Source organism: Thamnophis sirtalis, unplaced genomic scaffold, assembly GCF_051295495.1.
Source record: "Thamnophis sirtalis isolate CommonGarterSnake01/CBP01778 unplaced genomic scaffold, rThaSir2_p1.2 scaffold_4, whole genome shotgun sequence".
In the NCBI taxonomy this organism is placed as follows: Eukaryota; Metazoa; Chordata; class Lepidosauria; order Squamata; family Natricidae; genus Thamnophis; species Thamnophis sirtalis.
Window position 1 is genome coordinate 84,753,397 of NW_028261384.1, and position 288,358 is coordinate 85,041,754.

Below are 288,358 nucleotides of genomic sequence, written 5' to 3' on the forward strand. Positions count from 1 at the left end.
AGCATTCTGCAAGCCAAAATTGTTGGCCTTACCTTCCAGTTCCAGCCTGCGGGGCTCACAGTCCTGCATTTGGCTGAAGGGGGGGTGGGTGGGATGTGGGCGGGGCAGCCTCATGATCCTGTGTAGATTAATGGCTTCGGTGGGCTAGATGCAGCCTGCAAACTGTAGTTTGAGGACTCTTGAGGTAGACTTTTTTTTAAATCTGCAAGATAAAACCAAAAACTGCCCAAAGAAAACAGCAAAATCCAGAGCTCAAAAACATTCCTTCCATTTCCACAAAAGAGATGAAACTAACAATAACCCAATTTAAGTATTGTTTTTAAGCATTTTAAATATTTCAGATATAAATCAGTAACTTTTACCCACTGTATAAAGTAGTTAGTGAGTTATTCTGGAATGTGTTGAACTACTATCTAGTACTTCCTTTTTTTCTGATATATTGCTAACAGAAAAAATGTACAAGTACACATAATAAAACAACTTACATATATCATAATTTGTCATTTAAAATAAAATTAATACTGAGAAATGGGTATGTAACAAAAGTTTTGTACTTTAAACTGCACTTATCAACAAGTTATTTGTGAGGCAACCAGTAATAGAAGAATTTCCTGTGCTTTTGCAAATAGACAACTTTTGGTCTATTAGGAGCAGAGGTGGGTTGCTGCCAGTTCGACCAGGATTGCCCAAACCGATAGTAGCAGAAGCAGGAGGCTCTGCCCACGCACCCCAATGCTTCTGTGCATGCGCAGGAGCATCACGCGAGCGGGAGCGCACGCAAACTGGTAGTAAAAAAAATTAGCAACTCATCTCTGATTAGGAGATAAGAAAATCAGATTCCCTGCCTGGAAATACATTAAAAAGTAATCAACATTTTTATAAAATGGATCATATAAGAAAAAATGGTTTACCATCTTGATCACACCAGTACCACAAATGGTTCGTTCAAAAATTATCTTCTGATATCATTTGTCACTAGCACTGATTGAAGTAACAAAAGTTCTATAATAATTCAGCAAGGTGATTTGGGAAAGGCAAAGCTGTTAATAGTGAAATCTGCATACAAATTGTTGAAAAAAGTATGTTAATTGCTTACTAAACCTGAATCCCAGCTACTCTGATTTTTCTTTTGACATTTTTAGAAGCTAACATAACAAATACTAGAGAAAAATATTAAGCTTGAGTTTCTGCTCTCCAGTTCTGTTCCACTAAGTTTAACAAACAAAGAATCAAGTAGTTGGTGTTGCTACTTGGCATGTCCAAAATTACTGTCATTCATCTCATAGGAATGCAGCCTGCCTTAACTATAAAAAGACAGTTTTTCTTGAGCTGTCAGCATTCGGCTCCTTCAATAGTCCAGATGTTTCTCCTCTTACTCTTCATATAAATTTATTTCATGAAAGAATGATGCAACTGTCCTTACTGGAAGAAATGAACTATTGTTCCCTGGTGCTTTTCCGATTTGTTCTATGTGATAACATATTTGTTATATTAGTCTTGAATTTTTCAGATGTACAGTGTATATACAAACTAAAGGCTTTGAAATCCAGTAAAAGAAAAATTAGGGTACTGGACACTTGAAAGATTTCACCAAAAAAGAAGTCTGGCTAATAAATATTAATATATCAGCTCAGGATTTTCAACCGAAAATTGTAATGAAATAAAATTATGCATAGTAATTTCCATATTATCTACTGAAAAAATACATTTCACACGTATCAAATTTTAAACATTTTTATTTTTGTAAAAAATAAATATTTTATACACAGAGGCCATGAAGACATTTTACAAGAGTACACTTACAGTTAATTAATTGTGATATTTAACCAATTTAACAGTACAAGGAATAGTACAATTTGAAAGCTACTTTCAAATCTATCACATACAGAACATAAAAGGATGTACTTTAGTAAAATACAGGCTCTATTTTGACATAACTCAAAGACAACTAGAAAAACAAATATCATAACTTAGCAAGGTATACAGATCAGTCAGCCAACAGAAATGTATTTATCTCACTTGTTTTCTACTTCTACATTGTTTAGATGGCTCATAAAGTTAATACCTTACTTACAGCAATCAATGCAAGCGGGGGACAATTCTAGCAACTTCAAATATATGCATCACTTAATAGTGTGACAAGCACTTTTTATGATTACATTCAGTGATGGGATTCAATTTTTTTACTATTGATTCTGTGAGTGGGGCTTGGTGGAGTCATGTGACGGAGTGGGAATGGCCAACTTAACATCACGGCAGCTGCCACCTCTTTGCCAGCCAGAACTAAACCGGCAGCAGTGGCTGGAGGCTTCTCGCTTATGTTCATGCTTATCTTTGGTGAGCAGAGCGGGCGAGGCACGGAGGCAAGGGGAATACCTGGGCCGCATAGGGTGGGGTGGGAGTGGGTAGTGAGAATGGGCAGGTGGGGCAAGTGGCAACAAGTGTGTGGGGGTGGGGCCAGCCAGAGGTGGTATTTGACGGTTTGATGAACCAGTTAAAATTTTTGTTTCTGGTTCGCCTGAACCAGTCCAAACCATCCGAATACCACCTCTGATTACATTAGTATAAATATGAAGCTTATATTCAGATTTAAATTATCTGCACTGTACTAAAGGATACCAGAAAGGAATCCTCACAAAAATAATTACATGGTACAGATCAAAACAGTATAAAAGATATATTGCTCTAATCTTTTTGCAGTCCAATTGATCAATCACTGTTTAAATGTAACAATTATTTTGATGTAGAAGAGAGAGAGAAATGTATAACTGTATATCAAATGCATTAGAACTGAACATTTAATAGTCAAAACTATTGCCTATTATTGGGAAAATAATACTGTCCATGTTTAAGATGTAAATTAAAATACAATCAATTAAAACCTTCAAATTTTCAGACATGCCCAAATAAAATATGCTGCAAATATTTAAGCATCTGATTCCACTGTCAATTTCATTTAACGTTTTTGATATATTGACAAATTATTGATATTTATCCCCATAAGCCTAACAAATAATTGATATTTATCTATTATAAGTCTGATAAAAATAGTGTTGTTATCTGAATTTCAACATATTCTGTTTTAGCATTTTACCTCTAAGTCTAAAATGTTAAGTTTGTCCCATTCATAAAATATTGCAACTTACTACTATATTGTCATTTATCAGCCTTCCATCCTTCCAAGGTCGGTAAAATGAGGACCCAGATTGTTGGGGGCAGTATGCTGACTTTGTAAACTGCTTAGAGAGGGCTTAAAGCACTGTGAAGCAGTATATAAGTCTAAGTGCTATTGCTATTGGGGAGATTTCTTAAAGAAATAATTTCAGAATTCAATAGAATTTAAAAAAAACAATTAAAACGACAAATGCAAAAATATTCTTGTTTTATCATATTCACAGAATGGACTGTTTGTTCCTTGCTCTAATTTCTGTTCTAATTGCTGCAAACAGAAATACTTTTCCTAAACTTTTCATATTTTATGTATATTCAGTTACGCATTACAATTCTATATATCTGTCACATTGAATGCAGTTTATTAAAAGTCCCACTGTGGGAAACTGTTCATTTAAGAAGTAGCTGAATTACTTGCAGCATTATGGCACATCAAATAGTATGTGCCTCTGTCCCTCAAATGAAGATTTGAAGCAACTGCAGTGCTCTTATGAGCTCATATTTTTACTGGAAATGAATTAAGAAATAATAGCAGTGTATGTATGCATGTGCGTGTGTATGTATGTGTGTGTGTGTGTGTATATATGTATGTATGTATGTATGTATGTATGTATGTATGTATGTATATATTTTTCAGATGTTAGAGAATCTTTTTACAGTAATACATAAATTCAGAGCCTATAGTCAAATCATACATTATGCAATTAGTGCACATTTTAAAAATATTAAATACCATTAAAGTTGCACTGCAAATAATTATCATCAACGCTCTGACATCCTCAGCACTTCAGAAATTCAAAACTTCATTCCACCAAAAGCTGTACACTATCAGTCTGTTTCTGTGGTTGTTGCTGGTGATCATATTTCCTTGCTAGAAAATAAATACATTTAGATATTAGGATACAATCCGAATGTATTGCCGAAAGTGATCCACATAGAATTAATAGGGCTTATTACCAAATAAACATACACAGGATTGCTTTCTAAATCTTTATTGAGTGATAAAATCTTATGTTGGCGGAAATAACAAACTGCAGTGTAAGTCTATCAGTTTCCAATACAATATTCTGGACCAAAGTTAATCATTTCGCACAAGTACCAAATGTTCATTTTAAATCACAGGGAGTTCTTTCGCTCGATACAGAATTATAGCAAATCATAATAGCAGCAGTAATCCTAAGAAGATCTTCAGCAATTATAAACTATATAAGAATTAAAAATATATAAATATATATTTTAGTTGGGGCATCAATCTACTACTATTGGTAGGTTTCATTTTAACAATATACATACAATATTTTTATATTTTCGGGAAAGAAATAAAATAGTAGCATACCTATTCTAAGAACCAATAAGGAAAGCTACTTACATTTTAAAAATCACACTGCTTTAATTTTGTAAACTGGAATTTGAAAATCGGCTTTCACATAAATGTAGGTAGAAAATAGACAAAAGTATCTTATATTGATTAAGTGAACTGGTCATATCCTTAAATCAATCTGTTTATATTAGAAAAAATATTTCTAGACCTTTTTTATATGGAGGCACAGTTAAAACTTCCAATTAATTGTTTAGAGCTTGGCTTTATACAAACCTCACTTAACCAAATAACATAATTGGGAAGGACCTTTCAGGTCCTCTAGTCCAGTGGTCCCCAACCCCCGGTCCGCGGACCGGTGCCGGGCCGTGGAGTACCTGGCACCGGGCCGCGCAGCGACCGGGGGCCATGATCACTGTTCCCTCTAAGGTGCGCGCCTGCGCGGCCGCGCACGTCGCAAAAAAAGCCCACGCAGCAGATTCTATCTGCCGTGCAGAGTTTTCTGTAAAGCAAACGTGGGGAAGTCCTTTGCAGGCGGCTAGAACTGGCCGCCTGCAAAGGACCTCCCCAGACTTGTTTTGATGAGCCGCCAGTCCTCTTGCTTCTTCTCCTTCACCGGCAAAGCTCCCGCTGGCGTCCTGCTCATGGCAGTGGCAGTGCCTCTCCCTCCAAGCGGAGCACCTGAGCTGGCTCCCGCGTTATCCCTCCCCCTTCCTCCTCTGCCGTGCTTTTGAGGCCGCGGGAGCTAGTAGGAAAGTGGCGGAGGTGGAGGCAGGGATAACCCAGAGCCCAGCTGAGGTGCTCCGAGCGGAGGGGGAGGCACCACCGCTGCTGCCATGGGTGGAGCCGCCAGCGGGAGCTTTGCCGGTGAAGGAGAAGAAGCAAGAGGACTGGCGGCTTTGAAATGCAACCCCCTGGTCCCGCCGGCCGCGGATTTGATTCGGCATAAGTGGGGGCCGAACGCATGCTGAGCTGACTTTGCGCAGTGAGGCGGAGTAATTCAACCCCCCCAAAGAACGTGTGTGTGTGTGTGTGTGTGTGTGTGTGTGTGACAGAGAGAGAATTGGATCAAAATTGGTGGCCAAAGGAATGGAGGGAGGGAAGGAAGGAAGGAAGGGAGGGAGGGAGGAAGGAAGCCTTGCCCCCCTGTGAAAAAAACTGAAGATGGAGCAGTGAATGAATAAACCATAAAAGCAACAAACAGTTAATGCGTAAGTAAGCTGAGGAGCAAGTTCTCAACTAAGGAAGCAATATAAGAAAGAAATATAAAAAGCTCAATATGCCAAAACACTTATTTTAGTCTTCATTTAATTACTTGTATTGTAGTCTGATGTAACATCTTTTTAAAGTTAACGTTAGTTAGAAAAGATAGGGTACAAAACTTAAATAATAAAAAAATTGTACATTCATTTTGAAAAATAAATGCAATACTTGATTAATTTCATATCTTTATTTAAAATAGTTTTGGCATGGCATATGATTTTATTGACTCAGTTGGAAATGATGTGGATGTTGTATCTGATTCTGAGGTATATATATTCTTAAGTAACATAACATATAGCATATTGTCCAAACTTGCTAGACTATTTAATTGATCTTACTACTTTAAAGGGGGAGAGTTTCATGATAAATTATTTTATTACATTTATGTTGCATTTATATATTATATTTATTACATTTATATTCCACATTATACGCCTCCTACCCCTGCGCGCGCTCAGCGGGCCACGGTAAAATTATCAAAGGCTGACTGGTCCGCGGCGATAAAAAGGTTGGGGACCACTGCTAGTCCAACTCCCTGCTCAATCTCTTCTTAAAAACCTCCAGTGATGGAGCACCCACCGCTTTTCAAGGCAGACAGTTTTACTTATTAATTATTGTCACCATCAGAAAAGTTCTCCTTATTTCTAAGATGGATCTCTCCTTGATTAGTTTCCATCTATTGCTCCTTGTCCTGCATTCAGTTACTTTGGAAAATAAGTTGACCTCTTTTTCTTTCTGGCAGCCTTTAGATATTGGAACACTGTCAGCATGTTACCACTAGTCCTTTTCCCCCCGAATTTTTTTAAATCTTTTAATTTAACATCAGTATCTACATGAACAGTATATTGTCTGGGTACCGTTCATTTTAAGAAATAGTAATAATGATAATAATATTCATAACTTTGATGGTGATCATATATTAGTATTTGCTTGTCTATCTTAGTAAGCCTTCAGTTCATCTTATTTTTTTTTACTTTTTAAACTCACATAATAATCATCTTCTAATATCTACTTGTATATAGTAACTATAATAACTTCTATCATATGACAATATATATAATCTTTTTTCATTAGACCAAATACACCCAATTCCAGCAATTGTTCTTCATATACTTTAGCCTTCAATCACCTTATAATATTTGTTTCTCTTCTCTGCACTCTCAACGACATCTTTTTTATATTGTGATGATCAAAACTGGCTGCAGTATTCCAAGTGTGTTCTTACTAAGGCTTTATAAAGTGATTTTAACACTTCATGTGATCTTGATTCTATCCCTCTGTTAATGCAGTGTAGAACTTGGCTTTTTTGATAACTGCAGCTCACTGCTATCTCATATTTAAGTGACTGTCCATTGGGAGTCCTAATTCTCTTTATTACTACTATTGAGCCAGGTATCACCTATTCTACATGTTTGGGGTTTTTTTTGCCTAAGTGTAAAACCTTAGTTTTATCACCATTGAATTTCATTTTGTTGGATAGAGGCCCAGGGTTCAAATTTGTTAAGTTCCTTCTAGAACCTGAACCTATCTTTTGAAGTGTTAGCTATTCCTGCCTCCTGGTGTCATCTGCAAATTTGATGAATTCCCCTTCTATTCCCTCCCTCATTTAGATTGTTTATGAAGTCATTGAAGAGTACTGGGCCTAAAAGAGAACATTAAGGTACTCTCCTGCAAACTTCCTTCTATGTGGATGTGGCTTCCATTAATAACTACATGTTTAGTGTGATTAATCAGCCAGTTATGAATTCATCTGATGATGCAGCCTTATCAATTTTTTCTATGTTACAAATGGAAAGCTGTGGTCTACTTTATCAAATGACTTACTAAAATCTAAGTATATTATGCCCATAGCATTTTACTGGTGTACAAATTTAGACACTTTTGTCAAGAGGTATAATAGGTATTGGCTGGGATGATCTATTTTTGACAAAAAATAGACATCTGGTTTGTTTGTCCCTAGGTATTTGCAGATTCATTGCTTATCTTTTTTCAGGATTCCCCCAGGTATTAATGTCAGGCTGATAGCTCTGTAGTTTCCTAGATCCATCCCCCCACCCTTTTTTTGAAGATGGGAATTATGTCAACTCTTTTTGAATCTTCTGGTAGTTCCCCGGTCCTCTAGCATTTTTGAAAGATGGTTCAGTGGTTGAGATTTTGTCTGCCAGCACTATCAGAATCTGAGATGTAATCTGTCGCCACCTGGTGATATTAACTCATTTAGAGTGGATAGGTGTTATCTTACTGTTTTCTGATTTATATTCCTAATCTTTCTTTTTCTGTACTGTTTTTGAGAGGTTGGATTGTTTTTCCTTTTTGTGTAAAGATAGATATAAAAAATGAGTTAAGCAGCTCTGCTTTCTCTCTGTTGCCGGTCACCTGCTTGCCATCTTCTCCTGTTAGTGGACCGATCATTTCCGTTACTTTTTTCATGGTTTTTTTTTTACATCTTGAAAGAAACTTTTTTAATTGTTAAAATTCATTGCAAATCTTAGTTCATTCTAAGCTTTAGTTTTCATCTTTGCAGTTTGGATTTGCTGATATTATAAGCCCCCCTTTCTACTTTTTTATATTTGTCCTTTTATCAGAGAGGTTTTTGTGCAACCATGATGGTTTCTTCAGGAATCTCTTATTTTTCTTCTCCAGTAATATTGTTTTATACTAGGTTTTTATAACTACACTTTTGCATTGAATTCCAATTGAGCTTGCATTGAAGTCCAATATTGTCTAGCCCCCCCCAACCTCATTCCTGTAATTTCAACCCTTCTGTCATTTCATCTCTGTTAGTGAGAACTAAGTCCAATATGGCTGACTCTAGTTTCTTTCAATACCTTTTTTTTGGGAGAAAAAAAATTGTCTGCTAGGTTTATCAGGAATCTGTTTGATCTTCAACTAGATGCAGAGTTTGTCTCCCAGTTAATGTAAGTGTAGTCAAAGTCCCCCATTCCTGTTGTGTGCATCCTGTACACTGTTAACTAACTATAACTCAATGTTTATTACAGCCAGAGACCAGACACCAGACATTACAGTCAGAATTAAAAACACTCAAGGAATATGCAATTAAAAATTCTAGAATAAAGTAATTAATAACAAATAAAATCCATATTAAAACCACAAGTATTGGTCTGTCAGTTACACATGAGAAAGTCACACATGTCCTAACTATACTATAATACCAATCCTTAAACTGTACCTATAGTCATTAAATACTAAAATACAACAGAGTTGTATTAATTGAGCTGTATTAATTATGTAAAACAGCTATGATGGATTAATCATGTGTTTTCAACGAATCCCCAATGCTGCTGTGCAGAATCTAGCCACCTGCACTGTAATCACAGTCGATTCGTTCTTAGGCAGCCATTGGAGATTAGTAGTGTTAGAATGGTCAGGATATCTATCAATTATTGGGAGAATATGTTTTTGTTAATAACTCTATAAAATGAGCATTGAAAAAGTATGTTTCCAAGAGTCTCCACCACTCCTGAGCCACAGGGACAGTCTTTTAATCAATGGTATCTTTTTATATTTGCCATGCAGGACAGTTGATGGAAGCGCATGACAACTTGAAAGCAAAAATGCTTTCTGGTGGTTCGCGGTCTCCAATGGGCTAAAATAACTGAGTAACAACATATCTAATAGAGTCTGGAGCCAGAAACAAGGGTGCTTTCTCTAAGGCTGCTTGCCTCTCGATGTCTTCTACCCTTTGTTGCAAGTTTTGTTTTGCTTGGTCATAGTCCAACTTGAGTATTGAAACTGGAGAAAAGCCTAGTTTGGCAAGATTGGACTTGACGGTCTTGATCCATAAAGAGGAGAATTTATTTTAGAGAATTAATGGAGCAAGGCCTTGTGAAAAAAAAAAAAGCTTTAGCCAAAGATTTAAAGAAGCTATACCGATTCTTACCTCGACTTTTATTAATCCTGTCTCCAGGCATAGAAGGGCATTCACAGACAATGCAGTATCTGGAGAATTGCTCTAATAAATTTGGACTGAACTCTTTCCAATAGTGTGAAACATGAAGCTGAGGGTCTGAGCAAGATCCTATAAACAAGCTGTGCTAGCAACTTGGCTTGAAAGAGCTTAATTGCAGCAAGAACATAGTATCCTCCCTTTGTGTGGAAAAAATTGGAAATAGTGTTTGTTGATCTTTGGCCCGAGACAAGTGCACATTCACCATGTGCTTTTCTTGAGCTGGTAGCAAGAATGACCACACCTAGATACTTAAAGGTGGTTAACTTGCTCTATGTCATGACCATTAAGAAATTATGAACAGAGTTTTGGCCTTTTTGCAATGGCATAACCTTAGTTTTCTAGTAATTTATGTCAGTTTATTGTAATTACAATACTTGACAAGGGCTTGCAAGGGTTTTAAAACTTACTGGTGCCCTGGAGAGGATCACAGCTTCATCTGCATAGAGAAACAGTGTGATGTTTCGATCACCTATTTTTTTTTGGGGGGGGGGGGTAATTTGGCTTATTTAACCATGTCATTAATATGCAAGTTGAAAACCAAGGGGGCCAAAATGCACATGTTCACCTCTGCTTTGAGTTTGGAACAACCTTGAAAGGAACCCTTGCATATGACACCTAACCTTGAGGGATGTATCATGCCCCATCGGACCCTGAGTCCATGGAGGAGGATGAGCCAGTGCTAGGTCCAACAGAGGTTGAGGGGGCAGCCTTGTTGGCTTTGAAAGAACAGGGAAGGAGCTGGATGAGGTGGCCCTGGGTCCCTTGGGTGTTGTATGGCTTGCCAGCAGGGAAGAAGGGTCAGGATGATCGAGCGGGAGGTGGGGGGAAGATAGGACAGGCAGTGGAGATGAGGAGCGACGGAACTCAGGCTACGAGCAAGGACCGTTCCCTCCTGATCCACAAGTAAAGAGAGTAGAGAAGCGGGAACAGCACAGGAAGACCTGACAACTCAGGAGGAGAGCACCCCACCCCTCTTCACAAGGAACATCTGGGGACTGAGATTTAAGGAGATGCTGTGGGGAGGGTGTTTGTCAGAAAGCTGAATTTGTGGAGATTTGTGTCCTTTGCTTTGTGGCTCATTGCCTTATTCCTTTGCTTTGTGGAAGTCACTTCCATATTCCCTTGCCTTGCTAGATTTCTTACCTGGAAGTGGTTGTGCTAACAGCATTTTGCTGGACTACTCACAGCCAGAGGCTGCTGGAGTTGTGCGTGAGCGTTTTGCTCCAGAACCTGCCACAAACGTGGGAGCATTTGGGGGAAAATTGGAACAAGAAAGGGAAGTTTGAACTATCAGCTAACTGTTGCATCCGTGCCTTGCTGGGGTCATCACAGGATGTTTTAATATGTAAGCCACATAACAAATTGAGACGCCTATGATCAAATGAAGCAGCTTTCAGCTTCTTCCATAGCTTAGTCCTGGTAACCATATCAAAAGCTGCCTTGAGATCTATAAAGGTGACCTATGATACGGATCTATTTAATGCATATTTTTCAATCAAGTGATAGAGGACTAAGCACTCTCCCCTTTCCAAACCAGCTTGCTCTTCAGCAATTAAGTTCTCAGGATCCAGCCACTCCTTTCATTTATCTTGAAGATGTTTGGCATAGAGATTGCTGATTATATTTAGCAGACTTACTAGTCTGTAATTAGCATGCTCGTCTCGCTTTCCTTTTTTAAAAAATTGGGACAATTGCCAGCCCCCAATCCTCTGGGACATGACCATGGAGTCAATATAAGTGAATAGTGTTGCCAGGACTGGAATCTATCACTCCATATTATTCTTTAATAGTTCAACAGAAATGAAGTTAGTTCCTGGAGCCTTCCCGATTGGCCTGATAGCTTCTGCTTGTGTTATCCTGCCCTGCATTCTCCCAATCTTTGTGCGCACCATAACCAATACCATGTCCTTGTTCGTAGAAAAGATGGCGGCTACAAGAGCTCTGGAGATATGGGATTATACCACCCTGCCTACGGATGACCAGGACCCTAACATTTATGAAACTACACAATAATCCTTGATTAGGGTGAAGTTTCAAAAGGGGGAAATGAGGCAGGTGGGAGAAAGTGACCAGAATATCACCTGAGTATAAGACCCCCCCAAGGGTCTTGCTGTTGATTACATTATGAATATTAATACATACCTACTATGCATTTTCTGTAGCTAGTGGACTATGGCATTAAGGGCTTGCAATTGCTTAATTTTAACCGAATCCACTATCTGGGTAGTAGTTATGGACTGGGGAGCAAGAAGATTGGGCACCCGCCAGCTATGTCACCTCAAAAGCCTTTTGGTTCTGGTAGGAATACATTCAAGCCATCCTGTATAAGTACAGACAATGATTAACATCGCCGTATACTGGTCCGAGCGCGGCATGTCGGTGAAATCAATCGTAAGTGAATCAAAAGGGTATATTCCCTTGGATTCATGTCCCTGGGGGAGCAATGGGCCTTGTTGAGGGTTGTTAGCAGCACAAATATGACACCGGGCACAAACACTGGCTGCTAGACGAGAGATATTATCAATATAAACCTTCCGTAACAAAGCCTTCTCCAATGCCGTTTTTCCCAGGTGGAGGGACTTATGGAGAGAGTAAACCACCTCCCATGCCAAGTGTTGGGGAACAAAAACCCGATTGTCAGGAAGTACCCACCAGGTCCCCACTACAGAGGGCCCTAATGACTCTGCCTGTTGTACCTCCTGAGGGGAGTAAGATGTGGGTGTTGCTGTAGGGGGGGTCCACAGGGTCAGGCATGTGGCCTGCATCATGAGGGGCTGAAAAGCCTCCGCCCAAGCTGTGCCATCAGCTTTATTATTGCCCCGTTCAGTGTCTGACACCCCCTTCTGGTGGCCCTGGCAGTGCATGACAGCAACCTCCCTGGGGCCCACGCACTGTCCAGTAGGCATAGAATTTGAGGGCCATATTTAATGTCCTTTCCTCCCGCTGTGATGAGGCCTCTTTCCTTGTAAAGAGCTCCACGCACTTGCACCGTGAGGAAGGCATATTTTTAGTCGGTGTAGATATTGACTCTGAGGTCTTGGGCTAACTCTAGGGCGTTAATGCATGCAATTTGGCTAATTGGGCACTGATACCCGCAGGGAGAGGTTCTGCTTCCCAACCGTCATCCAACGTGACCACTGCATATGCCGCTTTCTAAAGGCCATTGTGCAGAAAACTGGTGCCATCCGTGTACAAGGCAACATCCGGATGAGGGAGGGGTTCATCCTTCAAATCGGGTCTGCTGGCATAGGTTTCTTCAATCGTCTGCAAGGAGTCATGAGTGGTTACAGCATCCAGTTCAGCAGCAGGGTGGCCGGGTTCAAAGAATGTGATTGAACGAGTTTGATCAGGAGCTTGTGAGTGATAAGGCCCTGATATTTAAGCATTTGGGGGTTAGTCAGCCATAGATGCCCTTTTCTGTCAAGGACAGCCTTAAGGGCATGTGGGATGTAAATGTCTAGTTCTTGGCCGAAGGTTAACTTATTGTCCTCCTGAGTAAATAAAGCTGTTCCGGCCACCGCCTTGAGGCAGGCAGGCCGGCCAGCCCTTTGCCACGGGGTCCAACTGTTTCAATAGATAGGCAACCGGGCGGTGCCAAGTCCCGAGTTTCTGAGTCAGCACCCCCACTGCCATATTCTGCTTTGTTTCTACAAACAACTGGAAAGGCTTGTCTAAGTCAGGAAGTCCCAGGCCTGGGTTAAAGTGTGTTTAAGTTGCAGGAAACTGTCTTGTTCCTAAATTCTGTCAAGAGTGGCAGGCTATTAGATGCCAGAATAGAGAAGAGTTCTTTCACTTTGCTGTCTCAATAAGCTGTTCCCAGGAAGATCTGGTATCATGTGTCTTATTAAATGCAATTAATTGTTGGAATCATTTTTTTTTGTGAGATGTTTAAGAGTTGTTTTATTACCATTATTGTTTTATTGCCATTATTGTTTTATTGCCTCAGTTTCATGCATTTTATATGCCAAGGTAAGAGCTTTCTTGGCTTCAACACAGCCCTTGTCAAAATTTGGAGGCAATGCAAAGCCTCTTAACTGAGAAGTTAGGCTCACCTGGTAGTAGTGGTTGTAGCTTATGAAGTAAGTTTTTATATAGTTCTGGTAGCTAACCAATTAGCAAACATTTCATCTCTTTCGTCTGTTTGGCTGGGTGGTCTGTATTATTATACAAATTATGGCAATGTCATTCCTTTTTCCTTTTATATTAATCCAAATGTATTCAAGAAGATTTTCATCATTGTTGTGTGCATTTCTATAGAAGTGTTATTATTGTATGTATGTATGTATGTGTATATATATTGCAACTCCATCTTTTTTATTAAGTCTGTTTCTTTTGAACAGTTTGAATCCTTCTAGTTGTACATTCTAGTCATGGACTTCATTCCACCAAATTGTGTAATGGTAGTGAAGTCATGTCTGCCTTCTGTACTAGAATTTCAAGTTCACCTTGTTTGTTCCTCATACTTTGAGTATTAGTGTACAGGCATCTGAGTCCTTTATGACTAATCCTGTGTTTATTTTCTGCTTCTCCTGTTTTGGGTCTGAGTTCCCCCTTTTTAAACATTTGGTTAATTTGAGTTTTGTTCTTGGAATTAGTTTCTAAAAATTTGTCTCCTCCACTTAGTTTAAAGTTCTATGGATAAGGTAAGCCAATTGGTTTCCAAAGATATTCTTCCACGTTCTTGTGAAGTGTAGCCCCTCCTATAGATATTGTAGTCTGTGATGTAAGAATCCAAAGTTCTCTTGACAGCATCATTCCCTGAATGGTTTGTTTCAAAAGTCCTGCACTCTATCATTGGATGCCTAGCTTTTATTGGGAGTACAGAAAGAAACACCACCAGGCACTAATTTCTTTAGTTTTCATGCCTCTTCATAGTCTCTTTATTGTTTTCAAGGTCTTTGTGGTGTCATTTCTCCCCACATGAATGGGGTATAGGGAAGAAAAAATTATCTGTGGATTAAATTATTTTAATAAACCTCTCAGTAACATATTTCATCACTGTTTCTGAGAGACACCTAACCCTCCTAGATTGATTGTTCTTTGTTCTTTCTTTGTCATCAGAATGCTTTGGAAAACAGAACATTTTACTCCGTACTGTAATAGGAATAACTAATAGCAATCTCATTCCCAAGTCTTATTTCTTTTACAGCCCAAATGGCACAATTACAAAGATAAATAGCTTTGTATGTACTTTACCATTACTCATCAGTGGCAGGGAGTAATTATTTCAAAACAGAACAGAAATTGAGAATTCTAGAAAAGAACATGGGTAAGAACCTAATTTGGATGACTAGATATTTCAACAATTTATAAATATCCAATTCAGGTATTTTCTAAAGATCTTTAAATCTTCTAGCGATTTCTCTATCAGATGTCATTTAACATCCATTTCTCAGAATCATGTTATAAGGAAGAATACCATCCCAATTATGCAAATTAACAGAACAGAAAAAGCATGAGAAAGACGTGAATAATAAACTGTGCTACTGTACATTTCTGATCAGTATAAAATGTAGGGTATGATTCAAGGATCATTAGCAATCCTGCAATCTGTATTGGATTTAATTACCTTCAAGATCCATATACATTATCGCTACATGAGTAGAAGAGTAAAAGGATCACAATCCTAGAGCACAACCCTTAAATGTATTTACATTCAGAGTAGTAACTTCAAATGGTACAAATATTAGGAGTCAGATTTATGTTTCATCACATATATTTAGTATAAATTTCTTTTTTTTAAATGGGATCTATAGATTATCCAAACCTTAATAGTGTCAAAGTAAATATATTTTACTTACCAATAGAATACATCTCTAATTGCTGGCGAAGACGGACTTTTTTCATGCTGTCATAAAAATTTGGTTCAGGTGGTATTTCTACAGTTGGAGGTAATGTAAAAATCCTCATAATCTTCCTCTTATTTCTAAAGTCCAAAGAGAATAGAAAACATAAGTAATACAAAATCAGATATATTTCTCTTAATGGTAAATAAAATTAGCAACTTGTCTTAATTTCTACTGCAAAGAAATAGAAATACAATTGGAATTTCAATTAGAAGTGGCAAAGATTATCTCCAATTTCCTGAGAAAGCAAACGTTACCATCACTGAAAGATGTAACTACAGAAATTAGGCTATGGATGTTTAAATGTCACTTGATAGTAAGGCTTCTTGCTCACTGCATTCTAACACCCATTATTCAACATTAGTAGAAAAAAGTCACACAATACTCATAATAAACATTTATCTGAACTTATTCTCTATTGAGAATAGAGATTCTCAATCATCCAGGTTATTGTTGTCCCAAAGGTATTTCAGCAGAACTGAAAAAGCTTCTTGGATGAGAAGCAACACATCTTCAAGCAAAAACAATGAAAATCCAATTGCCTTTTGAAAAAGCACCTTTTGGACATATATTTGAATGACAAATTGTGCCAAGGAATGCCTTCATTTTCTTTATATTATTATTATATATTTTATTCATTAAACATGAAATTCAGTCAATTGAACATTCAAAAATGCATCACAAATATCATGACTGGTGCTAATGGTTGATACTGGTTGCTGCTAGCGTCCTAAGTATCAACCAAGTACCCTCTTAAAATATACGATGTTCCGAATAGCAGTGTTTTTTGCAGTTTCGCTGTTATTGGAGGAAGCTGCAATTTATTGATGTATTATTGTTGTTATTGTTATTATTGTTAAAATATTTATTACTGAATCAGACTTGGTCATGAGCAATAAAAATTTAGTCATCATCCTCATAAAAATGCACCGATAGCAAGGGGTTACTGACTATTACATGGTGAGATGTGAAATGCTGAAAGACCCAGGATTTTTCCCAAATTAGGCAGGCATATTCATAACGTATTTCTCTTCCACATCCTTCCTCCAAATCCCTAAATAAATAAAACCTATTTTATTCACAGAAGTTCCTGTTTTGTTGCCACGTCTACAGCTGACAACTTTGTAACTGTGAGCCCAGAAGCATGGACCCCAAATCTCGAGATAACCAATTGCTGATTCAATAGCCAGTATTTGCAAGCCTAGCCATATAGCCGTAAAGTTTTCCCCTAAGGCCAGGAATCGTCTAGGAAAAGTACCCCACACTCGATAAACCGTGGATTAGAAAGCCGAATCTCCCAATCGGAATTTAGCAAGGAAGTAGTTTCTTTCAGCCTCCACACCTACAGTGGGCAGAAACGTGCAATGATCTACCGAGCTTACGATGCTAATGTATTCTTAATCAATATAGAAATAGGAGTTACAGGAGTCACTTCTTTCCAATTGAGAATCCCACCTGCGGGCGTACACCAACAGGGCCAAGCTGGCCAGCACCGCCAATAAGTAAATGTTGGTGGCTTCGTTCCAAGCCTCATGTACTGAATAGTCCATGGCGGCTACACCGCCCCCACCACTTTCGCCCAGCGCCCGGGCACCGGCCATAGGGAATAGAGGAAATCGCAGACTGCCGACCCTCAGGCAGGAAACGAGACGTGACCTCGGATCCTTCAGACGCTTCCAGATCGAAAACAAAGGCTCGGCGGGAAGGACGGATCTCTACGCCCTTCTCAGCTTCCGGGTTGACTTAACGCCGCAGATTGTGATGAAAACGAGCCGTCCGGGGAGGGTAATGTCGGCTTTGCGCAATTGCGACGTGGTATTATCTTTTTTCCCCTCCTTATTCACTCGGATCGCCCCCACCGCCGGCCATCCCAAAGAAGTCTCTTTAAAAAGCAGCCATTGGTTTTTTTTCCCGTGCGGAAAAATGGAAAGCTTTGAGTGCTCGAAGCCGCAAAATGTCTTCATAGAATGCATAATTTCTGCACGCGGAAGCCAGATTTCGACTGGAAAGGAAAACAGTAGCAAATTTGGGGATAAAATTTCATCCATTCCTCATATTTTTCCTCTGTCTCATTCACCTCTGCTTCAATTCCCACCACCCTCTGCCTCTCCCTCTGCCTCAAAATCAAAGATTTTGCCCACAGTGAACATAATTGATGTGATCTGACATTGTGATTACAACATGACAACTTAAATTTGAAGAATGAACTGTCAACCATTAGTTAATAATCCTAACCTAAATTAATCTAGCAGGAGAAGAAAAGCAAATAGTTGAAAGAAGTAAAATTCATTGATGAGCAAAAAATTTTAAAGGACAAAAAAGGAATAAAAAACTTTATTTTTGCATGGAAAAGTGACTCTCTTCCAAAAATGTGCTTGAGCCAGTATTTTAGCTAATATTATTAGCTCAGAATCAGAATCACAGTCAGTTAAATGGCCATATAAATTAGCTTAAAAATGAAGCCATTTTCAACATAATTCAAAATTCATTCACAGGCTATAAATCTCTAGATTTGCCAAAACTACAGCTATTTTTCAAATTAATATATGTAACCACTCAGATTTGATAAAAATAGAAAGTACTGTGAATTTGATATTTGAATTTTATTAATAACTTTTGCAAGGCATGACCATATTTCCTGCATCATTTCTCAATTCCTAAACTCTACCAACATCCATTAACTATTTTAGTTATTAAATCTTATGTAATTTAATATTTTCTTCTTTGAAGGAATATAATAATAGCATTCTGAGACATATTCTACTTTGTTTATATAATACTTCTTTGAATAGTTCCTTCCAGAAAGGTGCAGTTTTTCTCACTGATAAAAACGTTTCCCAATTTATAAATCCCCTGGATCTATGGATTTTCCATTTTATATCCTCCCTCCCGCTTATTTGGCTTATAGATCCATATCTTATCATCACCCTCCTGGCATTCCTTTCCATTGTTAACTATATATGCTTTACATCATTTTCATTAAATGTCAGGCCTGCCTCCGTTCAAAACTCAAGAAAGAAAACTCCCAACTCCATTGAATTAGAGAAGAGGTACTTTTACTAAGTTTGAAATGATAGCAGCAAAAGGAAAACAAGATCTGATTCAAAATGCATGACAGTTATAGATGAAAGTCATCCCAAATCCTTCCCTCCTGCCCAGGGTCCTGCATTCAGAGCAAGAGTCCACTATGATGTGGAAAAACTCATCTTCAGATATTTCTCCCATCTGGAATCTCAGGATAGTTGGCCTTGATTGAGTGTAAACAACAGCGCTCACAGCACCACAATTCATGAGTGCAAACCTCCTTTTCAATTTTTATGGATTACTACACATCAGCTCACTTCCCCATCTCAAATATTGGGGGAGGGGCTCCCCATTACTATTCAGATATAAAACAGGAGAAATAGAAAACAAATGCAAGATCAGCCCTAAAAGGCTCAGACACACATACACTAAAGCTCAAAGTATTGGAAACAAGAAGTCATAGTACATGAGGGCAAGGACAATATTGTTTTCATTACTGTAACTTTGTGGGATGGAACCCCTAATTGGAATTACTATAAAGATATAAATTGTTCAGAAAAAAATCCAGACCCAACAAAAGAGGCAGGGGAGTTGCATTTTATGTAATAAATCACTGCCACTCACTTAAATGGCATGCACGCTCACCCGCTGCTCATGCAAGTAAGGTTGTGCATGCACCTTACCAGCCATTTCCATAGCCCAGTTGAAAGCCCCTCATAGACCACTAGTTGCCTTGGATTAGTATATTACTATATTGTTAATTGATGCACATGCACAGTTGACTGAAAACAGTTCTGCCCATGTTCAGAAACACGGCAACAACAGCAGAACAGACCGGGAAACTGGTTTGGGGGCGTGGCAGGCCTGGGTCACTGCCGGTTCCAGCCATCCAGGCCGCCATACCACTACTGGTTCAGTGGTAATGGTATGGCCAGCTGCTCTCTTCCGAGTTCTGGGACACACCAGTCTGTGCCAGAACCCGGAAGAGAGCGGTTGGCCGGTGCACATGCATACTGGACCAGCTGGCCAGCGTGCATGCATGTGATGGAATCCGAAGAGCAGCTGGTGAGAGAACACATGCCCACAGAGAGGGCTCTGTGTGCCACCTCTGGCACACATGCCATAGAATTGTCATCATGGCTATATAATAGAGTTCTGTAAAACATTTTATACAATCAACAACAGCCTACTTCTTGATAAGGTAGAACAATGTGGATAGACAGTACAACACCAGATGGATTTGCAGTTGGCTAACAATTGCACTCAGAACATGGTTCTCAATGGGACTACATTAATGTCAGGGGTGTCAATCTCAAGGCCCAGGGACCGAATCTGGCCCACAGGGTGCTTAGATCTGGCCCACGGGACTGCCCTGGAAATAGTGAAGGGCCCACCCATGGTGTTTCTGCAAGTGAAAACAGCTTGCGAGGGCTACACATGCCCTTCCTGAACTCCGTTTTTGCTGGCAGAGAAGGAGGCCATCCCAGGCGAAAACAGAGCTCGGGAGCCTGTTTTGGCTGAGAAAGTGTTCAGGCCATCATAGGTACCTCCCAACACAAGTGATGTCATGCTGGCCATGCCCACCAAGTCCCCCTGAGGTCAAACACAAAACTGATGCGGCCCTCAGTGAAATCAAGTTTCATTGCTCAAGGTTAACATAAAAAAATAGATTTCTTATTAATAGTTTCATTTTTAAACTATAATCTACGTTTTAACATATGGTTCGGAGATGGGTTCCTACCAGTTTGCACCTATTCAGTAGAACCGATTTGTCAAATCTACCGAACCGGTTAGAAGAGGTTCCACCATTGGACCCGGAAAGCAGGCCACACCTACAGAAGAGGTTCCAACATTTTTTGAAACCCACCACTGGTCCTTGGATATGATTATTCTACACTATCATGCTCATATTTATAAAACTCGGTGCCTCTGTGAAAGGTAAGGATGACTACTGCGTTTGTGGTGCAATCAGAACATTGTGTTGAAATTGTTTTAACGCAAACCAAAGATGCCTTTTAAAAAACAAGTTTACATCGTATTCTTATGCATGCCAGTGCTGTGTGTGAGGTAATTTAAGGTGGTTCTGACAAGTGTCGTCGGCATCTTCATATCCGGTCACATGGGAGGCAAGTCACTCCCATCTGGTCACATGGGCAGCAAGCCACTCCCACAAAGGAGGCCACACCCACAGAGTAGGTTCGAACAATTTTTGAAACCCACCACTGATATGATTGTGGCCAACTTAAAATCAGCCTATTTTGAACCCCTGTTCTCAGCTTTTTTCACATTATTTTACTCTCAAAATGATTGTACTAAGCTGTATTGACAGGAAAACATGTATATGATCTGAAGATAAATTACAAATAAAATCAAATATATTTAAATATTAGAAATACTTACCATGTTTTCAGAAGTCATAGCAAACAAATATAAGTGACTAAGAGGCTAAAGAGGCTAAAAAAAATTTTCCGTCTTCAGAACAAAGGCTAAAAGAAGAACAAAGGCCTTCATTTTCCTTTCAATGGAGAAAAAGTTAAATAACATTGAGAAATTATAAATAACAGACATAATAATTAAAGAACACAAAGAAACCCAAACTGTTATGAGAACCATTGAATGCAGTTTTCTTTTAAACACATTATTCAAAACAGTGAATTGAAACTTTCAAATTTAATTTAAACTTCAACCTTAAGAAAATTACAGTACAATGAGCCTTCATATTCTATGAATAATTTTGCAATGAGAAAATGCATCTTCTCATGGGAAATTCTGGAATAAGCTAAGCAGTTTGTGGTATACTATCCTAGACCCTCTGTCTTTCTTTAAACTTCTTTAGTCTAACAGGCATAATTGAGCACTATAACTAAAAAATAAAATCAGAAAGTTGTGCTGATGTTGATGAGACGGGGAGAATCAAGGCAAATGTAGCAGTCATAATATAATATATTACAAAATTATGCAGATATCAAATATCTGTTGCCAGCTATATTAATATATCTAACACATTAAAAGTTCATAATTAAACCATCCTATGACAAATTATTCCTCTTTTTTCCCCCAACCTCTTCTACTACTACCACGATCACTACCATTGGATTCAACAAAAATACTGGCAGGACACAGCATAAAAATATAGATACAGAATAAAAGCATAAGACAAATGGACATATAAACAATTGTAATGTGGTAATAGTCAATGATAATTTCCCAAAGGCTTCTGGAACAATATGACCATAAACTATATACTGTATAACTGTATAAACTATATGGCAATAAAGACAGTAAATGAAATCAGATAAAGGATCTGTGATATATCCAAATGGAAAAGTGTAGTAATTGCAAAATCTCTGTTACAGATTTATGAATTATGAAAATAAAAAAGATGTAAATAAAGAAAATAAAGAATTAACTGGGAATTTAAATGTCAGGAATCAGGGTAACTGAGGAGTTGCTTGGCACTGATAGGGCAACTTTTTAAACAGATGAAAGTGCATAAGCACTAATTGCTCTCTGCATTTGGAATTTATATAATGAAACCAATTGTGAATTGGTTTTAGATTGGTTTCTGAGAAATTGGCAAAGTAATCCTGACAGTTGGACATGTCTTAATTGTGCACAGTGCTAGATTATATCTCCTTATCTTCCTGAGAATCAGTTTTTTTCATTATTAAACATATTTCATTATAGTTCCATATATACATACATACATACATACATACATACATACATACATACATACATACATACATACGTATATCAGAATGTATGATTAATTTTTTTTACTTGATTGAGTTGATTCTTGAAAATAGAATTAGGCTCCAGATCTAAATCCTGATGAGCTGTGCTTCAAGTCTTAATCCATTCAATCTGTGGCAATCTACTGTTTGAAATTCCAGCTAAATTAGGGTAATTAAATGGGATTGCTAATATTTTTAAAATACCCTTTTAAATTTTTGGCATTCCAATTTCTTTCTTAGCTTATCAGCAATTCAGTTTTGCGCATGCTTTTGGGGATGAAAAAAATGCTGCTAAGGGATACTTGTCTCATTACTTGTCTCCAGCCTAGTTAGATTTTTTCCTAGGGCTGTTTCTGGGAAATTAACTTAAAAATCAATCTGTCACCTAGCTCTAATTTCCCCCATCAGAAAGCACAATTCTTTAGGATAGTCATTCTCAGTCTGCTATTACTTGGGTGCTAGTATTCCAAGGCACAAGTGAGGGGGGGGGGATATCAGATGTACAAATGACATTTATTCCATGCCAAACAAATCCTGAAATGACCATTTTGTGGTAATTACAACCAGTAAACCTTCTCAGTAGCAAGTTTTCTTTGAATTGTTTTTTCACAATATCCTTGAGAAGAAAATATGTTCTGCACAGAATCTGGAAAAAATTCATTTTTTTTTAGAGTAGTTCAATCTACATTTTATAGATTTGTCCTTTATGTGACAGTTCCCACAGTTTCAAGCCATCCAGTATAAGACCCATGGTGGCATACTGGTTAGAATGCACTGCTGCAGGCCACATCTGCTGACTGCCAGTTTGGCAGTTTGAATCTCACTGGCTCAAGGTTGACTCAGCCTTTCATCCTTCCGAACTGGTAAAATGTGAAACCAGATTATTGGGGGCAATACACTGACTTTGTAAACCGCTTAGAGAAGGCTGTAAAGCACTGTGAAGTGGTATGTAAGTCTAAATGCTATTTCTACTTCTGGAGAGGAATTAGGTTGATAAAAGCTATATCATGGATTGAATTAAATTGTATTATTATTATTGATTCATTGTTATTATTATTAAAGATTTAATCTTTAGTTTCGATTCATTGCCTGGGACTGGTAAAAACTTAACAGTTCAAGTCCTGATGTAGGACCTAAGAGCAATTAAGGTAGTGTCTCAGTATATAGGCCAATTATGGCAAACCTTTTCAGCACCAAGTGCCCAAACTGGAATGTGCATGCATGCACACTGGCCAGCTGGTCTTTTCAGGCACCAGAGCACAGGAAAATGGCTTGAAAAACAGCCTCAAAACAGCGTGAAAAACAGCCAAAAAACAGGCCATTTGGGGGCCATTTTCAGGCTGTTTTACAGGCCTGAAAACAGCCTAAAAAACGGTCTGAAATGATCTGGTTTTTGGCTGTTTTTCAGGCCATTTTCCAGTGCTCTGGCACTCACAAAGACCAGCTCTATGGTGTGTGCCAGAAACCAGAAGAGCAGCTGGCGATGGCTCAAGTGCCCACAGAGAGGGCTCTGCGTGCCACCTCTGGCATGCGTTCCATAGGTTCGCCATCACGGAAATAGGCAGTTCCGACTAAGGTCTTTATTTGCAATATCAGTGAACCAGACTTTTTTTTCTTTTCCACAATTTCACAATAGTGAAGTCAGGTATGTTGTAGAACAGATGTCTGTCTGTTTGGATCTGAAAGTCCCATAGGAACTTGACTTGCTCATTTTCAAGAACTTTGTCAATTTGGTGCTCCCAGTCATTTTTGCTTCAAATGTATGATTTTGGCAACTTGATCATGATCATAATCAGTCTATGAGATTTTTCTGCAGCCACTGATTAGATGTCTGACTGTTTCATCTTTCTCATTGCATAAGCAACATTTGCTATTGTTGCTGACAGGTTGAATTTTTGTTTTCATGCAATTGGTCTGCAAGGCTTGTTCTTGGGCAGCCAAAATGAAGTATTTAGTTTCTTTCTTCAGCACTGATCTCAACCAGCTCCATGTTAGTTTTGTATTATCCTTCCTTCAATGTCTTCAAGGTATTGATTATGCTTCTTTTTTCAGTTAGAAACCCAATGTTCAATTGTTTGTTGGCATATTTACATTGCTGATATTCATGCTCATGTCAGTATTTTCCAGTTGACTTATCCCATCACTGAATGTTCCATTTCTGGGGAACATTATTGTTGATTGTTGTAGAGAACCGACTTTAGCCATAACTCAAGATTCTCTCATATCACACCTAAATTAATTATAAATCTTACTTTCAACCAGGTTAAAAACAGATTATAGTTATTGATTATGAACTCTTGCACTTTTGAAACAATGAGATAGTATTGTTAATTTTAGTTCAAAAATCCTGAATGCGATCTCATTCAGATGAACAGAAGCCCCTTTTCAATGCAATTGCAGTAATTGCATCTGCTACAGTTTATAAATTATGATGGCTTGATTAACATACTAATTACAGATACTTTGTATGATATCTTAACCAGACATTATCTGAAAGATAGGAAATTTGTGTTTCATAGTATAGGAATCCTCTCCCCTGAGAGTGAAATATTTGAGGGAATATTAAGAAACAGAATATTATACTTCCCCAAAGGAGAAATGGAGAAACATGTTTTTATAGCCAGTCTTTCTTAATGTGATTCACAAACAAAACACCTTCATCTCCAGTGATGGGGTTAAAATTTACATCCTTCTCCACCCAAATTCTAAGAACAGGACATGACCTTTAGGACATGATAGGATTAAGCCACCAGCATTAGAATAGCAAAAGACACAGAGTTCACTACATTGGACAACTTATAGGGGCATTTCAGACATTGCACAACCCCCAGCAGCATCACGGAAACCTATAAAGATCCATCTACACATTCAACCAATTGGTCAGCTGCCCCAGAACTACATGCTGTTGGTGGTTCTGGTCAACAGTAAATGGACCTTCTTTCCTAAGCAGCTAGCCTCTTTTTTATTTCCAATGCCCCTCTCCCAGCGTGAAACTGAACAGATGGATTTTTCTTTGAACAATAGGTAACATCCTATGTCAATCCAAGAAATTCATGTGAAAATTTACAGGGAAAGTTGATGGGAAAAGAATGGAAGGAGCCCATTCCGCGATTTGCAGCTTCTGTTAAATTCTGCAGAAAGCACCAAGTGATTGGAATGTTTCAAAATGTACTGTTTTAAAAATCTGAGAATTGAAGAATTCAGCCTTTGTAAAATAAATTATCAAGATGTTTCTTCTCTCTCTTCCTAGGCAACTGAATTATCGTTTTCACTGCTAGACCCTCTAGGAGAAAAGAAGTTCTTGTGCAATTTTAACATGGAAGAAGAAGAGCAGATTATTGACAAAGATTCTGTTTTCTTCTTGCTGATCCAGAAAGGTATCCTCTTCACTCCTAAGAACCTTATCTAGCCTGGAAATGGGTTCTCCTTGATTTTAGAGCATTTGGGTGGTGAAGCTACCAAATGCAAGCTTCCAATGGAAGATAGCACTCTTCCCCCCCCCCTAAAAAAAGATAATGCCTATTTATAATTAATTAGTATTTTCAATAAAATAGATAAAAGCTTTCTATCATAAATATCGAATAGGGCAATTACTTCCCCCACCCCCTCATTGCAAATTGAGGGGAAAGGTTGCTAAGAATAGGGGAAACTATTGCACAGAAAGGAAGGCGCAAGAGATGCAAATACTGGCAAATACTACTATTGAAAAATATGGATGCCCTTGAAATTAGGCTTGATAAAAGTCAATTGGGCTGAAATCCCATCTTTTATAACATCTTTTTTCCCTTTCCAGTTATTTTTTCCTTTCCTTTTTCCAGTTTTTCACTCACCTTTCTCTCCAGTCCACCTCCCCTATAGTCCTCCATTGTCCTCTTTTTCTTGTCAGGACTAAGAATGAATTGTATGGGGGTACCAAGGTCTGTATGCTTGTATTTGTATGTGAGAGAGAAGTTTCTCTATATATGAATTGTCAGGGGATACAGGTATAGATCAGTCAATGTTTAAATGGAGGCAAGTAATTTAAATTAGTCACTAAGCCCATTATTTTATTTTTGTGCTGGCTCTTCCTTTTCTTCAAAGGTAGATTCTGGGGAGGGCATGTGTATCAACAGCAGTTATAGCGAAATGATGGGCATGTGATGATTTAATCACCCCAAAGCCACCAGTAATCATTTACTAGTTAGGACATTTGATAAAATGGTGTTTCTATTTGCCATGGCACTTAAATGCACATACCATCCTCATGTTCCCTCCTCCCCACAAATATCCCTAGTGTTTATAATCCCCAATGTGATAAATGTGAAACCAGGAGGGATTGCTTTCCAGTATAACTGTTATTGTTTTTTTGAAAACTCTTCCTTTGGAAATCAGGCTGATGTCCCAGATTGTATTCAGACATTTAAATTACTTCAGATCACTTTTGCTATTACTGCTTTTTTTCTTTTCCTTCCTGAGTTGTAATTTTTAATATTCTCAAGGTTGATTTTATGTTTTTTAGATTTACCATGACTATTGTAAATTGTCCCACAGATGGTATTCATCGTATAAACTCCCAGGATGTGGGTTGCTTGCAGTGTGACACAAATAGAATAAATAAACTTTGGGTGAAGGAAGATATCTGTATGTTTCACAGGAATGTATGTTTATCATTTATCTGTTCTTTATCTTACCTGCACTAACTCTGACCACAGTTGGTATTGATAATGAATGGCTCAAGGTTTCCTCAGCATTCCATCCTTTTGAGGTTAGTAAAATGTGGACCCAGACTATTAGGGGCAATATGCTGACATTGTAAACTGCCCAGAGAGTGCTGCGAAGCACTACGGGGCGGTATATAAGCTAAAGTCCTAATACTTTCCTTCCTCAATTGCTTATCCCCCTTTTTTCTAGCTATAAGTAATATGCAGTAATTTGTTTTAGTAGCTGGAGAACAATAGCCTGGTCTTACAATCTGATTTTCCAGTGGAAACAGATAGTATTCCCTACTGTGACTCTGACCCAAGAGCATTTGTGATTATCTGAGTGATATCATAAAATCAACTCATTATTTATAACAGAGGTCACTACCTATATGGTTGCCACAGTTCTGGGAATTCTATGATGTCAGGAATGATATTAAACTGATGTCACAGCAGTGGCATTCTCCTGCAGCCTCTATATGGAATAACATGTGGTTGCTTAGTAACTGCATAGAATAACCTCAATTGTTGCCTGCAACATTCCAAGGCATCCCTCACTTGGGTAAAACGAGCAAGAGGGGATGGGCATCATGAGATGTGTTGCCCCCTTTGCGACCCAAATTTTCCTGATTGGAATGCTGGTATTTTTTGAACGGTTGGATGGATTTATACTTCCATGCCCAGCCTCAAACATTAATTGCAAAAGGAATACCAATTGCCCTAGTTATGACAATGTGCACATTCAGGAGACACTTGGTAATTCCATTGAATTTCTTAGGTCATCAATTTTAAAATTATGGAGTAGATTAACTAAATCAAATCCTCATGAATATTTGGATGAAAAGGGATCTCATGAAAATCTGCTGAAAACACTGCACAAATTATCTAATGTCCTACAAGTGGCACCCAAAGCAAAAATAACCAAAAAGGGAGAGACTGAAGAGTTGCAAGTCCAAAAGGATTTAACTACAGAAATTTTGAAAGCTTCTAGGGACATCAGCCTGACGACTAAAAGCTATTCAGAAGGGTTAAAGAACCATCAGAATAAGGGAAAGAAAGATCATTGGCTTCAAAAAAATCCAAGAAAAAAAGACTTACCTGTTAGGTTACCAACAAAGAGGCGAGGATTAGCAAAAACCACAGGAAAACGTGCAGAAGATCAAGCAAAACCTAACTCACATACAATGGCTGAAAAACGGTGGAAGCTTGCAGGGCGACAAGTGCCTCTGGCTACCATAGCAAAAATTGCAGAAAACAAAGAGAAAACTCATGAGTTGGAGATCCAAAAGGAAGTGGATACAAAAATTTCAGAACATTCCTGGGACATCAACATAAAATCTAAAAGCCCTCTGGAATGGTTAAACAGCCATCAAAAAATAATACAAGATGATCATGAGCTTGTAAAAAAACAAACAGGAGAAAATTTATTTCTTATGTTCCTAACAAAAAGACGACAATTTGCAGAAAGCATAGGAAAACTTCAAGCAGAGCAAAGAAAACCTGCTTCACACACAATGACTGTGCAATGGTGGAAGCTTGCCAGACGACAAGTAGCTCTGAAGGATAAGAAGTGGCCACAAGTCACTCCCAAAGCAAAAATAAAAGGGGAAAAAGAGAAATCTCATCAGTTGGAGATCCAAAAGGAAGTGGCTACCGAAATTTCAGAAGCTGATGACATTAACCTGAGCATTAAAAACCCTATGGAAAGGTTAAAGAGCCACCAGACAATGGTACAGGAAATTCATGACCTTGGAAACAAACCAAGTGATGGAGGCTTATTACTTCAGTTGGTAACAGAAAGGCAGAGATTTGGAAGAACTTCTGGAATATGTGCAGGAGAGCAAGTAACACCTGCTTCACATACAATGGTTGAAAAAACTGGGAAGCCTGTAGCACTACTAGATCCTCGGCAGGTTTCTTCCCTTCAGAGGTTTCCTCAACCATCAGTTCACTCCTTGCGGAAGCGCTCAATTTTACATCTTCCGACTCAGCTGCCTCCTTTGACTTCTTCGGTTGTAGTGGATGATGGTGATAAGGAAAACCCTGGTAAAGTGAATGAACAGAATGAACAAATCTCAGAGAAACTTTTGGAGAAGGAATTTGAGTCTAAGGAATCAAAAAAAGAAAACTTTCCCGGACACTTAATAATTAGAGGAAACATCAGAATCACCACTGAGGAGCCGGAAACTTTCAACAAACTGTTGCCTGGTGAAACTTATTGGGAGCATCATAGACATTCGACCTCTGCTCCCGCTTCATCTGATTTTTTATCAACCACTCATAATTTTTTCCTTCAACATTATGCTTTTGAATCTGAGTGGCAAAAAACAGCAAGTTCCAGAAAAATGGAGAAATCCCCTGATGAGGTAAAAACAATCTAGATAAGTAGTCCTAACAAATGCACTCTTATGAGTTTTACCAAGACTTGGTTACTTAGAAGTGTCTCTTTTTTTTTCCTCCAGGAGACCAAATTGGTGTAAATTATTTGCATATTCATTTCTGTAAAAGCAATTACTGTTCTAGAGTAAAAGCCCTTTTAGATTGCTTATAGTAATGTGCAAACACCATTTCTCTGTATGATTCCACTGTCTGTTATCAAGCAAAAGTGACATGTATGTTTATATAAAGTTCTTACAGATGCTCCTCAGCATCTGGGAAGAGTGGCATATAGCACAAAGGTAAAGTAACTGAAATGTGAAAGAAAAGAAGAACAGAATGAGGCTCACCAGAGTTAAAACAGAGATTTCAGATAAAATTATATGGTTTTAAGAAAACTGGATTGGTAGAACTGTTGTTGCTTTTAAAGGGTAAAAATGTACCTTTTTTTTGCTGAGGAAAGGAGCTTTTTATAGATTGGAAGAATTGCAAAAGTCTGCAGTCTCTTGTGTAATGATGATAACTGGTCTATAAAGAAAACGGATTTACCAAACAATAGTAGAGTCAAATATTTCCTGCACAAGATGATGATGGACCATTGTCTCTGGCCAGATTTTTCAACTTAATTTCTGCTTTTGAATTTTGACACACTATTTTAAAGGGACAAAATGGATACTGTAATAAATACCTTTTTTAAAAAATAGTAAATTTGGCAAAAGTTTTCTAAACAGTAGGTAAAAATTATACTTCGACAACATATCTCTATTCAAACAATAATAAATAAGGTTTACTTTAATTGATATTTTTGTAATAATCCATACACAGCATTGCACATTAAGAAATAATCATCACTTGTTTACATAATTCCTGGCTACTTTTTAAAAATATTTTTTACCCTGATGCATATAGTTTCTCCCATTCCTAGCAGCAATAATACTTTCCCCATCTATATTTATAGGAGTACATTTGATCATTTGTTTATGAAGATTTTGTTAATGTTATGTAAACTTGTTTTTTATAAAATATATGATTTGCGTGTTCACTGTACTTTAATAATTCCAAAGTGGGTTTATTATGAATTTGCATTTATAAGAGTAAGAGCCTACGTGATTTTTTTCCTGATATAATCCAATGGGCATTTTGTCAGGTTTTGTGGGGCTAATAGATGAGACTTCCGACTCTTCCATCTGTCTGATATTCAGCAGACAAGATAGATGGGTAAAAGTTGCCAAGGAAAATTACAAGACTGCCTGGAGGGGAACAAAAATTCTGAAACTTGCCTTTGTCTTATCTTGAGTTTACTATGAATTGGTGAGAGCCTCTTATCAAAGTATAAATCAATAATAAACTAGATTCTAAGTTCAAGTTAATAAAACATGATTTAAAACATATGGTTTAGTAGAGTATCTTCAAGAAATGGGTTTAGAGTATAATTGTTGCTAAATTTTTATATTATGATGATATTGGGCTAAGGCATTCAAATTAAGCAAGCTCTTGCTTAACATCTGACAACTAAGCTGTTACAGAACAGTCCATTCTCCATAGTGAGGGGGGAGGATTATCTTGAATGGGTTATCCTCTCATGATTGGATTGAGTCAGATAAGCTCTTTGGGCAACGGCCCCTGGCACTAGGTATTCCCCAGTTTTTCTGACTCATCCAAACGTGAGAAGTTGCACATTCTGGATCTCCAGCAATTTACTAGGATTTAAAGAGAATTCATTTGGACCCATCAAATCTTTCCTCCCTGCACCACGCACAGCCTCCTTCTACAGAATCGGAACTGCCGCCAGCCCCCCTGGGGCGGCATGCTGCCCTGGCCACGAGTGAATCCGAAGACACTCAGTGAGGACCTTGGCCGGGCAGCAGGAGGAGAGGGCACAAGCCGCCTGGAGGCAAGCCCAGTCGCAGAGGGATGTAAGCTGCTGGAGTGCTCCCCCGCTCCCCTCAGGGGTTGAGCCACGAACCGCGGCTTGTTAAAATGCCCTGGAGGGCCTGTGCTGGCAATGATCACCAGAGAACAAGGTGAGAGCCAGAGAGGCTCAGAAAAGAGCTGCGGGAGGCAGGGGGAGACGAGAGAGGTAGCCTCCAGCGGCAGTGGCAGCCACATGGCAACCTGCAAAGACACAAGCCATCTCCATGTGCTCCAGCAAAGAGGAGCTTTTTGAATTTGGAGCCGGAGGCCATCTTGAAACCACGTGGTCCAAGATGGCGGCCCCCAGCAGCTCAGAGGAGGCCGGCAGGAGCCAAGCTCTCAGCCCTGCAGCAACAACCACCACCAGACGCTCTGAGGAGTCCTTAAAAAGGTTGGAGACCATCACAGAGGCATTAGCCAAGGGCGGGGGGGGCAGGCAAAGGCCAAAAGGAGGCATATCTCCATCAAGGGGGATTAAAGAGGCAGGCGGTGGATCAATTACCCCCGCCTACCTCCAAGTAGGAAAGGCAGAGGCAGCTGCCACAAGGCCTGTAACAGGAAGAACCCCTCCCCACGTGCCTGGAAACTGAGGAAAGATTACCAGTTTTCTCTTCAGACAGCAAGGTTCCCCCCTGTCCAGGGGAGGATTCAGCAACCTTGCTATCACAATTTATGCAAGCCCTATTTTGTTCCTTGGGCAGGAGAATTCCAAAGGCTACTCCTTTAAGAACACTCCCCTTTAAGTAAGAGAGGGGGGAGCAAGAAGGCTCTCAGCAGGAGGCCACAGTTAACAGCAGGAGGCCGGCAGCTCTTAGTAGCACAAGCTGTGGGGGGTTTTTTGTTGCTAAGTCTTGAGGGTAGGGCTAGGGTATTTGCCCCGCAGAGCCATTTGGGAAGAAGGGGGAGGAGAGGCCCCAGGTGGCCCAAGATGGCAGCCCCCTGCAGCTGGGAGGACAAGCAGAAATCAAGTCCTCGCTGCTAAAGGCTGCAGCTCCACTGGAGGGACAGAAGAGTCTCCAACTGGGTTAGAGATTACCCCTGAAGGCCCTTCCAAGGGTGGGGGCGGCTAGGCAAAGAGCAAAATACAATACAATACAATACTATACAATACAATAGCAGAGTTAGAAGGGACCTTGGAGGTCTTCTAGCCCAACCCCCTGCCTAGGCAGGAAATCCTATACCATTTCAGACAAATGGCTATCCAACATCTTAAAGACTCCCAGTGTTGGGGCATTCACAACTTCTGGAGGCAAGTTGTTCCATTGATTAATTGTTCTAACTGTCAGGAAATTTCTCCTCGGTTCTAAGTTGCTTCTCTCCTTGATTAATTTCCACCCATTGCTTCTTGTTCTGCACTCAAGTGTCTTGGAGGATAGTTGGGCTGCCTCTTCTTTGTGGCAACCCCTGAGATATTGGAACACTGCTATCACGTCTCCCCTAGTCCTTCCTTTCAGTAAACTAGACATACCCAGTTACTGCAACCGTTCTTCATAGGCTTTAGTCTCCAGTCCCTTAATCCCCTTTGTTGCTCTTCTCTGCACTCTTTCTAGAGTCTCCACATCTTTTCTACATCATGGTGAGAAAACTGAATGCAGAATTCCAAGTGTGGCCTTACCAAGGCCTTATAAAGTGGTATTAACACTTCACGTGAGCTTGATTCTATTCCTCTGTTTATGCAGCCTAAAACTGTGTTGGTCTTTCTGCAGCTGCTGCACACTCCTGGCTCATATTTAAATGGTTGTCCACTAGGACTCCAAGATCCCTTTCACTGTTACTACTGTGGAGCAAGGTATACTGTACCTGTGCATTTCGTTTTTGTTGCCTAAATGTAGAACCTTACTTCAATAAATTTCATTTTCTTAGACAGTGCCCAATGTTCAAGTGTATCAAGATCCTTCTGTATCTTTAGCCTGTATTCTGGAGTGTTGGCTATTCCTGCCAGCTTGGGGTCATCTGCAAATTTGATGAGTCCCCCACCGATCAGCATTTAACAAACAGAGAGCTAACAGTCATTCTGGCTCCTTCTTATGACCGCTTGAGATAATAGCATCCAACCACATTTGAAGCAGTACTTAAAGAAACAGCACTACTATCATGACATATATATTGTTAACCCAACTGTTAAGCTTACATACCTAACACCCTCATCCAAATCACTAATGAAGATGTCAAAGAGTATTGAGCCCAACACAGAGTCTTGGGGGCTTCACTGCATACTTTCCTCCATGAAGAGGCAGTTCCATCGAGGACTACACGTTGAGTGCGGTTGGTCAACCAGTTACAAAGCCATCTGGTGTGATGCTGTCTAACCCACATTCTTCTACTTTATCTAGTAGTAGGTTATGGTCTACCTTATCAGGACTTGCTGAAGTCCAAGTAAACTATATTGACGGCATTCCTATGGTCCACTAGTTTTGTCACTTTATCTAAGAATGCAATAAGGTTAGTCTGGCATGATCTGTTTTTGACAAATCCATGTTGGCTTTGGGCTTTTGATCTGTTTTCTCCCTTTCTGAAGATGGGAACCACATCAGCAATCCTATGGTAGTTCCCTGGTACTCCAGGATCTCTGAAAGATATAGTTCAGTTGTTTGGAGATCTCGTCTGCCAGTTCCTTCAGGTCCCTGGGGTGTAATCCATCCAGTCCTGGGAATTGGATCTTGTCTAGGTTAGACAGGTGCTCACATACATTTTCATTTCATTTTCTTCCCTATCTGAACTTGGGTCCCTGTTGTGACTCAGCAGAAGTTTGCTGTGAGTTGAGTCGGGATGCAGGAATAAAAATGCAGCTGGGGCTCGTTAGTGTGGTCTTCTGGAGATAAAAGGACTGATGGTGCCACGCCCTGGTTGCAGAAGTCAACGTTCGTCGTTCGTTCGTGGTTCATTGTTCATCAGTCGTGGTTTGTTTGTGAGAGGCACTTGGATAAGTGATTTGCTTTCTGTAACCCTGATTCAAAGAGACACTTGGAGAAGTGATTGGCTTTCTTTCTGTACACCTGGTTTTGCCATAAGAGATCTTTGTTTTTGCATTCTGTTATCTTCTTGCCAGAGACTTTATTTATGTTTATTTTGGGCTCGCAGCCAGCGGAAGCCAGGACTGATAAAGTTATTTCCTTTTAAGTCTGTCTGACTGTCGTCTGTTAATGAGCAAAGAAGGGGGGGGGTCAGAACAGATTGACTTCTGCCAAAACAAGCCTCCATTTGATTAATTATGGAGCAATTAATTGCTGAAAATAGGCAAATGGCTCAACAAATAGCAGTGTTGGCGGATCAAATTGCACAGCTACGGAGAGCTGCAACCCACCCCACCCCCAGCCAAGGAGGAAGTGCCCAGTAGCCATGCCAGATAAATAGGATGGGAATCTGGCCATGTTTGACGCATTTCTGGGACGATGCCAGCTGTTCCTGAGTTTGAGAGCGGAGGACTTTCCCACTGACCGGACGAAGGTGGGATTCATTATCAGTTTGCTCTCAGGCACAGCTGCCCGTTGGGCTACCCCCTTGTTAACTCAGCCGAGCCCTTTGTTGGATGACTTCCAGAGCTTTTGTCAGTACTTTAAATGGATGTTTGAAGATCCTATCAAGGGGGAAACATCAGGTAGAAGTCTGAAGTCATTGCAGCAGGGGAGTGGTTCATTGCAGGACTATGTTAGTGAATTCAGGCTGCATAGCCAGGATTCCACATGGAATGAACCAGCTCTAATGGACACGTTCCAGGATGGATTGTCTGAGGCCTTGCAGGATGAACTGGCGAGGGTGGACAGGCCACCGATGTTCGATGTGTTGGTCCACCTGTGCCTCTGGATAGATGCCCGGCTGCAGAGGCAAAGGCCTCGCCGTGCATTCCAGGAGACCACCAGCATGCCAGTTCAGCAAGGGACTGCAGTGGACTGGGAGGAGCCCATGGAGTTGGGTGCTGTCAGACCTAGAGTGTCATGTACTAAGATGGACAGATGACGTGCTGAGGGATTGTGCTTCTACTGTGGGGATCTTGGACACCTGGCAGGGAGTTGCCCCAAGAAGAACAGAAGGGTTGCGCGGGTTGCAGCCGTCCCTCAGCAACGCACAATCACGTCGGACAACCAGCACGTTTCTGCGGCCGTGATACCCCGTTTGCACAAGGTAGCGTGCGTTCGGGGTGTGTGGAATCCCAGGGCGGATGCCCTGCCTAGTAAAGTAGAGAACTCTGACCCTGCAAACTCGCTTCCACCTTGGACTGTTCCCGTTGCATCCTGCGCTGCCGTTTGTCATCCCGTGAGCGTGCAGTCTCTGATACGGGATGCGCAGCCGGGTGACAACTGGGTGGAGCGACGAAAGGCGGAAGTAGGGCCGGCGTCCCCATGGACTTTGGAAGGGGATCTTTTGAAGTATCGGGGGTGGTTCTATGTTCTCGCAGGGCACATCCGTCGACGGGTGCTCTTGCAGGTTCATTGCGCTTCTGCATCGAGACATTGGTTTTTTTTTTCCGGACGTTGCGCCTGGCCTCCCGTCAATTTTGGTGGCCCCATCTGAGAATTGACATGTGGAGGTGCATGGAGTCATGTGCCCAGTGCCAATGAGCCAGGTCTGCAAGGAGAGCTCCGCCAAGATTCCAGCCTTTGTCGACTCTGGTCCCTACAGCACTGGACTTTGTTTCTAGGTTCCTGGCGGGGTACCAGTGTCTTGGACTGTGTTCCATGGAGGCCGTCACCAACCCTTCTGGGCCGCACCCCGATCGTCGGAACCGGGGGACGGGCCCTGCGGGAGGGGACTGTGTGGTGGCTCGGCAGGAGTCGGTGGAGCTGCTGCCGGACTCTGATGGCGAGGGGTTATGTGGGTTGGCCTTGGAGGAGGTGGAGGACCCTGGACAGGGCGTTAGGGCTTGGCCGGAGCTGTTGGAGCGGCCGCCAGACTCCAACAATACAGGGGCTGGTGGATCGGCCATGGAGAGGGTGGAGGACCCTGGACAGGGTGTTAGGGCTTGGCCAAAGCTGTTAGAGCTGCCGTCAACCTCCGACAGTAGGGGGGCTGGTGGGCCGGCCTTGCAGAGGGTGGAGGACCCTGGACAGGGTGTCAACACTGTGAAGGGCGGAAGGAGACATGGTGGCCACTAGATACATAGGGAGTTCTGGCTCAAGGGGACTATTCCTGCAGAGGTTTGGGACTCATGAAAAAGGCACCACAGGAAATGAGTGCAGGCCATCTTGTGGAGAAGCCATTCCAACCGCATCCAGATCATCGGAACCCGGGGAAAGGGCCCTGCGGTGGGGGATAGTGTTGTGACTCAGCAGAAGTTTGCTGTGAGTTGAGTCCGGATACAGGAATAACAATGCAGCGGGGGCTCGTTCGTGTGGTCTTCTGGAGATAAAAGGACTGATGGTGCCACGCCCTGGTTGCAGAAGTCAACGTTCGTCGTTCGTTCGTGGTTCATCGTTCATCGGTCGTGGTTTGTTTGTGAGAGGTACTTGGATAAGTGATTTGCTTTCTGTTTTTCGGTCCAAAAGGTCCAAATCAGCTTGTGTCCAGTTAACTATGCCAGCTGTGTATCTTATAACTGGTATTGCCCAGGTATTTATGGCCTTGATTGTATTTCCACCATTCAATTTAGATTTCAAAATTTTCCTAACTCTGTTGGTGTACTCTCGCCTGACAATAGTTTTTACTTCTCCATGCTTGATGTTATCCAACTGCAGAATGCCTAAGTATTTGTAGGCTTCATTTTCTTTGCATTTAATTAGTTGGCCATTGGGCATTTCAATTCCCTCATATGCAGTGATTTTGCCCCTTTTTATGGATACAGTGGCGCATTTTTCCATGCCAAACTGCATTGAAATATCGGTGCTGAATACTCGGACTGTATTTGTCAATGATTGGATTTCTATTTCTGACTTTCCATAGAGTTTCAAATCATCCATATATAGTAAATGCGAAATTTTTTCAGCTTTTTTGGCTGTTTGGTAGCCTAATTTCATTTTTTTTTAAGATTACTGATAGTGGGATCATTGCGATGATGAAGAGAAGAGGTGAAAGTGAATCACCCTGGAAAATTCCTCGCTTGATATTAACCATTCCGTAGCTCTCATTCCCTACTGCCAACTCAGTTCTCCATTGTTTCATTGCCTTTTCAGTAAAGGATGCAATATTTTTGCTAATGCCAGTTGTTTCTAAGCATTTTATGATCCAACTATGTGGCAGTGAGTCAAATGCCTTTTTGTAATCAATCCAGACCATATTCAAGTTCGTTTTTCTGTTCTTACAATTTTCTAATATCATTTTATCAATTAGAAGCTGATCTTTTGTGCCCCTGCTCCTTCTTTTGTTGCCTTTTTGCTCTACTGGCAAGATGTTGTTTGTTTCCAAATAATCCATCATGTTATCTGCAATAATGCCTGTGAGTAATTTGAAGGTTGTTGGTAAGCATGTTATTGGTCTGTAGTTTTCAGGTGTTGTTCCTTTAGTTGGATCTTTCTGAATCAAGTATGTTTTTCCAGTTGTCAACCATTCATCAATTTGGCCCTTTTGTAAAATTTCATTCAGTTGCCTGGCCAATATTGCATGTAAACTGGTCAGATATTTGAGCCAGAAACCATGTAATTGGTCCTTTCCAGGTGATGTCCAATTCTTTACCTTTTTAACTCGATTTTTGATCATCTCAGTTGTTATTTCTAATACTTGCATTTGTTTGTTGCCAATGCTTTTCTCAAAGTCATGTATCCACTTTGCTTCCTTGTTGTAGTCCTTTGCATTTTCCCACAATTCTTTCCAGAATTCAACTGTGGCCTGCTTTTCTGGTTTTTCACTTTTGGTGTCACCATTCACATTAAGACTTTGATAAAAACGCCGTTGGTCTGATCGAAATTGCTGATTTTGTTTATATTGGATGATTCGTGCCTCATATCTTTCAATTTTTCTAGCTGTTGCTGTTATCTGCTGTTTTACAATCTCTACAGCTTCATTGATGTTTCTTGTATCCAATCTATATCTTCTGATTAGCCGATCTATGATTTTGTTGTTTTTAAGCCGTTGCTCATGCATGTTCTTTAAGTTACTAGCATCTGCCCTTAATTTTTTGATTTTTTGTTCTAGACGGATTTTCCACTTTGGCTTTGATGCTTTTTCTGTTGTGTGACTAGGTACTTTAATTTTAATGCCTAGTTCATTAGTGACTATTACAGCTGCACTGTACATTAACTGGTTTGTTTCCAAGATGGATCCTGGTTCAATTGTTGAAAACACTGCATTAACCATTTTCATGATAGGGGCCAAAATTTTCTTAGGCACAGTTTTTAGTGATGGTAAACGTTGCCTTTCCTTATTATTACACAATTGTATCACAGCGGCCAGTTGTTTCGCCGGATTTGGCATTGGTTACTAGTCGGGCCCCACCCAGGGGCCTAGGACGTCGTAACGTATTTTCGTAATATACGTGCAGATCCGAGCAGTGCGGCTTTTTGCATTTGACTGATGGTGATTTTGTCAATTTTTAACTGTTTTAAATGTAATTCCAGTGCTTTTGGAATAGCACCCAGTGTGCCAATTACCACTGGAATTACCACTGCTGGTTTGTGCCATAGTCGTTGAATTTCGATTTTTAAGTCCTGGTATCTTGCGATTTTTTCATGTTCCTTCTCGGCGACCCTGCTATCACCTGGTATTGCGATGTCTATGATTGTGACCTTATTTTTCTCAACCAGTTTGATGTCTGGTGTAAATTTTCTTCGGCACAGTTTTTAGTGATGGTAAACGTTGCCTTTCATTATTATTATTATTATTATTATTATTATTATTATTATTATTATTATTATTATTATTATACAATTGTATCACAGCGGCCAGTTGTTTCGCCGGATTTGGCATTGGTTACTAGTCAGGCCCCACCCAGGGGCCTAGGACGTCGTAACGTATTTTCGTAATATGCGTGCAGATCCAAGCAGTGCGGCTTTTTGCATTTGACTGATGGTGATTTTGTCAATTTTTAACTGTTTTAAATGTAATTCCAGTGCTTTTGGAATAGCACCCAGTGTGCCAATTACCACTGGAATTACCACTGCTGGTTTGTGCCATAGTCGTTGAATTTCAATTTTTAAGTCCTGGTATTTTGCGATTTTTTCATGTTCCTTCTCAGCGACCCTGCTATCACCTGGTATTGCAATGTCTATTTCTCAACCAATGTGATGTCTGGTGTATTATGCGCCAGTATTTTGTCTGTTTGTATGCGAAAATCCGACAAGATCTTGACCATCTGATTTTCCGTGACTTTTTCAGGCTGATGTTCCCATTATTATTATTATTGTTATTGTTATTATACAATTGTATCACAGCGGCCAGATCCAAGCAGTGTGGCTTTTTGCATTTGACTGATGGTGATTTTGTCAATTTTTAACTGTTTTAAATTATTATTATTATTATTATTATTATTATTATTATTATTATTATTACTACTACTACTACTACTACTACTACTACCACCACCACCACCACCACCACCACCACCACCACCACCACCACCACCATCACCACCACCTTTGTGGCAGGCCTTTCTTTATTGTGAGTCTTAGTTTCCCTCACTTCATCTTTACACGCACTCTGGTGGCTGACCATTGAACTCCGTCTGTGTTTGCATTCAGAATATCTCTGAGCTAATCCTAGTCACAGAATCATAGCACCCTCATAGCCAGGGGAAAAGGATCAGACAGGCCGGTCCCCATGCCAGAACCCACCACAAACTCAGAATGGATGTCCGACTATGAGAAATCGCAGAAGCACCTCAGATAGCCTATGATCTTAGACAGCATTCGCTGAGGGCAGAACATATAGCAGGGGTGGAGAACATTAGAGCCGACTGGCTCAACCGGACTGAGGTGGACAATTTGGAGCAGAAGCTGCAGCCAGCAATCTTCGAGGAGCTGGTGGAGTGCTTTGGATGCCTGGAGGTCGACTTATTCGCCAGCCCCTCTACGCTCAGCTCCCGAGGTTCTTTTCCAGGTACCAGACATGGGGGGGTAGAAGGGGTGGATGTTCTGTGAAGCCCCTGGCCCAGGGGTCTTCTGTATGCCTTTCCACCCTTACCCCTGATCCCCAGGATCATATGGAAAATCCCTCGGGAGGGGGCGGAAGTGGTTCTGTTGGCCCCTCACTGGCCCCGGAAGCCGTGGTTTGCAGATCTCCAGTTGCTTTCAGTGGAGAGGCCCTGGAGAATTCTCCAGGAGAGGATATCCCTCAACCAGGGGTGGCTGGGGCACCCAGAGTTAGCTCCTAACATGATTAGGAGACAGGTTTCAGCCATCTCGTCAGTTCTCCTGGGTGACAGGAACCAGAGTTTGACTCACTATCCTATGGTCAGGCAATTCCTCAAGGGGGTTTCCACTCCCAAACCGTCCATGGTACTCAGGTACCCGTCCTGGGACTTACACAGGGTAGGGGACGCTCTAACAGGCGCTCTGTTTGAGCCTTTACGAACAGTTTCCCTTAAGGTCCTGACTCTTATGGTGGCTTTCCTGGTGGCCATCACCTCCGCCAGGAGTTTATCCGAGCTGCAAACTCTGTCCACCAGGGAGGATCTCTGCGTCTTCCACCAAGACAGGGTGGGGTTACGACTGGATCCGTCCTTCATCCCCCAAGGTGTGTTCCTGTTTCCATCGAGCCCAGGAACTGATTTGCCCAACTTCTGTCCAGACCCTTCTCACCCATTGGAGAAGAAGTGGTACACTCTGGATGTAAGGAGGGCTCTGAGGATTTACCTCAGGAGAACCAGGCCAAACAGGAAATCCGAAGCTCTGTTTGTCTCCATCCAACCAGGGTCCCTGGGTAACAAGGTAACTTCCACCACTATAGGCAGGTGGTGGCGAACCTGCATTGCCACTGCATACCAATCGCAGGGCTTACAGACACCAAATCATATCACAGCTCACTCCACATGGAGCACAGCCACATCCCCCCTGGGCCACGCAGGCTCCCTAGCCAAAATCTGCAGGGCAGCCAAGTGGGCTTCTCCCTCTCCTTTTGTTAGGAACTATAAGCTGGACTCCTTTGCCTCGGCAGAAGCCTCGTTTGGCCGCAGGGTGTTGCAGGCAGTTCACAGGGCGGGGCCCACGCCTCAATAGGCTTGAGTGAGGGACATGGGTTCTCAGGGGTCTCCCTCCTTAGGGACGTGCAGGCTTTGGAACATCCCATTCTGGATACTCCTCCCCCTTCACTATGGAGAAAGGGTGTTGGTACTTACCTGATACGCCTCTTCTTATAGTGGGGGAGGAGTATCCAGTCCCTCCCTGACTATGTTTGTACGTAAGTGTTATGTTCATTGTTTATGAAGTTATATAGATATTGATGTTGAAGACAATAAAAGCTAAGAACTGAATTAAGAGTCTGGAGTGAATGGTGCAACGAGTCGCTCTTCGTCAATAAAACTGGGGAATACCCGGTGCCAGGGGGCGTTGCTCAAAGAGCTTATCTGACTCATTCCAATCATGAGAGGATAAGGTAAACCCATTCTGGATACTCCTCCCCCCACTATGAGAAGAGGCGTATCAGGTAAGTACCAACGCCCTATTTATACTGATGAGTACAAGTTGCCTTCTATATCATTAGTCAGGATGAAGAAAATGTTGCAGTACATGAAAACCTATCTTCCATTTTTCTTCTCTTTGTTTAACCTTGCAGATAGCAAGTCAGGAAATTCAAAAATACCAGAACAACAACATTACTTACCAGTACTTGCAATTGGCTCTTTCATTGATAACAATTATAATAATTATTATTGCAATGCTATTTTTCATTAAGGTAAGCTAAAATATTTTACTAGAGATCCTTGTATTGATTTATTAACCCACTATATCTCAAAGCCCAGTAATGAAAAAATAAACGTTGCAACTTTCAAAATATTGCTTTCGTGAAGAGCTAACATTTCCTTAAACACTAACTCAGGGAGATCCTATTACTGCAGCAGGATTTAATATAATATATTGAACTACAGAGAGCCGCAGCAGATGTGACAGTGCCATAGCAAGAAAGGGTGGGACTGGTTTTTGTAAAATTATTGGTGAGGGGAGGGAAATAGAGATAACTAAATAGGTGTGTAGAGTTGGATTCAAGTCCGATAGGGAACACTGGGCTGGAAGGCTTGATTTGGCCCATAAGACCGCCTTATGAGGCTTATCGAACCACGTTGGAGACAAAGGCCTTTTTACACACAGAAGATGGAGAAAAGGAAGAGTTTCTTACTGGAAAACAGAAAAAGACATTGTTCTCTAGCCAATCGTTGATTCTTTTTCCTCGCTGTGAAAAATCTTTACATTTATCCCTCACAATCACGACTCTCTTTTTGGGTTAAACAGATCTATTCTCAGCAAGCTGCCAAAGGATTGGAAGGGACCCCTCTGGAAAAACGGTAACTCTTGCCTGGAGATACTTAGTTATTTGCAACTCTCTGCTCTGAAAATCCTCTTTATGAGGACCAGTTTCAAGATTTTTTGGCAATGCACCTGTGAGTTTCACTTTTAAAAAGCAAGTTTTAATGCACAGGATGCTGCAAAAGTTGAAAACACTGAGAACATGGCTGAATAATCCGCTTTTTTGCTGGCTGAATTAGTATGTAAAGCATTGGCTTCCTGTTACATTCCTCAACTGGTGTTATACGTCCCCCTCTTGGCAACTTTAAACTATTTTCAGTGCTGAACAAACACTAAACTGAGATTGCCAGGCTGGCATGCATGCTAACGAAGCCAAAAATAAATAAAGGCCAAAGAGATAGCAACCTGCAACATGCATTCTTAATCTTTGGAGACAATTGCAGTTGTGTGTTTCTCCACATCTTCCAATCTTGTCTGCTTTGGCTAATGTCAGGTTTGATGATGTCTAGCCACAGTATTCTTTGATGGCCTGACATCCTTTTACTGCTAATTCTTCCAATATATGTTTGCTTTCGCCGGTAAATTCCCCTGCATGACATGGCTGAAGTATAATTACAGAGGGAATAGTCCCATTTTGTGAGTTAGAGGACATTTTTATTTTTTTCATTACAAGATTATTTGGGCAGATTTGGATTTGGCCAAATGTTATATTACTGCAATGCACAATGGAGCTGCCCTTGAAGATCACTTCAAGCGCCCTTGAAGGCAACTCAGATGCTACAACTGGTCCAAAAATCAGTGACACGTTCTCTATTGGGTGTTCCTATGTTTGCCCATGTTATACCGCTGTTGTATGAGCTATGCTGTCTTCCTTCTGGATGTAATTCAAAGTGCTGGTTGTTACCTGTAAACCCCTACATGGCAGGGACCAGGGTATTTGTGGGATCAATTCTCCCTGCCCATCCTACCACTCAAATAGGGTAGATACGCTCCAGGTCCTTTCCCTGAAATCTTGCCCCTTAGTGGAAGCTTGGAAGTGTGACTTTTCCTGTGGCTGTCCCTACCTGATGAAATACCCTCCCCCCAAATGATTCAGCAACCCTTCTCTCTTTAAGCCTTTTGGAAGGCTATCAGTACCTGTGCTTTCATTCGGAGGCAGGGATGGAAAAAGAATATCTGAAACTGATGGTGCTACATCTCAAGGAGATGACTGAAAAGACTGGGTTTTGTTTTTGTTTTGTAGTCTTATATTTATTGGTTTTTCTGCTTTTCTTTATTTATCAGACCTCTACAAATCCCTGAAGTTCATTCTGTGGAAAAACTGTAAGTAATTACATGTGCTACAAAAGGGTCACTAATATTGTTTTCCTGTTTAAATTTTCAAGCACCATAACAAGGCTTCAGCTTTTTTATTGTGATGAAATTATTAGACATTCTTAGAATGTTGTTTCCAACCTAATTGAGTAACTGAGCAGAGGTAAAGATATTGTAAGAATAAATTATGGTACTTCATTGAATTTCATAATTTTGAATATATTAGTATTTTATACTATGTCTATAGATGCTTACCCCCTGCAATGCAGTATTTTATTTTCAAATGTAACTATATTTTCCTCATATTTTAGCAAGTATAAAATTAAATTAACATTTTTGATTTGCTTGCTGGCACAATGGAGGACTGGAGACATGCCTTGCACAAGGCTTGTGATGCTGGGCACAAAAGAGATTTGATCTCTTCTGCCACAAATTCATTTACCTGCAAAGTATGTTCCACCTCGGGCAGGGCTTGGATAAGAAGGCTTAAATATGAAGTTGACTTTCCTCCAAACCCAACAGAAAAGACCAAACGGTGAGATTAAAGACATCTTTTTGCAAGCCTAACGGCAGTAGCATTCCATAACAAAGGACTAAAAGGATAGATCCAGGGCATGGAGGACCATACAAAAACCAAGCTTACATACAAGTGTCTACTGGTACAAGTGCTGCTGCAACACACACACACAGTTCTTGGGGGCCCTGTTACGCCACTGCAATGGTTGCTGGTTTGGTTGGGGATGCAGTTCAGAGTATTAGTTATTATCCTTAAAGACCTACATGGCATAGATCCAGGTTACTTGAGGAACAGTCTCACCCCATTGAAGCCACCCCACCCCACCCATGCCAGCAGAAGAGGCAAGCTGCAAGCCCCGACAGTCAAGGAATTTTGGCCGGTAGAGTCCAGGAGAAGGATCACCTCTGCTCTGGCCTCTCCCCCCCCCCCCCCCGCTTGGAACATCTTATCTCCTGAGGTGAGATGAGTTCCCACCTTTCTGAGCTTCCATAAGGACCTGAAGGCCAGGCTCTGGCCGATGGCTAAGGGCCCCAGCTGGAGAGCATCTCACTCGAGGTGGTTGGTGAATTAAGAGACAAACCCACATCTCTCCCCCTGTACATCCTCCTCCATCTCTCCCCATCTTTTATCTTTTAGTTGTCTTTATTAACTTTGTCTTTGATTATAGCCGTTTTTATAATCTTAGAAATATTTATCTTTTATGCTGTAAACCTCCCAGGATTGCTTAGGAAAGATGGGTGGCAATTAAATCAAATAAATAAACAGATAAATGACTAGGCTAAGCTGACCAGGTGAAGATAAAACATTCAACTGCTGCCAGAGCAATACTAAATTCTGCTTTTAATTTCTCTATCAGCACTTCTTCAGACGAAGAAACTTTAAAGAACAGGTAAGTAGTTGCAGTGTGCAAATCAGGATTATATCTCTTTTAGGAATTTCTGAAGTGGTTCAGAATGCATCTTCTGATCCACATTTATAGATTACTTAAGGTGTAAAACCTTAGAAAAAAAGAAGTTCTAGTAGGAAATAGGAAAAGGAATGAGAAAACTAGAAAAGAGCAAAAGCAACCTTCATATTAAAAGATTAGCAATTTCGGAAAGAAACCATTGGACATTTTTGACCACATCAAATGGATGGTTTTAAAGGTCATGGCAGAGATTAAGGAACTGAGACAATATTTTTGTTTACTTGAAGTTAGACTATAGCACTTATTGTCCTCAGGTAAGGACCAGAATGTCAAAACTTTTTCCATTTTGCATTTGTGTTTTAATTGGATCCTATATTTACTCTTTGAAGAACAGTCAGAAAACTCACAGTAATGTATGGACAAATGGTTCTTTTTAGAAGTGGAAATGCTTGATAAATTAATAAAGTCCTCTGCTAGAGCATGATACAATTAAAATAGCTTACAATCCAAAATAAAACATAAAACAATAAAACTAGTATTCCTCTCTAACTCAAATGGATAAAAATACTGCATGAAGATGGAATTGAGTTTCCCTTCCTAGAATTATTTGCTAGAATTCAGGACGTAGAAAGCAAATGAATATTTTGTGAATATGAAAAATTAGGTATCCTCAGACAAAATATAGGTCCTTTCTGAAAAATCTAGCCTAGCAACACTGCAGTTTGGGAAGGGAACATAAGAATTTGTACATGAATACCTGACATTCCAGATTTTCTTAATATATCCAATTCAGGAGATCATATTTTCCGGTCTATGTTAAAATATATAATGATGTTTTCATATTAGCTTGGCTTAATAGAATCTAGAAATGTAGATTTAGAAGTCAGTTGCTGCTTTCTGGCAAAGAAGCTAGGATCTTGCAACAGATTTAGCAAAAGCAATGGCACTTAGATTTCTTTGCCACCCTAAAGTGCTTTACAGCACTCTCTGAGCTGTTTATAGTGGCAGAATAACACCCCAACAATATGGGGGCATTATTATTGGGGCAATACTGACCTTGGAAGGATGGAAAGATGAGCCACCCTTGAGCCAACAAGATGTAATTCCTGGCTGTGGGCAGAGTTAGCCTGCAGTACAGCATCCTAATAATTAGCCATACTACTCAGGAGAGAAAGTACTGCAAGGTGTGAAATGAGGCTGAGTTGGCACACCAAAGAAAAAGATGCCAGGGCTGTTGAAAAAGTGTAGGAAGTGAAACGCAAACAAACAGACAAACAGAAACTCAAAGGCCTCGTTAAAATATCTCAGTATGTAATATAGAATTATGTTCTGCCTGTTACAATTCTGAGTTTGGTTCAAAAATACATATCCTGACCTTTATAACCAATTCACAAATAAACCCCTGGGAATATAGTGTGTTTTACTCCTAAGTTCATTCATTCATTCATTTTCATTCATTTCATTTTATTTGTATGCCGCCCACTCCTGGAGGACTCCGGGCGGCTCACAATAGACAAGGGAAAGGGGATAAATAGACAAAGACAACACTTTAAAAAAGACGCAACATTCACAATTTCCGTGGGGCTGGATGTTTCACAAGCCCCCCGGCCTGCTGGAGCAGCCAGGACTTAGTGGCTTTGTGGAAGGCCGGGAGAGTAGTAAGGGTCCGGATCTCCACGGGGAGTTCATTCCAGAGGGCTGGAGCTGCAGCAGAGAAGGCTCTCCCCCGGGGAGTCGCCAGCTGACATTGGCTGGCAGATGGAATCCGGAGGAGACCTAACCTGTGAGATCTTATCGGTCTGAGGAAGGTAATCGGCAGGAGGCGGTCTCTCAGGTACCCAGGTCCGATGCCATGTAGGGCTTTATAGGTAGCGACCAGCACCTTGAAGCAGATTCGGAGACTAATGGGTAGCCAGTGCAGCTCGCGGAGGATAGGTGTGACATGGGTGTACCTAGGTGCACCCACAATCGCTCGCGTGGCTGCATTCTGGACTAACTGAAGTCTTCGAACACTCTTCAAAGAAAAACTTTATGGTACACAGACAGCCAAAATTCTGATGGATGGAGAACTAACAGAGAAGATTGAAATAAAAAAGGGAGTTAGACAGGGATGCCCCCTCTCTCCTTTGCTGTTTATACTAACTCTGGAAATATTGTTCAAAGAAATTAGGAAGGACCAGGGAATAAAAGTTTAAGACTTAAAAATGAAGAATATAAGACCCAAGCCTATGACGATGACTTAGTATTTGTTTTAGAAGGTTCACTAGAATCCAATCCAAAATTAATCCAAAAATTAGAAGAATATAGCAAAGTGGCAGGATTAAAAATTAATAAAAGTAAAACAAAAATGGTAACTAAGAATATGACAAAAAAGCAAGAAGAGGGATTGGAATTAGTAAGTAAAATGCAAATAACTAAGAAAGTGAAATACTTGGGAATCTGGGTATCAGCAAAATGTTCTACAATTAAAGACAACAATTAATAAACTAGTGACACACATAAAGAAAGATTTAGAAAGCTGGAAAAATATTCAGCTATCACTAATGGGACGTATAGCCACAGTTAAAACAAATATTTTACCAAGAACTTTATTTTTGTTGCAAGTCACACCTATTAATCCGGGTAAAATTTCTTTCAGGAATTAAATAAACTAACTGCTAAGTTCAGCTGAAAAGGACGAAAAGCGAGGATTAAAATAAAGTCAATGCAAGAGAGCAAACAGAAAGGAGGCTTAGCATTAAAAATTGGGAGCACATTAGCAGTAACAACATGGGTGAAGGACTGGATAGAGTTAAAGAATAAAAGAATCTTGACTTTAGCAGGTTGGCATACGTTCCTATGGGATGATAAAAATAAAATACGCAAATATTTTCAAAACATCTACGGTAATTAGAAATGTGTTATTGCAAAATTGGCTCAAAATTAAAAAAAAAACTATGTGAAAATCCCAAATTAGCTATCCCCCACATAAAGGACGATGCACCCAAATTTTACAGATATGAATAAAGTGTTAAGATACAGAGACTTAATTAACGGACAGGGAATTTTTTTTAAAAAAGAGGAATTGGCAGAACAAAACATGAAAGTTGACTGGTTAACCTACTTGCAAATCAAAACTAAACACACTAATGATACTAAATTATATGGCATCAAAATAGAACCACACGAATTACATAAAATAATCCAAAGCTCAGAAAGAAAGATGATAGGGAGAATATATAAATTTCTTCTTAAGTATGAAATGGAAGAAGAAATTGTGAAAGACCAAATGGTAAAATGGGCACAGAACTTTGGCTACAATATTGAATTAGATAAATGGGAAAAATTGGGGGGGACAAATTTAAAAATGACACTATCGGATGCATACAAGGAAAACCAGTACAAAATGTTTTACAGACAGCAACTGACTCAAGTAAGGTTAGCAAAAATCTCAGCAAATACCTCCCAAAATGTTGGAAATGTGAATCAACACACGGAACATATTATCATGTATGGTGGACATGTGAGGTGGCTAAAAAGTATTGGAAAAGGATTAAAAATTTGCTAGAGTCAATAACAGAAGTCAAAATAGATTGGAAACCAAAAGTTTTTCTACTAGGAATAATGACTGTGAAATATAAAAAAATAATAATCCAGTATTTAATTTTATACATAATTATGGCGGCGAGGATTGCCTTTGCTCAGAAATGGAAAAATAAATTAATACCAAGCGAAGATGAAATAATAAGAAAGGTTATGAACTGTTCCAAAATGGACAAATTAACAAAAGAAATCAGGGAAAAGAAGAAACAGAATATTACCAGATATGGGAAAAATGGTATAGGTGGATGGAGGAAAGAAACAAGGATCAATGAAAGAAGTCAATAAAGTCCAAAAATAGAAGTTAAGGAGAATTCACACACACACACACACACACACGCACGCATACAAGAGAATTTAAATTTATTAGAGGTAATCACTCAATATAGCAGATAGATGAGTAAAATAAGAGGGTTAAAAATGTTGAAATGCAAATAAAATATACTAGAAGGGGAAATAACATAAGGAGAATTGTATCGATTTGATATTGCTATTACAACAAACGCTCGGTTCCTGTTTTTACTGTATTGTGTAAACATAGTGTAAATCTAAGTTTTGTGTATGTGTATTTTGTATGTTTGTAAATAAATAAATAAATAAAATTGGTCCTCATCCTGTGTTCTGTATTAAAATTCTCTTAGAACAGCTCCTAGAATTGTTCATATTCTCAGGATCCAAATTGTCCTCTTAGCAACCATATTTAAACTGGCTTCATTTGAGATACTAGGTCAACATGTGGCTGGCTAGTTTACAGCTCCATGTTCTGTGCCCACCCAGGAAACTGGGCTACTTCAGTAAATGAGTTCACTTCCCAGGAGGCAGTCTGTTGTACCCACAAAGCTCTTAGCAAGATAGGCACCAGTAGGAAAAGCTGGTAGGAAAAGCAAACAGTGACAATATTGGTGATTCTCTGCTTCTTAGCAGCAACATGTCCGTTCTACTTTCTAGAATATGTAGTTTTATAAACACGTTGTAATATCATCTTTTTATTCCTTTTATATCTACAGAAGTTCAGGAGAGGAAGAGGAATACTAATCATATTTTTCACTATTTATTATTAAATATATTAAATATGTTATTTGACTTGTACCTTTTTTATTGTTATGCTTATCCTGAAGATGAAAAACATTTCAGAAATTCTCCTGTCTGGAGCAACTGCAGCTGAGTTGGGCTAAGGGTCTTATTTTTCATGGCCCAAGTGGTTACCAATGATAAAATCTATAGGTTTCCTGGTGCCAGAATGATGTTTTGCAAATGTGTAGATCATTCACATGACATTGGTGTAGCGGATTTATGTATGTATTCATTTATTTATTGCATCTCTATAAAATCTTCAATAATATTTTTAGATAATCCAAATGCAGAATACAGTATCAGGTGTTTTCATATCTGTAATTTAAATTATGACTATAATCTAGAACATAAAAAAGTATAAGGAAGTGAAATAAGACTCACAGTGTGTCTGAGATTTCATATTTGCAGTTCAAAATAAAAATGTAACATATTAAAAAAGACTTGGGAATAAAACAATACTCATTTGATAGCAAAATAACAAAATTAGCTATACAGTGGAACCACAACCAAATCGGGTGCTGACCAAAAAATCCGCTAAATGTTTCATTCTGTTCACGAACACATCCTTGGATGGTGATCAATCACAGCCACAGCAATTTTCCCTGCCGGAGCAATTTCCCCTTCCATGCCCTTTTTTTTTGTTTTTGTTTTTGTATGTGTGTGTGTGCACATGCCCAGTCATTCTTGCTTCCAGTCACTACCAAATAGGGTGCCAACCAAAGTCCTGGAATGGATTACGGTCATGACCAGAGGTTCTGCTGTATAAGACTATTTTTTTTTTCAGGGAAAACATTCTATTTTCTTCATTTCACATGTCACGATCATCTGAAACCTTTGATAAAGCTTTGTAGTAAGATCATCATCTTCCCCTCCCCAATCTCAGAAAATTATCTGAAGTCAGGAAAAGAAACAGAAGCCACTGAGTTATTTATTGCTTTATTATTTCTAGTGCTTCCTTGATCTTCCTTGTTTTTAAGTGATATTTTTAGATTAGGTACTCTTTGTTCTTCTTGTTCTTCAGCTTCTTCTTTTTCATCTGTTCTAGCTTGCTTGCATCTGATCTCAACTTGCTGGTCTTATTTTGCAGTGTAATCTTCCATTTTTGGGGTGCACTTTTTTTTTCTTTGTTGATTTTGCATTCCAGGTATTCAGTTATAACTGCAGCTGTGCAGCAAAGAGAGTGCCTGGTTTCCAATTAAAATAATTTCATATCTTTGCTGGATTTCTCTACTGCCAACCTCCCTCCTCCCCCGGTTTGCCTCTACATTCTGAGTTACTTTTGGCAAGGCTCTGATTTCTTTGCCCTTTCTTTGTTTGCAGTTTTGCTTCTATGAATGTTGTGTCCTTACTAAACGTTACTTTGTGTGCAACTTGGCCTGCAGCTAAACTCACCTATCGTCCAATAAAACAGACCATATGTGTATGTCTGGATGCTTTAAAGCAGCGGTTGGCAACCCATGGTCCATGATTTTTTTTTGATGATTTTAGGCTTGAAAATAAGTACTTGGATTTATTTTCCGGGAGGTCTTACTGTATGTTTTTTCAGCTGCAGGAGGCAATGAGTGCGGTCCCCTCATGGCTTAACCATGGCCCATGGATCAGCTGAGCCAGCGAGGGCTGGGAATTCTATCTCTCCGGGTGTCTGGAGATGTTTCTGATGCACTATTACTAGCCCAGCCCGGCCCACAGTGCCAGGCAACTTTGCAGCTGAGGGCCCCACTCTTCCTCAGCTCACCTTGTGGCAGCAATTATAGTTTGCACTCCGCCAGGCCTTGAGCTCTGGTGCTCAGGCTGCTGCTACAATGAGGCAGAAAGCCGTCCAGCCGGTCGGAATTGGCTTTGACCCCTCTACCCTGCTGCTGCTTGAGAAAAAGATGGTTATGGAAAGTGTGTGCTTACTGTAGAAGTAAAGTGCAGCCTGTTCCTTGGAAGCAATCGTGTGTGTGTGTGTGTGTGTGTGTGTGTGTGTGTGTGTGTGTGAGAGAGAGAGAGAGAGAGAGAGAGAGAGAGAGAGAGAGAGAGAGAGAGAGAGAGAGAAATGATGGATGGAAGTAAAAATTTCAAGCAACGCTGTTTGAAAGGGTTTCCTCTCCATCATCTCTATCTCTCACATGCACACACATACACACACACACACACACACACAGGGTAACCGGGTTAGGGGACTGAGAAACAACAGAGGGTAACCGGGTAAGGGGACTGATCCTTCCCCATCTGCAGCTTAGCGCCTGCTCAGTATGTTGCCTGAGGCCCATACTGAACTGGGCGATCCCCGCCCAGTCAATGCAAGAAATGGGCTCCCTTGCAGCGCCTCCTCTCCCTCATGAATTAGCTGGCCTCGACACCCCCCAAGTCCCGGTCTCCAGATTGCCATTTTGTGCACACTCATCTGGCCTGACTAGTCCCCAAATTCCTATTCAGCAAATGTGGGGTGGCTGATGCAGGGATCGGCATCGGCCCATGAGTCCCAGGTCGAGCAACCTGTCAACCAGGGACTGGGGGCAGGGGGACTGGCACTGGAGCTCTGACCAGCAGCTGGTGCAGGCTCCATCTGATGGCCCTGAAGTGGGATCTGCATGGCCAATTCTTGCCTGCAGCGTTGGTGGCCAGGATCGGGACAGAGCCACTGGTGCCAGCCAAGATCAGCATGCCAGACTTGATGAGCCAAATGCACAGTGGACGCCCTGGCCAGTTCCTTCCTGCTGCTTCGTTTGGGGCAGTGATTGGCAGGCTGAGATGTGGTGGGCAGGCAAGTGGTTGGGAGGGCTGTGTGGCTCACTCGAGTTGCAAACAACCCAGGGATTTGGGTGGCCTTTAGGTGGTTGGGATGCCTGCAGTATCCCTGGTTTCTGAGACTGGCAAGGCGTTCTTGTCTTCCTGAGTGGTGGCAGCAACATGTCTGCAGCACATCTGGCTCACTGAGTCTGACCTACTGATCTCAGCTGCCAGGAGCAGCAGCTCTGAAGGCAAGAAGCCGCCATGCCAGTCCTGCTTCATGACTGCGCAGACCTCGAGTCTTAGGTTGACAGGTTGAGCCGGGCTGGGTGAGTATTTACAAAATGTTGAGCTGGAGACTGGCATTCAAGGGGTGGTGGTGTCGAGTCCAGATGACTTTACATGGGAGAGGAGGCACTGCGAGAGAGCCCATTTCTTGCATTGGCTGGCTGGGTGTTTCCACACAGAGGCTGGGCCTTGGGGTGCCACGCTGAGCTGAGGTAGGGGGAGGGTCAGTCCCCTTACCCGGTTATCTTCCACAATTTCTCATCAAATATCTCTCTGTGTGAGACAGACAGAGAAAAAGAGAAACAACAGAGAGGAAACCTTTTCAAACACTGTTGCCTGCAATTCTTGTTACTCCCCTCTGTCCCTCCCCGCCTCTCTCTCACACATACAAACATGCAGAGACATTTGATTGCTCGAAAGGGACAGGCTGTGTTTTTCTTCTGTATATAGGCAATTCCAAGTAAGGTAATTCCCCCCCCCCCCAAGAGTCAGAATATTTAGGTCTGAGAAGTTCAAAATTTCCATGTATCTGGGCAAGCTTCCAATATCAGATATTGGCAACTTAATCATGATATTGTAGATCAGTGGTAGTCAACCTGGTCCCTACCGCCCACTAGTGAGCATTCCAGCTTTCATGGTGGGCAGTAGGGGTTTTGTCCGATACTGAAACACTTTCCTTTTTTTAAAATTTAATTGACTTTTTAAAAATTTTCATTAGGTTTTCATAAAATCACCATTACTGTGGAACCGGTGGGCGATTAGAAAATTTTACTACTAACAGAGATACAAAAGTGGGCAGTAGGTATAAAAAGGTTGACTACCCCAGTTGTAGATAATCAGTGTGTGAAATTTTACTGCAGCAATTGATAAGATGATCCACTGTTTTATCTTTCTCAGTGACATTTGCTACCTATTGTCACTGACATGTTGAATTTTTACTTTCATGGAATTGGTCTGCAAGGCTTGTTTTTGGGCAGCCAAAATGAAATCTTCATTTTTTTCAATATCCCTGATCTTGACCTGTTAGCTTTCCTTCAATGTTCTGCAGGTATTGACTTTGCATAGATTTCTTTATGATGTGTTGGGTGAAAAGGAATTGGTCAACCTTTTCCTGCCAACTTTCTGGTCCCATTTGGGTGAGGGTTTCTTTCGTGAGCCTCACCATTTGCTCGGCCTGTCCTTTGCTCGCCGGATTGAATGGGGCGATGAGAACATGCCGGATCCCTTGCTCTGCAAGGAATGCCTCCATTGTCTTGGTGGTCAGTTGTGGGCCGTTGTTAGAGACCAGGGTGTCGGGTATGCCATCGGTTGTGAAAAGTTTCCTGAGAGCTCTGATGGTAACTTCTGTTATGGTTGATTGCATGATAACGACCTCCAGCCATTTGGAATAAGCATCCACCATGATCACGAACGTCTGCCCTTCCACTGGTTCCGCAAAGTCGATGTGGATGTGTGACCACGGTCTCTTGGCTGCTTCCCACTCTCGCACGGGTGCCCCGGGTGGGGCTAGTCATGTCTCCTGGCAGAGTCTGCAAGTGACTACCCACTCCGTGATGTCCTTATCCATATTGGGCCACCAGATGTAGCTCCGGGCTAGTGTCTTCATCTGTACTATCCCCGGGTGACCCTCTTGGAGGGCTTCAATGGCTCACCTCCACAGCCTCTGGGGTACGATGATTCTCTCCCCCCCACAACAAGCAACCCTTGATAGTTGATAGTTCTGCTTGCTTACTCTGGTAGCTCTGGAACTCCTCATTCAGCTTCTCTTGTGGCCTCCCCCTCAACACCCAGTTTAGAACCTTTCACAACCCTTTGTCCTTGTGTGTGTGCTCAGCGATATTCCTGGCAGTGACTGGGCTTGTTGGGTCGACGTCAATTAGTAGTACCGTGGCAGTGGGGATGGGGGCAATAGCTGAGTTCATCGACATGGCTGATGTCCTTCCATGGATCAACTTGTAGTCGTATGCTGTGAGGAAAATGGCCCATCTGGTCATCCTTGGGGACATGTATGGCAGGATTTTTTGGTTTCAGGCGAGGAGCCCAGCAGTGGCTTATGGTCCATGATATGTCTGCCATACACATACTCATGGAATCTCTTAATCCCTGCAACTGCAGCCAAGGTTTCCTTGTCGATCTGGCTGTAGTTGCATTCAGCTGGGGACAAAGTCTTGGAGTAATAGGCTATGGGAGCCTCCGATCCATCTGGTAGGTAGTGGCTGAGGACCGCTCCAACTCCAAAGGGGGAGGCGTCACAGGTGATCTGAACTGGCAAAGTATGGTTGAACAGGATAAGCACATTGTTGGAGGACAGGAGCTTTTTTACCACTGCAAAGGCCCGGTCTTCCTTCTGTCCCCAGGTCCACAGCACTGTCTTTCCCAGGAGCTTGTGCAGCGGCTCAGCAACAGTGGCCTTCTGTTGTAAAAAAATACAATAAAAGTTCAATAGTCCTAAGAAGGCTTGGAGCTCTGTCTTGTTCCTTGGGGTGGGGGTATTTCTAATGGCCTTTACTTTGCTGTCAGTGGGGTGGTGGATGCCAGATCCATCTATGAGGTATCCCAGTAACTCTATCTGCCTCACACCAATTTTACATTTCTTTGGTTTCCCTTTAAGTCCCTTCCCCTTGAACCTTCCCAAAGTCTTGCGCACACATTCCATCAGCTGTTCTATGGAGTCCCCTGAGATGAATGCATCTTCAAAGTATGGCACCACCCCCAGGATTCCTTGCAGTAGCTGATCCATTAAACGGTCTTGGGGCTACGCTGACTCCAAACTGCAGTCTGGTGCATTTGAAAGACCCCCCATTAGGTAACAATCATCTGTGCTTCTGCAGTGGCTTGGTCCACAGGCAATTGTTGGTATGCCTGGGCCAGATCCAGTTTGGAAAATATTTTCCCGCTTCCCAGGGAATGCAACAGATGTTGCACAACTGGCACGAGGTATGTGCTTTGCTGTAAGACCTTATTCAGCATACACTTGTAATCTGTGCAAAGGCAGACGGAACCATCTGGCTTCATGGGGGTGACTATTGGGGTTTCCCATACCGCGTGGTCAGTCGGCACAAAGATTCCTTGGGCAATTAGTTTGTCCAATTGCTCATCCACCTTGGGTCGTAGAGCAAAAAGGACTCTTCGGGATTTGAGCCTGATGGGAGTTACATGAGGCTCTAGGTTAAATGAAATGGTTTTCCCCATATATTTACCTAGGCCCCTGTCAAAGACATCCGTGAACTCTGGCAGTAGCGGATCCAGGTCGTGGATTGAGATTCAATGCAGCCCGGTGATGTCTTGCCCCAGGGGCTTGAACTATTCCATTCCCAGTAGGGACGGTTGGTGGCTGGCGATGACCATGAGGGGAAGATGGTCATGGAATTCGTGGAAGACCATCTTGACCTCCATTTGTCCTAGGACCTGGATCTGGTTCCCCTAGTAGTTGTTGAGCCGGACATTTGGTGGTTTGAGGAGCTTCTTGCTGGCTTTTGGGTTCAATTTCTTAATTGTCTGCCAGGACATGATCGTAAAATATGATCCTGTGTCCAGTTCCAACTTGCATTGTCCCCCTTCAATGGTCACCGTGGCATGGAACCTTTCCCCTTTGTAGGTGTCTGAGTAGCCCACAGTGGTGTGATGGATCTCCCTCTGTTCCTCTCTCCACCTATTCTGCTGTTGACTGGGTCATGGGTTGTTTTGTCTCCCCTGCGGAGCTGAGGGTCTTGGATGGGATGGGATGCTCTGCATGCTTCTGCAATGTGACCTTTCTGCTGGCATCTACGGCAGATGACTTCCTGGAAAAGGCACATCACTCTTGAATGGAATACCATGCAGCCTGGACAACATGGCTGCCTGCCCTCTATGTCCCTTGCACTTTGTCTCCTCTCTGGGTACACGTGGTGGATGGCATTGGCATGGTCCCCTTCATCATCATACTCCAGAACTTCAGATGCCCAGTCAGGTTCTCTGAATGTTTGGTGTACCCCACGGGTTTTCCTTATGTGCACTGCTGAGTTATCCAACAACTCAGCTGCCTGGGCTTCCTCAACCACATCCTTGAATGAGACTCCCCTTCTGATTAGCAGTTTTTTTTTTGCAAGGAGAGGTCCCTCATTCCTAGGATGATCTGGTCCTTCATCATTTCTTCTGGGTTGATGAATTCGCACCAGGTTATGATTTCTCAGAGGCTGGCCACGAAATCATTCACTGGCTATCCTCCTCGTTGGTGCGGGTGGTAAAACTCGTTCCGGCTCACCATGGGGGCAGGAGTTGGCATGTAGTGGTCTTCCAGAGCGAGTTGTAGGGTTGTCCATGCGACAGTCTCTATGTCTGCTGGGGCAATCAATGTCTGTGCCATCTTATAGATTTTCGTTCTGCAGAAAGTTAGGAATAATGCCCGCTTCCTATTGTCTGGCTGGTCCTCGTAGTCGTTGGCTTCCAGGAACATCCGGAATCGCCCCATGTATGTGTGTCAGTCCTCTGTCTGCAAATCGAAGATCGCTGGTGCAGGGGATGCTTGCGATACCATCTTGTGTTGTGGTGCAGGATCTTGGTCCTTGTGCAAAATGGCTGCTTGTCCAACAAGAGTTCTGAAGTCCCTTTGTCCTTCGTCACCAGTGTTAGATTGGTGAGAAGCAGCAGGCACGAGGCGCAAGTAAGTTTCAGCACTTTTTATTGCAAGAGTAAGTGACTGTGCTCTGCTGGCTGGGCTGCTGGAGTTTGCCTTTTAAGGAGCTCCGGCAGCCCAGCCAGCCAATGACAGTTGTTTAAACTTCCCAGGGTTTGGGCAACTGTAGGTTTCAGAAATCCATCACAGCAGTGGTGTCCAAAATGTCTGTCTGTCTTACGCAGTTTATTTGATTTTTTACAGTTTTAACAATGATATAAAATACAGCCCATGTAGTCAGTTAAAGCACACTGAAGAGATAAATTATTCTGAAAATAAAATTGAAAATCAGATTTTGGAATAGGAAAAATAATATTAATCAAATCAGTACAATTTCTACGACAAACTGAGGTATGTCCTAAGGTTAAAACATTTTGGGATGGGGTATTTTTGTCTTCTAATAATACAGTTAACATTCCTGTAGGCAGTTTAAAAAACATCAAAAGAGTTAGCTGACAATTTATATGATCCACAAATGGAATGCTCAAAATCTTTTCAACTGTGGCAAGGGCTGCGGGGGGAAAAAAACCACAATGAGATCGCCAGACTGTTTTCCTTTGGTCAATAAATCAAATATATACCAGCAGAGAAAAATACAGAGGAACCCAAGTAAAGGTCCCTAATAACTGCCAGAAATTAATTAGCAAAATACTTTCCTGTACGTTTAAACAAAACAAAAAACTGGAGCAAAAAAAGTTTGTAACATTTCATGAAGTTGTATTTTTTCTGGAGCAATCTACAATTCATAAACACTTAATTTTTTTTTATTTCTGAAAGCCAATTAGGTTGTATCTTTGGGGCTCCAATTCAAATATCATCCATATAATGATTTAACAGCTTACGAAAAGGATTCAATTCTGCAACATAAATCTGAATCAAAAAAGGACTAAGTGAATGCAAATTAACCAATGAAATAACTTTGGACATTTTGCTTTTAGCTTCGACCCTTGATAGAAAAGGCCGTGGTAGGTTGCAGACATAACCCTCCCTGGATTACGGCATTCCAAATTAGTTCAACAAGAGGCTGTTCTTATATCTTGACATACTTTAATCATATCTGCTAAATCAGGATCATTCCCAAGACCAATAATTGCCCTTTGGCATTCGGAAATAGCATTCTCTTCCGCTAAAAATATCAACAACTCCATCTGAGTTCAGAATTATCTATTTGTTGTTTAAAGGCATCCTGCAATCTGTTAACAAAATCATGATATGGCTCAGTAGCCTTCTGTCTGATATTAGAGAAGGCTTGCTGAGGCTTGCCAGAAGCAGTCACATACTCTTTCTGATCAGGGGGAGGTGGGGGGAGGGAAGCGGCCGGTTCAGAGAAAACAGAATTTTCCTGACCAGCAGGAAAACAAAAACAATTCTTTAAGCCAATTACTTCATGATCTTGGGGAATCAATTTAGGTGGACAGACAGAAAACATATCTTCTCCCCCCCCATCTTTTTTTGTTTTTGCTAATTGTTCCTCTGACCGCGGAGAAGCAGAAGAATTAACCTCTCCATGAAGAGCTGAAAGTCCAATTAAAGATGATTTTTGGGGAAGAATTTTTACTTGGTCATCTTTATTTTTCTGTGTTCCCATCCAGATTTTTTTACTTGCCTTTTTATCCTCTTTATTTTATATTTTTGGAATATTACTTATTTTAAAATGATTTTGTAAATCGCCCAGAGATTGTGGGAGTAAAATGGGAGAACCATCTGATGTGTTATTATTAATGGGGAGCCAACCATTCCAAAAGCATGCCAAGACGTAGCATCCGAAGCATTTAGTGAGTGGGAATCAGACATACTACCCCTCCCCATCACCTCAGTGTCTATGCTATTGAAATACTGCCTGGAGTGAAATTACCCAAACTAAAGATGTATTGAATGATCCCAAGAGAGATGGAGGAGCTCAGAAGTTTCATGGATAAAAATCTAGCTAGGGGCTTCATCCAATCAATAAAATCTAGGATAGCAGCTCCAGTGTTCTTCAAAGAAAAGAAAGATTGGTCTTTGAGATTATGCATGGATTTTCAGGGGATTAATGGGGTCTGTGAGGTAAACATATATCCTCTGACCCTTATGAAGGTCATGCAAGGAAACCTGTTCAAGGGAAGAGTGTTCACTAAGTTGGACTTGAGAGAAGCGTACTACTGAGTAAGAATTAAAGAGGGTGATGAGTGGAAAACAGTTTTCTATTGTCCCTTAGGTTGTTACCAATTCTGGGTGATGCCTTTCAGCCTTGAAAGAGTACCCGCAGTTGTTCATACAGTTACTTGCCAGGGGGGGGGATTTCCTCACTGATACGCTTTTTCAGATGTCACAATTAAAAAGTACCTGGGAGGAAATAGTTAACTCCATTATATTATGCCCTTTCTTCTGAGAATGATTATCTTACATGCACTATTGTAGGCTAAATCTATCCACAGTCTGCAGTTTGATCCTGACAGGCTCAAGATTGACTCAGCCTTCTATCCTTCTGATGTCAATAAAGTAAGGACCCAGATTGTTAGGGGCAATATACTGAGAGTGCTGTAAGTCTAGGTCCACCTATCCTCCCCCCTCCACTGCTTAACTCCCACCCCCCCCATTTTTTTTCGCTTTAGGCAATTTGCAGTGATGTGTTTTAGTAGTTGGAGAATGATAGCCAGGCCTTACAATCTGATTTTCCCATTGAAATATATGACTGTGACCCCACTGTGACTCTGGCCCAAAAAAGTGATCTCATGAAATAAACTCATTATCTATAAAAGAGACCACTTCCTATTTGCTGCCATGGCTCTGACAATTCTATGTCAGGAATCATGGTAAAATGATGTTACAACCAAATAGAACTCTTAGAATGTGGTGGCCTTCTCCTGCAGCCTCCATGTGGAATGACATTTAACATATGTAGATGCGGTTGCTTGGTAACAACATAATTGTTTGCTTGATAAATTCCATTCTTGGCTGCCATATTCCAAGCCTGGAGTCAAATGTGCAGCATGGAATATATTGCTGCCTCCACTACCCATCTTGTATTCCTTTGGATTCTATTAGTGCCTCTTAAGAGGTCAAACCTAGCCATAGAGCTGTGTCCCACCTTATGCCGTTGTACCTTGGAAATCCTCAACTGTAGCAGGACTACCAATTCTCCTCGTCTCTACCATGTGCCTAATCCAGATCAATTTGATTATGAATATAAGTTTGTCATGCTGTGAGTATTTAGAACTTTGAGGCAACTCCATACTTCTAAAAGAGCCAAGGTGGCGCAGTGGTTAAATGCAGCACTGCAGGCTACTGCTAGATCAGCAGTTCAGCGGTTCAAATCTCACCGGCTCAGGGTTGACTCAGCCTTCCATCCTTCCAAGGTGGGTAAAATGAGGACCCAGATTGTTGGGGGCAATATGCTGACTCTCTGTAAACCGCTTAGAGAGGGCTGAAAGCCCTATGAAGCGGTATATAAGTCTACTGCTATTGCTAAAATTGGGAGGAAAAGGCCACTTTAAAGAGGAGACATTCTTGTTACAAGTGAGAGGAAGATGGACATTCCTAGACACAATAAGCATGAATGTGGAAAGATGTATATCTCCTGAAAAGTATAGGGCTTAATTACATTGAGACTCCTTTTGTTTTGGCAGCCAGTTTGGTGAAATCATTGGTTTATAAACTATGGCTTAGAATTTGACTGTTGTGAAATCAGATGAGCATTTTTTCATGTTTCAATTTGGGTTTTGTACAATATATACCATGTTTCCCTGAAAATATAACCTACCCAAAATAAGCTCTAGCCCGATTTTCACATATGTTTCTAATATAAGCCCTATCCCAACAATAAATTCTAGTTAAGCTCACCCTGCAAGGCCGCAGTGGCTCAGTGGCTAAGACACTAAGTGTGTCTATCAGAAGGTCAGAAATTCAGCGGTTTGAATTCCTAACGCTGTGTAATGGAGTGAGCTCCTGTTACGTGTTCCAGCTTCTGCCAAGCATGTAAAAATGCAAGTAGAAAAATAGGAACCACCTTTGGTTGGAAGATAACAGTATTCTGTGTGCCTTTGGCATTTAGTAATTCCAGCCACATGACCACGGAGATGTCTTCAGACAGCGATTTGGCTCTTCAGCTTTGAAATGAAAATGAGCACCGCATGTAGCACATATGTGTGAGGGGAACCTTTACATTTACCTTTTAAGCCCCACCCACTGTCTGATTGTATGTGGTGGCGCAACATATGCTTAAAAATCAAGCTAAGGTGGGGGGTAGGGAGTGAGGGGGTGGAGTTGCCTCATGCACCCATATTTATTTACCTTAGGACCATCACTGCTAGGCCTCCTGCACCCTGACAACTTTCATGCTGCTGCCCAACTTCTGTGGCTGCTCACCACATGGTTTATCACACCAGTGCTGCCACTTGTGTCAAGATGCTGCAATGCTCTTGGTGCCATGTCACTGCTTGTGTGTACAATAACACAATGCACCATATAGCCTTCTGCTTCAAGTGGTGGCACCAGTGTGATGAGCCACATGGTGAGCGACTGTAGAGTTTGGGCAGTGGTGCAACAGGTGTAGACATGGGACCCCTGGCTGTGGTGGTCCTAAGGTAAACGGATAAAACTTTTCCTGAAAACAAGACCTGGTGCTTATTTTGGGGCCTAAAAGAAAATAAGACCAGATCTTATTTTTGGGGAAACATGGTGGATTCAATCATAGATAAGCTTTAAACATTGCATAATGTGATTGTGCTTAATTTGGCTCTTCATGTTATGAGGTCAGTCAAAGTATAGGCATCAAAAAGATGAGGTAGCAACCAGCTTGAATGTTTTTGTAACAAAGTGCAATGGCAATATTACAATTAATTGTTGCATTAGCATCATTTAGCATTGGTATGCTAACTACAAGTAATGGGAAATGGGACCCAACAACTCCGTGGGCTTAATAGCTCTTCAAAACACCCAGAGAAGTCCTAGTTCAACAATAGCCTGAAATAGATATTTATTCTGCACAGTACAGGCAGATGGGCATAAAACAGACCTTTGTGTTAATTAGCACATTCAAAGATTAATTTTCAATCAAGAAAGAAGTTTATTAGAAAAGTCCAAGGGAGTTTTAAAAAAAACAAAGTACTGCTTATCAAATAACAAAAATCAAAAAAATAATTATCAAATTTTAAGAACTTTTTTTCACTTATATTATTTAGAAACATAGGCACATATATTATATAAAATCATCCACATAGACTCAGTAGGTGATATCAATACATATTAGAAGGAGGTGATAAAATAATAAAACTAGAACCTCATCTATTTTATTACATTAAAAATCAATTTAGTATTAAGTTTATGAGTCTGAGCTAGAAATCACAAACTTCTGAATTCTAGGCTTCCCTTAGGCATGAAAACCCACAGCCTTCCAATTTTTATTGATATATCTAGAAATTGGGAAAATATGTATGGTGATAAAGAAGATGAAGTCATAATTCCAACATGATTTGCTGTATTTTGATAAGAATACAGACAAGCATTGTGTATATATGGTCTTAGAAGAATCTTATGTTCACACATTTCAATTTAGTTTAATGTTTGCTGTAGTTTTTAACAGAAATTGGCAAGGCAGCTCTTTTCACCAATGTAGAGCCAAGTCAAGAAATACTATCGGATCAGTATCTTCCTAATATTTCATTTTACAGTCTACTTCTAGGCAACTTGTGACCTTCCAGAGGTGACTGTAACTGTCAACATCTCTCGCTGTTGTTTTGTGAAACTTAGAGCTGCTACAGGTTCTCTATTTTTATGAATAATAAAGATGAGAATATGTCTAAGGGGAAACACACCTGATGCTCCTTCCCTGCTTTTCTTTCAAGCTCTGTGTCTGAGTTTGAGAAAGTTCTGTGGTGGATCGAGTTGTCTCTTGAGATATTTAGTGTGTCAGATTAATGTGATGTTTACTTACACTCTAGAATGTGATGTTTATTTCAAGATATTCTCACCTGTCATTATCCATTTATATTATATTATATTCTCCTGTATTTATTTTTTTCCTCTCCAGGGATTTCACTGAAAATGCAATTTCTTCCATTGACAAATGGGTGTGGAGGGCCTATCCTTTGACTGAGTTCTTGTGAGTATACTCTCATGTTCATCCTATGTAACTTATGTGGAAGAAATATGCATTCCCATCCCCTTCTTTACTGTGACCTGGGCTTAGATCATCCCAGATGATCCTTAGATCATCCTTGAGGTAGCTAGATGTAAAGGGAGAATGCTCCCTGCCTGCTACATCCTTGATCAAGGGTATCAAACTTGCATTGTCACAGCAGTGTGATGTGATGTATCAGGACTTTTTTCCCCTTCACTAAATCAGGCCAATGTGTGATGGATCTGGCCCATAGCCGCAGGCCATGCGTTTGACAGCCCTGCCCTTAATGATTATGCATCAAAAGTGTCTTACCACTACAGGTGGACTCGTAAAAAGAGCATGGTGACCATCTTTAACCACAGTGAAAGGCTGTGATTTTGTCAGTATATTGTTCTAAATTTTCTTCCATCTCTTTAGGATTCTCAAGAACAATAGCTTGAGGAGGCTGGACAATACATCTCTAGATGGCTTGTTTTTACTCGTTCACCTGTAAGTTTCTGTTTCTAGTAGTGTCTTACTTGCCAGCTCCCAAGGTACTGTCCCACTCTTAAAGTGAGTGAAATTCCTAATGATCAAATTTCTGACAACTAGGGCATGCTGGAGTTTTTGAATATTAGGTAGGTGTATAATAAGGTCCAAACCCTAATTTTGGATTTAATCCTGAAGCAGTCAATTTGCTGAGTATTACTGAGACTTAGCTGAGCATAAAGAAGGAAGAGGCACTAAGGCTGTTAGCAGACTCGCTATGTTTTGGGAGGGAGTTGTGAATAGGTGTTGCTCCTTAGATAACTGAATATGAATCCCTACTTGTGAGTTTACTTAGAGATTAGATCAATGAAGCAATATATTTAGTGACAGATTGTCTCAAACCTATACCATTGAAAAAATATATTCTCTTGTTGGCATTGCTCCAACTAATATCAGGGGAGATGTAGTAGCTGATGCCAGAGAATTAAGAGAACTAAGCAAGAGAATGATCCTTAAAATCCTCTGAACAGACATATGTCCCAAACCAGCTGACTCAGATCTAGGAATAGCTATGTGGCAAGAACAAATATTCTTTAGATTATGCAAGAACAAAATTAAATTAAAAGAAGGAAGAAGGAAACCATCAAGCAAGGAATAACATTAAAGGAAGATATGGCTGAAGAATCTGGCCTTCCTTATGCTACTTGGAGGACCCAAGTATAGTAGTATAGCTTTATTGTCATTGTACATCATGTATACAATGAAATAGGTATAGTGGGTTGAAAGTTGCCTAAATGTAAAACCAATACATTCAAGTGGAAGCTCTTAGCAGATAACAACATGCTATGTGAATGTGGGGTGACACAGAGCCTGGGCTATCTGCTGGTATGTTGGCTACTACCAGAAAGTAGTATGTACCAATAATGACTATAGCATGCTTCCGCTACCGAATCAGTAGTGAAGAAAAGAAGATATTATTACTGGGGAGGTTGTTCTTGAAAATTATGCTTAGCTTGCTGAATGCCTGCCAACCATATTTAACACATCATTCAATTTCCTTTATTGTATCACCTTTTATTGAGATCGGTTGAGCAAGGTATATGTGTATTTTTAAGCCAAATGGTTCTCCTGCTTTGTGCAGCTTTGTATGTGTTTTTGTAGCTCTTCTGGGTCTTGTGAGAAGATAACATCATCATCTGCAATCTCAAGTGATTTAAATAGGCACCATTGAGTTGTATTCCATCTTTTGTTTAGTATAGTTTGCAAAATACTTTTTCAAGGCATGCTGAGAAAAGGGTAGGTGATATTGTACCACCTTGTCATACACCTCATTCTATGTTGATATCTATTTTAAGATCATTAAAGCAAATTGTCACCATTATTTTTTTCATATATTGATTATAGTAACTTTATGTAAGCAGTGGTTGGTTGAGCAATGCATTAATTATTGCGTGCTTCAATAAAGATTAAGTATACTGCAACTTCTGCTGATTATACTTAATTGTATTTCTCTGTTCCTTTCCACTTGAATAAAGCTATCAAGGTTCTATCCCATGTCTAGACATTGGGGCACGGGAGGGGGTCTGGATGGTGAAGAATAAGTTTGGCTCAAAACCATCAAGACCGAGAAATTAAAGGTTTTGGGCCCACAAGTCCTGGAACTGGAGATATTTAATCTCTAACTCTGGACATGACTGTCTTATTTGGATTCAGTGTGAAATCTGCTAGAAGACCAGGTGTCAGTTGTGACCAGGTGCAGCCTTTGCACAGTTTCATCTTGTGCGTCAATTGCACCCATTCCTGGATCAGGGGGATCTCCTCATGGTCACTCACTTCTTAGTAATTATGCAATTGAATTATTGAAATGCCCTCCACCTTCAAGAACATCCAGATGCTTCCATTCAGAATATATGACATGGGTAATTATGAATTTTGTGCCCTTGCAATAGTTCTATTCTGTGAAATGCTCTGTGTCCCTCTAGTATTCCCAATGCAATTTTCTGTGTTATTGTCTATCACATTTTGCATGACATAGATTCACAGTATCACCTTCAGTGTCACCATCTCACAAGAGATCTGCTCTTCCCATCCCACATGTTCCAACAGGAAGGGAACATTCCAAGTCCTTTGTCTAAAACAATGTTACCTTGTGAAATCAGGAGTCCCATATATTTTGGCCCTTAGGCTTTTAGAAAAGCTTTTAGAAAATAAGTTAAATCTGGCTCTCTCCCCAGGTTTTGTGTTACGATGAGCAAAGTTCCTATTAGCAGAATTCCTATTGAGTAGGATACAACACATTGAATTTCAATTCAAATCACCTTACATTTCTTTTACTGTATCTTGTTTCAGTTTTCTGTGCTATTTTTTGTGTGTAAGTTTTGTACAGCTTTAAAAATCATATTGTCAGGCAGACATGTAAATAAACTAATTAACCCCTTTTCTGAATCTGTTTATATGCACTAGTGTTTAGAATAGAATAACTAAATGATAGCTCAGATCAGTGGTGGGTTGCAGGCGGTATGCCCCAGTACGGGCGTACCGGAGCCTGCCCAGAGCACCGGGTTCCACCTGCCCGCCCGAGCTCCTTACCTGTCTTTTAAAGCCTTCGGCACTTCCATGCATGCACATGGCGCGTACAGCACCTGTGCAACACTCCCTGAGCAGTTGGAGCATCGCGGAGGCTTGCGGAAGCATCGCTGGCAGCTACAATACATGCACGCACTGCATGCATCCATGTAGCCAACGCTGGGCCTGTTCCAATAATACCAGTTGGAATGGGATCCAGAACCCACCACTGGCTCAGATTTTATATCAAATTTTAACAGCACTCTCAATTTTTAAAAATAAATATTTTATTTTTTATTTTTATACATCTCATTGCCTGAATGGTTTGATTCCTGGGTGTCATACAGTTCAATACAAATAAACAAATACATTATTATTCCTAATAATGACCTTTAATTTTCAGTTTTAGTTTTACTAACATATAACTTCTATCATCCTTCAATTCTAAACCTTCTCGTATTTCTGCCATATGTTGTATCATCCTAACATCTGTTTTTACTATTTCCCCCCTCTTATTTCTACCTCTATTTTAGTTCTCCTCCCCCTTCCCCTATCATTCAAAGGGGAATGATATTCAAAGACATGATCCTTCCTTTTTTCATTATTCACTATTTCAACATGCACTTCTAACATCAATCATGATCTTTCAAGCATTTAACGTATATTCATTGTTAATCACAATTTTTACATATTTAACATTTTCCCAATGAATACTTATTGTTCTGTTATTAATACTTGTTTTCATTGAAATATGTTCCTTTTTGGTCTAATCTCAAATTATTTAATCTTAGCTTTTTACTGTTAATCACATTTTTATACATACTTAATAATACCCATATACAAATTCTGTTTATCTAATTTACTATTTTTCAACCTGTATAATTCTAATAATAATATACATTACATTACTACCCTATTAATATATATTGAAAATGATTTTTCCTCTTATACCACATACAAGGCAGTTATCCCATTTATGTAGTTCTAATATTCATACACATTGTTAAATACTTTCATAGCATATTTTGCTTTGCATTCCTTTTCTTTTCCTTATCCCATATCTTTCACCCTCATCCAAATTTTTAATCTTTTTGGGGGATGGAGGATTTGTCTCTCATACACTTCTTTTAATTCTTTTATTTCACCTACTTTTGAATCTGTGTTATAACTACGCCCTCTAATTTTCCCCACTATCTAGTTCTATGGCTACCTGTTCTAACCCTTTTTTCCACTCTCCTGCCGTCTTCCTGTTTCTCCCATTTTCTTTTCACATCTTTTAGAATATTTTCCTTCTATTCTAATCCCTTATTCACCATCAATTGTACTAATATCTTCTTGTTGTTGTCTTCTTGTTTTCCCAATTCTGCTGTGTCATCCGCTCTTTCTAGAAATTCCATGTTTTCCTCATTGTCCTGTTCTTTACTTGTTGTTCCTTGTATTACATTTTCCAATTTTTGATCTGTGTGATCTAAACAACTAAATATTTCCTTCATCTCCTTGTGTTGCTCTTTTATAAAATCCTTAATGTCTTCATAGACCAATTCCATTTCATTGTCTCCACTTGCTTCCATTTTACAGTCAATCCAATTAAAAAAAAGAAATCTGGGGTTTATCTGTTCCAGTCACTTTAATTTGCTCAACAATATTCAGAATCACTTGGTTAAGTCTTGTTTATTCTATAAGTCTCCAGTAATTTTAAGGTAGCTACTTATAATCCAGCAATTTAAACAGTCCCAAAGTTGCACAGCTCTCCTTTTAGCAGCAGATGGCACTCAGACATCAACTTGGTACTGCCTCTCTGCATAATACTAATAGTCCAATTTTAATTGTTTTAAATTATAAATCTAGTAATAGGGCAATGTTTATAATTGTAAAAAGCAAGCTCCGGATCGAATTCTAGTATTTTTTAAAATATATTTCAATCCCACGTCTTCGCTTTGAGAGTTCAATTTTCTTTTCCTTGATTTTTTTTTCTATCTCTTAACTATTCTGATTTTTTTAATGTGCTTGTTCTACCGCTAGCCAATATTCCCATAAGCTTTCCCATTGAATTTCTTGGGGTCATTTTTCAATTTAAAAAAATGTTCTCTTACCCAGTTGACAAACCACTCACTTTCTCTCCTCCTGCACAGCCTTAGATTTTCAGGCTGTCTTTGGCTTCATGGCAGCCATGTTTGCTGCCATGGCAGCCATGTTTGTCATCAGCTGAGGGGGCTTTCCTAATCAAGGAGAGAAGATGCAGCTATCCTCTAACTGCTAGGTCGTACCCCTTTGCTTCGCCACTCCTACAGAGTGGCTATGGTCCAAATTTGGACCCTTCAATAAGGAGAGATCAGAGCTGGCCATGGTATTCACAGGCCTGGCTACCAGTGGTGCTGAAGTACAACCAGAAGTCAGCACTCTCAAATTTTAATCAACATGATAAATCGTTTGTAAATGCTCATAAAAAACTTTTCACTTTATATAAAAGTATTTTGAACTTCAGTGACAGATTTCTCTTGTTGATTCTGGATATAAAGAATGTTTCATATATACATATTTAAAATATTGTGTCTTATTTGCTTAGGTAACAAAGTAGTATGCAGCTACATTCACAAGAGTTTTGGTGACTACCAAGATACAAAAATACAAAAGGACTGCAAATAAAACTTATACAAAATATATGCCATCAGTCCACAAAAGCCCTCAGGAAATGATTTCATCTTCAGCCTTTCCTTGAAGGCAGCAGCGTGTGAGAGATATCTGTAAAGTTGTAAGGTAGTCTTCCCCAAGCTAATGCCCTCCAGATAGGTTGTTCACTGTATTCTCCACATTTATTAAAAACTCAAGACAGAAAGTACATACTATACTCCTTTCTCCTCCTATTTTTCTCACAACAACAAATGTGGAACATGGGGACATGGACGGGGAGAGAGAGAGAGAGACAGGCAGGCAGACAGACAGACAGACAGACAGACAGACAGACAGACAGACAGACAGAGATATCTTGTAGGCTTTCATGCCTATGGTGGAACTAGAACTTTTAGTTTCCTGGTATCTAGCACCATGCTGCTAGACCAAACTGGCTATATGTTGGGGTTGTAATTCCCCATGTTCAATGTTCTACTTGCTGCCATGACTAATACTACTGCAAACATGAATTAAGTTATAACTTGGCAGAGTTAAGTAATAACAATGGCAGAAAGAAGTTTGGGGTGTGTGAAGTGCTGTTCCAATCTAATCAATCTACCACACATTTGCTTGTTATCATATATTAAAGCTAATATTACAGGCTAAACAAAAAACACATGAAGCAACTGTGAGAAATGAAGATAGAGTTGGACATTTTGTTTCAGTTGTGTGTGCTTTTTTGAACAGGGATGTCTCATATAATCAAATCCAGACCATTGAGACAAATGCATTTGAACATCTTCCATTTCTGGAATCTATGTAAGTCACTAAAGAAAAATACAAAACCAGTTTAAATTATGATGGAAATTGGGGGAGGCGGCAAATTGAAATTGAATGCTGTTAATTCTCCCAGTTGTGTATATATCAATGACTTGTTACTGAAAGGTTGGCTGTCCCACAATTTTTTTTAAATGGGGAAAGAGAGCTTGAACTCAAGGTTGAAAAAGCAGCTTTCTTTCTCCCTAGAGGACAATTTATAATCCCAGGTAAGACCAGATGACTCTGCATGTTCTGCATGTTCTAAGAAGTACCTTAAATGAGTTTGGTCTGAACTCTGGAATCTAAGTTGATTAAGATTCAGTTCTAGGCTTGATTGTGAGTGCCAGACCTGAATTTTCATAAGTGGGAAAACACTGCAGTACTTTTGTGGATTTACAGAACTTACTATGAACTTGGAATCTCTAGTCAAAACTATATTCTTGCAGAGGATTTCATTTGCCCTTTGAATCATGAGCTCTGCATTTATATTAAATAACGATAGCCCATTAATAACAGTCCAACCCCAAATATGCACTGGAGTTTCTGCATTAAAGAAAGGGCAGTAATTGGAAGAAGCCTGGAGTGGTTGTTTAGAAGATCAAAGTGAGGAAGAAAAAAAGTTCCTTTTGTTTTGCTTGTTTTTATGTGTTGTTTATTTTATACAGTTGTAAGATACTCTACATAGCTCTCTTGCTTCAATTTCCTTTCCAGCAATCTCCGGGGCAACTATATTTTGCGGATAATGCAAGGGGCCTTTCAGTCCTGGCATGGGATGCTGTTTCTATCCAAGGTGTAAGTAAAAGTGAAACTCTTTCAGATAGTGGGTGAGACAGATGGTTTCCAACAATGGGACACAAAGTCTCCACTAATGCCTGCTGGAGATTACCAGGCTTGTTTGATGGATTTCATCCCAAACACTACTCTTTTGAAGGATAGTCCCTGAGTATGGATAGCCAACAGTTTCTAAGTTGATTTCCAAGCCAGATATCTGGATCTCCAAACCTACCGGACATATCTGGAATATTTTTTTATATTGTTATGACTTTATACGTCACTTTTCCAATAATACTAGTTCTGCCTATAATTATTTTACACTGCCTCCTTGGAGTAAGTAATAACTAGCATTTTGTGATAAATTCTTACAAATATATAACAGATAAGTGGACTACTAGCCACAATGATCCTTCAATTCATTGTTGCTACAATATGTCCTTAAGGCAAGTTACCAAGATACAGTGACAGGATTTTAAGACAGCTCTCTGAGATACTATGGATTTTCTCAGAAACCCTCTTTCTTCACACAGTGTTCATACAACTCATCCTTAGAGGGGGAAGGGTGGAAAAGATGCTCCCATATCACTTTTTAACCTTAACTTTTTCCAAAAAGATAAGTGCTGTAGTAAAATTCTTCACAAATTTAAACCCATACTAATAGGAACCTCATTCTCAAAAATCTGCAAGTACAGAATAACTTATTTTGAAAGTATTCCATGAAAACAATAATCTCTCAAGATAGGTTAATATTAAATTTGTCTAATGGATATCATGATTGTTAGATGATGGGTAGGAGACAAAAAGGCTGTGAAAAGGGCTCATGTCAAAAAGAACATTGGATATATTAGTGTTTCTGTACTAGACTCCTCTAAGTCAAAGGGGGAGTTAAATATTGTGTTTGGTTTTAGAATGAGGATATAAATCTATTGTGTAGAATGGAGAAAGAAAATAGATATGCTCAATTATGGATCTGCCCTTTATATAAAGAACAAAAATGGGTGCACTGAAAATTTTGCTGTTCTTTGTATCAAGAACAGCATAGTCTGATGTGCTGGAAAGATTACAAATATAAATTAAATCTATGGATATATTTTCACTTACCTGATGAAAATTTTGAGGTGACAGTAAGATGATGAATGAAATAAGAAAGACACAGAAAGGACTTCTGGTGATGATGTAATCATGCAGGTGTTGAGAAACGGCAGGTCTCATAACCCAAAACCCAAACTTCTTCATCTGGGCTCAACTTTGAGCACTGCGGAACCTGAAGGGATCAGCAGATTCAGGGGGAAACTCTGAATACACTGGGATGCTAAGACAACAACACCCCCCCCCCCCCAAGTGCATAGAAGAACCCACTAAACTGATGGAGATCTACCCCTGTCACTTGGACAGGACTGGAGCAATGGCAGCTGCATAAGAGGGAAGCAAATAATAGAGAAAGCAGTTGAAACCGAGTCATCTGTAATGATCGATAACCCAAGAAAGGAGAACAATGTGAAATTGGTGGAGCGGGTGAGCTGGAAAGAAAAAGACTCCATGGTGAAGACTGTTTTACAGTCTGGATTGGGGGTAAAAAGTGGTGAGAGCAGAGGCGGGGAGCAGAAAGTGGCAGCATGAGTAATCAGAAGAGGAGTGATCGCGGAGGGAAACCTGATAAGAGAGTGAAAAGAAAGCAGAAAGAGCCAACATTTGCAATGGGATCGGGATATATCAGCAGTTGATAAGACCTGACAGGCACACAGAGGATTGTATAGGAATCGGGCTGATTGTTTTTTTCTTTTTTCCTAAGAAGAGGCGAACTTTGGACAGAGTTACAATCGTAAATAATAAAAACAGGTAACAAAAGCCCACTTTTTAGGGGTTACAATTATAAATCTCTTTTTTGGGGAGAAGGCAGATCTGGCCAGGGGACAGTAGGAAAAGTCTTTTTGGAGCAAGTGGAGAAGTTTTTTCTTTTCTTTTTTTTCTTTTCTGCGGGTGATGCTGTGAATGACTGAGTGGAAAGTGATACCGAGATGAAGGCAACACCTAGTGGATTATAAATTTAAACTGTAAAAGTTGATACAAGATCAATTGATAGTGATATAAGGAAAAAAACCTCTGGGGGGAACAGAAGAAAAGCAGAAGATAATCACAGTAGATAATGACATAATTGAATATTAATATTATTATGATAGGGGAAATCCCATTGCTATTGATATTATAAAAAGTATAAAATTATATAGGATTATATAGAATGAAATAGGCAAAGGAAGAATATATATTTTTTCAGTGTATAAGACACAACTTTTTTTCTCAAAAAAGAGGCTGAAAATCTGGGTACGTTTTTTACATCGAATACAGCATTTTTTGTCTCCTGAAATCCCACCCCCTTCACCAAAATGGCCATCTTAGACATAATTTGTATACAGGAAGTGCACATTAAAAAGGAACATACTAATCTACTGGAAAATACAAAATCAGGAAAATTATATATAGTATTGGCAGACAAGAAAAAAAAAGAGGGATACCAATGTATATAAAAGAAAAAAATAAACTCTAAATTAGTCTATTCCGTTGAAGGTAGGATTTTAATGATTGAATTAGAAACAAAACAAAAAACAATCTTATTAATAGTGATATATGCACCAAATCAGAAACAAGAGAAATTTTATAGGAGATTGCACAATAAAATAAATGAATTAGATTATGAAAATATTTGTTTAATTGTGGATTATAATGCAATGGCTGATAAAAAGATGGATTATGAAAGTAAAAAAAAACAAGACTAAGAAAAATACATTACCTAAATTCTTTATCAAGGTGGCAACAGAATATAAATTACACGATATTTGGAGAGAAATGCATAAAACATGAAAACAGTATACTTTCTATTGAACCCATATCAGTCCTGGTCAAGAACAGATATGGCTGGACATTATCTGGACTACGAGTCCAATTAGAGGAAAATGAAATAGAAACAAATGAGTGGGCAGATCATAACCCAATAAAATTAAAATGGAAAGGCCAAAAAAGAAAAAAAAGATGGATGATGAACTCAAATATCGTAAAAGAGACAGAATATTCTCAAATGCTAGAGAAAGAAGTAAAACTATTTCTTAAAGCAAACAAAAACGAAGAGTCCTCAATGCAAAATCTCTGGGATACCATGAAAGCATACATCAGAGGCTTCACAATCATCTATATAGCAAGATAAAACAGAAAACAAGGAGAGCAACAAGAACATATGGAAAAAGAACTCAGTGAAGTGGAAACAGAATTAAGAAAGACCCAAAGATAAGGTGACCAGATTTTCAGATTGGTAAAGAGGAACACCATTGACCGGGGGGGGGGGGGGGGGGGGCTTGATTATAAATTTTATATTTTGTCAAAAGGTCACCCCAGGACACTGAAACCAGCATAAATACAAATCTGTTGCCAAACAAAATTTTGATCACGTGACCATGAGGATGCTGCAACAGTCGCTGTGAAAAATGGTCGCAACGGTCGCTAAGTGTGAAAAATGGTCATCAGTCACTTTTTTCAATGCCATTGTAATTTTGGTCACTAAATGTTTTCCCCCTCCTCGAGACACCTCACTTCTTCCTTCATTCCTCTTGCTTCACCTTATCCATCTTCTGCTCTTTCCCTCTCTTCCTTCCTTTCTCCTTCCATCCTCTCTTCTTTCCTCACTCACTCCGTTCCTCCTTTTCTCTTCCTTCCTCCTTCCATTCTTTCAGCTTCATTTCTTTTGCCTATCTACCTTCTCTGTCTTTCTGCTCTTTCCATTTCTCTCTTCCTCTTCGCTTCTGTTCCTTCCTCCTTCCATCCTTTCACCTTCCCTCCTTCCTATTTCTTCCTTCTTCCTTCCTTCTGCTTATCTACCTTCACCTTCTCTGTCTTTCTGCTCTTTCTCTGTCTTCCCCTTTCCTCCCTCCCTCCCTTCTTTCCTTTCCTGTGTTGTTTCTTTGTGCAACACTTAACACCACGTATGATTGAAGTGTATTCTTTTTTAATGAATGAATTTGAAAAAGAAATGGTTCTCTTTGGTCAAGGATGTCTGTATGTGTGCAACACACACATGCACACACAAACACACACACACGCACCAGGAGAGTGAAATTAAAAATTTTCTGAATGTTTGAGCCCAAAAGATTTCCCCATCACTGCTGTAACAGGTGAAGCCAGCTTTCCCTATGAATGCTGTTCTCACAACCACCTTGGCAAAACTGACCCGCAATCAGCAACACAGCTGGGACTCAGCTTGGACTGGAAAGCCTGCAAGTTGGAGGCTGGTGTATTTGCTACCTTAGACCCACAATAGCACACACAGAGAACCCCGCTGGCCCATGCCAGGGCTGGCAAGATAGGTGTGCCCGCACCCCCCCACCTGCCACCTGATGGGGGAGGGGGGAGGTTTTGTTGCACGGTGCCCGCCAGCCCAAAGCCCCATGTGCCTTCTTGGCCGGGGTGGGCACTGGGCAGTGGGTGTCCATCTCTCTCTCTGAAGTGGGGAGGGCCAGGTTGGCACCAGCGGAGCTAGAGACGGCTCCTCCACCCGTGCCTTCCCTTGCCCAGGGTCCCCCCCCAAATCGGTGCTTGGCTACTCCGTGTCACCGCTTTGACAGGCGGGCACCGAGACGGGTGTGGGGCGGCGATGGGCGCAGCAACCTGGGCGCCTCTTCTTGCTCGCCTTCTTCCACGCCTCCCGCCCGCCCAGGCAGGGGAGGGGGCTGGATCCGATTTCTCCCCGCCCCGCCACTCCAATGATAAGTGGAGAGACCCCCCCGAATTGGAAGAGGGTGGGGGTCCTTTTTCCTCAGCTGGCTCCCTCCCCTCCTCCGACGTCGGTGCTGCCTTGGCTGCGGGTCTCAAGGGCAGGCGAGGGAGACACATTTGCAACCAGGCGCCCACGCTCCACTGCTGGGACGGGGGAAGTGGAGGACCCGTCACCCCAACCTTCCCCCTTGCCAGGTGAGGAGGCTGCAGGGAGGTCGCCTAACAGCCGGACTGGACGCGTGGCCGGAAAAGGGCCAGAGCAGCCTCCGGTGCCAGTGGGGTGACGCGCGTGGTGGGAAGGCGGCCATCCAGCCTGCTCTTCCTGGCAGCGGCTGCTCCTGCTCCTCCCTCCCTTCACGCGGCCTCCTGCCTCTCTCCTGGCCAGAGCAGAGCCGCACCCTGCCAAGAGCCACCGCCGGGCAGCTTCACGTGAGTGAGTAACTCCAGCGGTGGGAATCGGGAGGCTTCGGATGGGTGGCGGCACTTCTTGGACGGTCTTCGCAAGGGAAGCGCCGCTGCCTACCCGAAGCCTCCCGATTCCCACCACCGGAGTTACTCACGTGAAGCTGCCCATGGTGGCTCTTGGCATGGTGCAGCACTGCTCTGGCCAGGAGAGAGGCAGGAGGCCGCATGAAGGGAGGGAGGAGCAGGAGCAGCCGCCGCTGGGAAGAGCAGGCTGGACGGCTGCCTTCCCACCACGCGCGTCACCCCGCTGGCACCGGCAGCTTTGCCGCCCACCCGAAGCCTCCCGCAGGAGAGCGTGGCGGCGGCAGCTGTTTCACCTCGCGCAGAGAACTTCCATTCAGTCCCGGAGATTCTGCCGCCTATGGCGGCGCCTGTGGTGCGGTGGGAAGCGACCATGCCTCGCAGACTTGTGGCGTGGTCGCTTCCCACTGCAGCACAGGGGCCGCCACCGGCAGCAGAAGCTCCGGGACTGAGTGGAAGTTCTCTGCGCGAGGTGAAACCTCACAAAGGGGGAGAAGGAGGAGAGGAGGGCTGTCTCCTGCCCACAGCGCCTCCCGATTCCCACCGGTACTGTTACTCACCAGTTAAGCTAAGCAGCAAGCAAAAGACAAAATGAAATGGAGATTCACGTGGCGTGCTAAGCTAAGCGGACTCCAGCCAATCAGTGAGCTGGCTGGGATGAAAAATTTTAAGCATGCCGCGTGCTTAAAATTTTCCATCCCAGCCAGCTCACTGATTGGCTGGAGTCCAGGCCAATCAGTGAGCGGCAGGCTGGGCTGGCTTAGATTTTTAGTGTAGATGGAATGGAACGAGCTAGTGAGCTAGCAGCTGATGGGCGGGGGAGCGAGCGAGCTGCGAGCGCCAAAATAAAGCGGGTGTTTTTTAAGAACGGCCCGGGACGCAGGAAAAATTATGGGAAGGCGTGCCTGTCCCGCCAGATGCAGGATGTCTGGTCACCTTACCCAAAGAACAAAAAGAAAAAAGAAAGCTGATAAAACATATTTAATAACTCATAAAAGAAATAAAAGAATTAGCACAGAAAATTAAAGTGGCCAAACAAAATTACTTTGAACAAGCCTGGATGGTGGCTGGCATACAGATTAAAAAATGAAAGAGAAAAAAGAATTATATATCAATTAAACGATGACGAAAGAAATATTCAACATAAATCAGAAGAAAAGAAGCAAATTATACAAAAATATTTTACAAAATTATACACGCAAGATAATATGGCAGGAACTAAGATAAAACAATACCTAAACTCAGAAAAGATAAACCCAATCTCGAAAGAACAAAGGGAGGCAATAAATAGGCCAATAACAACAGTGGAAATAGAATTAGTCCTGAAGCATCAGAAGAACAATAAAACCCCAGGACCAGATGGAATCCCAGTGGAGTTATATAAATATAATCAAATAATATTGGAAGAATTAGGACTGGAAATGTTTAATGAGGTTTTAGGAAAAGCTAAGGTGCCTGAATCATGGATGGAAGCAATAATATCGCTAATCCCAAAAGAAGAAGCCAACTTACAAGAAATTCAAAACTATAGACCAATCTCACTATTGAATTCCAAGTACAAACTATTTGCAGCAATTATGACAGAAAGAATTAAACAAGTGCTAAATGAACAAATACACCCAGATCAAAATGGATTTTTACCTCATAGTCACATTAAAAATAACATGAGAGTCATCCTAGATATGTTAGAATATTATGAGGCACATCCGAAAAACAATTAGTACTGGTTTTCCTTGATGCACAAAAAGCATTTAACAACGTAATTTAGAAGTTTATAACAATTCAATTAGATATGATGAAATTTGGAGAGAAATTTACAAAAATTATGGAAAAAATATATAATACCCAGACAGCCAATGTTCTGATGAATGGAGACCTTAAAATGGTAACTAAGAATATGACAAAAAAAGCAAGAAGAGGAATTGGAATTAGTGACTAAAATGCAAACAAGAAAGTGAAATACTTGGGGATTTGGATGTCGGCAAAGTGTTCTACAATTAAAGATGATAATTATAATAAATTAATGATGCAAATAAAGAAAGATCTAGAAAGCTGGAAAAATATTCTGTTATCACTAATGGGGCGTATAGCCACAGTTAAAATGAATATTCTATCAATAATTTTATTTTTGTTACAAGCTGCACCTATAAATCCTGATAAAACTTTTTTCCAGGAACTAAATAAATGAACATCTAGGTTCATTTGGCAAGGGCAAAAACTAAAGTCAATGCAAGACAGCAAGGAGAGAGGAAGCTTAGCTCTACCAGATTGGGAGCTATACTCATAACCGACTACACTAACATGGCTAAAGGACTCGATAGAGTTAAAAAATAAAAAAATCTTGACCTTAGAAAGTCATGATTTGCAAGTAGGTTGGCACATATTCTTATGTGACAGTAAAAACAAAACACATAAATACTTCCGATAACATATAATTAAAAATGAGTTATTACAAAACTGCTTCAAAATTTTTAAAAAATCACTGTTTGAAAATCCCGAATTGGATATCTCCAACAGAAAGAACGACACACCCAAACTTTACAGATATGAACAAAGTAATATGATACAGAGATTTAATTAATGGACAGGGAATTCTGAAAACAATCAAGGAATTGGCAGAACAAAACATGAAAGTCGATTGGCTAACCTACTTGCAAATCAAAGCTAAACACAATAATGATATTAAAACATATGAAATCCTAATGGAACCACACGAATTAGATAAAATAATTCAGAGCACAGAAAAGGAAGAAGATAGGGAGAATATATATATTTCTTCTGAAATATAAAATGGAAGAAGAAATAGTGAAGGAGCAAATGGTAAGATGGGCCCAGAACTTTGACTACAATATCGAATTGGATAAATGGAAAAAAATTTGGGGGACAAATTTAAAAATGACACTCTCGGTCACATACAAGGAAAATCACTTCAACTGCATAGTATTTAAGTGATTGTATAAAGGAAAATGAAAATGAAATAAAAGATGATGGAATGAAAACCAGTATAAAATATTTTACAAATGGCACCTATCACCAGCAAGGCTAGCAAAAATCTCAGCAAGTATATCACCAAAGTGCTGGAAATGTGAAATAGCACACGGAACATATTATCATATATGGTGGATGTGTGAGGAGGCCAAAAAGTATTAGAAAATGGTTAAAAATTGGTTAGAGTTGATAACAGGAGTTAAAATTGATTGGAAACCAGAAATGTTCCTATTAGGAATAATGACAACCAAATATAAAAAAGAAATTCTGTATTTAATTCTACACATAATAATGGCGGCGAGGAAAATAAACTGATACCAAATGAAGATGAAATAATAAGAAAGGTTCTGGACTCTGTCTAAATGGACAAATTAACAAAACAAATTCAGGAAAAAGAAGAGACAAAATATTATCAGACATGGGGAAAATGGTATAGGTGGTTGGAAAGAAACAAAGGTCAATGAAAGAAGTTAATAAAGTCCAAAAACAGAAATTAAGGAGGATTATCATGTATATATACACTCAAGAGAATTTAAACTTATTAGAGGTAATTAGCCAATATATCAGATAGATAAGTAAAAGATAATGAAATAAGAGGGTTAAAAACGGTGAAACTTAAGTGAAACATATTAGAAGGGGAAACAACATAAGGAGAATTTGAACCAATTTGAAACTACTATAAGAAAGAACACGAAGTTCCAATATATTGTGTAAATGTAGTCTATGTCTTAAGTTTTGTTTTTTGGATTTTTCATGTTTGAAAAATAAGAATAATAAAAAAGAAAGGCATACAAAGTAGTAATTGTAATTATTAGTGTTTCATATATAGTACTGGATATTCATGCTCAGGCCATGATAAAGAAAATAAATTTCTAGTTACCCTACCCTTATTCTTATTAGCCTTGGAACTCTCCAGGGGAAAGACTAGCCAATTTTTAATCTTTAAAAAATGCCCATAATCTAGCACTAGATCAGTGACATGCGGTGAGGATTATGATTGGTGAGGCAAGAGCGCGGCAGCGGCAAGAAGCAACGTCCCCGCCACTGTGTCTGACAGGCCAGGTGTTTCGCGTTTATGGCGGACATAAACACGAGATGCCTGGCCTGTCAGACACAGTGGCAGGGATGTTCCTGCTGCTGCCGCGCTCCGCCACCTCGCCCCCGCCTCCTCCGACCCCACCGCTGTGTCTGACAGGTCAGGCATCTCGCATTTATGTCCGCCATAAACACGAGACACCTGGCCTGTCGGACACAGCAGTGGGGATGTCCCTGCCACTGCTGCGCCCCATGCTGCCACGAGACGCCTGACCTGTCGGACACAGTGGCGGGGATGGAGGAGGCAGGGGAGTGAGGTGGCAGCTGGCAAAGAAAGGGGAGAGGAGGAGGAGGAAAGGGAGAGTGGAGCAGGACGGGGCTCCCAGTGGGGGGGAGAGGGCTGCCCCTCTCTTCTCAAACAAACTCTCAAATTGAGAGAGAGTTTGTTTGAGTGAAGTGAAGAAAGAAACATACGCACACACACACAAATTACAATACAAACTTCCCCCCTCCTTCCGTCGGATCCACATACCTTTTCCAGCTGTGGATTTCAACTCTCCTCTTGTCCACCCGCCATGATGAAAATGTAAAAAATGTAAAAATAAAAAGGCAACTTAGGCAAGATTTGCTGCTGCCAGATCAGGAGGCAAAGAACCACGTGCCTCCTTTGCATAAGGAATTTTTTGCCTTTTAACCTTTGCTTAACTCTGAGCAAGGGTTAAAAGGCGAAAAATTCCTTATGCAAAGGAGGCCCATAGTTCTCTTGCCTCCCCCTGCAGTTAGCACTAAGCAGACTCATCCACTGTGACTCTGGAGTCTGGCAGCAACTTACTTTAGCCTTTTTCCTTTTAATTTTTCTTTTCTTTTCCTCATGACACTGGTGAGATCCTGCCTCCCCTGCCTCCCCTGACTGCACATCCCTGCACTAGATCTTATGCATCATTTAGAGAACATTGGTCACATTATTGTTACATTTAACATACATGCAATCATATTGACATCAAAAGAGATTGCTCAGAAATGAGAGGTTGATTTAAAAAAAAAGGTTTCAAATAAATTTGGTGGTAAGAGGAACCTGTTCTTCAATTGAATAGGAAAACAGAAAGGAAAAACAGGAACAAATGGACAAGCAGAAATAGATTTAGGACACCTGAAATGTAGCATTTCATCCAGTGGTGGGATTCAGGCAGTTCGAACTACTTCAGGGGAATCGGTTGTTAACTTTCTGAGCAGTTTGATGTACTGGTTGTTGGAAGAATCATTAGGGCAGAGAACCAGTTGTTAAATTATTTGAATCCCACCACAGATTTCATTTTGTGCAAAATAAACCAGACAAATCTCTTACAGTAAAAAGTAGCAAACATTAACTTGGATAACTCTAAAGTTATAATTTCTATAATTTCTTTTGCTTATTATTTCTTGCTGGTAGGATGAGTAATTAATAATAATGTTATTTAAGGTCAAAGACCAAAAGAAAACATGATTTATTGCTTATAACTACCTGAATTTTTCCTGTTTTATTTTGCTACTCTCAATTTTGCTAAACTGATAACCAGTCTTTCTTTCAGGAATCTCAACCATAATCCACTGAGAGAGATTGAGGATTCCCATTTCTACAGATTGCCCTCAGTGGAATTCCTGTATGTGTGAAGTTGTTCTTGGCTTTATTAAGGGTTTATTTACTCTAGAACAAGTATTCAGCATTTTTTTCCTAATTCAGTTGGCTTGGGCTATAATATCTGAAGATCAGTGTGGCCCTCAATTAGTATTAGAAAAACCTAGGTCCAGATTTTCTTACAGCCATGAAATTCATAGCATAACCATGGACCGGTCATTAAGTCTTAGCTGTCAGTTGTCCAGATCAGGAAAAAGATACCACAAGAAGACTAGAAGTATGTTTCATTGAGACTGCTAGGTAAATAGCCTTGAGGTGTCAAGGAAAAGATTATAACTGTTCAATAAATAAACCACTTCACAGAGTTATTTTTTCTGAGGAGAAAACAAAATAGGCATGTATTATGTGGCTATGTAAAAAAGAGGAAAGGGAGTAAGAAAACACTGTATATATTGTTTTTTCAGTTGGCCGGCGTTTAATTACCATAATGATAGGTTTTTAATCTTGGATCTTGGATCTCAAGCCTAGGCTGGAATTTATGAATGAATCCATTGATTCTACAATGAAGTTGCTTTAATTCTATGTTCGTTTTTGAATCATTACATGGCAAAAGGAATCATCCCAATATATTTTGTATCCACTGGAAAACTGTAGACAAACTGATTTATAAAGATAATTTTTAGATTAAGCATTGAAGCTCAAGTCTTGTTCAAAATGAAAAGTTAGTATTTTTATTTGGTGTGAACTTATCACAAGATCAATGTAATCCCTTACAACAAAAGCCTTATGAGGTAGGATGACTGAGAATGAGTGACTGATCCAAAGTCACCCAGGGAATTTGGACAATTAAGTGACTGGAGACTGGAACTTGGATCACCCAATGCCCAGGCCAACCCCTTAACCTCCACACAGAGGCTCCTGATACCCCTATGGGAACCAATGCCAACAATCTCAGTGATAAGCTGTGATTATTTAATAGCAAGAAAAATCTATGTGTATTTATTTTCTTATTTTAAACATTGCTTCACATGTGGAAGACTGATATCCTGGCATTTGAAAATCAGCTTCCATTCCAACTTTGCATGATGAAGAGTTGTGTACAGTATTGTTCAGCAACAGCACTCCCTTTCCTATCTTCTTACAGCAGCTGATCAAAAACATTTTATTACTTTTAAATTACCATATTGTTATTTGTGTCCTTTCCCCCAAAGAGCTCAAAACAGTGGAAATAGTAATACTTATTCATTTTATATTTGAACAATCAGATAAACTTGAATTCATAACTCTTAAATTGGTTGTTAAGTATGAAAAATGGCTACTGAATATGCATTGTTTGTTTGGTGCACTGAACTGTAAAAAACAGGCTGGAATTATAGATCATGCTTAACCACAAAAGCATAAAGTAAGATTTAAAATAACCTAGTTTTACCTATTCTGTGACTGTAGATGCTCCTTCTTTAACTTGTTAACTGTGTTGTAAACTCAGTCATAAAGGGATAACCAATGAGATGAAGTCTTCCATTCAACTTCATGAATGTATTCTCCCTTGGCTCTGTTCTGCAAATTATCTATTTCTCCCTATCTTTGGAAAAGTCTGTGTGTCCTTTTTTGCAGAGACCTTAGTTCTACAGAAATAACTCCAGGCATAGTACAGAAATTGCTCAAAATTTCCTTGAAGTTGAAAACTCTGTAAGTACTTTGAATCTTTTTCTGTATCTATAGGTGTGAGGGGGGGTAGGGGGGGAAGCAGGGACATCCATGGACTATTCTATTCCTGTGCAAAAGTGAACAGTGATAGGGAGTTTAGGATTAAAAGTGGTTTACAAAAATACTTTCAGTACATATTGACTTTGTGGAACATGTGTCTGGAGGCCTGGAGAAGACTAATTAATATAGAAAGTAATCTCTGAAATCAAACCACAATATGAGTCTTACATTTATAGAAATGTAGAAATTCTGTCTTACCCAAGAGCCTATAATAATATTGTTCATTGCCAGTTTCCCCTAATTTGGAGCCTCCCAGGTATTTGAGCTTCAAATCTGGCTGTTTATCAAACAGTTTTGGAGTTCACAAGGAGGGAAAAAGTTGTTTTACTTTGGTTATGCTTATATAATATTGAATTATGAACAAGCTAATCATACTTTAACCTAGTATATTGCACTTCAGAATTGATTATTAAGATGTTGAAATGGTAAATAGTTTCTGCCTTTTAGGATTAATTATCAACATAAAGGAACTAGCCATCAGGAATGTCTATGAAGATTCTCAGTCATCCAGATCCTGGTTGTCCCAAAAGTGCTTTTTCAAGAGGCAATTGGACTTTCTGTTTTTTCTTTGAAGACATTTCACTTCTCATCCAAGAAGCTTCTTCAGCTTCTTTTACTCTTGAAAAAGCACCTTTGGAATAGCTATCAATAAATTTGCCATAGACTCCCATTCGGTAATGGAACAATGAAGAGTTTAGAAATGATGTTCTGATGTTGTGATGTGTCTACATTTACAAAGATGAAGTGAAAGTTGAACTTTACAGAAATAAGATAGAAAGAATATTGATACCTTTGTACTTTGATGTTGAAGAACACTCCTGGGAATATGACACCCACAGATAACAAAACATGGATCAATACAAAAATCAATTCAGAATTCCATATTATCATATTATGGACATATTATTTGAAGACCCAGCTCCCTTGAAAATTCATAATGCTGGGAAATGTGGAAGGAAAAAGAAGGGGATGACCTGCAGAACAATGGATAAACTAAATTACTGCAGTGATTAATGTATTGTTGGAAGGGGACAGATCATCCTTCAGAAAGTCTGGCTAAGTGGTTGATAAGACACCAATCTGATAGCACCTAATCAGTTTTGTGCCTACGTAGTCTGTACAATTGCTTTATGAGTCACAGTGTCATGTGAGCCTAGAAAATTGATTTAATTAAGTGAACTCTAATTGAGTTTGCTATGGAGAATGTGCTGTGAACACAACCAGTGATTCATAGTAGCTTTACAATTTTAAATATTTTCCCAATTCCATGTGAAATTAGCAGGGATTGAATTGATGTGTACCTCTTTTTCCTTTTCAGCTATCGCTTTCCTCCTTTCCCCTTTGAACATTACAAAAAAGTTTTCTTTCTTGTGGAATATCTGATTTATAACACAAAAGCTTCATATACAGAGCATATACTTTAGCCAGATACCAAGGTTCTTTCCAGTTAAAAAGATCTCAAGAAACAGGGCTGAAAATTTATTGCCAGTTAAAGTTAGGCAGAACTGATGAACTAAATGTACCAGAAAGTAAAGATTTCCCCTGTTCAGTCAAATATGACTCTATGGGACATGGAAGGCTATCACCTTCCAACTAAATTGCTACCTATTTATCTACTCAAATTTGCATGATTTCGAACTGTTAATTTGGCATAAGATGGGGCAAGAACAGGCTCTCACTCCATATCACTTGGATCTCGGAACTGAGCTGTCAGCTTTTCAGCTGATAATCTCATAGTTTTTAACGGTTGAGACATTGTATCTCTTAAAAGTAACTAGGATCTGATAAAACCAGATTCTAGCAAGATTCTACCATTATAGCTGAATTCTGAAGTCAAGAACATCTCTAAATTGTAGTACCAGTTTGCATAGTTTCTGGAGAACACCAGATACACACACAGCATAAGAAACGTTGGTCTTAATACTTGTTTTTCTGCCTGTACAATTTAACTCTAATAACGAGGCCCTCTTCCATATGGCTTTTTGCTTCTTCCTATTGATTTATAATGCTGCATGGAAATATAGTATCAGACCAGTAATCAGGTAGATATTCTGGGAAGCTGGGAAGCAATTACCACCATTGTTTGCTATCAGAATCTTAGCTCCTTATTACTTCAACCCAGTTCTGAACCACATGCATGCAGAAATCTTTCTTTTTATCTGGGAATCTAAAAGTCTGGAGCCTGATGACATTGGCAAATGAGGCTTCCTATGGTTTCCAGCAAGTAATAATTTAACCACACCAAATGATTTTCTTACCACAAACTAGAATTGTTGTAACCTATGTAAAATATTGGAGGGGGGAGTGCATGTGAAATGAGAGTTTTCTTCAAGTAGAAGACTATATGAAAAACCTAAAAGTCAATTTCCCGAAACTGCTGCCTTCTAAAAGTCTTAAGTTACAATTCCCAACATAGCAGGGGAAGATTGTTCTAAACTGTGGCACCTGATTAAAAAGATTAACTCAAACTTGGAGGTACAAATCTTAGCTTATAGAAGTAATAATAAAAGTTTGTGAAGCCCTTCTCTTTTTTTTCCCATCAACAGTGTCTTGCCTAGGAAAATGTCCTACAACCTTCGCAAGATTATGGGTTCCATTGGAGTCTTGCATAAAACTACCAAGTTAGATTGCACCAAAAATTGTCACTTAAATATCATTGACTACGGTAGGCCAAAACAGTTTTCCAAAATACTTTGTCTGTATCCATTCCAATCTTGTTCTAATCTAGGTAGATTGGTTTGGCATGGGGGATACAATGATAGAACAATACATGAGTAAACAGATATAAATAATTTTTGGTACAAAATAATGATTGCATATTAAATGGATGCAACAGAAAGCACTGGCATGCACTACAAAATTGATTAAGTCAGACAATTTTTTTTCTTAATTTCTCTTATCTTTTCTGGTATCCAGTTCCAAATATTAACTCTTTTGGAAGTGATAGGTTTGCTTGATTTTATTGGTTTATTGTTATTTTTTATTTTTTATTTGTATTTTTTTATTTTATTATCAAATTTAGAAACAATCCGTCTCTCTCAGAGAGCAAGTCTGGCAGTGCACAAGTAAAATATTAAAACATAAAAACTGCATCTGAATCTTAGGAGACATTAAAAGTGAAAAAGATGGTGGGAGCAATATAGCAACATGGCAGAGCCAGCTATTCAGGCTCTCTTGAAAGGCCAGGAGAATGGGGGTCCACCTTGCCTCTGTGGGGAGAACATTATAAAGATGGAGGGAACAGCAGAGAAAGTTCTCTTCCCAAATTTCACCAGCTGAAATTCTTTAACTGATGGGGTCCACAACACACCCTTTCTGTCTGACTGAGTCGGATGCGCCAATGTAATGGGGCAAAGACAGTGTAATGGGTAATCTGCTTTATACCATGTAGAGATTTAAAGGTCATAACCAAAACCTTGTATTGGACCTGGAAGAAACTGGCACCCAATGCAGTCAGAGGAGCAGATGTGTTACATGTATTTGGGGTTACCCAACATTGCTTGCATGGTCACATTCTGTATCAGCTGACACAGATCCTTTTCAAGGATAGTCTCATGTGGAGCACATTGCAATAGTTCAAACAAGATATGACCAGGGTGTGAATGACCAAGCAAAGAGCCTCCAGTATCCAGGAACAGGTGCAACTAGAATACAACACAAAGTTAAGCAAAAGCACTCCTAGGCAAAACTTCTCCCTCCTCTTCAAGCAGGAGCTATAAATCTAGGATAACTCCCAGATTATGCACTAAATCTGCCTGGGGTAGTGCAACCTTATCCAAGACCAAAGGTGATAAACTCACAGATACAGAATCTACCCACCCCCCGCCAAAAAAAGCCACATAGGTTTCTCCCATCTCTTCTGAAAAGATCTTATATTGTCTTTTTGAGATTAATCTCCTTGGAACTATTAGCCACCCAGTCCAGTACTCTAATTGTTCAGTCTAGGCAATATAGACTAGGGAGTCTCATTAAGGCAACTGAAGGTCTGGAAATCAGGGTAGTTTTTTCCTTTCCACCTTGTGATTTGTGATAACTGAAATATTACCTTTCATTCTCAGATATATTTTCAGTTAAGTTAACAAAAAAATAGCAGGAACATTTAAATTTAAAGGACTTGATTTTTAATTTAAATCCAAAAATGATATTAGGTGGTCCAGCCCTGCCCAAAATGATACTTTAACAGGTAAGGTACATGTTAAGGTACCTTGAGGTATGTTGAACTATTATGTTGGGCATTTTCTGGAATATTGAAATAGAAATAAATGAAAGTAACTATTTTAATATCTTATGAAATATGATGATTTGCATACCAATACTTTCCCATTGGCCTATAATACATTTTTGATCATACGTCTTAAAAAACCACCATCTATTTAAGAAAAGAGCCACCCTAATGACCTAGTTACTAGGCTCTTTCCTGTTTTGAGACTTATGATTCTTTTTAATATATTAAAGTGTTAAATAGGAAACATCATATCTGTTAATGACATTTTCATAAGGAAACAAGGGTGGAGAAATCTGATTAGAGCTGGGCTGGGGAGACTGTTCGCATGCCCACAGAGAAGACTTTGTGTGCCATGTATGGCACACGTGCCATAGGTTCACCATCATGGTCCTATACCATTCCAGACAAATAGCTTCCCAGTCTTTTCTTTAAAACCTCCAGTGATGAAGCCTACGAAGGCAAACTGTTTCACTGATTAATTGTTCTCACTGTTAGGAAATTTCTCCTTAGTTCTAGGTTCCTTTTCTCTTTGATTACGTTTCATCCATTGTTTCTTGTCTTGCCCTTTGGGGCTTTGCAGAATAGATTGATCTCCTCTTCTTTGTGGCAACTCTCAAATATTGGAATATTGCTACCATGTCACTCCTAATCTTTCTTTTCACTATAGGTAATCTTCGGTTCACACCAGTTCATTTAGTGACCATTCGAAGTGACATGATAACAGTCAAGTGTTTACGACAGTCCCATAATTACGAATGTTGCAGCACCACGGCAGTCGTTCACCCTTACAAATGACCACAGAGGCACTGCAACATTCAACTTGCCTATCACCCCCCCCCCCCACACTTCCAACAATTGCTGCCTCCCTCATATCCTGCTGCGCCAGACTCCCTTACCATGCAAAGATCTGTCTCCTCTCTGCCATGGTTTCTTTGAGAAATCATGCTGCCTCAAAATGTCTCATCAGTTTGCAAACATTTTGAGTGACGACTGGAAGCTTCTGGGCACTGTGATATCACAGGACTTCAGGCCATGAGATCAAGCCCCCCCTCCAAAGCTTCCATTTACCATGCAAGACATTTGCAAGCCGATGGGATGCTTTGAGGCAATACGATTTCTCTGCCTCAAAACATCCTGTCAGCTTGCTAACATTTTGCATGGTCCCCAGAAGCTTCCAATTTCTGTGCAAAATGTTTGCAAGCTGACGGGATGCTTTGAGGCAGTGAAATCGCACTGCCTCAAAGCATCCCATTGGCCTGCAAACATTTTGAGTGCCAAGACTGAAAGCTTCTGGGGGCCGTGCTCCTGTGCGCAGAGAAGCTGGGGAGGAGAGAGCTAGCTAGATCTTTGCAAGGTAAATGACCCAGTGTGACAGGATGGGAGGAGTGGAGCAATTGCATAAAGTATCTCAGTGAGTGGGGGGGAAACCTTGGGTAGTCTTAAGCAGGTGGCCTATTCCCACCCTGAGATAACAAATGTGCACATTTGTGGGTGAAAGCCAGGAGGTTTCATGTTCATTTTATGGGATTCATTCTAACGAATCTTCCAGTTACCAATGTAATTGGTAGGCTCCATTACATTCATAAGTCGAGGACTACCTATTGACTAGACATACCCAATTCTTGTAATTGTTCTTTATTTTAGCCTTCAACCCTCTAGTCACCTTGTTGCTCCTTTCTGTACTTTCCAGAGTCTCAACATCTTTTTTTTATATGGTGACTAAAACTGGATGCAGTATTCTTTTTAAAAAATTTTTATTGTTTGTACAAACTTTACATCATTGCCACACATTACATTTTTTTACCTATCTGTTGTGTCTGTTTTATCTATACAAATAAATCTTTTATACCTATGACTTCATATATTTGTGCATTTACATTATTTCATACATTTTTTTCATTCTATATATAATATTCTATATGTCCTATGTATAGCAGTTTTGACTACATTTATGTTGTTTTGTATAATATATATTAAATCTTTTATAACTATGACTTTATATATTTGTGCATTTACATTATTTAATACATTTTTTTCATTCTATATTTTCTATATATTCTATGTATAACAGTTTTTACTACATTTACATCATTTTGTGTAATATTTATTTGTTATAGACTATCTCATATTTCAATCTTTTAATCCTTTTCCGGTTTTGTAGTTGTTTATTGTTTTGTTAATCTTTCTTCCTTTCTTTTTTGCTTTCCTACTTTTCCTCTCTTTTCCTCTAGTCAATTGTACAATAAATCCCATACGGAGTAATATTCAGATTTGTCTTCCTCTTAGTTCTTTCGTGAGCCTATCCATCTCTGCACATTCCAATATTTTTTAATTACATTTTCTTCTGTTGGTATATAATTATTTTTCCAGTTTTGTGCGAATATAACTCTCACTGCTGTAACGATGTGTAAAATTAAGTATCTAGTATTTTTTCCATAATTTCCTTTTATAATCCCTAACAAAAATAATTCAGGTTTTAGTGCAATTTGATGTGTAGCAATCTCCTTTAGCCAATTTTTTATTTTTTTCCAATACTTTTTCACAGCTGTGCACGTCCACCACATATGGTAGTATGCAGTGACATGCGGTGAGCTTCATGGCCGGTGAGGCAAGCGCGAAGCCCCCGCTGAAGCCCCGGCACAGCTTTAAGATTTGTGGACTTCAACTTCCAGAATTCCTCCTCCAGTCATGTTGCGATGACGTCATCTGCATAGATCTGCTCCACTTTGCTTTATTCAACGGGGCGGGGGAGGGCTGCCGCTGAAGATGCCGATGAGCCCCTGCCGCCACGAGAATAACTACTGCTTCCTCCTCCTCCTCCTTTTCCAACAGCACCACCACATTTGCTGCCCGGCACTGCGGCCTTTTTTCCTGCTCCCGCTCCCTCCCGCAGACTCATGGCTCCTCAAAAGCACAGCGGAGGAGGAGGGGGCAGGATAACGCAGAGCCCAGCTCAGGTGCTCCGAGCTGTTGGAGGAGGAGGAGGTGGCAGCAGATATTCTGGTGGCAGCGGGGGCTTTGGGGCTTCATTTCAGCCGCAGTGCCAGGAGCAAGCGGCTAAGACTGGCCGCCCACAAAGGACCTCCCCAGGCTTGCTTTGCTGAACACAGGGTGACTGAGGCTAGTTTTAGCGGGCGCAGCCGGTGCAAACTACCGTCAGTTGCCCCACACCCATCAAAACAAGTCTGGGGAGGTCCTTTGTGGGCGGCCAGTCTTAGCAACTATATATTACTAATTCTTTTTAATGTGAACTTGAGTCTCCCCCAAACTGATTGCCTCTGGCATAGAAGCAGCCGTCCTTCCAAGTACATCTCGCTATTCCAAGCCAAGCAAAAGAAAACCAAAACCCACCATGTGTTTTTGAGCAAACCCAGCGGGAAAAGCAACCGCTGGCCTAACTGTTCTTCCATTTGCAGTCAATCACCATTTACAATGCAGCCTGTCAGCTGACACTGACAAAATGCTGTTTAATGGTTTGCCCAGGCAGGGAGGGAAATACGATGCACCCCACTGGATTACAGAAAAGCATTTCAAAAACAGCAAAACCCCACCTTGGAGCTTAAAGTGGACTAACCTCTCGCTTTGCCATGACTATTCCTTTAAAATATGTGAACTATTGCGTTTTAGAATGGGCGGCTGTAACAAAACATTAAAAGCATCCTGGCAGTCAGACAATGGAAATACCAATACACTGAACAAAAGATGTAGCGAAATATAAAGAATGCAAGAGAGAAACACGCATCCTTTTAAAGTCCCCAAATGCCAGGCACATTAGCCCAAGAAGAAGTGGTGCTTTTTTTCCCAAAAGGCGAGTTGACTTTCTTGGGGTATTTCCCCCCCCCTTTGAAAACGTTTCGCTTCTCATCCATGAAGCTTTCGGTTCTTCTATCCTCTTGCATGAGAAGAGAAATGTCTGAAAGGTGGGGGGGATCCCAGAAAGTCCACTCACCTTTGGAAAAAGCGCAGATCTGAATGATTGAGAACCTCTCTGTAGACATAATGGTAAAAGGTTGGAAAAACCAAAGAAATTTTACTTGCACGCTGGAGAGTTGAACTTGCTCGGAGCATGAACTTTTCCAACACAGGCGCGTTTTACAAGCAAGGCTCCTGCTGCTAGATTGCGCAGTCACTCAACTGCAAGGCATGATTCGCTGCTCCCAGATCAGGAGGCGGGAGAATCATTTGCCTCCTTTGCATATGGAATTTTTCGCTTTTTAACCCTTGCTTAACTCTTAAAAGGCGAAAAAATCCTTATGCAAAGGAGGCCCATAGTTCTCTAGCTTCCCCCTACAGTTAACACTAAGCAGATTCAAAGTCACTGTGACTTGGAGTCTGGCAGCAACTATCCTGGCCTTTTTAATTATTTTAAAAATTATTTCCTTTTCCTCGCTTGACTGGTGAGGCCCCACTTCCTCTGCCTCCAGTGACTGCACGTCCCTGGTAGTATGTTCCATGTTGTTTGTTGCATTTCCAGCAGATAGATGAACACTCCCGGAACATTTTTGCAATTCTCGCTGGTGGAAGGTGCCATCTGTAGAACATCTTGTACATGTTCTCTCTATAAGCTGTTTGCCATCGTTAATTTGTAGTTTATTTCCCAATTTTTTTCCCATTCCGCCAATTCTATACTATACCCAAAGTTTATCACCCATGTTATCATCGTTCCTTTCAGTTTTTTCTTCCATTTTAAATTTTAATAAGTAGTGATATATTTTTTTAATCAATTTTTCTTCGGTTCCCTGTAAACCTTTATCCAGCTCTTGCGACTCCTTATAGAATCCATCCCTTTCCCTATCTTTTTTATACCTTGCCTGTATTTGTAAATAGGGCCACCAGCCAATATCTATTCCCTCGTCTTTCAGTTCTTGCCTTGTTTTTAGTCTTTCTTGGTTGTCTAATATGTCTTTATATCTTATTATCTTGTTTATGTCCAATACGTTAGGGTATATCAGAGCCTCCATGGTGCACAGCCAGGTTGGGATTTTATTGTAATGTTTTGTTTTGATTTTTAACCATGTTTGTAGTAGAGCTTTTCTAATTAAATGTTTTTGTAAATAGTTATGAATCTTGTCTTTCCCATCCCAGATAAAGGTGTGCCAGCTCAATTCCAAATTATAATCTTCTATTGTTAATAATCTTCTGTTTTTTTAAATTGATCTAGTCTTTTATCCAAGTGAGAGGTGCTGCTTGGTAATAAAGCTCCCAATCAGGAAGTCCAAATCCTCCTCTTTCTCTACTGTCTTGTAACAATTTTAATTTAATTCATGGTTTTTCCCCTGACCAAATAAACTGTGCGATTAATTTGTTTAAGTCTATGAAAAAAAATTTCCCTAGGTTAATTGGCATCACTTGAAATAAAAATAAAAATTTTAGTAGTATATTCATTTTAATGATGGCAATTCTTCCCATTAAGGATATTTGTAGTTTCCTCCAATTTTCCAGGTATATTTCTTAATTTTCTGAATAGTTTTAACATAATTATCTTCTTTAATTGTTGAGTATATCCTTGTCAGCCAAATTCCTAGGTACTTTACTCTTTTTGCTATTTGCATTCCCATGTTTTCCTCTAATACTTGCTCTTGTTTTTTAGTAAAAGTCTTCATAATGATCTTTGTTTTGTTCTTATTAATTTTAAGTCCCGCTATCTTACCGAATTCCTCTATTTTTTGGATTAATTTAATTCCTGATTTTAATCAATCCTCTAATATGAATACCATATCATCCGCAAATGCCTGTGTTGTATATTCTTTTTAAATTTTTAATCCCTTTATTTCTTTTTTTTTTTAGTAAGATTTTATTGGTAAAACGAAAATACAACATCCATAACTTGTAAAAAACAATACAACTACATTTCGAGATATTCCCATACTATCAAATCATATAAACATCAAAGGTTAGGTATCTTATTCCTTCCCTCCCTTTTCTCTTCCCTCATTTCTTTCTTTTCCATACCCTTTTCTTCCCTCCCCCCTTACTTCCTTCTCCCCTGCCTTCCCTCCTTTCTTTTCTCCTTTCCTCCTTTCCTTCCCCCTCCTTTCCCTCCCTCGATCCCCCCTCCTTCTCACATACCTTCCCTCCTTCCCTTCCTCTTTCCCTCCTCCTTTCTTTTCTCTTAATCTCCCTCCTTTCCTCCCTCCCTCCTTCCTTCCTTCCTTTCAACACTCCTTCTCTCTTTCTTTCCCTCCCTCTTTCCCTCTTTACTACCCTCTCTTCTTCCCTCCCTCCTTCCTCCCCCAGTTTCTTCTCTTTCTTCTCTCCTTCTTTCTTCCCACCTTCTTTCCCTTCTCTTCTTTCTCTTCCTCCTCTTTATCCTTCCCCCCTTCTTCTGCCTTTCCTATTCCTCTCCTTTCTCCTCTCCATCCTGACTTCCCTACTGTCCTCCTTCCCTCCCCTCTAACCTTTGTTACATTTACATATTTTCCTCTGCTGAGGACAACCTGGTTCTCTTTTCCTTTCCTTGCTTAAAGAGGCAAGGATTATAAATCCTCTCGCCTCATCTAAAATGAAGTTTAATCGCTAATTTCATGCAGGTAGTTATAGCGGATTTCCTATCAGCTTTTTTAAGTTTTCCCAACATTGTAGTGTAACAAAATTGCTCGACGGTGGGTTCTCACCCCTAATACATTTCTCCTTTCGCTTATCTCTCAGTTGTTGTATATTGTTCATTTGAGTTATTGGTTTAATCGTATTAGGTTAGTCAGCTATCTCTTTTTGTGTCTAAGTCTTCACTGACTCATCAAGCCATTTGTACAGCTTCTCCCAGACTGTATAAAAGTCTGTATCTTCTTTGTCATTAATTCGCATCGTCAATCTGTTCATTTCTGCTAGTTCTAAGATTTTATTCATCACCATAGTGTTGGTGGGGGCATTTTCACTCTTCCAGCACTGTGCGTAAACAATCCTTGACGCTGTCAGAATATGGACTAGGAGGTATTGGTTAGATTTGCATTTTTTTGATCTATTATCCCTAATAAGAAAGTTTCCGGCTTAAGACATAGTTTAATTGACAAGATTCCATTCAGCCATCCTAGTATTTGCTTCCAATATGCTTTGGCTACCGGACACGTCCACCACATATGGTAGTATGTGCCCAGCACTGTTTTACATTTCCAGCATATGGCCAAAACTTTTGAAGACATTTTCGCCAGTCTTGTCGGTGGAAAATGCCAGCGGTAGAACATTTTATATATATTTTCTTTATAGGCCGTCGATTTTGTCAATTTTAGGTTCCATTCCCAGACTCTTTCCCAGTCGTCTAGGTCTATTGTGTGGCCGATGTTTTGGGCCCAGGTTACCATGACTTCTTTTACTCTTTCTGCTTCCGTTTTTCGAATCAGTAAGCAGTTGTATATTTTTGAAATTAATTTCTCATCTGGTCCAATTAAAATTTTATCTAATTCCTGGTTCTTGTTCTGGAAGCCTGGTTGTGCTAGATCGAATTTGTGTTTGTTTTGAATTTGAAGATATGGCCACCAATCGATGTTTATTCCCTTATCAGCCAAATTTTCCCTGGGGTTTAGTTTGTTTTGGTCGTCTAGAAACTGTTGGTAGGTAACAATTTTATCCAAATTTATCAAATTCGGGTATATCAGGGCTTCCGTCGGAGATATCCATTTAGGTAGTTGCGTGTAGTATCTCCTTCTAATTTCCAGCCAGTCCTTAATTAATACCTCCCTTAAATGGTGACTACTAAAATAATTGTGGATTTTATTTCCCTCGCACCATAAGTAGTTGTGCCACCCGTATTGCAGGTCGTGGCCCTCTATTGTTAAGATTCTTTTATTAGCTAACATTACCCATTCTTTTATCCACATAGTTGTTGCTGCTTGATGATATGTTTTCCATTCCGGTAAGCCCATTCCCCCTTGAGTTCTTTTATCCTGCAGGTGCATATATTTTATTCTGGGCTTTTTACCATTCCATATAAAGTTTCGAATCATTTTGTCCAAATCATTATAAATTTTTTCCCCTAACTTGACCGGTGCCATTTGAAATAGGTAGAGGATTTTTGGCAAAACATTCATTTTAATTACTGCGACTCTTCCCATCAGTGATAGTTGTAGTTTTGACCAGGTTTTTAAGTCCTTTTGAGTATTCTGTAACAACTTATCATAGTTGTCTTCTTTTATGGAAGAGCATTTCGCAGACAGCCAGATCCCTAAATACTTAATTTTTTTAGTTACCTTTAATTCCATTGTTTTCTCTAGTTCTCCAATCTGGTTTTTGGGGAAATTTTTTATAATCATTTTTGTTTTTTCCTTGTTTATTTTTAAACCGGCCACACACCCAAAGTTCTCAATGTCCTTCATCAAATTTGGTCCTGAAAGTAAGGGGTCTTCCACGATAAAGACCATGTCATCCGCGAAGGCCTGTACTTTATATTGTTCTTTTTTTATGGTCAAGCCCCTAATTTCCTGATTTGATCTTATCCGATTTAAAAGGACCTCTAGTGACATAATAAATAGGAGTGGGGAGAGCGGGCACCCTTGTCTAACACCCTTTCCAATTTGTATCCTCTCCGTTAGTTCCCCGTTGATTATGATATTTGCAGATTGCCGTGAATATATAGATTCTATAATCTTAATGAATTTGTCGCCAAATTTCATCATTTTTAGTTGAGTGATTAAAAAGTTCCAATCTAGGTTATTAAAGGCTTTCTGGGCGTCGACAAAGATTAATGCGAGTTGTTTCTCGGATCTTGTTTGATAGAATTCCAGGGTATCAATTATTATTCTTGTATTGTTTCTAATATGTCTTTTTGGGAGAAAGCCGTTTTGATCCGAATGGATACTTTGATTTAATATTATTTTTAGTCTTTCCGCCAATATTGATACAAAAATTTTATAATCTGCATTTAACAGGGATATGGGTCTATAATTTTGGACCTTGCTACTGTCCGCCTCTTCCTTTGGTATTAGGGTGATGTAAGCTTCCCCCCATGATTTTGGGACCCTACCATTTTGTAGTGCCTCATTACATAGTTCTAATAATTTGTCTTCCATGGTATTTTGAAGTTTTTTATATATTTCCGACGGAAGCCCATCCGGCCCAGGTGTTTTATTGTTTTTTTGTTTTTGAATGGCCTTTTTCAGTTCTTCTTGTGTGATTTCTTTATCGAGCATCTCTCTCATCTCCTCCGACAAGACTGGAAGCTTCTGCTTTATAAGGTATTTTCTAATGTCTTGTTCATTAATTTCGTCTTGTTTATATAGTTTCCTATAATAGTTCTGTACTATCTTTTTCTTTTCTCCTATTTCTTGTTTCAAATTCCCCTCCTCGTCACACAATTGTTTAATAATTCTTTTGACCTTCTCCTTTCTTATTTTGTGGGCCAACCATCTCCCAGTTTTATTTGCATGTTCAAAATAATTCTGCTTCATTCTCTTAATGTTTTGTGCTATTTCCTCTTGAGAGATCAAATTTATTTGGTGTTTAATTAACTCTCCTTTTTCCCTGTGTCTACTGTTTTCTGGCTCTTTCTGGGTCAGCAGTTCTGTCTCTCTTAATTCTTTGTTCAGTGTATTAAGTTTTCCCCTATGCACTTTGTTTCTTCTTATTATATAGGCTATAGATGTTCCCCTCACAACTGCCTTCATCGTGTCCCAAACATTTTGTATTGAGGTCTGCTCTTTACAGTTTTCTTTAAAGAAGTAGCCCAATTCCTTTTCTATTTGTTGTACAAATTGTTTCTCTTGTAGTATGTTCTGGTTTAATGTCCACCTAGCTTTTATCCTTGCCTTCCCTTTCCATTGCCATAAGACTGGGTGATGGTCGGCCCACTTATTGGTTGTTATTTCAATATTTACAGTATCCATGAGTAGCTCCGAGTTTGACCAAACCATGTCGATACGGGACCATGAATTATGTGGATGGGAGTAAAACGTGTACTGTTGCATCTTGTCATTCATTGTTCGCCAGACATCATAAAGATCTAATTCCTTCACCATATTTACATAGGCAGACGGTAGTTTCCTTCTTGTGCTTTTCTTGTGTGTACCCTTATAGTCCATCTTACCATCTGCTATAGCGTTGAAATCCCCTAGAATACATATATTTTGCCACTCTATTTCATTTATCCTCTTATATAGATTAATATAAAATCTCTCTTGTTTTTGATTTGGGGCATAGACTCCAACTAGTACAAATTTTTTCCCACCATTAATTATCTCCACCATTAATACCCTACCGTCTTTGTCTGCATGTATTAATTTGGGGTTCAACCATTCTTTTATATACATCACAATTCCTCTTTTTCTGGTTTGTGCTGATGAGCAGAATGTTTTACCTAGTTTTGGACAGACCAACAGGTTATTGTACTTTTCTTTAATGTGGGTCTCCTGAAGACAGATTACATCTAACTTTTGTTTCACTAGATCCAACAGTACACGTTTTCTTTTGGAAGTTATGTTAAGACCATTTACATTTGCTGATAGTACATTCGTTTCCCATTCTTCAATTCCATTACACGTTATTTGCTTTGAGGGCGCCTTTAGATCGTGTCTCGATGGGTGACCTTGCTCTCGAATCTTCTCTGCCATATCTCTCTTGTTCTCTGGCCTCTCCCGGCCCCTGCCCCTCTGGTTGAGTTTCAATTATAGTGTCCTCCTGTCTTAAAAGTCGTTCTTTATTAAACCTCTCATCTGCTAGTAAAAGTTCCTGGAATTCTTGAGCTTTCGCCAAGGTATCTATCCGGTATTTCTTTTCCCTCCATGTTATCAACATTCCTTCTGGAAGGAGCCATCTGAACTGGATTCTGTCTCTGTTTAAACGTGTGGAGAGGAAGTTGTATTTCCTTCTCTTCTCTCTGACTCTCCGTGGAGTCTGTTTTAAGATGAGAATTTCTTTACCCTTGTATGTTAGAGAGTCCCCTCTTATTGTACTTAGAATGTCCTCTCTCAGCTGCCTTCTCAACACCCTCACATGGATCTCCCTCGGAAGCCGGCGGCGTCTCGCAAAGCCTGTATTGACTCTATAGGCTTCGTCCAGTTCGTTAATAACCTCTTTTTTCGGCCTGTCAAGGACTAATCCCAGGATTTCTCCAATCAGCTCCCGGAGGTTTTCATCTTTTGCTTCCTCCACGTTTTGTAGTCTTAAATAATATGCTGATCGCTCTAATTCTAGCTGGAGGATGGCCTCCTCCAGGCTTGAGTTTATAGATTCCAGATTGTCCTCTACTTTGTCTATCCTTTTTTCCGCTATTTCCGTTCTCCCCTTAACATTTTGAATTTCCTGCTCATTTTTCAGCAGTGCTGTTTGTATTACTCCTATACGCTCCTCAATTTTTCCCATATTGTTTCTTACTTCATGCATTTCATTCTTTACTCCCTCCAGGCCTTTAGTGACACTTTCACCCATCTTCAATATTGCCTCTTGTAGGGAGTCCATTGTTACCACCTGGTCTTGTAGGGTTGGGGCTGCCTTATCTCCCGTTTGCCTGCCCTCAGGGGACTTTTCCCTCACCGGGGTAGATAGGGGAGTTTGCTTTTTACTCCCTTTAATTAAAGTTACTGTTTTTGTTGCCATTTGCTTTGATTCAGCTCTTCCCCTTTAAGGTGTAAGTCTAGTACCTTCTGAATGCTGTTTGAGTAATTATACAGAGCCTGGGGTACATACAAGGTAATTAAGCTGGAGCAGGGCTGTGAAATATAGGCTCAGTTAATTCTATAGTGCCTGGGAGGCATCTACTAGTCAGGAAAAGAAACGTTTCAGCGTGATACGACAGGGTGCAGGAGAGGCCAGGAAGTATTTAGAACTCACCCATCACTCTCTTCCTGTTGTCAGTGTAATGTTATCCTTCTGCTGTCTCTGGCTGTAATATGACACCGCGTACTTAGTGATTTAAAGTTGGTTCAAACCCTTGTGCTTAAGCTTTTTCCCTTTTTCCCAGGCAGGCAGATCCAGCTGACTGTCTTTCTCTCCTCCGTCTCGTCCTCCGTTAGTCCTCAAATTTAAATAGTCCAAAGCCTCAGTCTTCCTCTATCTACTCCGTCAATCAGCTCTCTCCAAAATTTCCTGTTTGTCTTTACTAGCCGCTGCAGATAAATGCGCCCACACATGTATCTGTACTTATTGCAGTTAAGTTGTTTATCTTTTAGATTTAGGCTTTTAAATCAGATCTTGTAATTATCGTCATTCGATCCGCTATGTTCCCTGCTGCTGTCTCTCCCTTCCTTATTAGAGGCTGGCAGTCACGTCTTCTGGTCGGCCATTAATCAGCCGACCTCTTTTGCACGAACTCTGAGGGAGCCTCTTGCTTCGTGGGGGGAGATCGCCTTTCACCCTCCACTGCACAGAGGCTTCCCCTCTCCACAGGTCTTCGCACCTCGAAGGGACCTTGCCTATTACGGCCATGCTCGTGCAAAGACCGGGCGAACCGAACAGAGGATCTGTCAGCAGCTCGTTCCGGCGTGACGCCAGACCGGAAGTCCCTTTATTTCTTGATTGTTTCTCATTTTTGTTAGTAGAACTTCCAGAGATAGTATAAATAATAAAGGTAATAATGGACAACCCTGTCTCACTCCTTTCCATATCTTAACTTCTTCTGTAGTATCACTATTTATTATTATTTTTGCTGTCTGGACTGAATAAATTGATTCTATCGTTTTTATAAATTTTTCTCCAAATCTCATCATTTTTAACTATGTGGTAATGAAATGCCAATTCAAGTTATCAAAGGCCTTCTGGCCAGCTAAAAAGACCAGTGCAACTTGTTTTCTCAGGTTCTCTTCATAATATTCTAGTGTATTTATAATTACCCTCATATTGTTTTTAACTGATGTTTTGGTAAGAAGCCATTTTGATCTGTGTGGATCATTTCATTTAATATTTTTTAAATTCGCTCTGCCATTATTGATTTAAAGATTTTATAATCACCATTTAGTAAAGAAATTGGTCTGTAATTTTTTATTTGTTGATGGTTTGAATCTTCTTTGGGTATCAATATTATATATGCTTCCCTCCATGATTTTGATAACTTTGTTTCTATAAGTGCTTCATTAAATAAGTCTAAAATAACTGTTTCTGTCTGCCCTTGCATGGCTTTATAAAATTCTACAGGTATACCGTCTGGGCCCGGCATTTTATTATTATTTTGTCTCTTCAATGCTTCCTTTAATTTTATCACTGTGATTTTTTTGTTTAGCATTTCTCTTCTCTCTTCTTCAATTTCATGTAGATTCCATGTATTTAAGTATTGTTCAATACTGTCTTGTAATATATTTTCTTTGCTGTACAGATTCTCAAAAATTTCTATACTATATTTTTTCCCTCTTTCTGGTATTGAATGTTTCCCCTTTATCTTGTAAATGATGTATTTTTATTTTTTTATTTTTCTTTTTTCAATTTGTGTGCTAACCATCTTCCCGGTTTATTCGCAATTTCAAAATAGTTTTGTTTTGCAAATTTGATTTTTTGGGCCATCTCTTCCCGTGTCATCAAATTTAATTTGTGTTTTATTTGTTCTTTTTTCTCCTTTAGTTTTGATTCTTGTGGGTTTTTTTACAGGTCCATTTCCAATTCTTTAAGTTCTTTCTCTAATGTTTCTTGTTTTTCCTTGCCATATACGCTATTGTCAACCCTCTTGTAAAAGCTTTTGTAGTATCCCATAGATTTTGTAATGATGTTTCTTCTTTCTTATTTACTTCATAGAAAAATTGCAATTATCTTTCTATCATTTTTATATATTCTTTATCTTTCACTATTCTTTGATTCATTGACCATTTCTTTTCTTTTTTGGTCCTTTCCATGTTATTTGTATTGGGTTGTGATCCGCCCTGGTGTTTGTCATTATTTCACTCTGTTCTGTATCTCTTCTCAATTCTTGGGTTGACCAAATCATATCTATCCTTGACCATGATTTGTGGGGATTTGAATCATATGTAAATTGTTTGTTTCCTATATTCCTTTCTCTCCATACATCTTTCAGGCTCAATTCCTACACCATTTCGAAAACGGTAGATGGTAGCATTCTTTTTTTTCTTATTTCTTTTGTTAGTCTTGTAGTCATCATTGATATCTGTTATAGCATTGAAGTCGCCAATTAAGACATATATCCTCATATTCTATTTCTGTTATTTTTTGATGGATGTTCTTGTAAAATTCTTTTCTGTTTTTATTTGGGGTGTATATTGCTGTGAGAATAATTTTTCTTGTTCTGTTTCTATTTCTATCATTAAAATCCTCTCCTCTTCATCTGCACATTTTTTTGCATTTATCCATTCTTTGATGTATATTGCAATTCCTCTTTTTTTGTTGTGCTAGTGTTGTAAATAATTTTCCTAACTTTGGATATTCTAGTAGTTCGCTATATTGGTTTTTAATATGTACCTCTTGAAGGCATACTATGTCCATATTCATTTTTTGTAATCTAGTCAAAGTTTGCCTTCTCTTTTCTGGTGAGTTTAACCCATTTATATTTAATGAGAGTGACTTAATTTCTTGTTCCATTGTGTTATTTGTGTGCCACCCTTAGTTTCCTTGCGTTTCTTGTCTCTATTCCTAATTTACTACCTTCTTGTTCTATTTGTTCTCTTTCCTGTCTTTGTTCTCTTTCTTCCTCCCTATTTTCAACTGACTGTTCTTCTTGATTTCTACTCTCTGGTTCCTCTTTACTTTCTTGTTCTTCCTCAGTGGTGAAATGATGTTAAAGAACTCATGTGCTTTCTCAACTGTTTTAGATCTTTTATCCTGTCAGGTAATCATCACTGCCTCTAGTGTGAGCCATCTGAACATTACATTGTATCTTATTAGTGTTATGTAGGGAACTGATATTCCCTTCTCTGGTCTCTCACTATTTTCGGGATTTGTCTCAGGATTTGTCTCTCTCTTCCTTTTTTTGTTATTTGTTCTTCTCTCACTTTCTTATATACCTCATCTCTTACCAATTTTCTAGTAAAGCATATGTGGATTTCTTTTGGGAGCCTGTGTCTCCTGGCATAATTTGTGTGGATTCAATATAACTTGTCTATGTCCCTTCTCGTTTCTTGTTTGTTTTTTTTGTAATATGTTCACAACAATTTCTGTGATTGTTTCCCCTAAATCCTCCTCCTTTTCTTCTACTATATTTTGAAAGCGCAGAAAGAAGCCAGCTTTTTTGAGTTCCAAAAACAGTATTCCCCCCCTAATTGTCTGTTTAGTGTAGTCAACTTCTCATCTACCATCTCTATTCTCTTCTTTTTTTCTACTTTGTTTCTACTTTTTGAATTTTTTGTTCATTTTTTGTTATTTCACTTTGTATTTTTCCTATTCTATCATCTATTCTTCTAATCTTCATTTCTCCCATTTCTAGTTTAATTTCTTCATGATTTCTCCTAGTTTCGTTGTGATTTTTGTAATTGTTTCTTGTGTTTTCAGCATTGTTTCTTGTATCATTGCTAATGCATCTTGCATACACTGAAGGTTCGTTGTTAAGCTCGCTTTCTCTAGACCAAGTGTGCTCTCAATTGTATGCTGGTTTGAGGGTGAAGACGCTGCTGGTGCTGGATTGGATGCTGCCTTCCTATTCATTTTACTAATTGTTGTTGTTGTACGTGTCATTTTTTATTTTAATTTCCTTACAATTTTTCCCCACAATAACATATACTTCTCTCTGCCCACTGCCTGTTTCCACTCTCTTACCAGCGCCTTCAATCTTTGAACTTTCCCTTGTCCACGTACATTTCAATTCAATTCAATATCATTCAATCTTGTTTATAAAATATATTTTATTCATTTTCACATTCCATTTGCAATCACTTATATACAGGGTATTTACTATAAAAAAAGAAGAAAAAAAAATAAAACAAACAAAATAAAAAGGAACACAACTCATCATTCACAACCCCACCTAACACTTCCATCCTCCATACACCCCATCTACCTCCTCCAACTTTCCTTTCTCCCTCTAACACTCCCCTCCTACTTCCCTTTCCCCTCAAACCTTCCTTCTCCCCTTACTCCCCACCCGCCCTCCTTACATTCCCCTTACTCCTTCCTTACTCCTCCCTCTTCTCTCCCTCTATCTCCCTCCTTGGTGTATGCCTTTTTTCGAGTGTTGTTTAATCTGATAAAAGTAAAATAAACCAAGGGGAAAAAAAGAAAAGATATATATAAAGAAAGAAAAAAGAGAGAAAAGAAAAAAAAACCACCGTATATAAATACATTCTTGTTCTTATTGAGACTATTTTAACGCCCCCCACCCCCCCCACAAATCCCCATCCCTAATCCTCCCGACTTCCCAGGGCCCACACCTGGCACTACCTTCTGTCTAAAATATCTTGTATACATATGGATTAAAAATAAAAGTAATATGTCAAAAGAAAGAAAAACAAGAAAACAAAGAAAGAAAAGAAAAGAGAGAGAGAAAAAAAGAAACCACTCTTTGTGTTGATCTCAGCCACCCATCTTTATCTATGCTTAAATAGTATAAGTCATTCTATCTATATTTTATTCTCGTCTCTTACTTCTTTGTTATTTACCCCAACCTTCTGTAGACTCTCCCGTTCCTCTTCCTAAACCTTATATTCAGGTAAACATTTATACAAATTTGTGTAGGCATCAATATACAGTCTAACCAAAATTGATCCCTTCCGATAAAATTTAAGCAACGTGGTTCATGCCACATATTCAAATATTACTTTACAGAAGAATAATCAAACTATCCCTTCTAATAAAATTTAAACAGCGTAAATAATCTTTCTTAACCTCCTTTTCAAACAATAATTCAAAATAATCTAACCAAGCTTCCCCTTCTTAGTAAAGTTTAAGCAGCATAGATCAAGTATTACTTTACACAAAAATCAGTTTCTATCTTAAGATAATCCCAACCGACTTTCTCTTCTAATAGGATTTAAATAACGTAAATCATTCCACATGCATTTTACCCTCATCCCTTGCTTGTCTGATATTTACCACTATCAAATTTATGCAGACATTTGTTTAAGATCTAGCTCAAAGTAATTTCAACCAACTTTCCCTTCTAATAAGAATTAAATAGCATGGATCATTCCACATATTCAAATAATACTTTCAACAAAAGTCAGTTAACCTTCTGTTTTAAAGTAGTCCCTTCTAACAAAATTTAAACAACATAATTCATTCCGCATTCATTTTACATCTATCTTAAGATAATCCCAACCGGCTTTTCCTCTTCTAATAAGCTTTAAACAACGTAAATCATTCCACATATATTTTACCCTCATCCCTTGCTTGTCTGATGTTTACCACTATCAAATTTATGCTGACATTAGTTTAAGATCTAGCTCAAAGTAATTTCACCCAACTTTCCCTTCTAATAAGAATTAATCCGCTTTTTCTACCGGAGAGAGGTCGCAAACCCCCATTCGGTCCACAACTTTGGCAAATATTTTAAAATGTCTAAATTCTCGATCTCCGTTTTTCTGCTTCTCCGAGGGAGGAAAGGCTACCCCCTCCATCTTGCAGCCACGCGGCCTGCCGTTTGCCTTCTCCTTCCGCTTGTCTTTCCTCTCTTCCAAGTGAGTCAGGAAGTCCCGCCTTCAAAGTCCTACGATAGAAATCTCGGGCCTCCGAAACAGAGTTAAGACGAAATCTTTGATTCTCAAATGTGACCGTAATGCCGGCAGGGGCCTCCCATCTGTATCGAATCTGTTGACTCCTAAGCTCTTTAGTTAAAAAGGCGTAGTCCCTTCTTGCTCTCAACATCTGGAAAGGAATATCTTTGAAGACAATCAGGTCCTGGTCATCAACTCGGAGACTGTTATTATGAAACTTTTGCACAATCGCGTTTCTGGATTCTTTTGTGGAGAAATATATAATTATGTCCCTCGGGAGCTGTCGCTGTTCCGCTACCAATGAGTTCTGGCGATAGATTTTCCGAATCTGCCAATCAAAGTTAAGTCCCGGGCTTCCCACCGCATGGCTGAAGGCTTCAGCAAAGGTCTGTTTCAGATTCTCTTGCTCCTTTTCACGGAATCCTCTAACTCTTATTGCAAATGCCTTCCTATTAAAATTTATCATCATGAGCTGTTCTTCAGTGTCTCTAATTTTTTGTTGTAATATTTGAATATTAGTAGTCAAATTAAAATTAGCCTTCTCCAAGCTTTCCAATTTATTCTCTATTTCAGCAGAATAATCTGACAGGGCAGACACGGCTGCGAACGTATTCGCCTTCATTTGGTTAATTTTAGACTTTAAATCATCATATAGTTCCAATACAAATTCCTTAATTTCTTTTTTAAAATCATTAAACATTTTAAAGAAATATTCCTGTGTTAAAAATTCTCCAGTAGAGGGCATAGGAGACAAAGGCTGTGGTTCCTATATAAATTCTTTAGATTCTTTAGGCACATTTGTAGCAAGACGCTTCTTTGATCTGGGTGCCATAATAAATAAACAGATAAGCAGCGCTTTTGCTCCCCTCTGTTTCCAAAGAAAAAGAGTTTATTTTGTTAAGGAGCGGTCTGCAGGAAGGTAAAACCGGCTAAGTACATCCGCTATCAATCACCAACGGGGGGAAATCGCCATTTTGAAGTCCATTTAGACAAAGAAGTCTCTAAGACGAATGGTGCTGGTATTTAAGATAGTAATAAAAGCATAAATCTCACAGGAGTGGGACCCGCCCGTATTAACCTAGCTTGAAAAAAACTTTGCTTTGTCCTGGGGGGGGAGGGCTAGCCTGTCTGGGGCTGCCAAAAAAGGCAGCTGAGAAGAACTGGCTGGAGATAAAAGCTCCGCTCCCGCTGGATCTAATCTCTGTCCACAGCCAAAAAAAAAGAAAAGGCTGTGGATTACGAATAGACCCTAGCATACAGAGCTACTCCCTGCCCCTTCCTTAGCCAAAAAGGGGTGATATCTATGATCTTATTTAGATATACAGACCAGATCCCTGAGAGGAGCTCGGTTGAGCCCTCCTCGGCAACAGGCCACGCCCCCAGGAAGTCTCAATATCATTCAATCTTATAATCTAACATCTTAATTTTTATATATTTGGGTTTGTATGTAAATCAATCCACACAATATTCATGCAATATTCAATATATTTAACGTAACACGTTCTTGATTTGATTTAGTATATAATCTTATATCGTCTCTTTAATTGCAAACTATCACCCCCTACTTCAACACTATATTACCATTATTATTATTTTTATATTCTCAAGGTATACAGTATGTTTAGGCTAATAGATCCTTAATTTTAATTCTTATATATTATATAATATGTCATCTCTATATAATATTGATAATTTCAGAGTATCAGAGATAGTTCATCAGGTTGCATCAGCAGATTTGTTCTATATATTGTTATTCAGTTCTTATTTCTTTCTCCACTAGATGGCGCTGTTGCTCTTCTTTCGTATAGGCTTTATTCCCCGCTCTTCAAACATCCGTTATTTTCTCTCAAGTATTCCAAAGTATTTCTCTCTCCTTCTTCGCTGTTGTCACTGATTTATCTTGCTCCAATTTCTGTTTATTTCCTAAATCTCTCCAACAGTTCTCTCCTCCTTTGCCTATTCCGTTCCGTTCTCAAGTCACTCCTAGTCTTCTATTGCTAATCACGTGCTTTCAGCCCTCCTTATAAGTGCCGATATTGAGCTGTATCCAGCTCGCTTCAATTTTTGAAATTTTAGCTCAAAGAGTTTTTAGTAGAATTTATATCGTTTTAGTTTAGTGGTTTTACTTATTCTCACCAATGTTGCTGTGTTGCAGGGGTGGGTTTCTTGCCCCGTTCCAACCGGTTCGGTTGGAATGGGGCCGGCGGCGTCCTCGTGCATGCGCGTAGTGCACGCATGCGTACTAGCCCCTGTGCGATGCTCCAGCTGCTCCTGGAGGATTGTGCAGGCGCTGTATGCATTCTGCACATGCATAGAAGCGCAGAACTCGTCAAAACCAGGTAAGAAACGCGGGTGGGCGGGTGGATCCTTCGGCGTTCCCGGAAGTTACTTACTTCTGGGTTCGCCGACCAACCGGTTCGCAGGGACTGCCGCGAACCGCCTGAAACCCACCCCTGCTGTGTTGCTATCTTCTCTCCCTCATGTGTGGCTGTCACCACCCAAGAAGAATGGTTAATTTCTTCTCCGGTGATTTCAAGCGGTTTTCCTTTGTCGGATAGGGAAGTTGCTTGCTTCCTCCTTCTGCGCCCAGGCTCCCCCTCTCTCCTCCAGGTTCAACTCGTCCTTTTCCAGGATCTTCATCACAGAAACTCGAGCAAAGCTAGCGGAGATCCCATTCGCCCACATGGAAGTGACGTCACCGCAGCAAGTCTGGATGTAGTATTCTAAGTGCGGTCTTACAAAGACTTTATAAAGTGATACTAGTACTTCACGTGACCTTGATTATATTCCTCTTTAATGAAGTCTGGGATTGTATTGAATTTTTTGATGGCTGCCACACACTGCTGGCTCATATTTAAGTGATTGTCCACTAGGACTTCAAGATCCCTCTCACAGCTACTGTAATTGAGCCAGGTTTCACCTAATCTTATCAGTACAGTTGATTTTTCCTGCCTAAATATAAAACCTTACTTTTCTCTACTTTGAATTTCATTTTTTTAGATAGGGCCCACTGTTCAAGTCTGTCAAATTCCACCTGAATTTTGAGCCTATATTCTAGGGTGTCGGCTGTCTCTGCCAGTTTAGTGTCATCTGCAAATTTGATGAGCTCCCCTTCTATCACCTTATCTAAATCATTTATGAAAATATTGGAAAAAATATTGAAGAGTATTGATACTAAAACAGAACCTTGGGATACCCCACTGCATACCACCGTCCTAATGGATGTAGTTCCATTAAGGACTACACGTTGAGTGCAGTATGTCAGACAGTTATAAATTCATCTGATGCTGTGTATCCCACATTTTTTTTTAGCTTACCAAGAAGTAATAGTCAAATCCTTTTGTTTTCTATGATTAGTTTTTGGCAAACGTGTTGGTTTCTGGTTATAACTTTGCTTGCTTATAAGTGTTTGTAGATCTGTTGCTTGCTTATCTTTTCCAAGATTTTCCCATGTATTGATGCCAGATTGATTGGTTGATAGTTTCCTGGATCTGTCCCATGTATATATATTTGGAAACCGTATCAGTTTTTTCAGTTCTCTGGTAATTCCCCGGTCCTCCAAGATATTTGAAATATATGATTCAATAGTTTTGAGATCACATCTGCCAGACCCTGCACTCTATGAGGCAATCAGTCAAGTCCTGGTGATTTTAACTCTTCTAGAGAGGACAGGTGTTCTCCTACCATTTTCTTGCTTATTTTAATTTGTATTCCAAGTTTTTGGTACATTGGACTGTATTATCTTTTTGCATGAAGTCAGATGCAAAGAATGAATTAAGAAACTCTGTTTTCTCTCTACTGCCTATTACTGCCTTATCATATTCTGTTTATTGGTATTCTGCCTTAGTTGTGTGCCCCTCTTTCCATTTTTTGTATTTATCCTTTTTATTTTTCAGTTTATTAAAGAGTTCTTTGTGTAACCATGCTGGTTTTTCTTGCATTTCTTGTTTTTCTTTTCCAGTGCTATTGAGTTGGATTGGGCTTTTTATAATCATATTTTTCAGAGTTTCCCAAGCTTATTGAGTTATTTTCCCATTTAAAATTTTCATCCATGGAATCCTTTCCAAACTCTAAGTTTGTTAAAGTAAGCTCTTTTGTAGGTATATACACATCTATGGCAATGTCATTCCTTTTTATTGGCCCATATTCATTCTAGGAGGCTTCCATTCTTGGTTGGGTGCTTTTCTGAAGAGATGTAGTGATCTCTTATGTATAATGAAACTCCCTCTTTTATTAGGTTTGTTTCTTTGGAACATTTTGTATCCTTCCATCAATACATTCCAATCATGAATTTCATCCCAAGTTTTGGAATTATGTCATACTTGCCTTCATGTACTAGTACTTCAAGTTTGCCTTTTTTATTCCCCAAACTTTGAGCATTTGTGTATAGGCATTTGAGTCCTTTATGGCTTACCCTGAATATGCATCCTAATTTTATATCTTTCTTCTTTTCCACTACCTGCTACATCATTGTTTGATTGCTTGTTTTGGGGTTTATGCTTGGGAATAGTCCTAAAGATCCTGAGGATTGGTAACCCTTCCCCCTCAATTTTGGTTTAAAGCTGTCCAATAAATTGAGCCAATTGTTTTCAAATATATTCTTCCCAGTTCTTGTGAGGTGCAGCCCATCCCCTGCCAAAAGCTCTTCATCTAGGTAATGCAGACCATGGTCTAGGAATCCAAAATTCTCTTGGCAGTACCAATTCTTAAGACAGTGTTTCATTTCTAACATTTGTTCTTCCCTTATTGGAAATGCAGATGAAAACATCACGTGCTCCTAACTCTTTAACTTTCTTGCCTAGTGCTCATTATTTCTCAATATTGTTTTTAGGTTCATGTCTTGTCATTCATCCCTATGTGAAGAAGAAGAAAGGGGTGGTAATCTGTGGGACAGATTATTTTAATAAGGTTCTTGGTCACATCTTTGATCTTTTCCCCCCCGATTCTCCTATCACCAACACTGGCCCATTTTTTCCTAGAGAAGTCTGAACTGCTTTTCTTCCTTTCAAAGAAACACTTGATGATGTCTCTTTTCGAGGGACACTTGATTATGCCATTAGCTAGGAATTCTATGATCTATAGTTTCCATGTTGGAGAAAGCTGGTATAATCCATGAATGAAATCTATGATTTATGTAATAACCACATATTATCTGTGGAAAACACAACTTTCTTTTTCAATTAAAATACCACCATGGGTAGCTATATGGTTCTACTTTCCAAGTAGATTGTCCCCACAAATTTCTGTGTTAGCTAAACAACCCACATTTTTAGCACCTTCTCTTCACGTGGAGGAGGATATCATCTAATCATCCAAATGTACTGATTATGAAACATCTCTTGTGTAATCTGATATATGTCTTCTTAAGAATGATTGGAACTAATCCAATTAGTAAATGGATACCAGATTGAACTGTAAGCCATATCTAATACTAATTGAATAAACTGATTAATATCCAACAAATTCAGTTACCTGTTCCACTCATAGCATTTGCTTACCTGTTTCTTTTTTCCCTTCTTTTTCTTCTTTCTGAGCAGAGAAAGAGGAACTTTGGGGAACTGTGCAAGATGAAGTAATGAAAGCAGGAAACAGGAAACAATTTGCCAGCTTAAGAAAATTAATTCCTGATGAATTTGTGACTACGACGCAGTCTGTTGAAAACCTGATGGAGAACCTGGATACATTAGCCAATTTGCAACAGGTGGATCATAAAACAAAAATAGCAGAAAGTGAAGAGGAGGATCAAGAGTTACAGGTCAAACTAGAAAACCTGCTCACCTACTTAATTTTAGAAAGCAAATCCAGAATTCCGACTGATAACTCAGAAATGTTTAATGAAGTCTTGCCTGATAAAGCATTGTGTCATGAGAAACATTGCGAGCATCAGGATCAAACTACCTCTGCTCCCCTCTCACTTGACTTTTTATCAGACAGTGATGACAGTGATCTCTTTGAAGCTGCGTTGAACAGACTATTGGCATTTCTCATCCCAAATTACCTAATTAGGAACATCTCTTCCCAGATGATCTGTATCTTATCTTATTTTTTTTTATGTTATTTTTTATTTATAAAAGTAATTGGCAACCCATTTTATCTAAGGGTTGCTCTTGGCATCTTATAATATTAAAATAAATAAAAACATATTTATTTAATTAGCACATGGCATATCATACCTGGACTAGCAATATATATTATCATTTCACATAGATTAGTGAAGCACAAAAAATATAAATGTTAAAAAGATCTATGTTCAAATACCAATGTCTAGGCCACCAAATCATTGAAGTGCAGCATTTTTATATTAAAAAATTCAGATATTAGATCTGATATTATTAGATTAGATATTATTCACATCAAAGAGATTATAGTATGTCCCATTTATACAGAGAGTGTTGGCAAACAATGTGTGAGGTGTCAGTCCTATTCAGGATTGTCCAATGTTGACGGGATAGTTCAAAGCCTGGCACCTTTTTTATAGGATCATTTATATGGCTTCCTACATCTGGAAGATCAATGACCCATTTGGTTTTTCATTGGGAATTGATGTTAAAGTTGTTGGACAGATGTTAATATGAGTACCAGTGTGGGTTTCTTGGATTTGAGTCTTCTGCCTAAAGCATGAAGAAAGTTGGCATGCACTGATAGGAGTGAGTTGTTCATACTTTTTGGGATATTCTCTTACTAGTGCATTTTGTCTTTGTAAAGCTGGTGGTGCTACACGGTTCAGAACAGGAAGCCAGCAAGTTGGGGTGATTTTAATACTTATGAAATCATAGCATTCTGCTGCAGATTAGACCAAACTAACACTGATGACCTGAGGGTGGAGCCTGAAGGCTTCTGGAGGCTGAAGGCTTCTTAGCTACCATATTTTTCAAAGTATAAAATGCACCAAGGTTTTGAGGAGGCAAATTTTTTTAAAAAAGTAGGTAAGTAGGTAGGTAGAGGGATAGAGAGAGAGAGAGAGAGAGAGAGAGAGAGAGAGAGAGAGAGAGAGAGAGAGATAGAGATACAATAGGGAGGGAGGGAGGGAGAGGGAGTAGTTAGATAGGTAGGTAGATAAAGGGATATATATAGAGAGAGAAAGAGAGAGAAATACAGTAGATAGGAAGGAAGAGAGAGAGAGTAGGTAGGTTGGTAGGTAAAGGGATAGAGAGAGAGAAAAAGAGAAATACAGTAGATAGGTAGGGGCAGAGAGTGAGAGAGAGAGAGTAGGTAGGTAGGGAGAGAGAGAGAGTAGGTAGGTAGGTAGATGTTTCCAGGTGTATTTATCCATGTGCTAGAGAAGGAAATTGCTGACAATCTGAAGCACCTAAGACTTTGTTTCTGCTGGCACAGCACTTGATCAATGTAATTCTCATCAATAACTCTAACTAAAGAGCTTTCTGAAAGGAAAAAAAAAGTTTTACACTCTGCAAACCTCCTGAAAACGGCCAGTTTTTCACGAAAATGGGCCTGTTTTTTTAAAACGGCATGAATAACCTTTGGTGGGGGCTTGCAGATTGTTCCTGGAGGAGCCCCCCCCAAATGAGCAAAAACCGGCCAATTTTTCACAGAAACAGGCCCATTTTTGGTAAGAAAATTTCATGCATAGTCTTATGGAGGCTTTTAGAGTGCTTCTGGGCGCTGGGGGAAAGAGTACAATTGAGCAAAAAATGGCCTGTTTTTTGCTCATTTTTGCACTCTCCAGCCTCCAGGAGCACTCTGAAAGCCTCCATAAGGTAATGCCTGGCCATTTTGGAGAAGGGGAGGGGTTTCGGGAGGCAAAAAAATGCTGTATTCATAAGACGCACCCAGATTTCCAGCCTTTTTTTTTTTTGAGGGAAATAGGTTTGTCTTATACTCTGAAAAATACGGTAGTTATGGTGGAAGCAAGATAATAACACAAATAGGAAACAACACACTGCTAGGTACAACAGCCGGATTAAAAGATAGGGAAGGTGGGATGAGGGTGGGTCTGTGGTGGTGGGATCTGCTGTTAGTCAATCAATTACCTTCACTCAATTACAGCATGGATAGTTCAGTCATGAGATAACTAAGCACAGGAACTCCTGATCCAAGAAAAGTCTTAACTGGTGCACAATCCAGTTATGCAAAGAGTCTCCTATCCAGGATTGCCAGCTACTCTTTGAGCAAGAGTCACAAGTCCAGAAGAACCCCAAAGTTGCAAACTAGATCTATCTGGGGCAGTGCCATCCATCCAGAATTAAAGTTGATGAAGTCTCAAATCTCGGACTCCCATTCACCCAAATGGTCTTGTCTGAGTTCAATCAATGCCAGTCATTCCCTCATCCAGGTCCCCACAGCCTCCAAGCATTATGAGAAAACAGCAAAAACATACTTGGGTTTAGAGGGGGCTGTAAAGCACTGTAAAGTGGTATATAAGTCTAAGTGCTATTGCTATTGGGTATACAGATCTACATACAGATATAGAACTATCATCAGCATACTGATCATAACTCAACCCACCAATCTATGATGAAAGATGATCTCACCAAGAGGCTTCTTGTAGATGTTAAAAAGGAATGGAAAGAGTACAAAACCCTGAGGCAAGTCACAAAGTAGAGTCTGAGGGCTGGATTTCTCATCCCTATTAATAATTATTGGAATCAGCCTTGGAGAAAGGAGCTGAACCAGCACAAGATTGTGCCACCAAGCCCCAGCTCCCAGACTCAGAAGGCTTCAAAATATTCCTTTTTTTAGTGCTGTGTGAGCATACTTCATGCCCTCATGCAAAGCGCCGCTAGGTAGCAGACTCACTGAACCAGTACCAGACTTCAGAGGAATATACCACTGGATCAGTGATGGGATTCAAATAATTTAACAACTGTTTTTCTGCCCTAATGACCAGCTGGGTAGGCAGTGACTATTTGGGTGTGGCCAACTCAATATCACTCAGGTCGATGGGCGCTTCACCTTAGCTGTTACAATGTAATTAGGGTTAACCAGAGAGGCAGTTTCTGTAAGGAGGGCAATAAAGATTAGGCTAGAAACAGCACCAGAATGTTTCCTTCCTGCCTTCCTTACAGGATTAGCCCTGTAAAGTAGAAAAAAACAAAAGGAGATTTCTTCCAACAACCGGTTCTCCGAACTGCTCATAAAGTTAACAACCGGTTCTCCCTAATAGGTGCGAGCTGGCTGAATCCCACCACTGCACTGGATCCAACGGTTCTCAGGATTCTCTCAGGCTCTCACGACTTTGCTGTGAACTGGACTCCTCAGTCTGAGATGACCCTTCGGGTTATTCAGTGCAGTCTGTAAATCTGTTTGATGAACATCTTAGCTAGCTTCTTCACAGAGGGCAACCCCAAACAAGCAGTGAAGTGAGCTTGCTTGGAAAATAAGTCTATCACTGTCTAAATCACTGTATTTCCTCTACTGTTCGGGAGCTCGACAATAAAATCCATTGCAATTTCCTCCCAAGGTCTGCTGGGACTTGCTACTTGTTGAAGGAATCCAGGGGTTTTTCCTGGTCTAATTTTCATGGCAGCACAGGTGACACAGCTCTTCATGTAGTCCTCCACATCCACTTTCATTCTTGGACACCAGAATTGCTGCCTAGCTAGATGTAGGGTTTTCAGGAATCTGAAGTAACTGGCCATCCTTGAGTCATGGCTGCATTGCAGCACCTCCAGTCTCATGCTTGCATGGGCATATAGTTTGGATTCCTTCCAGGGTAGCCCATCCCTTATGATCAGGATATCTTTATTGTCTGTGAACCAAGGGTCAGTGGGAAGCACAGTTTTAGTGCAGCTGTCAGCTTGTCTCAGCTGGGGTTGGGTGGACATATGGATTAGCTTCTGGTGATGACCTGCACTGCTTGCTATGTGTGGGGAATGATGGCATGGACGACTTCTTACCTGCAGCTTCAAATTGGGGTTTTCTTGACAGGGCACAGTGGTGGGATTCAAATAATTTAACAACCGGTTCTCTCCCCTAATTATTTCTTTCAACAATCAGTTCACCAAACTGCTCAGAAAGTTAATAACCGGTTCTCCCGAAGTGGTGCGAGCTGGCTGAATCCCACCACTGACAGGGCATCATGTTTTTTTTCCTGCTGGGATGTATTTGATGCATCTGAAGTATTATGCCAATTGAACCTGTTTGGGAGACAGCTTTCTATGGGTTTTCAGAGCCTTGAAGTTTTTGTGATCAGTCCAGATCTCAAAAATCATCTTCCCCCTTCCAGGAAATGTTTCCATGAGAGGAGGGCCCACCGGACTGCATAGGCCTCCCAAATGGCCCACCTTCTTTCAGTGTCAGTGAGTTTTGTGGACACATGGGCACAGGACAGGAATTGTCCTTGTGGGTCCCTCTATAGGAGTACTGCTGCCATGGCTACATTGCTGGCATCGGCTTGGATGATAAACTGTCACTCTGGATCTAGATGCTGAAGGATTGGTTCCTGGACAAATAGTCATTTTACATTTTCAAAGTCTTTTTGACAGCCCATTGTCCATGCGAGTGGCTGGTTCAGCTTTTGCATTGTCAGAGGAAACCTCATCTTCAACAGCTTTATTAGAGGCAGGGTGACTTCTGCAAATGTTGGGATAAATTGCCTGTAAAAGTTAGCAAATCTCAGGAAGTGTTCTGACCTAGGCTTCCTGAGAAAGCATAAATCACAATCTTAGTCCCAAAAACCTTCTTTTATTTAGACGGCTGTAAATTATGGTCATTAACAGTCCACAAGGCTTCACAAATAGTCTGTGAAGGTTCCGACAGATGTCTGCTCGAGTTGCCACAGTCGTTCAGGGGAATGTTAATAAACACGCAGCTTATCTGCCTCGGAATGTGGCCAGAAACCTAATTGCCAAATGCAGAGCAAGGCCAAACTTAGTACAGAATCAAACAGAACTTTTCTAAGTTTGAGCCAACCAGATAACTAATTGCTTCCTGCAAAAGCTCATGTCCCATTTGCTCCACTTTTATGTCTTATGGGAGGAGCCAATCAAGCCTTGCTCCCAAGTCCATCCTGTTTTCTTAATTGTTCTTGCCTTCTGGCAGCTCTGTGCATGTGCAACTGGAAACAGCACCCACTATTCTTTTGCCTTGCTGATACCAGACTCTGGAAGCTCCGGAGGCAGCAAATAACTAACAAATGGCCTTGGTCTCCTCTCTGCCTCTGACACAGAGCCCTTGTCCAAGCTTTCGCCAGACTCCAGGACTGTCCCATGTTCCTTCCAACCTCCTCATTGTCTGAATCTGCTGCCAGCTCTGCTGATCGCTGGCAGGCCACAACAGGAAGCTCTGAAGCTGTTTGTGGGTATGTGGGGACTGCCAGTTTAGCACTGCTTTTACTATCCCTGGGTCCATTTCTACCCCTCCACTGAATATCCTGTAGTCTGGTTAATCTAGGGAAGTTTTGTAGAATTCACCCTTTGACAACTTTGCATAAAGCTTGGCAGCGCTGAGATTTTTCAGCACCTGCATATTAGCTTTACATGTTCCTCAAGGGTTTCACTGCATATGAGAATGTCACCCAGGTAAATGAGGATCTCTTTATATAGGGGCTCATGTAGCAACTCATTGATTAGCTGCATGAACACTGCTGGGGCTACTTGCAGGCTGAATGGCATGACTTTAAATTGGAAGCTACTGGGTGGGCAGTTGAAGGCAGTTTTCCATTTATCTTCCTCTTTAATTTTTATATGATAGTAGGCTTCTCTTAAGTCCAATTTGGTGAACATCTTGCCCTTGGACAAGTGGTTCAGCATGTCCTTCATGAGGGGGAGAGGGTAGGTATTCTCCATGCATACAACATTAATTCTACGAAAATCCACGCAAAGTCTCATCCCCCTCCCCCTCCCCCAGTCTTTATTTACTTTGAAGATTTTTGCTGACCTGACCTGCCCCCCTGCTCATTCCCTCCACCTTTCCAGTCATTGCTTGATCTCTCTCTCCCCCCGCCTGTTTGCACGATGCTTGCAAAGCATGGCATGAGAGGCATGAGAGGCAGAAGCCCCCAAACCTAGCGGAGAGTTTAAGCAAAGGATGAAGGGCTTGGTGGGCGGGTGGGCGGGTGGGTGGGTGGGCGGGTGGGCAGGCGGAGGGTTGCCCTGGCCTGACTGGCAGCTGGCACGACCAAAGCAGCACGTCTTGGGGAAGTTTGGCGGGCGCAAAGGGCACCTGTCTTCCCCAGATGGGATGGAACACAAGATGGCCTCACAATAGGCATGTCTGCTGCTTGCGGAGTGAAGATGCAGCACTTGGAAGCAGTGGCGGGTTTGTTTTCCAGCTGGCTCTGGCGCTGCAAAGGTTCTGAAAGTTCCTGGCTCCATCACTAGAGGCTTTCAAAAAGGACAGTGCCAAGCATCACTAAAACAATGCAGAAAACTTAAAATAGTCATTCCCCTTTTTAAAAAAAGTCAACCCAAAGCAAATGCAGCAACTGAGCGGGAAACTAAGAGCAGCTGCTCAAGCTAATTGAAAGCCTGGGTATGCTGCAGAGATGGGTTTCAGCCAGTACGGACTGGTACGGCCATAGGCTGCTGCCACCTCTGTTCCCAAACAGGACTGTCAGCCGTGAGCAGGTGCCTGAAGCTGCTGTTTGCAGGCATTCACAGCTGCAGGTGGACTGTGCCTGTAGCGAGAAGCTCCTCTTCAGCACTCTCTTTTCTAGCCATCTCCTCCTTCGCTCATTCGGGAACGTGGAGAACGAAAGGAGGTGTGCATAGCCGAGGACAAAGGAGCCTGCCACTTGCTTCCTTCACACATTCAGGCAGTAAAGGTGCTTTCTCGCATGCCTTCAGAAAAAGAAAGGAGGCGTGCAAGAGAGCAGCCCCACTGCCCGAATGCATGAAGGAAGCAAGCAACAGGATCCTTTGCACTTGGCTACACACACGGACAGTTCCGTTTGGGAGTGGAGGCGGCAGCAACGGTATGCGCAGTGCGGGATGCCCCAGAGCCCAGGCACTTTTGGAACCTTTGCAGGGCCGGAAACTGGTTGGAAAACAAGCGCATCACTGCTTCCAAGTACCACATCTTCACTCCGCAAGCACCAGATGCACCTGTTGCATGGCCGTCCAGGCTCCAGCCCATCCAGAGAAGACAGGCACTCTTCGCACCCACCAAGTCTCCTCAAGACATGCCACCTCGGTCGTGCCAGCCACCAGTCAGGCAGGGCAACCCTCTGCCCGCCCGCCTGCCTGCCCGCCTTCTCCACTGCCCAAATATGTGAAGGAAGCAAGCGGCAGTTCCTTTGGCTATGTGCACCTCCTTTCTTTCTCCGCCTGCTTGAACGGGTGAAGGAGGCATTCACTGGCCACTAAACTGCCCATTAGCTATCATTCAAACCAGCCCACTACTAAGAGTTATGTATAATATCACCGATCCTCTATCAGATATACATAGATTCATTATTATCCTTATCCTTCATTTTAAAACAAAATATTCTAAATTATTCAATTCATATATGTCAGTCTTTCATTGTATCATTATTAATCTACCGTATATACTCGAGTATAGGCCGACCCGAATATAAGCCGAGGCACCTAATTTTACCACAAAAAACTGGAAAAGTTATTGACTCGAGTATAAGCCTAGGGTGGGAAATGCAGCAGCTACCGGTAAATTTCAAAAATAAAGATACAAATAATGTTTTTGAATATTTATTTCAAAGAAAAACAGTAAACTAGCGGTGTATTCAATGAAATACTTCACTCACCTCATCATGCTGATGTCCCTCTGTGATGATGATGTCCCGTGCAGCCGCGGGAGCGATGTCCCGCCTCCTATGACACATGGCACAGTGATTCCTATCATTGGATCACTGTACCAGAGGAGGTGGGACATTGCTATGTGGCTGCTTGCCATAACAAGGAGGAGGTGGGACATCGTTGCAGAGCGGCAGGAGGGGGAGGAAGGGGAATCGTAAGACAGCCCTGCATTACATTAGAACGAGAGGAGGGGGGATGGTGCGGTGCGCGCTGCGCGGCAAACTGACACAGAGGGCGGGGAAACTCACAGGGGCACCGGGCCATTCACGAGCGTCACCCAGCGGCATGGCCCCACCCCTTTTTCTCCTCCATTTCGGGCAAATTTTTCACTGACTCGAGTATAAGCCGAGGCCAAAAAGTGGGCTGAAAAACTTGGCTTATACTTGAGTATATACGGTATTTAACAACATAATTGTATTATCACTTATCTCCTTCAATTAAAATATAAGTAAAACATTTTTCATTTCCAGGTTTTTTTTCCAGCCACTGATAAAACAAATCCCATATCTTATAAAATTGCTCGTCTTCTTGTTCTCTAATTTCTAATGTCAATTTACTCATTTCAGCACACTCCATTATCTTTCGAATAACTTCCTCCTGTTTTGGTATTGTTTCATTTTTTCAATTTTTTGCAAATACGATTCTAGCTGCTGTAAAACATTTATAATAAAATATTTCAAGTCTTTATTGTAAATTTCTGGTATGATTCCCAATAAAAAAAATCTCTGGTTTAAGATCTATGTGTTTGTGTGGATTTTAGTCCAGTATCTTTTGGCTTCATGCAAGTCTACCACATGTGGTAATATGAGCCCGGTATCTGATGACATTTCCAACACTTTTCCTATTTATTCCTGGACATTCTTGCAATTCTCGTTGGGGGTAGATGCCACCTGTAAAACATCTTATACAAATTTTCTCTATATGCAGTTGACATTGTCATTTTAAAATTTTGAGACGACAATTTCTGCCATTTCTCTAAATCAATCCCATGCCCAAAATTTCTCCCCCAAGCTGTCATAGTTTCTTTAACTTGTTCCTCTTGTAATTTGACCTCTAATAAATATCCATATAGTTTTTAAATTACTTTTTCATCAGTACCTGTTAAAATTTTATCTAGCTCAGTCATTTTGTTGTAAAGACCTTTTGATTTTCTACCTTCATTAGATCTAGATTGTATCTGCACATATGAATACCAATTCATTTCTATTCCTTCTTGTTTCAACTCTTGGATAGATTTGAATTCACCCTCTGCATTCAGTATTTCAACATATCTAACTCTTTGTTCATTTTATATATTATAGGATATGAAAATGCTTCAATGGTTGATATCCAGTTTTTAAGTAGTGTAATCTTTTAATCTTTTCCCAATTTAATAGCCTCCCTTATATAATGTTTTCTAAAATAACCATGTGTTCCCTTATACCATAAAAAGCATGCCATCCCAACAGTAAACCATGACCCTCTACATTCAATAATCTAGAGGTTTTTAGTGTTATCCACTCCTTAATCCACGTTAAATTTGTTGCTTGATAATATAACTCCCAGTCAGGTAAGTCCAATCCTCCTCTAATTCTGGCATCTTGTAACAGTTTAAGTTTTATTCTAGCTTTTTTCCCTTGCCAAATAAACTTCAAAACTATTTTATTTGGATCTTCAAAAAAGTTTTTCCCCCTGCCCCCCTCCCCAGGAGCCTGCAGTTTTAAAGCAAGCCTTTGCACAGTAAAGAAAATCTCATGAGCGAGAGAAGTTCTTAATTGCTTTTACTGTGAAGTTGCAGAAGCTTCCGAGGCTGCAGGTAACCAGAGATGGGGTGGGCGAATGCTGCCTATCTTCCCCCTCCCAAAGCAACCTCTTCCAAAGCAACCTTGCAGGTTTTCAAGATCATCCGGAGAGGCGTTTTTTAAAAAGAAAATCCTGAAAAGGATTTAGAGAGATGGGGAGGGGGAATCCCCAGAACCAGAAGCGCAACCCACTGGCTCCTCTGAGTGCAGCCCATTCCCGCTCCCAAGAAGACCGTTTTCTTTTTAAAAACGCCTCTGCAGAGAGGCGTTTTTAAAAAAGAAAATCCTGAAAAGGATTTGGAGAGATGGGCAGCTGGTCTTTTGGGGGGGGGGGGAATTCCCAGAACCAGGAGCGCAGCCCATTCCCCCTCCCAAGAAGACTGTTTTCTTTTTAAAAACGCCTCTGCAGAAGCTTCTCTGTGGAAGCTTCCAAGGGTACAGGCAACCAGAAATGGGGTGGGGGAATGCCTCACAGGTTTTCAAGATCATCTGCAGAGGCATTTTTAAAAAGAAAACGGTCTTCTTGGGAGGGGGAATGGGCTGCACTCCTGGTTCTGGGGATTCCCTCCCCCCCCCAAAAAGACCAGCTTCTCATCTCTCCAAATCTTGTGGGTTTTCAGGATTTTCTTTTTTAAAAACGCCTCTCCGGGAGATCTTGAAAACCTGCAAGGTTGCTTTGGAAGGGGACAAATGGGCAGTATTTCCCCCTGCCCCCCTCCCTGGGTGCCTGCAGCCTTAAAGCAAGCATTTGCACAATAAAGAAAATCTCACAAGCGAGAGAAGTTCTTAATTGCTTTTACTGTGAAGTTTCGGAAGCTTCCGAGGCTGCAGGCAACCAGAGATGGGGTGGGTGACTGCTGCCTGTCTTCCTCCTCCCAAAGCAACCTTGCAGGTTTTCAAGATCATCTGCAGAGGCATTTTTAAAAAGAAAATGGTCTTCTTGGGAGGGGGAAATGGGCTACACTCAGAGGAGCCGGCGCTTGGGGCACCCTGAAACAACGCATCCCCGCCGCCTCATTCTACTCAGCAAGCAGGGACATCCCGTCTGTGCCCACTTCTGCTGCCACCACCTCCGCTCCCAAACGCGACTGTCAGCTGCGAGCAGGTGACTGAAGCTGCTGCTTGCAGTCATTTACGGCTGCAGATAGATTGTGCCTGTAGCGGGAAGCTCTTCGCCCTGTGAGAGCTCCTCTCCAGCACTCTTAGTTTGGTAGCATCATCAGTGCTAGAAGGGAGTGGGGTTGGGGGGGGGAGGAGGAGAAAGTTAGGACAAAAAAGAAAAAGATAAGGAGGGAGAGGACTGTGGGGTCCTTTGGTGTTCTCTGAACGTGGTAGTTTTTAATTAGTTTAGGGAATTTTTATTTATTTATTGTTTATAGAATGTTTATTACAAGAAATGTTATTCCTTTTTGCAAATGTTTTATTTGTGATGCAATATGTTGCTTTTAAGTGTTTAGACCAGGTTTATGTGTCTCAAAGTGGCTGCTTTTCTATGGGCAGGCCAGGTTTGTTGCAAGGTAGTATGTTTCACCCTCCTTGTTTAGGTAATTCTGAGGTGGTTGATGGTTCTGTGGGTGCCTGTCCTTTATAATTTTCCACATTGCCTTGATGGTTTTTATTCCAGTGACTTTGTCTTTCCTGTTCTTAGGCTTAGGAAAAAAAACCTGGTTTCATTGGCAGGGGAGGGGGGGGATTTTTATTTTTTTGGTGTTTTCCTAACACTGTCATAGTTTGTGGGTGTGGGTGGGTGTGTAATGTCCCACAGTTATCTATGCATTAATAATGATCTAGTAATATTAATAATATCTAGTAATTAGTAATATCTAGTAATAACATCATCTTGGCCACTCCCACCAGGTCACATGGGTGGCAGGACACTCCCATCCGGTCACATGGGTGGCAAGCCACTCCCATCCGGTCACATGGGCAGCAAGCCACTCCCACAAAGGAGGCCACGCCCACAGAGTAGGTTCAAACAATTTTTGAAACCCACCCCTGAACCCAACCCATTGCTCCCACAAGAGACTCAGCCTGGTTCTGCCAGGGATTTTAGGTGCAGACCTCGCCCACTGGGCAGCCTTTTCAGGAGCATTGTGGCTCAACCTCACCTCACGTGGTTCCCTTCTGAAGTTAGGGAGTGGCGCTTCGCCCCACCCAGGGGCACCACATGAAGCCCAGGCTGGGGCATTTTATGCATGCTTGGTGGCAGAAAGATCCTCAGCGCCTGTTCCTTCAAGCAGAAGTCCCTTCAAGCAGGGCCCAAACTGGCTATGTGGGGCCCTCTAACCCCCACCCCCACCCCAGGGAGCTGCCATGTCCCATTGCAGGCACCTAGGGTGGCCTCGACCTCTGATTCATTGCCACCTCCAGCCCCGAGCAACCTCCCCACCACCCCACTGATGGGACAGTCCAGGATGGGACATACCAAAGCCTTGGAAGTCCTATGGGAGGGATCTGTCTTGGCCCAAAGTACCATCCTCCTCAAGCACCTTCTAAAGCACACGCCGACCAAAAGCTGCTTCTGCAGAAGAATATGTGTCAAGTCTACAATGGCGGATAAATGACACCAGTGATGTCCACATCACTGCCCTGCATATCTCTTCTACTGATGCCTCAGTAGCCCAAGCAGCTATAGTAGCTGCACTACTTGTGGAATTGGCTGTGATCCCTCTGGGCACTGGGAGAGCCTGGCTCTCATATGCTCTGGCTATACAAGCCCTTAGCCAATGACCCACTGTGGAAGGTGTCACTTTGCTGCCCAGAGTTGATGGCAGAAAGGATACTAACTCAGGCTTCCTGAATGAAGAGGTAAATAGAAATATAAATGCAGAGTGCCCTCTGTACATCTAATGTATGCCATTGTCTTTCTAAGGAATGCTGAGGCCTAGGACAGAAGTCCAGCAGTATTAACTCCTGAGATCTGTGAAACAAGGAGTTAACCTTAGGCATAAAGGCAGGGTCCATCCTCAGAACCACCCTGTTTGCATGAAATACACAGAGTTCCTTTCTACCGACAATGCTGCCAACTCTGATATCCACCTAGCAGACATGATAGCCATTAGGAATGACACCTTACAGAGGAGGCAAAGACTAGCCTACCTTAAGGGTTCAAAAGATGGTGTGGTCAGTGCCTGTAATACCTTGGGCAAATCCCAGGTGCGATAATGGTGTTCCATTGGTGGCGTCAAATAAGAGGTGCCAAGACAGATCCCTCCCATAGGACTTCCAAGGCTTTGATATGTCCCATTCTTTGAGAAAAAGCTCTAACTCTAGGATGGTGAGCTAGAGAACTAAAATCCTCTATACTAATAACAGAGGTCAAAGCTGCAACCTGCTATGTATGAAGAGAGTCCTTTCTCTAAACCTTCTGCAGGAATTCCAGTACATCTGCCACAGAGGCCAATGTAGGATCTACGTGCCTCTCCTGACACCAGTTACTAAATACCTTCCAGGTTGCATTATAAATGTGGATGGTAGAAGACCATCTGGCTGCCTGAATGGTCCTAATGACCTTGTTAGACAATCTTTCTGTTTTCAGCAGCTTCCGCTCAACCACCAAATGGTCAAGCACTGGGGCTGTGGGTGTTGGATGGGCCTCTGACTTAGAGAGAGATCTTCTCTGGGGAATGATCCATGGTCTGGCCACTGAGAGGCTGATCAGATCAGTGAACCACAATCACCTGGACTAATGGGGAGTCATCAGCAATATCTCCACCCCTCTCCATTAACACCTTCCTCACTACAGCTGGGATTAGAGGCAATGAGGGGAAAGCATACAGTAGACCCTGGGCCAAGGAAATCATAAAGCATCTACTCCTTCTGTTCCCAGAGCTGGAAACCTTGAGAAGAACCTGGGAAGGTGCGAGTTTGTTGAAGAGACAAAGAGATCCAGGACAGGATGGTCGAACCAGTTGGCCATCTCCGCAAAGAGACTGGGATGCAGATGCCACTCTATGTGGTCTACCATGGCCCTGCTCAACCAGTCTGCCTGTACATTAGACACCCCCGCAATATCTTCTGCCCTGATCGACAGCAGAGGCGTTTCCGCCCACCGACACAATACCTCTGCCTCTGTCATGAGGGACTTTGACCGAGTCCCCCTGGTCAATTGATGTGGGCCTTCATGGCCACATTGTCCATTACATAGGACATGGTGACCAGAGATCTGCTAGTTGAACTCTGAGAGCTAGGTGAGCCGCCTGTAGTTCCAGCCAGTTTATATTGTTGCTTAACTCCTGAGAAGTCCACCATATCTGGGCTACCCAGTCTCTGAAATAAGCCCCCCAGGCTGGCATCTGTTGCTATGGTCAACCTGTCCATCTCCTTGAAAACACACTCCTTGCTTATGGCCCTGGACCCCCACCAGTGCAGCAAGTGTAGAACCTTTGGCGGCACCCTCATTTTCACCAGAGACATACTGCGACACACCTTCTGATAAGGCAGCATGAACCACTGGCATGGTCTGGCATGGAATCATGCTCAGGACACCAGAGAGATGCAAGATACTAGTTTTCCCAAAAGCTGGGACAGCAGCGCCAACAGAACCACCTTGTCTGTTCAAATCTAAGCTGTTAGTGCCCTGATTTTCAGCTGTAGCTGAAAACCTAAGCTGCATTCAGCAAAGCATCTGCAGTGAACTCAGCTGCTGCCATGATCTTTGAGATGTCCTGGTGGGCCCAGATGTTGTTTGGTGAAATCCTGCTTTGCAGCTGTCAGAGCCACCGCAAGGAAGCCCTAGTAAAAAAGGAAGCAGCAGTAGCAGTCTGAATAGCCTAGGAATCTGCCTGATTAGCTATCCGGAGAGCCATCTCCTCCCGTCTCTCCTCAACCTTCAAGGCATCCTCAGCATCCAGAGGCATCACCAAACATGAAGTCAAAGCAGCCACTGGCACATCCATTTTAGGAACCTGCACTAAAGTGAAAAGGTCAGAATCAACCGAATAGAGAGAGTTGATCCTGTTAAATTCATGATCTAAGGCTTTTTGCCTCTGCTTGGCTGCTTTTTCCTCTGCTCTAGGCTCTTTTTTGAGCTTTGGCCTTAGCTTTGATCTTAGTGGCTGCTGCTATGCTAGCTGACCTAGGCTTGGTAACAGCTTTAGTATTAACTTCAGACCCCAGAGGAGAACAGTCAGCCTGATCCATGCATGACAAAGTGCTGTTGTCAGCCATTCTTGCTGGATCACCAAAACCTTAGTATTAGAAGGAATCTGATAACAGATATGAATCACCACTGTTGCCACAGCTGTGACCAATAAAATTCAGAAATAAATCCCCCCCCCATTGGGATTGGCTGGGGTTAGTCACTTGGGATAACTCTAGACCAGTGTTTCCCAAACTTGGCAACTTTAAGACTTGTGGACTTCACCTCCCAGAGTTCTCCAGCCAGAAGAGCTAGCTGGAGAATTCTGGGAGTTGAAGTCCACAAGTCTTAAAGTTGCCAAGTTTGGGAAACACTGCTCTAGACGACCTTTTAAGGTTTTTGTCGCACAAATCCAGAATTCAAATTGGCTGAATTCATTGACATGGGGGTGGTATAGATGACTGGAATCCCCGGCTCTATAAGTCTAATGAGAAATCCTGTCTCTGTCAATGAGCTGTCAAAGTCACAAATTGGTCACCTCTAATAAAAGACTGCATAAACTTCTGAGGCAGGTAGCCTGCGTATGGTAAAAACCATTGGAAAAGTGCAGGAAATATAACCTTGTCAGGAAATGTCCTCTTGTGCTGTCAAATGCTGAGGCAAACCGTGGATGCGTGCAAAGCAACAGCCTCATTAAGAATAGTGCTACTCCAGTCCTGTAGCCTCTCCCCTTAGCAGTGAAAGTCAGATCTGTCAAAAAAAAAGGATTTCCAACACAGGAGAGAGGAACTGCTCCACTGCCGCGCTGTAGCAAGTAGCAAGCAATAAAGCAATTCGACAGGCAGTAAAATGCCGAGCCTAAGATGAAAAATGTGCTGCTGCCGCGCTGCCGTTCCTACAAGCGACAAGAGCCATTTAAACAGCCAATTTTTTTTCTTCCTTGTGCTTTCTCCGCAACTGTAACCAAGCCTCCGAAGCCTGCGCCGCTGTCAAAGTTCAACCCGACCTCTGAACAAACTCAGAAGGAATAATCAGAGGCAGCAGAAGGCTCAAAGACTGTCAAGTGTGGCAGATGAATGTTCGCTGATGATTAGGCTTGCCATTGCTATAGCCTGAGCCCTGAGAGAAGGTACGGAGACAGTTTAACTGCAACAACTGTTTATTATCTACTAACTGCGAATGAACAACTTTTTAACCTGACAGCTCTTATGTAGTCGAGCTGTCAAAACAGTTAATCAATGGGAAGCCTGGATTCTTCCCGCCAGACTGCAGTCGCATCTTGATCAATCAGTACTTACAGACAGCAGCGGCCATAGGCATGATGATGTAGCACTCCTCCCCCCCTGGCTTACACAGATGTAGTCCTTGAGGTAGGCGGGCTTCTGGTGTGTCCTATCTGAGCGTCTTAGTTCTGGGTTGGCTGCCAGGGAAGTTGATTGTGTAGGCTCCACCTCTGCTGTTGGTGTTTGCTGAGTGAGGCCTTCTGCAGACTCAGCCCTCGCCAGAGTACTGGGAAAAACAGTAGTCCGACGAGAACGAAGTGGGTGTAGAGGTTGGTCTCAGATAGACTGAAATCTGGCTGGCAGGCAGCGGAGATAGGCAGGTTTGGAACTGGCTCCCCGCTAAGCACAGCAGGCTGAGCTAATAACACAGGTTGTGTGTCGCAGCGCCGCAGCTGGTCCTAGTGGCGGTGCCACTGTTGGCCATCCTGGCCAGTTACTTGAATAATATGTCCCTCGGCCTACTTCGGGTCAACTATGAAATTTCTTGCAAATATCTATCCCCTATTTCAAAGGTACGGGTGTGTCCAAACGGCTCTGGAGGAGAGTCTGCATGGTAGGTCAGATGGAAATGGTCCAGCAAAGTACAGAGGCACCGCTCCGATGTTGGGCATGGTGTGGTGTGTTGGGCCAATAAGTATTGATAAATCTTCTGCTCCCACTGCCCAGAGCCCATGCACTGCAGGGCCTCCTTAGCAGATCGGACAGCCCGTTCCACCTGCCCATTGCTAGGGTGATAGGGAGCGACCAATAGCAATAGCAATAGCAGTAGACTTATATACCGCTTCATAGGCCTTTCAGGCCTCTCTAAGCGGTTTACAGAGAGTCAGCATATTGCCCCCAACAATCTGGGTCCTCATTTTACCCACCTCGGAAGGATGGAAGGCTGAGTCAACCCTGAGCCGGTGAGATTTGAACCGCTGACCTGCTGATCTAGCAGTAGCCTGCAGTGCTGCTTTTAACCACTGCGCCACCTTGGCTCTTAGCCAAGACCAATGCATGTCTAATACCTAGACTGGACAGGAAAGCTTGGAAAACTGTGGATGTCAATTGCGGCCCATTATCGAACACTATGGTGTCCGGTAACCCATGCATGGTGATGAGGTGCCACAATTCCTTGATTGTGGCCTCTGATGTGAGGCCACAATGGTAGATATTTCTACCCACTTTGAAAAGGCGTCTACCACTATCAGAAAGTTGTGTCTGTTCACCAGGCCAGCAAAGTCTAAATGCAAATGGGCCCATGGCCCTTGGGCAATTCCCATGTCCCTGCTGGAACCTCTGGAAGATTAGGTCGGGATAACTGACACGGTTGGCATTCTGCCATCCAGGTAGCTATCTCTGCATCTAATTTGAGCCACCAGACATAGCTGCGGGCCTTCATTCTGGCTATGCCTGGATGACCCTCATGTAGATGCTGTAAAATGGGAGTACAAAAAGATGGGGGCACCACAACTCGGTTTCCCCATAACAAACAGCCCTTAAATTCTGACAGTTCGAGCTGTCTATAATAGTAAAGTAGGTACTGCTCGGCGACATCTCTAGGCCAGCCCCTGTGGACCCAGTCCATGACTTGGGAGATGATGGGGTCCCGTTTTGTCACAACACTGGCAAACAGATGACTTGAAGCAGCAATTTGAGCACATATAGTTGCCTCCACAGCTCAGGCAGCCCATCTGAGTTGATTTTGCAGAAGGCTTCCAGTGGCTGTTTGCAGTTAATTTTAGATGACTAACTTCGTCAGCTGCCCACTCTTCATCCTCATCATCATCTACTTGTCGATTGACTGTGGCTTTAGCTGAGGGCTCATTGTGTGCGGCTTGAAATCTTTGAATTTCAGCCATGGAGAGGTCTGACTGTTCGGCTGCTCTCGCCTCATCTAAGGTGATTGTCAAATTTAAATCAGATCTTGCCAATAATTGGTGCTGAAGCCGCAAATCTCTAATGCCACAAATGTGTTGCTCTAACAAGGCTTCTTCTAAGTCAGGGAAATCATAGTAAATCACTGCGCTTCTAAGAGAAGCCATAGACTGGTTTGTGGATTCAGTCTCTTTCTGTCTACAAAGGCGGAAATAATACCTTCCAGCAAAACGTAAGGGAGCTGGAGTGTAGTGCGCCTTCAATTTAGCTAGTAAAGTGTTCCAGGGCACAGCATGGACAGATGCTGGAAAAGGCTCGGGCCATGAAAAATTTCTCCGGGCTACATACACTTAGAAAATATCCCCTCTTCTTCTCAGTAGATATTTCAGTGAAGTCATGGGCTATGAGGAAACATTCAAATCTCAGCATGAATGTTTCCCAAGATTCTTTCTCAGGAGCAAAGCCTGCAAAAAGAGATATTGCCATCATTTTTGCCATGGGTTTTTTGATGAGGTGGTATTTCTGAGAGATCAATATAATTCCCCTCAGAATCTCACCTTCGTCGCCAGTGCTATAGCCTGAGCCCTGAGAGAAGGCACCAAGACAGTTTAACTGCAACAACTGTTTATTATCTACTAAATGTGAACAAACAACTTTTTTTAAAAAAAAGATTTTTTTTATTTTTGAATAAACACAAACAGACAAGACGCACACACAAAAACCCCACAAAACCATCTTCCATTACAAATTGTAGAAAGTGTGTTGATTGGTTACAAAAACGTCCGTGCATCCCTTCCACCTAGAATTCATATCAAATCATATATTTTAAATCAAGTATATTTATATATATTTCTATCATCATACCTCAACCTTCATTTGACTATAATTGTTGTTACGTCCTTTTATATAAAATATTTTAAATTTAAAGCAAAACCACATAATGGGATTCCATTAGCTCTTACCAATATCATCTAGTAACATTACATCTTTATAACATGTTCTATATAAAAATTGGTTATATTTAATAACAGAGTTTCTAAACTTCCTTTTGTAGTCACCATTTGCAATTTATATCAAATTTCCTCTTATCAAACCAATATATATATATATATATAAACTAAATTTAACTTAATTTTTATTATAAGTTTTCATTACATCAGCCTGGGTATTTCCAATAATAGTGCAGTTTATGTCTCTTCCCATTTGTGGCATTAGTATTCTGGTTATTTCCTTAATAAGTTTTGTATGGACTTCTCTTTGCAACTTATTGCTTATTGCATATCTTGTATAAGCTCGAAACCCTCCATCTGCTTCTTCGATCAGCTTATCCTTGGTTATCACTAGTGCTTCTGACAAAATTTCTCTCCTTAGTTCCATCAATTCTTTTTTCTTCTTCTTCTATACTTTGAGATCTGGGGTAGAGTTCCAGTCCATCTATCTCCTCTTTCCATATTCCACTTTCCATTTCCAACCACACTCAGTTCAGTCAGTATAAACAATTTTCTTGTCTCTTTGTTTATTTTTTCCTTCAGTTTTTAGAACTCTGACCTCCACTTTCTTCATTTGATGAACATCCTCAATTTCCATCAAATTTTGCTGTTTTAGGATCCATATTCTCCAATCTCTTCTCAATTCTCGCTATTACTTCTAATAATTTTTGAATTTCAAATACAATCTTTTGCAATGTTAAGGTTTCTTTTTCATGTTGTGCCATTCTTCCAACTTGTAAACACTGCCACTCTGGCATTCAAAACTTTTTATTAAATTTAAAGCAAGTTCATTTATAATCTTACAAAACAAGGCTTTGTTTTCACTCCACTCCAACTGCCAATGAAGCTCCCAAAAAGCACCTGTATAAACAACCCATGCTCTTCTCACTATCACTCTCTGTAAACAAGCTGAGGAAACTTGAAATGCAAAATAAAATGATCAAAAAGAAATAAGAATAAACAATACTTCCAAGCTTTCCAAGCCTCCCACTTCCAAGTGGTAGTGTTACTTCCTTTTCCTTTGTTATTACAGCCCTCTTTGTATTCCTTTTATATCTTCTTTATATTCCAGGCTTAAAAAAAACACAATTCTTAAATGGAGCAAAAAATAACTTCATCCAATCCAGCATTATAAAAATAAGGAAAAAGATTTTAATCCATAAGTGTAAAAAAAGAATATAAAAAGTAGTAGAAGAAAAGCTAATCTATTCAATTAAAAAAATAGGAAACATTTGCAAAAGTTCCATCCATAAAAGAATTTTTTTTAAAAAAAGGATAACACACTGTCTAATGTATCTTAATTTCACCGCTTGTTCTCTTCTGTTTTCAAATTTAATTTAGCTTTAATTTTTTGGGGGGGGGGTAATCTCTTTTATAATAATATTTTCTCACCAGATGGACACACTTTCTCTTTCTGTTTTCCTCCCATTCTGGAGCTGTCCCAACTTCAGCAGCTTGAATGGCTGCGCTTCTGTTGCCGGCAAAAAGAGATTCCCCTTTGCAGTGTCCCTGAGATCAGCAGAACATACTCTTCCCTATCACCATCTCTTCAGGACAATCCAAAAGGACCGTCCAGTGGCAATAGTATTGACTGTGATCTTGGAGTACCAAGATCGCACATCATCTTGTTGCAGCATCAGCTCCTCCTCCCCACCAAAAGAAGGTATTGCCATCATTATTACCATGGGTTCTTTGATGAGGTGGTATTTCTGAAAGATCGATATAATTCCCCTCAGAATCCCATCTTCGTTGCCAGTGCTATAGCCTGAGCCCTGAGAGAAGGCATGGAGACAGTTCAACTGCAACAACTGTTTATTATCTACTAACTGCGAACGAACAACTTTTTAACCTTAGAGCTCTTATATAATCGAGCTGTCAAAACAGTTAACCAATGGGAAGCCTGGATTCTTCCTGCCAGACTGCAGTCGTGTTGGGACCAATTGGTGCTCGCAGACAGCTTAACTGATGTTCCCGGCCTAGCCATGACAACGTAGCAGCCACAACCTCTGAACAAGTTGAGGCAGCAGAAGGCACAAGGCTGTCAAATGTTGGAAACGGGTTAAAAAGCCCAGTGGCTGCACCCGCAGCTTCACTCACAGCTTGAAGAACAACTTCCAATCCTAATAATCTTACTAACCAATTCAATGTCCAGGGAATAAAACTAATTTTCTTTCAACTCTGAGCTGAAAGCTCAAGAAAACCAGTCCTGCAAGCTGAGACTGAATTGAAAGACTGGATGGTTACCAGGGAGGCATGTCTTCAGAATTTCAATTCAGTCAACAAGCTAGCAGGCTAGAATAAGCCATCCCGTCAATACCATGGAGAAGTTTTAAATTTATACTAAATTACAATTTGAAAGAAAAATTCTAAAAGATCATGTAGCATTGGTATTTAACACCAGATAAGTTGTGAAGAATGTGTAAAGATATTTCCAATGAGTGTTGGAAATGTAAAGAAGAGACTTTTTATCATTTCTTGTGGACATGTGATAAAGCAAAGAAATACTGGAATAGGATTCATATTCTAATACCGAAGATTCTTATCAGAAATTTTTTTGGTTCTCTTACATACCGTTTTAAGCATACATTTACATAATTATTATTATTCTTTATGTTTGTCAATCTTATACATTTATTATTTCATTTAATAGGTTATAATGTACAGTTTAGGTTGCTTTATTTACCATCCCTTCCTCCTGTTGTAACACCACCTTATTTTCCCTTTCTTTTCTCCCTCCATCCCTTCTCTACTTTCTTCTTTCCTCCTCTCCTTCCTTTTTCCCTTACCTTTCTCCTACTCCTACTCTTCCCCTTCCTACCCTCTCTTCTTCTCTTCCTCTCCTTTCCATCCTCCTGTCCTTACCTCTTTCTTAATATGGAAGATTCTTAAAGTGAATATAAAAATAAAGCCAGAAACTTTTATTTGGGTTTAATGAAAAAAAACTTGGAATTTTGGGGGGGAACTTTAATGTTATATATGTTGAGGGCAGACAAATTACTTTACACACAAAAATTGAAGGCCACTTAAATCCCAATAATGGAAGAATGGCTGCAAAAGTTGTTAGAAAAAAACAGATATGGCTAAATTGATTGCTTTGAAAAAAATAAAAAAATATATAAATACTTTTGCTTCTATTTGGAAACGGTCTCTGTTTGTGCTTGAGCTGGGGGGAAAATGAGGCTTTGATTTGGGGTTTTACCTATTAGATAGATGCATTGACATAGAAATTGCTAGTTTATACCACTATGTAAAAGTAAAAAGTTGAGGTTTGATCTTACGATCTTATTTTACTGTGCCAAAGGGAGACAGAAGTTAATGTCTTTTCTTTCTTTTTTCTTTGTATTCTACTCTCTTCCTTTCCCCCTTCCTCCCCTATTTCCCCTATTATTTCTTTTTGTATTTTTCACAAAACAGGAGTAAATTTAAAAATGAATGGGGGTGCTAGAGTCTGCATACTTGTGTTTGTGTGTGTGAGAGAAGTTTCTGTATATAAGAATTGTCAGTGAATATAGATAGAGATCGGTCAATGTTATCAAAATATCTTTTTATTTTCATTTTCATATAATCACATGTATACTATTACATAGCCAATATCATGTTGTGTTAATTAATAATTACATCAGTTCATCTTGCCATCAACTCCCGGAAAAAAAAAATAATAAAAAGAAAAACCAATTATTGGCTCTTCCGCTCTCCATACACCATATTTATGCCTTATCCAACACTTTCTTGTGCCTCTCTCCTCCCCCTCCTTACCTCCTTTCTTCCCTCCATCATCCTTTTCTACTCTACTTCCCCTTCCTTTCTCCTTCTCCTCTCTCCCTTTCCACTCCTCCTTATTCTCCTCATCTTCCCCCGTTACCCTCTCTCCTATCCCTCTCTCCTATCTTTCTTCTCTCCTCTGTTCCCACTCTTCCTCTCATTCACTTAGTGTGTTTCAGCTTCTGAGCAAACTCCATTCTGTGTTGATGGTATTTATACTTCCATTTCAATATACATAACATATCTTTGTTTTAAAAAAATAAGAGAAGACAGTATACATGTACAATCATATTACTTTAAAACCTAACACCCCTCCTCAAGCCTAATATATTTCACTCCCTCCCACCCGTCCCCCGCCCCCCCAACCTTCCCTCCCCTGACTTCCCAGAACCAATACACGGTATAAGTCTTTAACAAAAACAGTCTAAAATATATTTAAAAGAGAGTAAAAAATTAATAACGTCTTTAAATTGAACTTAGCTCCTCCTTGCTAGGCTAACTCTAAACAATTTATATCATTCCTGATCTTAATTATAAGCTATCTGGAATTTCTTAGTCCCATATTTATTTTGAGTATAATCAAACCATTTTTTCCAGTCTCGTTTATATCTCTCGTTTGAATAGTCCTTAAGATATGCAGATATTTTAGCCATCTCGGCTAGGTTTGTGACTTTCAATGTCCATTCTTGGATAGTAGGCAAATCTTCCTTCTTCCAGTATTGCGCCACCAACAATCTTGCTGCAGTTATTAAGTGCAAAATCAAATTAATCTTTACAGCTGTACAATCAGTAATTATACCTAACAAAAATAACTGGGGGGTAAACTTTATCCTTTTTAAAAGAACATTTTGCATAATCCACCATATTTTTATCCAAAATGCCTTAACCTTTTTGCAAGTCCACCATATATGAAAATATGTAGCGTCCACAGAGTCACATCTCCAACATTTAGGTTGTAAATTCGGATACATAGAAGCCAAATTTTTAGGATCTAAATGCCATCTATAAAACATCTTATAAAAGTTTTCTCTCAAGTTTTGGGCCTGTGTAAATTTTACATTTCTTACCCAAATCCTTTACCATGTATCCAACATTATTGGTTCTTCAATATTTTAGGCCCACTTTATCATACAGTCTTTAACTAATTCTGTTTCCGAGTTCATCTCTATTAATACATTATATAATCTCTTTATATGCATTGGACTTTGATCTCTTATTTGTTTAATTAAATTATCCTCGACTTGCATAAAACCAATTTTTTGATCTATTTTCCATCTGGCCTGTAACTGCCTGTACTGAAACCATGTTTGGATTACCTTTTCCTTTTTTAATTCATCCAAGGGTTTTAGTTGTAGTACACCTCTTTCTAGGGTAAGAAGCTGTCTGTAAGTAGTCACATCCTATTTTTGTACTATGTTCATATTTTCTATTGCATGTTTGGGAATTGCCCACATGGCTATCTTATCATTTAATTTGTATTGATATTTTTTCCAGACCCGCAGTAGAGCATTCCTTAAAATATGACTTTTAAAGTTCTTGTCCACTCTTTTGTTATATAACAGGTAAGCATGCCAGCCATATACCAAATCATGCCCCTCGATATTAAGTATTCTATCATTTGTTAATCCAATCACTAATTACAGATAAAACTACTGCGTCATAATATAATTTTAAATTGGGTAATTTCAAACCTCCCTTCTTGCACACATCTTGCATTATTTTTAGTTTTACTCTCAGTTTCTTCCCTGCCCATATAAATTTATTAATACCCTTCTGCCAATCTAACAGGTTCACATCTTTTTAAAGTATTGGTAACATTTGGAAAAGAAATAGAAATTTAGGTAGAATATTCATTTTCACTGCTGCTATTCTTCCCAGCAAAGATAACTGTAGTTTCTCCCATTTTTTCATCTCTGTCTGTATACTATGCCAAAGTGGTTCATAATTATACTTGTATTGCTTCCCATTTGAGGTTGAAATATGAACTCCTAAATATTTAACTATTTCACATCCTGTCATTCCTTCTAGTTCTTCCTTTTGTTTAATATTCATATTTGTAGCTAATATCTTTGTTTTCCCTAAATTTATTTTAAATCCTGACTCTTGACCATATTGATTAATCATATTCATTAAGACCTTACTACATTCCTGCAGTTGGGTTAATATTATAACCAAATCATCTGCAAAAGCACGTACTCTATATTCTTGCTGCCTAATCTTATTTTCCTGTAAGTCCTCCGAACCCTGTATTTTATTCAATAATAATTCCGAAGTTATGATAAACAATAATGGGGACAAGGGACAACCCTGCCTTGTACCTTTTTCAATTTGAAAAGAATCTGTTAAACTTCCATTAACTATAATTTGAGCTGTTTGTTGTTGATATATTGCTTTGATTGATTGTAAGAAATGTTCTCCTTTTTGCATTTTTTGCAATGTTTTCAGCAGGAATTGCCAATTAACTAGATCAAAGGCTTTCTCAGCATCTAGAAATATGAGCGCAGCAGGGATTTGATTATTCTTTCCCAAATATTCTAGTGTATTACCAATTAGTCTTACATTACTTCTCATTTGTCTCCCTTGAATAAAACCTGTTTGATCATTATGAATCAATTGCTGGATAACCAACATTAACCTATTCGCTAGTATTTTGGTAAAGATTTTGTAATCTACATTAAGTAATGATATAGGTGTATAATTTTTTGGTTGAGTAATATCTTGATCTTCTTTAGGTATCAGGGATATAAAAGCTGTCTTTCAAGATGGGGGTACCTTGCCTTCCACTTGAATCTTATTAAATAATTCCTTAAGAGGTTCTACCATTTCTAATTGTAGATTTTTATAATAAAGCCGCCGTCAAGCCATCTGTACCCGGTGCTTTCCCTGCCTTTAACTGTTTGATTACCTATAGAATTTTCCCCTAAGTTATTGGTTGGTTCAATCTTTCCCTCTGCTCATCTTTATGGGTATTTTTTCTTTGTCCAGGTATCTATCTATATCTAGGTCTTGAATTTTATCACCCTTGTACAATCCTATAAATAATTCACGAAAGACCTTTTGAATCTCATCCTGTTGATACACTTCCTTCCCTCTATAGTGTAATTTTGCTACGTTACGAGATTTTTGTTTTTTTCTGATCAAGTATGCTAACCATCTACCAGATTTATTCGCATTACAGAAAGTGTTATGTTTTGCATATAACAGATTGGTAGCTACCTGGTCTGAAATCAGCATATTAAATTGGTCTTTTAATAAGGTAATTGCTTCTTTAATCTTTTTATCTCCTGGTTTTAAAATTAACTCTTGCTTTTTCTTCCTAATTTCATCTTCCAGTTCGATTAGCTTTCCCCCCTGTTTACGTCTGTATAATCTATTTAGATTTATCAAAGCTCCTCTCATATATGCTTTACTTGCATCCCATACTATTTCCATAGATGTACCCTTATTCATATTAAAAACAAAGTATTCTGTTAACAATTTTTTACATTCATTAATATATTTCTCATATCTAAATAAATTTTCATTCAATCTCCAAGACCTTCTTGCTTGCATCCCAGCTCCCAACTCCATCCAAACCGGATTATGATCTGATAAAACTCTGGAGCATATCTTTGTCTTCTTTACCCTAGAAAGCAAATCATTGGTAGTTAGTATAAAGTCAATCCTAAAAAAGGATTGGTGTCTATCGGAAAAGAAGGTAAAATTGTATTCTTCTGCATTTCTTTCTCGCCAGATATCTCTCAGTTTAAAATCATCTATCATGTCGAAAAAGGACTTAGGTAGTTTTGCTCGTATTTGAATATTTTGCTGAGAAGCCTTCTTGTCTTTCTTAGTATCCATAACACCGTCCAGTCACCCAATAGTATGCAGGACCTATAGTCCCAAAGTACTAATTTAGCATGGAGCTTTTTATAAAATCTATCTTGTTGTTGATTGGGAGCATATATTCCCAGTAGCAATATCCTTTTCCCTTCTAATGCCAGATCTATAGCAATGTATCTTCCTTGGTAGTCTGCTTCAATTAATTCAGCTCTCATATCCTTCCTTAAATAGATAACTATACCATTTTTCTTCTCTGGAGCAGAAGCTATAAAGTGCTGTCCAAGTCTTGTATTAATCAAGTATTTTTGATCAGTTGATCTAATGTGAGTTTCTTGCAAGCAAATTATATCATTCTTGAATTGTTTAAGATAGTGATTTATTTTCTTCCTTTTCTGTGGGGAATTTAATCCATTAACATTCCACATTAGGAACTTAATTGTCATCTTTGGCTCCCTGAAGCTTTTTAGAGCCATCTGGACATCCTGGAATTTAATCTTTGGCCTGGCTCCTCCCACTGCTTCTAGACTGATACCTGTAGCTTCTTGACCAGTGGCAGGTGTTTGTTGTAATTGTTGCTTTTTTAATTCTTGGTCCATTTGTCTGGTAATCACATGGGTTTGTCTTTGTTCCTTGGCTCCTTGTACTTCTGAGAGAGAAAGTTGATCCAACCTTGTTGATACTTCGGTAGTTTGCTGTCTATCCTGTCCTTCTTGTTCTCTTTCTCTGGGTCCAGGTGGGGCGAGATGTCCAGCCTTCAATATGTTATTGTAGAAGTCTCGGGCCTTCCATACTGAATTAAGGCGGTATCTTTGCCCCTGATAAATGAGTGCTAGACCGGCTGGCGCATCCGATCTGAACTGTAACTGAAGATTTTTAAGCTCTTCAACTAAGAAAGCGTAGTCTTTCCTTGATCTCAGCATTTTAGATGGTATCTCTTTCAAAACGGTCAGCTCCTGATCCCCAATTTGAAGCTTAGTTTTATAAGACTCTTGCAATATCATATTCCTCATGTCTCTTGTAGCAAAGTACACCACAATGTCTCTTGGTAGTTGCTTCTGTCTGGCAAGCCAGGAGTTAACACGATAAGCTTTTTTCAATTTGCCATTCAAAATTCCCACCTGGCCTTCCCATCAAATTATCAAAGGCTTCTGAGAGAATCTGTTTCAAATTTTCCTGATTATTTTCACGTAAACCTCTTATTCTTAATGCAAATTCCATTTGTCTATACTGTAACATAATAATTTCATTTTCAGCATCTCCAACTTTTTGTTGAACCACATCCATTTTCGATGCCAAGTTGATATTGGAATCGCTAAGATCTTCTAATCTATCTTCAATTCCAGACACGTATCCTGATAGCGAATTAAAAGCCCCCAAAATATTGTCCCTGATCTTCTGATTTTGGGTCACAAGTTCATCAGTCAGTTCTTTATAAGCAGCAGATATCACCTCCTTAATTTTTGTTTCCATCGCAGCTGCATGATTTTTAAAAGCTTTGGCCAATTCTTTCTGAAAAATTCTTTAGTCAGAGGCTCCCCTGCAACAGTAGGGGGGGGGGAGTAGTGACTGTAATTTCGCAATGGAAGCAGGCGAACTGCCCACACTTTTCGAGATATTAGAAGGGGGGAGGATGGTGGGAATCTTTTGCCTAGAAGCCATTCCAAGTTTAATCTTCTTCAGCCAATTAGTAAGTCTATGCTAGCCGATTGTACAGCAATTGCTATTTAGTTTAGTGATAAATCACTTCCTTTTCTTTAAATGTTCTAAGCTCCTTAGAAATATTTTCAAAGTCCGACCCATGCTACGAAGCTGCTCAGCGTCATTTTGTATATCTCTTTAGCATGTAACTTATCAGAAGGAATTCTTGTAAAAATGAAGCTAAGGAAGTTCCACCTGAGGGAAGGCAAGGCGGCGCAGGGCGGCGGAGGAGGAGGAGGAGGTGCCCCCCCCTGAGCAGCCAGTGGAAAGCCAGACACAGGTCTACGTTTAATCCCGCAACTTTCACCTCCTCCTGCGCCCACCCGAGAGACCCCTTGCAGACCCCCAACCCCCGACCAAGAAGGGGCGAGACCCAGAGAGAGAGAGGAAAGGTATGGAACGAAGGCCTGGGAGGACCCAAGAAGCCTCCTAAGGCCACCCAAACCAGATTCTGCTTCTTCTGCGACTGGCCCACCCTGCAGTACCATTGGGTGGCACCAGGTCACCAGGCTGGATGGGGGCCTTCGCGGAGTTGTGGGGGGGGGCTGGAGGAGTGGCTGCAGACCCTCTGGGATGCTGAGCGTGGGCACATCAGCAAGACCTCTGAGCGGCTGCATTGGCTGCTCCATGGACATCAGGGGGCCATGCTGGAGGAGCTGGAAGCTGACACGGCCCGGGCACTGACTGACATCGAGCAGACGATCCAGCGCTACAGCCTGCAGCTGTGTAAATTGCAGGAAGGTAGCCAGATCCTGCAGAAAAGACTGGCGGAAACTGACAAGCACAACTTCCTGGTGGGCATCACCTCTCTCTCAGAGAGGCTGAAGGGGAAGATCCATGAAACAAGTCTCGCCTATGAGGATTTCCCCACATTGAAATACATGGGGCCTCTGCAGTACACTATCTGGAAATCCCTCTTCCAGGACACCTAGCCAGTGCCTGCCACACTGACCCTGGACCCGGCCACCGCTCACCAGTGCCTCTGTCTGGGTGCTCCCCCCCTCTTTCCCTTCCGGGACATTTAGTTTTACCATTTTTAATTATTTTAATTGCCTGTCTATTCAGGAACAGCATTTTAGCTGGTTTGCTGGGTGTATGAGTGTATAAATGTGAGAGAAAATGTGCCCACTTTTAATTTATTGTATTGTATTTTAGTAATTAGTGTGGGGTGTGTCTGAAGAGAGTGTTTGATCGGTAAGTATGGTAGGACTGGGGATGCGACCTGGAGTCCTCTCCACTGAATGCAGAAGCAGAAGTGGATGGGGGCCCAGACTCACTCCCGTCCTGGTGTGAATGGAATACATGACCTGCCGGGAAAAAGGGGGGCCATGGGAGAGGGGGAGGGGTCTACAGGGATAAGGGGATGTCAGAGCATTTCAGTCACAATTGGGAGGGGCAGATATGGCGGGAGCTGTAGGGCTAGCCATTACCGGGGAAGAAGGACTCGCTACATTACAGCAATTGCTTGTTCCGGCCCCTCAGGCTCAACTCAAGGATCTGGTGTCAGAGGAGTACAGGCCCCTGGTCTCAGGTTGTTGTTGCTAAATGCCAGGTTGGTTGTGAACAAAGTCCCCCTCGTCCGGGATCTAATATTGGTCGAGGAGGCAGACCTGGCTGGGCCAAGAGGGGGGTGTCCCCCTCTCAGAAATGTGCCCAGATGGGTTTCAGGTGCTCCACCAACCACGACACCAGAAAAGGGGGGGAGTAGGAGTTATTGTCCAAATGTCGTTAGTTCCTCGCAGGATTCCCATCTCAGAGATTGTGGGGTGTGAGTCTCTCCTCTTGAAGTTGGACCTAAGGGTTCAATTAGGCTTGCTGTTGACGTACCTGCCTCCCAACTGCATCACGACAGCCCTGCTGGTGCTGCTAGAGACAGTAGCTGGGTTGGGGGTGGAGTACCCCAGACTTATAGAGCCAAGGTGGCACAGTGGTTAAATGCAGCACTGCAGGCTACTGCTAGATCAGCAGGTCAGCGGTTCAAATCTCACCGGCTCAGGGTTGACTCAGCCTTCCATCCTTCCGAGGTGGATAAAATGAGGACCCAGATTGTTGGGGGCAATATACTGACTCTCTGTAAACCGCTTAGAGAGGCCTGAAAGGCCTATGAGGCGGTATATAAGTCTACTGCTATATTGCTATTGCTATAGTATTGGGGGACTTTAATCTGCCGTCTCTCGGTGAACAGTCAGATGGGGCACAGGAGTTCATGGCTTCCATGACAACCATGGACTTGACCCAGGTAGTTCAGGATCTGACTCATAGGGTGGGACACATGCTTGACCTTGTATTTCTCTCTTGATTTAAGGGAAATTGAGACCTTGCCCTTGTCATGGTCAGATCACTCCTTGCTGAGGCTTGACTTCATGACACTACTCTCCCATTGCAGGGAGGCGGAGCTGATTAAGTGGTTCTGCCCCAGGCGCCTGATGGACCCGGAGGGATTTCAGAGGGAGCTTGGAGAGATACCTGATTCCCTTGTCCGCAACCCGGCCAAGTCTTTGGTCGCTGCCTGGAATAGTGTGGCAGCTGGAGCATTGGATCGGATTGCACCTTTGAGGCTTCTCCGCTGCAGCAGATCCAGGAGGGCACCTTGGTTTACCGAGGAACTCTGGGAGATGAAGTGCCAAAAGAGATGCCTAGAGCGACGTTGGAGGGCTAGTAACTCTGAGTCTGATCGATCACTATTAAGGGCCTTTATTAGGACTTATCTAGTGGTGATACGGGCGGCAAAATGTATGCATTTTTCCGCTTTTATTGCGTCCGTGGAATCTTGCCCAGCTGCCCTGTTTAGGGTGACCCGCTCCCTCCTGAAAGGTGAGGAGGCGGGGGAACCCTTGCAGGGAAGAGCTGAGGATTTGTTCAGTTTCTGTCGGATAAAATCACTCAGATTCGGACAGACCTGGACTCCACTTGGGCAGTACCAGTCAAGATGCCGAGGGCTAGTCTTAATCAGATTTTTTGGGATGAGTTTGAATTTGTCACCCCTGAGGAAGTAGACAAGGCCATGGGAGTGATGGGTGCCTCCACCTGTTTACTGGACCCGTGCCCCTCCTGGCTGGTTTCGACCAGCAGAGAAGTGACACGAGGCTGGCTCCAGACGATTATCAACGCATCTTTGCAGGAGGGGTTTTTCCTGCAATCATTAAAGGAAGCAGTGGTAAGACCCCTCCTCAAGAAGCCTTCCCTGGACCCAGCTTTTTTGAAAAACTATCGTCCCGTCTCCAACCTTCCTTTTTTTAGGGAAGGTTGTTGAGAAGGTAGTGGCACTTCAACTCCGATGGACTTTGAATGAAACGGATTATCTAGACTCCTTTCAGTCTGGTTTCAGGCCCAGGTACAGCACGGAAACCGCTTTGGTTGCCCTGACCGATGATCTCTGGCAGGCCAGGGATAGAGGATATTCCTCTATCCTGGTGCTTCTTGACCTGTCAGCAGCTTTCGATACCATTGACCATGGTATCCTTCTGCGACGCCTGGGGGAGGGGGGAGTGAGAGGCAGAGTTTTACGGTGGTTCTCCTCTTACCTCTCTGACAGGTCGCAGTTGGTGTTGGTCGGGGGGCAAAGGTCGACCCCTAGGCCCCTCGAATGTGGGGTGCCGCAGGGTTCGGTCTTGTCCCCCCTCCTATTTAACATCTACATGAAGCCACTGGGTGAGATCATGCGACAGCATGGGGTAAAGTATCATCAGTATGCCGATAATACTCAATTATATCTTTCTGCCCCTTGCCAGTTCAGTGAAGCGGTGGACGTGATGTGCCGATGCCTGGAGGCTGTTAGGGTCTGGATGGGGGTGAACAAACTTGTGCTCAATCCCGATAAGACTGAGTGGCTTTGGATGTTGCCCCCGAAGGACTGTTTGGACAGTCCATCCTTAACCCTGGGGGGAGAAAATTTATGCCCCTCAGAGAGGGCTCGCAATTTGGGAGTCCTCCTGGTTTCGCAGCTGAAATTGGAGCATCATCTGTCAGCTGTGACCAGGGGGGCCTTTGCCCAAGTTCGTCTGGTGCACCAATTGCGGCCCTATTTGGACCTGGATGGACTTCTAACGGTCACTCATGCCCTTGTCACCTCGAGGGTGGATTTTTTTTTCCAGGGATGTCAAACTTTCTCCCATAGAAAGTTTTTTTTTTTCATTTTCATAGCATATAATCACATGTATACTATTACATAGTCAATATCATGTTGTATTATTAAGTAATTACATCAATTTATCTTACTATCAATTATCAAAGAAAAAAACCCCCAGTTATTGGCTCTTCTGCTCTCCATACACCATATTTATACCTTATCCGACACTTTCTTCCCCCTCTCTCCTCCCCCTTTCTACATCCTGTCTTCCTGCCATCATTTTGTACTCTACTTCCCCTGCCTTTCTACTTCTCCTCTCTCCCCTTACCACTCCTCCTTATACACCTCATCTTCCCCCTTCACCCTCTCTTCTATCCCTCTCTTCCTATCTTTCTTCTCTCCTCTGCTTCCCACTCTTCCTCTAATTCACTTGGTGCATTTCAGCTTCTGAGCAAACTCCCTTTTGTGTTGATGATATTTATAATTCCATTTCATTATAATACATAAAAATAAAAAATAGCAGTATACATGTACAATCATAATACCTTAAAATCCAGCACCCCTCCTCTAACTTAGTAAACTCCACTCCCTCCCACCCTCCCCCCAACCCCCCCAACCTTCCCCCACCCTGACTTCCCAGAACCAATACAAGGTATAAATCTTTAACAAAAACAGTTTAAAATATACTTAAAGAGAAAATAGAAAGTTAATAATGTCTTTGAATTGAGCTTAGCTCCTCCTTGCTAGGCTAACTATAAACAATTTGTATAATTTATGATCTTAATCATAAGCTATCTGAAATTTCCTAGACCCATATTTATTTTGAATATAGTCAATCCATTTTTCCCAGTCTCATTTATATCTCTAGTTTGAATTATCCTTGAGATATGCAAATATTTAGCCATCTCTGCTAAGTTTGTGATTTTCAATGTCCATTCTTGGATAGTAGACAAATCTTCCTTCTTCCAGTATTGCGCCACCACAATCCAGCTGCTGTTATCAAGTGCAAAATCAAGTTAATCTCTACTGCTGTACAGTCAGTAATTATACATAACAAAAATAGGTGTGGGGTAAACTTTATCCTTTTTTTTTAGAACATTTTGCATAATCCATCATATTTTTGTCCAGAATACCTTAACCTTTTTGTAAGTCTACCATGTCATTAAATTTATATTCATGTTTTTTCCCAACCCACAGTAAGGCATTCTTTAGAATATGACTTTTAAAATTCTTATCCACCTTTTTATTATATAACAAATAAGCAACTATATACCAAATCATACCCTTCAATATTGAGTCTTTTATTCTCTGTTAAATTGATCCAATCACTTAACATTCCAAATTAGAGACTTAGTTACCATCATTAGCCCCCTGAAACTTTTTAAGAGCTATCTGAACATCTTGGAATTTAACCTTTGGCCTAGCTCCTCCCACTGCTTCTGATGTAACACCTGTATGATCCTGAGCAGTGGCTTGTGTATGTTTTTTTTTAATTCCTGTTCCATTCGTCTAGTAACCACACTGTCTTGTCTTTGATCTTTAGCTTCTTGTATCTCTGAGAGAACAAGTTGACCCTCCCTTGTTAATACTTGAGTGGTTTGCTCTCCATCATATCCTTCTTGTTCTCTTTGTCTAGATCTAGAGGAAGGGGGTTGTCCACCTTGTTCACCCTACTTTGGTGTAGAAATCTTGTGCCTTCCATACTGTATTGAGGTTATGTCTTTTTCCAAGGTAGCTAAATGCGATGCTCGCTGATGCGTCCCATCTAAACTGTATCTGGCAATTTTTAAGCTCTTCAACTAAAAAGGCATAGTCTTTCCTAGATCTCAGCATTTTAGGTGGTATCTCCTTCAAGACAATCACCTCCTGACCCCCGATTTGAAGCTTATTTTTGTAGGATTCCTGTAATATTGTGTTCCTCACATCTCTAGTGACAAAATAAACCACTATATCTCTTGGTAAATGCTTTTCTCTTGCTTGCCAAGAATTAACGCGGTAAACTTTTTTGATTTGCCAATCAAGATTCCCTCCTGACCTTCCCACCATCAGGTCAAAGGCTTCAGAGAGAATCTGTTTCAAGTTCTCTTGTGTATTTTCAGGGAGGCCCCTTATCCTTAAAGCAAATTCCATTTGTCTATACTGTAACATTATGATTTCATTTTCTGCATCACTGACCTTTAGCTGGACCACCTCCATCTTCATTACCAGGTTCATATTAGAGTCACTAAGATCTTCTAACTTTTCTTCCAGGCCATACACATAACCTGATAGAGAATTCAGAGCCATCAGAAAATCCCTTCTAATCGTTTGATTACATGTCATAAGTTCTTCAGACATCTGTTTGTTAGAAGCAACTATCTCTTCCTTAAGTTTTGCTTCCATCATATCAGCATGATTTTTTAACGCATCGATTAATTCCTTCTGCAGAACTTCCCTTGTCAGGGGGTCCCCTGCAGAAGTAGAAGGGAGTAATGATTGTAATTTAGCAGAAGGCGCTGATGAATTTCCAGCACTTTTCAATGCAGGGGGAGGAGGAGGGGGAAATTTTTGCTTAGAAGCCATCGCAAGTTTAATCTTCTTTAGTCAGTTAAAAAGTCCAGGCTGTCCAATTATACAGCAATTGCTATTTGTTTTGATAATAAGTCATTTCTTGGTAATAAATCACTTTTAGGCTTCGCAAAAGTTCTGTCCGAGTCACGCCCCTCCTACACAGCTCGGCGCCATTTTTATAGAACTTTCAACAAGTAATCAGCAGAAGGAATTCTTTGCAAATGGAGCTAAGGATTTATACATACAATTAAGATGTTCACAGATATTGGTTCAACTCGGCTTGAAGTCCATAGTAAATCATTGTGCTGAGAATGAGCGAAAACCTTCCTTCTGCAACAATAGGCAGAATGAGCCTCAGCTCGGAGCAGCTATGCTACCGCCGGTGCCCTCTCCCTTCCTCCCAGAGTTTAGGTTGAGAGGGTCAGATAGAGGGCTTCCGATGCATAACTTCTCACCTCTCTCTTCTAGGCCCGAAGAGAGGGTAAATAAACTGCTAGACAGCTTGATGAATTGCTATCTAGACAGTTTAACGACGCCAAGATTCCAGAGCTGTTAAAAATAACAACCCCCTGTCAGGCTCCGCCCACCAGAAGTCCAGGATGGATTATTGTAACGCGCTCTACATGGGGCTACCCTTGAAAAGCGTTCAGAGACTGCAGTTAGTTCAGAATGAGGCTGCAGGGTGATATTGGATAGGTACACCCACGTTACACCTATCCTCCGTGAGCTGCACTGGCTACCTATTGGTCTCCGGACTCAATTCAAGGTGTTGGCTATTACCTTTAAAGCCCTACATGGTTTAGGGCCAGGATACCTTCGAGACCGCCTGCTGACACATACCTCCCAGCGGCCAGTAAGATCCCATAGATTGGGCCTCCTTCAGATGCCGTCGGCCAAACAATGTTGGCTGGCGGGCCCTCGGAGGAGGGCCTTCTCGGTGGCTGCTCCAACTCTTTGGAACCAGCTCCCCCTGGAAATCCGGACCATACCCACTCTGATGGCCTTCAGGAAAGCTGTAAAAACTTGGCTGTTCCGGCAGGCCTGGGGCTGTTGACCTCACTGTTGAGGTCCAGCCCTGACTAGAATGAATGTATGAGGGGTGTCTGTTTTAAATTGTTTTGTCGTTATGTGTTTTTTATATTTCTTGTAAGCCACCCAGAGTCCTTTGGGATTGGGCGGCATATAAAAACTCCAAATAAATAAATAAATAAATAAGATTAATACATACAATTAGAAGTTCACGCGTAGAGGCTCTGCCCGTTCTGGAATCAATAAATCAGATTTTTATGCTTGTGCTGAGGATGAGTGGATCGCCTTTGTTCTGCAAATAAAGCAGAAGTTCTTGGCGCAGAGATTATTATGCTGACGGGTGCCCTTCCTCCCTTTCCCAGATTTATAGTCTGGGAAGGTTAGTTGGCGCGCTGCCCAAGCATAATTAGCTCACCTTCTTCTTCTAAGCCCGAAGAAGAGGTAATCAAGCTGTCAAACGGCTGATGAATTGCTGTTCAGACAGTTTAATGCAACCAAGAATCCAGAGCTGTTAAGAACAAGCTCCCCACAGGCAGCCCCCCCCTCACCGGAAGAGGGTCAATGTTATAAATGCAGACAAATAATTTAAATTAGTCATTAAGTTAAATCCTTAATTATTTATTTTCCAGTTGAAATATATGGTATTCCCCACTGTGAATCTCACAAAAAAGATAATCTGAAATATCTGAAAATGAAAAGCCAGTTATATATGGGAAAGTGTCATCAGAAAACATTATAAGGAGATAGTTGGCTTGGAAAAAATCCAGGGGAAGAAGACTTTTCTGTTGGGTTAGTAACAAAAAAAAAAAGAGAGAGAGGGAGAACACGGAAAAAGCACTGAAAAACATGCATAAGATAAAATAAACCTTCACCACATTCAAGGGCTGACAAATGGGGGGAAACTGCAGAGCGAGTAGACCCTCTGAAGATTAACAGGTGGCTACAGGTGGCTCCCAAAGCAAAACTTGCAGAAAATGAGAAAACAATGCATACATTGGATATCTAAAATAAATTGGTTACAGAAATTTCAGAAACTTCTGGTGATATCAGCCTGAGGCCTAATAGACATGTGCAAAGATCAAATAGGGATCAGGAAAGAATACCAAGAGGTCTTTGGCTTGAAAGAAATTGAAAGGCAGAACACTTATTTGTTGAGTTACTAAGAAAAAGGCAAGCGTTTCCAAAAACCACTAGAAAACCTGCAGGAGAGCAAGCAAAACTTTCTTTGCATACAATGTCTGAAAAAACAAGGAAGTCTGTAGCATTAATAGATCCTCAGCAGGTTTTTTCCCTTAACAGGTTTCCTCAAGCATCAGTTCATTCTTTAAGGTTCTAGCAGTTTTCCTGAGCCAACGAAATGCCAAAGAGAGTGAGACTCGAGATGAGACTTGCAAAAATAAAAGCTTTTATTTATGGCCATAGCAAAATCTGGGTGACAAAACTATGTCCAAAACATACAAACAAATGCATATAAGGAACAGCCATACCCTGGAAGAGTGGTTCTGAGTATTATATACATTTTAGGCAGATAGAAACAAAGTTTATCCAATCAGAGACAAAGATTAGTTACCAATGTGATTTTTAAACCATTCTTTTGTTCAAACTCCTGCCTCTCTTTATCTGTGGAGTATTCCTATAGCCTTGTGTAGGGGGTTGCATCCCCCCTTTGCCAAGTTGTTTTTCGTCAGAATGCTTTAAGGATTTATGAGCCAGGAAAACTTCCTAGCTTGGTTCCTTTATCTATGCGTCTTGATACTCACATGTAACAATTTCTTCTACTAGCTTTCAAGAATGACCCTAGCTTTGAAGCCAAGAATAGAAGTGAGACACAGCAGTGAGATAACATTTGCAGTCCAGTATTAAGGTTACAGTTTGCTATTCTAGAAAATAACTAAATTCTGAGAGTATACAATAATATAAGCAGAAGCCAATATTGATTCATATACTCCTTCAATTCCTTACATCTTATGCTCCCTTTTACATCTTCCATCTAAGCTGCCTCCTTTGATTTCTTCTGTTGTAGTGGATGATGGGGTTCCACCACAATATCGCGAAGCCCTTCTGCGTGGAGACATAAGCGCGAAGGTCTAATCCGCGCCGTCCGAATCGCTGAAGCGAAATCGACCTTAGCGCGGAGACATAAGGGCTTAGGGCAAATCCGCGCCTTTCCATACTATCTATTAGCAAAATGCGACGCTAGCGCGGCGTCATCACACAGGCGCAATCGCGCTAACATGTTGCAGCTGTCAAAGCTGTCAACTGTCAAAGAATCGCGTGCGCGTTGCAACTGTCAAAGGATTCAAACCATTGCGCGCTGTCAAACCTTCGCGTGCACATTGCAACTGTCAAAGCTGTCAAATGTCAAACCATCGCGTGCACGTTGCAACTGTCAAAGCTGTCAAATGGCAAACCATCGCGTGGAACTTTGCAACTGTCAAACCTTTCAACTGTCAAACCATCGTGCGCACATGCTGCAATTCAAACGGCTGTCAACTGTCAAAGCTGTCAAATGGCAAACCATCGCGTGCTCTTTGCAACTGTCAAACCTTTCAACTGTCAAACCTTCACGTGCACATGCTGCAATTCAAACGGCTGTCAACTGTCAAAGCTGTCAACTGTCAAATGCTGAAAACGTTAAAGAGCAGCTACCCTCACAGGTACAGTTTGCAGTTCTAAACGCTCTGAAAGCTGTCAGGTTGCTGTTCTGAAGCTGTCAAGTGTCAACTGCTTAAAACTTTAAAACGCTGACACAATCTCAAGCTGTGCAAAACCTGTATAATTAAATGCACTGTGCCACTAAAAGTAATTCTCAATATTACTTTAATTTAAATTTAAAGTGGCATGGAGATGATAAAGTCACAAAAAGGCAAACCTCATTTACTCTATGAAGGCTATAGATACCGACAGGACAAATTAAATTTAAATAAGTCTTCTTCATGGAGGTGTATTAAAAAAGAGTGTGCAGGCAGACTTAAAATGAAGACAGATGGCACATTAGAAACATCTACTGAACACATGCACGCTCCAGACAATGCCAAAAACGAAATTGGGAAAGTAAAAGCTACGATACGCGAAAAAGCGGAAAACAGTGTCGAAAAACCACGCCAAATTATTCTCAGTAGCACAGCTGGAGTCTCACTAGAAGCAGCCCATCTTTTGCCAACCTTTTCAGCAAGCCAGCGTACTATACAGAGAAAACGGAAGAGGCCTGATGTCACCAATCCAAGACCACAATGTGTTCACGAAATTATTATTCCAGACTCCATGAAGGTGACAACACGTGCAGAAAATTTTCTTCTCTGGGATTCGGGTGAGCAAGACACTAATAGAATATTTATGTTCGGGACTGCAGCAAATTTGAAATTGCTGGAGGAATATCCACACTGGTTCATGGATGGAACATTTAAAGTAGTGCCTGAAATATTTCTCCAGGTATTTACCATTCATTCCTTAATTGACAATCGCTCAATACCACTAATATATGTTCTATTGAAAACAAAATCACGGGCTGACTATGAGAGGGTTTTCCGCAAAGTAATTGAACTGCAACCTTCTGTCACGCCTGTCAGCATTCTAATAGATTTTGAAATAGCAACTATGAATGCACTCACTAGTGTATTTCCAAATGCTACCATACTGGGCTGTCTGTTTCACCTTGGTCAGTCCTTATGGTGTCGTATACAACACGAAGGGTTAACCAATTTATATCATGACGATGATAAATTTAAAATGTACTCAAAGATGCTGATTGGACTGAGTTTCGTTCCTCCGGAAGATGTTGGCTCTGCCTTTGATGAACTTAATGACACTAAACCTGACACTCTACAAAATATTTACGATTACTGGGAAGATAATTACATCGGCCGTTGGAGATGAAATCAAAGAGCAAATCCATTATTTCCCATCACGATGTGGAACATGCAAGAATGTGTTGCTCATGGCTTGCCACGAACCAATAATTCTATCGAGGGTTGGCATCACGCTTTCCAAACATCTGTATCATGCCACCATCCAACCATCTACACTTTGCTTCATCATTTCCGGCAGGAGCAAGACATGACAGAGCAAAACATCACACGAATTCAAAGCGGAATCACCAACAGTCAACCAGCCAGCAAATCTAAATATATACAACTTTCAAGACGTCTTGCTGCAATTCTGCCCACATATGCAAGGCGTGAACTTACAGATTATCTACATGCAATATCTCATAATATTGACTTCTAAATTAATTGATTTGTTGACATAATAATTTTGAGTAATTTAAAACTTAATGTATTTTATCTTATTTACTGACATAATATGCTTCTACTGTTGACTTTTTGTCTTAGTGACATAATAAGCTTATAGTTCTGACTTTTTATCTTATTTACTGACATAATATGCTTCTACTGCTGACTTGCTGACTGTTTATCTTATTTACTGACATAATAAACTGATTTATTGAGTCTGTATATTTACTGACAATATGCTTCTACTGCTGACTTGCTGACTGTTTATCTTATTTACTGACATAATAAACTGATTTATTGATTCTGTATATTTACTGACATAATATGCTTCTACTGCTAACTTGCTGACTGTTTATCTTCTCTATCTAAGATAGATAGAGAAGAGTTTGGATCTTTAAAAATAAGCCAGCACCTGCTGGGAGATTCAAGCTAGGAAGAAAAGACACAGAACATTTCCAGGGCAGAGACTGATAGTAACAATCTAGTGCTTAAGGAGATAGAACAATGGATGTAACTTCGAGTAAAAGTGAAAAGTTCATTAAAATAATTAGGAAGAATCCCAAATTGTAAATAGACCTGACTAGTCCTTTAGGGGAAAATACTTAAGAGTTGGGAAGCCTGTCCAGACAGTAAGATAATTCAGTTGTTGGGGCTGACTAAAGAAGTTATGGTTAATTTATGCTGTTATGTGTGATAGGAAGACCTAGGAGTAGAAGAAAAGAAATACTGCAATGTTATAAAGATCTTGACAATTTACCATTCTCAAAAGAGCCAGAAAACTCTGAAAGAACTAAGAAGAAAGAAGAAAAGGTTTATTGTTCTTCCCACCCAGGGTTTAGCAGGTAATAAAAAGATAAAGCCTGTCTAAATGGGAAGGCACAGATAATGTGACTAGATCAATTTGATGTGATTTCTGTTAAAAATTCTTAGGTGTGATCTATAATAATAGCATGTAGAATTGAATGAGATTAAATTGATTGTGATATGTTTGACCAGCTGGCAAAATAATAAGCTTCCCATCTTGGGCTTGAAGCTGTGGGAAACAGGAAGTAGTTAGGGCCACAGTCATAATTATGATTAAAACTACTCTCTGAGTTTTCCCACTGCTTTAAGAATGAGCTACAGGTTGCCCAAGGAAAGAAAAAGTGAAGATTTAAACCTCAACAGGTCTGGAAATGATGTTTAATCATGTGTGTGTGTGTGTGTGTGTGCGCGCGTGTGTGTGTGCATGCATAGATGCGGTGGCTCTGGTGGCTAAGACATTGAACTTGTTGATCAGAAAGGTGACAGTTTAGCAGTTCGAATCCCTAGAGCCGCATAATGGAGTAAGCTCCCGTTACTTGTCCCAGCTTCTGCCTTCCCAGCTTCTGCTAGCTTTCAACTAGCAGTTGAAAAACATGTAAAAATGCAAGTAGAAAAATAGGGATGAGCACCACCCCCTAGAGTCAGGAATGACTAGTACATATGTGTGAGGGAAACCTTTACCTATATGTGTCTTTATGTAATCATTTCCAAACCTGCAGGGAGGATGAGGCCATCTATAAAAATGGAGCTCATCGGCGTATAAGAAAACTCCTTGAAATTTTTGTATGTGAAATTGGTTTACACAAAAAGTCTGATTGTAGTACAAATGTGAGTGCATGTGTAAAATGCACCTAAGGATTGATAAGGCAAAGTGATAAATTGCAAGGTTTTGTTGTTGTGCTGAATGGAGAAAAGAGGTGAGAATTCTGCGTAGTTTAAACATTTTTCTTCCCCCCATTTTCTGGATCTTTTTTTTTAAACACCCCCCCCTCTCTCTCTCTTTTAGGAATTGTTACAGAGATGAGTTATAAATTACAATATGTAGAAAGAGAGAATCAGTGGCATTGTTGTCTACCATGTTAGATTCCGTCTGCTAAGGATTGCCAGATTGTGTTCAAGCAATGGCAGCTACAGCAGTGAGGGTGATCTTAATGAGAGTAAACATTGATGTTTGTTTGAATCCAGCTCAGTTTTAAAAGGAGATTTAGAAGGACGACCTGATAGTGATGCTGAGCAGGGGTTAATTTGTTTAGATGGGAAGAGAAAGTGTAGAAAGTAAGAGGAGGAGTTTTGGTAGAAAGTAGAATGCCTTAAATCAAGCTTTAAATTCCTTGAAGCATGAGGCAATAATTTAGCTGACATGGAAGCTATGATGGCAGCTCAGAAGGAACTGGATGTTTAATGTTAGATGAGAATAAGCATTTCCAAAAACTGATGTGGTTATTGTGGTATGAAGGGGCTTTTTTGTGATTTTTCTCATTGAAGGAGTAACAACTTTTTGATCTTTCTGGCCTGAGTGGTGGCCTATGTTATTCCATCTGAAGAAGAAGCTGTGCAACTTTGCATTTTGCAGATTGTGTTGGTTCTGTGATTATAACTGTATCACTGAATGTTGTTGTTATTCTTGTGATTGTGACCTGATACACACTTGTGGGGAATAGTGGGACACTGTGATTGTGGAAATGTGCAATGATTGCTCCCCAGAGAAACTCTATTGTTATATATCTCTATCTCTATCTCTACTTATATTTCTACCTCTACCTCTACCTCTACCTCTACTTCTACTTCCACTTCTACCTATGCCTATGCCTATACCTATATCTATCTATAGATATAGATAGTTTGATCAGATTCAATGGCCCAATCCTCCTAGTATGTATGTATGTATGTATGTATATGCATATGCATATGTATATGTACCGTGTTTCCCAAAAATAAGAAGGTTCTTATTTTATTTTATTTTATTTTCATCCTCAAAATATTGATTGGGACTTATTATCAGGCGGGCTTATTGTTTTGGGGTCGCCGGGTGGCTGCTCTCTTGCGAGTGGGTGCCCGAAGAGCCAGGCACAGCCTCAGGGGCAAATGGCTGTGTTGCACTATTGCAGCAGAGCAACATACCAGCCATAAGGTGATCACGCTCACGAGCAGCCACCTGGCAACCCCCCTTTCTAGCCAGGCAGAGCACCACTCACTGAGCCAGTGATATCCCAAAGGCGCTAAGCTACATGGCCAGGGCACCGCCACCACTGCGGCTCTCCGAGCATAACCTATTCTCCAGCTTCCAAACTCCAGAGATCCGCAGCAGAGTCTTCCGACAGCATCCACTCTAGGACTACTCTCTATGGTTGTGGGCTGGCTGCCGGCAGAGTGTACTCCCAGAGCATACAACCATAGAGCATATTCCCAGAGTGGCAACTTCTGGAAGACTCGGCATCCATGCTTTGGAAGCCAGAAAAAAAGCCATGCGGCAGTGGCAGGTGGCAGCAACGGTGGCAGAGGAGATGCCATGGCTCTGCAGAGAGAATTAGTCAAGGGCATCGTGAACCTGGGAGTCGCTCAAGTGGAGAGTGGAAAAGCCACTCGCGCAACCCCCTTTGCAGCCATGCAGAACTCCATTCACTGACCTAGGGGCATTCTGAAGGCTCCAAACCTTGGGAGCCGGAGGCCGGCGAACAGCCCCTTACATGGCTTGGTGATACCCCCTAGGTCAGTGAATGGTGCTGTGCCTGGCTGGAAAGGGAGTTTGCCGGGTGGCTGCTCAGCTGCTGCAACAGCGCAACACAGCCATTTGACCCTGAGATTGTGGAGGGCTCTTCAGGAGCCCGCTCGCAAGGGAGCAACCACCTGGCAACCCCCCTCTCCAGATGGGCACAGCACCACTCATTGACCTAGCAGTATCCCGAAGGCGCAAAGCAATGTGAGCCTTTGCCCCCACCCACCCTGTTCCTGTGGCTTGGCACCTTTGGGATACCATTAGGTCGGTGTGGCACTCTACCTGGCCAGAGGGGGGGTGTCCAGAGGGCTTATTTTTGGTGGAGGGCTTACATTTTTGCCCACCTGAAAAATGTGGCATGGCCTTATTATCAGGACATGTCGTATTTTTGAGCAAACACAGTATATGTATATGTACATGAGCGGGCGCCCCGGGGGGGACCGGCGGCCGATGCAGCACCTAAGAGCCCCAAGCTCCATCTGAACAAAGCGCCGGCTCCCCGCATCACCTCCCGCCTCTCACTTAATCCTGCGCATGTGCGAGATGTGAATGGCCACCAGCCTCTTCGCTCCGGCTAGGTAGGTGGAAAAAATGCTGGAAATAACATCGAACTAGGAGTCTATGCGGGAAGGAGCCCCAGCGGTGGAGGGTGATTCAGGGGACCCGAGCAGGCGGTCTTTCAGGGGGTCGCCGCTTTCGGGCGGCTCCCGGCCCATGCGCCCGCCCTCGGCAGTTCTCCCATGGTCTGGCAGCGAAAATGGTGGCATCGCGCTGACGGCGCCATTCCCGGTGGTTTCCAACAGCCCCGGCGTCCTTCGATCTCGCTCTCTTGACCAGGGGGAGACTTGGACTTGGACTTGGACCTTTATTAGACTACCATCGTGCCAGAGAAGGGGTGGTTGGTTCGGGATGGCGCTGAATGAAATCGGGCGGCTGGCTTTGTTTGCTGCCGCCGCGGCCCTCCCTGGTGCCCCCCCCCATTGCTCCATCGGCTTGCGGCAGCCTGGCTTCTTTTGGCCTCATTTTGCGACCGGGAGGACCCTTGGATTTGCACTGGTTTGTTATCATTCCAGAGAGGGGGTGGTCAATCTGTTACGGCGCTGGACGAGATTGGGCAGTTGGCTTTGTTTGTCACTGGTCACGAAATGCACTTGCTTGGAAAACAAATCTGTGATCACCCAAATGATAGTATTTCAATTACTCTCTGATAGCTCAACAAAAAAGTCCATGGATATCTCCTTCCAAGGGGCACCAGGTCTGGCAATGTTTTGGAGCAATTCTTGAGGTTTTCCTGATAGTTTCTTTGCCACAGCACAAACAAGACAACTAGCAATGTAGGACTATGTCTTTTTTCAGAGAAGGCCACCAAAACTGACTTTTAACCAAATGTAAGGTCTTCACGAAACAAAATGTCCAGTCGCTTTTGAATCATGGGCCTGTTGGAGGACAATGCTTTTTATATTAGCAGGCACATACAACTTGGCTCCCACCCAAGCAAGGACATCTGGCATGGTGTAATCATTTGAGTGGGACCTGAATCATTCATCGGATGCTAGCGCCTCCCTCAGTTGTTTTGTTAGCTCTGTGGGCACATCTAAGTCCACTTTCCCTTGGTTCCTGGTGACTACTGTGGCTGCTAGCTGCTTGGAAGAAATGACTGGATGAATCACCGCCAACCTGGCACTATTATACTGGGGTAGCCTGGATAAGGTGTCTGCCATAAAATTCTTTCCCCCTGGGAGATATTTCAGTGTAAAATTGATCTGATTAAAATGTGCCCGGCAAACTTGTTTGGGCAACAGTTTCCATGGCATTTTTAATGCCTCAAGGTTCTTATGATCAGTCTACATCTCAAATGGGTGCTTGGCACCTTCAAGGAAATGTTTCTGGATTTCTGGCCAGGTAGTAGGGCCCACCAGACTTCAAAAGGCTTCTTTTTCCCAAATTGCTCATCTCCTTTCTATTTCAGTCAATTTTTGGGAAGTGTAGGCACAAGGTTGCAGGTTCCCATCAGCATTTATTTGAAGTAGCACCGCCCCTACTGCCATGTTATTTACATACACTTGGACCACAAATGGTGCATCCATGTTGGGGTGTTTTAAAATCGGTTCAGCTACAAAAAGTCATTTCAATTTTTCAAATGCTGCTTGGCATTCATTGTTCACTTCAAGGGTTGACTAGGTTTTAGCTTTGCTTCTCCATTTGTTTTTGGAAGGTTCAAAATTGGCAATGAACTAACGAATGAAGGGATGAATTGGCAATAAAAATGGGCAAATCCTAAAAAACTTTGTAGCTGCTTGGAGTGCAGGGGGCGCCCATTCCATAACAGCCTGGACTTTCTCAGGATCCATTTCAATACCCTCATGAAATATGCAGTATCCCAAATAGTCATTTTTTCCTGGTAGAATTCACACTTAGACAAAAAAGTTCAGCAGCTATGATTTTTTCAGGACAAGTTTCACATATTCTGCTCAAGTTTCCATGTAGTTGAAGATGTCATCAAGATAAACTAACACCCCCTTATACAGGTATTCATGTAGCACCTCATTTATCAATTGCATAAAAACTGCTGGCACCCCCTGCAGTTAGAATGGGAGTACTCTAAACTGACAAAATTCTGCTTCAGTAGGCAAGAAGCAGACCAGCATAGTTACAACAGCATTTATTAACTCAAAACTTTATGAAATACTGTCCCCCAAATGATTCAGCAAGCTTTCTCTCTTTAAGCCTTTTGGAAAGCTGTTAGTACCTGTGCTTTCACTCGGAGGCAGGGATGGAAAAAGAATATCTAAAAGTGACAGTGATACATCCCAAGAGGATAATTGAGAAGACTTTTTTTGTTTTCATTCTGTGGCCTTATAGTTATTGGTTTTTCTGGGCTTTTTTATTTATCAGACCTCCACACATCCCTGAGCTTCTTTCTATGGAAAACCTTTAAGTAACTACATGTGCTACAAAAGGGTGACTAATATTGTTTTCCTGTTTAAACTTTCAAGCACCATAGCAACCCTTCAGCTTTTTTATTGAGATGAAATTATTAGAAGTTCTTACAGTGTTGTTTCCAACCTAATTGAGTAACTGAGCACTTAAAGATATTGTAACAATAAATTATGGTACTACTTTGAATTTTGTAATTTTGAATATATTAGGTACTAGCTGGATACCCGCTACAAAACTGTAAGGAGCTTCAGACCACTCCTGAGTGAAGGAGTGGAATGTCTGCCAGTTTGAACTGAGATAACGGACTGTGAGGCAACTGGCAGTTGGAACAGAGTTTGAATCAAAACCAAAATGACCCTACTTAGGTAACAAATTCAAACTTCATATTGGCTAAAATGAGTTTATTATTTTATTGCATCTTCTCCCTAAGATTGTTAACTGTCTTGAGATGTAGAAGAGACAGAAACACTTTTCAGCGAATCCGCTTCTGGTACCAATGCTAGGGAAATATTTGTTTATGTTTTTATTTGTTTGATATATGTTGTACCATTTTTTCCTGTGAACTCAAGATGGATGATGGTGGTGAGGAACAGTCCCTGTAAAGTGATCTTTATTCTGAAATTTTGCAACAGATCACCAAGGCCCAGCCATGTGAAACACCTTTTAAATAGCGAGCAAGCAAAAGAGAAAAATACTCCGATGAGCAAATCACAGAGAAACTTTTGTTTTTATTTGTTCAATATATGTTTTACCATTTTTTTTCTTGTGAACTCAAAATGGCATATAGGAGAGTCCTGTGGGGTAGGTTTATCCCAGGAAGTGACAGCCATCAAAACACTCAAAGGACTCCATGACATTTGTGGAGATTTTCCCACACCTGGTCCAAAAGTTTAACCCAATTATCCTTTAATTCCCACTCTCAACTATGAATTAAACTGAATGAGGTGAAGCAGAATGAGAATAGGAAGCAGAATGAGAATACATAAAATAAATAAATGTGTATAGGAATCAAAGGCTTGGGGAGAGGGGAGGAAGAAGAGTCTGCTTAGGCATTTTGGAAAGGCTGGACTTGAGATGTAATGAAGGTGAGACCCATAGTGCACACATGCATTTTCTAACGTGCCGGTGACATTGAGGTTTTGCAGCAAAGCCATTGATGGACTGGCTGCTAAAGCAAGATCATGGCACACACTTCAAAGTAAATCAGGAAAACTGTAATTGTGGGGGTGTCTGTCTTGCAAGAACCAAGAATGCTTACCAACAGGAAATACGCATGTGTAAAGCTTGTAGCAATTATGGGTAGCTAGAAAGCTGATAAAAAGTAACAAGGATTAGACAACTTGCAGACCTCAGCCAAAAATTAGCAATGGAGATGGCCTGCAGCAAATGAAATGTGCATTAGATAATTCCTGGGGCATTCATTAGCCAAGGCCTAGGAATGGGACAGATATAGACCAATAGAACAAATTGTAGAATTATTGCTAAAATATTTATTAGATGATATTTCTTATTATTTCACCTTGTTCTGCTTTCTCCTTTAGTGAAAATGTATAAAGCTTTCTTAATTCTTTGTTCTTGGTTCTTGGCCTTTTGATCAGGAACCCTTTTCCTTGGAGTACTCCAATAAAAAGCAATCAGAAAACCTGAATTTCATGTCTGGCATCCATCATTGGCTTCAGCATCAGGCTCAGATCCGAATTGGGGACAATAATATCTTAGGATGTCATGAGCAATTACATGACTTTCCCCCTTTATAGAAAATGTGAAGGCTGGGTTCATATAAGGAAACAAAAGAGTACAACTTTGATCTTTATAAACCAATTCAAACTTGAATTAATCTCTATTTTTTCTTCTAGGAACCTAATGCCATCAACAGCAACTGAAGCTCTGGCTCGTGTTCCTGCTCCTGCTCCAGCCCCAGAGATTGTTAAAAAGACCAGTTTAAAGAAACGAATAAATCGCAGAGAAACATTTGGAGAAAGAACTTGAGTCTCAGAAATCAAGAAAGGAAAACCTAAACCACTTAATAATTAGAGGAAATAACTCCAAAATAACTACTGAGGAGTCTGAAACTTTGAACAAACTGTTGCGTGATGAGATATATTGGGAGCATCATGGACACTCAACCTCTGCTCTCCCTTCATTTGATTTTTTGTCAACCACTAATACTTGTGTTCTTTGGCATTATGTCTTTGAATCTGAGTGGCAAAAACATTGGTAACTATCTTTCCAAATGAGATTCTCAGGAACCTAATTGCCAGGTTTATGTGTGTCCCCAAAATAGACTGCAAAGAACCCATTATCCAGAAGTCTTGTCCTAAGTCATCTATACAATGTGTCTTTTTCTTGCAAAATTCACTAGATCAGCAGATATGGTAAGGTTATCTGCCCTAGGGAACTTTTTGCCGGCTAAAAATGGAAACAATATTCCTACAGCAAGCTCCAGAAAAATGGAGAAGCCACCTCATGAGGTAAAAAGAACCTAGATAAGTAGTCCTAACAAGTGCACTCGGGAGTTTTACCACGATTTGGTTACCTAGAAGTGTTTTTTTTTTCTCCAGGAGACCAAATTGGTGTAAATTATTTGCACATTAATTTCTGTAAAAGCAGTTACTATTCTAGGGTAAAAATCCTTTTAGATTACTTGTAGTGATTGGGGAACACCATTTCTCTGTATGATTCCCATGTCTATTCTCAAGCAAGTGACATGTGTATTTATGTAAAGTTGAGCCCAGTCTGCCCTACGCCTGTGATTTCTACATGACTGACTATTGTGTAGTGGGCTTCAGTAGGCAAGAAGCAGACCAGCATAGTTACAACAGCATTTATTAACTCAAAACTTTATGAAATACTGTCCCCAGAATGATTCAGCAAGCTCTCTCTCTTTAAGCTTTTTGGAAAGCTGTTAGTACCTGTGCTTTCACTCGGAGGCAGGGATGGAAAAAGAATATCTAAAAGTGACAGTGGTACATCCCAAGAGAATAATTGAGAAGACATTTTTGTTTTCATTCTGTGGTCTTATAGTTATTGGTTTTTCTGGGCTTTTTTATTTATCAGACCTCCACACATCCCTGAGCTTCTTTCTGTGGAAAACCTTTAAGTAACTACATGTGCTACAAAAGGGTGACTAATATTGTTTTCCTGTTTAAACTTTCAAGCACCATAGCAACCCTTCAGCTTTTTTATTGAGATGAAATTATTAGAAGTTCTTACAGTGTTGTTTCCAACCTAATTGAGTAACTGAGCACTTAAAGATATTGTAACAATAAATTATGGTACTACTTTGAATTTTGTAATTTTGAATATTTTAGGTACTAGCTGGATACCTGTGCTTCGCTACAAAACTGTAAGGAGCTTCAGACCACTCCTGAGTGAAGGAGTGGAATGTCTGCCAGTTTGAACTGAGATAACGGACTGTGAGGCAACTGGCAGTTGGAACAGAGTTTGAATCAAAACCAAAATGACCCTACTTAGGTAACAAATTCAAACTTCATATTGGCTAAAATGAGTTTATTATTTTATTGCATCTTCTCCCTAAGATTGTTAACTGTCTTGAGATGTAGAAGAGACAGAAACACTTTTCAGCGAATCCGTTTCTGGTACCAATGCTAGGGAAATATTTGTTTATGTTTTTATTTGTTTGATATATGTTGTACCATTTTTTCCTGTGAACTCAAGATGGATGATGGTGGTGAGGAACAGTCCCTGTAAAGTGATCTTTATTCTGAAATTTTGCAACAGATCACCAAGGCCCAGCCATGTGAAACACCTTTTAAATAGCGAGCAAGCAAAAGAGAAAAATACTCAGATGAACAAATCACAGAGAAACTTTTGTTTTTATTTGTTCAATATATGTTTTACCATTTTTTTCTCATGAGCTCAAAATGGTATATTGGGGAGTCCTGTGGGGTAGGTTTATGCCAGGAAGTGACAGCCACCAAATCACTCAGAGGACTCCATGACATTTGTGGAGATTTGAAGTTGTGTCTCCCCACATCTGGTCCAGATGTGGGTTGCTACCAGTACGGACTGGTTCTGCCAAGTAAGTAGTAACTTGACCTGCCATGCCCTCGAACCAGTTCTCTCAGCAGCGCCATAGTGGATTAATCGCTATTTCTATTTTATCTTTCAGGGACCTAATCAGTGGTGGGATTCAGCCAGTTCTCATCACTTCAGGAAACCGGTTGTTAAGTTTCTGAGCAATTTGGTGAGCTGGTTGTTGGAAAAAATCATTACGGCAGAGAACCTGTTGTTAAATTGTTTGAATCCCACCATTGAATCTAATGCCACTAGCAGCACCAGCAGCAGTTATAGCTCCAGCTCTGGCTCCAGCTTCAGAGCCTGTTAAAAAGGGCAGTTCAGAGTACATGTAGCATTATATATGTGTGGGATATTATTTATTTACTTAAAGATATATCCACTAATTCATTGAATATATGAAAGAGCCATGGTATGCTGTGGTTAAAAAGCAGTATTGCAGGCTAGCTCACTACTTACTGCCATGAGTTCGAGTTTGACCTGCTCAAGACTGACTTCATTTTCCATCCTACTGACGTCAGTAAAATGAGAATTCAGATTATTGGGGGCAATATACTGCCTATATAAACTGCTAAGAGAAAACACTATAAAGCAGTATATAATTCTTAGTGCTATTGAATTTATAAATCTTATTTATATAAAATGGTTGTGCTTCATAGTTGCCACGCTAAGAGAGGGCTCTCAAAATTCCTAGTCCTGATCCATAGGCAAGTAAATTGGATAAGGTGATATTTTGTTTAATTTGTTGAGAAATAATTATCCAATAGATTGGAGCTCATGATAGCCATGTTCCATAGAACAATTTATCTACAGCAGAATTTCTCAACCACAGAGATTTTTAGAAATGTTGATATCAACTCCCAGAATTTCCTAGCTGTGCTTAATATTAATGTCTGAAAGTTTCTAAGGTTGAGAAAAACCAGATTCCCTCTGTTTTAAGAAATTTGAAAACAAATGAGCCATCGCACTTTCCATCCTGGGAGGGAGACAAGCTTACCCACAGATGATTTCTTTTTAATCTCTGTTCTTTTACAAAGTCTTTTTGTTTTTTGATAAGTCTGAAATAGAGACTTCCATTAGTGAAATATCTCCAATCATGGAGTGAGTAGTACAGTCTGTCTTTACCTTAGAATTTTATTTTGCCCTAAGATATTTTCTGGGAATGAGACAATCTTAGTGGCAGCAGAGTTCTTTTTAACTTTTATTCTGCTAAATATTTGTTTCTTTTTTGTCAGGTCTGAAATAGAGACTCCCATTCATGGAACTTCTCAAAATATCATTTCTTGACTCAGCATTTATTGACTCAAAACTGGAACTAAGGAGCAGCAGGCAAATGCCTGTAATTTATATTCTGGGCCCACAGGGCCTTAACCAATCATAATATTTGAAAAGGTATGCCCAAATATGAATATTCTAGCTCACTTAAACCAGAGTTGTATCAACCAAATGAATTAATAAAAGCCAAACTACATTAAGGCAAACAGTACATATTTCATATATCATAACTAACCCAACTAAATAACATATTAAGCCCAACACCACTTGCAAATTTTAGAATGCTAGGGCTTGTGGAATACTTTTAACTACAGCTACTAACTACTAAGTTTATTGGCTACTAATCTTTTGGCTAAGGTGTTCAGATTTTCAGATTGGTAAAGAGGGACACCTTTGACCGGAGTGGGGGTGGGGCTTGATTAAAAATTTTATATGGAGCAACAAAAATTTTCATACAACACAAAAATAGTATTGTAATATTTCTTTTATTTCAACATAATTACAATTTACAAATATAAATTGTAACTGTTGCAAAACATCAAAATTTTGATCACGTGACCTTGATGCTGCTGCAACGGTCGCTAAGTGTGCAAAATGGTCGCTAAGTGTGAAAATGGTCATCAGTCACTTTTTTCAATGCCATTGTAACTTTGGTCACTAAACCCATTATACCACCTTTCTTGCCACAGTTCTTAAGTGAATAACTGCAGCTGATAAGTTAGTAACATAAGTGAATCTGGTTTCCCCATTTGACTTTGTCAAACAGACTTTGCCTGTTTATTATGGCATTTTACCTCAATTACCACTACTGACACCTTGCCTCATCCATAGAATGATTCAATCTTGAAGTAACAAATACATCAGTTTGTTCTGACTTAGTCAGATCAATTCTTTCAAACCATTCATTCTCTGCTTATTTAGACAATGAACTGACTGGAACTGGAAGGTGAATACTTTTAACTGCAGCTACTAACTACTAGGTTTACTGGCTACTTGCATTAATTGGCAGAAGTACAAAATATTTTCCAGGATTCTGTGCCATGTGAGATAAAATAGGTGTCTGTCTAATTGGACTACTAATTAGGATTTAAACATTGGTCTGATTTGCTAGCCACATATTCCTTCAGCTAGATCAGAGGTGGGTTCCTACAGGTTCACACTGGTTTAATAGAACTGGTTGGTCAAATCTACTGAACCTCTGTGAAGAGGTTCCACCGGTGGACCCGGAAGTAAATTCCGGAATGCCTGCCCCAGCCCTGTCGCTTGCTCACTCGCTCACCCCCGTCTGTCTGGAAGCTGCTCCATTGCTTGTTCCCCCCGCCCGTCCTCACTATCCTCACTCTGCCCACCGCTCACTGATTGGCTACCTCAGCAATCTCCCCACCTGCCTCTAAGAACCCTATCTAAACCAACTTACCTTTATTCCTGTTTGGCTCTCTATTGTAAGGTGACCAGATTTTCAGATTGGTAAAGAGGGACACCTTTGAACGGGGAGGGGGGGGCCTTGATTAAAAATTTTATACGGAGCAACAAAAATTTTCATACAACGCAAAAATAGTATTGTAATATTTTTTTTATTTCAACATAACTACAATTTACAAATATAAATTGTAACTTGCCAAACATCAAAATTTTGATCACGTGACCATGAGGATGCTGCAACGGTCGCTAAGTGTGAAAATGGTCGCTAAGTATGAAAAATGGACATCAGTCACTTTTTTCAATGCCATTGTAACTTTGGTCACTATACCACCTTTCTTGCCACAGTTCTTAAGTGAATAACTGCAGCTGGTATTTTGCATTGAATCTTTTTTAAAATAGTCTTAAGACAATTTAAAAAAAGATTCTATCCAAAATACAAAATACCAGCTGCAGTTATTCACTTAAGAACTGTGGCAAGAAAGGTGGTATAATGGGCTTAGTGACCAAAGTTACAATGGCATTGAAAAAAGTGACTGATGACCATTTTTCACACTTAGCGACCATTTTCACACAGCGACCGTTGCAGCATCCTCATGGTCACACGATCAAAATTTTGATGTTTGGCAACAGATTCGTATTTATGATGGTTTCAGTGTCCTGGGGTCATATAATCACCTTTTGACAAAGTCAAATGGGGAAACCAGATTCACTTATGTTACTAACTTATCAGCTGCAGTTATTCACTTAAGCACTGTGGTAAGAAAGGTGGTATAATGGGCTTAGTGACCAAAGTTACAATGGCATTGAAAAAAGTGACTGATGACCATTTTTCACACTTAGCGACCATTTTCACACTTAGCGACCGTTGCAGCATCCTCATGGTCACACGATCAAAATTTTGATGTTTGGCAACAGTTACAATTTATATTTGTAAATTGTAGTTATGTTGAAATAAAAAAATATATTACAATACTATTTTTGCGTTGTATGAAAATTTTTGTTGCTCCGTATAAAATTTTTAATCAAGCCCCCATGCCCAGTCAAAGGGGTCCCTCTTTACTGAAAATCTGGTCACCTTGCTTTTTAGGATGCTGTCTAGATTTGCCATAGCTTTCCTCCCCAGGAGCAAGCGTCTTTTAATTCCTTGGAATTGGGTATGTCTAGTTTAATAAAAAGAAGGACCGAGGTATTGTATTGTGGTTGCTGCAATTCATATACTTAATAACTCAATTTTTATTCTTTATTTTTTAATAATAATTTTCATAACAGTTGCTCCTGTTTTTGTAATTACTGTTTTATATTATTATTTTAGTGGATTGTTGTCACTCCTGAGAGTCATTTCTATTGAGATGTACACATTTGAACAATAAATGTATTTATTTTCATATTTAAGGAAAGGCATAATCTATAAACTAAGCAAAGGTGTAGCTTCCAAGATGTGCCCTTGGGATCTTGAAGTTGGTGGGAATCTACTCAGAGTTTAATTGAGGAAAGCTTAATAACAGGGAGTTCTTAACTTAAATCCACACAGAATAAAACTATTTTAATAAATCCTATGCACAATAAATAAAATATTATTTTAAAATAAAAGAAAAAAACCCACTTACCAGCAGGCTTGCACTCCAAGTAAACCCAGAATGATGTAGATGTTAATACAAAGAACTGAGCAAATTGAAATGGTGAAATTAGTCAGGGAAAAATGCCACCATATTTTGGAGCAGTCCTCCAACCTACGTGCCCCTCCCCTCCGGAAAATCCAGGAAGTAACCTCTCTAGCCATTTCCTGCAGCTCTATTGTACTAGATCATTTTTTTCTTATAAAAGTGAGTAAAAATGGCGCGGCGGGGGGGAGGTCCGTTTTGTTGCTTTAACGTTTTAATATCTTCAATGAAAGTACTGAGACAGAGAGAGAGGTTAGACAGGGTGTCTTTTGTCTTGCCCCGGTTAGGATTTCTTAAGCAAATCCACTGGGTTTTCAACATGAAGCCAGAAAATCGGGACTTTTTTAAAAGGCGGAGGGACGCGGGAAAAATTGTTATAAAGCATGCTTATCACGCTGAAATCGGATCATCTGGTCACCCTACTCTATTGCTGCCTGCCGACTCCAAGGAGGTAAGTAAGCTGCAACTAAGCATGAGGTGGAGCAGAGGCTGCCACGGCCCTGCACTATAAGTGAGTCCAGTGACCTTTTGCAGCCTTGCAAGGATCCCGGGCTCGCTTATAGCACAGGGCTGCATGGCCACCAGAAAGCACTGGGGTGGGGATGGCGGTAGGAGCTTAAGTGGCACGGCTGGCATCTTTGACAGGTTTGGGGACCTCGCAAGGCCTTTGCAAGTTCTCTGGACTTGCTTAAGATGCTTGGCTGCCAGAAAGCATGGACGCGGGGGTGGGAACAGTGGCGGGAGTTTACACGGCGCGGCCAGCATCTTTGAAAAGTTCAGGGACCTTGCAAGTCCTCGATGTTTTTTGCATTGGGGCATGCTGTAAGAGAGAGGGAGTAAAGACCTTTTCTGGATTGTTGGTGGTGGAGGTACAGGCCCATGCTCACTAAAGCAAGTTCGGGAAAGTCCTTTGCGCCAGCCAGAAAAGGTCTTCACTCCCCCCCTCTTGCAGCATGCTTCAATGTGAATAATGGTGAGATCGGTGCACTTGGGGCTGCTGCTGCAATGTCCAGGGAGGCTAAACCAAGCCCTGCACCTCTCCCAGCTGCTTTTGCGGCTTCCCAGAGTGCCAAGAACCTTCACACTCTTCTCTGTGCTCTCCTCAACTCCTTGCAATGGCAATAGACATCCAGAAGTCGTGGGGGCTGGAAACCCAAGCCCCCATTAGCCCCAAAAGCCGATTCTGGACATCTATTGCACTTGTGAGAAGCCAAAGAGAGCGCAGATAAGAGAGTGAAGGTTAGGGTTACTGGGCAACATGTGTATGTGTGGGGGAGGGTGGAGCAGTTCCGCTCTGAATGGAGGGAGAGGGAAAAAGTTGGGATTCTCCCTGCTGCAGCCTTTAAAGGGCAGAGAGAAACCGAACTTTGCCACCCCCATTTACAGAGGAGCTGCGGCTCCCTTTATGTCCCTCCGGCTTCCTCCCTCCTGGAGGTCGAAGTGCCTGAAAGGGACAGGCAGGCTGCCACAGCTCCACTGAGAAGACATTTCTGAGAACAGAAACTTCTCCGGTCTGGCTGCACCCGAGCTGGTGGAGCGCCCGCAACTGCCGGCCCTTCACCAGGGAGACAGCCAGTGCAGGTGAGCCGCGTCGTTGCTCTGATCACACGGGCGCTCTACCAGCTCTTGTGCAGCCAAACCCGAGAAGTTTCTCTTCCCAGAAATGTCTTCTCAGTAAAGCTGTGGCAGCCTGCCTGTCCCTTTCAGGTGCTTCGACCCCCAGGAGGGGGGTCAGGGGAAGCATAAAGGGAGCCGCAGCTCCTCTGTAAATGGAGGGAGAGGGGAAAAGTTGGGATTCTCCCTGCTGCACCCTTTAAATGGCAGAGAGAAGCCGAACTCCCCCCCCCTTCACAGAGGAGTTGCTGCTCCCTTTATGTGGATGTCTGATATTTTGCAAGGACTGGGAAATCTTTCATGCAGTCTCTGAACAAGAAAAATGTATTTGCATTTTAATGGGGGAAACAGGTGGGCTAATTATAATCTTAAACTATTTTTGGCTTACTATACAGATAATTTAGTACAAAGCTGTGCACAACAGTATTAGATTTCTGTGGTTTTATCTTCCTTAGTTGGTTTTGGGGAGAGCTATGGAAAGCTAAAACAAATACTGTGTAACAAGCGTGAAACATTCCTTTTGATTCATTGGTGAATTAAAACCAAACCTTATTTCAAAGGAGAGAAGTTTCATATCATGCAACTTTCATCAAAACTGTTTCACGTGCCCTTAAATTTTTGGAGGGGGCAGAGAGACAATAGCGAACATCTAGGAAGTAGGGTAGTAGTGGCAAATATCTTAGAATAATTCTTTGATACAACTATTATAAATTGTTCAGCAATAATTTAACTAAAAGAATTGTGTATACTATACTGTATATAAATTGTTACTTCTTAGCAGGAAGTCCAATATTTTTTTTCTTTGGATTTTCCCATTTGGCTGAATTTTTCAGTACTCCAAAATACTATTTTTTTTAATTGGCGATATATTTATGAATTTATTTTTTTAAGCAACAGGCCAGAACCTGTTCATATTAATAAGTAGGAAATCTGTTGGACATCAAATTTATTTTAAAAGTATCATTATGTAGAACTCTTTTTAGTAGTCTGGATTATGAAAGAATTGTAGGAAAATATTAGATAAGACAGAAATAAGCTAAAATGGGGGGGAGGGTGAATCAACTTCTTGTTTCTTGGTCATGTTTTGTTACCAACTACTCTAATTGCTGCCTGTTTTTTTATCAATAATGATTACATTGAATATGATATTAATATATAATAATATATAATAATAATATAAGCATGTGATATGGTTCCAGGGTCAGAGCTAGTCTATATTTGAATGGCCTGAAGGTGTGTTAACATTCAAGGAAGCTAAAGCTGAAATCTAGGAAAGGCAGTTCTTGGCCCTCTAAGTACTTGGAAAATAGACCACCTGTGAACCATATGTAAAACCACCCTGATTGCCATATAGAAGAAAGTATGAAATAGGCTTGTATAAATCATTTGGTGGGATTTCAAAGCATTGGAAAATTGTGGGAGTACTTTGGAACATCTGCTTCATTGATCAGATCTGGAGGAGTGCTCAGAGCCCTATAAAATAACTTGCCTAGCTTTAGTACAAATGCTAGGACTGCATGGTACTTTGGATTCTGTTCCAAACAAAGTACTAAAGAGAATGCAAGACTGTAAATATAGTACCCCACCCACAACTCATTAAAGTAGATATTTCATGAATCCAGGAAAAAGGTGCCGCTGCTTTAAAAAGTACCAAGTAGATGCTGTGGGCTTTACATTCCTATATATTCAAAAACAGTGCATAGCCCTAACAAACATTATTATTTAATGAATTTAAGTTGTTGCCACTGCTTTGAAGTTAAATTCAGGTGCATGGATGCCTCTTCATTTCTGTGTAATTTATACCTCTATCTTAACTGGGAATGCTGACATCATATTGCCCACGCCCACCTGGTCACATGGCCGGCAAGTCACTCCCACCCAGTCACATGGCCAGCAAGCCATGCCCACAAAGCAGACCATACCCACAGAGTAGGTTCCAAAAATTTTTGAAACCCATCACTGAGCTAGATCCTCCATTCCATTCCTGGAACTGGAATTTGAATTTGAGAAACAAATAAAATGATAATGGAACGTGAAAATTAAAACCTCAGAATGAAATTTTAATTTGATCCTTTTTAACATCCTTTCCTCATGCTCAGACTTCAACAGCAGCATTAGAAAAACCTCTTTGGTTTAAAGATATGTACCAACCAATAGAAAAAATAAAGTAAAAAAGCATGATTGATGAACTAGTTGCATCATGAAGAGTCCTCAGAAGAGGAAAACATATACACTAGCACAAGGTATTGTTTCTTCTCTTTTCTCTTTTATTTTTCCTTTCCTTTCCTTCCTGTCCTCTCCCTTCCTTTTCTCTTCCCTGAACTCCCCTCCCTTCCCTTCCCATTCTTTTTTTCCCCTTGGCACATATTTTTTTAAAAAAACACTGAAAAAATATCATCATGCTGATCATGATGCGTTCAGTTCTGTCCTTTCTGCAGGAGGGCCGAATACCAGCTTCTATATTGCTTGCTTGCTATTGGCTGCCATAATAATGGGGAGGGAGGGGCTCAGGGTATTTGGGAGGGGAATCGTGCTGGTGGAGACATCTCGAAAGAGGGAGTTTTGTTCTCACCATCTTGTGCGCATGTTGAAAGCTCGTGTTTGGGTTTAGTCAAGACCAACCGTCTCTGCATACCAACTGATTGAGTCCACCTGAAGATGCATCCCACATGACAGCCTTGGGGGTTGGGGATTGGACATTGGGATGGCGTAACTGAGGGGAGGGATTTGGAGAAACATTTCATATGTACAAGCTCACACCTTTTTGCTTCAGATCCTGCTTCACTTTAGCTATTTTCCTTTCATATCCAGTAAAAGTACCTCTTCCCTAAATAAATGGAGGTGGGGGTTTCCTTTCTTGGATGTTGAGTGAGGCACACCTGACATTGGATGACATGACATCTCCCCATTTAACTAATTCCTGGTAATGGAAAGCACTCCATCAGACATCAGGTCTTTAACTCTTTAAGGATTTATATATTATAATTAATAAATTATGTGCAGCTCAATAACATATCAGGGGGCCAATGCAATTCCTTCAGGCTTGGTATCCAGAAGAGGTTGCCTGTTTATTATGGCATTTTACCTCAACCACCACAACTGCCACCTTGCGTCCCCCATAGAATGATTCAATCTTGAAGTAACAAATACATCGGTTTGTTCTGACTTAGTCAAATCAATTCTTTCAAACCATTCATTCTCTGCTTATTTAGACAATGAACTGACTGGAACTGGAAGGTGAATACTTTTAACTGCAGCTGCTAACTACTAGGTTTTCTGGCTACTTGCATTAATTGGCAGAAGTACAAAATATGTTCCAGGATTCTCTACCATATGAAATAAAACTAGTGTTTGTCTAACTGGATACCTCATTAGGAGTTAACAATTGCTCTAATTTGCTAGCCACATATTCTTTCAGCTAGATTTTCCATTCCAGGAATTTGAATTTGAGATACAAATAAAATGATAATGGAATATGAAAATTAAAACCTCAGAATGAAATTTTATGATCATTTTTAATATCCTTTCTTCATGCTCAGACTTCAGCAGCAGCATTTGAGCCTCCTTGGTTTAAAGATGTGTATCAACAATAGAAAAAATAAAGTAAAAAAGCATGATTGATAAACTGCACGACGAAGAATCCGACAAAGAGTCCAACGAAGAGTAAAACATATACACTTGGGCTAGCGCAAGGTATTGTTTCTTCTCCTTTCTCTTCTCTTTATTTTTCCTTTCCTTCCCCTCTCCTCCCTTCTTTTTCCCATCTGTGCTCTCCCTTCCCATTCTTTTTCCTATTTACAAAATATTTTAAATATTTTTTAAAAACTTTAAAAATATAAAACATTCATTTTAATTACTGCGACTCTTCCCATCAGTGATAGTTGTAGTTTTGACCAGGTTTTTAAGTCCTTTTGAGTATTCTGTAACAACTTATCATAGTTGTCTTCTTTTATGGAAGAGCATTTCGCAGACAGCCAGATCCCTAAATACTTAATTTTTTTAGTTACCTTTAATTCCATTGTTTTCTCTAGTTCTCCAATCTGGTTTTGGGGAAATTTTTTATAATCATTTTTGTTTTTTCCTTGTTTATTTTTAAACCGGCCACACACCCAAAGTTCTCAATGTCCTTCATCAAATTCGGTCCTGAAAGTAAGGGGTCTTCCACGATAAAGACCATGTCATCCGCGAAGGCCTGTACTTTATATTGTTCTTTTTTTATGGTCAAGCCCCTAATTTCCTGATTTGATCTTATCCGATTTAAAAGGACCTCTAGTGACATAATAAATAGTAGTGGGGAGAGCGGGCACCCTTGTCTAACACTCTTTCCAATTTGTATCCTCTCCGTTAGTTCCCCGTTGACTATGATATTTGCAGATTGCCGTGAATATATAGATTCTATAATCTTAGTGAATTTGTCGCCAAATTTCATCATTTTTAGTTGAGTGATTAGAAAGTTCCAATCTAGGTTATCAAAGGCTTTCTGGGCGTCGACAAAGATTAATGCGAGTTGTTTCTCGGATCTTGTTTGATAGAATTCCAGGGTATCGATTATTATTCTTGTATTGTTTCTAATATGTCTTTTTGGGAGAAAGCCGTTTTGATCCGAATGGATACTTTGATTTAATATTATTTTTAGTCTTTCCGCCAATATTGATACAAAAATTTTGTAGTCTGCATTTAACAGGGGTATGGGTCTATAGTTTTGGACCTTGCTACTGTCCGCCTCTTCTTTGGTATTAGGGTGATGTAAGCTTCCCCCCATGATTTTGGGACCCTACCATTTTGTAGTGCCTCATTACATAGTTCTAATAATTTGTCTTCTATGGTATTTTGAAGTTTTTTATATATTTCCGATGGAAGCCCATCCGGCCCAGGTGTTTTATTGTTTTTTTTGTTTTTGAATGGCCTTTTTCAGTTCTTTTTGTGTGATTTCTTTATCGAGCATCTCTCTCATCTCCTCCGACAAGACTGGAAGCTTCTGCTTTATAAGGTATTTTCTAATGTCTTGTTCATTAATTTCGTCTTGTTTATATAGTTTCCTATAATAGTTCTGTACTATCTTTTTCTTTTCTCCTATTTCTTGTTTCAAATTCCCCTCCTCGTCACACAATTGTTTAATAATTCTTTTGACCTTCTCCTTTCTTATTTTGTGGGCCAACCATCTCCCAGTTTTATTTGCATGTTCAAAATAATTCTGCTTCATTCTCTTAATGTTTTGTGCTATTTCTTCTTGAGAGATCAAATTTATTTGGTGTTTAATTAACTCTCCTTTTTCCCTGTGTCTACTGTTTTCTGGCTCTTTCTGGGTCAGCAGTTCCGTCTCTCTTAATTCTTTGTTCAGTGTATTAAGTTTTTCCCTGTGCACTTTGTTTCTTCTTATTATATAGGCTATAGATGTTCCCCTCACAACTGCCTTCATCATGTCCCAAACATTTTGTATTGAGGTCTGCTCTTTACAGTTTTCTTTAAAGAAGTAGCCCAATTCCTTTTCTATTTGTTGGACAAATTGTTTCTCTTGCAGTATGTTCTGGTTTAATGTCCACCTAGCTTTTATCCTTGCCTTCCCTTTCCATTGCCATAAGACTGGGTGATGGTCGGCCCACTTGTTGGTTGTTATTTCAATATTTACAGTATCCATGAGTAGCTCCGAGTTTGACCAAACCATGTCGATACGGGACCATGAATTATGTGGATGGGAGTAAAACGTGTACTGTTGCATCTTGTCATTCATTGTTCGCCAGACATCATAAAGATCTAATTCCTTCACCATATTTACATAGGCAGACGGTAGTTTCCTTCTTGTGCTTTTCTTGTGTGTACCCTTATAGTCCATCTTACCGTCTGCTATAGCGTTGAAATCCCCTAGAATACATATATTTTGCCACTCTATTTCATTTATCCTCTTATATAGATTAATATAAAATCTCTCTTGTTTTTGATTTGGGGCATAGATTCCAACTAGTAAAAAAAATTTCCCACCATTAATTATCTCCACCATTAATACCCTACCGTCTTTGTCTGCATGTATTAATTTGGGGTTCAACCATTCTTTTATATACATCACAATTCCTCTTTTTCTGGTTTGTGCTGACGAGCAGAATGTTTTACCTAGTTTTGGACAGACCAACAGGTTATTGTACTTTTCTTTAATGTGGGTTTCCTGAAGACAGATTATATCTAACTTTTGTTTCACTAGATCCAACAGTACATGTTTTCTTTTGGAAGTTATGTTAAGACCATTTACATTTGCTGATAGTACATTCGTTTCCCATTCTTCAATTCCATTACACGTTATTCGCTTTGAGGGCGCCTTTAGATCGTGTCTCGATGGGTGACCTTGCTCTCGAATCTTCTCTGCCATATCTCTCTCATTCTCTGGCCTCCCCCGGCCCCCGCCCCTCTGGTTGAGTTTCAATTATAGTGTCCTCCTGTCTTAAAAGTCCTTCTTTATTAAACCTCTCATCGTCTGCTAGTAAAAGTTCCTGGAATTCTTGAGCTTTCGCCAAAGTATCTATCCGGTATTTCTTTTCCCTCCATGTTATCAACATTCCTTCTGGAAGGAGCCATCTGAACTGGATTCTGTCTCTGTTTAAACGTGTGGAGAGGAAGTTGTATTTCCTTCTCTTCTCTCTGACTCTCCATGGAGTCTGTTTTAAGATGAGAATTTCTTTACCCTTGTATGTTAGAGAGTCCCCTCTTATTGTACTTAGAATGTCCTCTCTCAGCTGCCTTCTCAACACCCTCACATGGATCTCCCTCGGAAGCCGGTGAAGTCTCGCGAAGCCTGTATTGACTCTATAGGCTTCGTCCAGTTCGTTAATAACCTCTTTTTTCGGCCTGTCGAGGACTAATCCCAGGATTTCTCCAATCAGCTCCCGGAGGTTTTCATCTTTTGCTTCCTCCACGTTTTGTAGTCTTAAATAATATGCTGATTGCTCTAATTCTAGCTGGAGGATGGCCTCCTCCAGGCTTGAGTTTATAGATTCCAGATTGTCCTCTACTTTGTCTATCCTTTTTTCCGCTATTTCCGTTCTCCCCTTAACATTTTGAATTTCCTGCTCATTTTTCAGCAGCGCTGTTTGTATTACTCCTATACATTCCTCAATTTTTCCCATATTGTTTCTTACTTCATGCATTTCATTCTTTACTCCCTCCAGGCCTTTAGTGACACTTTCACCCATCTTCAATATTGCCTCTTGTAGGGAGTCCATTGTTACCACCTGGTCTTGTAGGGTTGGGGCTGCCTTATCTCCCGTTTGCCTGCCCTCAGGGGACTTTTCCCTCACCGGGGTAGATAGGGGAGTTTGCTTTTTACTCCCTTTAATTAAAGTTACTGTTTTTGTTGCCATTTGCTTTGATTCAGCTCTTCCCCTTTAAGGTGTAAGTCTAGTACCTTCTGAATGCTGTTTGAGTAATTATACAGAGCCCGGGGTACATACAAGGTAATTAAGCTGGAGCAGGGCTGTGAAATATAGGCTCAGTTAATTCTATAGTGCCTGGGAGACGTCTACTAGTCAGGAAAAGAAACGTTTCAGCGTGATACGACAGGGTGCAGGAGAGGCCAGGAAGTGTTTAGAACTCACCCATCACTCTCTTCCTGTTGTCAGTGTAATGTTATCCTTCTGCTGTCTCTGGCTGTAATATGACACCATGTACTTAGTAATTTAGAGTTGGTTCAAACCCTTGTGCTTAAGCTTTTTCCCTTTTTCCCAGGCAGGCAGATCCAGCTGACTGTCTTTCTCTCCTCCGTCTCGTCCTCCGTTAGTCCTCAAATTTAAATAGTCCAAAGCCTCAGTCTTCCTCTATCTACTCCGTCAATCAGCTCTCTCAAAAATTTCCTGTTTGTCTTTACTAGCCGCTGCAGATAAATGCACCCACACATGTATCTGTATTTATTGCAGTTAAGTTGTTTATCTTTTAGATTTAGGCTTTTAAATCAGAACTTGTAATTACTGTCATTCGATCCGCTATGTTCCCTGCTGCTGTCTCTCCCTTCCTTATTAGAGGCTGGCAGTCACGTCTTCTGGTCGGCCATTAATCAGCCAACCTCATTTGCACGAACTCTGAGGGAGCCTCTTGCTTCGTGGGGGGAGATCGCCTTTTACCCTCCACTGCCCAGAGGCTTCCCCTCTCCACAGGTCTTCGCACCTTGAAGGGACCTTGCCTATTACGGCCACGTTCGTGCAAAGACCGGGCGAACCGAACAGAGGATCTGTCAGCAGCTCGTTCTGGCGTGACGCCAGACCAGAATGTTGAATGTTTTGCCAAAAATCCTCTACCTATTTCAAACGGCACCGGTCAAGCTAGGGGAAAATTTTTATAATGATTTGGACAAAATGATTCGAAACTTTATATGGAATGGTAAAAAGCCCAGAATAAAATATATGCACCTGCAGGACAAAAGAACTCAAGGGGGAATGGGCTTACCGGAATGGAAAACATATCATCAAGCAGCAACAACTATGTGGATAAAAGAATGGGTAATGTTAGCTAATAAAAGAATCTTAACAATAGAGGGCCACGACCTGCAATACGGGTGGCACAACTACTTATGGTGCGAGGGAAATAAAATCCACAATTATTTTAGTAGTCACCATTTAAGGGGGGTATTGATTAAGGACTGGCTCGAAATTAGAAAGAGATACTACACGCAACTACCTAAATGGATATCTCCGACGGAAGCCCTGATATACCCGAATTTGATAAATTTGGATAAAATTGTTACCTACCAACAGTTGCTAGATGACCAAAACAAACTAAACCCCAGGGAAAATTTGGCTGATAAGGGAATAAACATCGATTGGTGGCCATATCTTCAAATTCAAAACAAACACAAATTCGATCTAGCACAACCCGGCTTCCAGAACAAGAACCAGGAATTAGATAAAATTTTAATTGGACCAGATGAGAAATTAATTTCAAAAATATACAACTGCTTACTGATTCGAAAAACGGAAGCAGAAAGAGTAAAAGAAGTCATGGTAACCTGGGCCCAAAACATCGGCCACACAATAGACCTAGACGACTGGGAAAGAGTCTGGGAATGGAACCTAAAATTGACAAAATCGACGGCCTATAAAGAAAATATATATAAAATGTTCTACCGCTGGCATCTTCCACCGACAAGACTGGCGAAAATGTCTTCAAAAGTTTCGGCCATATGCTGGAAATGTAAAACAGTGCTGGGCACGTACTACCATATGTGGTGGACGTGTCCGGTAGCCAAAGCATATTGGAAGCAAATACTAGGATGGCTGAATGGAATCTTGTCAATTAAACTATGTCTTAAGCCGGAAACTTTCTTATTAGGGATAATAGATCAAAAAATTTGCAAATCTAACCAATACCTCCTAGTCCATATTCTGACAGCGTCAAGGATTGTTTACGCACAGTGCTGGAAGAGTGAAAATGCCCCCACCAACACTATGGTGATGAATAAAATTTTAGAACTAGCAGAAATGAACAGATTGACGATGCGAATTAATGACAAAGAAGATACAGACTTTTATACAGTCTGGGAGAAGCTGTACAAATGGCTTGATGAGTCAGTGAAGACTTAGACACAAAAAGAGATAGCTGACTAACCTAATACGATTAAACCAATAACTCAAATGAACAATATACAACTACTGAGAGATAAGCGAAAGGAGAAATGTATTAGGGGTGAGAACCCACCGTCGAGCAATTTTGTTACACTACAATGTTGGGAAAACTTTAAAAAGCTGATAGGAAATCCGCTATAACTACCTGCATGAAATTAGCGATTAAACTTCATTTTAGATGAGGCGAGAGGATTTATAATCCTTGCCTCTTTAAGCAAGGAAAGGAAAAGAGAACCAGGTTGTCCTCAGCAGAGGAAAATATGCAAATGTAACAAAGGTTAGAAGGGAGGGAAGGAGGACAGTAGGGAAGTCAGGATGGAGAGGAGAAAGGAGAGGAATAGGAAAGGCAGAAGAAGGGGGGAAGGATAAAGAGGAGGAAGAGAAAGAAGAGAAGGGAAAGAAGGTGGGAAGAAAGAAGGAGAGAAGAAAGAGAAGAAACTGGGGGAGGAAGGAGGGAGGGAAGAAGAGAGGGTAGTAAAGAGGGAAAGAGGGAGGGAAAGAAAGAGAGAAGGAGTGTTGAAAGGAAGGAAGGAAGGAGGGAGGAAAGGAGGGAGATTAAGAGAAAAGAAAGGTGGAGGGAAAGAGGAAGGGAGGGAGGGAAGGTACGTGAGAAGGAGGGGGGATCGAGGGAGAGAAAGGAGGGGGAAGGAAAGGAGGAAAGGAGAAAAGAAAGGAGGGAAGGCAGGGGAGAAGGAAGTAAGGGGGGGAGGGAAGAAAAGGGTATGGAAAAGAAGAAATGAGGGAAGAAAAGACGGAGGGAAGGAATAAGATACCTAACCTTTGATGTTTATAATGATTTGATAGTATGGGAATATCTTGAAATGTAGTTGTATTGTTTTTTACAAGTTATGGATGTTGTATTTCCTTTTTACCAATAAAATCTTTTTTAAAAATTTAAAAAAAAAACTTTACAAATATAATAGTAGATATAGTTCATACCTTTTTTTAATGAAAATTATCAGTACTTTTGATCAGTGACATCATCAAAGTAAACAAACCCACATGCTGATTACATCACCAGATCATGCCCATAAGCGGAAGTGACATGCAAAGCCCCCACCCTCCGGATGTGCCGTGCATACCCCTCCTCCCCGGCTGGGGTGTGCATAATTGACCCCACTTGGTGCAGGTTTCACAAGATCATAACTCTAGCCGGATATGTGTAATGGCCTAAGCCCATCATGATGAGTAGCCCTAACAGATAAGGTGTTGTGCAATATCCTAGCCCTATTTTTCAGATAAGACGTGTTGAAACTTACCCCATCAAGAAAGATGCCAAGACTCTGTGTACATGATTAGTTTAACTCTAGATTAATTCTATGGACATTCAAGGGTGGTGGGAGGGGGGGTTGTGAAATAAAAAATGTTTTTATTTGTAATCAATCTCCTAAGGGCTGCATTTAAACCCACTTTTTCCCCTAGAAGGTATTTATTTCTAGGCAATATTGGTTTTAATTTTTGTTGAGACATGTGGTCTGCATTTAACCATTTTTTTCTCTAAATGGTATTTATTTCTAGGTAGATTGAAGCCCACCAACAGGAAAAGACAAGGAATATTAACAGGAATTAAAATGTTCACAATAGGCAACCCCGCCAGGTTGCATGCAGTGGATAAGCCTGTTTATTCATGCCTGGGATATGCCCTGACATGCCTTACTCGCCCACCCACCCCACTCCTCTGTGATTCTGGGCATGCGCAAGAGACATGTGTGGGACATGCCCAGACATGTCTTACCCGCCCCACCCACCCCCTCCCCTGTGATTCTGGGCATGCGCAAGGCACACTTGTCATTACAAGAGCTGGTTAGTTTGCCTTAATTTCAGCAGTCTCTTGAAGATGGCAACCTCTGATTCCAAATATGTTTTAAAAACAACAGCAAAAGCCAGCATCGAATGCTCTGACACAAGACCCCTGCCACCAGAATGCAACAAACCCTGTATGGCAACCTCAGAAGGGGATTTTTTTGATATAAATTTGACCCCCAAACCTCCCAAGCATGGGCGTAGAATAAGAAAAAGACTTGGCTTCATTGAAGAGAATGAACATATAAAGCTTTGTTATTGCAGATTCTGCAAAATATCAAATGGTAAGTCAATATAAAAATTAAGAAAACAGTATTTTGATTAGTTGAAACACCCCAATCTAATTCTACCTTATTTCCTGTTTTAGAAACGGTGGAGCCTCAAAATGTCAGCATGCCACAGGTTCTGAAAGCGTGTGTTATTAAAATAATACATCATTGTTTAATGGGATGTTTAAAATCAGAAGATAATGTGGATGGAAACAATGAAACAGAACTTATTAACAGCTTATGTATTCGGCTTTCTATGCCGCATGTTCTCTGGGTCATCATCAGTATTACTGACAAAGTGAATAAATTATATTTCACCTGGGATACACTTGACGATCTCAAGACATTCATACAGTGTATCGAGAAGAGTCATAAACCACTGTCATTAATGTCAAAGATTGAAGCTGAATTGCCATTGGCTCTGAAGAGGATCATATGCCAGAATGTAACAGAAATTAATTACAAGAAACTGTTAAAGCTATGAAATTTATAATAAAATGTCCTTTACAAAACATATAAAAGATGTATTATGTTTTTTCTTTTGCTGATCCTTCTGTTTAAACTTGTCAGCTGTTAAACACAGAGATACTATTTAATTAAAGCTCATGTGATATTATTCATTTGGGATTTCCTATGCTGGTTGGGGGGCCTGGTCAGTGTTTGCAAAAGGTGTGAAGAACTCATCGACTCTGATGTGATTAATTTATGTTTTTTTCTTTTGCTGATCTTTCTGTTTAAACTTGTCAGATGTTAAACACAGAGATACTATTTATCATGTGATATTATTCATTCGGGATTTCCTATGCTGGTTGGGGGGGCTGGTCAGTTTTTGCAAAAGGTGTGAAGAACTCCCCTTTTCTGATGTGATTAATTTGTGACATCACTAAGATGTATAAAAGTAGGAGACTATACATGTTTAGTCATGTTTACTGGTTTCTGGCATAACCATACCTCTGGAGCAATTTGAACTGCTAAGAAGGCCCCTATTCAGAATGGAATCTACTATTGTAAGTAATTTTATGCCTAATTTTGAAACACTTAGATGCAAAATGGTTTTTATAGAGTTCTTGTCTGCCTGCTTGCATATTTGTTTGATTGAATTTTTTTCCCCACTAGTATGAATTGACAGACTCAGAATGTTTGATGGGTGTTACAATTGTAAGTAGATGTATGGCTTTTTTTTTTGATGCACTGACCCCTTGTTAGATGTAAAAAGTGTTTATAACATTCTTGCTTTCTTGCTTGTTTGTTTGACTGTTTGTTTGGTTTTTTCACTAGAATGAATTGACAGACTCAGAATGTTTGAGGGCATATGAAGGTATTTATCTTTCATACTTTCATATATTTAGATTCATAAACATTCTGCAACAATTCTGACTATTGGAGGGGGGTTTCTTTTCCTCCAGAATGGGTGGATGATCAGGCATTCGTGGATCTCACTATTCCTGCAGAACCCCAGGGGTCCCAGCATAACATGATTCCTCAGCCTTCCACAAGCCACACAGCACGAACACCATTAGGTGTAATATCTAGCATTTTATCCAACTATAACTCTATTAGTATTATTTTTTAGAAACTAAATGTGTGTATATGTGTGTGTGTGTGTGTGTGTGTGCGCGTGCGTGCGTGCGTGCGTGTTTATTAGGAATATTGGTGATAACTTTTTTGTTTCTTTGCTTGTTTGTTTAATCAGAGCCGTCCTGCAAAAAAGCAAAAATGCATGGCGCCGGACTTCCTGAATCCCCAGCAGACAGTGTTAGTTGTGATTCTATGATTGTCTCTCAACCAGAAAAAGATACACACCATTCTATGTCCCAGCTACAAGATCCTAGCTCTGTAAACTCTCAAAATGTGAACAATGTTTATCTGGATATGGTGCAGGCATGGGAAAAATCCAGAATTTTAGAGCTGTGGAATACTATCAGTGATACAGATTTGTTAATCTTGACCAAATCCGATCTTTTGTAGTTGCTATAGAGGCCATTCATAATGTGTTACAGATTCTTTTGAATAATGTAGCTATGAACATCGGCCCAAATGATTTTGTTCAACTCCAGTTGGATGCAGAGGGGTTAAACCATCCTCTCTTTTCTCATAGGAGGTGTATGAATGATTTAAATGCTGATGATTTTCTGACCAGTGTTGAAAATCTGCTTCAAAGTAAGGCTGAGATATTGTGTGGGGTGGGTAATTTGCAATTAGTGGTTACCATCATGAAGAACAAGGAGGAAGGAGGGCTTAGGAAGTTAAATACTTTGCTGCTCACCAGAGTACTGGAGAAAAAAAGACAGCATCTAGTAGATTTCAATGTGGAAGGCGAAAAGTGGCACATATCCCACAATCCAACCAATAATAAAATTGTTTCACCACACCAAATGTCCCTACTGGCCTAGATTTGGATATGTGTAAACATACTTCCAATGACTTCTCCAAAATTCCTGGGAACTTGATTCTCCACAATGCTTAGCAAAGTGTTAAATTTCTTATTACATTACAACTCCCTTTCTTCTTTCTATCCCTTTATTTCATTTCTTCTGAAGCCCACTTACCAGTAGCTACAGCTAGAGCCCCAGGATGTTACAACTCCTTTCCTTCATAAAGCAAAACACAAACTAATACCATTGGTACTCGAACACCACGTATTTCATTGAGATGGATGAGTTGTCTGAATAGGGTCACAGAGGCTCAGGAGACCAAGGACAAAAGCTGCATTGGCCTGTGGAATAGGGGTAGAATGGAGACAATAAGCCTCTGATCTTAAGGCTGATCTTGTCACAAGACTTCCTGAACTCTGAACACTGCAGTATTAAAAGCTGAGCACAGCAACCACACTTTGAATTTCTTTTAAACTCTGACCTCCTATTGATGGAGAGAAACGTCGCCTCTTCATATTTGCACAGATTAGATTTCCTTCCATGGACAGCAAAAACACAATGTAGTATAGTGATCACATTTTTGGAACCTCACAAGTCCAAATTAAAATATATTCCTGGGTGACTCACTGGATGGGCTTTTAAGATTCCTAAAATATATTCGCAGCAGCATTGATGATAGGTTGATTTTCCAGCATTGTGGGGAAAAATTGGGCTGTAGTCCAGTGGTAGAATGCTACCTTGCAAACAGAAAGCGAAGTTCAATACTTAGCATCTCCAGTCATAATGCTATTAAAATCTCTGAATGAAACCTAGTTATTTTCTGCACAGAAATGCACCTAGGCAATTGCCAGATACTTTAAACTTTAAATTCCTGTCAAACCACTCAGACCAGTCAATGGCAAGGGAATGTGGGAGTCATTCATTCTAAATAGCAAGAAATTGCCTAACCAGGCCCAGACAGTATTAATCTAAATAGATCACGGACAGAAAGCACTAACAGTGCTTTTCGAACAGGTAGAGAGACCAATGGTTGGTACTTAATGACAGGGCTCCAAATTTTATTTTCCAAGTCTTACATCTGAGAGAGAAAAATGTATCATGAATGTTCTATAAGCATGCAGGATGATTTTCCTCCCCATCCCCCAACTATATTCATTTTACTTACCAAATTAAACTATCTATGCAATTTATATTTTCCTGGATAATGCCTTTCCTGCCAAGCACAAAGACATGACAAAGCAATTTTGAAACCTTTGTGCCCAGTTTTATAGCACTTTTTGAAATTGTTTCACTTGAATAGAATACAAATTTGAACTATTTGCAAAAGTCTCTGCAGGTTTTTCTTTATTATTCTCAAGTACTGACTCTGAATACTTACAATTAACATTATGTTATTAGAAAGTAGCCAACATAGGACCAGCGGGGGTATTTAGTTGGTTTGGACCAGTTCGGGTGAACCAGTAGCGGAAATTTTGACTGGTTCGTCAAACCGGTAAATATCTCTGTCTGCCCCTGCCCCTGCCTGTCTCTTTGCCCCACCCTCCCACTTAACGCTCAACCTGTCCATCCCAGTCCTATAGGTTGCCTTCACCATGCGGCCCAGCTAATCGCCTCGCCAGTGGCCTCTGCACCTCATCCGCTCTGCTCAGCTCACCAAAGGTAAGCATGCCACCCGCTTGCCCTTTGCCTTGGGTTGGGGATGGGGGCCAGGGGCGCATCATTCTGAGGCCCCGGAAGTTCCATCCGCTTGTTGTTCGCCTTGGCCAGGGAACGCGTCATTTCCCGGCTCCAGCCTTCCCAGGGCCTCCTCCTGTATGCCATCTGCTCTCCCTTCGCCTGTGGGCAAGCCGAGAGATGGTGGGACAGAGTGGACAGTGCATTGGGATTGCCTGCCTCCCCGCCCCCAGGGCTCAGCCTCCGTCTGGTTCGCCCATGCACTTTTTGCCCAGAGGGAGACCAGAAGCTTTCTCTGCTTGCAAAAGGGGCACTTTGAAATGGAACTAATTGCCCCATTTGCAAACAGATGAAGTTTCCAGTCTCTGTCATTTCCCCATTCAAGCGAAAAGTGTTTGGGTGCCTATGGGGTGCTTTGGAATGGAGCAAATCACTCCCTTCCCAAACGCCCCATAGGAGCCGAGGTGGCACAGTGGGTAGAGTGTAGTACTGCAGGCCACTTCAGCTGACTGTTATCTGCAGTTCAGCGGTTCAAATCTCACTGGCTCAGGGTTGACTCAGCTTTCCATCCTTCCGAGGTGGGTAAAATGAGGTCCCAGATTGTGGGGGCGATATGCTGACTCTGTAAACCGCTTAGAGAGGGCTGAAAGCCCTATGAAGCGGTATATAAGTCTAACTGCTATTGCTATTGCTATTGCTAAATACTTTTTGCTGAGGGCAAGCCGAGAGATGGTGGGACAGAGTGGACAGTGCATTGGGATTGCCTGCCTCCCCGCCCCCAGGTCTCAGCCTCCGTCTGGTTCTCCCATGCACTTTTTGCCCAGAGGGAGACTGGAAGCTTTCTCTGCTTGCAAAAGGGGCACTTTGAAATGGAACTAATTGCCCCATTTGCAAACAGATGAAGCTTCCAGTCTCTGTCATTTCTCCATTCAAGCGAAAAGTGTTTGGGTGCCTATGGGATGCTTGGGAATGGAGCAAATCACTCCCTTCCCAAACGCCCCATAGGTGCCTAAACACTTTTTGCCCAGAGGGAGACAAAGCTTCATCTGGTTGCACATGGGGTGCTTTGAAACAGAGTTAATCACTCTGTGAAATGGAGCTTATAGCACTGACGATTACTAGCTTGGGTAATAAAACAAGCAAGCTCCGGGAGCACCAAGAACTTCTCATGTCAACCCTGAGCTACAAATATTTTCCTTTATTTGTTCAAATTGAGTCTGTGAGTCCTTATAGAAGATGCAATACAGCAGGACATGAATTATAGTTTCAATGACTCCTTATCCACAGAGATTCAAAGCTAACCAAATAACTTGACATTCTTCATCTGATTTAGAACCTTCCCTATTCCAATATTCTTGCTGACCCATTTCAGACTTCAGACAGTAAAAACTTTGGAAATACCTAGTAACTGAAAAGATCTTGCATTTGTTTTCTGCAGAAATGAGTCTATGATGGGAAATAACAGTGACTGTTGATTGATAGCTGTTGTTGCTGCTCATAGCATTCTAGATAATATTGACTGCCACAGAGTAAAGAGTTTGATAAACATTCTAAACTTTGCAAGTGACAGATACCTTACTCTCCATCACATGTCTAGGGACACTATTATGAAACGAAAAAGATTCCATGGCCATGAGCCAATAGTCTGAAGAGCATTCAACATTCAGAAGACTCCTGGATGTAGCATTCTGTATCTAAACTGTCCTTACTGGCTTTTTTAATAAACTCTATAGGACCTGAAGTAATTCTGGAGGAAAAGTCCTGATATATTTCTTGCTACACAAAGCAATGATTCAATTGTATATTTTGTAGAAAAATGGCCTCTTTCCTTCTCTAAAATAATGGCATGTCAAGATTTCTCAAAGTACTCAATATTTTTAACTCTTCCCACACTAACTTGGTATGGGAAACAAAAGGAAAATCTGGAATGTTTCAGAGGAAAGGCCCTTCTACTCTCACATTTGATTCCTTCATTGGCTAACCACATGCCAGTGGAAAGTCTTCAAAGAGACAATGAATATAATAGTAGCTTTTTGCTCTTCTTTCTTAGCAATTGATGTTGGAAAGACCTCTTATGTAAAAAAAACATAAAGATAAGCCATTCCCATGCCAGCTATAGGATTGGGGGGGGCATAAACTATGACAGGTGGGTGTGGATTATTAGGGAAAGCATTGCAGCATGAATACTGGCAGTGTCTCATGACACATCCGTGATAATGACCCACTGATAAATGGCATAGTTTTTTCCAATTTTAAACTGAAAAATGACATTTTAAAGGAAATTTGCTTCACTGATTGTGGTCTACTTACTTCCAAATTTCCTATTTAGTCATGTATGAAAGGGGAAAATGAGCCATTCAGTGTACATAAGAACTCTGACAGACCAGGTCTGAGGCCTAGACCAGCATTCCTAGGAAAGTTCAAAAGCAGAATATGCCAGTAATCTCTATTCCATAGCAACTGATACTCAGGCATAGTGCTCCAAGTGAATCTATGCCCATCCAGTTTAGAAGACATAGATAGCTAGATCTTCCATGGAATACTTGCATATATTCTGAGTTGCACTGTTTCCTTCAATATGTCAAATTATTTTTCTATCTTAAAAATGTTTTGGGGAGGAGGAGCCAACGTCACAACGATACATTGTGCGGATTTGACTGTCCGAATCCGCCTATGACACTTTTGCCCCTGGATGGTCCGGCAGGACCTAAACCGTCCCGAAGAGACTGTGATTGGGAAGACAAGACTTTGCTGGTCGCAGGGACACCACAAAGTCCCTGATTGACCCAAGGGAAGTGCTTCCAACCGGCGGCAGACAGGCAGCCCCCCCCCCAGCTGACATAGTTGGAGACAGCCCCAGGAGGAGAGAAATGAAAGTGTTTCTACCTCATGAGGTTTTCTTTTCTTTTCTTTTAGAAGATTGCCCTAAGAAACTCTTTTCTTAAGTTTAATTAGTCCATTAAACAAGAACAAAGCAGCATATTTAATCCCTATTGGACTGCCTTAGAAAGTTTTTTGCTCTTGCTTGTAATCTTTTGTGGATTGAGTGATTGCAATGCTTCCATTTTTTCCGCTTGAGGTGAAGGGATGTTTTTTTCCCCTATTTCCCTTTACTACTTTAACCTTTTTGGCTTAAATTAAAATTCTTTTTACTTTAATAAATTTCTTCTTCTACTTGTTACAATATTATATTAAAGATACTTAAGGAAAGGGGTTTTAAAAGAATCAAATCTGACACTTGGAAGCCCAAGTCTGAAGCTTTTTTTCCTTTGCTGTTGTAACAATGTTTCTTTTGTTCACTCTTATCTGACTATACTGACTGTGCAACAAAAGGATTTGGAACATCTCTTTAAAACCTGATAAAGACCCAAGGTCACAAATAGTGGTGTGTGGGAAATATTTTGACAAGAATTGGAAAAGGAAAGAAAAACTTCTTTGAAAACCATAAAAGAACATTTGTCTAAAATAAAAGTAGATATATTCTTCAAAATCTGTGACAGGCTAAAGTGGCAGATCGTACCAAATTCTTCTTTTTGCTCTTTCTCTATATTTTTCCTTACTCTAAAAAATGGAACAATACTCAGATGAAGAAAACTTGTTAATTCAAAACATTTTGGCTGGACTTCAAAACATCTCAGAAGGACTTGAGAGATTTGACAAGAAATGGGACAGACTATGGGATATTACAAAAAAACATGATGGGGTTATAGCCCCAGAAATTAAAGAAGTGAATGAAAATACAGAAAACAAAGTTAAGAACTCAGATGAACTTATAAATGGAGTAAACGTGAGTGAAAATGGAAAGAAGGGAAGCTGGAAAAGTGACTTTGATAATTTGGTGAAAAAGAAAGAGCGAAAAAGATGGAGTTAATAAGACAAATCTATTTAGAAACAAACCTGACAACCAAAGTTAAGCTTACATTAATAACAACTCAAGGGCGGCTTCCGGGGGAGGGGCTCGCCGTTGTCGGCAGTTTAACTGAGCTGCCCCCAGAGTTCTGGTTCGTATATCTACTTAACATCTATAGATATCTCTTTTTTCAGGCAAGAAAAAAGCAGGGAGGGACCCAGTCGGTTAGATCCTTCTTTGTAGTTTGCAGTTGTTGTTTTTTTGGGATGTAAACGGAGAAGGAGGGTCACCTTAAGCTGAGTCATTTACTCCGGCCAGATCTTCTCAGCTGTTTTTTTTCAGCTCAAGGCGATGACCCCCCCCCCCCTCAGGACATTCTTTTGAAACTAAGCCATTGAAAATAAATACGAGCAGAGACCAAACCTGTGAACTTTTCTTTATTTTTTTTCTATCAAAATACCAGCTTCAATGTTATAAAAAATCTCCTTTGTTTAATTGTTTTTAAAATGGCGACCTTTTAGCTTCTGCATTTGCTATAACGATATATCTCCAACTTCCTGGCACAGAATCAAAGGAATAATTTCTCACAATTTAATTAGCCCCCTTGAAGATTTTTTCTTATCAACCTCTAAAAATTTACTGAAATTATATTATCTGAAATCAACTCGAGCAGAGACTTTGTTTGCTTCCTTTCTATAATGGCACCAAAATCAAAGTTGGGGAGACGCCCTCTTAGCAATACATCTCAGGCATTTGCTACAAAGTCGCAGCCCTTACCTTCTACGCCCCCTACTGGAGATTTGTTAACGAAAGAATTTCTTTTCGAGACTCTTAAAGAATTTAGAGAGGAGATGAAGCAACTTATTACAGACTTATGTGATAAGCTTGATACCAAGATTGCTCAAACAAAGGAGGATATGGTAGGACTTGTAACTGTATTGACAGATTATGTTGCTGGAATGGAAGATAAGTTGGAGCTCCTGGAGGAAGCCAACACCAACCTGACATCTAAAATTGAAGTGCTGCAACAGAAAGTTGAAAACGCAGAAAAACAACTCGTTATGACAAATTACAAAAAGATGAAGCTTGCATTAAGAGTTAGGGGATTGCGTGAAAATGAACAGGAGAACTTGAAACAGATTTTTTCAGAGGCTCTCAGTCGTTTGGTGGGAAGTCCGGGACTCAACTTTGATTGGCAGATCCAAAAAAATCTACCGTCATAATTCGTGGGTGGCGAAACAGAGACAGCTTCCGAGAGATGTAGTTATATATTTTGCTACAAGAGAATCCAGAAATGCAATATTACAAGAGTTTTATAATACCAGGCTGCGAATTGACGGACAGGACTTGATTGTTTTCAAGGAAATACCACCCCAAATGTTAAGAGCCAGGAGAGACTATGCTTTTTTAGTTAAAGAACTCAGAAATCGTCAAATACAGTATAGATGGGATGCGCCATTTGGTATTATAATTACATTCGGTGAGCAAAAATATCGTCTCAACTCTGTATGGGAAGCCCGAGATTTTTATTATAAGACCCTAAAGGCGGGACATCCTGAACCACCTGGACCCGGAGAAAGACAAAGAGAAGGACAAGAGAAACAACAAAACACACAATCACAAGATAGGAAGTATCGCTTTCCCCTCCCGGAAGAGCAGAAGACCAGAGAACAAGGACCTAGCCGCGCTCCCAGACGAATGGAAAATAAGGTGGATTGCAGTAATCAATCCTCTATCTGGATTGAGTACAAGCTTGTTAACCCCCATCCAGTCCCTAACAGCCTCGAGGCCCTGGCACATCACGTCAATCGCTTCATTGAGTTGGCACGGGGCAGACAGATACAGCTGCGTATCGTCCGCATACTGGTGGTATTTTATCCCGTGCTGTCGAATGATCTCACCCAGCGGTTTCATGTAGATATTAAATAGGAGGAGGGACAGGACCGAACCCTGCGGTACCCCACATGTCAGGGGCCTAGGGGTCGATCTCTGCCCTCCGACCAACACAGACTGTGACCTGTCCGAGAGGTAAGAGGAGAACCACCGTAGAACAGTGCCTCCCACCCCCACCTCCCGCAGTCGTCGCAGAAGGATACCATGGTCGATGGTATCGAAAGCCGCAGAGAGGTCAAGGAGCACTAGGACGGAGGCATGACCTCCATCCCTGGCTCTCCAGAGATCATCGATCAATGCGACCAAAGCGGTTTCCGTGCTGTAGCCAGGCCTAAATCCCGACTGGAAGGGATCTAGATAATCGGTTTGCTCCAAGGACCGCTGGAGCTGAAAGGCTACCACCTTCTCAACAACCTTCCCCACGAAGGGGAGGTTGGAGACTGGACGATAGTTGTTTAGGACGGCTGGATCCAAAGATGATTTCTTCAGGAGGGGTCTCACCACCACCGCCTTTAGTGCGGGGGGAAAGACCCCCTCCCGAAGGGAGGCGGCAACGACTGCCTGGATCCAGCCCCGTGTCACCTCCCTGCTGTTAGCAACCAGCCAGGAGGGGCACGGGTCCAGTACACATGTGGAGGCACTTACAGCTCCCATGGCCTTGTCCACATCCTCAGGGGTAACAGCTTGAAAATCAATCCAGTGATGTCCTACCAGATTATCCCCTGGTGCCTCAGCTGGTTCTGCGCAATTGGAGTCCAGGTCCGCCCAAAGCCGAGCAACTTTATCCGCGAGGAATTGGACGTAGTCCTCAGCTCTGCCTTGCAAAGGATCGCTTTTATCCCTCCTATTTAGGAGGGAACGGGTTATCCTGAACAAGGCGGCTGGGCGCGACTCAGCGGAAGCAATCAGAGAGGCAATGTATGTTATTTTTGTCGTCCTAATTGCCCGGATGTAAGCTCTGATGCTGGATGTTAGAAGTGCTCGGTCTGACTCGGACTTACTGGATCTCCATCGTTGCTCTAGGCGTCTCTTTCGGCGCTTCATCTCCCGGAGTTCCTCGGTAAACCAAGGGGCCCTCCTGGATCCACTGCCTCGGATCGGCCGTAAAGACGCAATCCGGTTAAGAGTCTCTGTCGCTGCTGAGTTCCAGGCAGCAACCAGAGTCTCTGCCGGACTGCGGACGAGGGTATCAGGAATAACTCCAAGCTCCGTCTGAAAGCCCAAAGGTTCCATAAGTCGCCTGGGGTGGAACCACCTAATCGGTTCCTCCTCCCTACAGTGGGGGTTTGGTCTCCGAAAGTCAAGCCTCAGTTGGTAGTGGTCCGACCATGACAGGGGTAAGATCTCGCTACCCCTCAGACCAAGATCATAACTCCACTGCTCTGAGAGAAATACGAGATCGAGCATGTGACCTGCCGAGTGAGTTGGGCCCCGGATTACTTGGGTCAAGCCCATGGCTGTCATGGAAGCCATGAACTCCTGTGCTCCATCAGAGTGTTCACCGAGCGAAGGCAAGTTGAAATCCCCCAGAACCATAAGCCTGGGAAACTCAATTGCCAGCTCGGCTACCGACTCGAGGAGCGAGGGGAGGGCTGCCGCAACGCTGTTGGGAGCCAGGTACATTAACAGCAGGCCCACTTGACCCTTGAGGTCCAACTTCACCAGCAGGGACTCACACCCGACAAGCTCCGGAGCAGGGATCCTATGAGGTACTAGAGATTCTCAGATAACAATGGCCACACCCCCACCCCTTCTCTGGGATCGCGGCTGATGAAGCACCTGAAAACCCTCTGGGCACATCTCCACAAGGGGGACTCCTCCCTCCGGGCCCAGTCAGGTTTCAGTAATACATGCCAGGTCTACCCTCTCGTCTAAAATTAAGTCCCAAACGAGGGGAGCCTTATGAACTACAGACCTGGCATTTAGCGACAGCAGCCTGAGACCAGCCTGTACTAGGTTAGATGATTGAAAGTATGAGAAAGTCACCCCCAACTCTGGTCATCTTTTAGTTAACTGGCTTTTCAAAATCAAATTTGGATTCAGGTGTAGTTTCAAAACAGAAATTATGTAGTTGGATTACCATGAATGTGAAAAAGATGGGAAATCACTGTATTGATTCTGAGATCAATATACCCTGCATTTCTTTTTTGCTGACACTGTCTACCTAATACTGATGATGTTACCTAGTTTAGTAATGAAACATCTGCAAGAAAACTATCAAACTCAGAGAGCACTAAGGACCCCACAGTTAAACCTTGAGCTACCAATATTCTCTTCTATGGATACAGTTTTTGGTTAAAGGGGATCAGAGCCTGCCTTATATGAGGTGGCTCCCAGTAAATTTCATTCTAAATTTTTATCTGCTGTAGATCTGCATCTTCTTTCAGTATAAGAGTAATGTATGTGTTAGATAGGGTGAACGGATGAGACAGGACTCAGGCTTCAGTGACAACTGCTCTTTATTCAGCAAACTATGTACAGATCCAGCACTGGCCTGTCTGACAGCTAGCCCTTTCATAGGGTGCTGTCAGATGGCTCAGCCAATCAGCTTCAAGTATTTTCCCGCCAGAATGGAGGACGTTGGTGGAGCCAACATTGATTGCCCCAGTCTCAATATCTAACACCCCTCCTCTCCTAGTTGGGCTTTCCCAATTAGTCCCGTAAGTAGACGGGGTGCTTGCAAATCCTTTCAGACCTGCGCAGCTCAGTTGGAGCTTGATCTCCTATGCTAAATGACCTGAGTTGACTGGTTGAACCAATTGGTGTTTCAGCAGAATAGTTTGGGTGCAGCCGGTCCAGACCTTAGCCAGTGACCCATTAACAATTCAGCAGGGCTTCTTCCGGTAGTGGTACTTGGCGTGATGTGCTGTATGAGGAGGAATTTATCAACGCGGGTTTGCCAATCATCTGGGCCCATTCTAGATAGAGCTTCTTTGGCAGATCGCACCATTCTTCCCAGCTGATTATTGCTGGAAAGGGGCAACAAGGACATGGCTGATCCCCTGCTCTGCGAAGAAGGTCTCAAATTGGATGGCTGTAAATTGGGGCCTGTTGTCCGAAACCAGAACATCGGGTAGGCCGTGCGTGGAGAAAAGTCTCCATAGCACCTTGATGACAACCTATGCAGTGGTGGTGGTCATGAGGATTCTAACCATTTCAAGTAGGCGTCTACAACTATGAGGAAAGTTTGCCCATGCATGGGGCCTGCAAAGTCGATGAGTACCCTAGACCAGGGTGCGTTAAGCCTCTCCAATTCGTGCACAGGCACCTCTGGGTGAGCTGGTTGGGATTCCAGGCACGATGTACAGGTTGCTATCTACTCTGAGATCTTCCCATCCAAATTAGGCCACCACACATAAGTCCTTGCCAATGCTTTCATCCGGACAATTCCAGGATGCCCTACATGTAATGCGTCAAATATTGAACCCCTCAGTCTAGGTGGAACAATCACCCAGTCTCCCACAGCAGACACCCTCATACAGCATACAATTTGTTAGATATCCCTCCTCCTCGCTGACAGACCGACAGAGGTTTCCACCAAGGTCCTCTGTTCCAGGGGAACAGACGTGGAATCTCATTAAGAGGTCTGACAGATCACTTTAAAAAGGGATGCTGCCAGACCATTCCTGAGCCAGATGTTTGCTTGACTTGCAATAAAGAGCTATTGTTACTGAAGCCTTTGTGTGCCTCCCTTACCCGATCTAACCCCTGCGACGAAGGTGGGATTGGAAGGCAACTAGCCAAACAAAAAGAGCAAACAGAATCTTGCAAGTAATTCCAGCCATCCAGCTGGAGAATCCTGTGGAGCCTCGAGCAAACCATCACTGAAGATGAAATTAAATCAGGATGGCTATGCACACCCCACCAACTTCACATGATCCAGCCACCGAGCACTGGGAATCACACATGTTATGATTCGAGTGTTACCTCATGGTGAACGATCTCACAGGTGTTCCAGAAGCCCATAAGAAGAACATGTTCCTGGATTACTGTGGCCAGGAAGTGTTCAAAATGGCGAAAAACCTCTCGGAACCAACTCCACTCCAGGCTGTGTCCTGGTCTGCACTGCAACAAATGTTGAAGACTCACTACGCGTGCAAGCCGTCCAAATACATTCGCCAGCACGAATTCAACATCAGGAACCAGATGGAGGGTAAATCCATCAATGAGTATGTAGCAGTGCTCCAAAAAGCCGCAGCTTACTGTGAGTTCCGAGACCTGGACGAGCTGATTTTGGACCGCATAATTTGCGCCGTGAGAGACATCACTCTGCAGAGGAGGCTATTTGCTAAATCTAACCTCTCTCTGCAGATTGCACTTGATGAGGCTAGAGCATCTGAATCCACCGCTAAGTTGACAGAAACCCTACAGCGCCAGAGCACACCTCAAGACATGCGGAAGAGCACCCGCGTTCCTCATGAGACCACTGAACCCAAGAGCTCCAAAAGCGGGGAGGATGACAGGTACTGCATGTGCAAACCAGCATGAAAATTCAACTCGAAAACTTCATGCTGCGCCAGCTGTGGAGGAGACCATGCTCGAGCATCCTGCCATTTTTGTGAAGCAATTTGCCAGCGATGCGAGCGGAAGGGGCACATCACCAAGGTGTGCCGAAGCGAATTCCCTACTGCCACCAGACAGCCCAGAGGGCCGCAAAGCCGCCCTCCCGAAATGATGGTCCTTCTCATTAACTACCTGGAAAACTGACCCATCTCCTCCAGTGACGTTGTACGCCACTCTGCAAAGAACCCACAAATAAAGCAAATTTTGAACTAGGTATGGTGGGGGTGGCCAAAGGGACCTGTTGGGGCTAATTTCAAAATGTATTTTGCCAAACAGGATGAATTGTTGGTTATTAACGGGTGTTTGTTGTATGGGGACCGAGTAATTATTCCCAACAAATTGCGCATTGCAGTACTGGAAGCATTGCATGTAGGGCATCCGGGAATAGTCAGGATGAAGTCCTTAGCAAGGAATTATGAATGGTGGCCTAATATGGACAGGGAAATCGAAGAATGGGTAGCCACATACACACCCTGTCAGGAATCCAGACCGCCCCTTCCAGAAGCACCCTCTAAAGAATGGGAGTGACCACAAGCGTCATGGTCCCAGGTATACATTGATTTTGCAGGGCTGGTACATGGCCAAACATTCCTTATAGTGGTGGACGCTTACTCAAAATGGTTAGAGTTAGTCATAATAACATCAACCACAGCTGAAGAAGTAAACAAAGTTCTATGGAAACTTTTCTCCACACACGGGTTCCCTGATGTCTTGATCTCGGACAAGGGTCCACAATTCATGGCCATGCCTTTTGAGACCATTCTAGCATCTCTAGGAATCAGCATGCCCTGGTCGCGCCATTCCATCTGGCCTCCAATGGTCAGGCGGAGAGAATGGTACGATCTGCAAAAGAGGCCCTTGCTAGGATGGGCTCCGGCAATTGGCAAACACGAATCGATCACTACCTATTGATCCAACACATCACACCCAGCGCCACCACTGGGAGAAGCCCCTCCGAGCTCCTCATGGGCTGCCGCCTAAGGTCTCACCTAGACTGGCTACCCCCAAATTATTCCACCACATCACCCCCCGACTCCACAAGCAAAGTCCGATCCTTGTCCATAGGTGATACGATATACAAACACAACTACACAGGGGGAATATTGTTGGTTCCTGCCATGGTGATCAGAGTTACCAGTCCTCGATCGTATACAATAGAACTCGAGGATGGCAGATATTGGAGAAGGCACATTGACCAACTCCATAGCCAGATTTCCAATTCCAAACTTAGGCAACCAACAGTAACTCCAGTAACTGTGGAAAGTTCCAGGAGCTTCCATCAGGCAGAACTGCAGAGCAAACAAGTCCATCTGACTTGTCCGAAGAAACCACTCACACTGAACTGTGCAGATCAGGCAGAGCTACGCAAAAGCCTGCCTACCTGTGTGACTACATCACCAGCTGAGTTCATCTATCCTAGAGGGGAGGAGTGTTAGATATCCCCCCCCCCTCCGTTGACAGATGGATAGAGGTTTTCACCAAGATCCTCTGTTCTGGCAGGAACGGAGGTTCAATCTCATTGGTCAACAGGTCTGACAGATCCCTTTAAAAAGGGATTCTGCCAGACCATTCCTGAGCCAGATGTTTATTTGACTTGCAATAAAGAGCTGTTGTTACTGAAGCCTTTGTGTGCCTCCTTTACCCGATCTAACACAGTTCATTCTGTTTTAACATATACAGTTTGAATTCAACCCCAACCGGCCCCTTGGGCTATCCCCTCCACACCCAATTGATGGAAAACAAAGAAATAATGATATTATTACAGATACATTCCAGCAAGAAGGGATTACTTGAAACAAATGTACCAAAGAACAACATCCAGAATCAGAAATAACAGAACAGAGGCTAGCAGATCCATGCCAATTTATAATCCCAAATAAAGTATTTATTGTCACACCGGTATATAATTTGTGTATATATTGTTGTTGTTCTCTAGCCCCATCTAGTGGCCAGAGGCCAAATACCAATCTGTATGTTTGGAAGTTTTACCCATCAATCCTCACTCCCCAAAAAAGAGCATGCAGTTGTAGGGGAAAAAATCCTGCTGCAGTTCCAAGACAGGAATAAAAGGCTGCTTAAGATAAGTTTATTAATGAAAAGAACCAACAACAGCTTGTAGTTCTGAGACAGCTCACCCCTTCCCTTGAGGAATGTATGGGTTTTATACAGTTCTGAGATGCTCCAGAGTGTTGCCCAATGTAATGAGCCTTGTGCCTTTTGCTATTCTAATGATGGTGAGTTTATCCCTGTCCTTAGAGCTGGATGGGGAATGTAGATTTTAGGAGTCTTTGTTTTTCTACTCTTTAATCACTTCTGGGGAAGCTGGGCTGAGGGTGTTTTGTTTATGAATAGGCTGGCCAGGATTTTTTAATTGGCATAAAATATCTATCTCTAAAGACTTCAAGCATCTGCTAGAAGCTGTTTCTTATAGCAGGAAGACTGGGGCTGCTTTCAGCCTTTAAGAGCATGTTTCTCCATATTTTCCTTTGGGAAAATATTCTATCCTGCCTCTTTCAATATTAAGAATAAAAAAATATTTTAATCATAAAATGTGTGTGTGTGGAAAGCTTCCTCCACAGGGAAGCTAGACTGCATTTCCTTTAGCATTTGGAAGGAAACATAAGCACCACGAAGAATTCAGCCTAATCTGTTTCACATGTTCATGTGAGGAGAAAAATCCATATCCCATACACATAGCATCGCTAGTGAGATTTAGATTTATCTGTATTAGTTATTGTTATGCTCACTAACAACTCAACACTGCTTTTTTTTCTGTTTAGGTTCTTATTGTATGTATTTCTATTTTCCCCACCTTTACCATCCTGTTCCTTTAATAAATAGCACGTAGCAATAGTACTCATACTTATATACTGCTTCACTGTGCTTTACAGCCCTCTCTAAGCAGTTTACAAAGTCAGCATATTGCCCCTAACAGGGACCACTAAATCCAATCATTTTAAATCCCGCAGACCAGAGGTGGGTTTCACATCCTGGTGCTACTGGTTTGCATGTACGCATGCTTGCGTGCGCAATACTTCGGTGCATATGCAGAAGTGTCTGGGCAGGTGGGCGGAGCTTCCTGCTGCCGCCACTACCAATTCGGCTGAACTGGAAGCAACCCACCTCTGCCACGGACCACTAATATTAATTTTTAAAAAGATATATTTGTAAAAGAATGGGTCTAGTGAAAGGGGTGGGCGTGACCAGCACAGGAGGCAGTCCTTCCGTTCCGCTGCTTGACCCCTTAACTGCAGCCCACAGATCGGCTGAGCCAGTGAGGGCTGGGAGTTCTATCTTTCCAGCTGCCTGGAAATGTTTCTGGTGCACTCATGGAGCCAGGCAACCTTGCAGCCGAGGGCCCCTCTTTTCCTCAGTTCATTTTGTGGCTCCAGAGCAGGCAGCAACCACGGTTTGTGCTCTGCCAGGCCTCGAGCCTGGGTGTTGGTCAGGCTGCTGCTACAATGAGGCAGAAAGCCATGTGTCCAGTCGAAATCAGCTCCCCCTTCTCTACCCGACTGCTGCTGCTTGAGAAAAGGATGATTGTCGGAGCATGTGCTTATGGTAGAAGTAAAGCACAGCCTGTCCCTTTTGAGCAATCAAATATCTGTGTGTGTATGAGAGAGAGGGGGGAGGGAGGGAGAGAGAGGGAGGGAGAAACAACAGAGGTGAGTAATAAAAATTGCAGGCAACACTGTTTGAAAGGGTTTCTCTCTCTCTCTCTCTCTCTCTCACACACACACACACACACACAAACACACACACATTTGACACACATGATTGCAATAGGACATTGGAAACATCTCTAGTCATCGGAGAGATAAAACTCATGGTCTTCGCTGGTTCAGCTGCGGTTAATGGGCTGAGCAGACACAAGGTGACTGCGCTCGCCACCTCCTGCACCTCAAAAAACATAAGACCTCCCCGAAAATGAGTCAAAGAGCTTATTGTCAAGCCTAAAAGAAAATACGTCCTGGGGAATCACAATAATAAAACATTAAAAATGCAAATAATGTCCAGATTTTTCTGCAGACCACCAAAATTTTATCATGGATCACCAGTGGTACATGGACTAACGGTTGGCAACCACTGCTTTAAAGCATCCAGATCTATGCACATGGTCTGTTTTATTGGATGATAGGTGAGTTTAGCTGTAGGCCAAGTTACGCACAAAATAACGTGTGGTGAGGACAAAACATCCATAGAAGCAAAACTGGAAGAACTACAAACATTTATTCAGGGCAAAGAAATCAGAGTCTTGCCAAAAGTAACTCAAAATGTAGAGGCAAATCGGGGTGGTGGTGGTGGTGGCGGTGGAGTGAGTCACTTCCTCATACTTTTTTAGGTTATAGATTATAGTCATAATTTAAATTACAGATATGAAAAGACCTGATACTGTATTCTGCATTTGGATTATCTGAAAATATTATTGAAGATTTTATAGAGATGCAGTAACTAAATGAATACATATATAAATCCGCTACACCAATGTCATGTGAATGATCTACACATTTGCAAAACATCATTCTGGCACCAGGAAACCTATAGATTTTATCATTGGTAACCACTAGGGCAATGAGTACTAGGAGCCCAACCCAATTGCAGTTGCTCCAGATGGGAGAATAGCTATTCTGAAACGTTTTTCTGCCTCAGGATAAGGATAACAACGAAAAAGTGCAAGTCAAATAACATATTTAATGTATTTAATAATAAATAGTAAAAAGTATGGTTAGTATTCCTCTTCTTCTTCCTCTCCTGAACTTCCCTAGATATAAAAGGAATAAAAATATGATATTACGATGTGTTTATAAAACTACATATTCTAGAAAGTAGAACGGACATGTTGCTGCTAAGAAGCAGAGAATCAGCAAATATTGTCACTGTTTGCTTTTCCTACCAGCTTTTCCTACTGGTGCCTATCTTGCTAAGAGCTTTGTAGGTACAACACACTGCCTCCTGGGAAGTGAACGCATTTACTGAAGTAGCCCAGTTTCCTGGGTGGGCACAACACATAGAGCCATAAACTAGCCAACCACATAAAGCCATTATAAATATGGTTGCTAAGAGGATAATTTGGATCCTGAGAATATTAACAATCGTAGGAGAGGTTCTAAGAGAATTCTAACACAGGATGGGAAGCAATTTCAACCACACTCTGGTAGCCCACCTCTCTAAGAAAAAAGGCCTCAATAACCACCCATAGAATCTTCTCACAACAGCTACTTTTAATCTGGCAGCACCACTTTCTATCTATGAAGAGGGATAGGGCAAGAGATAAGGGAAGCCCTAAAGTGAGCAGTAAAACAAGATTCGAGAGGCCTCACACTGGCCTTCTAACAAGACCGGGAATAAAACTACCATGCTCCAACTTTTCTTTCTTTCAAACTTGAATGAAATTGTTACCATTAATAAATATTGTAAGCCACCTGGAATTATCTATATGTGAGTTGGGTGGCTGTAAAAATTTGTTTAATAAATAATAAATAAATAAATGAAATGCATGACTATTTCTATGCCTTAGCAAGGAAGTATCTCTCTAAATAAAGGCTATTTCAATAGATAGGAAGAATAAAATGGATGCAACTAATAAACAGAATACTGTTTATTCCTAATAAACCTGTGTTTGGAAGTAGTCTTTCGCTGGCATCCAATTGTAAATTTACATAGGAGTAAAACATGCTATATTCCCAGGGATTTATTCGTGAATTGGTTATAAAGGCCAGGATATGTATTTTTGAACCAAACCCAGAATTGTAGCAGGCAGAACATAATTCTATATTACATACTGAGATATTTTAATGAGGCCTTTGAGTTTCTGTTTGTCTGTTTGTTTGTGTTTCACTTCCTTCCCTTTTTCAACAGCCCTGGCATCTTTTTCTTTGGTTTGCCAACTCAGCCTCATTTCACACTTTGCAGTACTTTCTCTCCTGAGTAGTATGGCTAATTATTAGGATGCTATACTGCAGGCTAACTCTGCCCACAGCCAGGAATTACATCCTGTTGGCTCAAGGTTGGCTCATCTTTCCATCCTTCCAAGGTCAGTATTGCCCCAATAATAATGCCCCCATATTGTTGGGGTGTTATTCTGCCACTATAAACAGCTCAGAGAGTGCTGTAAAACACTTTAGGGTGGCAAAGAAATCTAAGTGCCATTGCTTTTGCTAAATCTGCTGCAAGATCCTAGCTTCTTTGCCAGAAAACAGCAACTGACTTCTAAATCTACATTTCTAGATTCTATTAAGCCAAGCTAATATGAAAACATCATTATATATTTTAACATAGACCGGAAAATATGATCCCCTGAATTGGATATATTAAGAAAATCTGGAAAGTCAAATATTCATGTACAAATTCTTATGTTCCCTTCCCAAACTGCAGTGTTGCTAGGCTATATTTTTCAGAAAGGACCTATATTTTGTCTGAGAGATCTAGATCTAATTTTTCATATTCACAAAATATTAATTTGCTTTCTATGTCCTGAATTCTAGCAAAGAATTCTAAGTGGGGAAAACTCAATTCCTTCTTCAAGCAGTATTTTTATCCATTTGAATTAGAGAGGAATATTAATTTTAGTGTTTTATGTTTTATTTTAGATTGTAAGCTATTTTAATTGTATCAGGCTTTAGCAGAGGGCTTTATTAATTTACCAAGCATTTCCACTTCTAAAAAGAACCATTTGTCCATACATTACTGTGAGTTTTCTGACTGTTCTTCAAAGAGTAAATATAGGATCCAATTAAAACACAAATGCAAAATGGAAAAAGTTTTGACATTCTGGTCCTTACCTGAGGACAATAAGTGCTATAGTCTAACTTCAAGTAAACAAAAATATTGTCTCAGTTCCTTAATCTCTGCCATGACCTTTAAAACCATCCATTTCATGTGGTCAATAATGTCCAATGATTTCTTTCAAAAATTGCTAATCTTTTAATATGAAGGTTGCTTTTGCTCTTTTCTAGTTTTCTCTTTCCTTTTCCTATTTCCTACTAGAACTTCTTTTTTTCTAAGGTTTTACCCCTTAAGTAATCTATAAATGTGGATCAGAAGATGCATGCTGAACCACTTCAGAAATTCTTAAAAGAGATATAATCCTGATTTGCACACTGCAACTACTTACCTGTTCTTTAAAGTTTCTTCGTCTGAAGAAGTGCTGATAGAGAAATTAAAAGCAGAATTTAATATTATTCTGGCAGTAGTTGAATATTTCATCTTTACTTGGTCAGCTTGGCCTAGTCATTTATCTGTTTATTTATTTGATTTAATTGCCACCCATCTTTCCTAAGCAATCCTGGGAGGTTTACAGCATAAAAGATAAATATTTCTAAGACTATAAAAACGGCTATAATCAAAGACAAAGTTAATAAAGACAACTAAAAGATAAAAGATGGGGAGAGATGGAGGAGGATGTACAGTGGGAGAGATGTGGGTTTGTCTCTTAATTCACCAACCACCTCGAGTGAGATGCTCTCCAGTTGGGGCCCTTAGCCATCGGCCAGAGCCTGGCCTTCAGGTCCTTATGGAAGCTCAGAAAGGTGGGAACTCATCTCACCTCAGGAGATAAGATGTTCCAACGGGGGGGGGGGAGAGGCCAGAGCAGAGGTGATCCTTCTCCTGGACTCTACCGGCCAAAATTCCTTGACTGTCGGGGCTTGCAGCTTGCCTCTTCTGCTGGCATGGGTGGGGTGGGGTGGCTTCAATGGGGTGAGACTGTTCCTCAAGTAACCTGGATCTATGCCATGTAGGTCTTTAAGGATAATAACTAATACTCTGAACTGCATCCCCAACCAAACCAGCAACCAGTGCAGTGGCGTAACAGGGCCCCCAAGAACTGTGTTTCTGTGTGTTGCAGCAGCACTTGCACCAGTAGACACTTGTATGTAAGCTTGGTTTTTGTATGGTCCTCCATGCCCTGGATCTATCCTTTTAGTCCTTTGTTCTGGAATGCTACTGCCGTTAGGCTTGCAAAAAGATGTCTTTAATCTCACCGTTTGGTCTTTTCTGTTGGGTTTGGAGGAAAGTCAACTTCATATTTAAGCCTTCTTATCCAAGCCCTGCCCGAGGTGGAACATACTTTGCAGGTAAATGAATTTGTGGCAGAAGAGATCAAATCTCTTTTGTGCCCAGCATCACAAGCTTTGTGCAAGACATGTCTCCAATCCTCCATTGTGCCAGCAAGCAAATCAATTTTGTAGCATCCTTAACTCAGTTCACTTACAGCTAAAGAGTTTAAGAGGATTTCATAAAATCTTTCATAATGGGCATGAAAATTAATTAAGCCTTATTGGTAGGGAGGCAATCTCTGCTGCTCGAATTTAGGCAGGAAATTATTTTGGGAGTTTCCTGCACTCAGTTGGGAACTCTCCTTTGCGTTTGTGAAGGAGGAGGCCTGCAGAGAATGCTGATTTTTGCCTTGTATTTTCATTCAGGTTAGTGAGTGCTAGAACTAGGAGCATCCTCTGCTTCTAGTTCTAGCCCACACATATAATGCTACAGGTACTCACCGTTTCTTTCAACTGCGCACTTTAGTGGAAGTGGGAGTGGAAGCGTGAGGCGGAGCTGGAGCAGGAGTCAGATGTTCCTGTGCTGCTGATGCTTTTGGTGGAATTTTGTCTCCCCTAGAAGACAAAATAGAATTAGTCCAAGTTTGAATGGGTTTATAAAGGTCAAAGTTCTACTCTTTTGTTTCCTTATGTGAACCCAGCCTTTCACATTTTCTCTAAAGGGGGAAATTGCTCATCAGCATCCTAAGATGGCTTTGCTGCAAAACCCAGGTGTCGCCTGCACATTAGAGAATGCATGTGTGTACCCCGGATCTCATCTTCATTGCATTTCAAGTGCAGCTTTTCCAAAATGTCTAAGCAGACTCTTCTTCCTTTCCCTCCTCAAGCCTTTGATTCCTATACACATTTATTTCTTTTATGTATTTTCATTCACCTCATTCTGCTTAATTCATGGTTGAGAGTGGGAATTAAAGGATAACTGGGTTAAACTGTTGGACCAAGTGTGGGGAGACCCAAGTTCAAATCTCCATGAACGTCATGGAGTCCTTTGAGTGATTTGGTGCCAGTCGTAGATTTGTAGATTTGTAGATTTATTGAACATTTATAGGCTGCCCTTTTCCCTGGGGGGACTCAGGGCGGCTTACAACAATGGGGGAAGGGAGTGCAAGACAAGACATAAAAGAAAAACGTGAGTAAAAAAAATTAACCATAAAACACAACATTCACTCAACATTCGGGCGGGGTGAGAGTAAATCCTATCCCCAGGCCTGACGGGATAGCCAGATCTTGAGGGCTGTGCGGAAGGCCTGGACTGTGGTGAGGGTACGGATCTCCACGGGGAGGTTGTTCCATAGCGTCGGAGCTGCAACTGAGAAGGCTCTCCTCCGCGTAGTCGCCAGCCGGCACTGACTGGCGGATGGAATTCGGAGGAGGCCTACCCTGTGCGATCTGATGGGACGCAGGGAGGTAATTGGCAGAAGGCGGTCTCTCAAATAGCCAGATCCACTACCATGGAGCGCTTTATAGGTGGTAAGTAGGACCTTGAAGTGCACCCGACGATCAACAGGTAGCCAGCGCAGCTCACGGAGGATCGGTGTTATGTGGGCGAACCGTGGTGCGCCCATGATCACTCGCGCGGCCGCGTTCTGGACTAGCTGAAGTCGCCGGATGCTCTTCAAGGGTAGCCCCATGTAGAGCACATTGCAGTATTCCAGCCTAGAGATCACAAGGGCTCGAGTGACTGTTGTGAGGGCCTCCCGGTTCAGGTAGGGCCGCAACTGGCGCACCAGGCGAACCTGGGCAAATGCCCCCCTGGTCACAGCTGACAAATGATGGTCAAAACTCAGCTGTGGGTCCAGGAGGACTCCCAAGTTGCGGACCCTGTCTGAGGGGTATAAATTTTGCCCCCCCAGCCTGATTGATGGAACGTTAGCCGAATTTTTGGGAGGAAAACACAACAGCCACTCGGTCTTTTCCGGGTTGAGCACCAGTTTGTTAGCTCTCATCCAGTCTTTAACAGCTTCAAGGCCCCGGTTCATCACGTCCACCGCTTCATTGAGTTGGCACGGGGCGGACAGATACAGCTGTGTATCGTCCGCATATTGGTGGTACTTAATCCCGTGCCTCCGAATGATCTCGCCCAGCGGTTTCATGTATATGTTGAATAGCAGGGTGGATAAGACCGAGCCCTACGGCACTCCATAGGTTAGGGGCCTCGGGGACGATCTCTCCCTCCCCACCAACACCGACTGCGACCTGTCCGAGAGGTAGGAGGAGAACCACTGTAGAACAGTGCCGCCCACCCCCACCTCCCGCAGTCGTCGCAGAAGGATACCATGGTCGATGGTATCGAAAGCCGCTGAGAGGTCAAGGAGAACCAGGATGGACACATGGCCTCCATCTCTGGCTCTCCAGAGATCATCGGTCAATGCGACCAAAGCGGTTTCTGTGCTGTAACCGGGCCTGAAGCCAGACTGGAAGGGGTCAAGATAGTTAGCTTCCTCCAAGGTACGCCAGTCACTTCCTGGGATAAACCTACCCCACAGGATTCTCCTATATGCCATCTTGAGTTCACAAGAAAAAATAGAAAAACATATATCGAACAATAAAAACATAAACAAATATTTCCCTAGCATTGGTACAGAAGCAGATTAGTTGAAAAATGTTCCTGCCTCTTGTACATCTCAAGAGAGTGTTAATAATCCTACAAGAGAAGATGCAATCAAATAATAAAATCATGTTAGCCAATACGAATAGGTGTTTGTTAAGGAACAAAATAGGGTCTTTTTGGTTTTGGTTTTGTTGCTGATCCAAACATAAAGGTCTTCTATTGCGGTTCCTTTAGGACTGATGCTAAGCCTGAAAGCTTTTACTAGTGAAAGGAACATCTGTTCATCTAGGTGTTTGTTTAACTGGTTTTGCACCCTTGCTGCTCTAGGAAGGTTTTGGGGGATTTAAATAAAGATTAGGGGCAGATTTATTGATTTAACAATCTTTATTTGTGTCCATGTCTTCATCTTGAGACTCCCTCCTGAGAACTGCCTGGCCTCATCCCTGCAGTTTTATTGGAAAATTTCTGAAGTAGTTTGCCATTCCCTCCTTCCCAGAGAGTGAACGATCAAAGGTCATCCAGTGGGCATAATGCCCAAGGTGTGACTGGAAATCTCCATCCTTTGGCTTCTCTCCTGGTGCCTAAAACAGGGCACTAGAGGTGGGTTTCAAATCCCGGCGCTACTGGTTGATACATGCATGCACTCATGTGTGTGCTCATGCATGTGCAGAAATGTCCCGCCACCGCAACTAACGGTTCGGCTGATCCGGGCCAACTGGGAGCAACCCTCCTCTGTATGGCACAAATTTGGATCTCTACCAATTGTGGCTGTTTCTAAAATGTTAATTTAATTTTATACTTGCTAAAATATGAGGAAAATATAGTTACATTTGAAAATAAAATACTGTATTGCAGGGGGTAAGCACCTATAGACATAATTTAATATATTCAAAACTACAAAATTCAATGAAGTACCATAATTTATTCTTACAATATCTTTAACTGTGCTCAGTTATTCAGTTAAGTTGGAAACAACACTCTAAGAATGTCTAATAATTTCATCTCAATAAAAAAGCTGAAGGCTTGTTATGGTGCTTGAAAGTTTAAACAGGAAAACAATATTAGCGATGCTTTTGTAGCACACGTAGTTACTTACAGTTTCTCCATAGGAAAAAACCCAGTGATTTGTGGAGGTCTGATAAATAAAGAAAAGCAGAAAAACCAGTATAACTATAAGACCACAAAATAAAAACAAAAACAAAAACCAGTCTTCTCAGTCATCCCTTTGGGATGTAGCACCATCACTTTCAGATATTCTTTTTCCATCCCTGCCTCCGAGTGAAAGCACAGGTACTGATAGCCTTCCAAAAGGCTTAAAGAGAGAAGGTTTGCTTAATCATTTGGGGGGAGGGTATTTCATAAGGTAGGGACAGCCACAGGAAAAGTCACACTTCCAAGTTTCCACTAAGGGGCAAGATTTCAGGGAAAGGACCTGGAGCGTATCTACCCTATTTGAGTGGTAGGATGGGCAGGGAAAATTGACCCCGCAAATATCCTGGTCCCTGCCATGTAGGGATTTACAGGTAACAACCAGCACTTTGAATTACATCCAGAAGGAAGACAGCATAGCTCAAACAACAGCGGTATAACATGGGCAAACATAGGAACACCCAATAGAGAACGTGTCACTGATTTTTGGACCAGTTGTAGCATCTGAGTTGCCTTCAAGGACACTTGAAGTGATCTTCAAGGGCAGCTCCATGTAAAGTGCATTGCAGTAATATAACATTTGGCCAAATCCAAATATGCCCAAATAATCTTGTAATGAAAAAAATATAAATGTCCTCTAACTCACAAAAATGGGACTATTCCCACTGTAATTTTACTTCGGCCATGTCATGCAGGGGAATTTACTGAAGAAAGCAAAGATATATTGGAAGAGTTAGCAGTAAAAGGATGCCAGGCCATCAAAGAACACGATGGCTGGACACCATCAAACCTGACATTAGCCAAAGCAAACAAGATTGAAAGATGTGAAGAAACTTGGCCATAGAATTATGAAGAGTTGGACACAACTGAACGCATCATGATCACCATGATCCTATTTTTTCATTTTTTTTCTTAAAATATATGCCAAGGAAAAACAAGAACAGAAAGGGTGAAGAGGGCAGGAAAGGGAAAAGGAAGGGAACCGAAAGGAAAAATAAAGAGAAGAGAAAAGAGAAGAAACAATACCTTGCGTTAGCCCAAGTATATAACTTTTCCTCTTCATCGGACTCTTCTTCAGACTCTTCATCATGCAGTTTGTCAATCATGCTTTTCTTCTTTATTTTTTCGACAGGCTGGTACATGTCCTTAAACCACGGAGGCTCAAATGCTGCTGCTGAAGTCTGAGCATCAAGAAAGGATATTAAAAATGATCATAAAATTTCATTCTGAGGTTTTAATTTTCATATTCCATTATCATTTTATTTGTATCTCAAATTCAAATTCCAGTTCCTGGAATGGAATGGAGGATCTAGCTGAAGGAATATGTGGCTAGTAAATTAGAGCAATTATTAACATCTAATGAGGTGTCTAATTAGACAAACACTAGTTTTATTTCATATGGTAGAGAATTCTGGAACATATTTTGTACTTCTTCCAATTAATGTTAGTAGCCAGTAAATATGTTGGCCTTAATGTGTTATTTAATTGGGTTTAGTTATGATCTATGAAATAAATGTACTGTATGCCTTAATGTTGTTTGGCATTTGATTGATACAACACTGGTTTAAGTGAGTTGTGTGGATCACTATTATTCCAATGGGATCTTTTCAAAAGACCAACTTTGCTTATGCACACAATTTATCAAGTTATTGGGTTTGAAAGAGCTGGAAAAAATATTTACAGTGTACAAAACCTCCACAAACCATATTTGTTAATCTTGGTATATTTAATAAATCACAATTGGTTGTAGCAAAACTTTTTTTCTGAAAAGATCCCATTGGAGTAATAGATAAATACACAAAACACATACAACCTGTACAACATTGTTTGTTCAGTTGACATTTCACACATTAAGTTACAAACAAGTCATATTTTCCCTTCAAGTTTTGTGATTCCAGCCATTGTGATATATTCCAGAAATAATGTTTTGGTCACCCACTGTTTGGCACGATATGGAAAATACAGTATGCCATAAAAATGTCTATCAAAATGATTCAAAATATTGATTTTCCCCCTAAATATTATAGCATATCTTTGGATATTTGAAATTATCAGCCATCTAGAAATCACAAGTGTAAGGCAGGCTGGGCTCAAAACCATTGGCTATTACAATAGCCTTCTTCTCATTCTAAACAGGGAAGCAAGACTGTTTTGAATTATTTTTACATGAGCAGAAAATAAGAGGGCCTCCTGTTCCTGAAGGCAACTGATTGTCTTACAGGATCCAGAACAAATGGTGAGAAATGGGAGAAACTGGCAAATTCAGGAGCAACAACTGAAAGCTGCCATCTTTAGCCACACTTCTGTCAATATGAAGTGATGGCTTAAATGACTTTAAAACAGAAGTAACTTTAAAACAGGAACAGTTACATTTACAGAGAGTACAACAGATGGCTCTAGACATCAGTTATCAAGTAAGAGCCAACCTATGTTAAACACTGCAACCAAATGCTAACATCTATGTACTCAGAAGTAAGCCTCATTGAGTCTAATATACTCCCAATATATATATATATATATATATATATCAGCACAAATAAAAACACACACATATATATATAAACACACACATATATATCCTCCCATAATTGGGGCTTACCAGGGGTTGTAAAAATCTAATATATATATATATATATATATATATATATATATATATATATATATATATATATATATATATATATATATATATATATATATATATATATATATATATATATATATATATATATATATATATTAGATTTTTACAACCCCTGGTAAGCCCCAATTATGGGAGGAAGCTAACTGCTTCCATCATCTGTCAATCGGCTCGTCACAAGAGTCCATCACGACAGAAACCCAATATTTTTACTGTTGCCTTTGTTATATTTGTGGTTTTTTTTATTTGTGCTGATAATTTATTTGCCCTTTATTTATTTATCAGCACAAATAAAATAAAAAAAACACACACACACACATTATATATATATATATATATATATATATATATATATATATATATATATATATATATATATATATATATATATATATATATATATATATATATCCCTCTCTTCCTCTCCCTCTCTCTCCCTCCCTCTCTCTCTAACAAATTTATGTATCTGTCCAACTCACAAATAAGTGATTCCAGAGGGCTTGCAAAATTGTTAAAAACCCACCTTCCTGTCACACTTTAATTTGTATTATTATTATTAAGACTTGCTAATTCAGGTTTTCCTAAGCCACATCTGTAATACTTTGAAAATGTGAGGCCATGCTTTTCAGATCCAATAAGACAACTAAGTAGCAGATCACCAGTGGTTGCTTCTGCATCAACAGACCTGTTTTTCAAGTGTACCTCTCTCCATTCTATCCAGAGGTGTCCTTAAACAAACAATCAAAAATAAAAATAATGAGATCTTAGCCTAGATAAAACGCTTTGGCAGTGTGCAAACAAAATATGGCATACATTTATGTGGAGGAGTACACAAACTCTTATCATTTAAATGAAAGATGTATTTATTTCCATCTCTCAAAATGGAATCAAAAGGCCTTTTCAGTCAAAAGACTCTTCTGTGCATGTACAAGCAATGTAGAAAGTAGAAAGGGCCTGTTATGCTGAAACACACAACTGCAATTGTCTCCAAGGATTACGAATGCATGTTGCAGGTAACCAAGTATCTCTTTGAGGCTTTACTTATTTTGGGCTTCATTAGCATGCATGCCCGCCTGGCAATCTCAATTTTAGTGTTTGTTCAGCACTGAAAATAGTTTAAAGTTGCCAAGACGAGAGGGGGACGTATAACACCAGTTGAGGAATGTAACAGGAAGCCAGTGCTTTACATACATATTCAGCCAGCAAAATGGATTATTCAGCCATGTTCTCAGTGTTTTCAACTTTTACATGCAGCATCCTGTGCTTTTTAAAAGTGAAACTCACAAGTGCATTGCCAAAAAATCTTGAGACTGGTCCTCATAAAGAGATTTTTAGAGCAGAGAGTTGCAAATAACTAAGTATCTCCAGGCAAGAGTTACCGTTTTTCCAGAGGGGTCCCTTCCAATCCTTTGGCAGCTTGCTGAGAATAGATCTGTTAACCCAAAAAGAGAGATGTGATCGTGAGGGATAAATGTAAAGATTTTTCACAGCGAGGAAAAAGAAGCAACGATTGGCTAGAGAACAATGTCTTTTTCTCTGTTTCCCAGTAAGAAACTCTTCCTTTTCTCCATCTTCTGTGTGTAAAAAGGCCTTTGTCTCCAACGTGGTTCGATAAGCCTCATAAGGAGATCTTATGGATCAAATCAAGCCTTCCAGCCCAGTGTTCTCTATCGGACTTGAATCCAACTCTACACACCTATTTAGTTATCTCTATTTCCCTCCCCTCACCAATAATTTTACAAAAACCAGTCCCACCCTTTCTTGTGACGTTGCTATGGCACTGTCACATCTGCTGCGGCTCTCTGTAGTTCAATATATTATATTAAATCCTGCTGCAGTAATGGGATCTCCCTGAGTTAGTGTTTAAGGAAATGTTAGCTCTTCACGAAAGCAATATTTTGAAAGTTGGAAACGTTTATTTTTTTTAATTACTGGGCTTTGAGATATAGTGGTTTAATAAATTAATACAAGGATCTCTAGGAAAATATTTTAGCTTACCTTAATTAAAATCAGCATTGCAATAATAATCATTACCAATATTGTCACGGAAAGAGCCAATTCAAAATGAATAATGTTGCTATTCTTGTGTTTTGGAATTTCCTGCCTTGCTATCTGCAAGGTTAAACAAAGAGAAGCAAAATGGAAGATAAGTTTTCATGTATTGCAACATTTTCTTCATCCTGACTAATGATGTACTGTCCTACGTGTTAAATGTTTGTTTCCCCCCCCTTTTTCGAGTTGTAAGCCGCCCTGAGTCCCCCCAGGGAAAAGGGCGGCATATAAATAAACTTCTCAAATCTCAAATCTCAAATCTCAAACTTGTACTCATCAGATATATTTAAGGTGACCAGATTTTCAGATTGGTAAAGAGGGACACCATTGACCGGGGGGGGGGGGGGGGGCTTGATTAAAATTTTTATATTTTGTCAAAAGGTCACCCCAGGACACTGAAACCATCATAAATACGAATCTGTTGCCAAACAAAATTTTGATCACGTGACCATGAGGATGCTGCAATGGTTGCTAAGTGTGAAAAATGGTCGCAACGGTCGCTAAGTGTGAAAAATGGTCATCAGTCACTTTTTTCAATGCCATTGTAACTTTGGTCACTAAATGTTTCCCCCCTCCTCGAGACACCTCATTTCCTCCTTCATTCCTCTTGCTTATCTACCTTCACCTTATCCGTCTTCTGCTCTTTCCCTCTCTTCCTTCCTTTCTCCTTCTATCCTCTCTTCTTTCCTCACTCACTCCCTTCCTCCTTTTCTCTTCCTTTCTCCTTTCATTCTTTTAGCTTCCTTTCTTTTGCCTATCTACCTTCTCTGTCTTTCTGCTCTTTCCATTTCTCTCTTCCTCTTCGCTTCTGTTCCTTCCTCCTTCCATCCTTTCACCTTCCCTCCTTCCTATTTCTTCCTTCTTCCTTCCTTCTGCCTATCTACCTTCACTTTCTCTGTCTTTCTGCTCTTTCCCTGTCTTCCCCTTTGCTCCCTCCCTCCCTTCTTTCCTTTCTAGTTCCATCTTTTCTTCTTTCCTCTCTCCTCCCTTTTTCTTCCTTCCTTCCTTCCTCCTTCCTCTTGCCTATCAACTTCATCCTCTTTGTCTTTCTGCTCTTTCCCTCTCTTCCCCTTTTCTTCCTACCTCCTTCCCTCTTTTCTCCCTCCCTCCTTCTTTTTCTTCCTTTCTTCTTCCATCTTCCTCCTTCTTCCTCCTATTCTTTCTCTTTCCTTCCATCTTTTCTCCTTCCATCTTCTCCCCCCTCCCTTCTTCTTTTCCTTCCCCCCTCCCTCCTTCCTTCCTCTTCTTCCCACTCTCTCCTTGGGAGGGGGTGGGGTGGGGTGGGGCAGCAGAGACCAAATAAAGTCAGAAAATCTTATTAAAACTTTCTTATTTGTTGGATCGCATTACTGCGAACTTATAATTAGGGGAACATTTTGCAACCGAGGGTGCTGCAAGGAAAGAGGGGGAGGCAGCCCTGCCCTTTCCCCAGTTTTGCAAGGAATGAGAAATGGTGATTTAATCCGAAGCAACTGCAATCGGAACCGCAGACAGGGAAAGAAAGAAAGAAAAATCCTTGTAGTACAAAACCTACCTTTGCATGGTTGTGAGAACATAGGTAAAACAAAACAAAAAAAAGCACAGCATCCCAGGGGAAGAAGGCGGGGCTTAGCAGTGAGAAGATGGAGTTTCAGGCTATTCCTGAAATTCCCCTATTCCGAAGGAAATTGGACGGGTCGTTTCGGACCCTAGCTGTCCCGGAGAGACAGTGAAAGGTTGGGGGGAGATCCAGTGACCTCAGAGACTTTCGCAAGTCTCTGGGGGGCTTGGAATTTAACCTCATTTGCCAGTTCCTTCTGGATTAGCTGTAAGCTAACCGAAACTGCAGGTTGCCCCTAAGAATGGTGGGAGTGGTTTCAACTGGTAAGCTGATTTTATTACTCAAAGAGATACGGTCCGCATTAAAATTTAAGCTAATTGAAACCAAAGAACAGAAGAATCTAGTGGCGAATTGGTGTTTTTTTAATGGGTTTATGGCCGGTGGTTACCCTATTTCTTAAATGTTTTAAATGCTATTTATGTGGATAAAGGAAATATTACTCCAACATTCCCTCTGACTCTCCTTAAGTGGGCTGTAAACCAATTTACTACAATTTGGCTTCTTACAATCTGACACTTTTATTGCTTGGCTGTGTTGGTCTAAGATCAGATAAGATCTCACAGCTCCCAGCGTGTTCTTACTTGCAAATATCTTAAAGCTTCTAGCTGCGTCACAACATGGCGTCTATACATGCTTCAAATGATTCGTTTCAAATGATTTTCTCTGCATTTCAAAAGTTGTTTGACACATATGAAAGATTTGAAAAAAAGCTGGACTATTTAACATTAAAATATGAAGAAAAAAGTGAGAACGTTGAATGTTTGAATGTTCCTGAAATACAAATGAAGAATGTCAGAAATGAAGTTTCTCAACTTGCTGACATACCGGGCGTCTGGTTTACTTCGGAGGGAGAAAGAGATGCAACGCTTGAAAGGGGGGCAGCCATACAGAAGATTTATTTCAAAAGACAGAGCGCAGGAGGAATGAGAAGCATTAAAGAATCTATACTTTATGAAACATCATTTGCAGAATTTTCGATACCACCCTTCAGAATTAAAGACAAGCTGAAAAGTGCAACAAGCCTAGGACAACATTATTATTATTATTACATCAGAGGCATCCTAAGCAAAAAGGTGCGAAGATATTCCTGTTTGGACTTGCTTATAAAAACATTCGGTAAACTTGTTCCACGAATGGCAATAGGACTAAGAAGGTTTTGTTATTAGAGAGACATAGGCTGATAGATGAAAAGAATACAATTCAAAATTAGCTAAATCTAATTACTCTTATTTGTAATAGACATAGCTGAATAATAATTGATATTGATAGTAATGTATATAATGTGGAGTTGATATGATAAATAATAATTGGATATGAGAAGGGAAGGTTGGAAATATTTTTGGACCATATACAAAGGTTATTAATCACAATAATTATCACTATTAAAAAATAAAATAAAATATATACAGTTAAATGTTAACTAATATGGGGAAAATGTTACGATATACGATATAATTACATAAAGAAGGGAGAATGATAATAAACTATACTGCATGGAAGATGGAATTTTTGGTATTAAATATTATGGATGTTCAGCTAAAATAGGATATGAGGATTTGATGTTAATTTCATTTACAAACAAGTAAATGAAATGTCAGCATATGGTTATGGATTAAATCTTTGGCATATTTAAGGATGAAGGATATTTAAATAACAGTAGTCAACTAAAAGTGGAGGTATAATGATGTCAATATGGTAAACATTTGAGTTAAGATATTTGAATTAATATGAATTAATGGAAGACATACACCAAAACATGTTGTAACCAGCTGATATACTTTTTTTATAATATATACCTGTGTCCTTTTGGGGGGGGGGTTCTCTTTTGTTTTTCTTTTGTTTTTCCCTGCCTTGTTTTTTGTTCTTTTTGTCTTCTTTGTTGTTGTTTTTTTAATAGCGGATTTATTTTTTATTTTTTATTACACAGACAACAATGGGAAGGGGAGAAGATGGGAAAAAAGGGGGGGAGGGGAAACCCATCTTCACATACAATATGTCGTTTAATCACAGGTGCATCCCTACTAAGTTTATACATCCCGTATCTCTCTGTTGTATATTTAATAAGCACCACAATAAGCTAGGGTTTAAAAAACAAAAAACAACAAAATAAAACAAGAGAAAAAAAAGGGTGGGGGGAGGGGGGGAGGCCAAAAAGGACAAAAAAAAAAGTCCAAAAAGGAAAGGGAAAAAAAAAACCACCATCATCACATGCAGCATGTCGTTTGGTTACGGTTGTTTTAACATCTACATCTTCAAATAATATTTACCATCTCAGATATTTCCTCTAATGTAACTAAAGGTCTCATTTTCCTTCTACAATATATATTCAGTTAAAATTAGCATTGTTTTCCCCCAGAGAATATACTTCTATTCATTGTTAACCTTGCATTTCATACCTTCAAACAGAGATCTTATTCCTTCATTGTTCAACAAGGCATCGCTGCCTATATATACCAGTTTTCATTTGTTCCCCTATTAGAATTGCCTTATCAGCAGCGAAATATCATTATAGTAAGTTCTTAACCTTATACATTATATCACCAGACCTTATATTAGTACTTCCTTATATCATTGTTTTTGTCTTCTTTGTTGTTGTTGTTGTTATTGTTGTTGTTGTTTCCCCACTGGTGTGGGCATGTATTGTTTAAGAAACAAAAATTATTATCATCATTTTTTAAATAATAATTATAGTCAAATGAAAATGGATATATGATGATGGTGACATGTATGAATATTTGAGTTAAAATGCTCGAGTTAACATGAATTATGTTTGTTGACTGTGGAAGAGATGCACAAAAGTCTATTTGTAACCAACTGATACACTTTCTATAGCATGTAAAGAAAGATGTTGTATTTGTTTTAAATTAAAAATTAAAAAAATTTAATTTAAAAAAAAAAAGCACAGCGTCCCTCCTCCCTCTGAATGGGGCTCAGCGTGACTCTGATTTGAATACAAGGGCACGGAGCCGGGCGGGGAGATAAGCACCTTCATTTGCATTCTCTGCAACCATGATGCTTTGCAAGTAACATTCCCCGGGCTCCCGTGACTTTTTGCAGATTTTTCTTTTCGTGATTAAAAAAAAAGAATGGGACTTCTTTAAAATGCCACAGAATGAGCTGTCAGCCGGACAAAAATGCAACCCCTTCCTTCGTCATCCTCCTCCTCCGTCACTAACAGCTGGGGGCTCAAAAATCGGAGCGAAAAGCCAGTCCTCCATCTCTTCCCTCTTCCTGGATTCACTCCAAAGTTTTAAATCTCCCTTCTGTGCATAAACACTCCCTCTCTCTCCCTCTCTCCCTCTCTCTCTCTCTCTCTCTCTCTCTCTCTCTGTATCTGTTTGTCTCTCACTCTCTGTGTGGCTCTTTGCCTCTATCTCCCTCCCTCCCTCTGTCTCTCTCTCTCTCTCTGTCATTCTCTCTGTGTGTCTGTCTCTCTCTCTGTGTGTGTGTCTCTCCTCCCTCCCTCTGTGTGTGTTTGTGTGTGTGTGTGTGTGTGTGTGTGTGTGTGTGTGTGTGTGTATCCCTGCCCCTGTGGATGGGCTCCGGACTAGCAGAGCCTCCTCTTCCTCCTTTTTAACCAGGCGATCTTCGGCTGCTGCACAATACCAAGGGCACGCGTTGCCTGGTTTGCTGAATCCGGCGCAGCTTCAGAGAAAGAAGACATGCAAGAAAGCCCCCCGCCCCCACCCATCCCCGCTGCCTGAACGTTTGAATGAAGGAGGCTGCAGGCTCCTTTGTCCTCGGCTATGCAATTTTCTTTCGTTCTCTGCTGCCCGAACGAGTGAATGAAGCAGAGGGAGAATGAAAGGAGATTGCGTCCCTTCTGTCTCCCCATTGCTCAGAAAAGCAACTCCAGGAAGGTCCTTTGGTGGCAGCAGGCATCGTAGAACCTGCCTGCTAGCAAAGGACCTTCCCAGAGTTGCTTTTCTGAGCAACGGGGAGACAGAAGGGACAAAATACCAGCCGGCTGGGATGGGTATACAGGGCTGGGGGCGGGGCAGGCTTACTTCCGAGTCCGGTTACAAAAATCAGGATGTTTTAAGAATGCCCCGGGACACAGGACAAATTGTGCAAAAGCGTGATTTTCCCGCGAAAATCGGGATGTCTGGTCACCTTAGATATATTGGACTGTTCTGTAACAGCTTAGTTGTCAGATAATGTTAAGCAAGAACTTGCTTAATTTGAATGTCTTAGCCCATATCACAATATAAAAATTTAGCAACAACTATAACCGAAACCCATTTCTTGAAGATACTCTACTAATCCATAATATGTTTTTAATCATGTTTTATTAACTTCTAACTTGAACTTAGAATCCTGGTTTATTATTGATTTATACTTTGCCGTACCAGAAGCCCTTACCAATTTATGGTGAACTCAAGATAAGACAAAGGCAAGTTTCAGAATTTTTGTTCCCCTCCAGGCAGTCTTGTAATTTTCCTTGGCAACTTTTACCCATCTATCTTGTCTGCTGAATATCAGACAGATGGAAGAGTCGGAAGTCTTTATGCCAAAGCATCTATTAGCCCTACAAAACCTGACAAAATACCCATTGGATTATATCAGAAAAAAAAAATCCCATAGGCAAGTCTTATAAATGCAAATTTATAATAAACCCACTTTGGAATTATTAAAGTACAGTGAACCTGCAAATCATATATTTTATAAAAATTAAGTTTACAAAATATTAACAAAATCTTCATAAACAACTGACCAAATGTACTCCTATAAATATAAGATGGGAAAAGTATTATTGGTGCTAGGACATGGGAGAAACTAAGTATCAGGATAAAAAATATTTTCAGAAATGAGGCAGGAATTAGGTAAACAAGCAATGATTATTTCTTTATGTGCAACGCTGTGTAAAGATTATTACAAACTTTCAATTAAAGTAAACCTGATTTATTATTATTTGAATAGAGATATGTACTGTATATTATTGTCCAAGTTTAATTTTTACTTACTGTTTAGGAAACTTTTATCAAATTTACTATTTAAAAAAATTTATATATTTATTACAGTATCCATTTTGTCCCTTTAAAATAGTGTATCAAAATTCAAAAGCAGAAATTAAGTTGAAAAATCTGGCCAGTGAAAATGGTCCATCATCATCTTGTCTTAGAAAACATTTGACTCTGCCATTGTTCGGGAATTCTGTTTTTTTTATAGACCAGTTATCATCTTTACACAAGAGACTGCAGACTCTTGCAATTCTTCCAATCCATAAAAAGCTCCTTTCCCGGGGGGGGGGGGGTATATTTTGATCCACTTACCCTTTAATAACAACAACAGTTCTACCAACCCGGTTTTGTTAAAACCATATAATGTTATCTGAAATCTCTGTTTTAATTCCAGTGAACCTCATTTTGTTCTTCTTTGTCTTCACGTTTCAGTTACTTTACCTTTGTGCTATATGCCACTCTTCCCAGATGCTGAGGAGCATCTGTAAGAACTTTACATAAAAACACATGTCACTTTTGCTTGAGAATAGCCATACAGTCATACAGAGAAATGGCATTCTCACATTACTATATAATCAATCTAAAAGGGCTTTTACTCTAGAACAGTAACTGCTTTTACAGAAATGAATGTACAAATAATTTACACTAATTTGGTCTTAGAAGACACACTTCTAAGTAACCAAGTCTTGGTAAAAGAGTGCACTTGTTAGGACTACTTATCTAGGTTATTTTTACCTCATCAGGGGGCTTCTCCATTTTTCTGGAGCTTCCTGCAGAAATATTGCTTCCATTTTTAGCTGGCAAAAGGTATCTCAGAGCAGGTAACCTCGCTATGTCTGCAGATCTAATGAATTTTCTCAGGAAAAAATGCATTATATTGATCAGTTGAGGACAAGATTTCTGTATGACAGGTTCTTGGCAGTCTATTTTCAAGACACGCATAAATTTGGCAATTATGTTCCTGAAATTCTTATTTGGAAATATAGTTGCCAATTTTTTTTGCCACTCAGATTCAAAGGCATAACGTTGAAGAAGAAAATTATGAGTTGTTGATAAAAAATCAAAAGAAGGGGGAGCAGAGGTCAAGTGTCCATTATGCTTCCAATAAGTCTCATCATGCAATAGTTCTTTCAAAGTTTTAGACAACTCGGTAGTGATTCTGGAGTTTCTTCCTCTGATTTTTAAATGTCTGGCAAGGTTTTTCTCTTTTGATTGCTGAGCCTCATGTTCCTTCTCCCAAAGTTTCTCTCTGATGTATTCATTGTCAATATTTTTCAATTTTTCCTGATCATTATTTAAAATGTGTTTTACATGGCTGGGCCTTGCTGATCTGTTGCCAGATTTTAAAATGAAGATAACTTTACCAGACTGATCCTCACCACCATCATCCACTACAACCGAAGAAGTCAAAGGAGGCAGCTGAGTCGGAAGATGTAAAATTGAGCGCTTCCGCAAGGAGTGAACTGATGGTTGAGGAAACCTCTGAAGGGAAGAAACCTGCCAAGGATCTAGTAGTGCTACAGGCTTCCCAGTTTTTTCAACCATTGTATGTGAAGCAGGTGTTACCTGCTCTCCTGCACGTATTCCAGAAGTTCTTCCAAATCTCTGCCTTTCTGTTACCAACTGAAGTAATAAGCCTCCATCACTTGGTTTGTTTCCAAGGTCATGAATTTCCTGTACCATTGTCTGGTGGCTCTTTAACCTTTCCATAGGGTTTTTAATCATCAGGTTGATGTCATCAGCTTCTGAAATTTCAGTAGCCACTTCCTTTTGGCTCTCCAATTGATAAGATTTCTCTTTTTTCCCTTTTATTTTTGCTTTGGGAGTGACTTGTGGCCACTTCTTAACCTTCAGAGCTACTTGTCGTCTGGCAAGCTTCCACCATTGCAGAGTTTGCTTTTTTACAAGTGCATGATCATCTTGTATTATTTTTTGATGGCTGTTTAACCATTCCAGAGGGCTTTTAGATTTTATGTTGATGTCCCAGGAATGTTCTGAAATTTTTGTATCCACTTCCTTTTGGATCTCCAACTCATGAGTTTTCTCTTTGTTTTCTGCAATTTTTGCTATGGTAGCCAGAGGCACTTGTCGCCCTGCAAGCTTCCACCGTTTTTCAGCCACTGTATGTGAGTTATGTTTTGCTTGATCTTCTGCACGTTTTCCTGTGGTTTTTGCTAATCCTCGCCTCTTTGTTGGTAACCTAACAGGTAAGTCTTTTTTTCTTGGATTATTCTGAAGCCAATGATCTTTCTTTCCCTTATTCTGATGGTTCTTTAACCCTTCTGAATAGCTTTTAGTCGTCAGGCTGATGTCCCTAGAAGCTTTCAAAATTTCTGTAGTTATATCCTTTTGGACTTCCAACTCTTGAGTCTCTCCCTTTTTGGTTATTTTTGCTTTGGGTGCCACTTGTAGGACATTGGATGATTTGTGCAGTGTTTTCAGCAGATTTTCATGAGATCCTTTTTCATCCAAATATTCATGAGGATTTGATTTAGTTAATCTACTCCATTTTAAAATTGATGACCTAAGAAATTCAATGGAATTACCAAGTGTCTCCTGAATATGCACATTGTCATAACTAGGAGAATTGGTATTCCTTTTGCAATTAATGTTTGAGGCTGGGCATGGAAGTATAAATCCATCCAACCGTTCAAAAAATACCAGCATTCCAATCAGGAAAATTTGGGTCGCAAAGGGGGCAACACATCTCATGATGCCCATCCCCTCTTGCTCGTTTTACCCAAGTGAGGGATGCCTTGGAATGTTGCAGGCAACAATTGAGGTGATTCTATGCAGTTACTAAGCAACCATATGTTATTCCATATAGAGGCTGCAGGAGAATGCCACTGCTGTGACATCAGTTTAATATCATTCCTGACATCATAGAATTCCCAGAACCATGGCAACCATATAAGTAGTGACCTCTGTTATAAATAATGAGTTGATTTTATGATATCACTCAGATAATCACAAATGTTCTTGGGTCAGAGTCACAGTAGGGAATACTATCTGTTTCCACTGGAAAATCAGATTGTAAGACCAGGCTATTGTTCTCCAGCTACTAAAACAAATTACTGCATATTACTTATAGCTAGAAAAAAGGGGGATAAACAATTGAGGAAGGAAAGTATTAGGACTTTAGCTTATATACCGCCCCGTAGTGCTTTGCAGCACTCTCTGGGCAGTTTACAATGTCAGCATATTGCCCCTAACAGTCTGGGTCCACATTTTACCAACCTCAAAAGGATGGAATGCTGAGGAAACCTTGAGCCATTCATGATTAATACCAACTGTGGGCTGAGTTAACCTGCGGCAGTGCAGGTAAGATAATCATCCGCAGAAGAAAGAGCAGATAAATGATAAACATACATTCCTGTGAAACATACAGATATCTTCCTTCAAAGTTTATTTATTGTATTTGTGTCTCATTGCAAGCAACCCAAATCCTGGGAGTTTATATGATGAATACCATCTGTGGGACAATTTACAATAGTCATGGTAAATCTAAAAAACATAAAATCAACCTTGAGAATATTAAAAATTACAACTCAGGAAGGAAAAGAAAAAAAGCAGTAATAGCAAAAGTGATCTGAAGTAATTTAAATGTCTGAATACAATCTGGGACATCAGCCTGATTTCCAAAGGAAGAGTTTTCAAAAAAAACAAAAACAGTTATACTGGAAAGCAATCCCTCCTGGTTTCACATTTATCACATTGGGGATTATAAACACTAGGGATATTTGTGGGGAGGAGGGAACATGAGGATGGTATGTGCATTTAAGTGCCATGGCAAATAGAAACACCATTTTATCAAATGTCCTAACTAGTAAATGATTGCTGGTGGCTTTGGGGTGATTAAATCATCACATGCCCATCATTTCACTATACTTGCTCTTGATAAACATGCCCTCCCCAGAATCTACCTTTGAAGAAAAGGAAGAGCCAGCACAAAAATAATGGACTTAATTTAATGACTAATTTAAATTACTTGCCTGCATAATATACTGCCTGCATTTAAACATTGATTGATCTCTATCTGTATCCCTTGACAATTCTTATATAGAGAAACTTCTCTCAGACACACAAACACAAGCATGCAGACCCTCACACCCCCATACAATTCTTTCTTAGTCCTGACAAGAAAAAGAGGAGAATGGAGGACTATAGGGGAGCTGGAATGGAGAGAAAGGTGAGAGAAAAACTGGAGAAAGGAAAAAGTAACTGGAAAGGAAGAAAAGATGTTACAAAAGAGGGGATTATAGCCCAATTGATTTTACCAAGGGTTCCGTTCTCAGAACAGGAGGGTAAAGAATTGAGGCGAGCCAGGCTTAAGGCTAACAGGTTTATTTCTAACAAGGTTGCCAAATGTGGCAGCTGATAACGTGTTCGCTCAGCTAAAGGCAACAGCTGAGACCCTGTTTGACAGCTCCTTTCATATGTGCTCTCAAACAGGAGACCAATCAGGAATGAGCATAACACCCTCTAGGGAAAGCGGACCAGAGGGAAAACTCCGGACACAACATTCCTGCCCACCTAAAGAGCGCATGCGTAGACCGCTAGGTAGGCTGGGCAGCGCCAAACCCACCCAGCTGTTCTCAGTTCGACTTCAGTGGCCAGAGTAGGAGGATGGGTCCCTGTGGCTCCTGGCTTCGATGGATACTGCATCACCACTTCAGCTGATGTGTGCCTTGACGGAACTTTTACACCAGCTGTCAAACAGGCGACCAATCAGGAATCAGCATAGCACCATCTAGGGAAAGCAGACCAGAGGGAAAACTCCAGACACAACACAAGCCTAATCTCAAGGGCATCCATACTTTTCAATAGCAGTATTTGCCAGTCTTTGCATTTCTTACTCATTCTTTTCTTTTCAAGTTTCCCCTATTCTTAGCAACCCATTCCCTCAATTTACAATGACGTAGGTGTGGGGGTGGGGGAAATAATTGCCCTATTTGGTATTTATGATAGAAAGCTGTTATCTATGTTATTGAAAATATTAATTATAAATAAAGTATAAATTATAAATAAGGAAACAGAAGCTCCGCCAATAATCTGCTATTCTCCTTCCATGTTAAAATTGCACAAAATCATCTTTTCTCCTAGAGCTGTGATGGTGAACCCATGGCATGAGCCATATTTGCTAGCATGCGAGCTGTCAGATCCTGTGCGCATGTGCGTGCCAGCCAGCTGATCAGGAAAGCTTCCGGAGTTTGGGGAGGGCAAAAACTCTCACCTGCTTGGGGGCAGGGCAGTTACGCACTCACGTGTGGGTTTGGGTTGAACATTCATGTGCAAGTGGGCGGGGCACATTGAACTGTGGGTGTGGGCATGTGTGCATGTGCGTAGCTCATGCGCACACAATTTTCACACGCCTTTACAAAAAGGTTCGCCATCACTGTCCTAGAGGGTCTAGCTGTGAAAATGACAATTCAGTTGCCTAGGAAGAGAGAGAAGAAACATCTTGATAATTTATTTTACAAAGGCTGAATTCTTCAGTTCTCACAGATTTTTAATACAGTACATTTTGAAACATTCCAATTTCTTGGTGCTTTCTGCAGAGTTTAACAGAAGCTGCAAATTGCGGAATGGGCTCCTTCCATTCTTTTCCCATCAACTTTCCCTGTAAGTTTTCACATGGATTTCTTGGATTGTTACCTATTGTTCAAAGAAAACCCATCTGTTCAGTTCCAAGCTAAGAGAGGGGCATTGGAAATAAAACAGAGGCCAGCTACTTAAGAAGGTCCATTTACTGTTGACCAGAACCATCAACAGCATGATGTTCTGGGGCAGCTGACCAACTGCTTGAATGAGTGGGTGGATCTTTATAGGTTTCCGTAATGCTGCTGGGGGTTGTGCAATGTTTGAAATGCCACTATGAGTTGTCCAATATAGTGAGCTCTGTGTCTTTTCCATTTACTAACTAGTGGCTTAATCCTACCATGTCCTAAAGATCATGTCCTGTTCTTAGAATCTGGGTGGAGGATGTAAATTTTAATCCCATCACTATTTGTATGCGAATAATTAAGAAAGACTGGCTATAAGAACATGTTTTTCCATTTCTCCTTTGGGGAAGTATAATTGTTAGATTTGGATGAAGAATAGAGTCGAAGCCAGTTGGAATCAACAAACTCTTTATTTGCTACATACTAACTAACATGACAAGCTGCAGGCTATCAGCAGTCTTTTGTTCTGAGAACTGTCAGCCTTCAGCCAACAGATTCAACGCATTTTCCTGCAGTTGGTCTGGGTGGCTGTTATCCAATAGATTCAAAGTATTTTTCCACGGTCAGTGCAGACCGGAGTGGAAACCTCTGTCTGCACCTGCACATATACAACACCCCTCACTGCCTAGCTGGAGCCGACAATTCTTAGACCTAATGCTAAAGCCGTACTCTTCCAAGTAAGCAGATGGGCGGCCCGTGTGCTCTGACTTCTCCCAGAGTTCTCCCATTCTCCCAGAGTTCTCTGGAGTGACAGTTGCTGATTCCCTCATTCATGAGGAGCCATCGAGAGGAGAGGCCATGTGTGGCCGCAGCCCTCTCCTGAGTCAGTTTGGTTGAACCCTCATCCGGATTCAGCTTCGGTGGCAGTTGGGCCTCAGCGACAGTTGACTTTGGCAACATGGAGTTCAACCCACCCAGCACTGGGGCTTGGCTCCCTATTTTCTTTTCTTCTGCGTCATTTGTTGGTTAGGCCATCTTGTTTAGTCGGCTGTGGTCAGTTCCTGTGAGGCAGATTTGAAGTTGATCAATGCGATGGTGCCACATCCTACCATCCTCTAGTTCCACATGATTGGAGTGTGGTCCCGTCACTTCCACAACATGAGCCAGCAGCCAGGTGGGGCAGCCTGCGTAGTTGCGGGTATATATTGGGTTTCCCTGGTTAATGTTTGCACTTGGCTGTGGTGGGAACCTCTGTCGAGTAGTCAGGATGTAGCCCATCTAGGTTAGTTTGTAGTCGGCAGCCCATCAGTTCCATGGGGCTCTTGTTTGTTGTGGCATTGGGTGTGACATGCTGTATCAGCATGTATTTGTAGGCATTTCGAGTAGGCACCCACCACAATTAGGAATGTCTGCCTGTGCATTGGTTCCGCGAAATCCAAATGTACTCTGGATCACGGTGTTTGGGGTGTTTTCCATTCTCGTGCCGATGCTAATGTGGATGCTGGCCTTGATTCTTGGCATGGCTGGCACGTGACCCATTCTGCGATATTACTGTCCATGTTCGGCCACCAGACATAGCTGCATGCCAGTGCCTTCATTTTTATTATTCCAGGGTGACCCTCATGTAATGACTGCAAGATGGGTTGCCTTAGTTTGGGGGGGATCCCTACGTGCTTTCCCCACAGTAAGCAACCCCGTTGAACAGACAGTTCACGTTGCCGGTTGTTAAACGGCTTGAGCTCTATGCTTACTGGTTCCTTGGGCCATCCCCTCCAGACACAGTTCAGTACCTGCAAAATTGTCTGGTCCTTGTGGACTGTCTACTAATTAAAGTTAATATAATTCATTATTTTGTACAAGGATCCCTGAGAAAATTGATCTCCCTCAAGCAAAATGCTGACAGATGCAGAACTGGAACCTGAACTAATACTATGTATCATATGGTGTTTCCTCTGTTTCTTGACTGAAGCTATGTTATTAGCTTTGCTTTATGGATAAAAACAAAGTTTGTAGCAATACAAAAATAAATTCTTTAAAAATATATGATGAACATGGTGGAGGGAGCAGAAATGCTATGTCCATGATGACGCAGGCTAACTAAGAGCCATGGTGGCGCAGTGGTTAGAGTGCAGTTCTGGAGGCTATTTCTGCTGACTGCCGGCTGCCAGCTGTTCCGCAGTTTGAGTCTCACCAGCTGAAGACTGACTCAGTCTTCCATCTTCCGAGGTTGGTAAAATGAGGACCCAGATTGTTATGGGCAATATGTTGACTCTGTAAACAGCTTAGAGAGGGCTGTAAAGGACTGTGGAGCGGTATATAAGTCTAAGTGCTATTGCTATTCTGATGAAATATGTAATCATGATGATGTAACTACATCATTACATATTTGTGAATCTTCATTTTTATTTAATCAGTTTGCTCCTCTACTTTTATTGGATTTAGAGAACACTTGAATGGATATGGTCAATATTTCAGCCTCTCCCAGTTTTATAGATTTTAAGAGGCAAACTACGTGCCCTGCTTCGCTAGAAACCTCAGACTGTGAGCGCGTGCACACAATAGCGTGCAGGTGTGCTGGCATCCATAATGCAAAGGCATCCATAATGCGTGCATGCGCCCCACAGGCGCATGCACGCACAACCCTCCCACACCCCATGTGCCACACTGCTCGCCTCCAAGCTGAGCTTGGTATTTCCTCCAGGGGGCTGAGGCGTAAACCAATTTTTTGTACTATAATTGCTCTCTAAGAAAGGCAGGTCCTTCCTATTCCAGCTGTAATATCAGAATCTGCCTGGGGACAAGCATGTGCAGGGACCTGTTTTTTGGGTGTGCTAGTGATTATAGGACATATTTCTCAAGTGCTAATTTTTGTATTGTTGTAATTGTTGGGTATTTGAAGTATTTTAAATGTGTTCACTGCCAAGGGTCACTTATTGAGTAGGTCAATTGTGCAACTGAATGAATGAATGCAGTTTCTTCCAGAATCCAGGTTTCAACCTTTTATCATTAGTCTTATTAGGATTCTCTGTGCCACATGTTCCTGAATACAGAATGTTATTGTTTGCTGGATGAACATAAACCCACAAGAAGCCTATAGTTAGTTTGCAAATAAGCATTGCCAAGAAGTATTTATAAAATATATCTGTTATTTATTCAATAAAGTTAATTATCTGCATAGGAGAATAAAAGGTAATATTAAAATCAAGTTTGGAATATGCCTATTGAGAATTTTTTTTAAAAAAAAGTGGAGAATAATAATAGCTTATTTATGAGAAGGTCACTTTGCTTGAGGAGGACACCAAGGATGGCATGCCTTCCTAAAGAATTCAGCAGCTATTTTGGCACAAGACATTTTAAGAGCAGTCTGTAAAGTGTAGAAGGCACAAGAAATCTTCTGGAAATTGCATTTGTTAAAAGTAAAATAACATTCCCTTTTCTCCAGCTATTTAATTCAAGAGACGTCCACTAAAATCAGTCTTCTTGGGAGATCTTGCTACGTATGCCTTTAATATCCAGTATTCACCAAATGTCAGGATAAGGATGGATTTGCTTGGGAAGGCAGGAATAATGGGTGAATTCAAGGAAGTATCTCTGTGGGTTCCTTTCCCAGAGTTGATGGCAAGGTGCACTGGTTGTTGTAGGACTATAATCCAGACAGAAAGTGTGCAGCTGGCAGTGTTTTTCCATTGCTCCTAAGCTTCTGTTTTCCAATTGCCTTCTGGAGAATTCCAGACTCTTATCCAATTCCAAAATCTTCCAAAAAGGACTGGCACAGTTGAGATCATTTCCAAAGGAATTCTTGCAGTTGCTGGTGATATTTCTGTCGACGGACACAACGAGGGCAGAAACTGACATTTGCCTGACAACTATTGTGGAAGACAGTCTTGCACTCACTACACCTGTAAGGAAAAAGAAGTATATCAATTCTAGAAGTAACTCATCATCTGTGAGCAGTTAACTACTTGAGAAGGTCACGTTAGAGCTCAACAGCCAAGTTGGAATTGCAGTACAACAGATTGGAAGGTATTAGATATTCTCTTTCTGTATTATTGGCTCCAAAGGCCAACCTCCCTCTTATAATATCTTTACATCTCAAGCGACAGTTTGTGCTGTGAAACTGGAATCACAAATCAAGCTATCGTATCCCTGCTGCCAGTCTTCCTCAACTGAACTCTTGAAACAACTTTCCACTCAGAGATTCCAGTTCTGTAAGAAAAAAAAAGCTTGAAAAACTACGCTTTTCTCCCGTGGTACTCAGATATCATTTCGAGAGAGAGAACAGATAACTTTACATACAATAGTATGGTGCACAAACTGTCGCAATCATTATCTGGTCAAAAGGAAGGAGGGGGCAGATATAGAAAGAAGCCCCGGACAACAGCTGAAAGGGGAAAAGCAGAGTCTAGGGTTAGAGAGAGTCTGCCAAAGCTTTGGGTATGCTGTTGAAGTCTCCAAAGTTATTAAATTGCATGTTTAATATCACTCAAGGGGAATATGTAACTAGAAATTCACCACATTAGTTAAAATTCATTTCAATTACACTAGCTATGAAATCAAGTGTGATGAAATTTAATTTTGGTTACTTTGGAGAGTAAGCTCCCAAAGAAATATGCACCCTCCCGGGTTACATTAGGTCAGTGTTTTTCAAACTTGGCAACTTTATGATGTGTGGACCTCAACTTCTAGAATTTCCCAGCCAATATACTGGGAGTTGAAGTACTTTAAAGTTGGCACGGTTGAAAAACTCTCTGTTAGATGGTTAAGTAATTTTACTAGCTATAAGGCAACTTTAAAACTATTTAACAGGTAGAGAGATAAAACTGAGATAATTATATAGCTGCCTCTTTCTTCACATTTAGGCTCACGTGCCGCTTTCTCTTTTGCCTCTGGGAACTCTCCTTCTGCCTGACAGCTAAGAAGGGATTTTGAGTTTACTTCCTGTCTAAGCTGTGTTCATTACAGCTCATCACTGCCTATCATTCCGAAGGGTCCCTCAAATGACAATTACCTTTGTGTTGACTCTGCGGGCCACTGAGTGTGGGTGTGCCTCTGGCTGAGGGGGCATGCATGAGGAAATTATCCCCAGCTGCCAGCTAGACAGGATGATGATTAAGGAAGTGGCTATTGCTGTGCTGCTACCAGAATCAAAAAAACCTCCCCAGAGTTACCATAAAGAAGCTTCTAAGAACATCCTGGTTCACAGGTAAATCGTCTGGCTCAGGAAGTAAGTTTGTCTGAGCTTGGAGACATTCTTCCTGCTCTAATACATAGCCAAAAGGTTTATATAATTTTGGGGGATGAACAATTATATCTAAAAGCTGCTCAAAGACGGATCTGGTGAATGAAATCTTTTCAGGATTTTGACTGCCTCATGGAAGATGAATCAGCCTTCTTCTGATTGTTTCCCCAACCTGGAGACTCTCTGGATGTGCTTTGTTACTCCATATATAATCTAGTGGTCAAGGATGTCCTTCAGATCTGGAAAAAACATGGTGGGCTAAGATTATGCTTTAATTTTTTGGATCCCCTCAGTATTCTCTCTCATTTATATGTTTATAAGCATTCTGTTACTTATTATAATAGGTTTTAAGGACTTCATTAACATTTCAATCAATTATTCTGACTCTTTCCTGGTGTAATTCTGAATATATATACCGTATATCACAGAAGTGAATACTCCCTGTGTGTGTGTGTGTGTGTGTGTGTGAGAGAGAGAGAGAGAGAGAGAGAGAGAGAGAGAGAGAGAGACAGAGAGAGACAGAGACAGAGACAGAGAACACACACACATATCTGAACAATGCCATTCTGGTCAGTTTATTAAAAAAAGAAAAAAGAACCACAATAAAACTATAATGAATAGCAATAATAAGTAATAGGCAACTTGGCTAACATTTGTACACTCCTCTGATGGGAACTTATAGACCTTATACTTCAACACTGGAAGTTTTTAAGATGATATTGGATAACACTTTGTCTGAAATGATATATGGTTTCCTGTCTAGGCAGGGGGTTGGACTAGAAGACCTCCAAGGTCCCTTTCAACTCTGTCATTCTACTCTATTTCATCTGAACCTTGCCCCAATGGGCAAATGGGCAAATGGCCATGTTTTAAAATTTTTCCTAAAGGCCGTGTGTGTGTGTGTGTGTATGTGGTGCTGGTGCTGGTGGTAAGATCATCCCAAGGCACTGCTACTGAGAAGGCATGCAATCTAGATCCTTCTTCAAAGAGGGGATCCAAAGTCTATCTACCATATTAGAGCAAGTGGGACAGGCAGCTGTTTTTAGGGGGTGTCATGGGTAGCTGTCCTAAGGGGTAACTCAAATAACTCAATATTATGTACTATGTAGAATCGAAAATCATACTGCGAGCTCCAAGATATGGTCAATATATAGGGAAGAACTCCATTTTATTTTAGTTTCCTTAAAATGTGTATTCAGTTCTAGAGGAAGGGAGATGTGCACCACTAACCTGCTGGTTGTATCAAATTCAAAGGGAAAGATGATATCATTCTTGTTGCATATTTGGCAGATGAAGCCCCTCTGAGTACATAGATCACAGCTGTACACATGGTGGGAGGCAAATTGGATCAGCGATTGAAGAAAAGTTTCAAATATACCGTCTGCTATCTAAGAAGAGAGAAGGCCATGAGCAATTGGTGGGGAGCAGGGAAATCAATTCTGTTTCTGCCTTCACAGGAACTCTCAAAGTATGGAACATAAGTTGTTCACCCAAAAATGGCCAAGATCCTTATGATGCCAGTCCAGCGTTTCTCAACCTTGTCAACTTGAAGATGTTTGGACTTCAACTCCCAGAATTCCCCAACCAGCATTTGCTGGCTGGGGAATTTGGGGAAGTGCAGGCATCTTCAAGTTGACAAAGTTGAGAAACTGTGCCAGTCTGATTTAAAACACTTGAAAGGCATGAAACAGCTGGTTTTGATTGCTCCATGTCAAATCGGAATTCATTGCATTTCATATGTTTTTCTTCATGTATGAATTCAAATTTGGTAATACATAAGACTCTCTGTCCGGCAGCCAGCCCATAACTATAGAACGCACTCCTAGAGCAGCAGCTGCTGGAAGACTCGGCAGCTGAGTTTTGGAGTTTGGAAGCCGGAGAAGAAGTTATGCTCGGAGCGCTGTGGGGCCAGAACAGGCGCTTGCGCAACCCCCCTGTCCAGCTGGGCAGAGCTCCATGCACTGACCTCGGGGGTATTCCGAATATGTCAAGCCGCGGGAGCTGGGGAGCGGACAGAGCGCCATGTGGCTTGGCACCTTAGAGATACCCCCTCGGTCAGTGAATAGTGCTCTGCCCAGCCAGAGAGGGGGTTTGCCGGGCAGATGCTCGTGAGCGTGGTCACCTCATGGCTGATTCACCTGAAGCTGTGCTCGGCTGTTCGGGAGCCAGTTCACAAGGGAGCAGCTGCCCGGCAACCCCAAAACAATAAGCCTACAAAGCTGAAATTTGGCACGTAAAGCCTACAAACTTGAACTTTTGCATGTATGTTCCTCTTGGCTTCTAAGTGTTCGGTAACAAAGAATTTTTCAAATGACTATCAGAGCATTAGTATTTCATATTATTATTATTAACACACTCTGATGTTAAGGAGTTAGATGTTCTACTTCACCTCCCAACCTGAAAACCTGGAAGTGGGTGTGGCCACTCATTTGGCCTGCTGGCTGGGAGTTTGGAGAGGAGCCTGAGGGAGAGAAGGTGAGATGATACGTGGGGCTTCTGTGGGTCAAGCCTGAGGGAGACAAGGTGATAGGATAAAGTGAGGCTTCTGTGGGGTAAAACTGAGGGAGAGAAGGTGATAAGATAGGAGAGGTTTTTGTGGGGCAAGGCTGAGGGAGAGAAGAGGATAAGATAGGAGAGGATTCTGTGGGGCAAGTCTGAGGGGAGAAGGGAATAGGATAGGGGAGGATTTTGTGGGACAAGCCTGAGGGAGAGAATGGGGTAGGATAGGGGAGACTTCTGTGGGGCCAGGCTGAGGGAGGGAAGGGGAGAGGAGAAGTCGATGGTAATTACTCATTAATTTTCAAGCTGTGTCGATTTATTAAGCCCAATCACATAGTTTTGTAGCAGAGCACGGGCATTCAGCTAATAAGTTATATTAGCAATGATACCCAAGATAACGGAGGTAACTAGGTCAGAATAGTACAACCCACTGTGGCCATGTTACCATTCGCAGAGGAAACTCGCCTTGGGACATTTCCTCACGGGGTAACTCAATGCCTTGCTGCTACCTGACAAGCCTTCCTGGTTTCATTGCATGGAAAAGAGGCTTAAGGAATTTAGTTCTCCTTTTCCTGGAAGTCCTAGCCTTAGTGCCCCTGGAGAGGGATTCTCGAAGGGCTCTCTCTGCCTTGGAATCCTTGCCCATGCACTACTTGCCCATGCACTACTACTCACTACCCGTGAGTCCTGGCCATGCCGAGGCTGTGGGAAAGAACCAAACATTTTTTCCCTCTGTTGTGAGACAGGTCAATCTGAGTCCAGGGGGACCCTCACTTTTCTTCACTGTGATCTGGCTCAGAGAGCAATAGCAATAGCAATAAAGCAATAGCAGTAGACTTATATACCGCTTCATAGGCCTTTCAGGCCTCTCTAAGCGGTTTACAGAGAGTCAGCATATTGCCCCCAACAATCTGGGTCCAGAGAGGTGATGCCAGAGATGATAAAGTGCTGCTGCCATCACTGTCTAGATGGGCAAATCAATGCATTGAGCCCTGTAGCGGGTGTTCCTCAGAAATTGCGCTTCATGCCCATCCCAACCCCTCAAGGCTGGCTGTGCTGCTCTCCCTCTCTGCGCGGGCACCAGATGGATTTCCTCAGTTCATCCCCATAATTACCACAAACAGAATTGGCAGAGCAGCGGTTTCTTTTTCACCTGGGCAAGCTGTGTCCCGATGGACTGGGTTGGACATGGGGGGGGGGATCCATCCCCTCATGTTCTCCTTTTCTTCTTGGAGTTCCACAGGCTCTGGTGAAGGAAGATCCAGTGTAGGCAGGGAACAAGGGAAGTGCAGCAAGATGGGCAAAGTGCAACCTCTGGGAAACACTTGGCAGGGTGCAATTCTTCATTAATTTGCCCATCTGGACAGTGGCAGTGGCAGTGGCCTATCGGCTCTGGCATCACCCCTCTGAGCCAAATGGCAGTGGGGGGAGTTGGGGAACCCCTGGATCCAGGGGTTGATCTGACTCGCAGTGGAAGAGAAGGAGGCTTGGTGCTTTCCCACAGCCTCACTATGGCCAGGGCTCTCGGGATGATCTGGTAGGTTGTAAGGGAGGGGATTCAAAGGTTGGGATAGCCTCAGGGTCTTGATACGTCTCTCCAGAGGCACAATGTCCATGGAGTTGGGGTCTTCCATGAAAAGGACAACTAAATTTTCCAAGCCTCTCTTCCATGCAAAAAAAAAAAAAACCAGGAAGACTTGCAAGGGGTTGAGTTATCCCACATGCAAAAAATTAGGGCATGTCAAATTTTTTAACATTCAATTTCCAAACATTAGGGATGTTCAAAATTTATGATATGCCTTGCGGATTGTAAAGATATTTTGGTTACTTTAATATAATTTAGATGTGCTTGGTAAGTAACTACATAAATATCATAACTTTTTAACATTTTGTTTGTTTCATGCAGATCAGAGGTGGTATCCAGCAGGTTCTGACCAGTTCTGGAGAACTGGTAGCGGAAGTTTTGAGTAGTTTGGAGAACCGGTAAATACCATCTCTGACTGGCCCCACCCCCATCTATTCTCTGCCTCCTGAGTCCCAACTGATCGGGAGGAAATGGGGATTTTGCAGTAACCTTCTCCTGGAGTGGGGAGGAAACAGAGATTTTACAGTATCGTTCCACTGCCACACCCACCAAGCCTTGCCATGCCCACCAAGCCACGCCCACAGAACCAGTAGTAAAAAAATGTTTGAATCCCACCACTGATGCAGATCCAATGCAATTACCAAACATTTTGCAAAGGACTAGGAAAAACAATTAGTGAGCAGAAGCAAATGGGCCAGATAATTCTTGGAGAGCTTAGCTGTCTCTATTTGCTATACTCTTCAGATAGGACAAAGTTACGACAGGAAAAGATTGCATCTGTACACGCACAGACCAGCTCTCAAAAGCTTCTTGCTTCCTGCTCTGCACTGAATGATGCAACATCTCATGGTGCATCAAATAATTTGTGTGGAAGGTTGCTAGGCTGTGATTTTGAGGGATCCAGCTTAGGGGGTGAAGAAATGGGTATTATTTTCTTGAACTGAATTTCCACCTGCTTCTAGATTGAAACATTTCCTTTTTTCCAGATCTCCTACCTGTCTCAGGTCAGCCACACTGTATTTATGGGGACACTCCAGGAGATAGTGCCGGTGGTCAAGCCTTCAAAGAACAACATCATTAGTATATTAAAATTTGTTCTCCACTTCATCCCAAGCGTTTTATACAACATAAAATAAAACCCTGATGAGACAACAAGAACTCTTGCTTCATTTCTCGTGCTCCATTTCTGCACACCAGCTGATCTCTTAGGCTTCTTTGTTCATTCTTCTTTCAATGTGTGCCATTCTTCCCAACCCTTACCTGCATCAAGCTATTGTATCACAAGATACTTTTTACCTGGCCTATATTTCTTGATCTCAGAAATATACCATTGCTCTATCCATTTTTCAGAGATCACCAGAAACACCCCGATGGTACTCAGGGCCAAACTGGATACTGATACATTGGGATTTTTTCTTTTAATTTTCTAGCAACATTTTTTCTACAATGAGAATGCACACTGTATACATATCAAATTACACCGGTTTGGATTTAGCAAACCAGACCCAACAACATCCCCAGAAGTTTTCTGTGTCATCCAATACAAGCCCCTATCCTCCTGACTTGAAGAGATGGAAACAATATTGCTCTTCTTCTGCTTTTTTCTCTTGCAATGCTTCTGGAATCAATTTAGGACCAGACTACTTTTCACACAGAAAGAGATAGCTACTCCAAAACAGCCAACACTGAAACAGAAGTATTCCACTGCTCCTGCTGAGTAACCATATGTCACGAGGATGGCAATAAACTTGGGAATGTGCACATAAAAGAACTTCTATGGAGGAAGCTGGGTCTATGGAGGGGATGCAAAAGGCATCTGCAAGTGGCAGTAGGAATCCAGATCCACATACAACCTCTGACTTAATAGCCAGCATCATTTGGAAGCAGAATGCTTACTTATTCTTGTGTCGGAAGGCTGGAGTCAATTCAGATTAATATACTGATTTGGAGAAGGCCCTCTAATGCCTCTGGCTCACCTCTTACTGATCTCCTTCAGGGCGCCACTGCGACAAAGGACAAGGTAATCACCCAGGAGCTTCAGCTGCTCACGATTCTGATAGATCTGCTTCATTTGCTCTACATGGTCATAGAGGGTTTCATTCACCAGCTTCAGGTCAATCAAGGGTTGATTTTGAATTTTGGCTAGGAATTTCAGAGCCTGGCAACAAATCTGACAGAGACAACAAGATGAGAATGTTCCTGTAAAAGCCTCTTGCAGCACTGATCAAATAGGCCCAGCAGAGATTATATTGGTATATAATTGGTATATATACTGGTTCACATTCTAGTAAGGACCTTCTTATCATTTGAACTGATGGTTTGTTTGTTTGTTTGTTTGATTAATTGATTTCCTGCTCATCTCACTCCAGACAGTTTATAATAATAAAAGGGTAGAAAATGAAAAGAGATTGTGTTCTGACAACTGAGACTGTGCCTTGAGAAAAATATACTTTTTCTATTTACTAAGCTTGGCCATAATTAGGGGATATTAAAAAAACAACAACAACTAACAGCTGAAAAAATGAAAAATCCTAATCAGAATGCTACCTTACTCATAGATTTCTCATTTTATGGTCCTTGAGGTAAATCAGCGTTTCTCAACCTTAACAAGTTTAAAATGTGTGCACTTTGGTTCCCAAAATTTCCCAGCCAGCACTGGGGAATCCACTTGCTGAGGTTGAGAAACACTCAGAGGGAGGGAGGGAGGGAGGTCACATTTTGCTCGTCTGCTTTTTAAAACCTGCACTTATTTGCGCTAACTTGCAATGCAGGTAGGGCACAAAGGAAGGAGATCCTTACAGATGCTCTCAAGCTTTTCTCTTTCATAATGAAAACTACAATCATTTTGTGACTATAGTTGTGCAGGTGGGATTTAAAAGAGACATGAGAGACAATATCACATTACCGAGCTTATATACCCTCCTCCCACCATAACAGGGCATACCGGATATCTGGAAAGATCCCAGTTATGAATTAGACGTGAAGGTATCACAGACTCTTCATCTTGGTGGCAATTGTCACAGTAATAGAGGCCGGTGAATGAACACAACTTAGGCTTCATAAAGAAGAAACCAATCTGCCTGGAGCAGCCTGGAAAGGAAAGAAAATGTAAGATCATCTTAAATTGCCAGAATCTGACTCTTGGCTATTGGAGAAGCTTCTGTATTTAAGACAGCCTATTCCGCAGCTGCTGTCTTCAGAGAAGTCAGTTTTCAGTAATTCATTTGCTGACTAGGCCATTGCCTATAGTAAGAGGAAGATATTAGAGCTGAACCAAGGCTCAGCTATTGCTCAGCCTTAATCTCGAGATCTGTGCTTCTGAAGTATGAGGTGCCTGGGTGTACAATACGTATATAAACACACTCACACACAGACCTCCTGCCTTTATTAGACAACGATATATTTTTATCTACTGCTCAATACATATCAAGAAAGAACCCTCCTTTTTCCTGTGTTACCTTTTTATTTTTAGTCGAAAGAAAGCCCAAGGCCAAAACTATCTTTGGAACAGAACTATTTGTTGTTCTGATTTTAGTGGTTAGAAATATAATAATGTACTTTCCTCTGTGACTGAAAAGAAAGATATGCTTCAGAAATGAGGAAATTTAGCCTTATCGTTCATAAAAGTGTAGCCTCTTGTCCATTATTTAGTTGTATTATCAGATACAACTACTAAAGGTGTAACCCTTAATTTTTTTCTTGTTCACAAAATTATCTTAGGAATAAAATGGATCCCAATATTTTCTGGTTAATAGAAGTTCCTTGCAAGAGGCTCATAGACATTATCTTGTCTCTAGACTGAGTGCTATACTGAAGGATTCTTGGACGTTTTCCAGTTATCCAAATTGCAAAAACTGGATATTTGTTAAATAATTACAGATACAAGAGTAGTTGAACGTAGGCAATGAAAAACTAAAAGCCAAATGTGTTATTCATTCATTCATTCAAACAGAGAAAAGGGTAGTTGTCACCAAGTAGATTAATCTACGCTCTACTTAGAGATGATGATGAAGATTATGAACTAGAGAACAATATCCAAATATGACTTCACAAACTGCATTTGCTCATAAGACCTGCCTGTCACGCATTGCCTGACCTTCCCACATCTTTCTTCCTATGGATTTATAGCCACTGAACTGTAAATAGACCAGCTTTTCATTGAGTCACTGAGTGATGAGTTCATGTTAATTAGGGAAACACAAAGTCACTTCCAATAATCTATGGATGCGCCTTTAAGAGTTTTTCAAACTTTACCATCTTCTTTGGCACATAGCCCTGAAAACAAAGTGTAGTTTTGGCATTCAAAATGAATCAGTTGCCCCGCAAAAAACCCAAACAATCAGACATTTCTGGACCCCCCTCGCTCCCCCCCACCCCAGTTATTGCAGCGTAAGGATTTCTAATTATTTCTGTTGGTTAAATTAATATTTGGTCATACGAAGAATGAAGAGATCTAGTGAAACAAAGGCATATATAATAATGACTTGTTTAAGACTTCCATGTTTCAATGACTTACCACTACCCATGATTAATCTGGAGTTATGTTAGTATTAACGCTATAATAACAAAGACCACCAATATTGTATTCTAAAATCACATTAAACACACACAGAAGTATAATCCTCAATCTTAAGTTGTTTAATTGGAATAGAAAATACATTTTTACTAAAAAAAGGCTTCATGTAAGTTATCATTTTGCAAGCACCCATACACCCCTACCTGCACATATGAAACTTTGGCAGTCCAGGCCTTTCTCCATGGGGATGGCAACCAGATACTGCAGCAAGTATCCATTTTCCTTAACAGTATTCTTCAGGATTGCCTGTGAATTGCCATCCAGATTGCCTCCAAGTGTGAGGGCCTCCTCAGCCATTTCCAGGTAGGACATGAGCACTCGGCGGACCAGGTCTCGCCAATCAGTTGCCTCCTCTGCGTTCTCAGCTCTCAGCTTCAGCACTGCTTTTGAAGTGATGATCTTGAAGAATGCAGGTCCACCCAGGCTCACATCTGGCAGGATATCCTGGATGGTCTCAATTCCAAAGCTGTTGTACAGTATCTTTTTATCATTTCTGGCTTTGAAGCATTTCAAGGCTTCTAAGGACAAGGAGAATACCAAAGGGACCCATGTTTTTTCAACTTCCAAGTACAGGACTGATTCCTTGACTGCATCTAACTCGGGTTTCAAGGCACATGACCAGTCCAACTCAGTTGGGCCAGTTCTACTATACACCGAGAAGGAAGGCAAGTCACCAGGTGGTCCACCTCCAAAGAAATCCTCAGAATCCTCTGCAGCCTCAGGGCACTCTAGAGTTTCCCACCCTTCATCCTGCTGTAGCCTATACTTTTTCAGGGCCTCGTGCAGCCGGTCCAACCAGTCCTCTGCTTCATCCCGAGAGGAAGCCCGAAGATACAATCGTTTGTTGGAAAAGACCAGCTCAAAGCGCCCATCACTGTGAGCCCGTCCTAAGGACTCACATCTCAGCAGAGAACAGTTTTCTACACATGCTCGCTTCTCACAGTCTACAAATAGCCGCAACTCTAGAGGTGAGAGCTCACAGAAAACCTCTTTCCAGATGCCCATAGCTCCTCGACGTTCCAGGGTCCCCAACTTCAGCAGACCCCGAAATGGATTGGAAAGACCTAGAAATGAGGAGAGGAATAGCTTTATGCATTCTCTAGCACAAATGACATTTCTGTAAAGCAGCAAAAATGGATGATGCTTCCATTACTATAAATTCTTCTAACCACCATAGAAATCTCTCCTCCCATTCCACTTCATCCTTTCTCCCTTAGTCAAAACACGTTACCTATTTGTCTCCGATGAATAACACTAAAGCCCTTCAGCTCCCTGCTAGGAGACAGTTTGGATTTGCTGAGCTCTGCTGAGGAGACAGAGAGCTCGCCTGGATCTGGGACTCTCAATGGCATGGCAGGTTGGCAACTGGTAAGCCTCTCTAGTGAGGTGCTGGGAGAACTGGAGAGGCTTTTTTCTGTTTCCTCGGGAGGGGAAGGAAGGTAAAAATCATCCTCAGTGATCCAGCTTCTTTTCTGTTGGGAAATAATAAAGAAGCAAGATAACATTTGCGCTATTACCCAAACAAGCTATTCTGATTTTGAGTTTATTGAATTCAAGCAGCTGGGCTGATGCAAGAAAATATTGTCCTTCGCAGGACAGCCTCCTCTTATTGCTATCATGGAAGTCTGTACAGAATGTATTTATTTTTGACATTGCTCAGATCTTATGATGCCCAGGCCGAAATGGGAAGCAACAAGGGCTGTGATTAAGAAATATGGAAATAATGGTGGGATGATTCTGAGCTTTACTAGATTTAAATAGGAATACAATTCTGGTTTGATAATAGCAATATGCTTCTTAGAGATTTCTCTTGCAAGTGACCAGCAAAGCAGCCATCTTCTAACTGAATATTATGTTAAATGACTTGACCTGAGACCTTGCGCTAAAAATACAGGTAATTATCATTATTGCCTCTGAATGGACAGATCAGTTGGAAAAAAACAAACCATGATGCAAATCTACAATTAAGCACTAAGAAAAATAGCCAACCAATTTAAACAACTCTGTAAAAATAGATGTGGTGACTCAGACGCTCAGCTTGTCAACCAGAAACGTCATCAGTTTGGCGGTTCGAATCCCTAGCGTCAAGTGAGCTCCCATTACCTGACCAGTTTCTGCCAACCTAGCAGTTTGAAAGCATGTAAAAATGCAAGTAGAAAAATAGGAGCCACCTGTTGTGGGAAGGTAACAGCGTTCTGTGCACCTTTGGCATTTAGTCATGTCAGCCACATAACCACATAGACGTCTTTGGACAGTGCTGGCTCTTTGGCTTTTAAACGGAGATGAGCACCGCCCCCCTAGAGTCAGGAACAACTAGCACATATGTGCAAGGGGAACCTTTACATTTACCTTTATTTTAAAAATTCAGCCTGTGACAAATTAGTATTTGATTTTTTAAAATATTAATTTTGAACACTTTAAACACATATATATATAAATAAATATAAGTACAACTGAAATTTGGTTTTTTCCCCCCGTATCATCAGGAATAATTATTTCAGAAATTTGGGATTGCCTGGGAAAATATTAGACACTGTCTTACAAAGGTATTCCACAGTTTTTCTTCTGGATGTCAGCAGAATAGATGGGTGATATCTGGAAAAAGTGATCTGGGAAAGATCACATCATTTCCTAATAAATATGGCATACAGACTGGCTCAAAGCCAGGAATAAGGCACTGGAGCTAGGAGGAAATGAAGCCAAGGACAGGAAGATTCAGTGCAGGAAAAGCATTTCCGGAATCAACATCATTCGTTCATTGTGAGGCCCCTAGCATGTGATTGTGACAGATTTACCATTTCTCAATTTTATAAAAAAGTGCTAATAAAAATATGGTAATACTTTACATGTATGATAAATCTGTACAGGTATAGTAAGTATCTATTTGTATTTAAATAGATTTGTTTGCCGTTTCCATATCATTTTTTTCATCTTGGATTTGTGTGAATTTAGTAACCTGTTAGTGTTTTCTAATGATAGTTCATTAAATACCAATTTTTAAAAAATGTAGTGAGACACAATGATGTTCTCAAGTCCCCAAACAAAGAGTTAATATCCCATGATAAACAATTGACTCAACGTCCAAAGGGCTGCGTCAGGGAGATTCAGAAAAATCATTTAAAAAATAATAATAATAATGCTTTTGGCAGCTACTGAAAATTAATGTCTATTTGGCATGCCAGAGATATCAAACAAACAAAAGCCCCACAGAACAAAACTAGCAATTCTTACAGGGGAGACCACTGGTGAGACTGGTGAAAGAAGCTGGTCTGTTCCTGGAAGGCTTCCGTCACAACCATTGACTTCACTGGCCCAGGTTTTAGTTCCTCCCTTGATGTTGCAATGAATTTGGGCCACATCCACAGGTTCTTTGGTCACAATTATTGTGGCTAGCATCGAGGTCTGTTGGACACTGGTACTACTAACAGATTCTCCACTCTTAGGTAAATTGGGAAGCTGTGAATTTGTCATTAATGCAGGTAGCATGATGTCAACAGAAGCTTCTGCCATTACAGTACGAGGAAGGTGCGCAGTGCAGAAACTGGTGGCAGGGCCGGGGCACTCTGGTGGGGAAGACCGAGAGACAATGTTTGCTTCATGAACTCCTACAGATTCCAGCTTTCTCTGTGTCCTGGTAAATTCTGCTAACACTCTGGAAAGAAATAGAAACATTTAAAACATTTGGAAGAGAGAGGTCATCTCCAGTATTCTATCTCTCAATTTGCCACACGCATTCCACAAATAAGGTATCAACGATGACTGAAGTTTAGTCGCATATAATTCAATGCATTCAATAACTATTAATTTGCTCTTTCAAGCATCAAAACTGTTTAAATACATGAATAAAATTGATGCAGTCTATACTATGTGTTAAGTTGGTCTAAAGCACGGGTGTCAAACTAGCGGAGTCATGTTGACATCATGTCATGTATCACAACATTTCCCCCCTTTCAGTAGCTGGGGTGGGTGTGGCCTGCATGTGATGCAACCGGCTGGTGGGGCACCAGTTTGACGCCCCTGCTCTAAAGAATTAGAATCGGCAAGTTAAATATCCAGCATGCACAGTATTTTGAGAGTGAATATTCTAGTGCAGACAAAATAGATAGGAAATTGGCCATGTGTTCAAATTGATCCTTAGTTGTGGATTTACTGAGTGAATCATCCAGACAAGACTACAGCTTTCTCAAGTGCTGAAAATGGTGCCACTGTCAAACCTATCACAGGTCTGCGACTAAAACACTGTTTGATTATTTTCATCTAATTTCCATGTATTTTGGTGTGGTGAAAACAAATAAAACATTGAAAAAACTTCTAGACGTCATGATTTGCCACAACATGCAAAATTGCCTTTAAATTTATCATTTTTTTAAAAAAAAATGGTATTTTTTTAATATGGATTTTTAACCAAATTTAAAATCCAAATTACTATTAATTAATTCACATAAGTGCTTTTAAAATATAAAACGCCAAAAAAAGCTTAAAGTGTTTGTCCGAGTTATGTAAAAAAATATAGCACTGTAAATCTGATGGTCAGCAATATATACATAAGCTAAGCAAGTTTTAAGTCTGTGCTTCTAATGGTAGAAGGGGTTAATCTTTCCTGAAGAATCAATGGGAGACACAAGGCAGATAGCAGCATCTCCAGTCAGTGCAGGGGGCATGGCCAGCACTGTGACATCTCGTGTACAGAAACAGAGCTGCTCTCTCCTGCATGTCACACTTGTGCACGAATCATCATCAGGTTCTTGATTCTAGGCTGTTCACACTTTTTCATTGCAATACATGTTAGCTCGTCATTCTTCAACCATTATGTTATGGCTCCGCGAAAGTGTATTAATTCACCAGAAAGTTTCTGTTTCATCTATGGTGAATATACAGTGTTGAAGCAACAGCAGAATATTACAGACTTTGTGAAAAAAGTATACTTTGCATACTTTGGACTAAAAATTGGAGATCAAGATAAAGTTTGGGCGCTTCATAAAGTGTGCAAACGATGTGTTGAAGACCTACGAAACTGGTTCAAGGGTAAGAAAAAATCTTTCCGTTATGGGATTCCTATGGTATGGCGAGAGCAAAAGAACATAGTGATGACTGTTACTTTTGTTCATGCAATGTGAAAGGGTTTAATTCCAAATGGAAGGATTCCATTTTATACCCCAATTTTCACTCAGCAATTCATCCCATCCCCCATGGCACAGATATACCATACCCAAGCCCCCTGCTACCTTGGAAGAGATACCTAGCTCTGATGAAGGTGAAATCATACCTGAACCAGATGACGAATCAAGTTCTGACTTTGAAAATGATACAAGACCAAAATTGTTTTCTCAGGAGGAGATGGAATGATTTGGTAAGAGACTTGAATCTTCCCAAAGATGCCGCTGAGTTACTTGGATCAAGGCTGAAAAGCAGGAATTTACTGTTGCCAGGAATGTCATCTTCATGGTTCAGACATCGTGAAAAGGAGTTCGTTCCTTACTTCATCCAGGAAGACAAATTGGTTTATTGCATTGATGTCAAAGGTCTGATGGGTCAATTTAAAATCCAATATGATTCAGAGCAATGGCGTCTTTTTATAGATACTTCAAAAAAAAGTCTCAAAGCAGTTTTACTCCACAGTGGTTTTTACGCTTCCATACCTGTAGGTCATTCCGTACACTTGAAGGAAACCTATGAGAACTTGGAATTGGTTCCTTGTAAACTTAAATATGAAGACCATGGTTGGCAAGTGTGTGGGGACTTGAAGGTCTTATGCATGCAGCTCAGGCAAAAAGCTGGGTATACCAAATACCCTTGTTTTCTGTGTCAATGGGACAGTCGAGACCAACAAAATCACTGGACCAAGAAGTGTTGGCAGCCGAGTGTGCTAACAGTCAGTGAAAAAAATGTCCTCCAAGAAACTTTGGTACTCTCCCATAAAGTTCTTCTACCACCTCTCACATAAAATTGGGATTGATGAAGCAATTCGTAAAATCACTTCCAAGAGATGGAGAATGCTTCAAATACTTGGTCACCAAGTTTCCATGCCTGTTGGAGGCAAAATTGAAGGAAGGGGTATTCGCTGGACCAGACATTAGAAGGCTTATAGTTGATCAAGAGTTTGTCAATACCATGACGGATCCTCAAAAAGAAGGGTGGATTGCATTTAAAGAAGCCGTACAGAAATTTTTAGGCAATAACAAAGATCCTCACTACAAAAAGATCATCGGAAGAATGCTGAAAGTATTTCAAGCTTTAGGTTGCCTGATGAGTTTGAAAGTGCATTTCCTCCAGTCCCACCTTGACTGCTTTCCTGAAAATTTGGGAGCTGTGAGTGAGGAACAAGGTGAATGATTCCACCAAGACATTAAAAGAGATGGAAAGGAGATACTAGGAAAATAGAGCATTACAATCATGGCAGACTATTGTTGGATGCTTCAGAGAGACATTCCAGATGCACCAGGAGGAGCCTCACAAGAAGAATCGAGTTTAGTGTGCGTAGGTGAGCTCATTTCAGGTCAAAAAAGGATTTTCATGAAAATATTGTAATAAAACTTTAATTTTATAAGTCTATTTCCATTTATTTTGAGGTATTGCCTTATTTAACATAGTTACCTAAATTGTCAGGAAATGTGATGTGCTATGACAAAATGGAGGTCATTTTTGGATTCAGCACAACAAAAAACATAAAGATTACGTGGAATAACCAAACAGCTCTTGAAATTTTTTTTTTGCAGATCTGTGATTGATAAACTTTTACTATCATATAAACATTTTCAATGTTTGTAGATAATGCAACATACTAACTATAAAAAAACCTATGAACTACTGATTATGCTGCTGTGATGTAACATAAATGCTAAAAGAAAATCAGAACAGTTGTGAATGAAATGGAAAGATTGTTTAACCAAGGGAGTACTTTAACCATTGTGTGGTTAAAGTAAAATGAACAAACAGGACCAATGATAGGAGACGCAAGCCTCTACCTGATGTTTAGAAAAAGGACAGAAAAGATATGCGGGTTTCCCATATCCACTTCCCATATTGATATGCAACCATATTATTAAGAATTCAGGAATTGTTATTTTAGTATTAGGCTGAATCCCACTAAAGTTCTGCTTTAATTTTTGCAGACTTAGGATATTATGTGATATATCATTTTTGTTGTCATACTCACTCTTGGAGGTCCTGGTCCTGGTCCAAGTCTGCTGTTGCTGCTGTCATGTCAAATTCAGAGTCATTGGAGATGGGCTCTTTCTCCCTAGCTGGGCTGGTAGTGCTGGTAAGATTGGCTGGGAGAAGAATGTCAGAATCAAGGCTGGAAGAGAGCTGTGAGGAACCAGTTGTGCTGATGCTCAAGTTGGAAGCTGTGAGTTTATCTGCCTGTTGACTTTTCGGGACAGGCAGGATGGCTGGGTGAGCTTCAATTTCATCAGAGCCAGAAGATTGTGAGAGAAAACCAAGTGTCTCCTTTCTTTGAGATTCCAGCCCCACAAGAGGATCCAACAGTTCCCAGGCAGGACAAAGGCCTGACAAGGATAAAGGTGTGATGGTCCACTCGTTCAATACTGCTGACTTATAGGAGAGGTCAAAAGCCAAAGAAGACAAGCCCTGCAAATAGCTGAGGAGAAATTCAACCTCCTCGGGATCCAGAAGCAGAGCAGGTGAATGGTAATATTCAGAGAGTTGAGACTTTTCATGAAGCAAGAGTTTTAGGTAACACTCCATCAGGCCATCATTCAGAGCCAGCCTCAACCACGCACGGCAACGCCCCACATCTGTATTGATGAAGACCAAGTTTTCCAGTTCAGAAATTATGTTTCTGAAAAAGAAGAAACATCCAGGGAGGGGGAAATACAACATCCATTAAAAGGACAGCTCCCAAAAACAAGAGAAAGCAGTTTTGGACAGTCGTACAAGTTGGGTTGGATGCATTATTGTCTGATGAAAACATCAAGAGGTAAAATGGTAAAGGAGTCCCTGTGGCTTTTACTCTACTAACGGTTGCCAACAATAGTGAACAGTTATGGAGCCAGTGCTTCCCAAAGACATTTCTGTCATCTTATGGCCAGCATGATGTCATGGAGCATTTTTCTTCCCACTGAAGTGGTACCTAGTTATCTACTCACATTTGCATGCTTTCGAATGGCTACGTTGGAAAGAACTAGGGCAGACATGTCCAACACAAGGCCTGCGGGCCAAATCCAGCCCTTGATGTAGTTAGATCTGGCCAGAGGGGCCACCCTGGAGACAGCGAGGGGGCGGACCTTGCCACCTTGGCCCCGATCCAACCCTGGGCGCATGTCTCCATGGGCCAGATCTAAGGCTGATCCTGTTCCTGCCCAGATGGCTGCCACAAAGTTATAGTATAGCAGCACATAAGCCCCAGCAGTGTTGCATCAAGCAACGGCATCTCCGCTGCCTCCTTGGTCTGCGCCAACCTGACCTCACAGTCCACAAAGCTTCCCTTTCACTAGGACTGCCCCTGCATTGAAAAGCCACATCTATTGGCAACATGGGCCCCGGATGTGCTGCCAAACTCATCCTCCCCCCCAATATCTTCCTAGGGAGGGAGAGAGGGAGGAATGAGATGGGAATGAGAAGGAGGAAGGAATAGTTAACTCTGTTCACTTAGAAGTTTATGGAAAAGTTTGCCTGCACATAGAAATGCAAATGGTATGTGAATGCTTTCCTTTCCTGTGAGGAGAGTAGGGAGGGAGAAAAGAAGGAAAGAGGGAGGAACTAAAATGGAGGACAGGCAGCAATGGCTGTAAAGAGCTCTTCCAAAAGTAATGACATGTCCTGAAAATAAGGCCATGCCACATTTTCCAGTGGGCAAAAATATAAGCCCTCCCCCGAAAATAAGCCCCCTGGACAATCTCCCCACCCCCCTCCAGCCAGGCAAAGTGCTGCTCACCAACCTAGCAGTATCCTGAAGGTGCCAAGCTACGGGAACTGGAGGGGGGGGCAAAGGTGCTTGTGTGTTTGATGCCTTTGGGATAGCGCTAGATTGGTGAGCGATGCTGTGCCCAGCTGGAGAGGGGGGTTGCCGGGCAGCTACTCTCTTGCAAGCGGGCTCCCAAAGAGCCGGGCATAGCCTCAGAGGTGAACAGCTGTGTTGCTCTGCCGCCAGCAGCCACCCATCAAACCCCGTTTCCAGCTGGGCACAGTGCCATTCACTGACCTAGGGGTATAGCCAAGCTGCGTGAGTGCCTGTTTGCCGCCGCCTGCCTCCCGCAGCTTGGCGCCTTCAAAAAGCCAATGAATGGCACTCTTCATGGCTGGAGGCTCCCACTCGTGTGCCTCTCAACCTCACGATTGCCTGGCCCAGCTCTCCCTGCAGAGCCAGGGCACCTCTGCTGCCGCTGCCATCCCAACATGGCTTTTTTTGGCAGCTTACAAACCAAGTCTTCCAGCAGTGGCCACTCTGGGTGTACGCTCTATGGTTGTGGACTGGATGCCGGCAGAGCATACTCCCAGAGCGTACAACCATAGAGTGTATACCCAGAACAGCCACTGCCAGAAGACTTGGTTTGGAAGCCGCTAAAAGAGCCATGCTGGGATGGCGCCAGCGACAGCAGAGGTGCTGTGGCTCTGCAGGGAGAGCTGGGCCAGGGCATTGTGAGATTGGGAGGCGCACAAGTGGGAGCGAAACAGCCGCTTGTGCAAATCCCCTCCCCAGCCTCGCAGAGTGCCATTCACTGGCATTTTAAAGGTGCCAAACCGTGGGAGCTGGGGGGCGGCAAAGAGCCACTCACGTCACTTGGTAATACCCCCTAGGTCAGTGAATGGCACTGTGCCCGGCTGGAAAGGGGGTTTGCTGGGTAGCTGCTCGTGAGTGTGGTCGCTTCATGGCTACTGTGTTGCACTGCTGCGATTGCGCAACCCAGCCGTTCGCCCCTGAGGCTGTGCCCAGCTCTTTGGGAGCCCACTCACAAGACAGCAACCGCCCAGCAACCCCAAAACAATAAGCCGTCCCCTGATAATAAGGCCCAAGTCATATTTTGTGGGTCAAAAGAAAATAAGACCGTATCTTATTTTCAGGGAAACATGGTATATACATACATACATACATACATGTATTTTTATATTTTTAACTGAGTTTTAATCTATACTGGACTGTTACAAAAGCACATGAAGTATGGCTACCATGTGTTTTAGAAACATTTTAGCAATACTACAACCCAGGATTTTTAAGAAGGGGGAAAAGGAGAAAGAGACAGCACTCTGCAGCAGAGAGTCCATCCAAGCCATTGAAGCAGAAAATGGAAGATTATACTGCAAACAGTCTCTTCCAGCAAGTAACTCATCTGCGGTCGCCTTATGAAATAAATTTAATTTATGTGACTCACTGGAATGGGACCTACAAACCGAACTTGAAAGCAAACAGCATGTAGAACTGTTCTCCTCCCTCTCAGAAAATGTTTCCCCTCCTTGGAACTCAGCAGCAGCCTTCCTTGCACAGGAGGGAGATGTAATAGATTTAAAGGGGGAAAATGTGAGATTTACTCTCTAGACAATGTTTGCTTACAGCTCAAACTATAAACTCAATCTGTGAACTTTTATCAACTGTCATAAGTAAGGTTGACTGCCAGGAAGGAAGGAAGGAAGGAAGGAAGGAAGGAAGGGAGGGAGGGAGGGAGGGAGGGAGGGAGGGAGGGAGGGAGGGAGGGAGGGAGGAAGGAAGGAAGGAAGGAAGGAAGGAAGGAAGGAAGGAAGGAAGGAAGGAAGGAAGGAAGGAAGGAATGAGAGATATTGGAATGAGACAGAGGGAAGTCCTGCCTTAGCATTTGGCCACCAATACCGGTAGTCCTGCTGCCCTTTTTTGCCATCCCCTTGCTCCCTCCTCCTGGCCTCTCCTGGTGGTCTTCCATCCTATCACTGAGGATGCTTTGCTTTACAAAGCCGGGTCTCCTTGTGTGGTGAGAATGTGGGCCTCCCCCTGACCCACCTACTCTGCCCTCCTGCACCCATCATGAGCAACCTGGCCAAGGAGAGTGAGCACAGCAGCAGCAGTTTTGAGGAGAAGCTAAGCACAGCCGGGCGCCCCCTTAGGGAAGTGGGGCTGGGATGGACTGCAGGGTCCCAGTGCCTGGAGCTTGAGGACTGGACTGGGTGCTTGCCCTCCACTGCCCATAGCTCTGGGCAGCCTGTGCCACCGTCCGGGGTCTTCCACATGGCCAAAGAAGGGCAGTGAGGCTCCTCTGGTAGACTAGGCTTGGTGCTCACTGTAGTCTCGCCTTTCTCCACTGGAAACCTCAGGATCCCCTCTTCCAACCTTGCCAGGCCTCCCAGAGGAGGCAGAGAACAACACTGCTATGTGTGGAATCATGGAGGAGAAAGTTGGCAGGAAGCAGTTTCCTCTGAATCCAATTTCTGCCTTGACAGTCTTCTGGAGAGGAGGAGGAAAGGGTGGAGGGCAGAGGTGGGTTCCTACCTCTGCCCTAGTAATGTGGCGGCCTAGGTTGCTGGAACCGGCAGCACCCCATGCCTGCCATGCTTCCGAATCGGTTCTCCTATGGGGCGGCCATCTTGTTTTCCAGTTTTACGCACAAGCAGAACAATTTTCAGTGAAAAAATTAATTTCCTCTCCATTTTTTAAGGTTTTGCGCATATGCAGACCTTTTTATTTGCAAATGCACATGCACACATAGCTCTCACAAAATATTTGAGGCACTAATGCTGGCAGAAACTCATCCCTGGTGGATGGGGAGCTGCATGAGGGAAGGCTGCCTCAACAAGCCGGCATTTTTATCTGTGATTGGAAATGGGGATTCCCTTTCGAGAACAGCCAGCCTCCTTCATGCACTGCTCCCCTGCCTCCTCCTTTGCTCTCCAGAGATCTATCAGTTGGACTCGGAGGAAACTGTTTCTTGCAAACTTTCTCCTTGTGCTTCCATATACAGCAGCAGCAGCCTTTGTCTCCTGCTTTGCTGGGAGGGGGCACTGGACAGGGAAATGCCAATACTGTCTGGGTTTGGGAGAAGAATGTCTCCTTTGGCATGTTGTGCTCATACACGGACATGTGTGCATGCACATACACCCACTATTCCAAGCTTGGAGATTTTTATCCATATCTGACTTACAAAGTATGGATCATGTGTGGGCTTGGTGAGAAGGGTTCTTCTTCTGTGGATAAAAATCTTCAAACTTGGAATGGTATGTGTGTGTGCGTGAACATGTGTTTGGCTGCCAGCACCTTGAGGAAGCGAGGATCTTGTGGGACACCAAATTGTCTCCACAAGCCAGTGTGTGATTTGTTCCGTCCTGACCCAGCCATCCCGAGTCAGCTGCACCCACCCAGTGATTGGTGCAGAGCTGGCCATGCCCACCAAGCCACACCCACTAGTTGTGGCGACTCGGCTACTGGCTACTGTTACTTCCCAAATCAAAATTGCATCATTTCTCAGTCTCACCTGTGAGTAATAGATTTTAGCAGAGTCCAAAACACTGGCTGAGGAAGTCGCCCTCCATGTTTTTTCCCTTTTGCTCCAACCTCTGCTTTGATGTGCTTAGTGTTCAAACCATGCACAAACACAGCCTCCAATACACAACAAAGAGTATTAGCATCTTCATCATCACTTGTTACAAGAGCATCAGAGGTCACATAATGCTTCTGCAGGGCTTTGATGGAGTTCACCAGCTGCTTCTTGATCAACTAAAGTAACATAAATACAGGATTAGGTTGCACCAAGATTAAATAAACCTTCCCACTTCCCAATTACTATTAATACTATGCAAGCACTGGCAAATCTCAATGGGTGACTATAATAGTACGGTCTGAGCAATGTAGTTCAAGAAAGAGGCTAAAAAATAGAAAGTATATGAAGTATATTGTTTGAAATGGATCATTTCCTTTAATGTTGATGCAGCATGGATTGGAAACATTCAATATTTTGGTCTCAGATAATAAAAATACTTTAAAAAATCATTATAGTATGAATTATCTCTTGAAGCAGAAGACAGGAAGTTGATTAAAGACATTTCAATAAGAGCCAGTATCCCTGGCTTTTATTTTCTTAAGCGTGATGCAGACTTAAAGCACAATTTCCAATATCTACTCTTTCAAGTTATGCAAAATGTTTCACTTGGAGCTGACTTTTAAAATACCACATTGAGCAACGTGTTTTAACCAGCTTCCGTTTCTTTCTAATGCTCCAGTACAATTCATACATTTTCTGCTATTGGAAAACCAGTTGTTTTTATTAACAGGTAAGAAATGGGAGGGAAAGGGGGGAGGGAGAGATAAATTTTGTAACCGTGCCTAATTTTCCTCATTTTCCTCTGTTATAATGTTGAAGCCATTAACATAATAGTCCCTTTGTTCCCTTTTCCCATCTTACTCGCTTCTCTTGTGGGGGAGATTAGGTTGTTGCTTTGGTAGTGGAACACTTGGTTGGTGTGGGTGGAAAACTGTGACCATCTTAGACCAAGCCAAGTCCAAAAATGCCAGGGAATTTTTAGAAATCTTGCAGTCTGACAAATTAGCCATTAACAGGCACATAGACATAAACAAAATCTATATACTATGCAATCAACAGGTCAAAAAAGGAACAAAAAGACCAGAACGCCTCCCCACCGGGCAATCAGCACCCTGATAACTCCAAGATTAACCATCGGGTAAACAATACTTCAATCAAGGAACTGCAAACAAGTCAATGGTAAAGAGCTCAACAAAAGAACCTCTAAGACCTCGCCCACAGACAGTGACCGGATAAGCCACCAGAAATATAAACTGAGAACAAGCCCCACTCCTTACTAGCACTGATGAAGTTGCCTGGTTTGGGTAATGAAACATCTGCAAGAAAAGAAGCTCAGAAAGCAACAATGACCTCTAATAATAGTGTTGTAAAAAAAGGTGGTTTAGATGATAAAGACGGGTTTTAGAAGAAAATAAATGAAGGTATTAATTGGAACATGAGAAAATTAGAGAATAATTACCAATTAGCAATACCAACTAGTACCAATTGGTATTAATAACTGCCAATAATGTTGAGCTTTACTTTGAAAACTGGAAGGCGACCCCATGTGCTGTGTCCAGACCAAATCCCAGAGCAGATCTTTAAAATTGAATTATGTATAATTGACAGAAAAGACCGTTGGCTTACCTGAACGGTCGTTCTCGGGGCACTGCGAAGAGAGCCCAAATGCTGGGTTAACACAGCCTATCTGCCCTTGGACTGAGTGATGATTTTTCTTGACCACGCCTACCTTTGCCTGCACATGCTCAATTCGAAAACAAAGGAACCGTCCTGTAATCAATTACAGTCAATACAGCCACATCGTTCAATACTAACACCCGGGTGGGTTTGGGCTCTCTTTGCAGTGCCCCGAGAACGACCGTTCAGGTAAGCCAACGGTCTTTCTCCAGTGCACTGCTCAGAGAGCCCAAATGCTGGGACATGCCCAAGCTATTGAGTCCCAGGGTGGGGAAGCGCCGAAGCCTCTGGCATTTCAGCCACTCTTTGTAATACTCTTCTGCCAAAGGAGGCTTCGGCTGAGGCAAAGGTGTCAATCTTATAGTTTCTAATAAAGGCCGTGGGGGAAGCCCAGGTGGCTGCTCTACAAATGTCTAGGATAGAGGCCTGGGTTGCCCAGGCTGCAGACGTTGCAGCACTCCTGGTGGAGTGAGCGGTGATTCGTCTCGGAGCCATCTTGCCCTGGTGCTCATATGCCAGTTTGATGCAAGCACGTAGCCAACGTCCCACAGTGTGAGAGGAGACCTTGCGGCCCAGGGACGCAGGGAGGAAGGAGACAAAGAAAGCCTCTGACCGGCGGTAGTCCTTTGTTCTCTTTACATACGTGCGCACGGCCCGTCTCACGTCCAGCTTGTGCCACTCACGCTCCTTAGGGTGAGAAGGATGGGGACAGAAGTTGGGCAAAATAAGTTCTTGAGTCCTGTGAAACAGAGAGTTAATTTTCGGAGCAAATGACGGATCAAGTCTCAATATTACTCTGTCCGGGTGAACTACGAACAAATCCTCCCTGACAGAGAGCGCAGCAAGCTCGGCTACCCTGCGAGCGGATGTAATGGCCACCAGGAAAGCGGTTTTGATGGTGAGGTAGCGCAGACTGGTCTTTTTCAAAGGCTCAAATGGGGCTTTGGTCAGGGCCTTAAGCACAAATGGAAGATCCCATGACGGATACCGGTGAACAGTTGGAGGGCCGATGTTCGCTGCTCCCTTGAGAAAGCTCTTGATCTGGGGGAGCTGACTCAGCGAGCGAGAGGAGCCCTTTGCCAGGATGGTAGACAACGCTGCAACCTGGCGTCTGAGGGTGCTGACTGCAAGGCCCTTATCCAGACCCTCTTGCAAAAAGTCTAGGGTCTGAGGGATCGAGGCTGAGGAGGCCTCTATGTTCCTAGTCTTGCACCACCGTGAGAAGGCGGCCAGGTGGCATCGTAGATTCTAGTCGTAGAGGGCTTCCTGGACGCTTGGATTGTTCGAATGACCTGGTCAGAGAATTTTTGCTTTCTCAGGAGCTCCCCTTCAAGTGCCAAACGGCTAGCTGCAGCCACTGGGGCTCCGGATGGGTGATGGCCCCCTGGCTGAGGGCAATCTTGTTCTGGGGGATTCTCCAAGGTCTTTGAACTGAGAGGCTGACCAGGTCTGCGTACCAGGGCCTTCTGGGCCAGAAGGGAGCCACCAGAATGAGGTCTGCCTTTTCGGTCAGGAGCTTGTTCACCACTTGAGGGATGAGCGGAAGTGGAGGGAAGGTATACAGAAGTCCCTGAGGCCACGCTGACCTCAGAGCATTTGTTCCCTCCGCCTGGGGCAAGTGGTAGCGACTGAAGAAGCGTGGGAGCTGTGTGTTGTTGTGTGTGGCAAACAGGTCTACCTGTGGCTTGCCGAACCTCCTCACGATCTGCTGGAACAGGTCCGGGTGCAGGCGCCACTCCAAGTGGTCGATGCGTTGGCGGCTCAGCCAGTCTGCTTCCCGGTTGCTTACGCCGGAGATGTGATCTGCACTGAGAGAAGCCAGATGATGTTCCGCCCACCTGCCCAGCGCTTCTGCCTCGAGCATGAGGGCCTTTGATCGAGTGCCCCCTTGCCGGTTTATGTGCGCTTTTGTCGCCACATTGTCTGTCATCAACAGTACATGAGCCCCTCTTACTAGAGATGCGAACTTTCTCGGCGCTAGGCGAGCTGCCCTCAGTTCCAGCCAATTGATGCTGTGGGCGGCCTCCCTCTGAGTCCATCGGCCTTGGGCTAGGTGGCCCTGACAGTGGGCGCCCCACCCCAGGAGGCTGGCATCCGTGGTGACAACTAGTCTCTCCGGCTCCTTAAATAGGCAGCCCTTCCTGACTGCCTTGGACCTCCACCATGCCAGAGACCGGATCACCTTTCGTGGGAGCCGAACCCGCCTGAGTGAGTTGCTGTTCCTGGCCCTCTGCACTGGCAGCAGAAACCACTGCAGCTCCCTGGCGTGAAGGCGAGCCCAGGGAACCACCCCCAGGCACGAGATCATTATCCCTAGGAGCTGGGACAGCTGAATGATGGGTACCGACCTGGCAAGGCTGCAGTGCTTCACTCTGCGTCTCAGGTTCGACAGCCGGTCTGGCGAAAGAAATACCTGGCAGGAGGTGGAGTTGATGACCGCACCCAGGTGCTGTATACAGGTGGATGGTCGGAACTGGCTCTTCTCCATGTTGACAGAGAAGCCATGGTACTGCAGGGTCTGCACAGTTAGAGAAACATCGCGGTGTGCCTGCTTGGTGGTGAGAGAGTGAATGATTATGTCGTCTAAATAACATTCCAGACGAACCGGATGGTTGCGGAGATGAGCCGCTAGCACTGCCAGAATTTTGGTGAATGTTCTGGGCGCAGATGATAGCCCGAAGGGAAGAGCCCTGTACTGGAAATGCTTCCCTTCCGCGTAGAACCTCAGGAACCGCCTGTGGGCCACATGGATGGGGACATGCAGGTAGGCCTCTTTGAGATCTATTGATGTCAATAGGTCCCCCTCCCTCACACAGCCCAGGATGGAGTGGAGTGACTGCATCTTGAACCTCTTGTAAGCCAGATGCTGATTTAGGCTCTTGAGGTCCAAGATGGCCCTCCACCCCCCTGAACTTTTGGGCACTAGGAAGAGGATCGAATAGAAGCCCCTCCCCTGCTGATCCCTGGGGACTGGCTCTATCGCCTCTATCTCTAGGAGATGGCAGATTTCTGCCCTCATGCGTTCCCTCTTTTCTGGGTTCCTGGGGGGAGGACAGCGGATAAACTTTCTTTGGGGAAAGGATAGGAAGTCCAGGAGAAGGCCCTTGCGAATGGTGTTGAGGACCCACTTGTCCGATGTTATCTCCTCCCACCTGTCGGCATACAACCGTAGCCGACCCCCGATGGGGGGATCCCTGTGACCGTCACTTTCCCTTACGAAAGGGCCGGGATCCACCACTGTTGTTTCCTCCTCCTCGGAATGGTCTCCGAAAGGAAGACTGGGATTGGTTGGCACGAGCCCCGAAGGATCTGTCTTGGTGCCTATCCCCCCCTGCCTGAAAGGGCCTCTGATAGGAGGAAGGGTGAGAAGATTGCCCTGTTTCCTGGCTCCTGTAGGGTCTCTTACGAAAGGACCCCGCCCCTTTCCGGTCACCCCTTTTAAAGGTTGCCGGAAGGATCTTGCGTTTGTCCTTGGTTTCGGTGACAAACTTGTCCAGGGCCTCTCCAAACAGAAAGCCCCCTTTAAATGGGGCCGATGCCAGCTTCCATTTAGCCTTCATTTCGGCCTGCCAGTGCCTGAGCCATAGGAGGCGGCGGGAGGTGATATTGGAAGCTAGAGCTCTGGAAGAGAATTTTGCTGCTGTCAAGGTGGCATCCGCCGAATACTCGACAGCGGTAATAATCTTGGTTAGCTCATGGCGCCACCTAGATTTCCTGGGCGGGCGTCTGGACCTGAGTTGGCGGAGCCAGAATAGGGTGGCCCTAATAAAAAAGGAGGCAGAGGTGGATGCCTTGATGGCCCAGGCAGACGCCATGTGTGTTTTCTGACATGCCTTTTCTGACCTCTTATCTTCTGCCTTAAGTCCCTCTAGGAGCTCAGCTGGCAGGTTGGAATTGGAAGTCAGAGACACGACTGGGGCATCTACTTCTGGGAATTTGAGGATTTCCTCCATTTTATCTTCTACTGCATATAGAGTTCTATCCCCCCCACTGGGGTTGGTCAGGGTGCCTGGCTGTAGCCACTGGCGCTGTACCGTGTCCATAAATAGGTCTGGCACAGGAATAACCTCGGGAGTTTCTACTGTCTCTTTGAACAACCCATGCTTAAGATCCTTGGAAGTGGAAGCCTGAGAGGCCTCAGGTCTGGAAGTGGGGCCTAACTCTGTGGCCGTCATGGCTTTGTGCAAGATAGACTTGAATAATGACGGTTGAAACAGGCCAGAGAATTTTGGCTTGTCAGGGGTGGGGTTTTCGTCTTCGGAAAGGGCGAAAATCTCCCCTTCTTCCTGCTCAGAACTTGATAACCCAGAGTGAGAGGGGCTTGAAGATGGGGAGGAGGATACAGGCTCCTTAGAGGTGGAGGCCCTAGGTTTGCGTTTCTCCTTTGGGGCCTTGCCCTTGCGAGAGCCCTTGCGCTTAATGCCTTCAGCTATCCCTTGGGAGATGGCTAAGGCAATTACCTCCCTCATTTCATCCGAGAGAGCAGGACTTTTTCCCCTTTTTTTCTTTTGCTTACTGGGCCTGCGCTGGCTAGGCCTGCCTGAGCTGGATCCACCCTTCCCAAAGGGGGAATTCTGGACAGAATCTCGTTCCTCTCCGATGGAGGAGCTAGGGGAATCGGGGTACCCCCAAGATGCTTCAGGAGATGGATCCCTGGATGCATAGTTATCCCCAGACAAGAATTCACTGTCCCCGGGGGATTGGGCCTCACGATCAGGGGGAGCTGACTCCCTGCTGCGACGGTCTGGGCTAGGTTCTGGCTGAAGGGGCCTTGAAACCTCCCTGGGATCCACTGTGGCTCTTGGAGAAGACCTGTCAAGTGAGCCTTTGTGCCCTTTGCCTTTATTTACAGAGGGATCCAGCTTGCAGCGCTTGCTGGAGGGCCCCACCTGATCCCCTAAGGCCTCCCTGCATTCCTCAGCCATTTCAGGTCCCCACGAGGCCTGGAAGATAGCTGGAGTTGGGATGGGCACGCGCTGGCCTTTGCAGTCCAAAAGCGCTGGCAGAATCTCCAGGAGGGAAGGGCCGCCTTGGGGTCGGATTTCCTTCCTCCCACCACCCTCGGTTCCCCGAGACTTAGCTTATTTTCCGGAGGGAGAGACTAGCTGGCTTCCCAGACTAGCCCCCAGCCTCCCCGCGGCGTTCTGCAGTCGTTGAGGGCTCGCTGAGGCTCCGTTGGCTGGCTGGGCTCTTCTTGCTGCCTTGTTCCTCGCACGCTCTGAGCTCTGCCGCTCTGCACAGTGAGTCGGAGCGATCCAAAATGGCGGGGGGTGCACACGCAGCCGCTTCCCGTTCTTTCCAGCCCTGAAAAGCGCGCGAAGGCTCCAGCCGTCGCTGCTGTTGCCGGGCAAAATGGAGCAGGCGAGGGAATCCTAGCAATCCGGCTCACCTGCTTTAGAGCCTTCTCAGAGCCTTTGCTGGACTTTTCCTCCCCCTGGGATGCCCCTGTTCCAACAGGGAACTTGGTTTATCCCACTAATTGCTCCCTTGCTAGCCAGCCCCCGCTGTGCAAGCCTTTTCAACCCCCTGCAGTGCTTGCAATTAGCAACAGCAGGGAAACCCAGCAGCCCTTCTCTTAAAGCGACGGAAGCCTCACTGGAGGCAAATAGACAGACCTGATGTAGAAGCGTGGTTTCCTCTATCAGAGAATTTAAACGTGGTCCAAATTGGGAAACTTTTTCCAGCCTATCTGACCTTAGACTGGAGCTCTCCCAAAACAGTCCTAACTCGGGCGGACTGAGTTTTCGAATTGAGCATGTGCAGGCAAAGGGAGGCGTGGTCAAGAAAAATCATCACTCAGCCCAAGGGCAGATAGGCTGTGTTAACCCAGCATTTGGGCTCTCTGAGCAGTGCACTGGAGAATAGCAACCTCTTCGACTTACGGCCACAATTGAACCCACGCTTTCTGTTGCTAAGCAATATAGTAATTAAGTGAGTTGAAAGACCATTGGCTTACCTGAATGGTCATTCTTTGGGCACTGCGAGGAGAGTCCAAGCGTGGGTTAACACAGCCTGAGTAACGTTTTTCTTGACCACGCCTCCCTTTGCTTCCCTATGTTCAGTTTAAAAACAAAGAGACAACAGAATGGTAAGAATTCACAGTCAATAGCACAATCATTTATGATTGAAAACCCTCTGGGTGGGTTTGGATTCTCCTCGCAGTGCCCAGAGAACGACCGTTCAGGTAAGCCAACGGTCTTTCTCCAGTGCGCTGCTTGGAGAGTCCAAGTGTGGCACATGCCCAAGTGATTATGTCCCAGGGCGGGTAGAGGCTGAGGCTACCTGACTCTCAGCAACTCTTTGGAAAATTCTTCTTCCGAAGGAGGCCTCGGCTGAAGCAAAGGTGTCTATTTTGTAGTTCTTTATAAAGGCAGTGGGGGAAGCCCATGTGGCTGCCCTGCAAATGTCTAGAATAGATGCCTGGGTAGAGTGCCACACTCCTGGTAGAGTGTGCGGTGACCTTATTTGGAACAGTCTTGTCCTGATGTTCATATGCCAGCTTGATGCAGGCATGCAGCCAACGACCTACGATGTGATATGAGACCTTGCGGCCTACCAACCCAGGTAGGAATGATACGAAGAATGCTTCGGAATGTCGGAACTCCTTAGTCCTCTTAATATAAATACGCACGGCCCGCCTCACGTCCAATTTATGCCAATCACGCTCCCTAGGGTGAAAAGGTCTAGGACAAAAATTAGGCAAAATTATCTCTTGAGCTCTCTGGAAATGAGAATTGACTTTAGGGATAAATGAAGGATCAAGTCTCAATATAACCCTGTCAGTGTGAACCACGCACAGGTCCTCCACAGGGACACCCTGCGGGTAGATGTGATAGCCACCAGAAAGGCTGTCTTGATGGTCAGATGGCGCAGGCTAGACGTACGAAGAGGCTCGAATGGCGGACCCGTCAAAGCTCTCAAAACAAATGGAAGGTCCCAGGACAGGTATCGATGGACTGTCGGCGGGCTGATATTCGCTGCGCCCTTCAGGAAACTCTTAATTTGAGGGTATTGTCTCAGAGACCGAGAACAGCTCCTTGCCAGAATGGTAGATAAGGCAACAACCTGACGCCTGAGTGTACTGGGCGCCAGGACCTTGTCCAGACCCTCCTGTAGGAAGTCCAGGGTGTGAGGGACTGAAGCAGAAAAATCTACAATTCCTCTATCTTTACACCAGGAGGAAAAGGCGGCCCAGGTCGCATCATATATTCTGGTGGTGGATGGTCTCCTGGACACTTGTATGGTGCATATGACCTTGTCAGAAATGTTCTGTTTCCTCAGGAGGTCCCCTTCAAGTGCCAAACGGCTAATTTTAGCCACTGGGGATCTGGGTGGCTGATGGCCCCTTGGCTGAGGGATATTTGGTCCTGAGGAATTCTCCACGGTCTCTGAACGGAGAGGCTGACAAGGTCTGCGTACCAGGACCTCCTGGGCCAGAATGGCGCCACCAGGAGAACTTCTGCTTTCTCCGCCAGAAGCTTGGCCACCACCTATGGAATGAGAGATAGAGGAGGAAATGCGTATAACAGTCCTCGGGGCCACGTGCATCTCAGTGCATTCGTCCCCTCCACCAAAGGGGAATGATAACAGGTGAAGAATTGTGGCAGTTGTGTGTTGGAGTGTGTGGCGAACAGGTCTACTTGCAGTTTGCTGAACTTCTTCACGATCTGTTGAAACAGGTCCAGATGTAGACGCCATTCCGAGTGATCGATGCGCTGTCGGCTCAGCCAATCTGCCTCCCGATTGCTAGTGCCGGAGATCGGCTCTGAGAGACGCCAGATGACGCTCCGCCCAGCTGCCCAGAGCTTCTGTCTTGACTATGAGTCCCCTGGAATAGGTGCTGCCCTGCCTGTTTATGTGGGCTTTCGTTGCCACATTGTCAATAAAAGTACGTCTTCCTTTTATTAGGAATGCAAAGTGTTGCAGAGCAAGTCAGGCTGCCCTCAGTTCTAGCCAGTTGATGCTGTGGGCAGCCTCCCTCTGAGGCCACTGGCCCTGGGTGAATTGACCTTGGCAGTGGGGCCCCCACCCCAGAAGGCTGGCGTCTGTGGTCACAATGATCCTTTTTGGTTCTTTGAACAGACACCCTCTTACGATCGCCTTGATCCTCCACCAGGCCAGAGATCGGATCACTTTCTGTGGGAGACGCACTCATCTGGGGAAGTTGCTGGTTTTGGATCTTTGCATTGGGAGAAGAAACCATTGCAGTTCCCTGGCATGAAGACGAGCCCAGGGAACTACTTTCAGGCATGAAATCATTATTCCCAAGAGTTGGGATAGTTTGATGATCGGCACCGACCTGGATTGGTGGCATTGGTTTACCCTGGTCCTCAGGTTGGCCAGACGCTCTGGGGACAGGAATACCTGGCAGGAGATCAAATCGATGATGGCGCTCAGGTGCTGGATGTGCATGGTCGGACGGAGCTGGCTCTTCTCCAGATTGACAGTGGGATAAGCTCCTGAGTGGGAACAGATTCCTTGAATAGTCCCTGCTTATGGTCTTTGGAGGAAGAAGCTGGGACAGCATCAGGTTTGGGGGCAGAACCAACTTCGGTAGCCGTTATGGCCTTGTGAAGTACGGATTTAAACAAGGACAGCTTAAATAGGACAGTGAAGGCTGGCTTGTCCGGAGGGAGATCTTCCTCCTCCAACAGCTCAAATCCTTCAGCCCTCTCCTCCTCTGAGTTGGAGGCGTCAAGCGGTTACAGAAGTGGGAGGAGAGGCCACAGCCTTAGAGGAAGAAGAGGCCTTGGCAGATTGTTTGGACTTAGTCGAGCCTGACTTGTTGGAGCTCTTTTGCTTAATACCTTCAGCAATGCCTTGAGAGATTGCCAGAGAAATAATCTCTCTCATCTCTGCTGACAACGCTGGCCCTTTATCCTCCCTTGGGCGATGCCTACTGGAATGCAGATGATGTTTACCTCTGCCTGGACACCTCTTCTGTGGGGAGAATGCCTGGAAGGGCCCCAATTCTTCCCTAACAGAGGAATTGGGGGAGTCTGGGTAGCCTCAGGAAGGGTCCATGTTGTCATCCTCCTCCATAGAAGGAGATCTACTGCCCCTAATGGAAGGAGAGTTGTCAACCCCGCTGTCCATGGATGGGCCCCTGGGAGAAGCTGCCCCCTGATCCGGAGGAGACTGGGCCTTCTGATGCGGGCCCTTGGTCTCCACGCTTTTACAAGGCCGGGAACCCTCTCTGGGCCTATCAGAGGGTGCTGAGGGTCCCAGGGAGGACTTATTACTGGTGCCCCTACTCCCTTTACTCCCCTTAGGCAAAGGATCCATCCTACTGCGTTTACTGGAGGGCCATGCCTGCTCCTCCTGTGCCTCCACAGAGTCGTCAGCCATGCTGCCCCAGGTCACTGATGTTAATTAAGGCTCTGGCTTGATAGACTGCGCAGTAGAAGGACACCGACACTGGCCAGCTGGCTCAAGTGCGTCTCAAGATAATTAGGAGGGGGAAAAGGGCTGCCTGCTGGACGGAATCCTTTCCCGGACCGCCCTCGGGTCCCCGAGACTCACTAGAGAGGGACAAGGCTAGCCGGCACCCCGGATTAGTTCCCATGCCTCCCAGCGGTGTTCTGTGGCTGGGAAGCACTCTCGCTCTCTTCATGGCTCCAAATTTAAGGCTCTCTTTCCTCCGGGCTGCAAACCTTCTGCACGCAGCTGAGGCACTGTCGGAATGAGTCAAAATGATGGCCACTGCGAGCGCAGCTGCCGCCTGCCAATTTCGCCGCTGGAGAGTAGAAAGCACGCAAAAAGCCAAATAATAGCCGCCGCTGTTGCCGGGCAAACAAGGAGCATCACCGAGGCTAGCGCAATCACTCCGCAAGCCAAATAAACGGTGACCGGGGAAGATACGAAGGTGACGGGGCTCGCTCCACCCCTCACTCGCTAGCGGCCGCTAGACAAGAGATTCCCAGTCCCCTTACCACTTGCGACCAACAGAAGAAGGACACCAGCCCAGAAGCTTCTCAGCAATGGAATCAATAATTAAGGTATTCAGAAATCCTCAACAGGAAACACAAGTGGTGAGAATCAAATTTGGGAACCTCGTCTATCTGTCCTTGGACTGGAGAACTCCCAAAACAGTCCTCATGGGTGGACTGAGTTTTTAAACTGAACATAGGGAGGCAAAGGGGGGCGTAGTCAAGAAAAATGTTACTCAGTCCAAGGGCAGATAGGCTGTGTTAACCCACTCTTGGACTCTCCAAGCAGCACACCGGAGAACTACCGTTCAGTGAATCACTGTGGATTTTAAGTGAATCTGGCTTCCTCCATGATTTTGCTTGTCAGAAGCCAGTTGGGAAGGTTAAAGTGATCACATGACCCCAGAACAGTGCAGCTGTCATAAGGACATGCCAGTGGTCAAGCGCCCAAATCTTGATCATGTGACCATGGGGATGCTACAATAGTTTTAAGTGTGAAAACTATTCATTAGTCACATTTTCAGTACTATTGTAACTTTGAATGTTCACTTAACAAATGGTTGTACGTTGGACTTCCGGTTTGGCGGGGCCTGAGGGGCTTGTTGTTTTTAACAGCTCCGGATTCATGGCTGCGTTAAACTGTCTAAACAGTATCCATCAACTGTTTGGCAGTTTGATTACCTCTTCTCCGGTTTGGGTAGCGCTCCAATTAACCCACCCACCCCCCAGAACATAAATCTGGGATGGGAAGTGTGAGCCACCCGGCAACATAGTGATTTTTCCGTGTCAAGGACCTCTTCTGCCTTTTTTGCAGAATGAAGGCACATGTCCACCCTCAGCTCAAAGACTGATTTATTATTGATTTCAAAGCAGGCAGAACTAATACTGGTGAACTTCTAATTGTATGTATAAATCTTTAACACCATTTTTTTAAAGAATTCCTTCTGACAATTTACTTGCTAGAAATACACAGAAAATGGTGCCCAACAGCTCTGTAGGAGGGGGTCAGGCTCTGACAATTTCTACGGAGCTCAGAACATCTAAGAGCCAAGGTGGCACAGTGGTTAAATGCAGCACTGCAGGCTACTGCTAGATCAGCAGTTCAGCGGTTCAAATCCCACCGGCTCAGGGTTGACTCAGCCTTCCATCCTTCCGAGGTGGGTAAAATGAGGACCCAGATTGTTGGGGGCAATATGCTGACTCTCTGTAAACCGCTTAGAGAGGGCTGAAAGCCCTATGAAACGGTATATAAGTCTACTGCTATTGCTATTGCTATTTAAAGATCACTAAAACAGAAGTGATTTATTACCAAACTAAATAGTAATTGCTGGATAAGTGGCTTGCCTGGATTTACTAATTGGGTGGAGAAGATTAAATCTGGAATGGCTTCAAAGCAGCAAAAATCCCCCCCCCCCCATGCGTCTAAAAGCGCTGGAAATTCGTCTGCTCATGGAACTAAATTACAGTCACTACTCCCCCCCACCTTGCAGGGGAGCATTTGACCCAAGAAATTTTGCAAAAAGAAGTAAGCATGGCCTTAGCCAAGGCTTTAAAAAGTCATGCAGCTGCGATGGAAATTAAAATAAAGGAAGAGATACTGCTGCTCATAAAGAATTGTCAGAAGAGCTTATGGATTCGGTTCAGACTCGGAACCAGCAAATTAGAGACAATATTCTTGAGGCTTTTAAATGCCTATCGGGTTATGTCTCAGGAATTGAAGATAGATTAGAAGATCTTAGTGATTTTAATATTAATCTGGTAACGAAAATGGATGTGGTTCAACAAAAGGTTGGCGATGCAGAAAATGAAATTATAATGTTGCAGTATAGGCAGATGGAATTTGCTTTAAGGATAAGAGGCCTCCAAGAAAAAAAATCAAGAAAATTTGAAGCAGATCTTCTCAGAAGCCTTTGATCAATTGATGGGAAGGCCAGAAGGGAATTTTGAATGGCAAATTGACCAGATATATCATGTTAACTCCTGGCTTGCCAGACAAAAGCAACTCACAAGAGACATTGTGGTGTATTTTGCTACGAGAGGAGGAATTTGATATTACAAGAGTCTTACAAAACTAACTTGAGGGTCAGGAGGTGACTGTTTTGAAGGAAATACCACCTAAAATGTTGAGATCGAGAAAAGACTATGCCTTCTTAGTCGATGAGCTCAAAAATAGTCAGCTACAGTTCAGATGGGAGGCTCCAGCCGGACTTGCAATTACCTACCAGGGGCAAAAATATTGTCTTAACTCAGTATGGAAGGCTCGAGATTTTTACAATAATATTGTAAATTGAAGGCTGGACATCCCCCCGCTCCTGGACCCAGAGAAAGAGAACAAGAAGGACAGGATAGACAGCAAGCCACCCAAGGACCATCAAGGCTGGACCAACTTCCTCTTTCAGAGCTACAAGGAGCCAAGGAGCAAAGACAAATCCGCGTGATTACTAGGCAAATGGAACAAGAGCTAAAAAAGCAACAAGCTTCACAACAAACACATATTACCATCCAAGAAGCCACAGGTCTTAGTTCAGAAGCAGTGGGTGGAGCCAGGCCGAAAACCAAACTTCAGGATTTCCAGAGGGCTCTTAAAAAGCTTCAGGGAGCTAAAGATGACAACTAAGTTCTTAACTTGGAATGTTAATTGTTTAAATTCCCCACAGAAAAGGAAGAAAATAAACCATTATTTGAAACAATTTAAGAATGACATAATTTGCCTGCAAGAGACTCATATTAGATTAACTGACCAGAAATACTTGATTAATACAAGACTTGGACAACACTTTATAGCTTCTGCTCCAGAGAAGAAAAATGGTAGTTATTTACTTAAGAAAGGTCATGAAAGCTGAATTAATTGAAGCAGACTCTCAAGGAAGATATATTGCAATAGAACTGGTATTAGAAGGGAAAAAAATACTTCTAATGGGAATATATGCTCCCAATCAATAAGATAAATTTTATAAAACGCTCCATACTAAGTTAGTACATTGGGACTATAGATCTTGCATATTATTGGGCTACTGGAACGGTGTTATGAATACCAAGAGAGATAAGAAGGGTCTCCAGCAAAATACCCAAATGCGTGCGAAATTACCTAAATTCTTTTTTGATATGATGGATGAGAGATTTTGAACTGAGAGACATCTGGCGAGAAAGGAATGCAGAAGAATATGACTTTACACTTTTTTCCGATAGACACCAATCCTTTTCTAGGATTGACTTTATACTAACAACAAATGACTTGCTTTCTAGAGAAAGAAGATGAAGATATGTTCCAGAGCCTTATCAGATCATAATCCGGTTTAGATGGAGTTGGAATTTGGGACGCAAGCAAGAAGGACTTGGAGATTGAATGAAAACTTATTTAGATACGAGAAAAATATTAATGAATGTAAAAAATTGTTAAGAGAATATTTTGTTTTTAATATGAATAAGGGTACATCTAGGAAATGTTTGGGATGCAAGTAAAGCGTATATGCGAGGAGTTCTAATAAATTTAAATAGGTTACATAGATGTAAACAGGGGGGAAAGAGAACTGAACTAGAAGAAGAAATCAGGAAGAGAGAACAGGAACTAATACTAAAACCAGGAGACAAGAAGAGTAAAGAAGCAATTACTTTATTAAGAGAGCAATTTAATATGCTGATGTCAGATCAGGTGGCTACTAACTTGCTATACGCAAAATATAACACTTTTTATAACGCAAATAAATTTGGTAGATGGTTAGCATATCTGATTAGGAAAAAACAGAAATCTCGCAATATATCGAAATTACATTATAAAGGGAAGGAAGTGTATCAACAGGATGAGATTCAAAAGGCTTTTCGTGAATATTTCACAGGATTGTACATGAATGATAAAATACAAGGTTTAGATATAGATAAATACCTGGATAAAGAAAAAATACCTATAGTTAAAGACAAGCAGAGGGAGAGATTGAATCAACCAATAACTTCGGGGGAAATTCTCCAGGTAATTAAACAGCTAAAGGTAGGGAAAGCACCGGGTACAGACGGCCTGACATTGGCTTATTACAAAAATTTACAATTAGAAATGGTAGAACCTCTTAAGGAACTATTCAGTAAGATCCAAATGGAAGGGAAGGTGCCCCCATCTTGGAAGACAGCCTTTATATCCCTTATGCCAAAAGAGGATCAAGATCTTAGTCAATCAAAAAATTACAGACCTATATCATTACTTAATATAGATTATAATTTTTTTACTAAAATACTAGCGAATAGGTTAATGTTGGTTATTCAGCAATTGATTCATAATGATCAAACAGGTTTTATACAAGGGAGGCAAATGAGAAGTAATGTAAGACAAATTGTTAATATACTGGAATATCTGGGAAAGAATAACCAAATCCCTGCTGCGCTTATATTTCTAGATGCCGAGAAAGCTTTTGATCGAGTGAATTAGCAATTTTTATTGAAAATAATGCAAAAAGTGCAAATAGGAGAGCATTTTTTACAATCAATTAAAGCAATATATCAGGAACAAACAGCTCAAATCATAGTCAATGGAAGCTTAACAGATCCATTTAAAATTGAGAAAGGTACAAGGCAGGGTTGTCCCTTATCCCCATTACTGTTTATCATAACTCTGGAACTATTGTTGAACAAAATACAGGGTTTAGATGATTTACAGAGAATCAAGATTAGGCATCAAGAATATAGAGTACCGTATATACTCAAGTATAAGCCGAGTTTTTCAGCCCACTTTTTGGGCTGAAAAAAACCGCCTCGGCATATACTCGAGTCAGTGAAAAATTTGCTCGAAATGGAGGAGAAAAAGGGGCAGGGCCATGCTGCTGGGTGACGCTCATGAATGGCCCGGCACCCCTGTGAGTTTCCCCTCCCTCTGTGTCAGTTTTCCGCGCAGCGCGCACCGCACCATCCCCCCTCCTCACGTTCTAATGTAATGCAGGGCTGTCTTACGATTCAAAAACATTATTGGTATCTATTTTTATTTTTGAAATTTACCGGTAGCTGCTGCATTTCCCACCCTAGGCTTATACTCGAGTCAATAACTTTCCAGTTTTTTGTGGTTAAAATTAGGTGCCTCGGCTTATATTCGGGGCGGCCTATACTTGAGTATATACGGTATGTGCTTTCACGGATGATTTGGTTATAACATTAACCCAACCACAGGAATCTAGTAAGGTTTTAATGAATAAGATTAATCAATATGGCCAAGTGTCCGGATTTAAAATAAATTTAGGGAAAACAAAGATGCTAGTTACAAATATGAACACTAAAAAAAGGGAAGAATTAGAAAGAATGTCAGGATGTGAAATAGTTAAAAAGGTTAAATATTTAGGAGTCTGTATTTCAACCTCAAATGTGAAGCTATATGAGTATAATTATGAACCATTGTGGCGCAGCATATAGACAGAGATGAAAAATTGGGAGAAATTACAATTATCTCTGCTGGAAAGAATAGCAGCAGTAAAAATGAATATTCTACCTAATTTTTTATTTCTTTTTCAAATGATACCAATACTTTAAAAAGATGCGAATTTGCTAGAATGGCAGAAGGGCATTAATAAATTTGTATGGGCAGGGAAGAAGCCGAGAATAAAACTAAAAATAATGCAAGATGTGCATGAGAGAGGAAGTTTGAAATTACCCAATTTAAAACTATATTATGAACCAGTAGTTTTATCGGTAATTAGTGACTGGATGAATTTAACAGATGATAGAATACTTAATATCAAAGGGCATGATTTGGTATATGGTTGGCATGCTTACTTGCTATATGACAAAAAGGTAGATAAGAACTTTAAAAGTCATATTTTAACGAATGCTCTTCTGTGGGTCTGGAAAAAATATCAATACAAACTAAATGACAAGATACCCATGTGGGCAATTCCTAGACACGCAATAGAAAACATAAATATAGTACAAAAACAGGATGTAATTACATACAGACAGCTTCTTACCTTAGAAAGAGGTGTACTACAATTAAAACCCTTGAATGTACTAAAAGAGGAAAAGGTTATTCAAACATGGTTTCAGTATGGGCAGTTACAGGCCAGATGGAAAAGAGATCAAAAAATCGGTTTTATGCAAGACGAGGATAACTTACTAAAACAAATCAGAAATCAAAGTTCAATGCATATAAAGAGACTATATAATGCATTAATAGAAGTGGATTCGGAAACAGAATTAGTTACTGTATGATAAAGTGGGCCCAAAATTTTGAAGAACCAATAATGTTGGATACATGGGAAAAGATCTGGGTAAGAAATGTAAAGTTTACACAAGCCCAAAATTTGAGAGAAAACTTTTATAAGATGTTTTATAGATGGCATTTAGATCCTAAAAAACTGGCCTCTATGTATCCTAATTTACAACCTAAATGCTGGAGATTTGATTGTGCTGATACTAATTACTTTCATATATGGTGGACTTGTAAAAAGGTTAAAGCATTTTGGATAAAAATATAGTGGATTATGCAAAATGTTCTTTAAAAAAGGATAAAGTTTACCCCTCAGTTATTTTTGTTAGGTATAATTACTGCTTGTACAGTTGTAGAGATTAACCTGATTTTGCATTTAATAACCGCAGCTAGACTGCTGGTGGCGCAATACTGGAAGAAGGAAGACTTGCCTACTATTCAAGAATGGACATTGAAAGTAACAAACCTAGCTGAGATGGCTAAAATATCAGCATATCTCATTCAAACGAGAGATATAAACTGGAGTGGAGAAGATGGATTGACTATATTCAAAATAAATATGGGACTAAGAAATTTCAGATAGCTTATGACTGAAGAGACAAGGAATGATATTATCTGTTTAGAGCTAGCCTAGCAAGGAGGAGTTAAAGCTCAAATAAAAGATTATATTAACTTTTTTTTTAGTTTATTTTAGAATGTTTTTGTTAAAGATTTATACCCTGTATTGGTTCTGGGAAGTCGGGAGGGTGGAAGGTTGGAGTGGGGTTTGGGGGGGGAGGGAAATAAATATTTGTAAAAGTTTTTTTTTCCAAAATTCTCAATAAAAAACAAAAACAAATGGTTGTACGTTAAAAATTACCTGTATGGCAACTATCCTTAGAAATTATGCCATTTCTATGTTAAACTCAGCTATTTAATCTGATGAATTTCTTCACCAACTGGAAATGTCCCTACATCCAAACAGCCTTATTTCCAGGTATTAGTTCAGGAATCTGTACTCACCTGGGTAACTTCCTGTGCTCGACAGCCATTCCTAGTTGTGTGGTTGGAATGCATGTCTATCTTTGCTTCTGTCTCACTCCGACATCACATGATAACCTGGGGAAAAATAAAAACAGAGTGGAATTTTTACCAGAGCCCTACATAAGCAAAGCATAATTACTGATAAATAGTCTGGGCTATGTGCCACTTTTCTACTTATTTACCCCAAAGTAGATATTGGTGAATGAATATACATTTGAGTAGGGATGGGGAGAGAACAGTTGGCAAGATCTTTCCAACTGTCCTTCCAGCAATTTTCCTTCCTCGTGATCCCTATGATTTAGATTTGCTGAGTTGTGACAGAAGCGTCTTTATTTGTGAAGAATGTAAAAAGAAATATTTTCCGTGATGGTAATGACTAAAAACCTGGGTTATTATTGACCACTCGATTAGAGAACCTTTTGGTTCTTCTTAATAAAACTTTTAATGGTCAGTAACAATTCCTCTTTCCCTTAAGAAGAATAAAAGAAACTGGCCTAAAACATGCAGGTGTCACAACATTATAAGCAGAACATAAGTTAGCCAAAGAAACACATTTATTAAGCAAGAGTTCCAGGTGACTCAAGTAAAGGTCCACTGCCTTATATAGTTTATCCCACAATCCAACCAATAATAAAATTGTTTCACCACACCAAATGTCCCTACTGGCCTAGATTTGGTTATGTGTAAACATACTTCCAATGACTTCTCCAAAATTCCTGGGAACTTGATTCTCCACAATGCTTAGCAAAGTGTTAAATTTCTTATTACATTACAACTCCCTTTCTTCTTTCTATCCCTTTATTTCATTTCCTCTGAAGCCCACTTACCAATAGCTACAGCTAGAGCCCCAGGATGGAACTCCTTTCCATCATAAAGCAAAACACAAACTAATACCATTGATACTCGAACACCACATATTTCATTGAGATGGATGAGTTTTCTGAATAGGGTCACAGAGGCTCAGGACACCAAGGACAAAAGCTGCATTGCCCTGTGGAGTAGGGGTAGAAAGGAGACAATAAGCCTCTGATCTTAAGACTGATCTTGTCACAAGACTTCCTGAACTCTGGACACTGCAGTATTAAAAGCTGAGCACAGCAATCACACTTTAAATTTCTTTTAAACTCTGACATCCTATTGATGGAGAGAAACTACACCTCTTCATATTTGCACAGATTAGATTTCCTTCCATGGACTGCAAAAACACAATGTAGTATAGTGATCACATATTTGGAACCTCACAAATCCAAATTAAAATATATTCCTGGGTAACTCACTGGATGGGTTTTTAAGATTCCTAAAATATATTTGCAGCAGAATTGATGATAGGTTGATTTTCCAGCAATACTTAGCATCTCCAGTCATAATGCTATGAAAATCTCTGAATGAAACCTAATTATTTTCTGCACAGAAATGCACCTAGGCAATTGCAGATATTTTAAACTTTAAATTCCTGTCAAACCACTCAGACCAGTGAATGGCAAGGGAATGTGGGAGTCATTCATTCTAAATAGCAAGAAATTGCCTAACCAGGCCTAGACAGTATTAATCTAAATAGATCACGGACAGAAAGCACTAACAGTGCTTTTCGAACAGGTAGAGAGACCAATGGTTGGTACTTAATGACAGGGCTCCAAATTTTATTTTCCAAGTCTTACATCTGATAGAGAAAAATGTATCATGAAAGTTCTATAAGCATACAGGATGATTTTCCTCCCCATCCCCCAACTATATTCATTTTACTTACCAAATTAAACTGTCTATACAAGTTATATTTTCCTGGATAATGCCTTTCCTGCCAAGCACAGAGACATGACAAAGCAATTTTGAAACCTTTGTGCCCAGTTTTATAGCACTTTTTGAAATTGTTTCACTTGAATACAAATTTGAAGTATTTGCAAAAGTCTCCGCAAGTTTTTCTTTATTATTCTCAAGTACTGACTCTGAATACTTACAATTAACATTATGTTATTAGAAAGTAGCCAACATAGGACCAGCGGGGGTATTTAGTTGGTTCAGACCAGTTCGGGCGAACCAGTAGCGGAAATTTTGACTGATTCGTCAAACCGGTAAATACTTCTGTCTGCCCCTGCCCCTGCCTGTCTCTTTGCCCCACCCTCCCACTTAACGCTCAACCTGCCCATCCCAGCCCAATATGTTGCCTCCACCACGCGGCCCAGCTAATCACCTCAATAGTAGCCTCTGCACCTCATCCGCTCTGCTCAGCTCACCAAAGGTAAGCATGCCACCCGCTTGCCCTTTGCCTTGGGTTGGGGATGGGGGCCCAGGGGCGCGTCATTCTGAGGCTCCGGAAGTTCCATCCGCTTGTTATTCACCTTGGACAGGGGACGCGCCATTTCCCGGCTCCAACCTTCCCAGGGCCTTCTTCTGTATGCCGTCCGCTCTCCCTTCGCCTGTGGGCAAGCCGAGAGATGGTGGGACAGAGTGGACAGTGCATTGGGATTGCCTGCCTCCCCCCCCCCCCGCCAGGTCTCAGCCTTTGTCTGGTTCTCCCATGCACTTTTTGCCCAGAGGGAGACTGGAAGTTTTCTCTGCTTGCAAAAGGGGCACTTTGAAATGGAACTAATTGCCCCATTTGCAAGCAGACGAAGCTTCCAATCTGTCATTTCTCCATCCAAGCAAAAAGTGTTTGGGTGCGTATGAGGTACTTGGGAATGGAGCAAATCACTCCCTTTCCAAACGCCCCATAGGTGCCTAAACACTTTTTGCCCAGAAGGAGACAAAGCTTCATCTGGTTGCAAATTCATCTGGTTGGGTGCTTTGAAACAGAGTTAATCACTCTGTGAAATGGAGCTTATAGCACTGACGATTACTAGTTTGGGTAATAAAACAAACAAGATCCAGGAGCACCAAGAACTTTTCATGTCAACCCTGAGCTACAAATATTTTCCTTTATTTGTTCAAATTGAGTCTGTGAGTCCTTATAGAAGATGCAATAGAGCAGGACATGAACTATAGTTTCAATGATTCCTTATCCACAGAGATTCAAAGCTAACTAAATAACTTGACATTCTTCATCTGATTTAGAACCTTCCCTATTCCAATATTCTTGCTGACCCATTTCAGACTTTAGACAGTAAAAACTTCGGAAATATTTAGTAATTGCATTTGTTTTCTGCAGAAATGAGTCAATGGTGGGAAATAACAGTGACTGTTGATTGATAGCTGTTGTTGCTGCTGCTCATAGCATTCTGGATAATATTGACTGCCACAGAGTAAAGAGTTTGATAAACATTCTAAACTTTGCAAGTGACAGATACCTTACTCTCCATCACATGTCTAGGGACACCATTATGAAACGAAAAAGATTCCATGGCCATGAACCAATAGTCTGAAGAGCATTCAACATTCAGAAGACTCCTGGATGTAGCTTTCTCTATCTAAACTGTCCTTATTGGCTTTCTTTATAAACTCTATAGGACCTGAAGTAATTCTGGAGGAAAAGTCCTGATATAGTTCTTGCTACACAAAGCAATGATTCAATTGTATATTTTGTAGAAAAATGGCCTCTTTCCTTCTCTAAAATAATGGCATGTCAAGATTTCTCAAAGTACTCAATATTTTTAACTCTTCCCACACTAACCTCGCAGGGGAAACAAAAGGAAAATCTGGAATGTTTCAGAGGAAAGGCCCTTCTACTCTCACATTTGATTCCTTCATTGGCTAACCACATGCCAGTGGAAAGTCTTCAAAGAGACAATGAATATAATAGTAGCTTTTTGCTCTTCTTTCTTAGCAATTGATATTGGAAAGACCTCTTATGTAAAAAAAACATAAAGACAAGCCATTCCCATGCCAGCTATAGGATTTGGGGGGCATAAACTATGACAGGTGGGTGTGGATTATTAGGGAAGGCATTGCAGCATGAATACTGGCAGTGTCTCATGACACATCCGTGATAATGACCCACTGATAAATGGCAGAGTTTTTTCCAATTTTAAACTGGAAAAATGACATTTTTAAAGGAAACTTCCTTCACTGATTGTGATCTACTTACTTCCAAATTTCCTATTTAGTCATGTATGAAAGGGAAAAATGAGCCATTCAGTGTACATAACAAGAGCCCTGACAGACCAGGTCTGAGGCCTAGACCAGCATTCCTAGGAAAGCTCAAAAGCAGAATATGCCAGTAACTTCTGTTCCATAGCAACTGATACTAAGAGGCATAGTGCTCCAAGTGACTCTATGCCCATCCTGTTTAGAAGACATAGATAGCTAGATCTTCTGTGGAATACTTGCATATATTCTGAGTTGCACTGTTTCCTTCAATATGTCAAATTATTTTCCTACCTTAAAAAATGTTTTGATGGCATAGCATGCACAAAGCACGCAAAAAAGTGATTCAACAGGAAGTTTTCCAGCTGGACATAGGGGATGTGAGCTCTGGAATGTCCCACATGAACCCTGTCTGACAAACCAACTCCGGGGATCCTTTTTTGGATCAGAACCCCCTGGAGGGGGAGGGGGCAAAGAAGGGGCAGCGTCTCATCAGACCTAAGGGGAGGCAACAGGTCCCTTGCAGGTCGGAGATTTGCCTTCTGAATCGGAGTGGGGGCGGCAGCATGGCAACATGGCTGATAAGAAGCTGACTTGCAGTCAAAGCTAATGAACAGGAGGGTGAGTAAGAGATGAAAGACTGGTAAGAAAATTAATCTAACCCACGCTATAAATCAAACCTTTAAAAAGCAAAGAATCTTGAGAGCATAAATAATATTGATGGTCAGATCGGGATTTTTTTTTAAAGAAAGAAAGAAAGAAAAGAAAGTGGGGGAGGTTTGAAACACTAGCCTCCCCCCAAGCCATTTGTTTGAAACAATTCAGACAGAAAGGGAGAAAGCAGAGAAGTGACAAACCCACTCAAATATTAACTCTAAATTTGGCTTCCGACTTGAAAAGATTGTGTTTTTAGGAGTCTAGGAGTGTGAAGATTTATTTCGTCAAAGTGTTTTTTAAACTAACATATCTTAAGTAATTCCAATTAATCAGAGATGAAATGTGGGAGAAAGATCAAGAAAAAAGCAATATCTCCTCATTGACAACTGATAACCTAATCTTGACTGTGGAGAAATTCTAATTAACCAACTGCCGTAAATCAAAACTTGAAAAAGAAGGAGGCGAAGACCCAAATTTTGGCTATATGCAAGTTTGTTCCAATTAATATATTTTGAGGAGCTATGACCAACAAGAGATGGGGAATGGTAAGGAAAGGAAATAATAACAAAGCCAAGAACTGGGAAATACAAAGGTTGGGTGTTTTTTTGCAAAAGATTAAGATGGCTTCAGCTTCTCTTCCGGTCTCACAGTAGTTGAATTAACTAAATTTAAGGTGGACCAGAAGCTCGAAATAAGACTTGTATAACTAACTGCAAGTTTGTAACACGACATTAAGGAAGAATAAAAGACCAAGATGCTCCCGTCGCTTTTCCCCACAGCAGCTGAGTAGATAATCAATTTAAGGTGGATCAGAACTCTAAAATAAGAACTGAATAACTAACTGTAACTTTGGAACTGGACATCATGGAAAGCTGGGAATTTGAAGAACTATGTGAAATTATAAAAAATATGCATAAATTGTTAAAATCAAACCTAAATAGAATTCTGAATCCAGAGAAGCAGATATCTAAAGAAGAAAGCAAAGAAGGAGGAGGGCAAGATAATGAAGTGGTAGAAATGGAGGGAAATAAAAAACAGACAAAGTAGCATAAGGAAAATTGAAGCAGAAGATTATGTCCAACAAAGAGAAATATAAAAGATCTTTTTGATGGGTGCTTGGGGAAAATTGAGAGGGTGGAGTCAAAACAAAGAAAAGGGACGCCTCTATGTCGGATATAGCGGCAGAGCAGCTTTTGCCCACTTTCAAGAAAGTGCTTTCTTGAAAGCGGGCAAAATCCGCCCTGCTGTTATGTCCGATATTAAAAAAAAGTGCCAGCCCGCCAGCAGAGGCGGGTAAAACACACACACACACACACAAATTACTTACAATAATACAATTACTTACACATTACATTAATTTTGAATTCCTCCTTCCCTCCAACCCACAGACCTTTTCCAGCTGTTTCACAGAGGATTTCAACTCTGCTCTTGTCTGCCATGATGAAAATGTAAAAATGTAAAAAAAAAAAAGGCAAGAGCTGCGGAGGTCAGGCTGGGTTAGTTGCTGCCAGAGTCCCCAATGGATGACTCTGCTTAACTGTTTAAAAAAGCCTCTAAAAATGCCCTCTACAGGAGGAGGCAAGAGAACCACGTGTCTCATCTACATAAGGAATTTTTCGGCTTTTAACCCTTGCTTAATTCTGCTCGAATGATGATAAAGTCAGACTAAATGAGGCACGTGGTTCTCCCGCCTCCTCCTGTAGAGGGCACTTTTTAAGCGGCTTTTTTAAAGAGTTAAGCACTAAGCAGAGTTATCCACTGTGACTCTGGCAGCAACTACCTCAGCCTTTTTCCTTTTACATTTTTTTTCATGATGACAGTGGTGTGGCCCTGCCTCGCCTGACTGCAAGTCACTGAGTCATGGCCACAGTGATTAAAATGTTCTCAAGATATCAAGATCTCTGGAACAAGTAAATAGTTCATTTTAAAATATACACATAAAACAAAACAAAAACTGAAACAACATAAAATATATTTAAGCGTTCATTTCCATAGCCCTGGATCTTCATTTATCTTGCCCTATTATAGTATCAACCTTTGGGTTAACCAGCAAAAGAAACTCCTGGGACATTGTTTTTCCAAAGAATTAACTTCGCTGATAATTCCACATAGGTACAGAAGTACAAAGCCAGTTTTAAAGTTTTCACATGAAAACAGCCTAGATAAATCGCCGTTTTCTCCCTGAGCCTCCCTCAATTCATTGTCCTCCAATTAGCTGCATTAATTTTGTTTCGAGATGATCTGAGTGCCTCAAAGTTTTCCAGTGTTTGACCTTGGGATGTTAGATCTGTCCAAGGGTTCAGTCAAGAATCATGGAGAAGAAGAATCATGAATCGTATTATCTTCATATTTTCATATTTACAGAACGAATATATTATATGGCTGCCAGGACTGGAAGTGATGACACAATCAAAATAGGGGTTGAAATATTTTGAGATATGCAGACAACAGCACTTTATTAATTTAAAGAAGAGTTAAAAGACATAAAATATGAAATAAAGATGGAATGTGAAATGTCTAGTATTATTAAACCAATAAAAACCCACTTACTTAATGAACTTGCAGTTGATGTTTCTTTTGAGCTCAAAAACAGATAAACCTGGCCACATACAAGAAAAATAAATAGAAAATTAATCCTAGTGAGGAGCACAACCAAAAACATAGATAGGACTATAAGGAACAAAAATGAAGACAAGACTGATTTATTAAAGCAGCGTTCTTTTCAGTAGTAATATAGTTATGAGAGCTGAAGAATGAGAGAGGACAACTTCTTCTGAATTCCCCCCCCCCCTTAATTTCACAGTCCTTGTCAACGATTCAAGAGGATGACAGATTAGAAAAACTGATTACACTTAGCAAAACTAAGAGAAGGCAGGGAAGACAAGGATCAGATTCCTGGAATGTCTCTAAGAAAGCTGCCGGTTGTCATCGGGACAAATCAAGGAAACGAGTATTTGTCTCTCCTGTCACCAGGCTAAGTAACCGGCAGAGCGCTATCCCGATTGTGATCTTCCCTCCCCCCCGCCAAGGAACGATGCTTTCCCGCAACCTACCTTTTAACCTTCTTTCCCACACCTTCCTACAGGTTTCCTCCCCAAATCTTTCCCCGCTTGCGTTCCTTCAACGCCACTTCGCCTTCCTTCCTCAGACTCTCCCTGCCGACTCCTTCCCCCACCAGGGGCGGGGCTTAGGGGGAGGGGGGAGGGATCTCACCAGCTTCGCGGCGCGACCCCGACGAAACTCAAAGGGGAAACCCGGAAGTGAGCTGTCAGCGGTCGCGTTTAGCGCAGGCGCATCTCTTACGTCATCGTGCACGTAGAGCTTCAAAAATGGAAAACGCTTAGCGTGAACTAGGCTTCCGTTTCAGTAGCTGCTTCCTCCCACTCTTGAGATTGAGGAGGGCAGCTTCAAGTGCAGAAAGTGAACCAACGATATTGAGTAGGAATAGTAACACGCTTCTGCCTTCTCCTTTTTTGAGATAGGTCGAACACATACAAAAAATACTATTTCATACAGCGAATAGGGTGAATGCCGAAACACTCTGAACAGTGTACAAAAAACCCCACAAAAGTACCGGCGGCGACTAAATTCATGATTAGGTACATTCATTATCCGTTATCAAATGCGCCTATTACCTTCAGTATCGAAGCGCCGTGTCTACCTTCCAATATCTATTGGTAAGGAATGGGGTGGGGGAAATGCCATTGTGATCCCGCCCCTTCCTCGCTTTTCGAGGACTTACGCGTGTCCCGTACTAAGAGCCGCTGGAGGATTATTAAGCGCTGGAACAAGACTAATGTGGATTTCCTCACCTACACATGGACATATAAACCAATAATGTCATAATTGTACATTTATTAATTATATTCAAACTTATTTGCAAATATATTAAAAAGAGGATAGGTGGTTCAGTAAAAGATCATAAAAACAATACACAGTATATAAACAATAATCAAAAATTTACATAAGCAATGAATTTAATACTATATTGATTATAAGCTCATAATAGTTATTATAATTGAGATTTAATGGCATTTATATGTTGCTAAACAAAGGTGCTTTCCTAACCTTTTTCCTGGCAAAATTGCAAATCATATCATCAAAATCAAAAGTTTTTGCAAGATCAGACTCAATATTGATTCTTGCCAAATTACCATGTACAGGGTGACTTGCCAAGTCGCCCTGTAACATAGTCAATCTTAGTTTTTTATCAGCTTTAGTTAGCTGAAAGCGCTCTGCAGAGGTGAGAGTGGTAGGAATTGTTAACAATACAGAGGCAGATACATATATTCGGAAAGAGTCTTTCCAGCATATATATATATATATATATATATATATATATATATATATATATATATATATATATATATATATATATATATATATATATATATATATATATATATATATATATATATATATATATATATATATATATATATATATATATTTCTTTCAGTTCATCTTGAGGAATTGATAAGTACTTCCAGAGGAAGCTGAACTTCTCAGAAATGTTCACTGCAGCATTGAAATGAAGAGTCATTCCACCAATAACATTATCCAATATTACATAGAAGACACACTTTCTGAAACATACTTCCTCAAGGAATTCATCCATTTCATCTTGTTTTTAAAAATCTGCTTCTGTTGCACCTTCATCATGGAACCTCTTTCTTTTGCGTTTTGCTTCACCCTGAGTTCCAGAGAGTTTCACTTCTATGCACAAATTACAAGTAACATGTCTTGCTTCGCTCCACATACTTTGCCAGCTTTTCTGAATATTTATCAGTTCCGAAATCAAGCTTTTTATTTGGATACTTGAACATCCAGCGTTGCATTTCTGGACTAAATAAGCTTGTTACAGATGTCAACTGGAACTAATGCTCTGTACCATACAACAGACATTATTATACAAATGAAGGATGTCCTTTAATAACATAGTTTTCTGATGGAAGATTTCCCAATCTGTTCCCAGCTGGGAGTCGCCACTGATGTTAGAAGAAAATTTCATGAAGCTAGCTGCCTGGAAGTTATGATTTCTCCATAGAGGTGAAGATAACATCCAGACATGGGTTGACATTGCCTGCTCTCGGATTGGACTGAGTCTGTTTGAAGATAGTTAAGATACGCACCTGTTGCTAAGTATATCCACTTTTGACTCAGTCCATCGGTAAGGACAGGACGTGTCATTTAGTTGCTCCTTTTTCTGAGAGAATTATTAGTGTTCTAATTGAGTTTTAATTCTGAATTTAGGACGTTGATTGGTTGAGTACTTTTTGCACAGATTGACTATCTAACCAGATCCTTGGGGGACTTTTTGGCCACTGGCATTTCAGCCCAATCTTGCTAGAGCAGGAGGGCCTTGGGCCCTGTAGCTAGCCTCAGTTGTTCCAGCAATTGCATCGCATGTGTGAACTATTGAGTGGAAGAGAGTGAAGTGCTCTTTGTCTGTAGCCGAGAAATGTCATAGACACTCAGGAGAGTGTTCAGCTGCAGACCTCCACTTGGTGGCACTTGGCAGCAATAAAACCTCAGAGATAGATCGAGCCACACTGGCTCACGTGTACATAAGCGGCAATGGCTTTGCTTCCTCACACTTGGTGAATCTATTGTCGGCCAGGGAGATCGCTCTCTCTCTCTCTCTCACACACACACACACACACACACACACACATATACACAGTGCTATGAGCTGACTAGAAGACCCAATTGTTGCTGGTGTCCGGGGAATGAGTAGTGGAGTGCTGTTGTGCCATCAGCATCAGCTCCTTTGATCCCTCGTGGTCCAGGGCTTTCAGTTGGCGCTGAGCACAGGAGACAAACAGTAGTGCGAGGGAGTGGAGAGTAGTTAGCAGCCCTGCGCAGGAAGCCCAGCAGAAGCCTTCCAGAAATATCACTGCAGTGAGGTGTAAAAAGGGCATAAATTGCCATTTTGTCTCTGGAAGCTGAGGAGTATTTAAAACAAAATGGAGGAAATTTCCATAACAGGTGCTGCGAGAGCTTCAGGCACTGGTAGGACCTTAATGAATCCCAATTTGAAGGTCACTGAGAATGATCCTATCCTGCCAGCGCTGCCATCACAGTCCCAAGGTGGGAAGGACTCTGGAGGGTGCAGTAAGGCCATTAAGACATCCAGCAGACCCAAGAAGGCCTCTAAGTTAGCCTCAAAGTCAGAAAAGTGTAGGAAAAAGGATCAGAGGCCTCATTCATCAGCACGGGGGGAGCAGGCCAGACCTCTGGACACTAGATCATTTCAATTGTTCTCTGTAAGAATGGAGGATGAGTCAGGGCCCTTTAGCCCTCTTTTTCCAATCAATAATTTTGGCCTCTCGCGCTCTGTTCCTGATCTCCATAGTTCGGCAGTGTCAGGAGAGCAACTCAGGAAGTGGCAGATCAGTAGAGGCATTGTTTACACCCATGGCTGTGGATCTCTGTCCCAGGATGCATATGAGTGCTATGCCCTTCCCAAATTTTCAGGACATTATAACCAATGCCATTACACAGGGCATAGCAGCTGGGCTGCAACAATTCACTGAACATGAACCTTGGTGTTGAATACTAGCGCGGGAAATACAAGCGCGGGAATAAAGGACTCCCTTCTGATTGGTTCCCGGGCGGAGCCGGTTCAATCCTCGCCCTGATTGGTCGAGCTACTCGACGCCCCATTGGCTCCTCGTTCAAACCCGGAGGTATAAATGTTTGGCGCGAACCACGCCACATCGAATCGTAGTCACTCTGTTCTCAATAAAGGTTGTTGTTTGCATACCCGTTTGTCGCGTCCTTTCCCTTCGCTCCAAGATGCAAAACTGGCGACGAAGGTGGGATTCCGATTCCCGCGACCACGGAGAAGAACAAGCCAGCTGCCACCGCGTCTGAACCAGCACGAACGCTATCCTCAGGCTGAGAACTCCGGCAGCGAACGCAAAATTTTCTCCGCCCTCTTCCTCCCCCTCTCTGGCCCCACACCACGATGGCATCAGCGCTTCCTCCTTTCGCGCCATTCGGATCCGCCGGAGAATCATGGGACGGCTTCATGGAGGGCTTCGAGTGCTACTTAATCGCATCGAAGAACCAGGCACAGACCGACGAGGAGAAATGCAGCTTCTTCTTGTCCTGCTGCGAGCCTTCCATGTTCGCCTCTGCGAGAGCCCTGGCCGCCCCAAGGCCAGCCTACAAACTTGGGTGGGACGAGCTGATGTCCAGGCTGAGGAACCACTACGCTCCCTCACCCTCTCTGATCGCACGCCGCTTCACCTTCCGCCGCCGAGTGCAGAAGCCCAACGAATCCATCAGCCAGTTTCTAGAGGTTTTGCGCACAGTGGCCGCCCAGTGCGATTTTGCAGACCTGGAGGAGAACCTCGTGGAGCAGTTTGTATGCGGGGTCCGCGACGTGCATTTGCGCAGCCGCATGCTCCGGAACCACAAAATCACCTTGGTGCAAGCCGTGGAGACCGCGCGAGCAGCGGAGCTCTCCGAACAATCCACGGCCGACATCGAACGCCTCCAGCTGAAAACCCCCGCGCAAACCGCCGCGGGGCCTTCCACCCAGACGAACCTCGTCGACGACCTCTCTCCTGCTGAAGACGAGGAGGAGGAAACCGTCGGACAAATGAGGACGCAGCCGAAGCGGAGGCCACACCAGCAACCACCGACGCCCGCTCAGCCAGTCTCAAACGCACCTTGCCGCGGATGCGGCGGCCGCCACAGCCGCGCATCCTGCCCGTTCCGTTCCGCCGTCTGCCGCCGCTGCCGAGGAGAAGGACACCTCGCCAGGGTCTGCCGGGCTCTCGTGCCAGCCCCATCGTTCATGCAGCCCAGCGACCAGCGCCAGGCACCGCAACGCCGCCAACAGCCACGTCCTGCGAGGCGAGCTGAGGACTGCCACTCAACCTACCAGCCCTCCAGCGCCGACTGCGTGGTCTACCAGGCTTCCCACGTTCCCGCCGGCGATCGCAAAATCAGCACCGCCGTCCGACTCGAAGGTCAGCTTTGTCGAATGGAGGTGGACTCCGGGTCTTCCCGTTCTCTCCTATCTTGGGCCCTGTTTTCCCGCCTTTGTCCCGGGGTTCCCCAGAGCCATTTGCGCCCCGTCGGGGTCTCCCTCCTAGACTACCAGGGAAATGGGATTCCCACGGCAGGAATATTCCACATCCAGGTGGAATACGGAGACTTTAAGGGGAAACTCCCAGTTCTAATCGTCAGGAACGATCTGCCCGCTCTCCTCGGGTTGGATTGGTTTCCCGCTTTGGGCCTCACCATAGAGGGGGTGCACAGGGTAGTCCCCCTCACCGTAGATAGCGTTCTAGATGAGTTCGCAGATGTGTTCGATGGGAAACTGGGCTGTTATAAGGGCACCCCCATTTCCCTCTGCCTCGATCCCCAGGTCACTCCCATTAGGCTGAAGGCACGCAGGGTCCCCTTCGCATTGAGAGCAAAGGTAGACGCTGAACTTGATAAGCTTATAGAGCAGGGGGTAATCGAGCCCGTAGATCACGCCCGTTGGGAAACCCCCATAGTCCTCCCGGTCAAACCCGACGGATCGGTGAGAATATGTGCCGACTATAAGTCGACCATCAATTTGGCCCTGCAGGCAAATCCATATCCGGTTCCCGTAGTGCAACACCTACTCCACTCCTTAGGGCAAGGCCGCATTTTCGCCAAGCTAGATATGGCACAGGCCTACCAGCAGCTTCCCGTAGACGACGATGCGGCTACAGCCCAGACCATCGTCACCCACCGCGGGGCCTTCCGTTGCCGCCGCCTCCAATTCGGCGTTTCGGTTGCCCCGGGGATTTTTCAGAGCCTCATGGAGCGGTTGCTCCACGGGCTCCCAGGCGTCGTTCCCTACTTCGACGACGTCCTGGTCGCAGCCCCCAGCCACTCGGAACTCCTGAAAATACTGCGGGAGGTTCTCACACGTTTTAGGGAGGCAGGACTGAAACTAAAGCGCAGCAAATGCGAAATTGCTGTTCCCAAAGTAGAATTCTTGGGGTTCCTCATCGATGCCCAAGGCATCCACCCCACTCCTTCCAAAGTTGCCGCCATCAAAAACACACCTTCACCCACCTCTAGGGCGGAATTGCAGGCGTTCCTGGGGCTTTTAAACTTCTACGCCCCTTTTATTCCCCACAAGGCGTCGCTAGCTGAGCCGCTACACCGACTGCTTGACCGGTCAGCGGCCTGGCAATGGGGTAGCCGTGAAGCGCACGCGTTCGCGGCTATAAAAGACATTCTGACCTCGTCGGCAGTCCTAATCCAATATAGTGATAGGATGCCCCTAGTCCTGACTTGCGACGCCTCTCCCTATGGCATAGGGGCGGTCCTGAGCCATGCCCTCCCGAACGGCTCAGAGGCCCCCATAGCTTTCTATTCCCGGACACTCTCCTCCACGGAGCGGAACTACAGCCAAATCGATAAAGAAGCCCTGGCTGCAGTGTCCGGCATTAAGCGGTTCCATGACTACCTCTATGGTAGGAATTTCACCCTTGTCACGGATCACAAGCCGCTCCTGGGGCTACTGGCAGGCGACAAGCCAACCCCCCCCATTTTGTCTCCCCGCATGACACGCTGGACGGAGTTCCTAACGGCGTATTCGTATACGCTGTTATACCGTCCGGGTAAGCAGCTAGGGCACGCAGACGCCCTGAGCCGTTGCCCTTTGCCAGAGTCGGACACAGCCCACGTGCCCGCTCTCTCTATTTTGTCCATCGCCGAATCCGACCTCCCCGTCTCTGCCGCGGACGTCGCAGCTTGCACAAAGGCTGACCCCGTCCTATCCCAAGTAGCTTCATGGGTTTTGAGGGGTTGGCCCGCGGAAAAGGTAGCGGAAGGATTCCGACCATTTAAAGCACGACAAGCCGAACTCGCCCTTCACGGGGGTTGTCTTGTCTGGGGGGATAGGGTAGTGATCCCCACAGCCCTGCGGGCACGAATTCTGCCCGCACTCCACAAAAACCACCCAGGCATAGCGCGAATGAAAGCCTTAGCCCGTAGCTATGTGTGGTGGCCCTTGCTAGATTCGGAAATTGCAGACTACGTAGGCCGATGCAGGATCTGCCAAAACTCTAGGCCGAATCCCCCCACAGCCGCCCCTCGTGAGTGGGAAATCCCTAGAGGCCCATGGTCCCGTTTACACATTGACTTTGCCGGCCCCTTCCACGGCCGAAACTTCATGATAGTAGTCGATGCTTACTCCAAGTGGGTGGAGCTGGTAATCATGACCTCCACCACAGCAGAGAGTACAGTGAGGGCCCTTCGTAAGATGTTCGCCACCCATGGGTTACCGGATGTGATAGTCTCAGATAATGGGCCCCAGTTTACCTCCACCACGTTCCAAGAATTCCTGGCCGAACAAGGAATCAGACACGCAGCCACAGCCCCTTATCACCCAGCTAGTAACGGCCGGGCGGAGCGCGCAGTTCGCTCAGCCAAAGAAGCTTTGGGCCGCATGGACCAGGGCGACTGGCAAGAAAGAGTGGCAGCTTACCTCTTGAGCCAGCACTCCATACCCTGCCCAACGACTAATAAAAGCCCCGCGGAGCTCTTGATGGGTAGGAGATTGCGAACCCCCCTAGACAGGCTCCATCCACTTTACGCAGGGGATCTGCCGAGCAACCTGGGGGCCCTCCCTTCCCACGCGTTTAAGTTAGGGGATCCTGTATGGGCCCGCTCCTTTTCTGGGGATCCACGGTGGGTTCCCGCAACCATCACAGCTCTGACGGGCCCCTGTTCCTTCAGGGTCGGCCTGGCCGACGGAACACAATGGAGGCGCCACGTGGACCAGTTAAGGCGACGCCTCCCCGCGGAAACAGACGCCCCGAGCCTCTCAGACACCCGCTCTCAGCATGAGCCACCCTCGATGACCTTCCTCCCAACGGACCGCCTCCACCCGGGGAACGGGGGACAAGCCGATGCGAACCTTTCGGACAAACGCGCCTCACCCGGCTACTCCCTTCCTCGAAGCCCTTATCGAGACTCTGAACCTACACCCCAACCAGACTGCACGGGGCCACTGTCGGACACTCCTGTTGCCACGGAGACGCCACCCCGGACAAATGGACATCGGGCACGGGGCCCGGGGCCAGCGCCATCTCACGGGGCCGCGTCGCAGATTCACCGCCCCGCCACGGACACACCTCCGCCGGCGGTTCCCCCCCCAACGACAACCGCCGGGGAGCCACGAAGGTCGGGACGAGAACGTCACCGTCCCACCTACTTACAAGACTATGTTTGCCCTTCCTAAGGGAACTCTTTGACTGGGGGGGGAGGGGTGTTGAATACTAGCGCGGGAAATACAAGCGCGGGAATAAAGGACTCCCTTCTGATTGGTTCCCGGGCGGAGCCGGTTCAATCCTTGCCCTGATTGGTCGAGCTACTCGACGGCCCATTGGCTCCTCGTTCAAACCCGGAGGTATAAATGTTTGGCGCGAACCACGCCACGTCGAATCGTAGTCACTCTGTTCTCAATAAAGGTTGTTGTTTGCATACCCGTTTGTCGCGTCCTTTCCCTTCGCTCCAAGATGCAAAACTTATGTACCTCCTGCACCCGCCCCCCAGATAGTAGAGGCCTCTACCGCATTGGAGGAGCACTCCCCCGATCACTCTCACTGTTTCCAATCTCCAGTTTCCAATGAGGGCGAGAGCGACTGTTGGTACTTACCTGAACATCGATTCTAATGAAGAAAGCTGGAGGTGCTACGAGTGGGCTATCGTCAATCCTGATTGGTCCATAGACTGAGAGAAATTATTGCAGCCATCCCTCTAATCCTTCTGCCCAGTTCCTCGAGATTGTAGGGAGTAAATCTGAAATAAACATAACAACAAGGAAAAACCTCCTTCCCCCTTGCTGCTACCCTAATTAGGGAGGGAAGATAGCACCTCCCGCTTTCATCATTAGAATCGACATTCAGGTAAGTACCAACAGTCATTCTCCATGATGAAGAGTGGGAGGTGCTACCAGTGGGACATACCCAAGCTACCGTCCATAGGGAGGCAATAATTTAGGAATCTGTAGCGGCCGATGAAGCCACTGCCTGCTGCAACACTCTAAGTTCAAATGATGGTTCAGCAGATGCATAAGCGTCCAATCTGTAGTGTCGAATAAATGAGGTAGGGGACTCCCAAGAAGCTGCCCTATAGATATCCTCGAACGGCGCTCTCGTTGCCCATGGCTCTGTGGTAGCCACACTGCGAGTAGAATGTGTGGTGATACCCTGAGGTGGAACCTTGCCTTTAGCTTTGTAAGCCAAGGAAATAGCTTTCCTTAACCACCTACCTATTGTGTTTGACGTCACCCTTGCTCCCTGCGTGGATGATGGAACGACACCAGAAGATCTTCCAACTTACGAAACGAAGCCGTTCATTTGAGATAAATTCTCAGTGCTCTGAGAACATCCAGCCTATGCCAGGGACGCTCCCTTGTGTGAGACAGATCTTGACAAAAATTGAGCCAGACTATCTCCTGTGCCCTATGAAATGGAGTATTAATTTTGGGTAGGAAGGCAGGATCTAATTGCAAGGTTACCCTATCCTGGTGGAAAATGCATGAATTGTTAAAGCCCCAAGCTCTGAAATACATCTAGCCAATGTTATGGCAATTTAAAAAGTCACTTTCAGAGTGAGAAGCTGAAGAGAAACTGTGCGCATTGGCTCAAAAGGAGTGTCTGTCATAGCCTGTAGGACCAAAGACAAGTCCCATGTAGAAAACCTATGTATAACCGGAAGGGCAAGATTGGCAGCCCCTTTTAAGAATTTCCTAACAAAAGGAAGGTGATATAAGGGAACTTGACCTTCACCTGGCAAAATAGTAAACAGTGTAGTCATTTGGCGGCGTAGGGTGTTGAGTGCTAAACCCTTGTCTAACCCATCTTACAAAAAATCTAAAACTTGAGGCACCAAAGCGTCCTCTGCAATAATGGATGCCGCCTCACACCACCTTGCAAAAGTTGACCACATAGCATTATATATTCTAGTGGTCAAAGGCTGCCTAGCTGCTTCCAAAGTGGAAATGACTCTACTAGAAATGTTGGCCCTACTCAAAATGTCTTTTTCAAGTGCCAGGTGGTTAGTTTCAGCCATTGAGGCTCTGGATGAATTAATACCCTCTGGCACAAGCAAATCTCCTCTTTGGGAATTCTCCAATGCGGAGACACTGACAGTTGGATCAAATCTGCATACCACGGTCTCCTAGGCCAGTGGCACTTATCTTCCTTTTTTTTTCCCCAAATATTTTTTATTTCCATTTTCATTTTCATAACATACACTCACATGTATACTATACATAGTCCATATCATATAGTATTAAATAATAATTACATCAGTTCCTCTTGTCAACAACGCCCAGAAAAATAAAAACCCATTACAGCTCTTCTGCTCTCCATACACCTCTTCTACCACCCTCCAACTTTCTATCTTCCCTCCATCCTTTCCTACTCTACTTCCCCTTCCTTTCTACTGCTCCTCTCTCTACAATCCATCTTCCCCCCTTACTCTCTCTCCTATCCTTCTCTTCCCATCTTCTCCCTTCTGTTTCCCACTCCTCCTCTCATTGGTGTATTTCCGCTACATGTCAATATGCTTAACATATCCTAGTTTTAAAGAAAAAATAGTAATAATAATAGTAATGAAAATATAAGAAAAAAACAGTATACATGTGGATTCAAATTACATTAAAATCTAACACGTCTCGTCCAACCTTATATCCCTCCCCCCCACCCTCCTCCACCCTCCCCCACAACCTCTCCCCCCGACTTCCCAGAACCCGTACACGGTATAGATTTTTAACAAAAACAGTCTAAAATATATTGAAAAAAAGAGTAAGAAATTGATAACATCTTTACATTGAACTTAGCTCCTCCTTGCTAAACTAACTTTAAACAATTTAAATCATTCCTGATCTTAAGCATAAGCTATCTGGAATTTCTTAGTCCCGTATTTATTTTGTATATAATCAATCCATTTTTTCCAGTCTTGTTTATATCTCTCGTTTGAGTGGTCCTTAAGATATGCAGATATTTTAGCGATCTTGGCTAAATTTGTGACTTTCAATGTCCATTCTTGAATTGTAGGCAAGTCTTCCTTCTTCCAGTATTGCGCCACCAACAATCTTGCTGCAGTTATTAAGTGCAAAATCAAGTTAATCTCTACCGCTGTACAGTCAGTAATTATACCTAACAAAAATAACTGAGGAGTAAACTTTATCCTTTTTTAAAAAACATTTTGCATAATCCACCATATTTTTTATCCAAAATGCCTTAACCTTTTGGCAAGTCCACCATATATGAAAATATGTAGCATTGAGAGAACCACATCTCCAGCATTTGGGTTGTAAATTCGGATACATAGAAGCCAACTTTTTAGGATCTAAATGCCATCTATAGAACATCTTGTAAAAATTTTCTCTCAGGTTTTGGGCTTATGTAAATTTTACATTTCTTACCCAGATTCTTTCCCATGTATCCAACATTATTGGTTCTTCAATATTTTGAGCCCACTTTATCATACAATCTTTAACTAGTTCTGTTTCGGAATCCATCTGTACTAATACATTGTATATCCTCTTTATATGCATTAAACTTTGATCTCTTATTTGTTTAAATAAATTATTCTCGACTTGCATGAAACCAATTTTTGGTGTGTTTTCCACTTGGCCTGTAGCTGTCCATACTGGAACAATTTTTGAATTACCTTTTCCTCTTTTAATACACCTAAAGATTTTAGTTGTAATACACCCCTTTCTAGGGTAAGAAGCTGTCTGTAAGTAATTACATCCTGTTTTTGTGCTATATTCATATTTTCTATTGTGTGTCTAGGAATTGCCCACATGGGTAACTGGTCATTTAATTTGTATTGATATTTTTTCCAAACCCGCAGTAAAGCATTCCTTAAAATATGACTTTTAAAATTTTTGTCCACTTTATAACAGGTAAGCATGCCAACCATATACCAGATCATACCCCTCAATATTAAGTATCCTATCATTAGTTAAGTCAATCCAATCACTAATTACAGATAATGCTACTGCATCATAATATAATTTTAGGTTGGGTAATTTCAAACCTCCCCTCTCACGCACATCTTGCATTATTTTTAGCTTTACTCTCGTCTTCTTTCCTGCCAATACAAATTTATTAATACCCTTCTGCCATTCTAGCAGGTTCACATCTTTTTTAAGTATAAGTAGCATTTGGAAAAGAAATAAAAATTTAGGTAAAATATTCATTTTCACTGCTGCTATTCTTCCCAACAAAGATAACTGCAACTTGTCCCAGTTTTTCATCTCTGTCTGTATACTATGCCAAAGTGGTTCATAATTATACATATAATTTCCCATTTGAGGTTGAAATATTAACTCCCAAGTATTTGACATTCTTAACTGTTTCACATCCTATCATTCCTCCTAGTTCTTCCTTTTGTTTAGTATTCATATTTATAGCTAGTATTTTTGTTTTCCCTAGATTTATTTTAAAGCCTGACACTTGACTATATTGGTTAATCGTATTCATTAAGATCATACTAGATTCCTGCGGTTGGTCTAATATTATAACCAAGTCATCCGCAAAAGCACGCACTCTGTATTCTTGCTGCCTAATCTTAATTCCCTTTAGACCCTCCAAGCCCCGTATTTTGTTCAGCAGTATTTCCAAAGTTATAATAAACAGTAATGGAGACGAGGGACAACCCTGTCTTGTACCTTTTCCAATTTGAAAAGAGTCTGTTAAACTTCCATTGACTATAATTTGAGCCATTTGCTGTTGATATATTGCTTTGATTGATTGTAAGAAACTTTCTCCTATTTGCATTTTTTTGCAGGAATTGCCAATTAACTCGATCAAAGGCTTTCTCAGCATCCAGAAATATGAACGCGGCAGGGATTTGATTGTTCTTTCCCAAGTATTCTAGTGCATTAACAATTAATCTTACGTTACTTCTCATTTGTCTCCCTTGAATAAAACCTGTTTGATCACTGTGAATCAATTGTTGAATAACCAACATTAACCTATTTGCTAGCATTTAGTAAAGATTTTATAATCTACATTAAGTAATGAGATAGGTCTATAGATTATTGGTTGATCTTGGTCTTTTTTAG

At 41.7% G+C, this 288,358-nt stretch overlaps 6 protein-coding genes and 2 long non-coding RNA genes across 12 annotated transcripts; 5 read left to right on the forward strand and 3 right to left on the reverse strand.

Moving 5' to 3' along the window:
* Window positions 1-1,720: 1,720 nt before the first annotated feature.
* On the reverse strand, window positions 1,721-17,302 carry SMIM19 (small integral membrane protein 19). Its single transcript, XM_014066272.2, has 3 exons — window positions 17,024-17,302; window positions 15,524-15,648; window positions 1,721-4,042 (listed from the first exon to the last, which is right to left on the reverse strand). Exons 1-3 carry the CDS (start codon window positions 17,167-17,169, stop codon window positions 3,975-3,977), a joined length of 339 nt encoding a protein of 112 aa, XP_013921747.1. The 5' UTR covers window positions 17,170-17,302; the 3' UTR covers window positions 1,721-3,974.
* On the forward strand, window positions 17,235-42,663 carry LOC148045942 (uncharacterized). The gene is made up of 4 exons (XR_015696406.1): window positions 17,235-17,353; window positions 25,580-25,706; window positions 41,937-42,056; window positions 42,611-42,663. It is a non-coding gene; the product is annotated as an uncharacterized LOC148045942 (long non-coding RNA).
* On the forward strand, window positions 26,423-29,837 carry LOC148045943 (uncharacterized). The gene is made up of 4 exons (XM_087711859.1): window positions 26,423-28,022; window positions 28,248-28,320; window positions 28,561-28,679; window positions 28,860-29,837. The coding sequence occupies exons 1-4, from the start codon at window positions 27,590-27,592 to the stop codon at window positions 29,387-29,389; spliced, it is 1,155 nt and encodes a 384-aa protein (XP_087567985.1). The 5' UTR covers window positions 26,423-27,589; the 3' UTR covers window positions 29,390-29,837.
* Window positions 42,664-43,543: 880 nt separating the features above from the next.
* Window positions 43,544-160,834, forward strand: LOC148045944 (leucine-rich repeat-containing protein 37A3-like). Its single transcript, XM_087714418.1, has 8 exons — window positions 43,544-43,558; window positions 43,869-43,948; window positions 45,313-45,345; window positions 63,684-63,755; window positions 64,191-64,262; window positions 70,164-70,235; window positions 70,947-71,027; window positions 159,574-160,834. The coding sequence occupies exons 1-8, from the start codon at window positions 43,544-43,546 to the stop codon at window positions 159,704-159,706; spliced, it is 558 nt and encodes a 185-aa protein (XP_087570544.1). The 3' UTR covers window positions 159,707-160,834.
* A 44,622-nt stretch (window positions 160,835-205,456) lies between these two features.
* On the reverse strand, window positions 205,457-219,488 carry LOC148045945 (uncharacterized). Its single transcript, XM_087714419.1, has 7 exons — window positions 219,059-219,488; window positions 218,761-218,833; window positions 218,507-218,625; window positions 217,503-218,326; window positions 210,153-210,266; window positions 206,540-206,694; window positions 205,457-205,499 (listed from the first exon to the last, which is right to left on the reverse strand). Exons 1-7 carry the CDS (start codon window positions 219,486-219,488, stop codon window positions 205,457-205,459), a joined length of 1,758 nt encoding a protein of 585 aa, XP_087570545.1.
* Window positions 219,489-225,501: 6,013 nt separating this feature from the next.
* PLEKHM1 (pleckstrin homology and RUN domain containing M1) lies at window positions 225,502-275,442 on the reverse strand. Of its 5 annotated transcripts, XM_087713248.1 has the most exons (15): window positions 275,325-275,442; window positions 274,822-274,870; window positions 268,425-268,588; window positions 267,577-267,672; window positions 256,424-256,519; window positions 248,725-248,966; window positions 243,486-244,130; window positions 239,561-239,981; window positions 237,561-237,801; window positions 236,473-237,393; window positions 234,698-234,843; window positions 233,730-233,923; window positions 232,749-232,812; window positions 228,900-229,057; window positions 225,502-226,329 (listed from the first exon to the last, which is right to left on the reverse strand). In XM_087713248.1, the coding sequence occupies exons 4-15, from the start codon at window positions 267,628-267,630 to the stop codon at window positions 226,212-226,214; spliced, it is 3,300 nt and encodes a 1,099-aa protein (XP_087569374.1). In that variant the 5' UTR covers window positions 267,631-267,672; window positions 268,425-268,588; window positions 274,822-274,870; window positions 275,325-275,442; the 3' UTR covers window positions 225,502-226,211. The 5 variants fall into 5 exon arrangements, with proteins under 5 accessions (XP_087569374.1, XP_087569373.1, XP_087569375.1 ...); XM_087713247.1 differs by lacking the exon at window positions 268,425-268,588; XM_087713251.1 differs by lacking the exon at window positions 256,424-256,519 and having other exon boundaries at window positions 225,503-226,329.
* LOC148045946 (uncharacterized) lies at window positions 227,191-233,361 on the forward strand. The gene is made up of 3 exons (XR_015696407.1): window positions 227,191-227,922; window positions 232,075-232,151; window positions 232,740-233,361. It is a non-coding gene; the product is annotated as an uncharacterized LOC148045946 (long non-coding RNA).
* Window positions 275,443-279,443: 4,001 nt separating the features above from the next.
* LOC148045947 (uncharacterized) lies at window positions 279,444-283,098 on the forward strand. Its single transcript, XM_087713246.1, has 2 exons — window positions 279,444-280,253; window positions 283,009-283,098. The coding sequence occupies exons 1-2, from the start codon at window positions 279,467-279,469 to the stop codon at window positions 283,056-283,058; spliced, it is 837 nt and encodes a 278-aa protein (XP_087569372.1). The 5' UTR covers window positions 279,444-279,466; the 3' UTR covers window positions 283,059-283,098.
* Window positions 283,099-288,358: the final 5,260 nt, after the last annotated feature.

Excerpts from the sequence above, each read along its gene's own strand:
- SMIM19 (XM_014066272.2), bottom strand. The coding sequence starts at position 17,169 with ATGGCCGGTGCCCGGGCGCTGGGCGAAAGTGGTGGGGGCGGTGTAGCC. Across the intron at positions 15,649-17,023 it reads CTGTTGGTGTACGCCCGCAG|AAATAAGAGGAAGATTATGA; the intron begins GTGGGATTCTCA and ends TTTGGACTTTAG. Across the intron at positions 4,043-15,523 it reads ATTAGAGATGTATTCTATTG|CAAGGAAATATGATCACCAG; the intron begins GTAAGTAAAATA and ends TTTATTTTCTAG.
- LOC148045943 (XM_087711859.1), top strand. The coding sequence starts at position 27,590 with ATGGGCATCATGAGATGTGTTGCCCCCTTTGCGACCCAAATTTTCCTG. Across the intron at positions 28,321-28,560 it reads GTGGATACAAAAATTTCAGA|AGCTCTGAAGGATAAGAAGT; the intron begins ACATTCCTGGGA and ends CAGACGACAAGT. Across the intron at positions 28,680-28,859 it reads TACCGAAATTTCAGAAGCTG|CTGCTTCACATACAATGGTT; the intron begins ATGACATTAACC and ends AGCAAGTAACAC.
- LOC148045944 (XM_087714418.1), top strand. Across the intron at positions 45,346-63,683 it reads GAAGAAACTTTAAAGAACAG|GGATTTCACTGAAAATGCAA; the intron begins GTAAGTAGTTGC and ends TTTCCTCTCCAG. Across the intron at positions 64,263-70,163 it reads TTGTTTTTACTCGTTCACCT|GGATGTCTCATATAATCAAA; the intron begins GTAAGTTTCTGT and ends TTTTTTGAACAG.
- LOC148045945 (XM_087714419.1), bottom strand. The coding sequence starts at position 219,488 with ATGGGCATCATGAGATGTGTTGCCCCCTTTGCGACCCAAATTTTCCTG. Across the intron at positions 218,834-219,058 it reads CATCAGCCTGACGACTAAAA|CAAAAATTGCAGAAAACAAA; the intron begins GCTATTCAGAAG and ends TGGCTACCATAG. Across the intron at positions 218,626-218,760 it reads GTGGATACAAAAATTTCAGA|AGCTCTGAAGGTTAAGAAGT; the intron begins ACATTCCTGGGA and ends CAGACGACAAGT.
- PLEKHM1 (XM_087713247.1), bottom strand. The coding sequence starts at position 267,630 with ATGCATTCCAACCACACAACTAGGAATGGCTGTCGAGCACAGGAAGTT. Across the intron at positions 256,520-267,576 it reads GAGCACAGGAAGTTACCCAG|GGAAGCAAAGGGAGGCGTGG; the intron begins GTGAGTACAGAT and ends AACTGAACATAG. Across the intron at positions 232,813-233,729 it reads CTGAAGGAGATCAGTAAGAG|GCTTGACCACCGGCACTATC; the intron begins GTGAGCCAGAGG and ends TGTTCTTTGAAG.
- LOC148045947 (XM_087713246.1), top strand. The coding sequence starts at position 279,467 with ATGTCCAGGCTGAGGAACCACTACGCTCCCTCACCCTCTCTGATCGCA. Across the intron at positions 280,254-283,008 it reads CACCGCCGTCCGACTCGAAG|GGTCGGCCTGGCCGACGGAA; the intron begins GTCAGCTTTGTC and ends CTGTTCCTTCAG.